Genomic DNA, 288,358 nt, shown 5'->3' on the forward strand with positions numbered 1-288,358 from the left:
GCAGTCATTCACAGTATTCTTATAATCTTTTTTTATTTTTATAAAGGCGATAATAATGTCTCATTTATTTCTGATTTTAGTAATTTGAGTTTTCTTTCTATTTCATTTTTCTTGTTCAATATAACTAAGGTTTGTCCATATTTGTGATCTTTTCAAAGAACCGACTTTTCATTTTGTTGATTTTTCTATTTTTAATATATTCTTTATTTCATTAATTTTCATTCTAATCCTTAGTATTTCTTTCCTTTCAATTATTTTATGTTTAGTTTTGCTCTTCTACCAGTGTCTTAAGGTGGTTATAGAGGTTATTGATTTGAGATACTTTTTTAATACAAATATTTACAGGAATAAATTTTCCTGTAAGTACCTCTTTAACTGAATCTTATAAGTTTCTGTGTTTTGTGTCTTCATTTTCATTCATCTCAATGTGTTATCTATTAATCTTTGTGATTTCTTCATTTATTTATTGGTTATTTAAGATTATGTTGTTTAACTTCCACATCTATATGAATTTTCCAAATCCTTTTCTGTTTCTGACTTCCAATTTTATTCTATTTCGGTTGAGGAGCATACATTGTATGATTTCAATCCTTTTACATTTGTTGAGGCTTTATATGTAGCTTTTAGAAATAATTTTGATACTGTCAAATAGCCCTCCCAAACCAATACATATCTTCCCATTATATGATTGTTTAAAATATGCAAAGGATTTGTAGCAAATCAAAGTAAAAATAAAATATCTTTTATAATTCCTTTTATGAATTCATTTCATTAATGATTAAAATTAGCTGAAATTATGGTACTTTTGTGGAGATCATAGAATGATAGAGTTCTTACTTAACAGTATGGTCTACGTAATATGTTATATATTTAAAATGTATTATCTGCAATCTTCACTATAAAATTAGTATGAGTATTTTCATATTGCAAAGAAGGAAACTGAGTCTCAGATTATTTAAGTAACTTGTCCAAAATCACATAAAATGAGGAAGGATTGGGATTAAGACTTAAATTTATTTCTACCATCATACTTTCCTAAGGTGTCAGAAAAATACTCAGAGGCCATTCTTTCCCCTCATCTTTCCTTGCTTCTGTAATACTCAAAGACCCATCAAGAGCTATATTCAGACTATTCTTGGTGGCCATAAACTTCCATTTTCCATTTCTACTTTTACAGTTTTCCTATTCCAGAGGCCTACTGCATATTACAGTTGCACAACATGCTATGGCCTCCTCCCAAGTAAATTTACTAATAGATAAAAAAGGATTCAGATTCTGTTACATTCAATGAAAATACATTGATATTTTCACAATGCTAAATCAGCCTCTTCTTTTCTTTTGACTTGGCAGGTACTGCACAAGTGTGGATCTAATTGTGTTGCTTTTATTTTCTCCATGAATTCATCAAAGAGGAGAAGAGATTATGCCAATGGAAAATAAAATTGTAATGACAGTAGCATGTATAAATGAGTGGAATCAAAGTAAACCAGATGCCACGTTTCACTAATTCTTTGGAAAGTGTTCTTTTATTTTAAAAAAGGCACTCAATTATCTTCATATTTTCAATAATATTTAAGTGTTAAAAATGAAATACAAAAAACATTGAATAAGTAGATCCTAAATCTCCATGAGAGCAGTGGCTGCCACATATCTGTTTCTTATCTTCAGTGTATGGTGCAGGGCTTAGATCCTATAGGTGTCCAATATGTGTTTGCCAGATTAAATTAATAAAAAATGAAATGATTTCTGAAAATAATATTTTTACTATGTACTAATAAACATGTACTCCTTAATATCCCTCCTAAAAATTATTTATACATCCCACAAATATTCATTTTGTGCCCATTATGTGCTAGGCACTAAATAAGGAACTGGGGCCACAGAAGTGACCTGGAAGGACACAGGCTCCAATTTTGTAGATCATAAATCCTTAAACAAAGAGTCAGAGGGATTATTAGATAAAATTGTGATAAGTGGGCAGTACATCATGCTAGAATATCATAGAATAGGGAATCCTTACCTAGTTTGTGGAAGGTTTCCCTGAGGAAATGATATCCTAGCAGATCTTTGAAGGAAGGAAGGTGTTGCTATGTTAACGTGGTCTCTTAGAACTGCACAGTGGATTATGTGTTTTAAAATATTTAGTTGTTCTTGCCTTTAGATGAGGCATACACTTTCTGGTTATCTACGATGCTTATCACCTTATTCTGACTTGTTACCTGCTTGTTCCCTGTAGGTCTCTGAATACTTGAGTATTGATGTAGACCCTTGGTTTTTGATTTTTTTTTTAACTCAATCTATGGTAAGAAATGCATTCTACACTTGGTCCAGTATGCACATATATATGTATGTATAAGAACCTACCCTCACTACTGATCTATTATTCAAAAATCTCTGATTATGGTCTAATACTTTCAGTTTATTTCATGAGACAATAATGGGCTGTAACCTGTTGTTTAAGAAAAAACTTAGAGTTTGAGAACTCAGAGAAAAGGCTACATCAGGCTAGTTTTTCATTGTGCACTGAATAATAATCAGTCATCATAAAGAACAAAGAGACATCTTTCTTCCCATCACACCTCTGAAACTCTGAGGTCAAACTTACTATAATTCTTGTCCTCACTGCCAATTCCCCATAAGCTTAACTACTTTAACTTTTAGAAAGCCACAGCATAGGAAATGATAAGCAACAACTAGACCTATTATTTTACTCAATTGTACATAACTTTTCAGAATGCTCTTTTGGTTGGATTTTCAGTACTCTCATCTTTGTACTGCAAATACAAGTTTAAAAGAAATTATAATAAGGAAAATGGAAGACTAGGCAGGATAAAAGGAATGATAGAATGAGAAACTTGGCCAAGTCCACCTCAATGAAAAAATTTGTTCTATGGCATCTAAAAGGTTAAGTATTAAGTTTCTGAAATGGGACTTGGAAGGGCTGAGCTTTCCTGGGGGCTGACGTAGAGGCAAAGGCATGGAGGCAACATAAGTGAGGTGGGTCTAACGTCTACAGATGCAGAGTTTATGGCACATTACATGGCCCAGATGTCCATCAAGGGGCACTTCAGGCAATGCTAAGGCGAAATCAGCAGGTGATCCTGAATCTCTGGGAGAAGACATAATGATTCACTTGCACTCTGAATATCTGGAAATCTTTTTCATATATCTGTCCATCCTCCCAGCCCCACCCCAACCACCCCTTATTACTGCATTATTTAAAAAAAATTAAGAAAGCTGGCTTAACAATGAGGTATCATTCAACACACTCTACTATGAATACAAATTTTAAAAAGTAATATTTGGAAGGGACATTTTCTAGGCAGCTTTAGACAAACAAAATTATTTAATGACCCCTATGGAAAAATTACAGCAGGTTACGAGAGTGGAGTAAGCCATGGTAATTTGGAAACAATGTATGTTTCTCTAGAACGGACTTAACTAATAGAAGACACTTGATTTTGTTGGTGATAATTGCAACATTTCCATGATGAAGTAGGCAAAATGCTCTCATGCTTAGAATTTTATCCAGAATTGTTTTGACATGTTGCCTTTTCCTTTGCTGGTATTCTAGAATCAAAGCACGGCATTTCTCTATAATTCTTGCAACACTTGTATGGAATTTGGGGTTGCTGAGACTAATTTAGACTCTTCCCAAAGAGTCAGTTACTGCAAGTATCAGAAGGACCTTGGTATATACAGCCTTACTTATACCATGGTAATAATTTCTGCTTAGTTGTTTATATAATATACATATATATGTGTGTGCGTGCGTGTGTGTGTACATGTATATATATACACACACATATATATGTATATATATATATACACACACATATATGTACATACATATATATTTTATTTTAAAAACTCTGATTATGATCCAATAAGTTGATCTTATTTTATGTTACAATAATAGACTATCACCTATAGTTTAAGAAAAACTTATATCTTAAGAACCCAGAGAAAAGGCTAAGCTAATATATATGTATACATACGTTTGTGATATATATGCATAAATTTTTTGTTTATTAATTATTATATATAAATACATATGTGTGTATACATACACATAAAATCTCAGAGCTTTCCCTGAAGCATATGTGAGGTCCTACTTGACCTATTTATATGGCTACAGCAATCTGTTAGGTTGGGCTCTCTGGCAGCTTTCCTTAGATTTTTGGAGTTAAGTTCATCTGTTTTTGCTGCAATCTGTTTAATATTAGTATGACTTGGAAATATAAGTTCAAAATCCAGTATAACTGTCCCACTTATATCTGGGGACACATACCGTTTCTGTGGCTTTGTATAACCCTATTATAGGTGATGTGTTTTGCTATATATGGCTTGAGACTTATCTGTCATTGTTCTCAGGCAGTTTCTGTGCCTCATTAGTTAGGATAATTGAGAACCGGCTGGATTTGTAAAACGAAGTCCATTGGCTTAGCTTCAAAGTCTCTCATTTGTGCTACACGGGATGACATAAGGAAGATGGTATTGGTAGCAGACCAAGTCTTGTACCCAAATAGCCTAATAGCTTAGCTACTTGACAATAACTTATATGCTCTGCAGTGATGTCTATTTGTGTGAGGTGAGGCAAGATGCTGTCTAGCTGGGACAAATTGGGCCCCCCACTCCTGGATAATAAAAATATTTATTAGATTATTGTTGCAAAAGTTGTTTAAAAATTCTTCAAACAAGGGGTATAGAGTGGTGATGAGTTGCAGGCATAATGTCAAATGGGTCCTGACTTCCCCAGCTTATAATTTCCACAGTTGGCTATAGCTGAAAGTCCACAGGGATAGAAGTAGAGATAAAAAGTGTTGACTGCTTGGACCATTCCTTCCTGTTATCTCATTCAGCGCATAAAGTGAGAGAAAACCTTAGGCAGAACCCAGACTTTGGGAGCCACAGAAACACAAGCTTTCAGATTCAAGGAAAACCCACATCCAGGACTACAGCCTTAATGTACAAGCTTCTCATTCATTCCTTAACCATCTTAACCCTAAAAATAGAATATCCTATAGAGAGCAGTAGCCAGAGATATCAAGCCAAGATCCTAGGGGAGATCATGTCTCATGACAGACAGATTCATAATGTCTGAGGTCAGACATTAATTTCTGGCCCCTCCTGTCACTTCCATGTCCCTAGCCACTGTTTAGACTCTCCTTCCTGAGCTCCTCTCAGCTACTCTCTTGTTCTTATTCCACCTCACTACTACTCTTTGAGTGGTTACTGGTGACTTACAACTTTACTGTTTTTTCACCTGCTTATGAAAGTCCTCAGAGTATAAAATTCATGGCATTTGTAAAGAGGCAGATCTGAATTTGATTTTGGCTCTCTTGCCTATTTGCAGTGGAATCTTAAGCAAGATGCTCAACTTGTCATCTGTCATCTTTGCACAACGGCTAGAAGAATTAACTCATTCCTTCATTCAGTAAATGTTCATTAAATATCCTAATGTAAGAGAAGCACAATGCCTGGCATATAAGTACATGATAAATAGTAACTGTGATTATGATGAAAATAATAATAGAGACAGAACCAATTTTAAAGGCCAATCTAAACTGGGTCCCTTTCAAAAGCTAAGCAGGGTTGGGCCTGGTTAGTACTTGGATGAGAGACCACCTAGGAAGACCAGGTGCTGTAGGTGTAAAAAAAATTTAAAAATAAGGGCTCGTAAGTTGACAAGGTCCTTGCAATCTGTGAGGTCGACCAAGGGTTGTCTCGCCTAAAATAAATAAATAAATAAATAAATAAATAAATAAATAAATAAATAAATAAATAAAAATAAAGCTGGGTCTCATATTCTTAGCCATCTCTTTCCGAGCTCAGTAAATATCGATCTGTTTCTATGGCTTTCATTGGGCCTCAAATTTCTAGTTCATTCTCACTATAGATACCACTTTTTACTTTTTTATTTTTTTGGCTTTGCTTTTGCAAAGATCTCAGGTCTTTTTTCTCTGGATAATAAAACCACCTATGAGAATTTAAACTCCTTCACAAGGTTCATGTATCAAGTAACCCTACAAGAGTTCCTGTGCCGAGAAGAAGTTGGATGACATCCTGAAAAATTTCCACCTGCCATATGGTGTGGCAAATGTCAGGAGGTAATTGCTTCCTTCATTACAGTCCAGCTGGCTAGGAACCTGATGCTACCTCCGCAACACACAACACCAATGGCTTAACTGCACTCAGGCCTTCAAAAGCAACTACTTTGAACGTTCTGACCCCACAAATTCTCTGAAGTCTCCACAATCCAACAGAGCTTCAGTTTCCGGAGTTCATCCTGCTCAGGACAGCTCTCTAGTTTTATGTTAATTATGCTTATTCTTACTATTAGCTCTTAGAATTGGTTCTAAATTAATTAATGTTCCTAGTACAATGACCAAATGACTGTTCTCTTAGTATTTGTGGTTAATGAACCCCAGCTAATAATGACAACTTAAAGGAACTTGTTTATAATTATTTATGAGTATTTTGTCTATCTTATTTTTTTATGTTGAACAATATGTTAATTACATTTTTTTGCTGCTTGTTCTATGGCTTATTTGTCATTAAGTGACAGCTTCTATGACATGGGTATCTATAAGGCATTGTCTTTCCTTAGCTGAATATATTGTCTAATTTATTGACCACATTTATGGGTGACTGGTCAAATTAATTGCTTTACATAAGAGGCCTTGTACAATAAAGTTTTTATTCAGTATTTTTTAGTCACATCCTTAGGTTTAAGTAAGCGTAACATAGTTTATCCTTAACCTCTTAAAACCTTCATTTACTAATTGTCTTGTTAGCCATTTTGGTATTTCTCCCTAGAATTAAAAATTCAGATTTCTAAATAGGTTAGAATGGTCATATGAGAGAGGACCGGAAAGAAGCAGTAAATACATGTCCCAAATAGGCAAGCCCAGTAGTGCTAGTGTTTCTTATTTTTTAGAATATTAGTTAAATAGGTACTAGAAGTCACTAAAAATATCAATGGGCCAGACATAATTCAAGGAAGAGCAGTTTACTATCCCGATTTACTGTCTTGGGTTTTTTTATTCTATATTCTTTACATCGAAAAGGCCAAGATACTTTGACATTGAGATCTATGCTATCGGGATGACTGAATATGTTCCATTATATTAATAATAGAAATTATTTTTATTTTAGGACTTCAAATGTATTTGAGTTTTTAAAGTGTCATTGGTTGATCTGTCAACCTTTCAATTGCTTCTAGAGAGTGCGTGAGTGTGTGTGTGTGTGTGTGTGTGTGTGTGTGTGTGAGAGAGAGAGAGAGAGAGAGAGAGAGAGAGAGAGAGAGAGAGAGAAGTGACTCTACTCAATTTTATATCTAGGCACTTTCTTATTAGCATAATGTATATGTATCAGTAGGACTTTCTATATTTATGTAATGTCTCACAGGGTTTTCTCCCATAGTTATTAAAATAATAGAGATTAGATAATTCAGATTTTTTTCTTCAAATCTTCGAGACCTTGGCAAAAGAAGCATCTCACTAACATTATGATTGACAGATCCACAGGTTCTTTGCTGAGTACTTGCTAAGTCTCTCCCTATGGTTGGCATGTCATGTTCTCCTGATTTTTGTAATGATAAAATGTTACCAGAATCTAAATTCTCCATTTCATTACTCACCTATTTCCTTATGGTTTCTTGATATGCTCTTAACTTTTCTGTGTCCAGCCTAGAAAAAAGGAATCATGGCCACTATGAACTAGCCCCAATCTTTAGTGGATTATATGTTGGGGAACCTAGACACAGCTTAATAAACTAACACAGAGATAGATGCTTATGGAGGAGGGAGAATTAAGGGAAAAGCAGAGGTGAAGGAAAAAGATTTCAACCTTCATAGAAACTTCAAGATATGTTTGACAGACACAATTGGTAATTCTGCTGGAAAACGATGAGTACACAATTGCCCCCCAGAATAGCTCTAGCCATCCCCAGTAGCCTTTACCTTCTCAGCCTGCAGATAGTTTAATGTCTTAAAAACAAACTTCCCTCATCAAAATTCTAGGTTAAGTCTTAGATAAACCAGAAGAAAGCTGAGCTATCTTGGAACAAAGATTTTGTTTATATTGCCCCAGCAGGAATTTTCTTGCTCCATTAAGTTTCAGGTTCCTTGTCCTTGGCTGACTTTTTAAATAAATTTTCTGGTCTTAAAATTCAAAAGATGACTAAAATTGCTGTAGTACTCATTGACATCTTTATACCTGGACCATGATGTGGTGGATATTGCCATGTACTACTCAGATGCCCCTTTCAAGAACAGGGTAGTCGTTTTCTTTTCAGCTGCCAGGACTGCTAGCCGCTGATGTCTCACAGGTGCATCTTAGGTCAGTATTCATAGACAAAGGAAGTTGTCTCACCTAAGATAGCACTCCCTGCATGGAGGAGTCAGCATCCAATGATTGGTTCCAGTGGCCTCCTTTCCTCAATTTGGGAAATCTCTGAAGCATCATCACAGTACTATACATCCAGTGAGACCACCTAAGGCCTTTCTTACCATTTATAGTTAAATTTTTCTATCTCACAGCCCTGCTTCTCTCATTTTCCCAGCAAACTTTCTGCATACAAATCTCTACCTCAGGGTCTGTTCTCTTAAAAATGGACAAAAGAGAATTGATACCAAGAGTGGTCCTAGGAAGCGGACTCTAAAATGGAATTTTTAAAGTTGCAATGGGAGTCTACGGCCATGTTACCCTGAACAAGCCCGATCCTGTCTGATCTTGGAAGCTAAGCAGGGTTGGGCCTGGTTAGTACTTGGATGGGAGACTCCCTTTGAAGACCAGATGCCGTGGGCATAAAAAATAAAAAAAAATAAAATAAGGGATTGTAAGTTGACAAGGTTCTTGCAATCTGTGAAGTCAACTAAGTGTTGACTTGCTTAAAAAACAAAAATAAATAAAAATAAAAACTTGCAATAGGAAACCTGTCACCAGTGGTAGGTAGAGTACTGAAAGCTCCTGGTGTGCTGTACCAGTACGATTGCTAATGATCTTACCCGTGGTGAACTGGAATGGGATATCAGATAAAAAGAATCCATTGGTTGGTGCAATATCTGAGGAGAGTTTGAGAAGTATGCGCAAAGTAGCAATCATGAAGATTATGAAAATGGATGGCTATTCTGATGCTACTGATATACTGGCTAAAGACAGCAAAATGCAGAAAGAAGTTAATTCCCTACATAAGACAAAATGTGAAAGTTAAAGGGTTTTATTTGCAGCATAGAAAGAGACTCATCTCTAGCCAGGACAGAAAAATCTGAGAACCAGGCCCAGCACTTAATAAGGGTAGTAGAGTTCAAGAGAAGGTTGAATTCTCAACCTCAACCAGTCTGCTTCACAAAGATCAATTTATAAACTTGAGGCTATGTCTCAGATTTGAACTCATTGACAGGGAGAGAAGCCATATTCTGATAAGAATCGTTCAGCACCACAGCAAGACTGTACAGGAATGAGTCTTCCAGTCAGCATGGAACAGCATCCAGTTCTTTGGTTAATCACATGTTGAATTAGAGAGAAATAATCAAACATTTTGAGTTCTCTTTGACAAAAGCTCTGTGTTCACAAAATTAGTCGAAGACTTAAAGCAGCACCATAGCCCTTGTTAGAATTGCGATATCTGAATGCCAGGTAGCAAACGCAATCTTGTGCTATGTCTGGCTCATAGAGGATCCAGTTGGTGGTCATTTCCCTATTTACCAAATGTATATTTTAGAGGGGTATGCTTAGTAATTGGCAGCAACCTTCCTTGGCTTGTGGTGAAGTAGCTATTATAGTGGATAAGGCAAAGTAGGAGCTTATGAAACTGCCTTTTCTTCTGTCCAAGAGTCAATTGAAAAGATTTTAGCATCCTGAAGGGGATTTCAGGGGTTAGTGTTACCTTTGAAGAACTAGGCTGGTGGTTATCTTCTTATCTTCATTTAACTCACCAGTCTGTTCCCTACAAGTACAGGTTCTAGTGGCAGCATATTTTATACCTGAAAACTCTGCTCCAATCTATTTATCATGTGACAGGAAGGATGAGAGCTTTAAGGGTGGAACCCAAAATAGCAAATGCAGGCCATGCCATAAGCAGCCCTGTACCGTAGATCATAAATCCAGTCAATGCTATAGTACTAGAAGCATCGGTGGAGATTACAGCCAGCCTTTAGGGGAAAATCACAATGTAGAGTGAAGCAAGCCAGGCCATTTGAAGTCTAGAACCAGATATACCGTTAGAAATACAGCTCTTGCTATGCTACTGGGCCCTGGTAGAGTCTGACTGAGCTTCTGACCTGGGTGATCAAGTGAACATAAAGCTATAGCTGTTCATTATAGATAGGCTCTACCTACCAAGCCATAGGTCATGCAGTCTTGATAGCAACTTATCATAAGATGGAAATAGTGTATCCAGGATCAGAAATTACTAAGGCCTGAGACACAAGTGCACAATCAAGTAGGCCAGACTACCATGTTATTGCCCACTATTTCACTGGCTTCTTTCCCTCAGATCATGTTTATGACTGCATGGGAGTCCTTCACACCAATTGAAGGAGAAATTAAGAGACTGAGGTTATTCACAGATGAGTCAGTTCAAGTGTGAGTACAAGTTAAAAATTGACTGTTACTGTACTATAGTTTTACTCAGGGATGGTCTAGAAAAAGAGCAGTGAAGAAAAATCCTACTAATGGGCAGAGTTTGGGGTATTACATCTGGTCATCCACTTTGTGTGAAAAGAGAAATGGTTGAGGAGAAACAAGACATGGATTCTTGGGCAGCAGTGAATGATTTCACTGGTTGTTTAGAGGTCTGGAGTGAATAATACTGAAAAATAAAGAAGGAGGCATGGGGAAACTGCATGGGGATGAGCCTATGAGAGAAGGTACAAAGGGTGAAGACTGTTACTTTGCCTGTTAACACATCCCAGAGAGCATCCACCCAGAAGAGCGTTTGCCAGGGTTCTACGAAGAGAATAAGTGTCCAATAAGGTGTATTAACTGGAAAATAATGGCTAATGGTAGTTGTCCCCAGTTGAATGCAATAGGTAAAACTAACTATTTGAGACATACGGAGGAATGAAAACCTCCCCCAAATTCTCATTTGAGATAGCTTTAAAAATAGACATAACTAGAAGCAAAAAGGAGAAAACCAAGCAACCTCAAGTAAAATCTTATATTATTTTACATCACATTACTATCAGTAGGATGCAATGAGGAGGATATTTTAACTTGAGGTCAATAAATGGGCATCGGCATTTCAAGGGAGATTTTGTAAAGCTGAGTGGATGTTTGTGTGTGAGTGGGAAGTGTTTCACTACCTTGAGGACCACTGGATAGTTCAAAGTACTGGTCGTAGTCATGAGACCCATATTCAGCCTCTTGCTAACTAGCAAGCTTTCAGACTCGAGTCTTTCTAGACCTTGATTTCCTCATCTATAAAATAAGGGGTGGGCCTAGATCAGAGACTCCTTTTACTTTTCCTGCTCTAGCATGCACATGCCTGTGTGCAGCTCAGAAACATAAATGATGCTTTCACATGTATGCCCAGACTTCGACAATTACTCAGCAGCCCTGATAAAGTGACTATTTAAGAAATTCCTACACTTAATCACTACAATAGCAAAAGCCTTGTTCAATAATGTATTTACGTTCCTGTTCAATATAAATTCTATCTTTTTTGATACAGCTTCTAATAATAGAAATTATTATATAATAAGCAACCATTATGCTTTTTTTGTTGTTTTGGTTCTTGGTTTCTGTTCTTGTGCTGCTAGAATACTCTAGGGTGTACTTTGTTTTTTCAATTGGCTGTCACTTTTTGGTAAGCATGTCTTTATCTTGACCAAAATGTTACAATTAAATTGTAAAGTTTATAATGTACTGCCAGTTTTATGCACCCTACACTTTTTCTCTAAACCCATCAAATACTTTGTTTGTGACCACAGCTATATAGCAAAACAAAAAGAGTAAATAACAAGTGAACTAGAAAATGGTAATTCTGCAGGAAGTATGTTAAGTAATTAAGAAGCTATGTCTAAAGTGTGAATTGGATGAGAATAAAAAGTAAAATATGAACCCTCCTGCAAATGGCCTTTTGGCACATACAAGTATTGCTCTTTAAAAAAAAAAAGATATGCTCTTGCAAAATCAAAAAGTAACAGAAGAGTAGCCATGAGGGAAATACAAATCAAAATGACAATCAAATACCACTTTATATCCACTAGAATATATATATATATATATATATATATATTCTCTCAATATATATTCTATATATATATATATATATATATATATATATATATATATAGAGAGAGAGAGAGAGAGAGAGAGAGAGAGAGAGAGAGAATATAACAAAAGAGAGATAATAACAACAAGTGTTGGCAAGGGGGCAAGGGTGTGGAGAAACTAGAACCCTCAAACACTGCTTATGGGATTTTAAGATGATGTAGCCACTTTGTAAAACAGCTTGACAGTTTCTCAGAGGTTAATTATAGAATTACCCAGACTTACCATATGACCCAACAATCCCACTCCTAGGTATGCACTCAAGAAAAATAAAAATAGAGGTCTGCACAAAAACTTATACAAGAATGTTCATAGTAACCTTATTCATAAAAGCTAAAAAATTTAAGAACAATCCAAATATCTATCAACGGAAGAGTGGATAAACAAAATGTGGCATAACCATATAATGGAATATAGTCATATGATTTAAAACAACATTTCCATCAACAAGGGAACGCATATATGATGGTGGTCTCATACAATTCTAATGGAGCTGAAAAATTCCTACTGTCTAGTGACATTGTAGTCATCGTAATGTTGTAGTGCAGCATATTACTCAGGTGTTTGTAGTGATGCTGGTGTACACAAAACTACTGCACTGCCAGTTATATAAAAGTATAGCACATACAATTATGTATAGTATATAATACTTGATAACGATATATGACTACATTACTGGCTTACGTATTTACTACAATTTTATCATTATCGTAGGGTGTACTTTCTACTTATTAAAAAAAAGTTTGCTGTAAAACAGTATGCTGTGTTACACCAGCAGCAACAGTATCCATTTTATTCTTATCATGTCTCTCGATTGCATCATTTTCTCTTATGCTTGATTTAATCTGTTTTGTACAGTAACATTCTGTACAGGTTTGTAGCCCAGGAACAATAGGCTATGCCATTTAGCATAGGTGTGTAGTAGGTTATACTATCCAGATTTGTCTAAGTATACTCTACAATGTTTACATAATGATGCAATCACCTAATGATGCATTTCTCAAAACGTATCCCCATCATTAAGCAGCACATTACTTTATTATTCAGCAGTAAAGTATTGATACATGCAACAATGTGGATGAACTTTAAAAACATTATATTAAGTGAAAAAGAACAATGCAAAAGGCCACATACTAGTGATTCACATACTAGTGAATAACATACTAGTGATTCTTTTAAATGAAATGTCTACAATAGGCAAATATATAGAGATAGAAAGTAGATTAGTAGTTGTCTACTTTCTTTTGGGATCATAAAATTGTTTTAAAATGATTATAGTGATGGTCGTACAACTCTGTGACTATACTAAAAACCCATGAATTATATGGTATGTGAATTATGTCTCAATGAAACTACTATGAAATGTGATAGAAGAGAGACAAAGACTCAGAAGATAAGGCAGGTTGTACAATACAACCAAGAAGTGATGCAAGAAATTCTACTATGACAACTATGCAGCAGGCTGACAAAAGCTGATACATATTAGAGCAAACGGGGCTACAGGAGGAATATCTTCAGTAAGAAAATGAGTGTCATCACATGAATCACATGATTTAGAAGTACAGTATGGTCACAGTGGCCAGGACATGGAAGCAACTGAAGTGTCCTATGATAGATGGTTGGCCAAAAAAGCTGTGGTACGTATATATATTACTCAACCATAAAAAAGAGATGAAATACTGCCATATGCAATGACATGGATGGACTTTGAGATAATCATGTTAAGTGAAATAAGCCAGACTGAAAAAGCAGAAAATCATGTGATATCACTAATACGTGTGATATAAACTTAAAAGCAACAAATGAACAGGACAAACAAAGACTCCAGGACATGGACAACGGACTAGTGGTTACCAGAGGGAAGGGGGTAGGAGAGGAGTGGGGAGGTAGACAGAGTAAAGGGGGTCTAATATAGGGAGGTAGGGAAGGGTGAAGTGGGTAAAGTGGATCAAATATATGTTAGCTGAAGGAAAAAAATAGAAGTACAGTATGGTATTGATAAGATGAAGGCATAAATCTCTTCAGATAAATAAAGCTGGAAATAATTACTTTTTAGTAGCGACTTCCTCTTATGTATCACTGAAAAACTGTCTATCCCTTACTGCTCATCATTGAACTTAAAATCTGGAAATAAAATATTGATATTTAACTGAATGAATTTATATGATCTATCAGTTTAATGAAACGCTAGGTTTTGGTTCCCAGAGTTCATCTCTTTGCATGGCCAAGTCTTCAGCCACAGAGCCTTTCACCTCTCAGACCAGCATGAAGCTGCTGATCTTGCAAAAGAGGTAGGTGGAGCTTTTTGGACAGCTTGAATGGCCTCAAAGAAATAAGGCTCTATTGTGTCCAGTCCAGGAAGGAACAACAGTTCCAGGGCAGGCAGGTCTCAGCAAGTTCAGTCATAATGGTAACATTCAGGTAAGTTTTTCACAGGTCAGACCCATAAGTCACTCATAAATTATTAAAAAATAATACTAAAATATTTATTTTTACATTCTAACAAAAATAATGTTGGAAGCTAAATTTAAGCTTCTATATTATAATCGACTTGTATCAGCCGGATTATATTCAAGGCCTACCTATTTCCATTTATTTAGGAAATAAGGTTGCATTTGCTGAAGGGATTTAGCCCCTAAATAGAATTTTCCCAGAGACTGTCACCAAAGGAATATTTAATAAGAATTAATTTATTAAGCACATACCATACTCCAGACATTGTTCTAAATACTTTACATATAATAATTTGTTTACTCCAATGAGGAAATTATATAATTGAGGAAAATAAGTCTCACACAAAAGATAACTGACTTACCCAAAGTCACACGACTAAAAATGTCAAGGCCAAAATTTGAACTCTGGTAATAGGGTACCCAAGACTATGTTCTTAACTACCAAGTTATTTGATAAAGCTAAAAGAAAAAAATTGAATGTGGAAGAATAGTTGGCTATCTTTCTGATTATAAATTGTTATAGCAAATATAGATTTGAAAATTTATGATGTGTCTAAAGAAATAAAATTACTATCTTAGAATTTAAAAGAGAACAAAAAGTTTTGAAAGACAGGTTGGCTCTGGCTAGGATGGTGGGTTAAATACTGAGGAGCTGAATTGTGGTTGCCAGTGATTTGTGTCTATTAAAATGTACCAAGCCAACACATTAAGCCTCATTACCTCAGTCATATTGAATTACATTTTGTAATTTAATGAAATGTGAAGTTAGACCGTGAAGTGCAGTAATCATCTCAAAGTGCTGATGTGTTCTCTGGCAAAGGATCAACTGGACAGACCTGATTCCCAATATTTCCTGCTGCAGAGGTTGATCACATCGAGACCCTGCCACCTTTTGGCCAAGGTGCCAAATACTCTCCCCCCCCCCCCCCACCCTACATCTTATCTCAAAGTGTTTGTCAGAAATAGACAAACTGTGTTTATATTTTTATTTCTATCTTTTATTATTCTTTTTTTCCTTTTGATAAGAAACTCAGAGTAGAGAGAATGCTGGGAAGTACAGCCCAAAATTTTGAAGGCTCTAATATAATGCAGTCTTGCTTAGGAGATGGCTTTAGCATTAATATAATAGAGACCATTAAGTGTGCTCTTGTGTTTTAGAAAGATCTTGGTACTTTAGTAAATAGATCTTTTAGATGAGCATAAATACACACATTGACATACTCACATAAACACACTAGAATCAACTGAGTACATTTCTTAGTATTTTTCATCTATCTTCATAAGAGTAATTGGATTAGATTTTTTTTTCTTATATTTTTCTCATATAATTTTGGTATCAAAGTTAAACTACCCTTCCAAAACGAGTTGCGTGTTTTTCCTCTACTTTTTAAATTCTCTTAATGAGAATGTATAATATATGGGTTATGTGTTTCTTAAAGTTTTGGTAAATGTTGCCTAAAAATCTGTCTGGGCAGGTGGGTATTCTTTGTGAGAAAACTAGTTTTTCTATAATTTCAAACTCTTTGAAAGTTATTAACATACTGAGATTGTCTATTCTTGAGTCAATTTTGATAATTTGGTTTCTAGAAGAACATTTTAGAAATAATGACTTAAAAATGTGGAGGAAACAAGATTAAGCCATTATAATAGGAAAATTCAAAGTTTATTAAGATCTCTACAACCTGATAAAGTCTGATTAAGAAAAAAACAGACTTTGAGATAATTTTAACTTACAGAATAGTTGCAAAAATAGGACAGAGATCCCATATACCCTTTAACCATCTTCCCCTAGTGTTAACATCTTGTACAACCTTAGCAACATTATAAAAGCCAAGAAATTAACATTCCTACAATACTATGAACTAAACTACAGATTTCATTTGGATTCACCGGGTTTTTCACTAATCCTGTTCCAGGATCCAACTCAGGATCCTGATCATTGCGTTTAGCTGTCATGTTTCTTCCCATATATGAGAGTTCCTTGATTTCTCTTCATCTTTTATGAACTTACCATTTTTGTGGAGTACTGGTTAAGTATCTTGTAGAATGTCCCTCAGCTTGGGTTTCTCTGACATTTTCTCAGGATTAGATTAAGGTTATGCTTATCAGGAAGAACACTAGAGAGAGATTTGTCCTTCACAGAGCATCAGATCAGGGTTTAGATAATGTCAACATGTCTTATTATTGCTGATGTTAACCATTATTACGTGACTAAAGTGTTATCTATCACGTTTGTCCACTGTGTTTTGGGGGCAGGTGACACTTCGAAGTTATGTAATATCCTGTTTTTCTTAAGATTTTACTCACTGAGTTTAACAATCATTGGTAGATTTTGCCTGTAGCAATTATGGCATTCTATGGTGATTTTCTATTTTCCTCAGTCTTTCTCTGTTTGTTAATTGGAATTCTTGTGTAAGGAAGAATAATTCTTTCTTCATCCTTATTTACTCAGTTATTTGTATCATTATGATATTTGTTTATCCTTTCTTAACTCTGAAATCTACCAATTCTCCAAGTAGCCCTGATTACTTTTATTGGTGAATGGTATTTTAAAACCAACATCTGGATTGTGAGTGCTTTAATCTTATTTTATAATCTGTGTCCTTTAACAAGTGAGTTTGATATACGTATATTTTATTGTGGAGACTGACAGATTTGGAATAATTCAGCCCTTTTAAAAATAAATTTCTACTTATTATGCATTTTCTTTCATTTTTTACATCTTTTCTACTTTCTGTTAACCTGATGAAATTTTCTTTATTCTATTTTTTTTTTCATCTGCAAAGCTATGGAGTATTACATATCTTATTACCATTAAATTATTGATGTAAATACTTATTTAAATTTTTTTTTTTTGCAAATCCAGTATTTTTATTTCTAATCCTCTCCTAAGCAAGGTATTCATCCACTTTTATACATTGAATCCCTTCCCATCTTCGATGATTAATATCTCTAATCTTCAACATTTAAAAAACTTTTTTGATTTTTTTTAATTTTAAGTGAATAATTTGCTTAATTTTCATCAAATGAATAATTAAACACACTGTATAAAATACATGCAGATCAAGAAACAGATTATTGTCAGCCCCCATGGAAGTCCCCACTAACCCGCCCATCCTGGAATCATAGCCAGCCTTTCAGCCATGGGTAACCATTACTTGACTCTAGCAGCACAGGCTTGTTTTACCTTATTTTGTACTTTCATGCAAACGTACATAAATGGAGTCATGCAGCACTTACCCTTCTATTTTTAGTTCCTTTCATTTAATATTATTTTTAAAAAATTAATCTGTATTTTTGCATATAGAAAATAGTCTAATTACTGTATACTATTTATTGCATAATTATACCATTTATTTATACATTCTACTGCTAACAGGCATTTGAACAGTTTCCAGTCATGCTATTTCTGCTATGTCTTTTGGTGAACATGTATAGAAATCTGAAGCCAACATGACATTTTTCCCCCCCATTTTAGGTGATTTGTTTCTTCTGTCTTGATGCTTTTAGAACTTTCCCTTTGGATTTCAGAATGTCATAAGAAATTATAGATTATTTTCTAATTACTTTGCCTAGTGGAGCAATTCTTTTTACTTTGCATAGTCAAAGCTCCTTTCAATTAAAGTACAGTTTTTTCTTTTGTATTTTTAACTCTTTTTAAAGTACTTCTTTCACACATGGTATGCATATGCAGGATCTCTGCTTTTGCATTTTGTATCTACTACTTTCCCTCTGATTATTTCCAGTTTTCTGTCCTTTTCTTTGCATGCTTTAGAATTTCCTCCTGCTCATCTTCCATGTTACTGACTTATCGTTCTGCACTATTGATGTTTCTTCTCTTCCCTCTTCTCTTCTTTATATCTATGGTCTCTTTTGACTTATACCACTTAACATTTTGGAATAATGTACTTGTTTTTACAGCTGAGCTGGTAGTTTTACATTTCAGTCTATTTACTTATCATTTTTATCTTTTATCTCCTTTTTGTCATAGTTCACATTTCTCTCTTTTTTCTATTATCTCTTTTAAATGAAATGAAAGTATTTATTACCTACTTTTCAGTTTCCCAAAATCCATATTTTCAAAAACTATGCTTTTTGAAATATAATAATTATTTTCCTTTTTTATAACAGATTTTTTTTCACATTTCATTCCCCCCTATTTTTTCATACATAAAAAGAAGACATGGCTATCTATAACTGTCATTTTTTAAAATATATAAAAAACAATAAATAGCATAAATGTATTTTTTTTGCATTTCCTCCAATATCTGGGTAAGTTTTTGTTTCCCTTTAGAATCTAGGCCGAATATGCAGCTAGACAAACTAATGTAACCTGTTCAACCATTAAGCCATTCAGCAGCCTCTGGTTGAAGAGGAAATAACTGGTGATTATGAGCCATTATAATTAAAGAATTGTATGATTGTAAGCTTTTTCTTTGCATTTTCAAAACCATTTCATCAAGTTCTAGTTCCACTGAGAGAATATTCTGTTTTATTCATATACTCTGGTTATCAACCATACTGGTATAAGTTCAACATCAAGAAATTTTTACCACTGTGTCCTTTCTCTTCGGTGAGGGGGGCATATATTTTTTCCCCACCACCAGCTCCTCCCCTTCACATATTACCTTGTGCTTACATTCATAATATGTAGCAGCAGAAATAGCTCCAAGTGAGTTAAATCTCATCTTTTCCAAGATCCACATTCTAGACTCTACTTACTACCATTGTCAATCACCCTGTGGGACAAAGAATATTAGTGGGAGGAGGGGGAAGATCCCATGCTTCCCTTAAAAGGTCTATGACATCTAAATGCAGGACAGAGATGGGTTCTAACTGCAGTGCTGCTTGTTTTTTCAAACTAAAAGATATTTAGGGAAATTTTCCAGAATGCTCTCTTCTTACTTGTCACAATTCATAGTGTCCCATTGTTTTCTCAGTTTGGTAGCTCACCGAATCTTTCTTTACTTTGATTCAAATGTTATTTTATTTTATTTTTCTGATAGAAATATCAGAAGTTTTATATCGCCAGATTGACACTATCACAAAGATTAAGTGCTGGTATCATTTTATTACATATTTTTTCTTATCTGTAGTCTTTCAGTTGGTTTTGATGGTTAGTAAAAAAAAAAAAAGACTGTTAAAATTATTTCATTTCCCTCTTCTGCTAAATTCTTATATTTTAGATATTAGAAGTTCTAGATATGATTCTTTTTGGTTTTCTTTTAATGAATCTTGTATGGTCCTAAACCTTATAAGGTATAATATCTTGGGACAATTTACCTCTCTCTTTATCTGTTTAATAAATGTGGCTTTTCATAAGACAAATTTAATATATATGACCTTAACTGTTGTTATAGTAACATACTTTTCAACCTGCTCACTTTTTTTTCCTCTCTCTTGATTTTGAGTGTGGCAATTACACTTTTTTTCCCCTCATATGTAGAGTTCTTCTGCTGGGAGCAATATTTTGGCTAACTTTGCCAATAATATTTCTATCACAGCAATACGGCAGAAATAAACGTATTTTTTTCCATAGAAATATAGTTTTAGTTCATTTCTCTAAGGTTTCCACTTTATATATTAAATATACTACAACTTATATATAAGTAAGAAAGTTTTGAAACTAATGGCAAAAGATGATGAGAGATATTTTAACAATGGTTTTATACAATCATCCTGCTTTAAAAGTTCTTTGAAGGTAGACCATTATGGAGCTGCAGAAAAAGCAAATATAAAGTTTGATTGCTGGATTTCTGGTCGAGATGGCAGAGTAGGTAAATGCTATGCTTGCTTCCTCTCACAACCACATGAAAATTCAACTAAACTACAGAAAAACCATCATTGAGAATTACCTGAAGTCTAGCTGAACAGAAGTCCTACAACTAAGGACATAGAGAAGAAGCCACCTTAAGACTAGTAAGAGGGGCAGAGACACTGAACAAGCTGTTCCCATACCTGTGTGTGGTGGTTAAAATCAGGAGGAATATATCAGCTGTGAAAATCTCCCTGGAAAAGAAAGGTGTTCTCAGCTCCACACTAGGCTCTCCAGCCCAGGGTTCTAGTGCTAAGAAGAGAAATCTCAACTTTCACTGTGAAAACCAGCAGAGATTGTAGCTAAGACAGAGGCCTGCTGGAATCCCAGACATTCCTGTGAAAGAGCCCAATCATGGATGTATTTGCTGATGAACTTACTTGCTCTGAGCTGCAGGGCTGGAGCAGCAGCTTGAAAGGTGCCAGGGACATATGGAGAGGAGCTGAATTGTCTGGTTCGAAGTGAGGGCTGGAAGGGCAGCTTTCCCCAAGAAAAAAGTGCTGACTAAATCCATATTCTCTTTGTTGAGGCCTCCCTGCTCCCAGCATGCAGATTCAGGAATGGAGCCTAAGTGTGCCCCATTCCTCTTGCTGAGCAGTCCCAAGCCCAACACTAGCAGTAGCCAGCCTTGGTTCACAACTTGGCCTCTTGAGGCACCTCCAAGCCTAGTGCAAATGGCGGCCATCTGCAGATTGCTTGGTGACTCATGCCAGGTGGCCCTAGATAGGGCACAGCCTACGGCTAATCTTGGCCTACAGTGGCTAAAGTGAATTCTGCTCCATAAGGTCAGCCCCTGCACAACAGCTCTTCTACTAGTCACTGGCCAGACTTCACAACCAATCAGCTCAAGGGTCAATTCCAACCAGTGATATGCAAACAGTAACCAAGGCTCAACTACAATAGTAGGGTACACACAACCCATACAAAAGACACACTTGGAGCACCGAGCTCAGGTGACCAGGGAGACTGAGACACTGGGATTCATAGGACACCTACTACATAAGGCCACTCTACTAAGACCAGGAGACATAGCAGCCCTACCTAATACATAGTAGCAAATACAGGAAGGCAGTCATAATGGAGAGACAAAGAAATATGTCCCAAATGAAAGAACAAAGCTCCAGAAACTAAACAAAGAACTAAACAAAATGGAGACAAGCAATACCAGATTCAGAGTTCAAAACATTGGTTATAGTCACACTCAATGAACTTAGGAGGAGAGTAGATAAATTCGGTGAGAACTTTAACAAAGCAATAGAAAATATAAAAGTGAAGATAGAAAACATTAAAAAAAAGTCAGAAATGAAAAATACAATAACTAAAATGAAGAATACATTAGGAGGAATCAATAGCAGATGAGATGAAGCAGAAAATCAAATCAGTGATTTAGAAAATAAGGGAGTAGTAAACATCCAATCAGAACAAAAACAAGAAAAATGAATCAAAAAAAAAATGAAGACAATTTAAAGGATCTCTGGTACAACATCAAACATACTAACATTTGCCTCATAGGAATACCTGAAGGAGAAAAGAGAGAGCAAGGAATTAGAACCTATTTGAAGAAATAATGATGGAAAAATTCCCTAACTTAGAAAATAAAATAGGCATAGAAGTGCAAGAAGTGCAGAGAGTCCCAAACAAGATGAACTAAAACAGGGCCACAGCAAGACACATCATAATTTAAATACCAAAGGTTAAAGACAGAGACTCTTAAAAGCAGCAAGAGAAAAGCAGTCAAGTTACCTACAAAGAATCTCATATAACACTTTCAGCTGATTTCTCAACAGAAACTTTGCAGGCCAGAAAGGACTGGCATAAAATATTCAAAGTAATGAAAAGAATATATTACCAAAATTATTCTACCCAGCAAAGCTATCATTTAGAATTGAAGGACAGATAAAGAGTTTCTCATACAAAAAAATCTAAAGAAATTTATTACCACCAAACCAGTATTACAAGAAATATAAGAATTTTTAAAATAATAACAAGAAGAAAATAAGATAAAAAATATAAATAATAAAATGGCAATAACTACATATCTATCAACAATTACTTTAAACGTAAATGGATTAAAGGCTCCAATCCAAAGATAGGGTGGCTGAATGGATAAGAAGACAAGACCTTTATATATGCTGCCTACAAGAGACTCACTTCAGATCAAGACACACACAGACTGAAAGGAAAGGGATGGAAAAAGATATCTCATGAAAATGGAAATGAGAAACAACAGCTAAGGTAGCAATACTTACAGCAGATAAAACAGACATTAAAACCAAGGCTATAATATGACACAAAGAAGGACCCAGTAACACTAATTCTAGGTATTCATCCCAAAAAACCCCAAATTCTATTTCAAAGAGACATATGAATCCACATGTTCATTGCATCATTATTTATAATAACATAAGATATGGTGTCAACCTGGGTGTCCATCAATAGCTGAATGGATAAAGAAGAGGTGGTACATATATACAGCAGAATATTACTCAGCCATAAAAAGAGATTGAAGTCTTGCCATCTGCAATGACATGGATGGATCTAGAGGATAGTGTGCTGAGTGGAATCAGTCAGACAGAGAAAGACAAATGTCATATGGTTTCACATACATGTAGAATCTAAAGAAATAATAAACAAATAAAACAGAAATAAACTGATAGATACAGACAACATTTTGATGGTTGCCACATGGGAGTGGGTTTAGGAGGTTAGCTAAAAAAAGTGAAAGGATTAAGAAGTACAAATTGGTAGTTTCAGAATAGTCTTGGTGATGTAAAGTATGGCATAAGGAACATAGTCAATAATATAGTAATAACTATATATAGTATTAGATGCATACTAGATTCATCTAAGTAATCATTTCATAAGTTATATACATGTCTAATCATTATGTTGTACACCCGAAACTAATATAATATTGTATGCCAACTTCAATTGAAAAATAAAAAAATTACTAAAAAGTAAAGCAAGCAACAAATCATAAAAAGAGTACGTTATTAAAAGTAACATTCTTGTGATCTATAAACCTCTTGTTTCCACTCCTTTTACTTTAAGAGCGAATGTGAATTGAGGGCTCTCAGTGCTGGTTTTCTAAAGGAAGGCTGACAGTGTGCCCCAAGACCTTAAATGAGACATCAAAGCCTCTGGCACAGACCATGGAGTTCTCAAACAGCCTTGGCCAGTGACTCTGAAGCTCCTGGACAAAGACCACCAAGTAGGTAGAAAAACAGAAATAGTTTCAGTTGCCCTTAGGATATGCTTAGATATTGTCCAGGTAAATATTGGGAAAGATACTTTGATCACCACACAAATTACTAGACACTCATTTAAACACTAGAACCGGCACAACAATGTAACACCAATTGTGCTGCCAATATTGCTGCATTAGACACATCGAAAATATTATTCATTATGTCTGAGCATCACAACTAAGCCCACCACGCCCACTTCCTCTCAACAGAGCATTCCAGAAACTGCTTCCAGTCAATTAAGATCAGCAGGTAAGATGTCACTACTCTGCCATCCCAAACCCTAAAGAGTTACTTAATATTCACAGTAGGTTACATTTTAAGAGACTTAAAGAAACTTGCAATGCCCTACACTGCTTATAGGGCAATAATTTACTGAGAAATGCCCTACCATCTTCCTTGAAGACATTTCACAACTGAAAACATTTTGAGAAAACTTTGGGAAACGATTTCTATTAAATATTCTTGGCTTATGGAATTTAATTTATCTCTGCTTTTAGTTATAATCGATCCATTACAAGGACATATTAATTCTTTCTTACACAGATAAGGGTTGGAAGAATGGGGAAAGAGCTTGAGAATTTTGGCCACTAGAAGGGCTGCTGAAATTTTTCCACAAAAGCTTCCTGAACTGGGACATCTAATTACAGTGAGGAAAGTCAGAATGACTTCATTTTAGGACTTACTAGCACACTCCCAGCAAAGGTACACTAGTAGATGCTTAGAGAAAGAATACATGTGTAGCTGCAATTTTTCCATTTATATAAGAAACAAATATTTGATGTCAAAAACTATGAGAGAGATAGAAGATTATAAAGAGAAATAATTACTTGTTATCCCATTACCTTTGAAAAACTGACATTGGTAGTTTTTATATATAGGTATTGTTAATAAATTGATCAGAACATATAACTGTTTTATACCTGATAGAAAGGCCCATTCTTATAGCATATCCCTGTGCTCAAGCACATTTTCATCTGTTGGCTAAAGTTTTTTGAGGTTGAGAAGCTTCTTTTTACCTAATTGAATCCTTTAAACTCTAAAATCATAAAAGAGCAAGCTGGGGCATGGCCTTCAATGCTCAGGTTTGTGTTTTTTGAATTTTTCATTACAAACATAGAAATATCTTTATTTGGAATGAAACCAAGAAACTTGAATCGCAACTAAGGAAATGTCCAGATTTGTCAGATCCAAGTTTACTTTAGCAGTTTCGGGGTTGTTTTTTGTTGTTTTTGTTTTGTTTTTAACATTTCCATTTGATTTTTGTATAACACTCATCACTTTTTAAAGGATGAGCACTCTCTAAGTATTTCATTGAAGCAGAATTATGCCATTGCCCAGAGCTGAGTAACAGCAACCTGATGTTTAAATCAGTGTTATAACAATGAGCACTGATGTGGAGGATGAAGAAATAGCCTGCATCTTATTATAATTTCTAGTGCTTTTTAGCCTTACTGGCCCACTTACAGGAAGGATAGAACTTTAGGAATTACATCTCTTTACATGAAGCAACTGGTCCTACTATTCAGGGGAGAAACGTTTGCAAAGGTTCTCCTTCCCTTTGGAATGTCGGTCAGTACTGCACCCTGCCCTCCACCCCATAAGAAATGGGAATTGCTCACTGACTTGGCTTTTTAGTAGTAGTGTGTTTTTTGAGAAGTGGCAATGTACTTTTTACCTTTCAAAGATGAGAAACCATATTACTGATAGTCAAAGAGAGCCCACAGGAGATTTCACTTTTAGGAAAACACATCTGTCAGTGACATAGTTAAAGAGGGAGGAACAGGGTGAGCGAACATGCACTGACGGAGCGGACGCTTGCACGCACACACGCAGCCAGGACGCTTGTCCAATAGGAATGAGTCGAAGAGCCCAGCAAGATGTCCATTCCCCTCTTGCTAAAAACCCAATGACAAAGAAGAGGACAGTTCTGGCGATGTTTCCATGAGAGCACATGAGACCCAAATCCAAAGAGAACAGTTGCCAAAAGGTTGAGAAAACTACAACTACAGGGACTCCTAAAGCTTTCATCAGGGCCAAAAATATAAGGTATTAAATCCACCCATCTGGTTAAATGAGCTATTCATCTTATGGCCTGGTGGTTCATAATTGTCATTCCATTACTTGGGAATCAAGATGGATCCAAGAAAAGACCCAGTTAGAACTGAAGAGAAGAAATATTAAATTGTTCTATCTGGTTTATCTTTTTAGAGCAGGCAATGAAACAACTGTGAAGCATATACTGCATACTTCATGTCTTGGATCAACAAGGGAGCCACGCCAAATGTCAGATTAAATATTCCACAGCTGAAGTGTTTGCATAACTTTTCAGTGGCTACCATTTAAAGAAAGAAAAACAGTGATGGGCCTTTAAAAAAATATTCCCTTGACTTGACATGCTCACGGTGTTCTGCCAGCAATTGCTCTGAGCTTGGAAGGCAAGGCCACGCATATCTTGTCCCTGAAGTGTCCGTGCCAGCTGGCAAGCGAGGCTCAGTGTTTTCATTCGCTCCAGGAGCATGAAGCCCCACTGTGCGCCCTGAAGGCCACAGCTGTACTGCTGTATTGTTTAACCACGTCTGCTTTGGCTAAGAAGCAAGCCATTTTAAGAAGGAATTTCCTGGTTCTCGAAATGTCTGTCGTGTTTCAACAGTTAGTTTGCAATAGCTGCGTGTGTTTTCAGTTTGTGTTGGCTCTGTGGGTCTGCTGAGGAAACTGGAGACATATCTTTTATTGAAACAAATAATAAGTTAGAACAAACCGGCTTTATTGTCATTGGCTCTGGCATGGTTTGGAGTAAATTTAGTTTTATATTTCTACAGAATTTCTCAAGAGATGATGCTCTTCAATCTCAGGTCATGTGAGGGAAGGGAAAGAACTGACATATCTATCCCAGGTGCCTACTAAGTATCAGATGTTTTTCATGTATTATCTCAATGACTATTCCTAACAATCTAAGGAAGGAGCTGTTCTTCCATACACTTTACTAACGGGAATATGGCCATTCACTTGCCCAAAGTAACACAGTTAAAATTGGGAGCTGTGCAGTCCAATTGCTTTTCTCATCCCAGATCTGCCACTTACTCTGTGACCTTGAGCATGTTACTTCACAACTCTGCTCTAAGTTCATCTAGAAATGAAAATAATAATGGGAATTCTCCATCGAGGATTAAATAGAGTAACATGTATAAAGTGATCAACATAGTGTCTGGTCAATAAATTCAGCCACTGTTACATGACTGTGCAGAGATTTCAACCTAGTGCAGTTTTTCTCCAAGCTGGTGCTGAAGGCACCTCACCACACCACAGGGAAGGTCTAAGTCAATGCTGATATTCAAGAAACTCAAAATAGAAAGTAATTTAACATCTTCATTTTAAAATTATTTTCTTTATTGATGCAAACAAGGCCTGTAGGTCTGGCTCAGGCATCTAAAAAAAAACAGGTCTTTCTGCAAAGGAATGAGAAAGAGAACTGATGGGAGCTGTAAAGGCTGGAGGGTTCTGTAATATCCTTGTCCAGGTCAGTGGTTTTGATTCAAAATTAATAAATGAAAAATTACCATGTGATATGTTCTCTCATGACAGATGATATCTGGTCTACTCATTGTAACAAAAGTGGAGAAAAGAGGTGATGCTGACTGGTAATCATCCTGGTGTTTATGGCCTGTCAGCCAGGTGTTCAAACCTCTCCTGGATGTTTCCTATGTGCCAGGTTCTGTGCTAGGCCCTAGGGTGCAAAGATGAGTAAGACATTGTCCCTGATCTTGCAGAACTCCAGATGAGTAATCAAATGACCCTATATAACACAGAGTTGTTTAAATTCTTGATCTTCATCACGGCTATTTAAATTCCAGACCCTCTGGAATCCATTTAAAAGAAAACCTTATAAACATCATTAGCTGTCACATAACCAGGAATTTTTGAAGCTTTGTGTTAGGTCATTTTAATAAGCCTCGGTGAGAAAGCAAAATCCACAAGTAGGAGAGAGGTCCATAGTGCAACCAACATAGCTAATCACTTGGAATTTTTTCCAGTCTTGCATGGATTCCTTGGGCCCCAGCAGCACCAATAACTACCTCTGAGGATTTGGAATCCAAAGACCCAAACATGAGTTTTGCCACTTTTAAGCTATATAATTTTAGCTCAAATCATTCAACTTGTCTGAGTCATATTTTTTGATTTGTAAAGTAAGGATGATGAAAACTATTTAGGTTATAGGTTTATTATGAAATAGTGGATAGATTAAAGCCCTTTATATGCAGTGAAGACTTATAAACGTTTATCCTTGTTATTTCTATTAAAACTTTCACTTCCATTCATTTTGGATAAATTTGGCATTGTGTAACTTTTAGATTGTAAGTTTTTTATTTTATAGTTTGATGTTTGTGAATATTTCAACAAAGAGGGTAGAAAAGAACAGCATCAGTGAGCGATTTTTAAATACCACATCCATGAGGGGCAGGAGATAAAATGACGGCACTTCCCACTGTTAAAATTTTTTAAATGAATATTTATGTATTATTTATTTTATGTCAGATACTGTTCTAAATATTACGTATGTTTTAAATCTCAGACATTCTCATTCTCACAATGAGCTCTACAAGTAAAAAAAAAAAAACTATGATTCAAAAAAAGAGGTGGTCCATACATACAGTGGAATATTACTCAGCAAAAGAATGGAATCTTGCCATTTGTAACAACATGGAAGAAACTAAAGGTCATTATGCTAAGTGAAGCAAGTCAGACAGAAAGACAAATACCATAATTTCATTTATATGTTGAATCTAAAAAAACAAAACTAATTAATAAATAAAACAAAAACATACCCATAGGTATAGAGAACAAGCTGATGGTTGCTGAAAGGAAGGGGGAGAGATAGGTAAAATTAAAAAAAAAAAAAGTGTAGTGCAATTATGTCCAGTACATACACAATTATGTGCAACGCGTAATACTTGATTTAAAAAAAAAAAATAGTATGGTTCTGCAAGCCTAAGTAACACTCTTGAGGCTTGAAATCTAGTAAACAGCCGAACTAGGATGTGAACTTCTACTTGATCCAAAACACAAGTTCTTAACTATAATCTACTCTGTGTCTGAAGATGATAATAATAATCTGTAATGGGAAGGGATGACTAAAACCCATGTCCATTTATTATCTTTATAGAAAACTAAAATGTGATAGTTTATGACTTTCTTTGAGGGTTGGATAATAATTACAAATCTGAACCTACAGATAGAAATTTATGAGATATAATCTAAGCAAAAGGTAAGTGAAAAGAATTCTTTTCTTCCACAGAAGTGGAAAAGATATGTCTCTGAAAATTTAAAGCCATGGCCATCCCTTCTTTTCTCCTAAGTTTATATATATTTAAATTTATATAAATACATTATATTTATAATAATATATGTAAGTATATATTTATAAGTATATATTTATAAATATACGTGTGTGTGTGTGTGTGTGTGTGTGTGTGTGTGTGTGTGTGTGTATAGTGATGGAGAGAAAGTCCTTAAGTTTTTTTTTCTGGATTTGATGAGCTCTCTAATCCCCAAATACTTCTGTAATGTCATTAAACATGGGATCCCCTGGAACCATCACGTGAAGTCAATCCAGATTCTAAACTCAATGAGATTTATCTACCGCTAATCTTTGTCTCTAACAGAAATATCTTATTCATTTCCAAGACAGAACACATCTCTATAACATGCCTCTGCAGCAAATTCTACATCCTCATAGATCAGAATATAAAACAGGGTGGAGAGCTAGAACTCAACCCAGAGATTTTTTTTTTTAAGGTTGGACTATAAATGGAAGAACTGTATGATTTAGCCATTATGCAGACTAATTAAAACTCAAAGATACTTTAAAATATGAATGCCTGTTAATGCATCATTATGCTTCTAATTCCATTCTCTACTCTACCCCACCTTTGGCCAAAGTAAAACAAATTAAATCACTCTCCACCACCACCCAAAAACAAAATCTGAAACCTACTTTATTTGATGACAATAATGTGGGACATTTTTTCAAGTCACATGATAAGCTGCTTTTCCCTGGTACCCACCAAACATCAAAAACTGGCATGTATCTAGTGTGACCTGTCAAGAACCTTTAGAGGAGTTCTCCCAGACCCTGCTCCCCAGAAGGCCTGCAGTAATGACACCATTCCCCATCTGAAACTCTTCATGGGAAGTGAAACCATCTTTAAGGTTGACTTGGGAAGAGGAAAGAAATGTTGAGCAGATAAAACTAAGATGCCGCCATACTTTTTGCATTTACAGTATTAAGGATACAGACTGATTAAGAGAAATGTTAAGGACCTTTTTGGCTTCAAAATTCTCTGATGATCTGATTTCTCCCACATGTAATATGCCAAACCCAATTGTATCTTCTTTCTTTGCAGAAACCCTATCTACTTCACACAGAGTAGGCTGCTTAATATAATCTCCCTGTGAGGAAAAAAAAAAAAAAAAAGACTTCTTTGAGGTTCAAAATAAATTCACAGTAAATCAATGCTAGAACAGTTATTATCTTCTTTGGTTTCTTATTCTGGGCTCATGAGACACAGTTCATCACATGGACCATTAGCTGTTTATCCTGCTTCCAACAGGCTTCAGAAGCTGTCAAGGTCTGTGCTAGAACAATGAAAGGAATATATGTCCATCGCATTTTCAGAAAATCCAGAGTTCCCAGGAAATAAATTTCACACTTTAAAACATACTAAAGCAACTTGTTACTTTAAGTATTGGCCTGACAAAGTATTATTTTCTTTAACAGATAATCACTCTGCAAGTTCTTCTGTTTGGCAAGTCAAAATTTTCATAAGTCAGGTTCATTTAAAGTAAGTACACCTGTGAGTAAAAAGAGGGTGTTAAACTTAGGAGAGTGACAAATTCCCAGTGGACTGGCTGTGGCTTCTATTTGATGTCCTAGCAGCATCATGGGGGTTCCTCATTGTCACTACATTTAGAAGCTAAGAATCTTGAAAATATGTGCTTAAAAGCACATATTTATTGTGGCTGCTTGTCTATGACTATTTCCAGAGTGCTATCGTTTGATAGCTAAGTAAGTTTAAGAGAAAACATTTAAGTGAAGATTCTTCAGAAGAATGTAAATAAAAACAAAGTGTAGAAAATAGTTACTAAAAAAAATGGTGGCTGCAAAAAACTAAGATCTCAGCATGTGCTCAGAATATATTTTGAAATGGAAAGACACAGAGGCCCTTTTCTCTTCCTGCTGTACTTTAAGCCTTCAATTAACTAAGCAGGGATTGGCTAAAATAAGTGGTTTAAATAAAAATTAATTTAGGGATGCAACAAAGAAGTCATTTTATAATGACACTGAATCCGATAAAACTTTAACCTTCAACTTTTCCTGAGGGACACTGTGAGGAAGATTTTTCTTAAAACCCCCCGTTTCCATAGCTTCAAGAGGGACTACTGGCATTGTAGGTTGTCACCAGCATGACTTTTCACAAGTCTGATGTGTGGGCGCTTTCTGAGCCAGTGCAGAATCATAGCATTATAGACTGAATATTTGTGACCCTTCAAAATTCACATGTTGAAATCTTTTCTTTAATCTGATGGTTTCTGGAGGAGGCGTTTTGAGAGGTGATTAGGTCGTGATGGTGGAGCCCTCATTCACGGGATTAGTGCCCCTATAAAAGAGACCCAGAGAACTTCGTTGTCCCTTTCACCATGTGAGGACACAGCGAGGAGACAGATGTTTATGAACCAGGAAGATGGCTCTCACCAGAAAACAGATCTTCTGGAGCCTTGATTTTGGACTTCCAGCTTCTAGACTGATAAACGTTTGCTGCTGATGGCACCCAATCTATAAGATGGTATCTTTTATAGCAACCTAAACTAAGACACAGAATAAGCCCTGACTGCACTGCTAAGAAGCAAACTTTATATACTTTCCTTTCTTTTTAAGAACTCTAGCTTTTCACTCTTAGCACCTTGTAAGCTCATACAAACTCTTCTGTCATCTGTTGCTTAGTTTCTCTTAGCTTTTTATAGCCTACGTTGCATCCTCCTCGAGTCTGCTTTTTTTCTAATTTCAGAAATTGAGTATTGTGTCCCAACATGTGAGGCTTATTTTCTTTGCTCCTCTACCATTCCCTATGTTAGGGATCATTTAAAGTGGTTAGAAAAAAATTATACATCTGCCTAACATTCAATAAACATCTATATGCAAAACACTGTGGAACATTCAAAGTTGAATAAGATTCAGACCCAACCGTCATGTAGTTTCAATATATAGGAAACATGAAACGTAAATAAATCTTGTAAGAAGAAAGTGTTAGGTGTCAGCAGCAAGTTCCAATGAAAATGATATTTGGTTTACCTGTAGTTTAGGAAGACTCTCATGGAAGTCATTTTGGGAACTGAGCCTTATAATATACTTCTAATTTTTTTTTTTTATAATAAACTATTCCATTTTTCTAATGTAATAGCCTCGATGAGTGGTTTTGTATGAAATATAATGGAAGTTACATAGAACGTTTTGTGTGTGGGTATAGGAAAAAAAAGGAAGGAACCACAAAATTAAAACACACACACACACACACACACACACACACACACACACACACACACGAAAACCCTGGATAATTTTTAGCATCTGTTCCACTTCCACATTAATAAAATTCACCTGGGAATTTAAAATAAAAGAACAGAAAACAACAATGTGGGGAGAGGGGGCATACTGGTGAAGAAAAAGTCACAAGGGAGAAAAAAGCTATAGAGCGTCCCAAGGACAGACCTCACTCGCCCTCCCCAAACCAGGAGGACTCTCAGAAGGGAAGATGAAGGTCCCCTCTATCTCCCCAAAATCAAGCTTGGGGGAAAAGAGCAGAGGGAGGCAGGGTGTGAGCAGGCAGGGGTGTGAGGAGACATTAGGGAAGGAAACACACTTAGCAAAGGCGATGGCGAAGAGTGAGGGAGATGGATTTATATAGACAGTGCTAAGGAACACAAACTGGGTAACAAATTTCCTAAAATTTATTTTTTTAAAAAAAAAATATATATATTTCCTCCTTGCTATCCCTACCCCATGCTGAACTTAGTCCCTTTAATCCCTCTATCCTGTGATCTTGTTGACTTGAGACCTGGCATGGATGGACCTGTACCTAGAAAGAAGCCCAGAATTTCCACTGACACTGGACCTTCCATGCCAGGCATTCTAGGCGCTGGTTTGCCTAGGACCTGGTATGTCCCGGTATGGGAACTATTTCAGGTTCTGGCTGGGTTTCTCAGATGAAGTAATAGAAGACAGATCCAACTCAGGTTTGACCTCCTGTAGATCTGGGTCCATAAACACTGAGGGATGCCGTTTCCCAGCATGGTGAAGGAGTCAGGACCCCTCATGCCTCCAGGCGTGCAAAGTGCTATAACCGCTGAATTTTGAGGTAAGTTTTTGGTATGGTCAAGCATGCCTTCTCCTGGAACACCATGTTTCTTAGGAAGTTGCTTTTCCTCCACAGGAGCCATGGTAAAGAAATGGTACCTGCTGTGAAGAGACCATACTAAAGGGAGCTCCTGGGAAAACCCATTTGTCCTTGAGATACTATCTGAGGACCACAGGACAGATGATCTTTCACAGTATTGTGTGACATCATATCAGATCCCATTAGAACACCATGGGGGAGTATATTGGGTCCCACGGCATTCAGGAAGGGCATCTTGTTGGAGTGAGAGGTGACTGGGTCTTCTCTATTATAAATTTGAGGATTTTGTGTATTAAGGTCAATTCCTGGCATGTCATTCATTGATAACAAGTTGGGTGAAGGCATCGAAGGGGAGTTGTCATCTGAGTTGACTGCGGTCTTGATGGTATGATGAGGAAGAAGTATATACTGCAAGCTGGACATTTAAGACATCATCATGGAGAGCAGCTAGGGGAAGGATAAGCTTAAGAGATCACTTGTACCAGGGAGAAGACATTATGATATTTACAGAAACAGATCAACAAGCTGAGCAGAAGTAAACCCTGTAATAGGACTATTTAATGAATGCAGCAGTGTCTGAGTCTGCCTTCGAGCCCACTACATACAGTGCAGCCTAGAGGAGCATGAGGTTCTCTGATGGTGAGTTCAGCATTGATGACTGCACTGTACATGGTGGGAGGTTTCAGAGGGCTCACACCAGGAGAATGCCCATGGTTTCTTGCCACAGATTTATTTAAGGGCTTCTGTACCATACCATAACAAACTGAAAGAGCTGTGTTTGAGGCTCATGAAGTTTCTAGAAGAATTGAGAGGTGTGGTGACTACAACACAGCTGTTAGTTCCTTTGGTAGGTCTGCTTCGTTCTCTGAGATTCTGCAAACCATTGTTGCTTCTTGGACCTTAAAACATGGAAGAGATGGCCTGATGCCCATACCATATGCCTGCTGAGGCTGTTCACCAGATTGTAGGGGGACCATCTTGTGCTAAGCGGGCATTATCTCTGAGCTGACCTGAATGCAATCTCCCCAGGGCACATCAATTCTCTCATCTTTTGAGGTATCATCTAAGAGCTGGATCCTGTGTTGACATTTAAATTGACATATCCATTCATGACATTAAGGACTATCGTAAATTGAAATTCCCAACCAGGGCCCATCTGTGGCATATTGCTTTTGTAAAGTCCCTGGTAGGACTCTGAAGGAAAATGAGAATGTTCACTGAGAACCTTGTATCATCCTAGTCTTGTCCATGCTGAGCTTGATGATGCCTACCATGCTTATCCCAGGGAGTATGCCTTGACATTTCTCTGCCAGCTTCAGTTCAAACATCTCTGTGGATAATCTTTGGGGGAGGGGGTTCGGATGTACTGCCTCAGTCAATACCACTGAAGACTTCTTGGCCAGGAGAGAAGTGTCAATAATCTGGAATTTTTGACATTGTCAGGCCAACTGACTCCAGAAAGATCTGGTATGAATGCAAAATTTGGGACATCTGCTCCTTCCATTTCAGAGTTTATTATTCTTGAAAATCTAGGGAGGTATATCTGACCCTTGGCCTGTTCTGTCCCTAGGAGCAGAGAACATAGCATAGTCATATTATTAGAAGGTGGCTCTGCTTGCCCAAGTGCCCAGCCTTCACTAGGGGCCATCTGGTATCAAAGGAGAGGCCCTTGGACCAATTCTCAAGGTCCATGCTTATAAACCTCCATACACTGAAAGGAGCACTGTGGTATAGCAACTTGTTCAAATCATCTGCAGAGCAATCATATGATCTGGGTGGCTGAGTCCCTATAGGGTCAGACTAAGAGTTCATAGAAGGTGGAGGTACTTCATCTGGAAAAAGAGGGTACATGTCTATATTTTGAAAGGATAAGTGGAGCCCCCACATCTGTCTGGGGCCCAAGTCGCTTCCCTAGGCTTTGGTATTGAGACATCGTGGCCTATAACAACCCTTCTGGTTTCTTTGGAGAAACATCTAGCAACCCAGCGTTCTGCATTCTTTGTGTAGCTGTGAATGTTTTCTCCTCAGGGAAAAGCATATGGTGTATATTTCTGAGAGTTTGTAAGGAGTGCTCCTGATGCTGCCGCTGCTCTTGAGATAGTCTCTCCAGCTTCTCTCCCAGGGAGGGGAGATCTCCACTGGACTAGAGGAGGTGTAGGTGGAGGAAGACATTGGGGTCTGCCAAAGAGCGACTGTCCCTGGGGCAGATGGAAGTAACTGTTTGGTTTGGGAGCATGAAATTTGGCCTAAGACCATGTAGGAGCGGTGGAGCAGAAGGCTGCTTGCAGGAGCAATCGATTTGTTTTCTACTCCAGGATTATCCCAGGCTAGGCGACACATGAGAACAACAGGTTTGGGTGCTGGTGCCAGAATGCATGGAGTTGACTGCTAATATATTGATATTCAGGGAAGAAATCAGGCCCTTGTTGGCTGGAACTAGGGGCTCTTATGGGACACGTTTCAGATCATTCCAGAGGCAGATATCTGTGTGTTTGGAGGCGCTCTGCTTTTCTCTATTCTATTGCTAGAAATGTTCTGAGAGTGGAAAGGAACACCAGTTTCAACTTGATACTCAATGCAGCTTCTTCAGCTTAAAAACATATGCATCACTTGGGCTAATGTCTTCTGAGCAGGTGTAGACTTTGGACAATAGTCTGGCTATGGGGAGACTGGGAAGACCTGAGGATTGCAGAATGTGATGGGGTCATCAGTATATTGTGTGCTGGGAATCCTAGGTCATTACACAGTCAGCAGAATTATATTCTTTAGTCCCAGGAGTTCTCCGACCGAAGAAGTAGGTGGAAATACTTTGCTGCCTTGGCAAAATTCCCATTCTCATTCTTCAGACCCTTGTTTCCACCTGGCCCAAGGAGTGTGTGAGGGGTATGGCTCCCCATGTTGAAGTCACAGTGTGGTGGAGGGAAAGGAGAAACTGGGATTGACTAAGCAGCTTTCATGTTCATTCTGCCTGGAGAATTTGAAAACCAGGTGGGGGTTCCACTGTAGGGCGAAGGCCCATCACTTTCTGCTTTAACTTGAGCTTTCATTCTCTTTCATGATGGAGAGCTCCTTCCTTTAGGGTGAAAGGAGTGCATTGATTGACTTCTTCTCAGGAGTTCACAGCTTGCAGTTGCCATCAGGAGCAGGCTCTCTGTTAAGGCCGTGATAGTGGCCTGCTGCTTACTGGGTGCATCTCTTCATGTTGGCTACCCATATCCCTTGTTCTTCTGTGTGCTGGAAGTTGGTCTTGCAGCTTCAGCATTCCCTGGGTGTGCCTCCTGCTGCCAGAGGAGAACTTCACATCTTGCGGGCACACGTTATATGGGGTTAAACACCGCTGAGCTGATCCTGGAGCTCAGGGCTACAGGAGCTGCACTCTCAAAAGCAACCCTCATCTCTCAGGCCCTTCAATTTGCTCTTATTTCTACATGGGGACACAGAAGAACTTTCCAAAAATGATCTCTGCCTCCCAAACAGAAGTGAATTCCTAGGTCAAAATAAGGCTGACACTGGCTAGTTTCACATTCAAGCCCCTGGAGGGAAGCCAGAGCAGGGTTTGGTCCAGGGCCAGCCAGCTGCTTGGCTGGGTGGAACTCCTCTCTTTTCGCTTTCTTTTTGCAGCTCTTAAAGTGTTTTAACTACTGGAAGGGATCGTGTAAATGAAGCTTATGAAAAATAAGCTTGGAAAGGTAAGTTGGAACAACATTTGAGAAAGTCTTAAATGCTAGATCATAACTTTGGGGTTTTTTGGTAAGCAGTGGGAAACTACTGAAGATTTCTGAACATGGGAGTAACAGGATCATGACTTGGCTTTAGATTATTTCACTCTCCTATTATTGTTTAGAGAAAAAATAGTCAAGATGCTTTCAGATATAAGCAAGAGAATATCAAACCAAGATGGCTTAGATGACAGAGATTTATTATCTCACATAACAATCCATAGCTATAAAGAGAAATATGATTGCTTTTCACAAAGCAGTAGTGATATCTGAAACCAAGATACCGTCTGAGGGTGTAAGGAGAGGACATGGAGACAAGAAGAACAAAAAAGTGACCAATAATAGATATGTGGAGAATGTCAAGGAAGAAAGTTCCGGAACCAAATAAACAAACAAAAACAAAACAAAAAGTAAATTCCTTATTATCTAATTTTTTTCCATTTCTAGTTTAGCACAAGGCCTCACCCTCTACTCCATAAAAGATTATTGTTGAATGAAAATAATTCAATATGAATACTCAGCCTTTCATGAATATTACATTTTCATTACAGAAAACAAATTTAGCCAAGCATAAGGATAACTAAGAGAGTCATTTCTCTATAGACAGGACCTCTGATCCATTTCAAAATAATTTTATTTACTGTCACCAAAAGTAATTAAAGCATTCATCCTTTGGGGCCACTTGTCATCTTACGAGATTTCCACATTCATACAGGGAGCACCCACTAAAAAGCATAAAGAAACTCGGCAACCCACAGGTCAGTCTCCCACTGAAACCAGGAAAGATACTATTTCACAGACTTGCTACAGTTGTCTGTAACTAGGCCAGGTGCTAAGAGTTTCAGATATGAATGTCCAAATCAGGGGCACCTCTCCACATGTCTTGACAGGACATCCTCTAAGACCTTATTGTAATCGCCTTGAGATTCTACTTGGCATGGTAGGATAGAGGGATGCAGACTTGAAGTTAAAAAATGAAAAGACTATTTGCCACATGGCGTTGTTGACCTAGCGTGGTTAACGTATCATCTCTGCCATTCTTCTGAGCATTCTAGGTATGTGTAGTAAGGAAGGCATTGCTCAGTGCCTTGCCACATAATTGTTGTTTTTACCAATAGACCAAAAAAAAAAAAATGGGCACTGTTGATTCTGTGGAGAGACAAAAGGGGATGATGAGCCTTTGTAGATGATGAAGTAGTCATCAGGCAAACTGACCCTGCAGATTGATTCTACCCCCCATGCTCAAAGACTTAACTCTTTGCCCATTATTTTGCCACAGAAAATAATAAAATCTGCCTAACTTAAGTTCAATGGTGCTGCATTCTGTAAAATTATACCAGTGCTTTTCATCTAAAAAGCTCACTTGTGTAATTTTTTAAGTGATCGCTCTGACACTGTATTTTTTTTTTAGTGGATTTGAATGAATGAAAGGATAAGTACATACCTATAGACAGTTAACATTTATTGAGCACTTAACATATGCAAATATATTTACACATATTAACTCATTTAATCCTTATTAGGTAGTTACTATTATTATATATATATTTTTTATCGATGAGAAACAAAATACAAAAAGATATTAATAGATGGGTTACAATGAGTTCCAAAATGAAAGCGACAAGTCAAATGTATTCAATGACATTTGTATATTTCCTATTTATACATATTTGTTTTTACTTTTTCCTCTTTCCTTTCCAAGTTTCATCACACAAAAGTTTTGGACCTGAATAGGCTGAGCAGCAATCTGCAGGACTGTAAGGGAAAACTGCTGTTAATGAGCAGGATGTAAAGCACTATTCTCTTCTGGAACTAGGTATCTATGGACATCTTCAGAGAGGGAGCTGGCCAAGAGCTCTATGGTAGCTCTTCATACCTACAGTTACAATATGCATGTGATTCAATGTATTAAATAATTAGTTCTCACCATCATGTGAACTGAAGACTTATTTCCAGAGTAATTTAGTGGTTTCCTCTGAATTTCATGCTGAAAGAGGAAATAATTAGGCTCGGAAGAGTTTTACCTAAAACCTAGTGTCTCTACTTATCTAAAATAACTGTGCCAATTAAAACTCTCATAAATTTTCCTGCTACACTATTCTGAGCGCCCCAGTCTTCACCTCAGGTGTTTCCTTGGGGTCTGACATGGTGCTGGAAACCCATTAAGGTAGGAGTCATTCAGTCTGGAATTCCCGGAGATATGGAATTTACTTAGATACACAAGGCTCTTATATGGCCATCCATTCAAATATGAGTTTTTGCCCTAACCACAAATTCAACTTGTTCTGCTGGAGTTTTGAAAAAAATTCATCTAAACAGGCCTCCACCAAATGTGGTCTACAGACCAGGTGATGGTCTATGAATTATTATTGATTCATGGAACAGTAAGTACAAAACTCAGGAGGAAGCATTTAGAAACATTTATAGTAATTTTCCAGAGTAATTTTACTATGTCCATTAATTATAAAAATGGGGCTTGTATTTTATATGTCATTTTTTCTGTTATATTTTTTGTTATAATTTGTCTTCTAAGAGTTGACTTTTTTCTACTTATGGATTATATTTATTGCTTCTTGGCATATCTGGTATTTTTTTTTTATTGGATTGTAGAAAGTATGAATTTTCACTATCAAGTGTTGGATTTTGCGATATTTCTTTATCTAGCAGTGGACTTTATACAGTAACCTTACCAGAAATCAGTTTGATCCTCTAAAGGTGTGCTTTTAGGTTGCCTTCTAAAAGTAAGCTGAGTCAAAAGTAGGACTCACTTTGTTTCCCTTTTCTGAAGAGATAATATTCCTAAAGGGAATTTTATCCAATATCTTAAAATCGTTGTTTCATATACTTTTCTGGTTTCCTAGCTGTTTAAGGTGGAAGAGTGAATTGATCCCTTTTACTTCATTATGGCTAGAAACAGATATCCTAGGACTTTATCTTAACATCCTTCATCTTGGTAATCAGTAATTCATTGATAATAATTTTACCATATTTTATAAAAATATTGATCTACAATATGAGATAAGTTGAAAAACAGAATATAGCAAAGTAGTAACAACAACAAAAAATCTAAACAACTCAATTAAAAAATGAGCAAACAAATAAACATTTCACCAAAGAAAATATACAAATGACCATTAGCACAGGAAAAGATGCTCAAAATCACTAATCATTAGGGAAATTCAAATCAAAACCACAATAAGATACCACCTCATACTCATTAGGATGGCTATTAGCACAGACAATAACCATGACAAGCCCCCAGAAAATAACAAGTCTTGGTGAGGGAGAAATTGAGACCCCTGTCCATCACTAATGGGAATGTAAAATGATGCTGCCTCTATAGAAAGCGGTACGGTTGTTCTTCAAAAAATTAAAATAGAATTACCATATGATCCAGCAATTTCACTTCTGGACATATACTCAAAAAAAATTAAAAGCAAGGACACAGATATTTGTATACCCATATTTAAAACAATATTATTCACAATACTCAAAAGGTAGAAAAAACTCAAGTGTTCATTGAAGGGTGAACAAATTTTTTTTAATGAGGCATTCCATACAATGTTATTCAGCTTTACAAAGAAAAATTCTGACATATGTTATGTGAATGAACTTAAAGATATTACATTAAGTGAAATAAGTCTGTCACAAAAAGACAAACACTGTATGATTTCATTTACATGAGGTACCCAGAATAGATAAATTGATAGAGTCATAAAGTAGAATGGTGTTTGCCAGGGCCTGGTGGTGGAGAGAAAAATGAGAAGTTATTGTTTAATAGGCACAGAGTTTCAGTTTGGGAAGATGAAAAAAGTTCTGGAGATGGAAGGTAGTGATGGTTACACATTGTAAATGTACTTAATACCCCTGAACTGTATATACTTACAAATGGTAAAGCAGTAAATTTTATGTTATGTGTTCTCTCTTTCTCTCTCTCTCTCTTTCTCTCTCTCTTTCTCTCCTCTTTCTCTTTCTCTTTCTCTCTCTCTTTCTCTCCTCTTCCTCTTTCTCTTTCTCTCTCCCTCTCTTTCTCTTTCTCTTTTTCTCTCTCTCTCATACACACACACACACACACACACACACGTACGTTGAAAACAAAAGAAAACAAAATAGCAACTGGATTTTCCTCCCAGATAGCTTCCTCAGCTTGAAAATCACTGATCTTTAGAAGCGAAAGGTGGGAAAAGGCCTAAGTGAAGGGGAGTTTTAAGAGCTTCCACCCAGGATTAAATATGACAAGCAATAGCCTTTCAGGCAATCCAGGGACCACCCAGTCAGGAAACCAGTAAGTCTAAGTATGTCAAATCTATTAAGACTGCCATGGTTATTATTTTGTATTATCTGTTTTCTTATTCAATTAATAGTGAAATCCTTAACAATGGTCTGTGCAGTGGACTTTATGGACAGTGAGGAAAGAAGAATCTGAGGACGTCGTAATTGTTTCTGCAGGGAGTCGTGGGAAGAGACCTCAAGAAATTTGGGAAAGTAACAGTTGCTCTGAGGAGGAACAAAAGCGATTATGGTCTGAAGGGAGGAAGAGGGGCAATATTAGCCCAGGACACACCGTTTATGATGAAAAAGAGAATGCTATTAAATAATATGTATAACATAATCCCATTCCTATCTATTAGGAAAATAAATATATATTTCTATGTATATATGTATAAAAGAAAATTCCCCAGATGGATATAAACCAAAATGTAAACATTGGTTATATCTGTGTGATTATACTTTCTCCTTGCAGTTTTTTTTTTTATCATGTTATTTTCACAATGGGTAGGTAAAAACTTTTATAATTGGAAAAAAGGTGATTTTTAAAAAAAAATTTAGAAAAGGATTGAAGGAAGATATTATGTGACCCAGACTTGAGGTACCTTTAATTTTGTTTTTGGAGATTTATGCATATATTAGTCTGTTTCACTATTTCTCATTTCACTCTGTTTTTAACATCAGAGATCTGACCACCCGTTTTATACATTATAAGGTAACAATGCTTGCTATTTTGTGTGCTGGTAATATATTCATCTAGGTCAGATAAGATTAATTAAGGTCACTAGACTTTATCATTTAACAAATCCTTAAATCCAACTCATTACCTCATTCATTAACGCTGCAAACAAAAGGGTTAATCACTAACCTATAATGTTTTATGCCCATCCAGACACAAATGTTATAATATTAAATATTATTAATGCATTGCTTTGTGTCCTTAGAGAGATACTGATGTATTCAGTACTCTAGGAGTTACAGATTTATTTGTTCTGAAGAGGTTATCCCTGGGGTAACTCATTATCGCTGGTACAGGCACGGAATGTTCTGTGATAAGAGAATGTCTAAGATGAAATGACCTAATTAATCAAGATGGGACATGCACATGGTGACTATGCAATATGAACAGATGCTTTCAACTCCTGCATTGTCACCACGCAGACTTGTGGCTAAAGCAATGGTTCACAGAGAACAGGTTGGCTGTTGATGTGGGCATCCTTCTTACATATTGCCACATCGAACTCATGCACTGTTGCCTCAGCTTCAGCCTGAGCCTGCTGGAAAAGATAATCCTGTTGTCTTATGATTCTCCTACATCAAAACTGTCACCACTTTAAAAAGGAGACAAACAAAGATTTGAGTTTTAATTCCTCTCCCTCCTCTCCTTCCTCTTCTCTCTCCTCTCTCCCCTCTCTCCCCTCTCTCTCTCACTCTCCCTCCCTCTCTCTTCCTTTTTCTTTTCCAATTCTGACAAAGGTGCTATGGAGGAATGAAAGTTCTTATAGGCAGTCTTGAAAGATCATCCTCCAAGTATGTTATCTCAACCTTTATAATCCTCTGGAGGCATTAAAAATGATGCTGTAGAAGCTTTTTAAAGACATGGAAATGTGTTCGCTTTGTGTAATTGTGAAAAAAGCAGTTTATAAATGTAACCCTACGAATGTAGGGTATGATTCTAATTTTGTAAGCTAAAAAGATGGTGAGAGTCTCTACCTACTGTAAAAGACAAGGAGTGAGTTTCAGTCAAGATAATGGAGTAGGAAACATACTCGCCTTCTCCCATGACCACATCAAAATTACAACTAAATTATAGAACAATCGATCTGGAGAACTATCTGAAGACTAGTTTAACAGAAGTCCTATAACTAAGGATATAAAAAAGAAATCATGTGAAGACTGGTAGGAGAGCCAGTGACTTGGAATGGGCTGGCCTCACACCCATGTGTGGCAAGTGAGAATTGAGAGGGATATCTCAGTTGCAGAGGTTCCCCCTGAGGAGAGAGGGGTCCCAGTCCCACACTGGTCTCCTCAGCCCAGGGCACCAGTGCTGGGAAGAATCCCAACAATATAGATCTGTGAAAATCAGCAGGGATTTTGTCCATCTGGGTCAGAGGTAGAGCTGCTGGAAAACTAGAAGCCTCCTTAAACGACCTGTGCACAGACTCACTATCAGGCATGCACCTTGGGCTCCAGTGAAAGGACAGTGGCTTTAGTGGGGTGGGTGCCAGAAACATACAGGGAAAGACTGAGTTATATAGCTTCAGGATGAAGACTGAAAGGACAGCTACCAATATCTCTGTGTTGGGCCCTCCTCTCATGCAGCCTCCAGTCAGATGCCATCTTTCCTGCATTGAGCCTTCTCCCAGACATGGCCAAAGTTGAGTCTGCATTGGCCAGGCCAACATCACTCGCCTCACCCTAAAGACTCCCTCAGACATGCCCTTCCTAACTTGTTCATCATCTGAGGCCCTTTCAGCAGCAGGCAACCCGTCTCAGCTAATGTGTCAGTCTTTGTCGAAAATTCTCAAAGGTCCACAGGCTCCAGGTGGGTAATGGCTGGCCTCGTGTGTCCTGTGCCTCCTGTTGAGTGACCCTGGGCTCAGCACAGGTGCCAAATCTTAATCTGCATTAACTTGGTGAACAAAACTCCCCCCACCCTTGTGACTCCCTGAGACCCAAGCCAGCCAATTCTCTCACCTCCAGAGGCTCTTTTAACAGAGGCATCTGGCCTCAGTCCATACTTTGGTCTTTCTTAAAAACTTCCAAAGGTCAGCAGGCCCCAGGCAGGTGATAGCTGGCTTTGATGTGCCTGTTCCTCTTGGTGAGTAGCCCAGGCTTGGCACTGATATCAAACTGAATACTGTGTTAACCTGGTGAACATCACTTGCCCACACTGGTGACTTTCTTGGACCCGGCCTCCCCGAACTCATATATTGCCTAAGTCTCTTTCAGCTGCTGTGCCTTACAGGCAGCTGGCAGGCCACGGATTGCTTTAGGGTGCTGTGTGTCTTTGGATGAGCAGCCTCAGGCCTTGTATTGGTGGAATCTAGCCTTGGTTCACAGTGTGGCCCTTCTATGTGGCTCTAGGCCCACAACAGGCAGCTAGCTACCAACTGCAGATAGCTTTATAACTTCTACCTGCTGGCCCTGGGCCAGTCACAGTCAGTGGCTGATCTTGGCCTGCAACCAGAAGTTCTCCCAAGAACCAACACAGCTGGTGGTTGGCTTCAGCCTACAATTCAGAATACCTAGTTAGCTCTACAAGTCCGACATTCAAAGTGTGGTCTTGGCAAGCACCAGAGCCCACTAGGGCAAATCCCACTCTATGGTGTCAATTCCGTATAGCAGCTCATATATTGTGATCATAGCCAATCCTCACAACCAGTAAGCCTGAAGGTCAACCTCACCCAATGATGTGTCAACAGCAATCAAGATTCTACTACAACAGTGGGGTACACACAACTCACACAGGAAAGCATGAACTTAGGTGATCAGGGAGACTACACCCCTGGGACCTCCAGGACACTTGCTATATAAGGTCAGTCTGCCAAGACTGAAAGTTGCAACAGGTCTACCTAATACATAGAAACAAACATAGAGAGAAGGCCAAAACCAGGAAACAAAGAAACTTTTTCCCAAATGAAATAACAAGAGAAAAATTCTCAAATAAGAATTAAATGAAGTAGAAGCAAGGAACCTACCAAATACACAGCTCAAAACACTGGTTGTAAGGATGCTCAATGAACTTAGGGGAAGACTAGGTGAACTCAGGGAGAACTTCGACGAAGAGATAGCATTAAAAAAGACCATAGAAACCATTTTTTAAAAAGCCAGAAATGAATAATATAATAACTGAAATGAAGTGTACACTAGAAGGAATCAACAGCAAATTAGGTAAAGTAGAGGCTCAAATTAGCAATTTGAAAAACAAGGTAGCAGAAAACACCCAATTTGAACAGCAAAAAGAAAAAAAAAATAATGTGGATAGTTTAAGGGACCTCTGGGACAACATCTGCATTATAGGAATACCAGAAGGATGAGAGATAAAAGAACTGAAAACTCGTTTGAAGAAATAATGACAAAAACTTTCCTAACCTGTCAAAGAAAATAGACATACAAGTCAAGGAAGCGCAGAGAGTTCCAACAAGATGAACCCAAAGAGGTTCACACCAAGATACATATAATTAAAATGCCAAAGGTTAAAGACAAAGAGAGAATCTCAAAAGTGGCAAGAGAAAGGCAGTTAGTTTCCTATAAGAAAGCTTCCATAAGACTGCCAGTTGCTTTTGCAACAGAAACTTTGCAGACCAGAAGGAATTGGCATAAAATATTCAAAGTGATGAAAAGGAAGGACCTATAACCAAGACTACTATACCCAGCAAGGCTATCATTCAAAATTGAAGGAGAGAGAAACAGTTTCCATACAAGAAAAAGTTAAAGGGGTTCATTAAACATTATTACAAGAAATGTTGAAGAAATTTCTTTAAGAAGAACAAAAAGGGAAAAATATGTAAATAGGAATAAGACAATAGAAAGATTGTGTACCTATCAATAATCATTTTCAATGTAAATGGATTAAACGTTCTAATCAAAAGGCATAGATAGGCTTAATGGGTAGGAAAACAAAACCCATACATATGCTGTCTACAAGAGACCTATCTCAGGTCAAAAGACACATACAGACGGAAAGTAAAGGAATGGGAAAAAATATTTTGTGGAAATAGAAATGAAAAAAAAAAGCTGGCGTAGCAATAATTAGACAAAATAGACTTTAAAACAAAGGCTATAATAGAAGACAAAGAAAGATATTTCATAGTGATAATGGACAAGGGGATAGCACCACTGTTAACATTTAGGCATTCAAGAGAGGAGAACCTAAATATATAAAACAAATATTAATAGCTCTAAAAGGAGAAATGGACAATAATAGAATCATAGCAGGGAAATTTAAAACTTCATTGTTATCAATGGATAGATCTTTCGGATAAAAAAAAATCAACAAGGAAATAAAAGCTTTAAATGGCACATAGGACCAGATATAGTTAACTGATATTTTTAGAGTATTTCACTCCAAACAGCAATACACATTCTCTTCAAGTGCACGTAAACATTTTCCACACCAGACCAATAAATTTAAAAAGATTGATATTATACAAGCATTTTCTCTGATCACAATGGTATGAAACTAGAAATCAACTACAAGAAGAAACTGAAAAACACACAAATACCTGAAGGCTAAATAACATGCTACTAAACAATGAATGGGTTAACAATGAGATCAAGGAAAAAATCAAGAGATATCTTGAGAAAAATTAAAATGAATACACAATGAATCAATATCTATGGGACACAGATAACTCAGTTGTAAGAGGAAAATTCATAGCAATGCAGGACTACCTCAAGAAACAAGAAAAATTTAAAATAATCTACTCCTAAAGGAACTAGAAAATGAACAGCAAAGTCGAAAGAGAGTAGAAGTGAAAAAAAATAAAGATCAGAGCAGAAATAAACAAAATCGAGTAAAAAAAAAAAAAAAAAAACTATACAAGGGTTAAAGGAACCAAGAGTTAATTCTTTGAAAATATAAATAAAATAAAACTTCAATCAGACTCATTAAGAAAATGAGAAGATTCAAATAAATAAAATTAGAAACTAACCATCTGAAAAAAAAATTGATAAATTCCTAGAAACATACACCCTTCCAACACTGATTCAAGAAGAAACAGAAAATCTAAACTGATTACTACTAACAAAACTGATTCAACAATCCAAAAACTCCCAACAAGAAAAAGTCCTGAACTGAATGGCTTCACAGGTGAATTTTCCCTACCGCTCAAAGAAGAATTTGTACCTATCCTTCTCAAACTATTTCAAAAAATTCAAGAGGAGGTTAGGCTCCCAAGCTCATTTTATGAGGCCACCATTACCTTGATTCCAACCCTCCCACCAAAAAGGATGTTACAAAAAAAAAAAATAATAAACCAATATCCTTTATTAACATAAATTCAACAATCATCAACAAAATATTAACAAATCAAATTCAGCAACACATTAAAAAGATCAATGGCTATATCTTGATCATATACCTTGATCAAGTGGGATTTATTCCTAGGATGCAAGTTGGTTCAATATCTGTGAATCAATTAACATAATACACTACATAAACAAAAGAAAGGATAAAAATCATGTGATCATGTCAATAGATGTTGAAAAAGCATTTCACAAAATTCAGCATCCATTTATGATAAAAACTCTCAGCAAAGTGGGAATAGAGAGAACTTACCCCAACATAATAAGGGCCATACCTGGCAAACCAACAGCTAACATAATATTCAATGGGGAAAAGCTTAAGATCAGGAACAAGAAAAAGACATCCACTTTTTCCAGTCTCTTTTAACATAGAAGTAGAATTCTTAACCACAGCAATCAGAGAAGAAATAAAAGGAATTCAAATTATAAAGGAAGAAGTGAAACTCATTATTTGAAGATGACATGATAATATATCTAGAGAACTCTAAATATTTCATGAAATTAACTGTTAGAACTGATGAATAAATTCAGCAAAGTAGGATATAAAACTAATATTCAGAGTTCAGTTGCATTTTTATACACTGATAATGAACTATCAGAAAGAGAAATTAAAACAATCCTATTTACAACTGCATTTAAAAATACCTAGGAATAAATTTAACTAAAGAGATAAAAGACCTGCACTCAGAAAATTATAAGTCATTGAAGAAAGAATGCAAATAAATGGAAGATGCAAATAAATGGAAGCATATACTGTGCTCATGGATAGGAAGAATTAACATCATTAAAATGTTCATACTACCCAAAGCAATCTATAGATTCAATGCAATCTTTATTGAAATACCAATGGCATTTTTTACCAAACTACAACAAATAATCCTAATATTAACATGGAACCACAAAAGACCCCAAATAGCCACAAGAATCTTGAGAGAGAAAAACAAAAGTGGAGGTATCACGTTATTTGACATCAAACTATACTATAAGGCTATCATTATCAAAACAGTATGGTACTGGCATAAAACAGATACATAGATCAATGGAACAAAATGGAGAACCAATAAATAAACCTATATGGTCAATTAATCTATGATTTTAAAAAAAGGCAAGAGTATATAATGGGCAAAGACAGTCTCTTCAATAAATAGTGCTGGGAAAACTGAAAAGATACATGCAAAAAAAAAATGAAACTAGACCACTTTCTTATACCATATACAAGAATAAAATAAAAAAAGGATCAAAGATTTAAATATAAGACCCTAAATCATAAATCACAAATGGTATAGAGGAAAACATAGACTGCAAACTCTTTAACATTATTCTTAGTTGTTTTTTATATATATCTCCTTGGAAAAAGGAAACAAAAGAAAAATAAACAAATGGGGCTATATCAAACTAAAAAGTTTTTGCACAGCAAAGGAAACCGTCAACCAAACAAAAAACCAACCTACTAACTGGGAGAAGATATTTGCCAATAATAGATCTGATAAGGGGTTAATATCCACAACATATAAAGAACTCATACAACTTAACACAGGAAAACAACGAACAATCCAATAAAAAATTGGCAGAGGACCTGAATAGACATTTCTCTAAAAAGGATATATAGATGGCCAATAAATAGACATATTAAAAGATGCTCAAAGTCACTAATCTTCGGAGAAATGCAATTAAAACCACAATGAGGTATCATCTCACACATATCCAGAATGGCTGTCATTAATAAATCAACATACAAGTGTTGTTGAGAATGTGGAAAAATGGGAACCCTCATGCATTGCTGGTGGTATTACAAATTGGTGCTGCCACTATGGAAAACAATTTGGAGATTCCTCAAAAAATTAAAAATAAAACTGCCATATGACCCAGCAATTCTGAATAAATCCAAAATATGAATTCAAAAAGCAACAGATGCATCTCTATGTTCATTGTAGCATTATTTATAATAGCCAAGATAGGGAGGCAAGCTAAGTGCCCATCAATAGATGATCAGATAAAGAAAATGTGGTACATATGTATAATGAAATACTACTTGGCCATAAAAAGAATGAAATGTTACTATTTGTGATAACATGGATGGATCTAAAGGGTTTTAGCTAAGTGAAATAAGTCAGACAGAGAAAGACAAGCACTGTATAATTTTACTTACATGTGGAACCTAAAGAACAATATAAATGAACAAAACAAAGAAAGACTCATAAATACAGAGAAGAAACTGGTGATTGCCAGATGGAAGGGGTATTGGGGAGCTGGGTGAAAAGGTAAAGGGATTAAGAAGTACAAATTGGCAATAACAAAATAGTCACAGAGATGTAAAATGTAGAGAATATAATCAATAATATTATAGTTAACTATTTATAGTGCCAGGAGGGTACTAGACTTATTGGAGGGATCACTTCATGATCTATGTAAATATATAACCACTATGTTGTACACATGAAACTAAAATAATATTGAATGTTAACTGTAATTGTAAAAATAAATAGACAAGAGGTATAAAAGATCTAATGTCTATCTTAGAGAAAGTAAAGATTGTTTTTTTTTTTTGTTTGTTTGACACAAGTGTCATTATCTGTCCTGACACTGACAGATTATGTGAGGACATTGCACAAGCAACAACTTCAGCCTCATAGAATATATAAAAGAATATACACTGTACTGATAGCTAGAACTAGGCCTTGATCTCCCTCTTCCATCTTTATTCTTTCTCCCTCCTATTCTTAATTTACTAAAAAGAACTTACTAAAAGAACTTTCTACTTACGCAGAAAGTTCATTCATTATTTGGTCACGTCACAGCATGTTTGTTTGTTTGTTTTTGTTTTTGTTTTTGTTTGTTCTTTCAGCTTGATACAAAACAAAAAACAATACAGAATGTAAATATTAAACAGGGTTTTGTTTGGTTTGGTTATATACTTTTCTACATTTTCCAAACATTCTAGAGTAGAAATGTACTACTTTCTAGAAATTAAGACTCCTAGTAAATGTTATTTATAAAGTTATTCCCTAAAATCAACTATAGAGTAGCTTCTATTTCTTGATATGAATTCAACAGCAATAGATATTTTCCTGTAAATCTCCACCTTGTCATGTTGGGATTAGGCTTAAACAGAAATTTTTCAACCAAGCCATATTTTTCTCAAACTAAAATATTATATGCACTTTGACCTTTTTTATCACAAAATCAGAAAACTTATCCCAAAGCGGAAAAAGACACTGTCCAATCAGCTCTGCTTTTTCTCTACAGCAAGATTTAGTAAAAAGACTGCCTTGCGCCAAGGGGTCACTTCCTTTGGGAATGCTTTTCCCTCTCTTTGCCCTGATACCAGGAAGGAAAAAAAATAACAATTGGCATTCATACTGTGATTCAGAGCTTTAAAAATAGCATCACATATAATAAGAAGGATACAAAGAAAAACTGTCTTCAGAATAGTCTGATGCCATGCTGATAAACAAATCCCCTTACCCAAGCATGTTCTAAGTTGGGTCATAAGTGGCAGCAAAGGGAATCACAGAGGCACAAGATAAGGGAATTGATGTTATGCCAAGCACTATTCTAATCGCTGGACAGACAACATGTACTCCTTATGATCAAACTAAGAGGAAAGCATTATCTATATCAGGGTCAGCAAAATACAACCTATGGACCAAAACCAGCCTATAACTTGTTTTTGTAAATAAAGGTGTATTGGAACACAGCCACGCCCATTTGTTTCTTGTCTATGGCTGCTTCCCTGCTACAGTTGCAGAAATGAGTAGTTGCAACAGAGACCTTTTCTGCTGCAAAGCTTAAAATTTTTAATATTGGGACCTGTACAGAAAACATTTGCTAACTCCTGGTCTACATGGTACCTACGAGGAAAATAAGGATCAAGGACTTCAATAGTATCCCAGTGTCACTCGGCTACTTTTTGGCAGGGCCAAGATATAAACATGTGTCTATCTTACTTTATAGCCCATGTTCTTTATATTTCTCTAAATCAGAACTTAAAGAATAAGACCCTAACATCCTCCAAAGTATTTTGTACATGTGGCATAGCAAATTACAAATTGAGAAAGATGAGACATGAAAAACCATGCTATTATTTTTAAGATTCGTATGAGACATAATTACTGTTAGATTCCTTAAGCTATGTAAACAGTTAATTTTTCCTTCCACTTTCTAATTTAACTCTATAGCAAAAGTTATGACAAATCATTTGGAAAAAAAAGTGAAATTTCACATGCAAAATTGACATAAGATTTCATTGTAAAGCTTTCACATTAAAAGAGATCCTAAACTATTTTATGTGTTTCCTTAGTGTGATATGGTACTGCCTGTATAAACTTGCTAGCTTCTTTCCAGTCTAGTTAGAGAGGGGTAGGGAAAAGTGTGCTTTAAATAATAGTCTAACCTATTCTTCATTTTTAGCATGACTGTTTTAAATGTCAATTTCTCTTTCAAAATCTCTTTTGCTTGACTCCTTAACTACTCAATTAGCCGAGGCAGAGGACTTTGCAGAGACTTTTTACAGGTACCTGATGGAAAAAATTGCTGTGGTCGGAATTGCTAACTCTCACCTGGCTCACACTACTGACATAAGAGTGCAAGGCATTACAAATGGAGACTAGAGAAGAAAGATATGCTGGCTCAATTCAAACCAGGGGGAGCAAATGCAGGAAAGGCAGCATCCTCCTAATACCCTAGTCTCTCCTAGACAATTCCAGCTGTTTTGGCAATCTGAACAAGACTAGGTGAGGGGAGAATAAGATGGAAGATCACAAACTGACTTTTGCCTTTTAGATAAGTTAGAATTCAGGTTTTTGAAAATAAGAACTTCCATGCATTCAGTTCCCTTACCTTTGATTCAGGACCCAAAAGGGAAGAAATTAAATCAGTAATACAGTAGTAATCATCCCAGGCAAATATAGGAAGCAGAGATAAAAGCCTTCATTCCATAAGTCTAATTTGGGAGCATACACAACTCTGGCAGTCAGGCAATGAACTTTCGACTTCACTTGCTAATTTCGCCCAACTTTTTCCCTCCAGGAGAGGGAAGGGGATACAATTCCAACCAATCAGCTCAACTTGGTGAAAGTGTTCATTAATTGTTTAGTGGAGATGGCAGTGAATGTAGAGTGAGTGTAGCTTGGGGATTTCCATTTCCTATTCCAATTGTCTGTTAGCACGAAGAATTGGGTTGGCAATTATATTCTTGGAAGGCCCCTAAGAGAACAGCCTTTGACCTCAGCTCATTCTTCACTGGTGATGTGAAAGCCAAGTGCATGGATTCTATCTAGCAGGATGCACTCTGAGTCAGTTGGGTCACACTGTATAATCGCAGGGTCAGGATGGCACACAAACACAAGACAACTTCTGCCAAGTCAGCTTTTGCTCCTCCTGGGTGAAATATTCCTCTTTTTATGAAGGCCAGTGGAAGAGTGTGAGGCTGTTAATTCATTTTTCTCAATCCCATTTTACCTTTATGCAACCTGCTTGCAACTTGTAACTTCAGAGGGGAATGTTCTAGAAGCCTGGTATTCATACCGAGGCACTGCTGGGACTATTAGTTGGCTCTCCCTATCTGCCTGTCATCCATTTCTCCAGATGTTGAAGGGCAGTAGAACTATTAACACCTCTGTGCCCCTTTTCTGACTCTCCCAACCAGAAAGCATTCCTTTCTTGCCCATGTTTCCTCACATCTCCTCATAAAACTCATCACTTCATAATGGAGGCATCTGGTTATTATCTGTCCAATCATCACTGTGTTTATCTTTGTAGCCATGGCACCCAGTTCAGTACCCAGCACAGTGTAAACATTTAGAAGATTTTTGTTTATGACTAATCAGAACACGTATTTGAGTTGTTTTATAAAAATAAATATTAAATATTAATTACAATTATTAAACTTAAATTGAATCAAGTGAATTAAAACTCAATATTAATTAAAATATGGTTCATAGAATCACAAAATATAATTTGTACCCATATTTATTAGAAGAAAAGTTTAAGCAAAGAAGGAAAGGACAAAGGAAGAGCAGGAGTAATTAGGTTTTGCTAAGGAATGTGTACAGGTAGCATCTCATTCTTGAAAAAGCCATGTAAGTGGACACATGATCCTCATTGCCCTCAGCTTTTAGGGAAACTATAAATAGGGTGCTGTCACTAATGGGGTAAATAACCAAGTTGTAATAGAAAAAACAAATGGATTTCTATCAACTGGAGAATGGATAGCCAAACTACAGACTACTTATGTGATAAATTATATAGCACTGAAAAATGAGTTAATTACAGCAACATTATGGAGGAACTTTAACAATATAATAAATGAAATAATTTGCAGAAGAATATGTATAGAATGACTAAATTTTTCTTAAGCCCATAAATTAGGAAAGCTAAATGAGATGTTATTCACCATAGATATGTAATATTATTAGGGGAAAAAAAGAGAATAAAAACCTACAATTCAGGAGAGTGGTTACCTCTTGGCACCGGGATCTGCAGGAGGGTGGGACTGGGGCACACATATGTAACTTTGACAGATAGGGGTGGGTTCATAGATGCTCATTTTTTGTTATGCTTCTGACATACACATAGGTTATAGACATTCTTCTGTATAAATCAAATATTAGATACCATTAAATCAACTTTTTATTACTAAAAGTCATTTTGTTTTGAGTAAGTTTTATATCAAGAAGCTTTGCTATCCATTGTTCCACTACAGAAAAATGAAGGAGAAATGAAAACCCAGATATGGAGTATAAACTTCTTCAATGTGGAACAATTTTTCAAAAAAACCATTCATCCTTAATTTAAAGATGAGGAAACTAAGGCACAGAAGGACCAATAAATTTGTCAAAATTAACCAATAGGCAAATGTAACTTTTTATTTCTTATTTGTCTAGTCAATAGTAATATTAAAGCTGTTTAAACTTGGGGTTGAGGAGGAGGAAAAACCAGGGTAAACTTTTCAGCAAGCAGAAATATTTTAAAAGGACCCAAATTTATATTTTTGTAGTAAGTGATTTTTTTTTTCCCTTGAGACTCTCTCTGGTCATTTCCATAAGGAACTGACTAGAACAAAAGACTATGGCCTCCTACATTCTAAAAATATTTAGAAACAGGTTTCTACCAAAATCTCCTTTATTCTTTCCATATGAAATACAAAAAAGGCTCCAATAAACTAATACTGATGAAAACTTTAAGGATAAAAATGTCAAAGAAAAAGCTTGAAGCTCCAACATGCTTTATATTTTAATACATAAAAAGATCCAGTAAATTGAAATTCTCTTTGAAGTAATTTTGCTAAACTGCGAACCTGGTTTAATCATACTGTAACACAGAGGTAAACAAAGATATGTTGCTACTGAGAAATATAAGAGAAATTTCTCTTCAGCCAGAATGAGAATAGATGTGTCATAAGAGGAAAAGTTCTCACTCGGACTGAGGGTTCTCAGACAAACCAGCACCTTTGTGAGAGTGACAATGTAACTCACAAGAGACAAGCAGCTGCGTGCCTTGGGATCCAGTAGTTTTGTGGTGGAAAAGCAAGGGAAAACCTAGAGGATTTGTCCTTGGCATGCTTGGTGACAAGGAGGATCTGGTTCATTTTGTTTCTTCCAGTGAATCCCCAAGGAAAATGTCACAACTCTGGGAAAAGGCAATTCCTCTAATGTTTACAAAAAGACATAGAGATTCAACCATCTTCTGGAAGGAACCAACAGGGGCTAAATGAGTATAAAGAGCATAAAGTGACATCCTTACCACAGAAACAGAAAGAAGGGAGATTAAAACAATGTGGTGGGAGAATGGTGAAATAGTTTGAAGCCTGTAAAACCTTAAATGAGAGTTCACAGAGTAAGTTACTATCATTCAAGGAAAGTAAGAACCTCAGTTGCCACTCTGAAGATACATTATGAAGAGCTAGCAAGAGACTGAAAGTAGAAAGACGTTTCCTCTCAATGTCTTTTTCTTTTAAACAATTTTATGGAAACATAGTCAACATACCATACAATTTACATATTTAAAGTATACAATTTGATAAATTTTGACAGATGTATAATACATCCATGAAACTATTAATGCAATCAAGATAATGAATATATCCATCATCACCAAAAGATTATTCATGCTTCTCTGTAATTCCTCCCTCCCAATACTCTCCACTCCCACTCCAGGCAACCAGTGAACTGTCAAATGGATTAGTCTGCATTTTATAGAATTTCCTAGAAATGGAACATAGAGTTTTTGTCTGGCTTCTTTCACTTAGCATAATTATTTTGAGATTCATCTACTTTATAGATCATACTACAGCATCATGCCTTTTTATTGCTCAGTGAAAAAACATTCTATTGTATAAATATACTACAAATATACCACAGTTTGTTTATTCATTTACCTATTAATAGACATTTGGGTCATATCCAGTTTTTGGCTATGACCATTCATGCTCAAACTTCATAGAACATAAGCTTTTATTTCTCTTAGGTAAACACTTATGAGTTTAGTAGCTGTATCATATGGTACCTGTTTGTTGAAAATTTAAAGAAACTATTAAGCATCTCCAAAGTAGTTGTACCATTTTATATTCCCACCAGCAGTATATGAGGATTCCAGTGGCTCCACATCCTTGTCAACACTTAGTATGGTTAGTCCATTAATTTTAGTCATTCTAATTATTGTATAGTATTAGCACCTTATGTTTTTAATTTATATTTCCCTAATAAAAAATAATGCTGAATATCTTTTCATGTGCTTATTTGCCCTTTGTATATATCTTTTTTGATCAAGTGTTATTTATATCTTTGTCCATCATTTAGCTGGGTTGTTTTCTTATTGAGTTTTGTGAGTTTTAAAAAAATATTCTGCATATAAATCCTTTATCAGATATAGATCTGCACAAGTCTGTGGCTTGTTTTTCATTTTTTTAATAGTGTCTTCCAAGGAAGCAACTTTGTCATTTTAATGAAATCCAACTTAGCAATTTATTCTTTTATGGAAAGTGTTTTGGTGTCACAACTAAAAATATCCTTGACTAACACAAAGTCACAAACGTTTTCACATATGTTTTCTTTTAGAAGTTTTGTAATTTTAGGTTTTATAGTTAAGTCTATGATCCATTTTGAGTTTATGTTTGTATATGATATGAGCTGTGGATTGAATTTATTATTTTTGCATGTGTATATTCAATTGTTAAAAAAGTTATTCTTTTTACACTAAATTATCATTACACTTTGTCAAAAATCAGTTGTGTGTGTGTGTGTGTGTGTGTGTGTTTTCATGCTCTCTCTTCTGTTCCATTGACCTGTCAGTCTTTATACCAATTCCATAGTGCTTTGATTACTGTAGCTTTTAATAAATCTTGAAATTGATTGTGTTAATCCTCTAACTTGGTACTTTTTGTCAGTTATTTTGCTATATTATGTCCTATGCATTTATGTATGAATTTTAGAATTAGCTTGCTAATTGCTGAGAGTTTCATGGTTATTACATCAGATCTATAGATCAATTTGGAAAGAACTGATAACAATACTGAGTAATTTATGAATATGGTTTATCTTTCTATTTACTTAGGTATTATTTAATCTCATCACAGTACAGATCTTTCTCATCTTTGTCAGATTTATTCCTATGTATTTCATTTTTTCAATGATAGCTATTGAAATTTTTAATTTCAATTTCTGATTATTCCTTGCTAGTATATAGAAATATAATAAAATATTTTATACTGATTTTGTTTCCTGTAACCTTTCTAAATTTACTTGTTAGTTCTAGTAGTTGTTTTGTGGGTTATAGCAGATATTCTACCTAGTTGATTATGTTGTCTGTGAAAAATGGCCATTTTACTTCCTCCTTTAGAATTTTGATGTCTTTTCATCTATTCATCCATCCATCCATCTATTTTGGTTTTGTTTTGTTTGTTGTTGTTGTTGTTGTTGTTGTTGTTTGCACTCTAGAACCTCTAGTACAATGCTGAATAGCATAGTTGGAAGAGACATCCTTAATGTCTTCCTAATCTTATACCTATATATGATTTTAAAAGCAGTTTTTAAAGAAGAAAGAAGACAAACACAAGAAGTAGGTCAATATCATTCAAGTAAAGGAATAAGAAGGGAAAAGAGACTAGACCAAGTTTAGGAACCAGTAGGTAAAGGTAGAGTTTAAGTAAATTCTGTGGAGAGGTTAAGCATTGTTCTAGTCTTTGGAAGAATTTGATATAAACAGTATTTGTAAGCTCCATATATAGGCACCAGTACAGACAAGCTGGAAGAAAGTTGACCACAATGCAACTTCTCTAGTAATCATGGATTTGTTCCTCAATGTGCTCTTGCATTATAATAGTGAAATTACATTTTCAAACTCACGATAATAATTTATCAACCAGTGAGATTGAAAATTCTCAAATTCTAAGTTGCAGTCTTTAGGTTGCTGGGATTTGACTCAATCCTTAGATATTAGTAAGAAGCAAAAGCACACCTGGATAAAGTGACCCAAAAGAAAGCAAACATAGCCCCAGAACCAGCATGAACTTATTTCTTATCTAACACAGCTTGATTAATGTGTTTTTTTTCCTTCCAGTGCTTTATATGATTATATCCCATGAAAAACAAGTTGTATTTAAGTTAAAATAATTCTGCTTGGAATTGAATCATCTGTTCTCAAAATATAAGCAAAATCTCATGCTCTTTACAGGAATTTTGCTCTATGTATCTCTTTGTATTATGATATGTAAACTCAAACATCACAAGTTTATTTTTATGTCAGCAAGTAAGCCTAATGCCACAAAAAGAGCACTCGATCAGGAGTCAGAAGATTTGGATTCTAGGTTAACAAGACTTCTTAAAAACAATAAAACAAATACAGAGAGGCAGACTGGAGCCACGGGAAAGGACAGTGGAGCCTCTGGAATAAGCGGGGAAGGAAAAGAGAAAGAGAATGACAGTTAGAAGGGGTCACAGTTCTTCGAAAGGATCATACAAGTGAGATCTGAGAGGCAGAGCAAGGGTGAAAGTTCTGAGGTCTGCAGCAGGAGAAACATGGGTTTCAAATCTGCCTCTACAATTTTCTGGTTGTGTTAAATTAGGTTCTTTATTTTTCTTGCCTTCCTTTCCCATTCTTTACATTGGAATGATAACAATGACAGTCACGTGGTATTTTGTATGGCTTAAGTGATGCTACACAATATGCACACCCCCCATAAATATGCCTAAAATATAAAAATGTAATCCGGTAACATTATAGATGAGGTAATTTCATTTATTTAACAAACATTTATTTAGCATCTTTTATGTGCCAGCACTGTTCTAGGCACTTTAGGTACGTCAGTGAACAAAATGGAAAAATCCCTGCCTTCCTGGTGTCTATAGTTCATTGGAGGTAATGGACAGTGGATACAAGTAGTAAACAAATGGTACAGTATGATTTAAAGTGATAAGTATTCAGGAGGAAAGACATAAAGCAAGTAAGATGTCAAGGGGATTAGGCGTGCGGAAGAGGCTGTTATCATAATGAATGAGGTGATCAGGGAAGTCCTCATCAAGAAGATAATATTTAAGAAAAGACAAAGTGGGAGAGCAAAGCAGTCAGGTATGTGGAAAGAGGATGCTAGGCAGAAGAAACAGCAGTGCGAGGCACCAAGGCAGCAGCATATTCAGAGTGTTTAATCAACAAGGAGTTTAGTGGAAGGAGAAGACTTGTGAGGGGTGAGGTTATAAGCTAGTTTATTAGAGCTCCATGGGTGCTGACAAGGACTCGGCTTCTATTCTGAGTGCTAAGCCACTGGAAAGTTTGGCATAAAGGAGTAACTTGATCCAATTTATGTTTGAAAGGCTCTTGTGGCTGAGAACAATCTCCAGAGTCACAAGGTTGTCTCTAGGGAGGCTACTATAGCAACACCGGGGAGATATTAGCTTAGATCCAGGGTGGTTACAGTGGAAGAGATGAAAAGCATTCTGAAGGTAGAAACACAAGGATTTTCAGAAAAGTTAGAAGTCGGGTATAAGAGAAAGTAAGGAACCAGGATGACATTGAGGTTTTCGGTCTGAGTAACAAGAAGGCTGGACTTGCTATCAATGAGACAGGACAAAGGCATTAAGATTAAGAGTTCAATTTAAGGCATGTTACGCTCAAGATATCTTTTAGTTGTGTGTATTCATTTTTGTGATGCTCAAATAAAATATGTAATCTGGATGAGTCCTTAAACTCTATCTACATAAAGATATGAAGTCACGGCTTTAATCTAATTACCTAGTACTTCTCTCTCTACTGTCACTGTTTACACTTGAAGTATTTAAAAATTTATATTAAGTCACATGACTCCAAGATTTTCTTTCCATCTTGCCTGTTACATTTCCTATAAAATGTTCATTCCAACCTAATTTCCTAATATGAAAGATGCAAGAGTGAGGTTTGGCTATCACCTAGCTGGGGGACAATGGGAATCTTGGACCACTTGGCAGCCAACCCCCAAATCATCACTACAAAAACCATCACATTGTTGCCTTACACCTGGACTGAGCCAGGCACTATATAAAAACACCATTTCCTTCTACCCCCTCCATGTGCCTGAAGCACTTACATATGCTATGCTGAGTCTATCATGGGACAGGGTCCCACTTCAGCAATCTTGCTGACAGGCCCACCCTGTGCAGCATTATAGGGATGTGTTGCAGATGCTTCTGTCTGCCAGAAGGAAGCCCCCCATCACACATTAGATGAGGCAAACCCACATTGTATCAGCCACATAAGTTATTTGAAAAATTAACAAATCATTTGGAGTTTCCTGACTATGACTGAGGACTTGAAATCTGGGAAATGGGAAATAGTAATGACGATATTTATGGCATTTTCCCACAGCAGTGCTGATAGCCAAGTCACCCTCAAGCCTTGTTCTTTTGGGCAGCAGATGTGTATGTACGTGATTGTAACATCAAAAATCAAGGGATCACCTTCCTGTCCCTCTGTTCTGTTTTCATGTCCTCCTCCTATAAACCATGTCTCTGGAGGGCAGATGGCAGGCTCTAGGGGGCTACCCAGGAAAGCTAAGATGTCATAGCTTTATTTCCCCCTCACTACGCACTCATTTAAAGATACCAAGTCACCTCAAAAGCCAATTTCTGACTTATTTTTGCTTATCCACCAAAAAAAAAGTTTTTGATGATGTTCGTAAAATATTTGGACTGAAGAATAGTGATAAAAGTCAGAATAAAGTTTATCCTGAGATTCAGAAAAAAAAATGAGGAAATCTAATTTCCAGTTTAAAAAACAAACTATTCTTTTGAAATCTATTTAGAAGTGGGGGAAAACATCAATATTCCGCTTCAGTGCTTTAATACTTAAAACGGATATATTGGGCTCCATAATTGAACTGCCAAATTCAACATTCATATCCATCTGGACATTTTTAAAAGGATCCTTGAGCCAGTCAGAATTGGCAGTTGACTGTATAATCACACCTGCATATGGCATAGGAGTTTTTTAAGTGGGTAATAGTGAGAGCATGAAAGTACTGCATGATATGCCTTCACTGAGATCCCACACTTAAACATGTTTGCATGTGTGAGTAATTATATTTTAAAGCCCTCTGTTAACAAGTCTTTGTTCTTTATTTCCTACAAATCAAATTTGTTGGAGACTCAGTTCATTTTGAAATTATCTGAAAAATGTTTTGGCATTCCAAAATTTCCTTTGTACCAAAGCTAAATGGCAAGCCACAAACCTCTACAACCAGTGAAATAAATGTGCATAAAACCAACAAATGAAATATGACAAACACTCATGCAATTAGAGAGTGTAAGTCAGCTTGTGTCTCTAGTATGACGTGTCAACTTCCACGTGGAATATACCTCTGATTCACTGTAGATAAAGACAATCTTAAATGCTTATGTATCTGGACAATGTAACTTCACAAAATCTCATCTGTCTCAGGCCAATGTAGGCTGCCATGTCTCTCCTTCTCCCTCCCTCATAAGTGCAAGTCTAACTACCTATCCCCCAGCAACATCTAGGAGTGGAGCCGTTGTACGGGAGTGCTACTCTCTGAGGTGATTTCGAAGAAAGATCAACGGTAATGGGGAAGGGAGCCTCTTTACTTGAGAGAGCCCAAATGAAAAATCATCTTCAACCACCTACCCTGTCTCCTGTATAAACGGAAGCTCAGTTTGGGAAAAGTAATGAGATAATCTTAAAAAAAAAAAAAAAAAAAAAGCTCTTGGGACAGTCTTATTAAGGATGGCCCACTGACTCTACTACTCTGTTTCTTTAGAATAACAGTCGCTGTGTGAAAATCCTATATAGAATGGCCACTCATCTTCATGGCAGAGATTGTATCTAAACATCTTTTGAAGAATGCTTTAATAACTTCCAACCACCAACATGGAATGGGGACATCCAGAAACACCTGGGAAATTAAACATTGCATTCAAAACACATGGTGGAAGCATATAGGCAACTTCCATCTCACATGTGCAGGGAATACGTCTACTTTGGTCATGCTGGGCACTCCTTTTTTAGTCTCCCCGCCACCTTCCCTTTTTCCTACTTTCTATCTTCCTATTTACCACTGGCTGGGCCATCAGTTTCTGACACCAAAAGCCATTATTACCCTTTATGTGCAGACAATATTTTTGAAAAATCAGAAATGTCTAATGTAAAAGACTGTAGTCATCACAAACATCATTTGAAAATAAAATCATATTTCTTATTAAACTTGATTCTCTTTCTTCGGTAAGTAGAAATAAAACAGGTATTTGAATTTGTGGATAAAACTCATGCTTGGTTTTGACTCCAGAAATAATGAAAAAAAAATCATTTTGAATTTCTTAGGCAGTGGAAGAATCAATCTTGCCTTTCCAAATGGGAAGGACTTATAAGAATTGGAAGGGGCAAGTGTCTACACACAAAATTTTATAATTACTACAACTATGATTTGAGCAGTCAAGCCTGGAAGGGATGCATACTGGTGGGAAGGGTGAGGATAATATTTTTTAAAAAGAGCTGTTCTTGACTAGGATCATAAGTTTGGGTTGCATAGTAGTTTTCTCATGACTAATTTTTGTTTCTGATAACAAAAATCCAATTTTTAAATGAAAATAGAAAGCTCAAATTAATTCATTTCAATTGCTTCAATTTAGTCACTTCATGAACAATCAATAATTGACATGGATATGAATTTATATCTGATATAGATGGATCAGTCAGAATTCAGTAGAAGATAATAAAACCCCTATAGCTATCTTATGTGGAAATTATTTAAAAGGTATTAAGTGCTTACAGTATGGGTAGAAGGACTTGAGGCTGACTTTTGCACAGATGACCTATAGAACTACACTGCAGAACCTGCTCACCAAGGGCACTGCTCTCCATCATTTTCAGGTATCCAGAAAATCGGGGAGCTTCTGTGCCAACTGCAGGCTGTAGTCCCACTGCACTTCTGCTGAGGTTAACCCCAGTGAAATGGATGCCCCACCTCCTGATATCTGTGAAGCTAGAGATAAACATTGGGACCCCTGAACTGCTGCTGCAGGAAACCCACAACTGCTTGCCAACACAGAGTCAGACTGTCGCAGCGTGCCTTTCAAATCATCCTCAGATACATTTACAGTTGACCCTTGAACAACATGGTGGCGGGGGGGTGGGAGTAGGGGTGCCAACTATTCAGGAAGTTGAAATCTGTAAACATAGTCTTCAGCATACTCGGAACCCTAAACACCAGGAGGCCCTTGAACAACATGGTCTGAACTACGCTGGTCAATTGAAAAAACTCTGGATATAAGCGAACCTGTGTAGTTCAAACCCACGTTGTTCAAGGGGCAACAGTACTTAGATGCTGTTAGGTCATTTGAAGATATAAGATAGCTGGAAAATATTTTGTTTCTCCATCTCTAGCATGATAAGACAGTGGTTCTCAAACTTTGCTGCATATTAGGAATAATCTCAGAAGATTTTAGAATTCAAATTCCAAGGTACACTTCATAAAAATTCAATTTAAAATCTCTGGTGAGAGAGAGAGAGAGAGAGGAGAGAGAGGAGAGAGAGGAGGGAGAGGAGGGAGAGGAGGGAGGGAGAGGGAGGGAGAGGGAGGGAGAGGGGAGAGAGGGGGAGAGAGGGGGAGAGGGGGAGAGGGGGAGAGAGGGGAGAGGGAGAGAGGGAGAGAGGGAGAGGGGGAGAGGGGGAGAGGGGGAGAGGGGGAGAGGGGGAGAGAGGGAGAGGGGGAGAGGGGGAGAGGGGGAGATGGAGAGGGAGAGGGAGAGGGAGAGGGAGAGGGAGAGGGAGAGAGAGAGAGAGAGAGAGAGAGCGTGCGCGCACACACGCGCGTGATAACACCACAGGTGATTCCAATGTGCAGCCAGTGTTAAACCAGTGACACAAGGCATAGCTTCTCAAACTTCATTGTAACATGAATAAAATGGGCATTTTATAAAAAATGCAGAATCCGATTCAGTTCTTCTCGGGGTCCAAGATCCTACATTTGCAACAAGCTCTCTAGTGATGCCAATGGTGATGCAGATGACACTTTGAGCAGCAGAGACATACTCCAATGATTCTCAAACTTTAGTGTGCATCAGAATCACCTGGGGGGGGGGGCTTATTAAAATACAGATTGCTGAGGCCCACTTCCAGAATTTCTGATTCAGTAGGTCTGGAGTGGGGGCTGAAAATTTCAATTTCTAACAAATTTTTAGGTGATGCTGAAGCTGCTGTTCTGGAGACCACAGCACCACTGATGCAAAGCCTGCTACAACGGGGTTGAAATGGAGTTGAGTGAGCCAATAGCTATGTCTGCAACAGATGGCCACCGTGTGGAGTTTCTAATGAATTCAAAGAGTTTATATTCCATTTGGATCCAACAGATAGCGAGGGACTCAGAGGAAAAAGTGAAATGCAATTACTTATACCAAATTCAGTTACCTTTATCTGTCTTCCTCCTATATGTGAAATTACTGGTGAGTTTGCTGGCGATACCTCACAGGAACATTAGCTAGATAGCAGGAGGAAAAGAAAAAAAAAGTTAGTGTCCTACATCTCAGTAAATAGATAGGACTATTATCTCCACATTTTACTTTGGAAAATCAAGGGAAAAAATTGCAAAGTTAGGTAGATGACAGATGTAAATAATATATGGCGCATGTTGTTCCCACAGGAAGAGATTGCAAGTGGCATCCAGCTTACTGCTAGCTCATTAAACACACATCAGTTGTTGGGTATTGTGTCTTCATTGAAATGCACTGGGATGGGGACATTTCCTGAATGTACCATCATTCAACAGCTATTAAAAAGTTTTATCATAAGCTAGGCAAATATAACTGGTATAAGGCAATAATAACCTTCAAACAATATGTTTCATTGTAATTTACCAAATAGATAGTGTTTCACCCAAAATTTTGGGATCATTACTTATACTTTATTAGAATACCTCTTATCTCCTCATTTGTACTAATTGTACTTCATAATCACAGGGTGCTGCACTCCCAAATGGAGATCAAATATCTCACTCATGGTGACTGCATAAGCCAAATGAACCTGAGAACATTATGATCTGAGGCGCCGCAACTTCCATTTATTGAGGAGCTGAGACAGCTAACTATATATTCTTAAAATACAATAGTGTCCACTCACAGGATATGGAAAAAATCCCATGTGGGAAGATAGTTTGACTCGTAATTTCTGACTCTTTTGAGTTTCAACTCAAAATGACCACAATGTCTTTCCCTGCTAACTTGTTCCCAGTGGTTCAAAGTCTTTTTTCTGACACTAGTAGAAAGCCTATCAAAACTATTTAAATGTATGGGATATACCTAGGCCTTGGAAAACTAGTGATCTCTTTTTACTCATAATGGTTCTGACACAGAGTTCCCCCCCACCCACCCACAGCAACCAATTCTCTGATGCCCCAGACACCAACTGAGTGTCCAACAATTCAATTTAAATCCAACATTAATTATCCACAATTAGCAAAGGCTAAGGGCTCAGTCCCACAAGATTTCCCCCTGCCTACTTCAGATGCCAGTCACTAGTTCCAGATGTCCCTACTTCTGACCCAATGGTAATAACTGGTATTTCTCAGACTATTTATTGCCTTACATCAATTTTATCTGCCTAGTTTATAATAACTTGCTGGAATGGCTCACAGAACTCAGCATACACTTTATTTAAATTCACTGGTTTTATTATAAAGGGTACAACTCAGGAACAACCAAATGGGAGATTAATAGGTTAAGGCATGGAGAGGGGAGGGCTGCCACCCACTAGAACATCAATGTGTTCACCAACCCAGAAACTCACAAATCTCATTATTTAGGGGTTTTTAAAGAAGGTTTTCTTACATAACCATGATTAATGAAATTATTGGCCATTGGTGATTAACTCAATCTTCAGCTCCTTTTTTTTTTTCTCTGTAAGTTAAGGAGTGGGCCTAAAAATCCAAACTCAATAGAAAATTCAAGGCTTTGTCTTTCTGTTGACCAGCTTCCATCCTGAATCTATCTAAGGCTCCAGCAAGAGTCACCTCCTTAGAACAAAAGTCTCTCCCATCACCCCTCTCACTTAGGAAATCCTAACTGTTTTTGGAATTCTGTGCCATGAACTGGGGATAAAGACCAAATAACTTTCTATGATATCACATACAAAGTCTACAACCCTTGAAAGTTTTGCATCCAACTTGTGGGGGTAAGACGTGGACATAGTAATACAATTAGCAATACAACAATACATCATCTTCAAGTACAATAGACTAAAAGCATTACAGGAATTCAGAAAAGAGGATTCAGTCACCAAGGGCTAGAATAGCCTGGGCCAACCCAACCTCCTAGGTAGTTTGGAGGTTGTTGCACTTACTTTATGCCAGGCTAGGTACAGACCTGAAAACAAAGAAACAAACAAACAAAAAAGATTAAAGCTCAATGCTTTCAATCTGAGGGATAGTGGAGAAAAGGAGAGAATGAGATCAGGAATAGAATCCCATGCCTGCATTTATTCTTCCTATCTCTAGTCTGTGCCTCTGTTTTGGGGGGAGGAGGAAGTAATGCAAGGTAGAGGGAAAGAAACTTTAGAAACATTAGATGAGTGACATTTGGAGGTACTGGCCTGCCTTCTAGTCACAGTGAAGAATAGCTTATGAGCCCTTAGAGCAGGAGTCCCCAACCCTTGGGCTGTGGACCAGTACTGGCGTGTGGCCTTTTAGGAACTGGGCCGCACAGCAAAAGGTGAGCAGCGGGGGAGCCAGTGAAGCTTCATCTGTATTTGCAGCTCCTCCCCAGCACTAGCATCACTGCCTCAGCTCGACCTCAGATCATCAGGTATTAGATTCTCATAGGAGTGCCAGTCCCTGATGCCAAAAATGTTGAGGACCACTGCCTACAAGGAACCCCAGCCTACAATTTGGCACTAAGACATATGTAATATATAAGTTATAATGTTGGAGAAGGCAGCAGGAGGAAAGAGGACACAAGAGCATTTCAGCTTGCCACACTTTGCATGGGATGTAAAAGAACCCAAGAAATCCTTATGTGGTCCATGAGGAGATGCAGAGGTTCTGAGAGAACCTACAGAATGGAACGGCTCGGGGAAGGATGGAAGATGCCTTTGTGGGCAAGAAATTCAAGATGGCAGCAGGTGGACAAGACTTTGAGTGCTGGAAGAACACTCCAAAAAGACAGACAAGCCCAGTCATACTGCAGCAGGGATTGATCAAATGAGTAGACCAGTCTGGCCACCTCTGATGCAGAGGCCAGCAAAAATCCAAAAGTCACACCAAATGTTTAGTTAGGTCAGATAGTTTCAAGAAATTCAAAAAAATATATAGGAGTTTTCTTTGATTCTAAAAGGAAATGTTGAATATATAGATAAGGGGTTCATCCACATAAAAGCAAAAACCGAGACCCTGCTAGGAAATGAAATCTGAGAGGCGATGTAATATGAGACAGGAAGGAGGAGTATGGCTGTCAGTGATGGAGAAGTAACCACAGTAAACTTTTACTTCTCATTTTTGCTGTAGAAAGTGAAACTCAAAACCAGAGAACAGTTTGTGATTTATAAAGATGTTGTTGAAAGAGATTTCTAATGCTGCCCAAAACCTGTTGCCAATTCACGATTCACACATCAGATGCTGGGAGCTGTGTTATCGACACCATGTGGCAAGAAAATTCTGTTAGAAAAAAACACTTCTGAATTTTATCAGTGTATCATCAATTAATGATTATTAAAGAAAAACAGCAAAGTGGTTACAGCAGTAGATGACTGCACACATAGCAGGCAAGGAAGAAGAGAGCCTTATGAAAAAGTAAATGGCAAACAATGCTGAATGTCCAGTGAAGCCAAAGTCTAAGCTGAGGCCTCGTAGGGAGTAAAGTTAGCAAAAATAAATAAATAAATAAATAAATAAATAAATAAATAAATAAATAAATAAATAAGAAAGAATGAATAAATGCAGGGTGGGGAAGAAAGAGGGAACGAAATTCTATTCATAAGAAAAATTTAGCAGTACAAAAAAAGAGGGTGCATTTCAAGGGGTTTAAAGAAGAGTTTTGAGTCATCAATCATTTAATATCTATTTGGAGGATTCCTAGTAAGTTAGGAAAACCTGGTCTATATTTATAGACAAAGAGGAAATGAAGACTTGTAGAAAAAATAATAAAGAATCTAAGAGTAGAACAAGGGGAACGTGTGATAGAGTGAAACCCGAGAGGAAGAAGGAAGGGCTCAAAAGCACGGGGAGAGAGTGGAGGGCATCTCCTCTTCTACAACAGAAGTGGAGGACAGCACGATGGAGTTCTAGACCATAAACTGTGGACAAGGTATGGAGGCAGCCATCGTTTACAGCAGTTTCCCAGTCTCAGCACTGTTAACATGTTGGGCTAAGAAATTCTCTGTTGTGGGGGCTTGTCCTATGCAGGGTATTTAACAGCACCCCTGACACTACCTATTGGATGTCAGTATAATCCTCTGAGTGTGACAACCAAAAGGTCTCCAGAAATTATCAGCGTCTTCTGGAGAAGACAGGGGCAAATCGCCCTTGGGTGAGAACCACTGGGTTAGAGACATGGGAGGCATCAAGGTGAGAAAGCTGCTCACATATCCCAAAGGGCCTCAAACCTCAAACAGGTGAGTCCATACAGGAGAAAAAGAATGTGTGTGTGCAGGGCACTGGTATAAACACTGAGGAAGGGGTTATAAAAGATAGAGAAGGAGTTAAACACCACTAGAAAAAGCCTTCTCTCGCTGCAGTGGTCTTTTAAAGCAGCAATGTCTCATGACCTGGTTAGAAAAATTCACTACCATTCTGGAAAGGCAGCCATAAATCTCACAAAATTCTTGTCACTGTTCCATACACTGTGGTAACTGAGGGTTATAGTTGATACATGTCTGCTTTTGTAGAATTATGTAATCTATTTCTTAGGTTCAAAAGCCTTGTGGAATGTTTATAGTAAATTACTGTAGCCACTTTTAAAACTGCATGTGAAAGAAAGGGCTAGGGAAGGGCACACCCTGCCACACAGTGGGTCCTCAGCCCTCTTCAATACCACAAGGCCACCTGTCACATAACATGAGACAGTGAGTGTGGTTGCCAGGCCAAGTGGGCAAGTGTGCTTAGTCTTCATGTTCTCAGGGAAGCTCTGTGGAACAGAGATGGGCAGAGTTAAATAAACTGGAGATTTGAGAACTCTTTGCTTTTGAATCAAACTAGTAAGAATAATAAGTTTACTATTTGCAAGTGTAAGCTTAGGGACATCCACTACATGGCAAGTGGCTATCACTCTCAAAGATCTCTTAATCTCTAGTCTCCCTGTCACAAAACGATTGGTGGTAGGGATTACTGGGCACTCACTTCTTCAAATATTAGGCATCTGCAGTTAGCTAAGCTACAAATAGTTCCCCTGCCTCAGTAGTACATAAAATAGAATTAGGAAACTTTCTTTGGCTCTGGACAAAGCCAGACAAAGCTGTAGTTTAGTTAAACATGAGTACACATTTCTCATCAAGTGAATGGCACAAAATGGGGGACAAATATTGAGAAAGTTGAGGAGAAAAGCAAAAACTCACCTTTTCTGGTGATTCTGGACAAGGGAAGTTGTTCTGTCTACTTTTATGGAGGAAACTATCTCTGAAAAAATGAAATAGGGCTCCAGAGGAAAAATGCCTCTCATCTTCCACTAGGCTTATCCAAACTGCCACTTAGGTAGAGAAATCACTTCTATTTCCTGAATCTTCATTGCATTCTCCCTCTCATAACTTGAAAATAACCTCTTCTGATGATATGACGAAGAGTACTATAGGAGAAACAGCACTGGGTTCACTCACTCATCCATCCATCCATTCGTTAGACCTATACTGATTGAGCATCTGGCACTGTTTTTAGCTCTGTGGGTAAATAACACTTGAAATGTTTCTGCCCTCCTGGATGGATTATAATGGGGCCACATGGTGCTGATCATCACTGCTTCCAAAAGGCATTGGTCTTTAGGTTTCTTTTATCCATAAAAAGCAAGGACATCTACTCTTATAGCCTATTCTATCTTTAACATCCACAATTGGTAAGTCGGTCCAGAGCGGTGGAACAAAACATTTGGTCTGTGCTATGAAGTGAATCATGTTCCCCCAGCAAAAACAACAATGAAAAACTTGTTAAAGTTATAACCCTCGGTACAGGGAAACATGATCATATTTAGAAATGGGGTCTTTACAGAAGCAGTTAAGCTAAAATGAGGTTATTAGGGTGAACCTCAAGTCAATTTGAGTGGCATACTTATAAAAAGAAAAATTTTGGACACACACACAAGTACAAAGAGACCATGTAAAGACACAGGGAGAAGATGGTCATCTTCAAGCCAAGGAGATTGACCTCAGAATGAACCAACCCTGCTGTCATCTTGATTTCCGACTTCTGTGGGAAAATAAAATTCTACTGTATATGTCACCCAGTCTGTGGAATTCTCCTAATGGCAGCCCTAAGACTCACTCAGAAACACTTATTTAAAGATACACAGGACTGGGCTAATTCATTAAACTAAATGAGAATGCCCAGGTGTTAGGGCCCCAGCTATAAGTATAAAAATTTTGAGAGTGATACATCTAGTGATACATCTCATGTCACCAAAGTCAAGTGGACTACAGAATTCAGTCTGTTGATCCTATTGATATCTTTAACCTTTACTGATGTGTTATTTACTTTCGTGGAGACATTTAAGGAACCTTCACCTCTCTTCAGATGCTGCATGAAACACAGAAATGAAGAGACCAGACTTCCCAAGATGTCCAGTGTCACAAGTCATTCGCTCTTTTCATATCTCACTAGGTTTTCTTCTGAACAAGGCAGAAAAATTGTGCATGGCTTGCTTCATAACGATGTTTTGAAACTTGATTACTAAATGCTTGTTAAAGCTCTCCATAAAGCCTTTTGATAAAACAAACTCTCTTAACTACAAAGTATTGTTTAACTTGGAGGTACAGCCTGGAGGCCCTGCAGGCTCCAGCAAAGCCTAGCTCCTTTTTCATGCAAATTAAGTACCAACTTAATTCACCTGGCAAATCACTGAGCCAGCAGCAAGGTTTAGTCTGGGGCTCTTCCAGTGTCCTCCTTTTTTCCAATTCTTCTCTACTTTTTCACCTCAATCATTTTAGTGTGCTCCAGTCAGAAAATCTCATTTGTGTAATTTCACATTAATGACCTTCTTGACTCCTCTTGTTGTTACACTGGTGGGGTAATGCTGTGCTCTCTTAAGCATGAGTCTGAGGGAACTAACTGCCTTTATCTCTGTTGTTCTGTCATTTGGAGTAGAGCCCAGAGGGAGTGTACCTGGAAGGTTGGCTGTGTTGAGTTCAAAGGAGGTAGAGAAAGGTATCTAGAAGCCTTGAGTAATCTAGAAGCCACAAGGAGAGAACCAGACAGAGAGGGCTTAGTAGGAAGTTAGAAAGAGGGAGACTCAGTGTCAATTTAGTCAAAGGCACTCCTTATCTTTGAGGGTATTTGCATTTCAGATTGATGTTCTTAAAAGAGAGAATATAAGCACCAGATATAGGATTAAATCAGAGCTTTCCAACAGATGTGCAGAAAATGGTTTACGGGTGTGTTGAAATGCCTAGATATTGATTCTCTTCAGCTCTTGGAGCACTCTACTTGCCTGGGAGTACGGGTCCTCAGGCCTGTCCCCTCCAATAGCTGGAAGCCTAATCAGAGTCTTCAAATTCCCTCTAGTGTACATAATATGTAGAAAAACATCATTTTTTATTTTCATGTATCCCATAATGGAAAAAATTTTAGAAACAACTAGATTGATGACCTTCCCACAGCTTCTTATAATTTTTACTGCATCCTGTCTTAACCCTTCTAGCTACCTACACAACTACCAGGTGGATCCTGCTAAAATGCCCAGCCTTGGTTCAAATTCTTCCCAAATTGCCCATTATTTCAAGGATAAATCTCTTAAAATGGCTAATAAAGCCTTTCATGGCCTGTCTCTATGTACATTTTAGGCCACACATCTCACCTTCACCTCATTCCCTACGCTGACCAAGCTGAACTGTTTTCAGTTTCTCCAAAAACTCACAATGACTCTCAATTCCAGGTTTTTACACACAATGCTTCCTATGTCTGGAACACCACTGCCCACTCCCATCACACACACTCAACCTGGGCAACTCCTACTAGTTCACAAGGGAAGGAATCATATCTGTTCTGCTCACCATTGGTATCTAATGCTAGTACACTGTTTCACATATACTAATACTGGTTGGATGTGTGCATAGATGAATGTTTTTCATACTGGAGAGTCAATAATTTCATTGCTTTTAACCTTAGTATTGGTTTTTGTTTTGTTTTAAATTCTGCATCAGTATTGGAAATAATATAACTTTCTTTTCATTGAATCTCTTCAAAGGGGTCCCACTATCTCTGGCCACATTATATGCAGAAACTGGAACAAAATCAGGGCTCTGTTAGCAAAGAATAAATACTGAGTAAGAAATTATTAATGTTTTCTGTAGTTTTCGAGAGAGGGGAAAAAGAGAAAGGAAGTAATAAAGGATTACAGTTCAACAAATATTGAGTTCTTATAATGGAATGGGCATGGTGCTAAGGATTAGAGATAGGGTGGCACACAAGGCAAATGGCCTCTCTTGAGAGAGAATTCAGAGAAGTAATTTCATTTTGAAAAGGGTATTATGAAGAAAAGCATAGTTGCCATGAGCAAGTATAGTGAGCCCATCTAACCTGATCTAGTGGGTAAGTTAACACTTTCTTGAGCAAACGAAACCTAAACTAAGACTTGAGAGATGGCTAGGAGTTGTACGCCAAAATGGGAAGAAAGAGTATTCTAAGCTGTATGTCAATGGCCTGGCTTCCAGAGAAAGAATGATGGGCTCAAAAAGCTGGCAGGATATTGGTGTGATGGGAGTAGAGACAGTGAGAGAAGTTCTCCTAAGTGAGTGTGAAGAAACAGGCAGCCCATGACACACAGAGCCTTGTAGAGCATGTTACAAACCTGGGCCTTTATCTCAATGGCAAGTGAAAACAAGTGCTTCACGCTGAGGAGTGACACAATCAGATTCGTTTTATAAGGTCACGTTGCACATAGTGTGAAGAATGCTTGAGAAAGACAAGTGAGAATGTAAAGCCTCATACGGAATGTCCCTATGACATATCAGATGGTGTCTAAACTAAGGTAGCAGCGGGAATGAAGAATGGTAAATGGATTAAAGAGAGTTTTCGTAAGCAGCAGCAACAGGGCTTAATGATTTAACTCTCTAAGGGAGGAGGAGTGAACGGGAAAAGACTTTGAGACTGCTTGCTAGAAAAATGTTCCTCCACTTACTATAATGGGGAAAAATAGGGGAGTTTGGCAGGGAGTGGATCACGAGTCCAGTACTTCATACTTGGGTTTGAGGTGACTGAGGAATATCTGTATTGAAGAGTCATACTATTTGCACACAACAGTGGTTCTCAAAGTGTGGTTACAAAGCCAGCAGTTTCAACATCACCCAGAAATTTGTTGAAATGCACATTTTGAGGCCACACCCAGACTCACTAGAGCAGAAATTCTGGAGGGTAAGCCACCGATTCTGTAGCTCAATGTTCTATTTAAAATTCACTACTTATCATACACTGTTTTTTTATGATGACTAGGATGCAGGGAGACGTCATGGAAATAACAACACTTGGAATTCAGAAACTGTGGGTTCGGGTCACAGGAGCCTCCTTTTACAAGGCTTCCATGTGATTCCGATGCGCTCCCAAATTTGAGACCCACTGGACTATAGCCAATCTATGATGAATATAAGGAAAGGGTTGGAAGAAAGGAAACAGGAAAATATACCAGACTAGCACTATTCTGGGTGGGAAATTATCTACTTTCTCCCACTTCAATGACCAAACTGGATTGTTTTAATTTATCGTCTCTAACTCTCCTATTTTGTATCTCGATGGAAGATTTTTTTTTCAACAAGTCTCCCTCTAATTCCTCTTGCACCAATTTCAGATGGTTGTTAGAGACATCTTAATAAAATATAGCTCTGACCATAACTGTCCTCAGGTTAAAAAGCTTCAGAGGCCACAGGGGGCTTCTCAACCAATCCCAAGTTTCCCTGACTGGTAGTTAAGGCTGTCTGCACTAGACCTGGTATAACTGCTTATCCACTACCCACAACCTGTTTTCAAACCCGGTTGCGCTAGCTGTCATTCCCAGAACAATACTCTCAGGCATTGATGTGTTGGGAATGGCTTACACACACCTCTTCCCAACTCATCATTCTGTGACTTCATGAGGGTAGTTTTTTAAATAAGTCATAATGGGGGTAGTTACATCACAGAAACTAGCAAACACTACCTTTCAGGCTTTTCCCTCCCCTCCCCCCCCCTCCAGAAATCAATTCACCACTACGAAGAAGGGATGAGTCTGCCCTCCTATGACCCTCTATGGCAAAGACAGACAAACTATGAGACATATTTGGACCACTGCCTGTTTTTGTATGCATTGTTAGCACACAGCCACACCCATTCACTGATGTGTCATCTACGGATTCTTTCACACTCCAGTGAAAGAGCGGAGTCGTTGCAACAGATCATATGCCCTGCAGAACCTAAAATACTTACTACTTGGACATTTAAGAAAAAGTTTGCCAGCTCATGCTCTTTAGCACAATATTGTATATTCACTACTTATCACACACTGCTCTTTATGAATATTAGAATGCAGTGAGATGTTATGGAAATAACACCTGGAATTCAGAAGATGTGGTTCAGGTCTCTACTTGGTATCTGTGAGTCTTAGTCAATCTACTTAAACTTGCTGAATTTGAATTTCCTCATCTAAAAAAGAATGGCCTACCTGAGAGAAATGTTCCAAAATCAGACGTGTGAAAACACTTTTTAAGTTATAAAGCATTATGCAAACATAAGATAATGGCATTGTACTTTATGTGCAGATCTTTTCACCTGCTACACTCTCAGGGCAGGTTTCATAGCTTGTTCATGTTGTCTCCACCTCAGTTAGCATCTTGCATGCTGGTGGTATTCATTAGGTTACTATGGAATGAAGGATGGATGCTGAGGATTCTCTTTTAGAAGCCCTAATAGTGAATGTGGTTTCTCTGCAATGACAGCAAGATTAGCATTAAAAAAAAAAAAAAAAAAAAAAACTGAAGTGATCCCTGGTCTCTTTTCCTTTCTGTTGCTATTATTCCTATTTAAACCTCCTTTCCCCTAGGATCCACCTTGTGCCCATTAAATGTGTGTGTTGATAAAAACATGTAAATGGTCTTTTGAACAGTCTCAGATCCTTGGGATGTCAGCACGAGATAGCTTTATGTTTTTTTTTTTTTCAAACAACTGTCAACCGAATTTGCTTTGTTGAGCCTCATTTCCCACTAGTTGGTGGCTCCTTTTAGGAAATCTTTTCTAGGTTTTTGTAATTTTCCTATCATGATCGGTATTAGCCTGTATTATTGTCCTTTTAATTTTGTTTTGTTTAACAATTATTATATACACTTAGAGAAGTACTGGCATACAGTAGGTGACCGATAAATATCTGTGGAATGAATGAATGACTTTCAGAATTTAATACTCATTGTATTCATTTTAAAACTAAAGTGTCAGCACTATGTAGAAGTACATTATTCTCCTCTGCTAGCACTGGCTAGGCCTGCCTGGGGGAAGAGGAATAAGGTATGCTGTTCACACAATTCTGCTCCCTCTTCCCAGCTCTTTCCCTCAGGCGTAGGGGCCAAGGGAAAAGAGGAGAGGCAGTTTTTTAGGGGACTGCTATGGGAGGCTGAAGTCACCTCTTGGGTTGATCATTGCGGTCTGTCTTGCCAGCACTGACCAATCACCAGCGTCCACACAGCAGCTGTCCACCTGCTGCCGTCCACCTGCTGCCTGTCTCCTAAGCCAAATACGTGTTCCTCAGAAGAAACCACTAGGGTCTCCTCAATCGATGGTTACTGGTGAAAAGATTCAGCTGTGACTTAACATGTCTCATCAACTCCGCCTATAGCTCCCACCTTGGTTGTCCACCGCCCACTGGTGATCCACTTCTGCCACTTAGGCTGCTCTCTTTGATGGAACCCCAGCAAACTAAACTAACTTTCGTTGGTCCACTCGGTATGAAAAAAAAATCATAGATTCTTGCCACGCTATGTGGTAGGAGTACAGGCTACTTAGTCTTTACCTCTCCTTTGGCCCCACAGTCACTCTCCAATTCTTTTTTTCCCCTTCTGCTAGTTATGCAGTCTCCTAACAGGTTAATAATAAGGCAGCACCCAGTTTGACTAGTAATTCTATGGAGGCCTTCTTTCACTGGCTTTAGGAAAACCAAAGCCCCCACCTTACTGGCACAATGTGAAATAAAGGGACCAGTCTCTCTCCATTCAGACCTCTTGCTGTAATGATCAGATTGGGAAAAGGAATGCAGCTGATTCTGTGGCCTCTTGATGAGCCTTTAGGCTGGGAGGACAGCTCTAAATATTGACAGCTGCCTAGACTTTGTAAATACAGTTGACCCTTGAGTGATTTTAGTACCCACTTTTGGCTTTAGCCATAATTCTGGGACCACAAGAAAATGCATTTCTACAGCCTGTTATGATTAAACAGTGATACTGTTTAAATTCTTCAAAAGGTAAAAGCTAAGGAAGTCACTGATGGTAAAGGGGGAAGAGAGTAGGTTTAAGGGTGAGGAGATCACATGAGAAACAGACATCCCCACATTCATAAAAGTGCCCTCTACTAAAACAAGATGAAATAAAAAGATTGTTTCTAAAGTCCTAAGGTTAGGTCTAAACTTTTTGTACCAGGGAGTTGCAATCCAGGGAGAATGCACAAGGGTCAACAAATAAGTAGATGAAAGCAAAGCAATGACAACGAAGGTTCAGATAAATGAGTAAAATATGATATTTCCTGGGGAAAAGACTGTATTGAGTCTGAATCTTGCTGGTAACCCAGCATCTTTGTAAAGTGAACTAAAGTGACCATTTAAAACTTTTAATGAGAACTACTTGAAATTCTTTAAATTTGAGAAATTGTCATTCTTCATTGTCTTTCTTCTTTTCCTTCCAATTAGAGAAATCTTGAACAATGTTTAATAGATGTTTTCTGATAGAATATTTCTTTTTCACAAAAAGCCTCTGCCACAAAAATCAGTGAATAATCTGTAAGTGCTCTCAAATGATAAAAAGGGATGGAAATGGAAAAGTAATTGCATGTCTTGCACCTGCCTCCTGAAATTCATTAGCAGCTTATGGTACTCTGAAAATCTTCTTTGAGGATGTTAAAAACAATCGCACAATTGTTCTGCCTCATCTTCTGTTTTATGATTCCAGCACTTAAGTGGCACAGACACAGAGAAAAGTTTTAGATACATAGCCTGTTTTCAGACACGGAATAGATCTCTGCTTGTCATTAATTCTGAATTCTCACCACTTTTCAAAAGCACTTGTTTTTGCTTCAAGGAGCCATATACCAACTTGAAACTAGCAAATCAAGTTATGCATAAAGCAAAGAGAAGTCTGAAACTGATTGTACATTTAAAGTAATTTCACACGCAGAGATCTTTAATCAGTAGCTTCTTCAGTACTCTAATTTATTTAGAAGAAACACTTCATTTGCTTACATAGAAATGCCAAACAAAATGATAGGTTTAGATGCACAAATAAGAGAATCTCTCTCCTTTCCACATCTCACTCTATCATTGTTCCTCACTGCACTTATGGACACCCTCCCTGACTCCATCAATGGCCCCTCTTGCTTAGTACTGTTTTGACAGGGCTTCTGCAGTGCGCTTCACACAATCCATTGCCCACAGTCATCCTGCAAAGTTTTCATGACAACATTTTCACAGAAGAGGAACCTCACCTCTCCCACTTACTTGTCCCATTTCCTTTTTGTATAGTTGTTTATGAACGATTATCTTTACAAGAAGAAATGTCAGTCATTGCTACCATTTGTTGAGTATTTACTATGTGGTGCTGTGCTAAATTATCAAAATTTTTCACAATAATTTAGAAAAAAAGTGTATTTTTAGCCCATTTTATAGTGGAGAACTGAGGCTTGGACAAATTGTGCATGGCCAAAGACAACCTATCTCTTTCTGTCAGAGGTTTTGTCTCAACAAAAAAAAAGTAAAAAGGTCATGAGTTGGGCCCTGACAAAAGTTCTAGGGAAAAAGACTTGAGGGGTCAAACTACATTACATATTTCAAGAGTTCAAATAAATCTGGTCAAGTCATCAGAGGTTAGTTTAAACCCCAACATCCCAGGTGACAGAAGGGATAAAGAGCAAGTACCTAATCATACTCTCCTTCCCTCGGGAATATACATTTCACCTACCAGACAAGATTATCTTGGGATAGAGAGAATCAGATACAACAGGTTCAAGACAATATATTCATAAAGTGAAAAACTATGTGGCAGACAGAAAGAGTTAAAGCAGGCCAGAACGATGGCTTTGATTTAAGGAAGGAAGAGGGAACTGAAAGAGGCCTGTAAAATTCATTGTGATTTCAATAAAAGGAGGAGAGCTAAGGGCTTTTCAAACAAAATTTCAACCATTTTCTGCTTACTCAAACCTAGCCTTCCCCCGTTTCTGCTTAAAGGAGAAACCTTACCTTGTTCTCATGTTGGGGCTGAGAGCACAGGCTCCTTCAGAGTATGAGATTGCAGAGCTGACTGAGGCTGTTGCTCTGTCAGCCCCCAAATGCAAGGAGTCAGCCAAGATTGGACTCTCATGAGCCGCTGCAAATTGAACTACTGCTAATTGAGCTCAGCTCTCATTAATTGACTAGATATTTCGTGGTAAGTTGCTATCAATTCTACTTGCCATGAGCTTTATTTGCCTTTCACAGTTAAAACAGTAAATAAGCAAGTATCAGCTCCCAAACCTATCATGGGTCATCTTTCCAGTAGAAAAATGTTTCTCTGGAAATTACATTCTGGTCATTAATTATTCTCCACCCACAAGCATGCTCCTTTGAGACATCTGTTTTTGCATGAAGTTTTCAAATACTCAGGTAGAGTATATTGACTATTCTAGTTTTTTCTCAATATAAACTTTATAAAAATTCTGCCTTGTTTTTTCTTACCTATATATACCTTTTAGAATTAAAATAGTATTAAAAAGTGTTCAACTTAGTCTCTAGTATGTAGTGGGTACCCAATAACTATTAATTATTTTTCTTTTTGTGTTTTTCTCTAGCAATTTATAGATGAAGAAACTAAAGCTCATAGAGATTAAGAATCTCACCAAAGTCACAGACCTAAAGGTATTGGTCCTAGGAGATGCATTTAGGACTGCAGAATGACTAAGCTTTTGTGCTTTCTATGGGACAAAACTGCTTCTAAAAATATAACCAAAAGTTTAGTTATCTACGTCTATAATTCGATAGTCTCCTCTCATATTCTCTCTCTCTCTCTCTCTCTCTCTCTCTCTCTCTCTCTCTCTCTCTCTCTCTCTCTCTCTTTTGGTTTTGGTTTGGTTTGGTTAGGTTTTTTGAGCTGTTAAGTTACATACAGTAAATTGAGTCATATCAAGTATACAGTCTTATGATTTTAGCAAATCTATTCAGTTCTATAACCAACACCACAATCAAAACATAGAACTTGCCATTACCTGAGTTTCTTCACCCCTTTTTAGTTAATCCCTTCCCCCAACTCTCAGGCCTTGGGATTTGATTCTATTATTTATATGACATTCTTTTCTGGAATGTCATATAAATATTATCACATAATATATAGGCTTTTAAAAATTGAGACATTACTCACATAACATAAAATTCACACACCTTTGAAGTGTAAAATTCAGTGGTGTTTAGTACATTTGGAAAGTTGTGTGACTATCACAATCTAACTCAGAACATTCTCACCAGTTAAAAAGAACCATGCTCATTAACTGTCACTTCTCATTCTCCCCACCACTACACCATAGAAACCACTAACCTACTTTTTCTCACTATGGACTTGCCTGTTCTGGACATTTCTTGTAAGTGGAATCATATAATATGTGGCCTCTGTGTTAGTTTTTTTCAATTATCGTAATGTTTTCAAGGTTTCTCCATGTCGTAGCTGGTATCAGCCCTCCATTCCTTACGGCTGAGTGACATTCCATTGTATGGATATACCACATTTTGTTTACTCATTTGTCAAGTGATGCATATCAGACTTGTTTGTACTTTTTGGCTATGAATAATGCTGCTATGAGCATTCATGTAAAAGTTTTTGTGTAAATATGTTTTAAGTTCTTTTGGCTATATACCTGCAAGTGAACTTTCTGGCCCATATGGTGGTAACTCTATGTTTACCTTCTTAAGCATCTGGCATACTATTTTCCAAAGAGGCCAAACTATTCATTTACATTTCATTTGGGTTGCCTTTTTTATAGCCTTTTATCTGACTTCTTTTATATAGTATAATGTTTTGAAAGTTCCTTAATGTTGTTGCATTCCCGTTTATTGTTGAGTAGTATTCGTTATATGCCTATGCTATAATTCGTTTATTCATTCACTAGTTGATGGGCATTTGAGTTATTTCCAGTTTGGGGCAATTATGAATAAAGCTACTATAAATATTCTTGTACGTATGGTTTCAATTCTCTTGGATAAATAGAAGTCAGATTATTTCATTATATGGTAGTATATGCCGATCTTTGTAAGTAAATTGATTTTCAGAGTAGCTCTACCATTTTGTATTTTCACCAGCAATGTACAAATGTATGAGATAATTCATGTCTTGATATCTCCTTGTCAGCACTAAGTATTTTTAGCCTTTTTAAGTTTAGCCTTTCTGGTACATATATAATAATATCTCATTGTGGTTTAAAATTTCATATTTAATTTGTAATATTTAATGATATTGACTTTCTTTTTAATTTTTTTAAACTTATGAGGGATTTTTTTATTGTTTTAAATTAAGAGAAATTTTTTAAAAAGAGTAGATTTTAATCAAAAACAGACAAATATGTAGGACAATCTGGTGATGGCCAGAGGGGAGGGGCATGAGGGGGGGGCTGGGAGAATGGAGTGAAAGGTTAAAGTAGTACAAATTAATAGTTGATAGATGGTCACAGGAATGGGGAACATGGCATAAGGAATGCAGTCACCACTAATGTAACGGTTAGGTGGAAAACCAGAAGAAATAAGGGGGATCATTTTATAAACTACATAAATGTCTAACCAGTGTACTATATCTTGTAACTAATAAAATAAAATAAAATTTAAAAATGATTGAAAAAAATATGAAAAAATAAAATAAAAGCAGTTTTACATTACAAAATAATTTAGTGAAAGTATAGGATTTCCATATATCCCTCACCATGCCCACCATCCCAGTTTCCTCTACTATTAATGTTGTCCATTAGTATAGTACAATTAATTACAATTGATGAGCCAATATTGATACATTATTAACTAAAGTCAATAGTTTATATAAGGGTTCATTCTTTGTCTTCTACATCCTGTGAGTTTTGACAAACGTATAATAACATATCCATCACACAGTATCATTCAGAAGAGTTACTCTCCCCTAAAAATCTCCATGCTTCATCTACGCATCCTTCCCTCCCTCTCCTCAAAGCCCTGGCAAACACGGATTTTTTTTTTTTTACTTCCTCTGTACTTTTGCTTCTATCATATAGTTGGAAATATATAGTATGTGAACTTTTTAGATTGGCTTCTTTTCGTTAATATTCATTTAAGGTCCATCCATGTATTTTCATAGCTTGATAGCTCATTACTTTTTATTGCTAAATAATATTCCATGTATAGATATACCACAGTTTGTTTATAAATGATCTATTAAAGGATTTCTTGACTGCTTACACCATTTGTCAATTATTAAAAAAAAAACCTGCTATAAACATTTGCGTGTAGATTTTTATGTGGACATAAGTTTTCTGCTCATTTGGATAAATACCAAGGAGTATAAATGCTACATTGTATGGTAAGAATATATTAGTTTTGTAAGACAATGCTATGATGTCTTCCAAAATGCTTTACCATTTTGCATTTCCATCAGCAGTGAAGGAGATTCTTATTTCCTGACATCCTCACCGGCATTTAATGTTGCCAGCATTTTGGATTGTAGTCTCTCTAATAGGTTTACAGTGGTATCTCATTGTTATTTTATTTAAAATTCCCTAATAATATATTATGTTGAGAGTTTTTTCATATGCTTACTTCTCATCTACTTTTCTTCTTTGTGAGATGTCTGTTCAGATCTTTTCCTCATTTTTGAGTTGTTTTCTCATTGATGAGCTTTAAATATCCTTTGTATATTTTAAATACTAGTCCTTTATCAGATATTTGTTTCACAAAGGTTTTCTCCAAGTCTGTGGCTTGTCTTTTTATTTTTTATTAACAATGTCTTCATAGAGGAACATTTTTGAATTTTAATGAAATCCAATTTTCAATTTTTTCTTTCATGAATTACACTCTTGGGGTTTTAACTTAAAAAACCAAGATCATCTGGATTTCCTATTACATCTTCTGGGAGTTTTATAGTTTTATACTTTACATTTAGGTCTATAACCAATTATGAGTTAATTTTTGTGAAAGGTATAAGGTACATGTTTAGATCCATTTTTTTCTCTTTTTGCATTTGTATGGGTCTACCTTGAGCTCTCTATTGATCTGTTTGTCTATTCTTTTACCAGTATCACACACTCTTGATTATTGTAACTTTAAAGTAAATCTTGAAGTCAGCTAATGTGACCCTTCAGACTGTTTTTCTTTCTGTTTAAGTTTTTAAAGACCATGTCTTTCAAGGGTTGATACATTTTGTCTAGATGATCAAATTTGTGATCATCTAGTTCATTATATTTTATTACGTTTTTAATGTCTATGGAATCAGAGTTCATAATATTTTATTGTTTTTAATGTGTATGGAATCAGAAGCGATGATGCCTCTTTCATTTATGATATTGATAATCTGTATCTTCTTCTTTTTCCTTATTTAGCCTGGCTAGAGGCTTATCATTTTTACTGATCTTTTCAAAGAACCAGCTTTGGCTTCATTGATTTTCTCTATTAACTTTTTTGTTTCAATTTTATTGATTTCTGCTTTACTTTTTATTATTCCTTTTCTTTTGCTTGTGTTAAATTTAATTTTATCTATTTTTCTACTTTCCTATGGTGTAAGCTTAGATTATTGATTTTAGATCTTTCTTCTTTTTTAATATATATATATGCAGTGCTATAAATCTCCCTCTAAGCTCTGCTTTCTCTGAATCCCACAAAGTTTGATGGGTTGTATTTCAATTTCATTTGGATCAAAATATTTTTAAATTTATCTTGAGACTTCTTTTCCTTATTTGCTATTTAAATGAGGAGTTTTTGGAGTTTTCCAGCTATCTTTCTATTATTAATTTGTAGTTTAATTCTATTGTAGTCTGAGAGAATAACTTGTATGATTTCTATTTTTTAAAATTTGTTGGTATATGTTTTGTGACCCAGAATGTGGTCTAACTTGGTGACTGTTTCCTATGAGATTGAGAAAGCAGAGTAAATGAAGACCGATGCATAGCCATTGCTGGATGTGACAGTGATAACTTTGTGAGAACTCGTATGTTTTAAACATTTTTATTGAGCTATGATATATATGCATTAAAGTTTCCAAATATTAATAGTATAGCTCAATAAAGTTTTATAAACTTTTGCTCATGTAACCACTATTCAGATCAGGAAATAGAACATTCCTTGGAGTCCACTGGCAATCACATTAAGTTCCCTCTGTACTATCACAGCTTCTTCAAAATGGTGGTTGGGCACAATATATGGGGTAGAAGATCTTATTAGAGGAAGAGTTGGTGAGACAAACTACTGCCTGACTGCTTCAGTCAAATGGTATAACAGAGTTCATTATCCTCATCCTCAACAACACAGTCTAGATTTGCTTCCCTCTTAGCCAGCACATCTGCTAGGCTAAGTCATTTGCCTGATGAAGTGACTGAGGATTCCTGATTAACATGCTTGTCAGTCTATTATTGATATAATTTTCCACTTATAGGTCAAATTGAGCATGGGAAATTCATGGGATAACCTACTGGATCTCCTCCTCCTTGTCCCAAAATGGAATCCCTATTTTATTATGCAACAGCAAAATTTACTTCTTCTTTATGATCAGAATCAATTACCCTTAACAACATAGTAGTTCTTTTCTTTGCCTATTATCCACCAAAATGAAAAACATCGAATTACCCAAGTTGCAATGGTTGGACAGGATGAGAATTGTGCTCATCATCTCTCAATTGCTTCTGCATCATTACAAGTACTGAGTCTAACAGATCTCTTCTAGTTATCACTGTGCATACTTATGAAATGGAAGAGAGGGTTTTATACTCTGAACTAATAATGCTATCTTGACTAAAGGTTTAGAGGTCTTAATACTTTGGTATTTATAATATATCCTTTTCTCCATCAGAGACTGACATTTATCACATACACTTACTTGAGTGCTGTAAAGTTGTTTTTTTTTTTTTTAAACTCATCTCTCCTATTAAATTGTAAGTTCCTGACACTGTCCTATGTCCTATGTGTTGTTTGATATTACTAGAGTCTGGGTTCTAATTGATCAACAAATGTTTGCTAAAGGAACAATATCCTTTATAGTTTTTCTATACTTATGACTCCATAAATAACTCACAGTTTTCCAATAACACTAAGTGGAAGTGATTTTAAAATATACTTACAGGATCTGACACTCCATAACTGTAAGATATTATCCCCCTAATTTGGACATAATGTGATTTGTCTGTGCACTATTCAAAACAGTTAGTCCCAAACATAAAGTATTGACTTAGCCTCTCACCAAATGTTGATTTTAATCTTTCTTACCAGAGTCTGCTTTTCTGCAAATAGCAGAAGTTATGGCCATCAACTGTATCCAAGTTGTACATTTTATAACCTCTATTACCTGACAGAAACTGATCTAAGCTCACTCTCAAGTCAAGGAAATTCTGTTGAAATCTCTGGTTCATCAGTTTAAGATAAGTACCCTAGGGCACGTAATTGAACTTCTCAAGCCTCAGGCTCTGAGGATAGAGGATTAACGTTCATGTCAAAATATGGAGGCTCCTTCTGAACCACTGGTTAGAGTATGAAGAAGAGGCATTTCTAGAAGTGACAATCCTGAGATAACCAGAAAACAGGTATCCATCATCTCTAGTAATAAATGAAAAAAGAAAAAATTCTATCTATTTCTGTTAACATAAATCAAATATCTTAAACATGGAAAGTTAGCACTTGCTGGATATTGTATTGTTCTCCATTTTATATTAAAAAATCATGTTTTCATAAACTGCTTTTAATGAAAAAAGTTGAAATGCTTTATTTTCCTCTTTATGTTTTTAGGCAGCAAAGTCACTGATAATTGCAAGGCAGTTGCCTCTTTATACATTCGGCCATTGCAGTAGTTATAGCTTTTGACAGTAAGATCAGAGCAAGATAAACTGACTTCAACATTTTTGTTAAAAATAAAAAAGCCCCAGAAATCTGGCTCATCATTTTCAACTGGCAGGAATATAAATAATTGTTGGACTTTACTATGCATAAAGCCAAACAAAGGCCAAAAAGATGTTGTCTAAAGGTGATTAGAATGTGTATGTTTATGAAATCAAGATGTGGCCACCCTCTGGCTTAGGGTCCATCTGATTTGGTCTGTTTATAAATAGAATTCCAAAGTGAATCAACCCACTTCCTGTTAGTTTCTCTCAATCTCCTTTTTTTATTCCCCCTCTACAGTGCAAATTTGATGTTTTTTTTATACTGTTTGGAAGGGGGAAATGCTGCTTGTCATTTATCAAACCCTAAACAGCTGCCATTTAACAATGTTCATTCAATTTTAATACTAAGTAAATAAATGTGAGTAATAACTATATTATGGAAACATGGACCTGAGGTTCAAATTTAATGAATTTTACTTTTAATTCAGTTTCACACATTTTCAGATTTTCTTAAGCTCTCTTCATGTTTCCCAACCTTTCTGGATTAGTATGGACAGCAGATTCTGTAGAAATAGCCTCTTAACTCACTCTCAAACCATAGTAATAAGCCTGTTTGAATCTGAAGGTTTTTTTTTCTTGAAAGTTCAAAATAATTTACTTTAAGAGTGAGTGATTTTAAAATGTGCTGGCTTGAAATCCATGAAGCAATTAAAGGCATCATTATATTTTCCAGATCAGGTGTAAAATGGAGTGGTAAAACACGTGCATTTCTCTAGAATGCCACCCATATGACTCATCCTCAATCCATAATAATTGTGTACTTAAGACTTGCTTCACTCATTAGCCAGCCATTTTAATGCACTTGTACTTTGGATCAAACTCTGGATCATTTCAGTGTTCCATAGAATCAAGGTGATTAAGATCATCAGCACACAATATTTATTATGAATCCATTGTGTGCCATTTCCAATTTATATCCTTCAAGAAGCAAAGGTGGTCTGCATTTGGACTCTCGAAGTGTGTTTGCAGTAAATTACATGGTAGAATGGCTTGAATTAAAGAACAGTCATTTAGAACCAAGCTAACATTCAACTCTTTTGAAAAACTAATTTGAAAATTAAAATTTTATTTTTCTGTTGAAGCATAAGTAAATATAGAACTAATTTGGAATGATATCTACGCTAACATAAAATGTGCTCTAAATAAATACTTTTCTTCTTCCAGCTAAGAGTATTTTAATTAATGGATTTTCTAAGATTGACTAGGGTAGCTATACCTACTGGGTATTATTAATACCCTATTAATTCCCCAGGACACTCCCCATAGTAACTGCTCTAAACTTCTTTAGTTTTCTCACGGCCCAGTTGTATTACTGTACTTCTATTCTCACAGGCCAGAAGGGTGAAATTTTTTTCTTTTAACTTATTAGTTGTTAGACCGCAAGAAGGTATATCAAGACAGGATACAGAAAACTGCCTTCTACCCAGAGATAATGAACTTCAAGCTGATGCATTAACTGCATGAGACTTGGAAGGTCATCACACGTGAGTGGGGTTAGTGCATTCCATGCAAAGCATAGGTATGGGAGTACTTTTGATTATAGCTGTGGTGGACTAACTGGCTTATATTTCTGCCTTAAATACTAGAAAACTGAACCAATTTTCAAACTTTGGACAATAGACCACATAGGACAATGATGCCTAGGAGGAGGGAAACAAAGAAAGTGATCTCTGTGAGTGCCCCGCATCACTACCTTGCGAACCTTTCCAGACTGCACAACAGGGAGAAGCCCAATCAGAGTAGTGGTTTCCCTATGTTGAGGGAAAGAGTTTGGCATTCAGAAGGTGGCTAAAATTTTCAAGGCAAAGTCTCAGAGAGGAGAGAGTTGCACAGAGGGAGAAAGAGCTGCAGAGATCTACAGAGGGTAAAGTTCAAGTCTTTGCCTGAATACTGACTTGTGCATGCATGTGAGGAAACTGTAAAGGCTAAGGGGAAGTCAGCAGACAAAAGTAGAAGACACAATCCCCACAGCTTACAAAAGCTGGAAGTAGCTTGTTTTTTGTTGTTGTTATTTATTTGTTTGTTTGTTTTTGTTTTTTATTTTATCAGCACCCGGAGACTAAAGGCCTCCTAACACACATTGAGTAATGTCATCATATAGGTGTTGTCTCAGTAGTGAGGGATATTTAGTCTGTTCTGGACCCCTTCTAATGAAGCTCCACACCAAGGATCGAACTGATTCCAAGCAACTTAACTTTGTCTCAGAACAAAGCCCCAAAATATTTAATGAAATATAAAAATTTTAAAAATAGAGAGATAAAATATAGTACCAAACAATGTAAAATTGCAACTATTATAAATATACTTCTCTAGTTAAGGGAAATAAATGAGAGTGTGAACATGATTGATAGGAAAATAAATGTCAGATATAAAAAAGACTCAAATCAAACTGCTAGAGATAGAAAACACAATATCTAGGATAAAAAATTCACTGAATGAGATGAATAAAAAGATTTTTCTAGAAGATTACTAAATATGAAGATATAACAATAGAAGCTGCCAAAAATGTAATTCGGATAGAAAAAAAAGTTAATGGAAAGTCAAATATGTGGTGACATTAAGAATAAACAAAAAAATAAAGTTAATGGAATATCAGTGAGCTGTAGGATGACATCAAATGACCTCCCCAGCAAGAGAGAAGAATGACGGTGCAAGAAAAATATTTGAAAAAATAATAACTGCTAAATTTCCAATTTTTAGATAATCTGTAGACTACGGACCCAAGAAAAGCAACAAATTCCACACAGAAGGAACATTAAGTAAAGTATGCCTAGGCATGTCATAATCAAATGCTTAATGAAATGAAAAGAAAAAAAAAAAAAAGAAAACAGAAGAAAAAAAGGAAATCTTAATAGCAGCCAGAGGAAAATAAGACACATTATAGAACAAAAATAAGGATAACAACAGGCTTCTAGTCAGAAACAGTGTAGGCCAGAAGAAGATAGTGGAGCAACATCTTTAAAAAGAAAGTCTCACAAAGTAAAAGATGTTTTCCTTGAGCCTTCGTTTCTGTCTTCAAGTAGCATGAAGATATGACTCTTGTGACACACACTGCCAAACTGGCACTGTGAGGCAATAGCTTGGGGACCAAAAAAATATCATGCTAAGGACAACAAAACAGAAAGATAGATAGAACCTGCTCTGATCCATTTTTGAGTTGCCAAATCAATCTTACAAACCTTTCACTGTGGATTATGTATTAAGTAAATAAGCATATACTTATATTTTAAGTCACAGGTTATCAACTTCCTATTACATGTAACCAGATAAAGGCTATGGTCGTGGAGCTTCTTGACTAGGAAGATAAAGGTCATTTAGCATAAATTCTCTCATCCACACTGTGTCTCAGCCATAAAAGGAGTACACAGCTTTGCCTCTAGTCTTAAAAGTAACCCCCTCTCTTACAAATGCAAAGATCTCTATTTGGGCTCTGTGTCTATCTTTTCTTCTTGTGTCTTCTAGCATTTTTTTCCTCAATTACTCTCTTCCTATTGCTTTTACTGCTGTTTCCTCTGCTTAATTCAGTTGTCACTGGGTAGAATTTGTCTTTTTCTCTTTGGCACCTCAAGTTAGCGGTAGTGCTTGTCATTCTATATCTCCATCCATGAACTTGTTCCTCACACTGCAATAATCTATTTCTTCCATTTATTCTAATTTCTCATAAAACCTCCAAATATTTGCTTGCTGTATTTGATATTTTTCCTCTATATGTATTCTTCCCTTCTTCAATATATAACTTTGCATTTAAAACTCTTCGACATTGACTTTTATGACATTATATTATTTTGAATCTTCTCCAGGTCTCTAATTGCTTTTCATTGTTGTCAAGAGCATAACATCCTCCCATTCCCAGCATTCAATGCCTGTCGTTCTGCTCTTTCTCTTTTCCTCTAAAAACTCATCCCTTGTAGTTGTAATCATTATACAAATGCTGGTAATTTCCAAAACTATATCTCTAGCCCCCAACCTTTGACAAATTCTCAGTGTCATATCTCCAATTGCATTCTGGATAATTATTAGTTGAGGCAACATATCTAAATACCAACTCATTCTTATTCCCAATCCAGCTCCTTAATTATTTTGCAACACTGATAGAGAGTGCCACTATTGTACCAGTCACCAAGCTTAAAATTTTAAATCTACCTTCAACTATTTCTTCCTATCATTCATTTAAAAGCATTCATAAATTATGACCCAATCTTGTTTTAGACAATATCATCCTATTTTAGATCTTTATTATCTTCCAGTTATAAAAATTTAATAGCTTAGTTCTCCTACCCTTGAATCCCTCTCATTCTAATAAATTTATATCTATACTTTGTCAGCATATTGCTAAAGCTTTCATTTCACCAGATCACGCTAAAAAATGGCTTCCCATTACCTGCTGCATTTCTCAATCCTAAAGCAGCTTTTAAGGAGTTAAAACCAGGCACGGCAGGAAACCTTTAGAACTCCATCACAGCAGAGGCATAAGATTAGTGAGTGTTTTGTATAGAACACCTGCAAGTACCCAAGAGATAGCTGCAATTAGTTACCGGCTCTATTGGATTGTAGGCCATGGGTAATAAAGGTGAAACTTGATTTTCTCAACTGTGTAGTTACTAAAAAAAAACGGGTTTCTTGATTCTTAGCAGGTACATTATCAATAGACAATATTAGTAATAAATCTTCAAGTTACCTTCCTTCCTATGCAAAACTAAAAATGCTAAATCGAGCTCTTATCATTCAAACCACACAGATGTTTCAAAGCTCACGTTCAGACACAACTCATCTTCTACCATTTTCTCTTCTGTTTTGGTGCCCTATTTCTCCCTAATATAACATTTAATTCTTCTTTATTTTGTCTTCAGTTGCCATAATATCCAGCAAGCCATTAAAAATTAGTAAATAACACTTTTAATTGTGCATACAAAAAAAAATTGGGGCTTAATCAATATTTACCCAAGCCCTTTAGTTTAATTATGTCAGCCACACTCTAAAATGATGAGAAATATGCCAATGTGTCTAACATGTAGATATAAGCAGAGCATATTTTTTTTTTTCTTTCACTCTGGACCAAGGTCCCAACATTTGACTAGACCAAATCAAAGAGGCGAGCTCCCTATGTTTCACTGTCAAGGATAGAGAGGATTGCTTCAAGGTTTTCTGAATTTGTTGTAATCAAGAAAATGTTCATGGCTTCCAATTCTGGATTTTTTCCTGATTTTATTGATTTTATTTCTATTTTCCAAATCCTCATTTTTTATTTGTAAAAATAATTTTATAATAATAACACAATTTCATTTCCAGGGCTGTTTTTAAGGTTGGAAGTTGGTTTGTAGGGAATGGGAACAGATTTTATTTCAAGGGTAGGTAATTTAGAATAATGGGAATAATGGATTGAGAGTTTGGAGTCTAGGGTCATTTACAGAACTCTAAGTAATCAGCATTGTGATGTAGACCAATGATTTTTTAATATGCACAGAATCACCTATGATGTTTCTTGAAATGCAGATTATGAGAGTCTATCTTTTGTTTTATTAGTAGTAGCACTAGAATAGGACAAGAAATCTGCATATTAAGCAAGTTTCCCAGGAACTGAAATAGGCAGTCTCTTGACTGCACTTTGAGAATCACTGCATTAGGCAAGCCAACCTCTCTGGACTTCAGTTTCCATCTCTGTAAAGGAAGGAGCTACATTAGATGACAGTATGGATAGTGTCAGCTCTTAACACTCTATGACTCAAAAGTGTTTTCTATTTCTAGGAAGAAAGTCTTGGTCAGTTCCACAAAGGTGGCATACAAGAGACTGTACCCCTCTCCTTTCATTAATGTACTGCCTACAAGAAAATTTTTCTATTTCTATACCTAATATTATTTTTTGTGTATTTATATTATCTCAAAGGTAGTTTTTCAAGACTAATCCTAATAGTTTCCCATCATATAATTTGGAAGCAGAAAGGGGAAATAGAGACTATCAAAAATGGGTACCATCCCCAATAATACCCCAAATAGATTGACATTCAGCTTGTGTTTATTTCCATTATTAGGAACTATCTTGAAACATCGAAATGTCTTCTTTCTATTAAATAAGAATCTTCTTCATTGTGGGTTTTATCCAGATGTCCTGGTTTTGACCTCTGGTTATATATGAAATTAATATAATTCCTCACCCATGTGAAAACCATTTGAATACAATCTTTGTCCCATGCTCAGTTTCAACTTTTTTTTTACATGTTATTTATGTTTACTTGCTCCTCAGTGGATCTCTCCTAAAATGTGGTCTAGGCAGTGCCATTGATAGCAGGACCATATAAGACAAGGGAAGGGAAATGCATTTGAAACTCATATCGCAAAAAAAGAAAGTATCTCCCTAGCTTGCTGTTCCAGGTTAAGGTTATGTGCTTACTCAGATCTAAATACTTATCTGCCTCTCTCCTGGACTAGCTCTAGAAAAAGCTTATATTCCTAAGGCCATGTAGGCATATCACTACTGCCTTCGCCATCTCTGCAGACCAAGAGCTTGTTGAAGGTGCTCCTCCAGGTTTCTCTTGCTGCTCATGGAATTTCTCCAACACAATCTCACCTCATGTCCATACTCCTCAGTTTTTATTTCCTTCCCAGGGGCTTCCTTCTTGCCAAGGAGAAAACAGAGACTGTTGGACCTAGTTAATGGCTTTTTTTTTTTTTTTTTTAACCAAGAGGAAACAGGAATTGATCAATACATTTTTCTTCATCTTTCCATCACTAAAGCCACCACTCCTACCAGGTAGCTGAAGATAAAGAAATATTATCCTCAGGGAAACAAGAACAGTTAGAGCTGATGTTTTAATATAAACAATGGAATATATAAGGCAATGCAATGGCAGTTTTAAGGTGATGAAAGGGGAAAAAACTGTTAGACAGGTATTATATATCTAGCAAAAAATGTTCTTTAAAAATAAAGGCTAAATAAAGATATTTTCAGACAAGAAAAGATGAGAAATTTATTATCAACAGAACCATACCACAAGAAATACTAAATGAATTTCTTCTGATTAAAAGGAAATTATCCGAGATGAAAGCATGGAATTAAAGAAAGAGGCAAACAGAATTGAAAAGAGTAAATACAAAGGCAAATAAGAAATCAATTTTTATACTCTGTAAAAAAGACTGTTTATAGCAAAACTAATAATGTTTTGTGGGATTTATAGAATATATAAAAGTAAACTATATGAGAATCATTGCAAAATAGCAAACAAGGCTGAAAGCTTCTTACATTATTTGTGAAATGCAAAATTTTAATTCAAGCTTGTACTAAGTTAAGGATGAATATTTTAATATACAGTACAAACACTCCAAGGAAATACAAATTTATTAAAAAATCCAATAAAACATATAAAATCAAATAAACATACTTGAATAATTTAAAAGAAGGTATGGAAGAAGTAACAAAGAAACCAAACAAGATGCGAAAAATAGAAACCAAAATAGTAGACTTAGGCCCAATCATACCAGTAATTACATTGCAAGTCAAACGAAGAAACTTAGATACTTCAATTAAAAGATGGAGGTTATAAGAATGAATGTTTTTCAATCCGTGACTAAACATGTGCTGCCTGCAAAAGACATACTTTCAATATAGGGAGATGGATAGAAGAAAAGTAAGAGGATAAAAAAATTATGCCACATAGACATTAACTCTAAATATTTTACAGTGATGAAAGGATCCATTTATCAGAAGATGAGACAAGCCTAAATATATATGTAACTAATAGCATAGGTTAAAATATATGATGCAAAACTGACAGAACTAAAAGGAGAAAGATACTAATTTATAATCATAATTGAGGATTTTCACATACCTCTCTCAGTCAGAAATGAAGTGAAATCTTTAAAATAGCAATATACAGAAGGTTTTTATAATACTTAACTCGGCCTAACAAATATTTATTTGATGCTACAACTAACAAATGGAGACACACATACTTTTCAAATATACATACATGAAATAATAATTGAAGCCATACCCACATCCTTTAAATAATCCTTAGTACATTTTAAAGGATTGACTCATTTAAAATGTGTTCTCTACAATAAAAATTAACTAGAACTCAGTAACAAAAAATTAACTAGAAAGTCTCCAATGTTTGGAAATTAACAACCCATGTCTAAATGGCCCATGGGTCACAGAAGAAATCACGATGGGCATTAGAAAATATTCTGAAGTATATGGTAGTTACCTGGAATTATGGACTGAATTATGTCATCTGAAATTCTTATGTTGAAGTCTTAATCCCCAGTACCCCAAAATATGACTGTTTTTGGAAACAGGGCCTCTAAGGAGGTAATTGAAGTAAATGAGGTCAAATGAATGGCCTTAAGCCAATGTGAATGATGTTCTTATAAGAAAAGGTTAGAATACAGATAGCACACAGATCAAGGAGTAATCATGTGAGGACACATCAAGTAGGTGGCCATCTGCAAGCCAAGGACTGAGGCCTCAAAAGAAGTCCCGCTGACACATTGATCTTGGAATTCTTGCCTCTAGAACTACCAGAAAATAAGTTTCTGTTCTTTAAGCCAACTAGTCTGTGTTTTTTACTTTATGCTAGTCCAAACTGACTAACACACATAGCTAGCTTTCCAGAGCTGCTGTACCATTCTCACCAGCAATATATGAGTGATCAGTTTCTCTGCACCATGTGCAAAATTTGCTGGCATAACTATTTTTTACTTCAGCTATTCTGATAGATCTGTGAAATCTCACTGTCGTTTTAATGTCCCAAATGACTTATCCTTAGCTAAAGATATAAAAGAGCAAATGAGCATGTTCTAAGATTCAAAATTTTCTTTGGTGATACTTCCAGGTTCATGACTCTTATTCTGCTCTGATTCATGATTATTTTTGTGAGGGATCAATGTTAATTTGACTTTGTAAGTCTATTTATAGAAATAAATTTGCTAATTTAAAAAAGTTATGGTCACATCATGTTCCTGAACAAGTGTTAAAAACACAGTGTCTGCACGTACATCACTGATAGCATTCCATGGGCTAAGATACAAGGACACCAAAATTCATTCCTGGCACTGAGCCCATGCTGAATATTTTTTGAATAACTATAACCCACAAGAGGGAGATGAAATGATTAAATGGCAAAATGCTGAGCAGAAATAGCTAAGTAAATATTTTAATGGCCTGACAACAGCTTAACAACAAATAATTTAACTAAGTTTTGTACCCACTGAGCAAGGTGCTGGATGGATAAAAGAAAAGCCGAGTCTTTGTGCTTTAGTTTGTGGATGAGGAGAAAACTAAAGAGATTATGACAGTGAAGGTGTGCCCTGGGTTCTGAGGGAGTACAAGGAGGGATAAATGTCATGGTCTCCAAGTTTACGCATCATGGCAAAAACCCATTTTCAACTCACACCCCCATTGGAAAGTTATGCTCTTGATTAACAAGAACAAAATTTAATCCAGAATGCATAAGGGCAGAACCCAGGAGAAGCCAGCCAGAGAACACAGTGTACTCAGATTAAAGAGCCGAGGAATTCAGGGTCTCCCAGCAAAGACAAGAAGTCACACTTCAGTAGGAAATAATTAGAGACAGGCATTTCACATAGCTCACTGAAAGCAGCTTGGGACAAAAACAGAAATAAGTCCTTCTGGACCAAAAAAATGATTAAGTATATTTTAGGTGTGTGTGTGTGTGTGTGTGTGTGTGTGTGTGAGAGAGAGAGAGAGAGAGAGAGAGAGAGAGAGAGACTTTAAAGGTAAAACTGCTTTAAATGTTAACTAACGGTCTTGATAAATCAAGACTGAAACATGTTCTTCATAAATAATCTTTTACTTAACTTGGTGTAATAAAAAGTAACAAATATGATTTTCTTTATTAAAAGAGGGTGAGAGCTAAAGCCCAAGTGTACAAATCCCAATTTCTAGAAACATTCTGAATCCTCCTGAGCCATCTCCAAAAAACAATGGTGACGAAGCTGAAAGCTCACATCATCTATGGCATTTGTAATGTCAAGTCCAGGTCTCGTTAATAAAATTTCTTTTACTTGTGTTTATACAATACCCTTCCTATGCACTGCTCACCTCCTCCATCTCTTTCCTTCATTCATATAGAATGAAGATCTATTCTGTACGGCTTCACAATTGCCTTTCAATCACTAGCCATATTTTGAAACCACCTGAAATATCCAAGAAGAGAGGAGAGGAAGAATGTATAAATAGAACAGACAGATGAATTTGGATGTATGAAAAGTCAGGCTGACTGTGAACACACAAAATTTCAATCTCTTCCCTTAAGGAATTTACAGTTTAGCAAGAAGCAGGTAAGTAAATCAGTATAATATACAATTGCTTCACTGCAGAGATACATAATGCATATTCAACAGGGACAAAGGAGCAGTGAAGTCTGCCAGGGGAAAATGGAGAAAGCTTCACAGAAGCACTTGAGATAAAATTGAAAGATAAGTAGGAATTTTTTGAGCAGGCTACTGGGAGGCATTCAATACAGAAGGACCACATATGGAAAGATACAGATGAGTAAGAAAGTATGATGTATTTAAGAGCCTATAGAGAATATGATATTGCTATGAGGAAGGTTAGGGGAAGAAATGTGGGGTGGGGGAGGAGGTGAAGCCTGATAGGTAAGCATGAAGAACCAGGAATAAAAAGTCATAATGGTGGTAAAGGCTATAGAAAAAAGACTAAAAATGTATTCGGTTTAGTCATAAAGGTAAGGCATGCTTCATTTTTTTTGCTTTTTATTGTTCATATGGGTACATTTTTAATTTGGTTTTAATGTGTACTAAGTAGTGACTAGATGAAAAGAATACATAAAATATGGGTAGGGTATAAACAACAACAATATAAATAATACTCCTTTACCTGGTTTGAGGAAGGGAAGGTCACTGTCATCTGTAAAGCCCCTCTCAGGGCTGTGCCTTCGCCTTCTGACTCAGAAATCATCATTAAAGAGCTGAGCCCAGGCTCAACCCATGTTCTTTCCACTCCCTGCCTTCCTGTGGATATCTAACTGATTCTTCCCTTTTCAACTGAATTTCATCCTCTGGACATAAAAATGAATGCTTTAAAAAAAAAAAAAAAAAAAGAAGGGATGTCTCAGATTTTCTATTCTAACACTTTTATTTTATACCAGAAAGCTGAGGCATAAGCAAATAATATTCTCTTCTTAATTAGTGGTAAACTCAGAACTAGTACCTAGCACTCCAAATTCCAATTCTAGTTTGAGTCAGAAAACCAACCTTGATTTCACCTCTAGTTGTATTACTGTCTCACTTTGCATGATACCTCATTTCCTTGGAATTTTAGAATTTGAATCATAGGGAGACTCAGGTTAAAAAGCCAGAAGGAGATCATAGAAAAGCACCACCAACTGCTACCTCCACATTTGAGTAACTTTAGATGAATTATTATCATAAATCACATGTTCCCCATTGCTGCTGTAATATTTATTTTGAGGGTTTGAGGGCATATCATTTCCTAATGGACTAATTATCAATAATCTGAGCCAAGAGGTGTATCAAATTAAAGTCTGAATCACAAGGAGCTTCAATTTAAAATTCAAGAATAATGTTAGCTCTAGATCAAGGATGTCATTTCGAGTAACACTAAAATGAAAAAACAACAACAACATTTTTTGTCCTCATTAAAGAACCAAAAAAATTACGACAAAAATTAAAACATCATAAACAAGTACCATGGGGCTCTGCTCTCACCCACTGGGCACAAACTCAGAGGTGTCCGAATTTTGTCTGCAGATGTCTATTTATAGACACATTAGGGAAGGTAGCTTTTTAAAGACTTTGCAACCAACATATGAAAATCATTATTTAGCCAGTAACTTCCAAGCTTCAAATCATTAGCTATTCTTCCCTCATCTAGGCCTTATCTGTATGTCCTTTAGAATAAAACAACCATAAGGGCAGAAACAGACATCTAAAGGCCATTCAATTTTTGAGTGTTGGTGGGAAGGGACTTCAAAGACTGCTTCATCAAACTCCCTTTGTTTACAAAGAGGGAAACTGGAATCCAGAAAAATATCAATATCCATGGAAGGTCATGAGAAGGTGGGATTTGGGACAAGGTTCATTATTCTTTTTACTGTATCAGTCATTTTTTCAGGCAGCAGTACAGAGTGTTCTTATCATACAAAATGTCTGCCCTTGAAGGGAGATGGTGTTGGTTGAGTCTGTCAGTGAATGTAGCCACAGCCCTTGACTTTTCTCTTTGACTCCATGCCTTTGCACAGAAAGAGCCAGCAATCTGTGTTTCCTCTCAGGAAAGACATCTGGAAGGGTTTCCCAGCAGCCCGCAGAGACAGCAAGGTTCTCAGTGTGAGCCCAATGTGAGCCTGTTGGACCATCAGTCCTGCAGGTGGATCCTGGGGTAAATGAGTAGGCGGGGTGGTGTTTCTGTCATCAAATACCCTTGGGGAAAACTAGCACATTAGCCTGTCGATGCTTTGCAATAAGCTGCCTGACTTCATTGAACCCAGGGTATCTCCCACAAGTTTGACCACAATTTCCTCTCTCCTTTATTTTCCTTTTTATATACCTATCATTAGCCCGCAGAGTTATAGCCTGCGGAATGCACTTTGTGAATTCAGCACTAAGTAATGTCTTCTGCTCACCTCATTGCCTCAGTTTAGCTTTCCAAAAAAGGCCCATGCTCTGCTTAGGCACACAGGTAAGCCAGGGTCCACTGCTGGTGGATGGAGTGATTTTAACATCTCATTGGAGAGGACCCAAAATATTGTTACTGTGACACCTGACAAGACAATGATATTTGTTAAAAGACTTAATGCTAAGCTACTTCTGTCTATGCTTGACAGAATAAAAATATCAGATTTATATTTTTATTCCTAAAAAAAATCTCAAACTTTATGCCTTTTTCCTTCCTTCCTTCCTTCCTTCCTTCCTTCCTTCCTTCCTTCCTTCCTTCCTTCCTTCCTTCCTTCTTTTTTTTTCTGGCAACATATACACATTTTAAACATTGGGTCATAACTATATCAAACATAAATTTAACTGATCATTATAAATATCAATGCTTTATAAGTGAATTGAAATTCCTTTTTACTAATTAAATCCTTTTTGAAGGGTAGTTCTTTCATTCATTCACATTCATTAAACAAATATTTACTGAGTACTTACTATATTCCAGATGCTCTATATAAAACAGACCAAGATACCAACACTTCAGTCTTATGCTCTAACAGTGAATACAATCGATCAATTAAGCAAAAAATAAGCAAACATATGTAAAGATTATTATCCGCGCACGCGCGCGTGTGTGTGTGTGTGTGTGTGTGTGTGTGTGTGTGTGTGGTAAAATAACTATGCTGGCAGTTGCTGGTAAGTGCTATGAAATCAAAGCAGGATAAGGTGACAGGGAATCAGATGGGGAATTATATTATTTTAAATACAGTGGTCAGGGGAGGTGTGAGTATTCTTCTGACCATCTCATTCTAAATGTGATTACCTACACTCCCCTGGGAGAGAGAAAGGCTGGAAAAGTAGAAAAAGATGCCTGCCTTAGGTGGCAGCCTTGTGGGTGTAGCTACCCTTTTCAGTTTCCCTGTGGTGACACCTGTGGCACGTCCAGGTTGGATAGCCCTGTGCAGAGTCACCTGTCTCCCTTCATCTGGGACTCAGCTGAACATGTGACTTGAGACCATACTGACAGGCCCACTTCCTTTCATCCCAGAGTTGCCTACAGGTGGGACACCTGGAGGTACAGAAGGTGATTTGGGTGCTATGCAAATATTCTTAGGAGATTCAGCAAATGGTCTCAAATAACATTGTAATTGTCTTTTAGTGTTCCTTGATTTCTTCCAGGAGAAGTCTCAGTTCAGTGACATTCCCTAATACCCCTCTAACTCAGCTCGCTTTTGTGTTTTAGCAGAACAGAAATGAGATCAGAGTCTTTCACAATAACAATATCTAGCCAGAATTTAATGACATTGATTTACTGTCTTTGTACTTACTTTTGCTTAAAATAAATTTATTTAAGCAAAAGTAAGTCGGTTTCAAAAAAATACTTAGTAAATAGCATTACAAGTGATTTTTAGGTGGTGCAAAAATTGTGAAGTTGGAACGCAATTGACTAAAGTTAAAAATCACTATTCTTGCCTCATAAAAGCTGAGAACAAACTTCTGGATTTCTCTCTTGCTCTTAGATTCACAAATCACTAAGTCATGAGTTATTCAAAAAGCCAGTTACCAGTGATTTTTATCTCTGTATTATATGTAGAAATTTCTGCCTGGGTCTAAATACTTTCCTGATGATAGTAGTATTCTATCAATAACTAATATGTGATTTCAGTCCTCTTTGAATCTGCAAGCTGCCCTTAATCCTTTGAAAATCTTGCATGTGGGTTAGAGAACAATCATGAGCACTCTGTACTTCCCTGATGACCTGATTACTCTTCCAAGGATTTCTGGTGATGTTTGAAATTGGAGTACAAAGAGCCTCCACAACAAGCTGAGGATGTTATTGCAGCTTTTTATTTTAATAAATGACTAAAATTATTATAAAAATCCTGACATCTGTCATTAAGATGGGGAAGGAGTTGGAAATTAACTCCAAAACATGGATATTTCAGTTAGGTCAACTTCGTGAACTGAACTGGTTTAAGTACCCATTTATCCCTCATATCTTATGTCCACAGATGGGATATAGGATGTACTGGTGTGGCGGTGATATTAAAAATAAAATATCACCCCATAGGTTTAAATGTGGTCAAAAGTAACACTCATGCAACACCTGGAACTTCCTAGTCACCCTTTCTCCCTCCACAATCACCTCACATATTCTTTCCTGCCAACATGTGGCAGAAGGAGATTGCCCAGAAAATGTATTTTTAGTACAAATCATATTGTTATAAATCAGTCAAGCTATCAAGAGAACATTTTATTCCTCTTCTATCTCTGTTTCTTACACACACACACACACACACACACACACACACACACACACACACCTTTGCTTTTTTTACCTTGTGAATCTACATGTGAATTTATCTTATCTTTCAAAGCTCTTATATTTTAATATTATCTTAAACTTTGGATTATTTCCTTCCAAGATACAAGTGAATATAAATACTCCTTATACTAGTCTTCAATTCTTAATCAATTTGTTCCTTGAAAAACAGAATTTAAAATTGTTTTCTGCAATCTTGACATCCTCTAAAAGTAGTCCTTGTTATTAAAGCCATTACAACATAGCTCACTCTGGAAACTGGCTTTCTGTGTAACAGTCCTAGAGAAAAATTAGGCAAAATCGGTTGAGTATATGAATGTTCTCAATATATTCCAAACGAAGCCATGCTGGGTTAAACTTCCTATGCAAGTCCAGTAAATCTGCTGAAGAAAAGAGTTATAAACTGATATCGAAGAAGCAGAGAATGAGTTATTCCACTGATCTCTGTGTCCTATGCCTTCCTCTCACAACAAGGCCAGGCAAGGTATAGAGTGATACACATCAAGGCCAATGGGGCAGCAAGAACTCACATTGCTTTTTTGCTTCTAAGAGCACACAGGCTGAGGCTGGCTTACTTTAAATTTTTAAAATTTTGTGTGTGCTGGCAACTGCAGCTCATCCCCAAGACATAATCCAAACAGAAAAACTATAGAGTTTTCAGACTGGATCCACATGGAGTGTCTACAAAGGCCTACAGTGCACCTTGGATGACTTTCAAGTTTTTTCAAAGTCATCTGGAGTCTTTTAAAGTTGTCATTGTTTAAAGAACCTGCAGAGAGGGGAGAGAACATTTTGGGTCTCAGGAGGAAAAGAAAGAAGGAAGAAGTAAGGTAGCCAAGAGATATGGAAAAACTGGTACTGCCCCTCCCCCCCTCCCAAGTGCTTTGACTCTTCCTTGCCTTTCTCCTGCTGACTCAGCTGCCCTAAGGTGGTTCTTCCTCTGTGAACACCACCTGCTTAGATGCAGAGAAAAGTGGCAGTCTGCTTTGTCTTATCTTTGAAAAGCCTGGGGTCTTCTCATTGTCTAGAATTCTATTGTGTTATTTAAATCTACATAACAGCTGTTTCTCCTTTATTTTTCTCCTACTGTTGTAGGCATAAATTGCTAAACCTAGTTTTGAATGAGCCACCAAATAATTTTAATTCTTCCAAGTCTCTCTTACTAAATTCTGACATATCAACGTTTTACTAATAGTAACTTTTCTGCTTCTCATTTCTGGCATATTTATGCTTTTGATTCCTTCCCTATAAGAAGATTTCCCTCTGCTTTTATATCTTCCACTTCCATTTCTATACAGTCCTTGATTTGAGTCTAACCATCTTTCTCCTCTGTCTCACTCTTCAGCATTCACCTGCCATGTTAACGATTTCTCACTCCCTGCATCTTATCTGCTTGGGTCATGATGCCAATATTTACTTTGCTACCAATTTAGGTTATGATTTCCTGTTTTTATCTTTTTAGCCCTAACTTTCTTCTCTATTGCACTATTGCTACTGAAAAAAATTTCAAAGATCTCCATTAGTAAAAAGAAATTTTGTGACATAAGACTTTAACTATATTTTCCTTGAAAAGCACAAAATAAAAGTACAGTTTAAAGAAAAGGTGACCCAGCTTGACTCAGCGATGTTCCTCAGTAAACTCAAATAAGGATGATTTACTATCCATGCATTAAAGAGTATGCTGTGTCAGTATCATGGAAATCCCATAAGTTTTGTTCAGGAATAAAAGGTACACACGGTTCACATTCTTCCTATTTAGATAACATGGTCTTAATCAGCAGAGGCTAAAAATAGAGACCCCTGGTTCCTGGAAAGAACTGACTCCAATTTTTCTTTCTAAGGAATTAGAAATGGGAAGTCAAAGGGTCTTTGTCTCCTGGGAACATCCCAAAAAAATTAAAAACACATTTCCTCTACCAGTATTCTCTAAACATAAAAAGATTGATGAGTACATTTAGGCTTTGAAAAAACTTTTTCTATGCAGTGTATAACCTAGAGAAATATATAGTTCTTGCTACAGTATTGAATATATTTATGAGCCTTGTACTCTTGGAGAAAAAGTTAGTCCTAAATCTATGAAATGCAACCTTACGAAATGTAAAGTTTAACAATGAAAGGTAAGTTTTTTTTATCCTTTTCATCTTTAGAGTTACTAGAAATATTTAGGAATCTATCATATATCTAACATCTGTCTATCATATATCTATCTATCTACCTATAATGATTTTTTTTTTATTACTGGGATAGTAAATCTGGTCACTAGATTACAAATTAATGATCCCAAACATGGTCATCTGCATAAGCAGATCAAAAGAAAAGAAATTAAAATGTTCTGTTTCTTAGTCCTTAATTGATTTTAATTATCATATTTCACTTCTCTCTGTTTGGACATATAAAGAAAATCAAGGTTTTGAATATGCCGGAGTTATGTAGAGAGGTGAGTTAAGGGCAGTGTTGGAAGTCATTTCAGGTACTCTGACACAGTAATATCTGAAGATGAACAAAGCTCAGTAAACATTGATGATGTTCATCTCCTCCCACTCCAGGCCTGAATGAATCATCCAGAGTGACCACCCACAAAGTCTTGATTGTACTTAATGATTACTCCACGCTATTGTGACCATATAAAATTTGATTACAGTATTTCAGAACATCCAGAGTTCTGAGTATAACAAAACCCAAATATATGCTGGATTTTATCCTCCCGTTTTCTATGTAATGTCTTGTGCAGAATGCATCTTCACTATTATCAAAGCTTAAAAACAATAAATACCTATGATCACAAGGTTGAACAAATTTCCCTGAGAATGGAGAGAGTTATTTTATTTTCATTATGCTGATATGCTTTCTAAGGGCTAAATTACTTCTTGGAAGTAAATTCAGAGCAATAAAAAAAAAATTGATTTAAATTTTTTGAGCTACTTAGGGTTAGATTATGGTTAAATTGTCTATTTTAGGGAACAATTTTGTATTTTCTATCAATTAACAGCATTTGTTCATAAGCTCAAAATACAATTTGAATTTTAAATCTATCTCTGAATATAATACAGAGAGTAATAAACAAATTATGTTTATTTGTAAGAAAAAAGAGATGAAGAGATAAGTTATATAACATACTATTTAGAAAAGAATCAATGAAAATACATGGAGTACTGCTGGCACAAAGAATCACATCTTATCCATCTTCTCTGCTTTGCCAAATGATAAAAGATCACATTATTTGAACAGCTAAAAGAAAGATGATTCCTTTGGCTGGATTTTTCAAGGGCAAAGGGGTAACAGTAGGGTGTTAAACATGTAAACCCCTTTCTTATAATACTGCTGTGCAAATGTCAACATCTTCAAACAGATGGCAGGTCACTAAAAAGCTAATAATTAAGTCCCACTTTTTTTTGGCTAGAAATAAAAAAGGAAACATCTCACATAAAAATCATTGTGACTTAACTACATGAATAAAATGGCTACTTCTAGAAATAATTTAGTTGCAAACTTCTGAGGAATAAGTTTTTTTTCTATTTGGAATGATCTTTTAAGACATAAAACATAAATTATGAATATGAAATAGAAAATCCCCAAATTCAGGTAATAGTGATTTTTTTGTTTGTTTTTGGTAAATTAGTCTGCTGTCAAAGAAGGAGTTAGTAATAAACATTTGAAAGGCTGTCCCATTCAACCTTTGAGCAATACATGCAATCCAACAGTACCATGGAATACATTCTTCCTTTCTTTCTCTTGTTCGAATAGTATTTAGGGTGGAATATATACAATATGTTCTGAGCATGTGAAACAAAAAATGTATAGGAAAAAAGCACCAGAAAAAAATATGTTAAAAGTCAAAAAATGTTTGCCTTTCACTGGTAAGATGAGTAGTGACTTTTTCCTACTTTTCTATATTTTAAGTATCTCCCTATTTTCTAGATTGAGCATTTATAACTTTCATAATCACAAATGAAAAGGAGGAAGGGAAATTACATTCATTTACTCATTTATATGCCAAATATTTGGGGAGTGTCATGCTTGATGACAGAAGAGATATAGCACATTTCTCAGATCCCGGAACCACCTATACATCAGAATCTTCTGGGAAGCTTGGACCTGGAAATCGTGGATTTTCAGAAACCACTTTAGACCAAGTTGATTCTTATCCTCTGGAGAGGTGCTCAGGAAGTTGTATATTTGAATCATACCCAGGGGATTAATTTGCATAAGAGATTGAGAAGCTATTGAGACACATTGGAAGAACCTCTTTACCTAACTGATGTAAAAGGCTTCCTTAAGCTGAGACTTGGAGAAGTGATTTGTCAGAGGGAAAAAGGAGCAAAAGAAGAACAATATGACCCTAACATCTGATCCTCCTACCTTAGCGTTTCTCTATTCCGGCAGTCCATTATCATCACCTAGGAATTTGCTCCTCAAAGATGCTAAGCATTGGAGTCAGTTGGGAGCTTGTTCAAAATGCAGCTATTCAAGCCACAGGCCTGGACCTACTGGATTCAAATCTGCATTTTCCCATTATTCTTGGATGATCTGCATGCCTATTAAATTTAGAGAACCATTTCTGAGAAGCATCCCAGATCAGGGGTTCTCAAATAGAGACCTTTCATTAACTCGAGTTTTTCTCCTGTCTTTACTCTTAAATCTGTATATGTATTGAGTGGAATTTGGTTTTCTTTGCTTTGAATGATGCTTAAATTCACCATAATGCTACCACTTAAACAATTACATAGACTGGTAAATGAAAATTTTCCTTTTCCCGAGATAATTGGTATTGACAATTTGTTATAAAGAAACATTCTGATCTTTACTGTAAATTTATGAAAATACACCTCAATTCCTTTCCGTGTTGGGTTCTTCACACACATTATTACTCATTCATGGGTCTTCTGTCACTACTCACTTGAACTCCATATCATGTTAAAAAGTCATTTTCTCAAAAATATTTCATTCTCTAAAGTAGCTGAATTTTGCTGGTATGTCCTTTTTCTTTAATCAATAGAAAAAATTTATTTTACTATTTTGTCTAGCCAATAATTTTATAATTTTCTACAATAATTTTGACCTAAGGGGGGCATATTTTCAAAACCCTTAGATACATAATGCAGTAAAGCAGTCTTCAACAATTCATACCATATTTAAACTTAGGCTGAGCACGGCTATATGTAGAGTTTTGTTGCCTATGTGAAAAAAAAAATGATTTTCATCTAAGATTGGGGATTGGGATATCAAATCGTAAAACATGAACTCACTTTCTATTATGAAGGAATCATTTCTAACTCAACTTTTTTGGTAAAATCCTTACAAAATTATTTTCTTCTATGTGAAATTATTTCTTTGCAGTCATTAATCTTTCCTTTGCATAATTTCAGAAGTGCTTTTGTAAACTATGTTTATTGTATTTATCATCCAACAAATGTGTTGTACTTAACATTGCCAATGAAAATGACATTTTGTGGTTTAAAATTCTTTAGCTATTATCACGCTGCTGTTTACCTTGAATCACAGAGATCTATACCAAATGTTTACTGTTACTTTACGTTTGCCTTATTTCTTCTCTATGTATTTTTTTTATTATGAAACTAGATCAAATTAATTTAGAAACTATTTTAGTCATCTTATACCCATTACAAAAATATGCAAGTCAAGCATGCCAAATATGTCCTCTTGGGCATAATTTTGAATATATAAGTGTAAATTATGTCAAATCTTAAATTTTCTATAAAAAAAATGGGCTGTCACAAAATCAGTCAAGTGCTAAGGTGATTACTGAAACCATTTCCTTGTAAATGGTTTAGAATTTTCATGCTGGTTTCTCATTTCCCCACAAACTTTAAATGTTTGATTTTAAAATATTTAAAGTTTTTGTATAGTCTCAGACTGTTTTGTTTTACACGTTTTCTGCATGCAGACATCAAACTTTAAAGCTAATTAACTTTTACCATTTTTTAAAATATAAAGCAAGTGATCAGTTAATACTATGGTCAGAACTATGTCAGTGATTGATTATGATTGAATGCAGGAGGCACTTTGTCTAAGTCATTGAATCTCCTCAAAAGTGTAGGAGGTATAAGAAAGTGATGAGAAAGGGAAATGTGCTTATAATATATTAGACAAACTACAAATTCGGTATTATTAAAAATCATATGTACTAGCAGGTGCTTAATAAGTGTTTATTAAATAATTCTCTACTGAAAGACATTGATCAAGATACATGTGATAAACCAACTTTGTATCACTTAGTCCCTCTATCCCCTTTTATTCTATTTGACTTTTGGCTACATACTCAAAGGTCAAGTTAAATTTTTTACTACGACTGCATCCCATTGTGTTGGCAACTTGACCTTAAAATTTCTTACAATGTTCTTGCCCGTATGAAGTTTGCATTCTAATCATGCTGTCTGTAATTAAAACAAGCCAGCGAATACACAAAAAATGTACTTGTTAGTGGTGTTTATTTTCATCAAAATTTTATCCTCATTCAATATAAAAATACGATACTCTTATTTTTGTAATAATTTCTACTTAATCTTTTTTTTCATGCTAGCATGAAAATTCCTAATTCTAATGTTAGCATTTGCCTAATACACCTCTGTCCTCCTTTTCATTTTTAATGTTTTTGGTATATTTTATCTTGAGAGTGTATCTTTTTAATAGGAGAGTTAATTCTATTCACATTTGTTATTACAAATAATATTTGGACATATTTATGTCATAAGTATGTAGGGTTTTTTATACTACTGATTTATTCTGAGGAATAACTAGGCCATTTAAAAAATATATAGATTAAAGTAGCCTGAAGAGGAGATTACAAATGAAGAAATGAGATATTAAGGAACCAAGGGAAATTCACTTGGTCAAAAGATGAAAGATGGTCAAAAAACTCAAAAAGCTCCAGGGAAATTAAGTAAAGTGATGACTGACTTTAGCAGCTCAAAAGTCAACAATGTGCTCTTATTTTCAGCAAGTCAAGGAAAGAATGGGAGGTAAAATCAAGTGCAAAAAATGCATATTATCTTCTCTAAGAGGTCTTGCTCTCCTCTCACTTTGTATTTACACTCTGTTCATTTCCTTTCTCTCTCTCTGTCTCTGTCTCTCTCTGTCTCTGTCTCTGTCTCTGTCTCTCTCTGTCTCTGTCTCTGTCTCTGTCTCTCTCTCTCTCTGTCTCTCTCTCTCTCTCTCTCTCTCTCTCTCTCTCACACACACACACACACTTATCAACAGTCATAATAAAAAGAACCTGGGCATACAACAAACATTAATTCTCAATAAAACATCTGGGGCTGTACTGATCATCTGAGCTAATTCTCTAGAACAGCATTTGCTGCACACACCATTGCTATTTAACCAGAAAACATCAATCACTGCAGTTACAGGCCAGGATAGTTGTCATCTACTCTCAGGAGTTAATTTTCCAAACTCAAGGGTCTTTATTCCAGGCTTCATAAACTGCGACCCAGGACTTTTAAATTTTTTTTAGTGTCGTAGACTCTTCTACATTCTTGTTTGCATCTTTGCTAATTCACTGCTATGGTAATATAGCCTCTGAGGGAAGACTTTCTTAAATTGACAATAGGATCCTCTAACGAGAGACAAAAAATTAAATTTAAATTCCACTGACTACAAAGAAATAGATCAGTAATACTTATTTACTAAATGGTTCCTCCTTTTAATTGTTTTAATCACTTTTGAAGGAACAGCAACATTTACTACTTGGAAATTTCACTAATATCTAATGTTGTCTGCCAATTTGCAGTCTTGCAGCCAAATTAAGTTTGTATAATAGAAGCAAGATGAATGACGATTCAGATAATTTAAGTTCAGATCTGAATTGTACCTCTTTCTAGTCAGGTAAAATTGGGCACATCACTGAATTTTCAGAACTTTGGTTTCTTAATTCCTCAACTATAAAACAAAACTAGCATCTGCAGGAGTGCTACTGAATTAACTGAAATAGTTAATTCAGTAAACAAGTAAACAAGTGACACACTTGTTTACTGGAAACAGATAAAATAATAATATATATTATTAAGAGAGGCAGTATGACCCTTTTAGAGTTAGAACCAATCAGATCTGTATTCAAATCCCCACTTTCCCACTTACCAGCTATACTAACCTGAGCAAAACATTTAACCTCTCTGAGCCTCAGTTTTCTCAAACCTGTAAAGCAGAGGAAACACTAGCTAACCTAATATTTGTTGTGAGAATCCATAATCATGTTTATAAAATATTTAATAATATCTAGTATATAGAAGATGCTCAATAAACATTACATATTATTAACATCATTATTACTGCTACAACTGGGAATATCCAAAATTTTTTTTTGACTAAGAAAAAACATTTGTATAAGGGATTATTTTTGTCTACAAGCTAACTGAGGAATGAAAGAAGTAAAAAAAAAAAAAAAGATGAGACATTTTATGGACAGAAAAAGCATTCACATCCAGTCTAATGTCCTGGCTCATTTTCTAGAACATTTCATTTAATTCAGCTTTCTTGAATTTTTCACCAGACTCCTCATAGCACTTTGGAAAGAGCAAATTATTATGTAACCAAGATGGGAAATGCCACAAATTTTTATTAACTCCAAGAATCCCAAAGACCCTTTCTCCATCTGTTTTTGTTTGGTTATATACAAATCACAGAAGATGTGGACTTAAAATTTATAGTAGAGTAATGTTATTTTTTTCTGGTATTTTAAAATTATAAACCCAAATATATTAAAAATCCCCAAATAAAGTTATTTTATAGTCATATTATATTTCCAGAACTGATTCTTCTTTACTGGTATGTGGCTTTGTATATTCTGTCCACCTATATTGGTTTTAGGAGAAAAAGGTGAAAATAGTAGATGTTTAAGTGCTTAAAACGAATTGTACAAATTGGCACTACAGCCATAGAAAATGTACTTTCATTCGGTCTGATTAAAACTCATCTTTAATTTTATTCCCCAGCATCTGCTTATATTAGACCATCTCAGCTCAATACCCTCTTAAAATCTGAAAAGAGACTGAATCATCTTTCTTCATAACTCTAAAATTATAATCATATGTTTGATTCTAAATGTTGGCCAGGCTCTCTCATTCCAAATTAAATTAATTTTCAAAAGCAAATCTAAATCAGAGATAACCATATGCTCTCATCCTAGTAATAGGCACGTAAAGCTATTTCTAGGATGCTATTTTATTATGCAATCATTAGTGATTCCTTTTCCATGGTTTTCTCTTATGCTAAACTGACCTCAGGAAAATCTAGGTTAGTAAGCATGACATCATATACAACTCCTCAACAAATTATATCAGTAACACCTGCATATCATACATAAAAACACTAGGACAGAAGCCAGAAAGGGTACTTGGAGCATAGCCAAACCTCAGTCTCAGAGGCCACATTTAGCACAAGTGAAGCAGCCCTGACTTAGTTTGGATATGATGGATGGGCTCTGTAAGGCATTGCCATGTCATCAGTCATCGTAGTTATTTGGAGGTGCCTCTTGGCATGACTATGGGGTTGAGGGGGAAAGGCAAAATTCTCAAGTTACTGAAAAGCTGTTAGGAGGTCTGCTTATTAAACTCATTTAAATTCTTCTTTCTGAATGTTAAACCACGCACCCCAAACATCACAGCTGCCTCTGTATAGACATTCGTAAAGCCTCTATCAGGGAACATACAGGAGCCCTGTGTGAAAATGAAAATACAAAGAGATGGCCAAGACTGAGAAGCCAAACCATGTAGCCAAGAGGACAAGATATGCTCAGAAAGAGAAACCTTTATTTGGGAAAAAAAAAAATCTATATCTATATCTATATTTATATCTATATCTATATCTATATCTATCTATATATCTATATCTATCTATATCTATATATCTATATCTATATCTATCTATATATCTATATCTATATCTATCTATATATCTATATCTATATCTATATCTATATATCACCTTTGGAGATAATTACCTGGCTAGATTCTATTCTCAGAGAGGCCAAAGATTTATCCAGCTCAGTATTTTGTCTTCAACAGTGGCTCTAAGCACTTTTTTCTGGAAGGATCTGACTACTGTCACTGCCAGCAACCTTAATTAAAAAAAAAAAAAATCTAGGCATGTACCTATACTTCCTTAGAAAATTCTAATAGATTCTTACAGGGAATTGTAGGTAGTGGGATGGTTCTTTTAGTGCCTGTACTATATTCCCAACTGAAAGGAGGATCTGTCCTAGACAGCGGAGATTCTCAATATTTTAGCTGATGGTAGGTCAGAAAATGGAATACGGAACATATCAATGACAGCAGTAAAAAGAAAGTAGAAGCCCAAAGCGTCTTCCATTTATCATTATCAGAGGAACATCAGGAACCACAAGCTTAATTCCTGTTAAGATAATCTTAAATTTTGTCATCTCCCTTGTATGTTATTTTGACTACTTTGACTCTTTCCCAATACAAATCTAAAAGAACATAGGGGTACTTCTTGGCCAATTTTTTGCCGAAAGCCTATAATCAGAAGGATAAAAATGTTGATGTTTCAAAAGCTACTTTTGTCTGGAAATCAAGCATTTGAACTCTGTTTCCAGCTGGGCCAGAGATAGAGGTCAGAGGCCCAGGCTCTGTCCAGAATGGGGAGACTTGTAAGAATAGTTCTCCCCACTGAGATGGGGTGTCTAAGACTTATTCCCTCCGGTTTAGAGTGAAGACCTAGACTTGACCCACCTCCTCTCGACCCTGGAGAACTTTAGAAAGGACTGCCTTGGTATCATGCATACCTGAAAAGAAAAATGGAAGGAAAAAGGAAACAGGTTTTGACTGAGTGTAGCTTCAGAAGAACCATAGGATAAATTTGGACCTAGGGTAGACCACCTCAGCTTTTCTGGAGACCCTAAATGGTTTGAGGGAGCCCAAATAATAGAACCTAAGGTATCTGACAAAAGCAAAGGTAAATTCCCTCTAACCAAAATCACTCAAAAAGAAATCAAAATCCTGATTAGCCAATAATAATAATTATAAAAATAAATGATTAGTTATAAATATTTCCTCAAAGAAAATCCCAAGCCTATTTGTCTTTATTAAAGAACACTATTACTGCCATTCAAGGAAGAAATAATTCCAGTCTTACATAAACTCTCAAAGAGTGACACGGCAGTGATAATAAAACCAGATAAGGATAATATGACACAGAAAATTGACAGACCGATCTCTTTCATGAACATAAATGCACTAAATAAGTAAAATCCAGCACACACACAAAAATACCTCAGCACTAAGCTGTTTTTTTTTTTAATCCAAGAATGCAGAATTTATTTGACATTCAAAAATCAAATGACATAAATAAGTATATATTAGAGTAAGGGGGGAAATTATATTATCATCTCAATAAATGCAGATAAAATATTTGATAAAGTTCTAAGTCTATTTATTATAAAAACTTTTAGCAAACTAGGAATAGAAAACACATTAGTGATTTTTTTTTCTGTATTAATGATGTGTAACAAACCATTGTGAAGCTTGGTTTATTAGAAAAATAATTACAAATCAGTAGAGAGATTATGGCTCTGATGAGCTCAGCATAACCGATCGACTTAACAGGCTGAGTGTTGTGTTTAGGTCTACTGCATGTATAGGCATACTTCATTTTTACTGTACTTCACAACTATGCCATTTTTCACAAATTGAAGGTGTGTGGCAACTCTGTATTGCAGAAGTCTGTTGAAATCATTTTCCCAACAGCATTTGCTCACTTTGTGTTTCCATGTCATTTTCCAGTGCAATATTTAAAACTTTATTATTATATTTGCTATGATAACCTCTGACCAGTGATCTTTGATGTCATTATTATAATTATTTGGGGTACCACAATCCATGCCCACAGAAGATGCTGAATTTAAGCAATAAATGTTATGTGTATTATGACTGTCCCGCTGACCAGTTGTTCCCATATCTCCCTCCTTCTCCTCAGGCCTCCCTATTCTCTGAAACAAAACAAAACAAGAACAACAAAAAACCCTAAAACTAGGTCAATTAATAATCCTACAATGGCTTATGTCTCTCACTTTTAATCAAAAGCTAGAAATGATTAAGCTTAGTGAGGAAGGCATTTTGAAATCTGAGGTAAGCTAAACGCTAGACTAAAAGCTTGAGTGAAATGGTGAGCCAAGTTGTCAATGCAAAAGAAAAGTTCTTGAAGGAAATAAAAGGTGCTTCTCCAGTGAACCAAAGAATTAAAGAAAGCAAAACAACTGTATTGCTGATATGAGGAAAGTTTCAATTATCTGAGAAGGTCAAACGACCCACAACAATCCTTTAAGACAAAGCTTAATACAGAGCAAGGCTCTAACTTTCTTCACTTCTGAAGCTGAGAGTGGTGAGAAGCTACAGAAGAAAGTTTGAAACTAGCAGAGGGTGGTTCATGAAGTTCAAGGAAAGAAGCTGTTCAAGGAGAAGTTAATGCCTGGCTTCAAAATTTCAAAAGTCAGGCTGAGTTTCTTGCTAGGAGTTAATGCAGCTGGTGACTTAAAGTTGCTTATTTACCATTCCAAAAATCCCAGGGCATTTAAGAATTACATTAAATATACTCTGCTTATACTCTCTAAATGGAACAACAAAGTCTGGATCACAGCACATGTGTTTACAACACATTTACTGAATATTTTAAGCCCACTGTTGAGACATATTGCTCAGGAAAAAAAAGGTTCCTTATAATATTATTGCTCATTGACAATGCAACCAGTCACTTAATAACTCTAATGGAGATATATATAAAAATATTAATGTTATTTTCATGCCTGCTTACACAACATCCATTCTGCACCCCATGGGTCCAGGAGTAATTTTAACTTTCAAGTCTTATTACTTAGGAAATACATTTTGTAAGGCTATAGCTGCCATAGATAGCAATTCCTCTGATGGATGTGGACAAAGTAAATTGAAAACCTTATGAAAAGGAGTCACCATTCAAGATACCATTAAGAACATTTATAAGTCCTGGGAAGATGTCAAAATACCAACATTAACAGGGGTTGGGAAGAAGTTGATTTCAATACTCATGAATGACTTTGAGGGGTTCAAAACTTCAGTGAGAGAAGTAACTACCAATATTATAATGGCAACAGAAGTAGAATTAGAAGTGTAGCCTAAACGTGTGACTGAATTACTGTAATTTCATGATAAAACTTTAAGGCACGAAAAGTTGCATCTTATGGATGAGCAAAGAAAGTAGTTTCATGAGATGGAATATACTCCTGATAAAGATGCTGTGAAGACTGTTGAAATGACAACATAGGATTTAGAGTATCATTTAAATTTAATTGATAAAGCAGTGGCAGGGTTTGAGAGGACTGACTCCAGTTTTGAAAGAAGTTCTACTATGGGTAAAATACTATCGGATAGCATGGATGCTACAGAGAAATAGTTTGAGAAAGGAAGAGCCAACTTATGTGGCAAACCTCATTGTTGCCTTATTTTAAGAAATTGTTACGGCCACCCCAACCTTCAGCAATCACCACTCTGATCAATCAGCAGCCATCAATATCAAGGCAAGACCCATCAATGGCAAAAAGTTTATAACTCACTGAAGGCTCAGATGATGGTTACCTTTTTTTAAGCAATAAAGTATTTTTTAACCAAAGTATGTACAATTGTATTTTTAGACATAATGCCATTGTATACTTAACAGACTTTCACATAGTGTAAACATGATATTTATATGCACTAGGAAACCAAAAAAATTGTGTGACTTGTTCTAATGAAATACACACTTTATTGTGGTGATCTGGAACCAAACCCACAATATCTCTGAAGTATGCCTGTATTTTCTCATGCTGCTGGACAATCAGCTATCAAGGCATATGTTTCTCAGAGTAGCTGGCAGAAGGCTGTGAAGACAAGCAAACCAGGCAAGCACAATTAAAATATTTGCTTACATCACATGCACTGACAATCCATTGGTCAAAAAGAGGTCATCTGGTCAAGTGCAATATCAGAGAATAAGGAAATGTATTCCACCAACATTGGGAAGCAATGAGCAACTATATAGCAGAGTGTATGGACATATGATTCTAACATAAAGAGGGAGTAAAGTATTAGAAACAATAATCTAATATGCTATAGAGGAAAAACTTCCTTAATCTGATAAAGGTAAGCTATAGAAACACTACAGCCAACATTGCATATAATGGAGAAAAGTTGGGCATTTTCCTTTTTTAGAAATATGACAAGGTTTGCTGCTATCTTTACTACTATGCAATGTTTAACATTTGAAAGAACTGCCAAACTGTTTTCCATATTGGCTCACAATGTTACATTTTTTTTTCTTTTTTTAACAATTGTAGCCATCTTAGTGACTATGAAGTGGTATTCCATTGTGGTTTTGATATGCATTTTCCTAATGGCTAATTATGTTGAACATATTTTTACTTGGTCATTTGTGTATCCTTTTTGGACAACTGTCTTATCCAAATTCTTTGCCCATATTTTTAATTGGGTTGTTTTTTATTGTTAACTTGTGTGAGTCTTTCATGTATTCTAGATATGTTTTTTTCCTATCAAATATATAATTTGAAAATATTTTCTCTCATTCTATGTGGGCTGTCTTCCACTTTCATGATGGTGTCCTTTGAAGCACAAAAGTTTTTAATTTTGATGAAGTCTAATTTATCCATTTTTTTTTTCTTTTTTCACTTGTGCTTTAGTTGTTGTATCCAAGAAACCATTGCCTAACCTAAGGTTACAAAGATTTATTTTCATGCTTTCTTTCTTCTGAGAGTTCTATAGAGTTAGCTCTGACACTTAGAATTATGATTTATTTAGAGTTCATTTTTGTGTATGATGTGAGGTAGCAATTCAAATTTGTATTTTTTTTAATGTGAATACTAATTTTCCCAGCATCATTTGTTGAAAAAACTGTTCTCTCCCCATTAACTGGTCTTCACACCATTGTTAAAAATAAATTGACCATAAACACATTCTGTTCTCTCAACCACATTCCAGTGACCTATATGTCTATTCTATAGCCATACTACACTGTTTTGATTACTATAACTTTGTAGCAAGTTTTAAATTGGCATGTGTGAGACTTCCAACTATGTTCTCCTGTCTCATGACTGTTTGGCTAGTCTGGGTTCCTTGAAATTCTATAGACATTTTTGAACAAGCCTGTCAATTAATTCTAAAAATGCAACTTGGATTTTGAGAGGTATTGAATTGCATATGTCATTATTTTGTAAAGTATTGCCATCTTAACAATATTAAGTCTTTCTATCCATGAACATGGAATGTTTTTCCATTTATTAATGTCTTATGTAATTTATTTAAATAAAGTTTTGAAGTTGTATGTCTTATCCTTATTTTCTTAAAAAAAAAAAAACCTATTCCTAAGAATTTTATGTTTACTTTTTGGTGCTATTGTGAGTGAAATTGTTTTCTTAATTTCACATTCAGTTTGCTCACTGGCAGTGTCAAAAATTATTTTTATATATTGATCTTGTCTTCTGCAACTCAGAAAAATGAGCGCATAACTTGAATAGGCACTTCACATACACACACACACACACACACACACACACAGACACAACCCAAATCCAAATAACCAGTAACCCAATGAAAAGGTGCTGAACATTAGAAAAACAAAAAATTAAAGCCATGATAAGATACGAACACTCACCCATCAAATTGAGAAAGAATAAAAGTCTGACAGTACTTCATGTAGGCAATGGTATAAGCATCAGGAACTGTTCTATTTGTAGGAGTGTAAATTGTTATGGTAACTTTAGAAAACTATCATTATCTGGTAAAACTGAATATATGCAAACACTAATATCCAGCAATTCCACTCTATACATATATACCTGAAAGATATTTTTGCTTACATACACCAATATTCACATTTAAAAATGTCATTGCAATATTGCTCATAGTAACCAACTTTTTGAAAGAATGCACATGCTCACTATTGGTAGTATGGGTATATATAAAATGTATTACATCGTTATAGTGGGATACCACATCAAAATAGATCTGAATAAATACAGATATGTAGACAAACTTACAAATGTGTGTGGAGAAAAAAGCAAGTCATAAAATAGTATTAAGTATTATTCTATTCACATATAGTTCAAGAACAGGTAGTACTAATCTAATTTTTAATGATGCATAAACAGGTGGTAAAAAAAAATCTAAAGAAAAAAAAAGAGTGCTAGAAAAATCAGGATAGGGTCATAGTTGCTGTAAGATGCCCCAGGTTGCTTTATAGTGACATAATAAAGACAAAGTGATGAAGAATGTATGAAAAATTCTGTGGTTCCTATAATGCTGTTTCACAACTTCGTGGAGTTATACAGGTGTTACAGACAAATGTTAAAATGTACCTATGATTTAAAGTATGCAATTTTCTGCATATCGCATTTTATAATAAAAATGTTTAAGCCAATAAACAAATGCATTGCTCTTTCCTGATAAGATTACATTGACCTATGACTTAGTTCATCCTGCCACTTATCAGAGATAGATGCTTGCAAATTTTAAAGTTTCCGAAATGGAAATTTTACACTGAAACCCAACACAGAAAACATATCAAACCTAGATGCTCTGTTTAAAGTGGGGGATGAGAGGTCTGGATTATGTTTCACTTAAATCTCTCCCTGAACATCCTTCTCTCAACATATAAGAAATCATAGAACTCCGGGGTATGAACAGTTTGGAAAACACTGTTCAAGGCTGTTGAGGCAGGAAAATATCTTGGATTTCACCTAACTGAAGCTTCTTATTTTACAGAGAAGGCTTTATGACATGCCCAAGTTCATCTAGCTAGTTAATGGCAGAGTTGGTTTGAAACCTACCTTTGATTTTTAATGATGTATTTATTTTCACAGCTTAGTTTTACAATGAACATAGCATTGAAAATCACTCATCTATAGTTTCCAATGTCTTTCAGAATTATTCTTATGGCAACTAGTTCTATTAGCAATGCATTTTCAATAAACCAATGCACAAAATTCTCTGGGGATGTGTATGCATTAATAAATATACATCTATACTACATACCATAGATACATATTAATAAACATGTTATAATGTATATTCAAGTATATATATCCTAAAAAATATAAGGCCACTATATTAAAAAAGTTAAAATCAGTTGAGCTCCTTTAACCTCAAAGAAAAAAACAAGAGGAAGCATTTATCGCTGGGTAGGTGAAAATAGGCAGTGTTTCTTCTCCACTAAGTTAAGCGAGATAAAACGGGTAGAACAGAGCAGGATCAGAGATTTAAAACATTATCTATCTATCAGAAGACTTTCCTCATGAGTGTTAAATGTAGAAGTAAAATGTATCACATCTTTAAAATAAAAAGATTCAAAAATACTTTTCTCTGACGGTTTGTAAAATAGAATAGATTTCTATGGGAATTTTAGAGTAAAATACCCCTTTCTTCGGTGGCATTTTATGCATAACGACATAAGACTCAGGCTTTTACGGAGGTGTGGTCACAGCGTCAGCCTCGCTCCATTCCCAGCCTTGTGCGCAGCCCAGGAAGTGTGCCGCCCATATCTGCCTTCAAAATATATCTTGCCAGTTAGCTGTGATCAGCAATGTTCGAGCCAGGGTCACACTCTTCCTGGACAGTCTCTAGCAAATGTTTCAGCCAAGCAGAGGTACCAGGCACCATCTCTGATGCTATGGATGCCTCTGTGGGCAATTTTGTGCCTCAGAGCCCATGGGACTGGCTAAGACTCTGTGCTGCTGCACTGCAGTCTAAAGCTCTTCCTACCCAATCTTCTTTCCCTTCCCTTCTCCTTTAATGGGTAGCACACCTACTTCATGACCTAAAGTTTTTCCTTGACTCTTCTTGCTCCTTCTTCCTTTTATATTTCTTTCATGAGCATTAACTCCGATAAATCTCTGGCACTCTGAATTATCTTTGTATCCCAAAGGACCCAATGGACACAGAGGGGCAGAGAAGCTCTGATCACTTCAATCTGTGCTTTTTTTCTTCCCTAAGGACACTACAATATCCAGTTACATAAAAGATGGAAATCATTTTACTTCATTATAGTATATGCAGTTTAGAAAGAAACGAATTTTTAAAAATTAACATACTAGTCTAGGAAAACTTATCATGCCCACAAAATGGTTCCTTTCCAGAAAAATTTTGAAAGGACTTCTTTTCACTCAACCCCATTCATACCTTCCTTCTCTATAAGATTTAGATAAAAAATAAGGACTAAGAAAGGCAGGACACCTAAAGGATCTCTCTCGTCCTCCATCACAGTTTGAATGCTCATGGCCTACTCACCCATAGCTACCCTTAGTTCTACTACCAGACATTCTGAACACAGCGTTAGCCCCAGTTGTGGCTTTTTCTTTGGTGTCATTGGAATTGATAAATGAGAGCCCAGGGAGAAAAATAATGAAAGGGTTATATCTTAGTTGGCTTGAAGGTAATATTTATAGAATTCTCTATTCCTATGGATCTTTGGAACCCTTTGGGCCACTGACTTCCAACACACACACGCACACATGTGCACACACATACACTCACACACACAGAAATACACATAGACACACGCATAAAACTCAAGCACTCTACTCTCTACATCTCCATATTCATACATCTATGACTTACACTGTCTCATCTCTCTTCCTACATGAAATACAATCACTTTTAGAGTGGTTATTTTGGTCTTGTTGTCCTATGTATCTTTGTACCCAGGCATCTACCTTAATAGCAGAATTATGGCAGGAATAAAATAATTCAAGGAGAAAGGAAGAGGGAGGAACTAAATGAATCTAGGATCCATTTAAGTTTAAGATATACCTAGACAAGTAATTTGTTTCTAAACCTCAGTTTTCTCATCAGTAGAATGGGGATATAATGTCTTTAGAATAGTTTTCTAGTGCATAATGTAAAATTGGAATACTCTTAAATCAGAAAACGATTTGTGTTTGCCCAAAATTATGCTACATTTTTACATTTTTAAAAGTAAATATTAAATATCAATTTGTGTTAAGAATAATTCATTTAGTTTTAAAGGTCTATGTTCTGAGATTATTGTGCTACAACGAAATTTCATTTAATTCTCACCCTTACCCCTCCATCATTCTTTCAGCTGCAAAGTTTTATTTATATAATAAATATTTTCACTTACGTTCACCACGACAGCCTGAGTTTTCTCATATATTCGTGCAGGTAGACTTAAAAAACCATCCAGATATTTTGTGGATGAAGCAACTATACTAGCATTACAGAGTAAAATCTTCCAGAAAGAAATTGTTTAGACTAGTACATGTGACCTATTTGTTGAATTCTCCCAGAAGGCTTTATGCAAAGAAGAATTTCTTCTCCCTTTAGATTAAATCAAATATAGATTGCCAACACATTGCCAACACAAAGATTCACTGAACCGCCATCCAGTAGGTTGACTCACTTGAATTTATAGTTATGATAAAGTCACTTGTGAAAACAAACTGAAGCTGGTAATCAGTGAGAACTAACCCCTCATTTAAAATCTAGTCCACGAATGGAGTTGTACCACTATGGCTGTAAACATTAGTTCATGTAAATGCCGCTTCCCCCACCCCTACCCCCTAGATAGCTCTGAATGACAAGCTTGATGGAAAGGAAGGGGGAATATTGGGCCCACAACATTGTTCACCAAATGTAGTGACTAAAGAGAACAAGCAATTCCGTCTGGGACCGAGAGTCGTTGGCAGCTATCAGGGCAGCTTTTGCCTTTGTGGCACAACAAAGTTTTTTATTTTTTTATTTTTTTTATTGTTTTTCTAAAGGGGATGAGTACAATAATTTTTTAACATTGGCTCCTTTGTGTTGCAGACAGTCTGTTAGCACACATTTTCAGATTCACTTGAGAAAGGAAACAAAATAAAAGTGTGGGTGCATGTTAATTACCCAGAAACATGGCATACCAGATGGGAACCAAGGTCTGCTTCAGTCTGATAGGTAAATAATGCTTCCTAGTCCCCTTGTTCCCTTTGAAAACCAAATTTTGAATTACTTTCCCTCCAATTACTGTTAATTCAGGAAATAACCAAGGGCAACAAGAAAGCCACATTTACAAGTGGACCAGAAAGAAGGAAGGTAAATATTTTTCCCTCTTGCTAAATTCTGCAGAACTTCTGGGTCCAGAAGAAGTCATGAGAAATTCTTACAATGCCTAAAAGCGTGGTGTCGGCTTTCAGTCAAAACACAAGCACTGGAGAAAATAAGTTTACTTTTCCAAAGCATGCTTACTGTTTCAGGCCTTGTTTGCCTCTTTGGTATAGGTGTGATGATTTTGACTTCAAGGTTACCCTTACTGGGTTCTGTAATAAGCCCTCTTGTATTACTCATAGGAGATTTAAAAAATTCATTGTCAGTATATACTGTCATGGGCCATTCTAAGAAAAACAAAACTTGCTTTTTTAAAACATCTTTCTGCTGAGTTGAGTATACACAATAAATTCTGTGTGACATTTCATTTACTATGTATTACCTCAGTGTGCTCCATGGTTGAAAGCATTAACTTCCATAATATGTTTGTGAATCTGAGGGGCAGGGTAGTTGGCTATGATCGTTGTTACAAATGAGGGATGTGACAGGTGAAGAGAGGAATTAACCTACGAGAGAACTTAGTGGCTTGAGTATAAACCAAGCAACTGGGAGAAGCTGGCAAGAAAGCATAGCTTCCTCACTCTGTTGGAGTCCCACAGTCTGGCACACATGCAGTTAGGGAAGACATCAGACAAGATGAGAGGCACAGGAGAACCATGACCTCCCAGTGGGACTAGTGATGATGGATGTTGAGGATTAAGCCAAAGCACAGAGATAACAGCCACTTGCACGTTTAAGAACAAATATCTCTTCTTCCCAAGCTTTGACATCATGTATGCTTCACACATTTACATATAACCCCGAGTAAAGGGTCAGAGAAGATATCCTCAAGTTGATGGAGGTTGTTACTACCCTCCCTGGCAGAATAAGTTCTCAAAAATAAATAAATAAATAAATAAATAAATAAATAAATAAATAAGCAAACAAACGAGTAGGTAGATAAATAAATAAATAAATATCAGGTTTCGTTTTAATAAAATAAAATAAAAAATTATTTTGTGTAACTGAGTTTGTTAATGGAGGATCAGGCTTATAATGTTTATAGATAATATTGTAGTTTGAGATAAAGCAATTAGAGAGAACGGAAAAAAATTTTCTAAATGAATTTTGGGAAAGGCAAAAATGAACAGCTTACCAATTCTGCCGAGGGAATTTTCATGTTTCAGAATATTGGCCTAGCTATATAGAAGAGTTTCCTGTATGCTAAGAGCTTTGCCTGCATTAACTTACCTACAACTCCTAACAGCCTGGACTATTATCTCCAATTCTCAGATTAGAAAGTGAATGCTCGTAGCAGTAAATGACTTGCTTGGAATTTGAAACTGGGCTAGAAGGAATCTAAAGGTACAAAACACAGAACCTTAACCTCAGTACTCCGCTGCACCCTGAATGTGCAGAACCGATGCAAAGTAGGAGGCGCTATTTAAAGCATCCTCCTCTTACTCCCTAACAGCCTTGGCTCAGAATCCTAGCAGAATTTGGAGCAAGGATTCTTCCCCTTCAGAATGCCACCTGAAACTACAAATTCATCATGGCTCGTTTATTTCATTCATTTCCCAGTCTCTTCATGGTGTGATTAGCTTTAATTACTTTTTCCCCAATAAAACTACCACTTTTTAATGTCTTCAGGTAAAATGCCATGTAACTGAAAAATACAATTAAACTCATCTCTCCCTTCGGAAAATTTCTACTTATCTGAAATGAAATGGTTTTCATAGCACTCATCTTTTTACTAGGTTAAACAATCATCATTTTCCCCCAAATATAGGTGGGAAAGTGTCCATTTTTATAAAAAAGAAAATTAGGAAGAAGAATGGCTGTCAACAAAATTATAATTTGAGAAAACAAAATATTTTTGTTTAAAAAAATTAAAGGTTATACATTGAATGAACAGAATAATGTTTCCTTTTTTTGTACCTTTTTGTTTTCCTCTCTGACATCAATGTCACTTTTTCATTTCACATAAACTGACTCAGTTTTAAGTAGCACCTCCCTATAGACAGAGAATCTAATAAGAAATATGGATTCAACTTCCAGATGACAGACTGGCCCAGTTTCCAGAACAGAAACCAAGATTTGATTTAAAATAAAAAACCAGATAGTTTCTCAAAAAATAAAAATAAAAAATAAAAAAACCTGTTGCCTAATCATCCAAAGAGCCTGCTCAAGTCACCAGTTTAGTTTATCCAAGGCATCCTCTGTAGTTTTCCATTCATTATAGCTTGCAACAACATGCCATATTGTTTACCTCTGTTTTGAATATAAGCTCCCCTTGCCCAGCTGGGCAGTTTTCCTTCTGCCATGTTTGCTGTCCTTTCTAAAGCTCCTTTGTTGATTTATTTTCCTCTACTTGACCTTTAACAGTTGAAATTTCTCAAAGTTCAACCCTTGGCCCTCTTTTACCCAACATTCTCTCTCCAAATGATTTGGTAAGCTCCTATGGCTTTTGTTACTGTCATAATGCAAGGGCAACTAAAGGTCTATCTTTAGACCAGAACTCTCTCTGAGCTCCAGGACCCTATGTCCAGAGACAGCTAATATTTATTGACTACTCACCAAGTGCTATACCAAGTGGTATACATGTATGTTTTCAATTTACTCTTTTATATACTTTTATATTTAACTCTTTTTTTGTAAGTATACATATAATAACATATATATTCTTTTTAAAATTTAAATGATAAGAAATGAAGAGTCATCTCGGGCTACCTACTGTCCTCTTCCTATAACACCTCATCTCGTTTCCACTCTTGAATGTTAGTTTTATGTGTATTCTCACTTAATATTCACAACAACTCAATGCAGATACTATTATTATTAACTCCATTTTAAAGATGGGGAAAGTGATGCCTAAGAAGATGTAAAAGCTTGTCCAGGGTCTCGCGGATGGTAAATAGTAGAATAGGGATTACAAATTCAGGTTCATCTCACTTCAGCCCTTCTACTCTTCCGTTTTCATTTTGCCACTTCACTTGGGTGTCTCTCAGAGGAACCCCAAATTCAACAGTTCAGTCTCGAACTCATACTTTTCCTGCTTCGTACCCACTCACCAAGCTCAGTCCTCTTTGAGTTTTAATGTCAGCAAATTACAGTCAAATTCTCATATGTTATTGAGGAAACTTAGGGTCACCCTTAATACCACTTCCTTTTTCATAATTCATATCTAATCGGTCATATCTAATTGGTCCCCTTGTCCATATCATCTTAAATCTCTCCCAGTTCTGTAGGTTTCTCTCTATCACCACTGGTACCAGCACCTCTTCACTAAATATGCTTCCAGACTTGCTACTTTCCAAATCAACCTACACATGAGCACCAAATGGACCTTTTAAAAACGCTCACATTGGAGCATGTCACTTCCCTCTTTAAAATCTTTGGTTTCCCACTGCTCTTAGAATAAAGGAAAATATCATTATTAGGGCTTACAAGGCTCTCTTCAGCCCAATCCATGCCCACTTTCCTGGCCTCTTGGCCCCAGTCTCTGCTCCAGTCACAAAAGTCTTCTCTCAGGTCCTCAAATAAGTCAGTCCCCTTTAGCCATAGAACCTTCACATCTGCTGTTTCTTCTCCTTGGAGCTCTTTTTCCCTTCTTCTTAACATACATATAACTCTGTTCAATATGCAAACCTTAAGTTACCCAGAAGAGCTTTTATTGACCCTCTAATCTATTTCTAGCTCCATTCCAATATGTTTATAAAACTCCTTTTTCTGTATTCATTATATTTATATGATATATTCAATTGACTAGTTTAATATGTTTTCTTTAATAAACCATAAGCTCCAAGAGGGTGAGAACAGTATCTCTCTCACTCACTCCTGATTATAGCAGGCTCATAATAATTTATGAAATGAAATTCAGTATGACCCTTAATATGTAGTGTACTTAATTTGCCCTCAAGTTTTCAGTCCCAGAAAAGAGGGATGGCAGCATGAGGTTAGAGTCACGTTACCTTTTTAGGCAAGTTGGATTCATGCCCAGCCAGTCTGGCTTCTGGTAAGAGTATTTCGAGACAGTTTAAATAGTTTGAGAAGTTAAAGATGTTCTCCAGTGGACAATCCTAAAGAACAGAAATGGGGCACTTTAAATCTTGACCTTCTTCCTTCTCTCTCCCCTTCATCCCGAGAGTTGTCAGAGGAACTCTAAACATCACAAAGCAAGATTACTGGAAAATCTTTTGCAAACTCACGTCTCTGTGTATTTCCAAACAGTACTACTTTAATTGATTCAAGTTTGCAAAATTGGATTCTAATTTCAAAACAACTCCCCAAACAATTCACCACAGAACAGAACGTTAGAATTATGGTAGGTATAATTAAAATGCCAGTGCATGCTAATATTGTCTCTTACTCCATTGCTTCCACCCATAATTGGTTTTCCGTACCAACAAAGAAACAGCTGTATGATCAGTGGGCTTCCATCTGTAAGCGTCCATCTGCAGTTTCTTTTGCACTTTGTAACAAGTGGATCTGGAAAAGCAAAACACATTCTATTCTTGATTTTACTCTTTTCCATGATTTCACATGCAAAAACAATAGTTGAACAATCCTTCGGGGCTTTCCCTAAAATTAGTACTTCTAAGAAGTTCAAAGGTTATTAATGATATTCTTTGATTTTCTGATTAATGTTATTGCTCAGAATTCAGAAGCAATCAAGGACGAGGTAAGGGACAGAAGAAAGACAATCCTTATTATATACATGAGAATGGTTGTGAATGCTCAGGGTAATGGCACTGTCATGACCATGGCTCATTCAACATAGAAAAAAACAGATTCCAAAAAAAGAAAAAGAAAAGAATGAGGCATCTAGTTCTTCAGAACGGTAGTTGTTAAACTTCTTCACTCCCAATATTTCCATCATTTCCCACCACTAAACTCCCATCAAATATTAATTTAAAAAGTTAACTTTTTACTTGTCATTTGAGCATATTTTAAAGCCTAGGGAATACAACATGTCTAAGAAGTTATAAAGTTATAATTCTGATCACTTACTATTTCTTTTATTAGTTTTTTGGATGTTTGTTCTTTGAAGCAGCTTTTTGGGCCAGTACTGCTATATGCCACATATAATACATATCTATATCTATATTTATATCTATATCTATAGATATAGATATATATATGTAGAAATATGTAGATATGTATATATATACACACACATATAATTTTCATATATATATATATATATATATAATATAACAGGTGCTTAAAGAATTAACTGTCAATCTCTTACTCATTCTTCAAAACTCAGTTCGATTCTTACCTCTTCAGAAAGTCTTCTCTGGTTTCTCCAGAAAAAGTTAAGTGCTTAAGTGGTCATTTTATTTTTCTCTTACTGTTGCATGTTCAAATCAATTATATCTCTGATTATGTGCTATAACGTTATTTATATATTCGGCTTCTTAATTGACTGATTTTGATTTTTCCTATTCTTGCTTATGTCTTCAGACCCTAAAATATGAATAAATGAATGAATAAAATTAGTTGCTTCATTTTTATTAAAATCTCATTTGTACAGCAAAATGCACCAAACCAGTAAAAACTCTGCAAAATATAGTACAATATTCATTGTCCAAAATACACTATAATTCATGGGCAGGCAGAGCATTTTTTTTTTTTTTTAGCCTCTCATTTCTACCTTCTCTCCAATCATGTTTTTACCATTTTTAAATATTAAAAAAAATGAGAAACTAGCTCTATTATGTAACTGTGACAGCTTACTTTACCTTACCAAACTTCGATTTCTCCAAATAAGGCATGTAGGGTTGGTGTGAGGATTTAATGGGGTGATGCACTATGCACATAAGAGCACTTGTTATAGTACCTGACAGATACTGAGTGGTGAAGACTACTTAACTGTCATTTTTATGACTATTAGCACTTAACATCATATTTTGATTTCCTCTTATTCTCCTTATATCCCTGCTTTACAAAGCTGTTAGCCATAAGGAAATGATCAAAAGACAGGAAATGCCAGAGAGAATGTGAAATAAAAACCCAGAAAATTCATCTTTGAAGAGTAACAGTATATTTTATGTAAATCAGATCCACAAGAAATCTATCTAAAAGAATTTTCACTACCCACATGTCACATGTTTGATAACTAATGGTTTGACAAATCTTTTGGCTCCAAAGACTTATCAACCTATATAGTGCAAGGAATGTGTTTACTGAGGACAGCATGTACCAGAAGCTGCTCTGTAGATGAACTTTATTTAATTAGTTACTTCAGGCATTAGGAAACTGATTATATATATATATATATATTATATATAATATATATATATGACACATATATATGTATATCTTACGCACATGTATTATATGTATCATATATATTATATATATATATATTTCAAAGGTGCTAAAGCATTTGTTTCATAAGTATAGCATTCTAGTTAAAATTTATAGACAAAAGACTGTAAAATATCAAAGGGTAACCACATTTATATCTGCTTTTCTATATGTAGCCCAAATAGTCCCCTTTTTGTCTTATAATAAAAAATAATAAACCAGAGACCAGTTAAAGGTCAAATTAAACTTAAAAAATAAGACAAATTTATGCCTAAGATTTTCATTAGGTATACCCAGGATCTCTCACTTTCCACTCAAGTTGGCATAATTAATCATTCAACAAACACATATTGAGGTTCTGGGAGATGCCAGGTTCTGTGCTCTTAGTTGCAGATTCTTATTTAAGTAAAATCAAGTTCTTGCTTTCAAGAAACATACATGCTAGTAGATAAGACAGTTTAATAAATTTAAATTGTCATACTTGGCAACAAGTATTATTATAAATTTAATGATATAGTACTTGTGAAGCCCAGAGGAGACAGAACATCAAGGAAGGCTTCCTGAAAGAAGTGACATAAGTGGAATTTTAAAGCATAAGCAGGAGACATTAGCCACAGAAGGAGAAAAGAGGCAACCAGGGGGGAGGGACCACGTGTGCAAAGGTGTGAAGGCCAACAACAGAACTTGTTCAGTGAGCTACAAACAAACCACTAGGGTGCCAACAGGAGTAATCAGAGGCTGTAGAAATGAGATAAGTCTGGAAAACATCTTAACTAAGATCTCAAAGGACCTTGGGTATTGAGACTTAAATTTTTTCATGAAAGCTAGTGAGAGCCATAAAGAATAAATCGGAAAGGGATATAACCAGATTTTCATTGCAGCAGATCACTCTCACTGACTTATAGAGAATGCACCAGATGTAGAGATATATCAAACTTTGTTACCCATAGTAAATGCTCTGACACAGCAGCCTAGTGCACTTGCATGCAGAAACGGAACTGAAGAACAGTTTCACAAAACAACACAATGTTGCACTACATGTGAATCACTGATACTTTCTATTTGTTTCATTTTTTACAATTCTGGTCTTGGCTTACTAAATTGATTTCACAGCCCACTAGTGGGTTGTGACCCATGGTTTGAAAACCCATTGATGAGAAGAAACAGACTAGAATCAAGAAGATCAGATAGGCGGTTATTGTAATAATTCAAGCAATAAGAGACCTGCTAAGGCAACATAATGAAAAGGGTCTGGCAACTTTTGCCTCTTTACTAAAGCTCTATTTATTTCACTTGCTATAAGCAAGTTAAGTAAACTTGGCAGCCTTAGTGCAATTCTGAGATAATTATCATCTGAGTGTCTGCCAGGTTTCACACTGTGCAAAGAGCTCTACACATATAATAACTCTAAACTTGACTGCAACACTGCAGAGTAGTTATTGCTATGTCCATATTACAGATAGGAACACCAACAGCCTTGGGAAATTAAGTAGCTTTGCCAAGTTCACACAGATAGAAATTAGCAGGTAGGTGCACAGCCCATCTATTTAGCACTAGTTAATTCATATTAACTATTGTACAGTAGCCAATTGAATGAATACATTGCAGTACCCCCTTGATGATTATTTAGCTTATTTCCAGCTTCTTGCTATTATAAACAATGCTATCATAGACATTTTTGGGCCCATGTGGAAGAGTTCCTTTAGAATAGAATTCCTGAATCATAAGGAAAGATTATATGTTTTATTCTTATTAAGGGGTATTCATCAGTTCTATTTTATTTATTATTTTTTAAAATATAGATTTTATTGAAGAGTTAGTTATTTGTCCAAGTGACTTATAAATAGCATTGTTAGGCTACTATATTTTAAATGCTATTTATATGTGCTAATCTTCTTTTAGCAATGCAATTTTATGTCATATGATTGAAAAGAAAGGCAAGATTATAAGATTGGTTAAAATATAACAAGAATTTTATATATCAAATTTAGCATAAATGAAGGACATCTCTTACAGGTTATTTATTTATCCAGAAACATTGTACTATGAGTGTATAAGAGGATTTTTGAATTAAGTTTATTGAAGTAACATTGATTAATATTATATAAGTTTCAGGTGTATAGTTCTATAATACATCATCTGTATGTTGGATTCCATGCTCACCACCCAAAGTCTAGTCTCCTTCCTTCTCTATATACTTGACTAATTTTGCCTTCTTTATTCTCTCCCACCCCCTTTCCCCTCTGGTAACTACCGTACTGTTGTCTGTGCTTATGAGTTTGCTTGTTTGTTTGTTTTGTTTATTTGTTGCTTTCTGCTTTATATCCCACATATGAGCAAAATTATATGGTCCTTGAGAATTTGACCCCAAAGGCAAGGGAAGTAAAAGCAAAAGTTCATGAGTGGGATTACATCAAACTAAAAAGATTTTCCATAGCAAAAGAAACCATCAACAAAACAAAAAGGCAACAACCAAATCAGAGAAGTTATTTTCAAACAATGCCTCTAATAAGGGGTTTATATTCAAAATATATAAAGAACTCATACAACTCAACCACAACAACAACAACAAACAAACAATCCAATTAAAAAATGGCAGAGGACCTGAACATACACTTTTCCTAGGAAAATATAACAGATGTCCAACAGATGTATAAAGACATAAGGGAAATGTATATCAAAACTATAATGAGATACAACTATAATGAGATCTAACAGATATATCTGTTAGAATGGCTATTATCAATAAGACAAGAAATAAAAGTATTGGAGAGGTTGTAGAGAAAAAGGAATCCTCAGAGACTACTGGTGGGAATGTAAATTGGTACAGCCACTATAGAAAACAGTTTGGAGGTTCCTCAAAGCTACTATATGACCCAAGACTCCCTCTTCTGAGTATCTACTCCTAAAATGTGAAAACACTTGTTAGTAAAGATACATGTACACCTATGTTCATTGCATCATTATTCACAATAGTCAAGACATAGGAACAACCTAAGAGTATTTTGAAGTATAAGTGGATAAAGATGTGGTATACATGTACATGCACACACAATGGAATACTACTCAGTCATAAAAAATGATAAAATATTGCCATTTGCAACAAGATGGATGGATCTTAAGAATATTATGCTAAGGGAAATGCCATAAAATTCATCTATAACTTTCTTAATTCTAAGCTCATTTTTAAATGTTAGGTTATCAAGTTATACTTTTTTTTAAAGGTTATACATTTTACTTATTTTGTGGGCATGTCTTTTTGGCTTCAATTTTCTGTAGGGACATTATTATGCTCCTTGTTCTATTTTTTTCCCTTATAAATACTTAACATGTACACAAATTAATTTTTCTTAATTAATAGGAAAGATGAATGGATCATAATAGCTTTCCAGCATCACTTATCTAGAAATCTGTCTTGTAGTTTTAACAAAGTGTTAAAAGATATGGTTTCTTACTTTTTGACAATTTCTTGGCTCTGTTCTCCTCTGTCACTTTTATATAAACTCCTCTTTTTGCTCCTATCGTCACTGTTCTGCCTAATTTATATTATAAGCCTGTCAATTTCTCATAGATTTGTGTTTAGTTTTGAAAGTTGATGGTGCTGCTCTGCCTCTTTCAGATCTTATCACATCCCTTGTGCTCATTCTCAAATTCATGTATGTGAAAACATTTTCTAGTTTAAGCTGTTATTCCCATATTGGACGATAGTGATTTCCAGTAAGTATCTGTTGATTAGTTTGAAATATTCTGCTGCTTTCTACTTGCCCATTCATAGATCATACAATGTCAGGATTTGTTATTCTCTAACCTATGGTTTTGGAAATACCATGTCTTCTTGTTTTATTGTAGATAGTGTCCTTTTAGTCCACTAAAGTGATGGCCCAGTTGCTGGTTTGCATTCGTAGAGAGATTCCAGAAGATTAAAAATATATATACCACTTCCATTATTTTCAGAAAGTCCTTATCTATCTTTTTAAAGTGATCTTTAAAAGGCTTATCCATAATAACAATCGATACTTGCAAATGTGAGGTTTTATACTCCCTTTTCTTCAGAAAATAATCTTTCAGGCTATGTATGGAAGTAAGCTCCAAAGGTACAACTCTTATTTCTAAATATGTTTTTTAATCATTATTCCCAACTATTTTATTAGACTAAAATCTTCCCAAGGCTACCATGTCATCACTTTATATATTTAACATTCTCGTTTCAATTTTTGTTTTGTTTTGTTTTTGGCTCCTACAGTTTTTTCCCCCAGATACATTTTAAAAAATTTAAATATACATTTTTTTCTGAATTTTTCTGTTTTAATGAGCAGGGACCCTCAGAAGCTCAATCTCTCTTGTTACTGGAATCAGAAGATGAATTTTATTTAGTATGTACTTAAAATAAAATGTTCTACCAAATTAGCATTTAGATTGTTTTTCAATTTATGGCTATGACTTACATTGTTTTAGTAACATTTTTGAGTACCGTTGTGAGTATTTCCACAGGATATCTCTTTCATTGTTCAATGTGGAATGCTCTATGTGTATTTTAAATTTTAGCAAAAATTTCCAAATTGCTCATCGAAGAGGTTGTAAGAAAGATCTATATTCTTCATCTTGCACTGCTACTCTTTTCTGAGAGTTGAAAAGCCAAATGTGTATATAATGTTCCCTGTGATAGGATGGAAGTGAGCTGAAGGTCAACCCATGAAAAGGTTCGAGATTTTCAAGAACAATTTTTGAGGGTCTCTCCAGTCCAAAATCTTATCACAAGCCAACGCTACAATAATTTTAACTTGAAAAATTGTTATGTTAATATCAGTAGACATGTACTAGGCCAGATAATAATATCTCCTCCATTTAACTTTAACTTTCCCACGTTCCCTGTTCAGTGTGTAGGTTTTCTCCACTACCACATGCTATGAACTCTGCTTCTTGTCTTCTAGTTAGCAAATAAGTCACACTTCCTTTAAGAGAAAATAATATATTTGAGTAACAATATATTCAAAACATAAAATCAAAAAGTAGAAATAGGTCATAAAAGAAGTTAAAAGCAACAAATAAAGTAAAAACAAATTTAAAAGAGGAAAAAGAAAAAAATTGACAATAGATCTTAAAGGTAATGAGAAAAGGAAATTTAAAATTGGAGAAGCAGGTAAACTAAAATAAAAAATTTAAAGTATTACACAGCCTATATTATAGCAAATATATATATTAAAATATTACTTATTTTCTGAGCAATAAAACAGAAGATAGCCTTAATACATAAGTAAATAAAACAAAGAAAGCAAGAGAAGAAAAAATGTTGACACCTCACTGAATGCAGGATTCCTGTAGCAGAGTACCTTACAGCATAACATGGAGACAGAGCCCTTAAGAGCTCTTTCTAATTCTTACCATCCTACTGATACTGACTATGCTTTAAAACAATCATCAAAGAAAATTATGTTTTTGTTAGAAAAAGAGGAACCTGCCTTCACTGGCTTCGGCTAAAGGTAAAAAAGTTGTAGAAATCAATTGAGATCATGCTACTCATTTTCATCCTGTAACCACAGGACCAGCTCAGAAATTGTCCTTCCCTGTTTAACAAGATAGTGAGTTTTTCAGAAACAACAGACCAAAACTGGAAGTCATGCAGCTGAGGCATGCACAGAAGAGAGAACTTCGATCTCCAGCTGCCTCACCCCCACCTACACACACACACAGAACCAAAAGACTAGGACATAACCAGAACCTGAACTTCCAACCTTTTCACAGAGGGTCCAGTTGTCCGAGAAGATCCTGTGTTGATTCCCTTTAACTTAAATGACCAAATTCCAAGATCCTCCGATTCAAACTTGCCCCTTCAGTTCTTCCACATCCTGTTCCCCCTATACCCTCAAACACCTGCCCAGAGCCCTGGATGGAGGAGTTCGGGCTTTTGAGCATTAGCTTCCCATTCCCCTGGGTGGTGCCATTTATAATAAAATAGCCAGTATTTCTCCACTGTAATTCTTGGTGTTTAATGTTTGCTTCCATCAGCATTAGGTGGCAGGTGGACAAACTCTTTCTCTTCTATAACAATCCTTTTCCGCTATTTTTTCAAATAATGTGACTTTAAATTTCAATCTACACTCAGGTAAGTGGGATAGTATAACTTTATAGTCTATAACTGAACTGAATTTTTACTTTGAACTCCTGTTATGCCAGATGACAGAAGCTAATTCGTCAGTATACTGTGCTCTCTCCTCCTCACAACTTTAGCACTGAATCTAAGTTCTAGGGGGCTGACCAAATCTGAAGACACAAGAGAATATGCAACATTCTTCTGATTCTTGAAGCCTTCTGTATACATGGCTATATATTGAACTATTTATTATCATATTGGACACTTTGGTTTGCTCCCTATAGTGCTTTAGACAGCCCTCTTTGCTCTCTGCTTGGTGTTTTTAGGATTGGATCTTCTTCACCACTTCCGAAGAATCTCTACTCCAGGAAATGGGGGCCATTCTGGTGAATCTATCTGTGCAGAAGTGTCAGTCCAGGATCTTTTTGGAATGTAGCAATAATGGATTTCAAGCTCTCCTCTAGTGTCTACCAAGTCCATCTGGTGTTTTATATTGCCTTCATGGGGCAGTCAAGAAGCAGGGTCCAGAGCCCTTCTGTCCAGGATGCATAGCCTTTCACCTTAACCCAAGGATATCTTTTCTCTTTTCCAAAGAAAGCTCTACTCTCCTCAAAACCATGACACTTGTTTCCCTTAAATCTTGAGTATGTGAAACTTTGAATCCAAAAAGCACACAGGAAACAACCAGCTTTGGCCAACTACCAATTAAAAGACAGGCGAGGAAATGGGAAATATTTGGAGAAAAAATATTGGATAATAATTTCACAAATATGTTCTTATCATATGGTCCTTTTCCTTCCTCCTTATGTCTTTCTCATCTCAAAAAATTTTGAACTGAATTTAAAAGGTTGCTTTATATTTTGATTGCTTATTTTTAAGATTTTTAGAAACACATTTTCCTCTTTTAATTTATGACATTTTTTGTATGTTAATATTACATATTAATAACATATTAATAAGGTCAGGTTAACATAACACTTAATTATTAACCACCTGGCAAAATAAATATTTCCCTACCCTTTGTGAGCTTCTGTGCTAAAATATGAGGGTTAGCTTTCTAAGCTTAATGTTAAAAGAAAACATGTCTACAATTTTTATGAAAATTCAGTCTTCTTTGTCTCCCTTTGGTATTAAAATAATTTTAAGTTTTAGAACTTTTTAAAATCTTAAACTGAGACCAGTTTTAGAAAAAAAATGGTGAAAGGGAGGGAAGGGTAATCTTATTCCTTAGTATCAAGTATACAGATGTGGAATCAAAGTTTGTGTTTATAAGACAATTTCCAACAATATTCTACTGCCTAGTCTATGTCCCTCTTTTTCCTCCCTCACCTTATGGATGGAAAAGAACTAGGTGTTACTCACTGACAGCCAATTAAGTCTTTTGCGTAAAAACTCCTCAGAAGAGCTGGACCAGGGAGCTTGAACTATATCTTCTGACATAATTTCAGAGGATAATGGCAGCACTACTTAAACACTAAATGTATATAATTTGAAACCTTCTCATATATCATTCTTGACATATTTTTTTCACATTAACAATCCAGAGCTCCAGTTCATGTAAATTTTCCTGATGATTCTAATTTAAACATTAGAAAGTCATTATAACAAAATATGATCTACCATATCCACCTTTGTTCAAGGAGAACTATACATATACCACCCCAGTAGGAGGATCCTATATTAGTAAAATAAAAAGAAGTAGGCATTTGGATTTTTTTACATCATTTTATTTCTACAAATCACTTCCAATTTCCCCAATTAAAGGTCACATACAATATGACTGCTAATTGCTCCACTAAAATGACTTTATTAAATTTTCCCATCTACTACTTCAACACAAAATCTCTACATTAAATGAAGATTCTAATTATACGATCTCATTGACAGTAGCATAAAGAGAATGCCCATAATGGTTTCCTAGAGAACATAATCAAAATAACTAAACAAGGTAAATAATCATAAAGACTGAAAAAGCCTTAGAAACAGGAAAAAAAGAGAGGATATAAATATAATAAAAATAAGGCTTCTGAAAATCTACAGTGCAAGATTTTTACTCTATACTTTCCTAAGTGGTTTAAAATATATCCATTCCAATCAGGAATAGCAAATTATGTAAATCTGTACTCTTAACACAGAACACTAACTGAGGCCATGAGAAAGTATGAGCAAATGGAGAGACCCTTGGAAGAGCTGATGTCAATAAAAACTCATGAGGCAGACAGGATCCTTTCACGCAATGGGAAATCCCAAGCTTTTTCCTGAAACAGTGTTCTTTTTGTGCACTTAGCTATTTTAATAAAGAGTGCAATAGAAATGTGCAATAATGAGTTGAATCCACCAGAATACTCAACCTTCCAAAACAGTATCTAGTTCTACTGTTAATAATTTAGTACGATTGATCATTTTAGAGAAAAGTTGATTCTCCTTTCAGAGGGCCATTTTTCACCAACCACATTAATTTCTGAATTGAGAGCTCAAACTCACTTCAAAACTAGTAAGCCACAGATTTTAGTCACTTTCTCATGGGCATCACCAATCACAGCAGTGATCCTCATGAACTTAAGTAAAAAACCTGGTGGGTATTTTTTCTACATTTCACCCTGGTTATTGAGGCTATTGAAGGGAAGACTTGCCTTATGAAAAATAAAAACATTCTAGAAAGTTACTGCTAACAAAAGACTATGGTCTTGGTATGGGAATATACAAATAAGTGGAATAAAAGAAAGTGAAGATAAATAAAACCTAACATAAACTGGAGTTTAATACAGGACTAAGGTGATATTTCAATCAGTGGGAGAAGGTAGTTTATTTCACAAATGGAGCTAGAACAACTGGTTATCCATGTGGGAAAAAATTAAGTTGGACCCTTAATTCACACCAAATGCATAAATAAATTCCAGATGGATTAAAGAATTATGTATAAAATTTAAAATAATTATTTTTCAAAATTCTATACATACAATCCTAGAGGCAGGGGAGACCGTTCTACCAATTTTAGGAACCCAGACATACAAAGAAGAAAGCAGAGATGTACTTTAATTTTTAAAATTAAAAATTTTTTTTGAAAAAGAGACCATATTGAGAAAAATATTTACAACGCATGACAAGTAAGTGATTAATATTTTAGCACACAAATAGGTCTTATAAATTAACAAAAAGGCAAATCTAAAAGATGACCTTTTTAGTGAGAAAAAAATAATACTGCATGTGAATGATTACTTGTATTTTTCTTTTTTTAAAAAATAACATTGTTATTGATGTAATTCACCCTTTCAAAGTATACAAATCAGCACGTCATTTATTTTTACATCCATCTCAAACTTTTCATGGAAAACTATCAAAGGAAGACTGGGGCACAGAAAGACTAGAGCACAAGACTGTCTCCCCAAGCAGGGGACAGAAACCCAGAAGCACCAGGGGCTTATCCTTGAAGCACAGGCACAATTTAAAGATACAACACTAAACGCCTGTGGACACTGGTGCCATGTAGAAACATTCCGATGAAAAGGGTCAAAGGACAGAATAGTCAAAGTATATTTCACCTCGAGCTTCTTGCTGCTTCACTTGAATGAAACTCCTTTTTTTCTTGATTGTACCCTCATCATAGGAGCAAAAAATATTAGAAGACCCTGACTAAGAATTTGATTGACACCTTGTTCGAGAAAGATTTTTTACCTCCTGGCATCCTCTTCTTTTTATATGCAGCTCTACCCCAGATGGGCATATGCATTTAAACGCAAGAACAGATGACAGCGACACGTAGCACAGTTCCAGGAGCACCAATTTCATCCTCCTAGAGGTGTGCAGTGTGGCCATCTGGGCCATGTGAGGTTTAAATATTGAAAACACTTTAGCTAATATTAAACTGAGGATTTCTACTTTCTCCTTTAATGTATATTTCATAGCAGCGTGTCATCTGAGGGTCAAATTAGGAGAAACACTACCCCATGGGAAAAGAGGGAGATTTTACTTCTCTCTCTTTTTGTGCACTTAGGGAGGGATATTTAAGGCTTTACGAACCAGGGTTGGTGGAAAGAGAAGCTTCGCTAAGTTCTTTTGCTGCTCCCTTAAAACATCCAAAGCAATTCTGGAGGGCTCATCTAACCCGCTCCTGTAGTATAGAGATGACATCCCCAGGACTCTTATTTAAGGCTTAACTGGATTCAACAGGAAGGAAGAAAGGAAGAAAGGAAGAAAGGAAAATCCTAGTCTTTTATTTCTTTCCTGAGGAAAATAAAGGGAAAGCTAGGTATGAAAGAGCAGCAATTGGACACCTGTTTCCTGACTACCACTTTCCGGGCTTTGAATCCAAGGATAGAAAGCATGAGAGAGAACACAGAAATCAAGGTGCTGCAAGACTCCTGCCTGAGCTAGACCTCAACAAGATAGGGCATCATGGTCAGGTAACAGAGGAGACCTGAATTTTGCACCAGAGCTGATCTCAATCTCCAGGTGGTCCACATGCTGAGTTGGGAGAAAGTGGTCCTGCCAGGGACCTCGTCAAGGCAAAAGCAGGGGGAGGTTAATGCAGGAGGGCGATGCTGTGCGGCCAGTGAGAGCTATGGGGAGTCAAATCATCAAGGAGAAAGAAGGTGGCTGAAGCTTCATGGGGACATTCTAAAGCAAAAAAAGCCACACGCTTACCACCTGCAGACATGGAGCCAGTAAGATCAATACCAGAGAAGGGACCGGGGACAGTGCCCAGAAGACAGCTGCTATTAGCCACTTCACGCCAAGGCGAGCTAGAGGCAAGGGTTCCATTTGCTCTCATGGGTCCCAAGACTCATACAACCAGAGACCACTGAAAGGAGAGAAATGGGAAGGAAGAGACTTTGTTCTGCCTGAAAAGAGTGATGAAATGACTGGGGTAAAAGTAAACCATTAAACTGCACTGGGCAGTCAGTTAATTTCTGTTTCCTGTTGAATAGCCAGTGATGTCATAGGGTCATGCCAGCTAAATCACAAATAAAAGTAGTTAATTTTCCCTGCAAAACCAAGTGGTGATGCAAATTAAACGTTTTCCTCCAGCACACTCTCGGATTCATATCGTCTTCTCCCGTGTGGTTCGCAGATGATCCCCGTGGGCCTCGGGAGAACTTCTTCCTGGGAAGCTGGCCTATTTCTGGATTGCCAGGGATATGTCAGAGACACAGCTCCAGCCAGGGCTCATACAAATCCCCCAAATGGGTTTAAAAGCCCCAAAAATATAATGCTAACTATTGTCAAAATGCATCTTCTTAGCCCACTCCCCATAGAAATTCAGGTACAGAAAAACATATTTCTAAAAAATTATATTATCAAGTAATGAGCTGCAGAGCTTAAAAGAGCATGTGGATAAAACTTCTCTCATCTCTAAGCTTGCTTTTTCCAGCCTAGTTTCACTCCTCCTTGGTTAGGCATTTGGTCTTGGCTAAACCAATGTGTTCTGATGTTTTTCTCCCTTTTCTTTTCAAACCACAGAAACTTATGTAGGAGCCAAGTCCCTTAACTGAAGAATAATTTATGACAGAACAACTAGTTTTAAACAAAATTATTTTGGGGAAGGGGGAAGAAAAGCCAAGAGGTCAGAAGTTGATTCCTGAGTACGGTATGCTGGCAGTCTCCTCTCCAGGGCTGGCCTGCTGGGATTATCACATTACTCCCAGGGCCTGTGCCAAGGCCAGAAACAATGACGCCCGGGTTCTATTCAACCCTTCCATGGTCTCAGCAGAGCCCACAGAGCCGCATCGCTCACTGCCCTAAGGACACTGGCCCTACGGAAGGGCTTGTTTTTCCCCAGTGGAAGAGTTATTGAAATGTAAGAAATTGCGTTGCCTCAGTGAAGAGGAGCAACTGTTACTTGGTTAAGTGATCCTTAAGCACATTGTGTGGTTCAATTGAAGGCAATGCAGTCCACCAATCAAAGTTCTAAGTGGTGCTCAGCAGGACAAGGCCCAATAAGCACAATACAAAAGGATGACTCACTATAGCCTTCCTATACACATGCTTGACTTCTCTCAAATCGCACGCAGAAGCTGCAGATCAAGACACTGAATTCCACTCCTAGCTTACCTTGTCAGTTAGTCAGGTTTGAGGCCAAGGTGTCTGACCCAGATGCAAGTAACTCAGAGCTGGCATGCAACCTTGAACAGTGGGCACAAAAACTAAGCCAACTAGGAAGGGCTCGTGGGGTGGGATTTCCAGATCTACGTGGTGGGAGTCACTGGAGGCAAAGATTGAAGCAGACTGGAGAAAATCCTATTTTTCCTTTTTATTATAGGGAAAACTTCAGATTCTCTGTAGAAAATGAAACAATTAAGTAAATGTCCTCTGGGAGACTGGCAGTGAGTGTAGGGATAAATAGTGTGTTGACTCTTGCTTGAGCAAGACTGGTTGGTTTGGACATCTTCAGGTGGAGACAGCTGCTGCTGTGGTGGTACCCAAGTCCCAGTGAGGCCCTTACTCCTCCTGCCTTTCCAGAGGGCCGCTGACAGCTGTTTACATCAGTATGCTCAGTGCCACGGGCTGGTGCTGTCTCCTGAGCATTGTGCTCCACTGCCTTCAGAATCCTCTGTGCCTACAGTAAGCCTGGGATCCATGAGCTAAGGGAGCCGCTGCCATCTACAAATGGGCCTCCTTGGGGACTGACTGGGCTGGCAAAGAGTGAACAGGCTCATGAAAATGTCTGTGGTGTGGTAAAATGTGGTTTAGTTGGCAAGGCTGCCCTGTACGATATATGAATGAAATCCATAGGTGTCACTCCTGTCGACTCAACAAATTCTTCCAGCAGAATTTCCCAAATGGTTTATTAACAGTACATATTTTGCATTTCAAGAGCCAGCATTCTCTTGGAAGACTATGAGGTATACCAACAGCCATATAAAATCTCCCATGTCACATATGCTATTTTTTATGGCTGCAACTATATAATATCTAATAGCTTTTCTCCCAGATAAAGAAAGTTAATTTAATCTACTCATTTTCCATTTACTATCTTTTCAGTTTTAATGAGGAAGATAAAAGCAAAAGTAGAAAATGAATTATTTTTGTTTTAAGAGAATATAGCAAAGAAAGCATGCCCTTCTAGACTGGTAATGACAGGTCCCTGCCCGACTCCAATAGCAGATACCGTTTCAAATGTTATAGCACTTTGCTGATGAACATGCCCCACTGAATTTCTAACCAGTAATTTTCTAAATTGTACATTTTAAACTTGACAAGACTTGTTTGGTTACTGAATTATATCCTCTTCTGAATTTCTGAAAGTTTTTTTTTTTCCCCTTAAAGGGACATTTTGCAAAAGTTTCTTAATAGTCTCAACACACTTCTCAGGCCCCTCTAGTCCCACTCGTTAATTTTCACATCTGCATGGTGGAAGTTGAAGACTAATTTCACAGTTAGAAGTTGCCTAAATAGTAATTTAGTAGAGAAGGAAAGGGAAGACAGTGTCAGAGCAGGTCTGACACTGGTGTTGACTTAGTTGAGAAAAAGAAATTAGTAGTGGTATCTGTAACTCTGTCAACAGTATAAATTAGATATTTTTATATCATGTTATAGCTGTACATATGGAGGAATTATTTATACTCATCACTGTGTTGAAATCCCATAATTTTTGTAAAACCTCACTGGCAGATATTGTTTTTAGTGTACATACATATAAAGAAGTAAATTTACTTCTATATTACAAATTTTAAAAATATTTTGGAAACTACATGTCAAAATAATCCTATGTACTTTATGCATTTAAAATATTTTTCTGAAAAATAAAATAAATATTATTCTGAGAAAAAATCCAGACGCATCGCCAAACTGCTGAAGACTGTGGTATGCATGCACACGTGCATGCAAACACACACACACACACACACTAAAATTCACATACCAGGCCTGCATGATTAGTGGAGTGGCCCAGTGGTGATACATAGAGAGGATTTGAAGAAACTAGAGAAAAGAATGTCATCTTTAGTTATCAAAGTCAGCCGTGTATAGGGATGGGGAAATACAGAAATAAGTATAACATATTTGCTTTTCTCAACTTTAAGACTTTTGGATGATATTTACATACTTGGTGGGGGGGATTAGTGAGCTGCTGCATAGTTCAGTCTCCATAAGAAAATTCTCATTCCTTTTAAGTCCACTATTGCTGAATATTCTATAGGCAAAATTTATGCAGCTAATATCATTGGAAGGATAGTTTTAAAACCCTACAAAGTGCTTCTCTATTTTGAGGCCAATGCAGGAAGAATAACCTGAAATGAACACTTCTTCTTCCTCCATTGAAATGTCTGCATTAGAAGGTATTGTTGGAAACTGGGAGCTGGGTCTTCCAGAAACTTGAGGCCCAAGGAGTAAATACTTGAGAAATTTATAGCAATAACTTTCTCTACCTTATTATATCCTTCCCTTCTCCTTTCTCGATTTTCTCCTCTAAATTTCCAAACTTTTTTTCTCTTTTCTGTTCTCTATTTTTTATTCTCTCCTCTCCCTTTCCTTCTATTTGCTAGCTATTTTCCAGTCTCTTCTTTTGTTCTTTTCTTCTTTAATTTCTGTTTTTTCTTCCCCTTCCTGAAGTTCTGTGAGGAAACCTCACCTTTGTAAAGGGAGTAGTCACAGGACCCCTCAAGTGGTAATACTGCATGATATATTATTTCTCATTCTTTACTTTCAAACTAATTAGGCCTTGATATTTGGTGTATCTCTTGTTAATAGTACATATTTTGGTCATGTATGTGTGAGCATAAGTGTGTTTTAATCCATTCTGATAATCTCTTTTAATTGGAATATTTAGATCATTTATATCAAATCTAATTATCAATAAAGTTTGAATTATCTCTATCATTTCCATTCTCTTTGTCCACTGTATCTTTTATTACTGAAATATTTGAGATGGAATTCTGGCTATTGTATAACCAAACTGGGCAAAGCTAACCAAGTTCTCTAGTTATATTGGTGAGAAAAGCCTGCAATAACTTTCTCATGACACATTCTCAGTTTTAGAGCACATTTAGAACTCAATGACATTCAGATTGAAAGAACCAATTTGTTTCTTCTCTAACTATACCCCAATATGTGATGAAATGTGGCTATGAGAAATGGCTTCTCTAACCCCTAAATTAATGAAAACTATTTTGTCATGTGGTAACTTGAAAGCTGTTTTAAATTTAAAGTAAATTTCACTGAGTGGTGATTAGGAAAAGCTCTGCACGCACAACAGGATTTCATCGTGTTTCCTAGGTCAGTAGTTTTCAAGTATTAACTGCACATCTCTGAAGTACCTGCACTGTTAGAAATGCAAATTCTTGGGCTCAGCTCTACTACTGAATCAGAAGCTTGGGTTGGGGCGTAGCAATCAGCTATTTATCAAGCAACCTAGATGATTTCAAATAGTTTAAGAATGAATACTCTAAATGGCCTTTCTTGGAGATTCTTAAAGATCTACTTAGAAAAGAGGATATGATGGCTAACATGTACTGAAAAAAAATTTATTCCATGATGAATTTGTGTAAATTTTACAGCCCTATTATTTATCTCTGAAAGGTGAAAATTCTGACGTTTATCAGAATTCTTATAATGAATAGACAACATAGAGACATTTCAGAAGCCAATCCATATGTTAATGCGCTCCTCTTTAACGTGGAACATGGTGAAGAGAGCAAAATCCTATTAAAAGAAACTTGGTCTTATCTTCCATTACATGTTGTCATATAATACCTCTATGTTCTCCATGTATGTTCATTAAGTTGGACTCACACTAACATCAAAGCCCCGAAGTCCACCAACACTAATATAGTAAGAAGGTTCTCCTATCATCGACATACACCTTGAAAAATAGAAATTAAGATTTTATCTTTTAGTAACTCAGAAATATGTTAGAGGATAAAGGTAAAGAATTTGGGGTAGACACTATTAAAGATAATAGAAATTTGAAAATTATCGATTTAGCTGTGGTGAGTCTACATTCTATAGCAAGAATACTTTCTAGAAAAGAAGATCAGACAATACACTTCGGTGGATGATGAGACTCATGTCCATTTTTAATTACACACAAAAAATGTGTATCAGCAGGGATGATGAATAAAGTCACTTTTGTTTCAGAGTTATCTCTGGGACTTCAGAAGATTTTTGAACATATTGTCTCTTTAATCTTTAATGCAGAGTGTTTTCATGATCTTTTGCAGTTATCTATTTATTTTTAAATTGTATGTCTACAACTTGGACAATACTCTGTGAGGATAGCTCGGCTCTGTCCCACATGTCATCTACTAGTTTGGCTTAAAATGTGGGGCCTGAAGTGAGTGAAGATTCATTGACTCAAATGTCTGTTGATGGCTCCTAGTTGTTGCTTGAGGATTTAGCTATGATTGTTGGCCACTTTGCCATGTCTTCTTTGTGTTGCCTGGGCTTCTAAGTGTGAGCATTCTGACAGAGTCAGGTGGAAAGCCATATTCCTCTGTAGCCCCACCTCTAAAGTCAAGGCTGACAAGACTTCTGCCATTCTCTATTAGTGAGAGTACTCACTACCCTTCCCAGAATCAAGGGGAGAGAATGTAGACCCACTTCCTGATAAGTGAGTGCAAAGGTTCTAAAAGAGCATGTAGAACCAGAAATATAACTATGGCCACTTGTCCAAAAATATAATGTGCCACAATCCTCTGGCCACAAGAATTCAATTCCTTCCCTAGACATAAGAGTGAGCAATCCTTTAGATGCTTCCAGCCTCTAGCCTTACAGCCAATCCAGCTTTTCCAAGAGAGCAGAAGAAAGTTATCCCCACTGAGCCCTGCCCAAGATGCAAATTCATGAGTAAAATAAATGTTGTTTTTGTTTTAAACCATTATGTTTTAGATTGTTTTGTTATTCAGTAATTGATACGTGAAACACAAATTTTCAACTTTTTCCCCTAGTTAAACAGGTAAAAGACACAATGACACTGAAGACACTGTTCAACACAACCAGATGTTTGAAATAAGATGGGCTGGTTCTCATCCTCTCATTCTATTATTCCAGAAAGTATTTTCAAATACAATTAAGTGACAGTTGTATCATTTATATTAATAACTCTGACTTCACTTGAATTTATACAAAAATATTATGTTACAAATTTTGGTACCTTACCTATAATTTGTGACATACCTCACAATTGATTGCACTCTGGTGAGTTACAACAAGAGTTACATTGAAAGCCACTGTCCTAGATACTCTTGGGGGTAAATGTTGCTTCAAAAAGAATTTAACAAATGACAGCAAAATTAACAAATGAATGCAAAGATCTGAGTTTAGTTATTTCTGTCTTTCAAGATTAGCCTGAAATAGCTTGCTGCTGGCTATACAGCAGCATGTATAAAAGAATGAGAAGTGAAAGCATTATCGATAAGCAACTTTGTCTGTTCACGCTGAGGTTGTCATGGAATCATCAACAACTCTCTCTATCCTCAGACACTCAGCCCATTGGGAAAGTTAAAGCTCCATAAGTACAGGGAGCATACTTCTCGTACCCAGTAAAGTCTTAGCATTCCATCTGATTTCACGTTCTTCACAAATAAATTTTTGAATAATATTTTAGGTGGTCATTAGTCTTAAGTAAAGTGTTCATAAGTAAAGTGTTCAGAAAATAACTTGTGGCTTTGTGGGATATATTCTGATCTTTGGACAAAGTTTTGGAATAATTTCTAAGAGAATGGATCTGGATAATGTACTTTACATCCCAAAAGATAGTCCCAATCTGGAATCAAGACATGAGAATCATAATTGCCCTGGATTCATCATGTTACACTCTGTTAGCTGTCCTCCTCTTAACAATCTGAATCCTTGCCAGTTATAACACTAAATCTGTTAGTTACAACTGGGCAGTAAGTAGGATTTTTGCTAAAAGCATTCGATGTAATTTTCCAATGGTTTCCACTAGCACTTTAAATTAAGCTTCTAAATGCTTTGTAAAATTAATTTGCTTGCTCGGGATTCCATACTTCCTTTATCTGAGCGTGCAAGAAAGCTATGGGAAGAAAGTCTTTGCCCAAGTTTCTGTTGATGAAGGAACTCTGCCTTCTATGCAGCCCAGTCACCTTGCAAAAGAGGTTCCAAATTTAATCAAAACATGTCATTCAGTTTTCTAACAGTAACATAATTTCTGATAATTAAGTCATCATAGTTTAAGCTTTTTTTTTTTTTAGCATTTATTAAAAACAAAGACCCATTAAAAAAAAAAAACCACAAACAGATTATGTCACTACAAAACTGGAAAATCTGAAGCTTTAAAACAAGTAGCCTAGTACATGCTGTCCTTAAAATGCAGCCAAGGTCTTGGTTTTAACCTGCAAGGAGCACATACTTTGCACATATGGGAAGACACTGGGTCCCTAATGCTCTGGTCTAGGCAATAAAGGGCGCATCATGAGACAGATAAAAGCAGAGCCTGCTTTTCCTGTCTGCTCCAAACATCCAAAAGATTAGAAGGTCAGTTCTTGTCTCTGAATTCTAAAACCATCAATTATGAAAAGTCTCTCAGCTTCGGATTACTATTATTTTCATTAGTCTTCATAAACTTGGAAGCGCTGATTGTCCAAGTTCATAAGATGTATGTTTCTCTGACTTGCTCACCAATCTATGGAGGAGACTTGTGTAGGCACAGATATCTGATAATACCTAAGATCATCTCTCGATATTTTATGAAACAAAAACAGGCCATCATTTGCATTCATAAAAGAGCCCCTCTCTCTTTTTCAGAAAAGCAGGGCTTTTTAAATAAAAGGTGCAACATTCCTGTGAGACAGATCCCTGCCAATCACCTTCTACATTCATCATTTCAGGTGAGCTTCCAACTGAGGGAACTGACTTTGAGCATTAATGGGATATGGTACTCTCCAGGCTTTATCTTCTATTTGCCCAAATTAAAAAGCTCTGTAGTCCCGGAGGTCACTCACCCTGATCAGCCTCTGCTCCTTTACCTAGCATTAATAAAGAGATATAAGTTTGGAATACTTGATTTGGTCAAAGTGACCAAAATGGAAGTTTATAAAATAAAACTGGGTAAAAAGCTTTGGGGGCTGGGCCACAGGCATCCAGGAAGCCTGCTATGCCTGGTGTGGCCTTGTGTTCCTCTATCCCTGTGCTCTGTGCCGGTTGGATTTAAACCCAAACTCCCCCTGCCATGCAGGGTGGCCCAGGGCTTCCTGGGATGTTGAGCCTCTTCCCCTGGCTCTGTGGCTCCTCCTAGCTCAACCAGGCAACAGATGTGAGCATGAGTAAGTTCACAGTGGAGCGGTTCTTCTCAGTGTATCTCTGCAAGAACTCCTTCTCAAAAAGTTCAAGTTTAGGTAACTTTGAGATGAACTACAAGAATCAAAAACTAAAATCTTTTATTGGGTTCATTAATTTCTAACTGTGGTGCAGTAAATCTTTTCAAAAATACTAGCTATCACATAGGTAGGCAGAAAGCGAATGAGACCATGTTGAATGACCCCTTTATGTCTCTTATCAACAAGATATCAACTGCCTGTGTCTCAACATACCTAGTTCCTGAGTTTAAACAGTGGCCGTTTCCCAAAGGTTTAGAGCTTCTCCAGTGAGCCTCCTTTGGGGGCAGAGACTGTACCTAACTTACTTTTATATCCCTAGAAGTTATTATAGCATCTAGCAAAAGTGCTGTAAATATTAAAAGAATATAGCATTGTAAACTCAATTTAGTGTGTAAACATGCTTTAAGGTCATCCAAATGTTATAAAGTCTGTTTCTTAAATTTATGTATGTGATTCCCTAAAGTGCTTTCAAATGGTAATTGTTTAACCAGTATTTTATTATCATCTGTGGGAAAATAACTACAAGGTGTTATGACTACCCTCTCCAACAACAACAACAAAATTTCTTCTGCTTGTCTTGTCATTAGTACAATAGTAAAAAGTTAAAAATATAGAAAAAGACTTTTTTCCCTGGGATAGTAAAATAAAAATATAAGTTACAGCTCTTGCCCAGCAGCTGTGTAGATGAAGAAAAATCCTGTTAAAGAAGAAATAGCAGGGCAGGCCAGAAGGGATTGGCAGGAAATATTCAAAGTGATGTAAAGTAAGGACATACGATCAAGATTACTCTATTCAGCAAAGTTATTGTTTAGAACCGAAGGACAGATAGAGAGCTTCCCAGAAAAGAAAAAGCTAAAGGCATTCATCACCACCAAACCAGTCTTACAAGACATGTTAAAGAAACTTCTTTAAGAAAAAGAGAAAAACAATATATCAATAAAATGCAATAACTACGAATCGACGATTACTTTAAATGTAAATAGACTAAATGCTCCAATCAAAAGACATAGGGTAGCTGAATGGATAAGAAAAAAAGACCCTTCTATATGCTGCCTACAAGAGATTCCTTGCAGTTTGAAAGACCCACAGAGACTGAAAGTAAAAGGATGAAAAAAGATAGTTCATGGAAACAGAAATAAAAAAAAAGCTGGGGTAGCAATACTTATCCCAGACAATATAGAGTTTAAAACAAAGACTATAATAAGAGACAGAGAAGAACCCAGTAATTTCACTTCTGGGTATTTATTTGAAGAAACCCATAACACAAAGTTGAAAAGACACATGCATCTATATGTTTATTTCAGCAATATTTGTATAATAGCCAAGATACAGAACCAACCTAAGTGTCCACCGATAGATAAATATGTAAAAAAGAAGTGGTACATATATAAAAAGGAGCATTACTCAGCCATACATAAGAATATCTTGCCATCTGCAACAATATAAATACATAGAACTGGAGGGTAAAATAAGTCAGAAAGAGATAAACAAATATCATGTGATTTCACTTATATGAAGAATCTAAAAAACAAAATAAACAAAACAAAAACAAACTCATAGATACAAAGGACATTTCGATGGTTGGCAGATAGGGAGTTGGGAGGATGGTGGATGGGGGAAGGGATTAAGAGGTACCGATTAGTACTTACAAAATTGTCATGGGGATGTAAAGTATAGCATAGGGAATATGGTCAGTAATATTATAATAACTATGTATGGTGTCAGATAGGTACTAGATTTATTGAAGTAACCACTTTGTAAATTATATAAATGTCTAATCACTATGTTGTACACCTGAAACTAATATAATATTGTATGTCAACTGTAATTGAAAAATAAAAAATTTAAAACCAAATTTAAAAAAGAAAGCACAAACACAATGCTAGTGGCACTCTTTGTTCTTAAGGATAATCTTTTCAAAAGCATTGTACCACAGTCCTCCTTTTGTCAAATCCAGTGATAAATATCAGTTCCAGAGAGATCATAAAAACCTTAGAATCTTGAACACAATCCGCGAGGAAACATGGAATATTGTCTGTGCAGCTACTGACGAATGTGGCTGATGTAGACAAAAGTGGTCAAGAAAATCCCTTTAAAAAGAATGTATCCAACAAAGATGCCACATGTTCGAGAAGACCTGAGACCTTCTTAAACTGGGACCCAAGAAGCCAGAAAGAAAGCTTATGCTAGGGAAACAGATTTCTAGGACAGTTCAAGAAGACAGTACTGGTTAGTAAAGCACAGAAAGGTAAACCCAGCACTGATGGCCAAGTATAAAATCTATCTGACAAAAACATTATTGTTTCTTTTTCAAACTATCCAAAATATTGTGTATTGTATATCCAATATGCAAACATACGAGATTCAAAATAAAGATAAATTATATGAAAAGTAATCGCAACCAGAGCAGTCACAGTAGCCAAGGCTGAAAGTGTTGACTTGAGAAGTTCTAGTTACTTGTATCTTCATAGAAGAGACACTACTGCTACAAGAAAGCCAACCCAGTGAAGAACAGCAGGATGTAGGGTACCTGAAACCAGAAGCGGCACCAAGGCTGAGATGTTGCTTTTCAGGAATTGTGTATTGATTTTGTCAATCCATGGGGAGAAATATAAATCGAAAGTGAATAAATCTGCAAAATGTGCGTGTGTGTGTGTGTGTGTGTGTGTGTGTGTATCTCCACTCATTTATAGTCAATTTGCATTTATTAAAAATAAACAAACTGTGTGTGTGTGTGTGTGTGTGTGTGTGTGTGTGTGTGTGTGTAAATATCTCTTATGTATTGGCTTAAGAGTTTTTACTTCTGGATTTCTCTGAAGAGACTGAGTTTGTCAACTTGAACAAATGTCTCAAACTTTCCATCATATTCTCTTCTGGTAAACTGAATCACCTCAAAGAGACTGCCCATGGGATAATCATGCTCAAGAAATACCCAAGGGCACAGCCAGGTCATAGGTTTTCCATTTTTACTGCCTTGAAAGTTGCAGAGTACTGATTTTCAAAACTAGGGTGACTTTCCTTGGTCTAAGTTCTTCTTATATCCATTTATCCACTTCTATTAGATTTTGAGCACAACTAGGTTGATCAGAGAATGGCGAAAAAACACTTTCACTGCATCCAAATCAAGTATATTTTATTTAGTCAGATGCCTTTATCCATTCCATAAGAATGTTAGAAATACTCTTTCCAGTTAAAAATACCTCTTAATCTGCTTATTCTCAGAAAGAACTAGATTTACTCCCAAAGACTTGAGTCACTGATACCCAGGGTTTTAAATTTCACAGGACCATAAACTAGAAAAAATAATTAAGGAGCTACCTGTCAATTTATTTTGCTAAGTGAGCATATTAAAAATTTTCCGACTACTATTACATCTTATATTTTTTCAAAATTATATTTTAAAACACAAAGAAGTAAGGATATAATCTGAATATACAAACAAGGACACTTAATTTAGAATTATAAAAATTTACTCCATTTTCCTAACATTACTTAATTTGTTGTGTAAGAAAATTTAAATCTTATTGTGATTCACTGGTTTAAGTGAGAGTTCTCTCACCAGTAGAGAACAAAATCACATAGAAAAGAAGACATTGGTGTGGGTAGAGTATTACATTTCCCTTAAGATTTCGATGAAAAAGATATGAGAATGACAAACAAACATTAGCCAGTCTGGACAACTGAGAATCATTAAAGAGCTGTGCCTTTTCTCTCCTGCATTTTGTTTATGGATATTTACACTGGCCTTTAAGACAGCACAGACCATCTATTTTACCCTGCATATACTCATTTGACCGAGAAATACTCTCATACAAGTATGTATGCAAGATATTAATATCGGAAACCTAAGCCCTCCCCAGATTGGTTTCCATATTTAAAATGAGAGTCATATTTAATAAAAAAATATTTTCAGCTCGTTAATAGTTGCTCCATTTCACATACCCTTTGAACATGAGACAGAAGAACAATGTGTCCTTCACAAGACAGTTTCAGTTAAGCACCCACTGGTATTGAGTTATCATGCTGACTTAATTTACTTCTGCAACTCTCACATCAATCAAGCCAGAAGGATATAATTAGAAGGAAGATGTTCTTCAATATTAAAAGTGTAATCATGGCAAACCAGGTCGAGGAGAAATGATTACCAGGGCTGGACGGCTTCTCTCAAGCAGCCATCAGGGTAAATTTCCAAAATGACAAACCATTAAGAAAAACTTTTAGAGAGACCATTGACATTTACTTTAAATACTTCCTGAGAAAAGTATAGAAAGCAGAGGTCCCTAAAATGATTTCAGTTTGTCTTCTGAGATAAATTGTTCTCATAATTGATTTGTTCTTTTTATTGGTGCATTTGCCTACTTCAGATAAGCTGTTTTCTGTGTTTGTTTCCAGTTTGTATTATTCTCAATTGTTGGAAAAAAAATCACTTTTTTTTGTGTGACATGTTCAGCTAGGGTTTTTCTTTCATTCTAGGTCACAGGTTTTCTTTAATTTTATTAGAGAAGAAAATTTACTGGCTACATTCTGTCAGCCGTGCTTTACAAATCAAGTTCCCTGATCTTCAGCAGAGTCCTGACTTTACCTACAGAGTCCTCTACAAACCCCATGCCGTGATGAGGTAGGGTAACCTTCTGTTCAGCTATACCACGAGATCATAGAGCTGCCAGTGTTCACAGGGACAATGAACAGGGAGCACCAGTGCTCTGACCTTTATTTCCAGTTTCCATCAAAAGCCCAGCAGACTTCAGCCAAGATGGTACAGAAAGTCAGCTGTCAGATGCAAACCATTTCCCCCAACATATAGCAACAATATGGGAAATTACAAAGAAAAACTTCAAGAAAGATACAGGCAGATTAAAACTCAGCTTATAAAAAGCATTCAGAAATGCTGAAAGCAAAAACATAGAAAAGTTCTACTGGGCAAATAACTGCATGGTAAAATAACGGGAGACAATGTAGAATTTAAGGCAAAATTGTTAATAAAAAATTAATACTCTTATTAAAAAAATAAAAAATAAGAAACAGTTCCACTAAGGAGTTCTAACAACTTTTTGCTACAAGTAATGGAATCTCAATATAAATAGAATAAAAACTGATAGAACAAAGAGGAATTAACCAATCCACATTATCAGTAGTATATTCTAACAATCCTCCATCAGGCAAAGAAAAAACTTGGACTATACAAGATTTAAAAATTAACAACACATATACATCTTTATATTTAGAACAACACATGAAGTAAACACAATTTTTTTCTAGTTCATATGGAAAAGTTATAAAAATTAATCACATACTAAGCCACAAAACAAGTCTCCAAAATGTCAAATAATCTGTGTAATAAATACTATACCAGATAATGCAATTTAGATTAAAATAAATAATTAAATGTCAATTTATAAATATATCTGAAAACCCAAAAAGCAATTCTAAATGACTCCTTGGCTAAAGAAGAAATTAAAGGGGACAAGAATGACAATAAACATTCTACTCAAAAGTATAGCTGAAGGGGTACATAGAAAGAAATCACTAACTTCTTTCTGAAGACAAGGTTGTCATGAAGTAGAGTTTAAAAAAGACAGAACTACAAAAATGCATAGATTCTAGAAGACTAATAATAACAACTTTTGAACTCCTACACAATGTCTGATGGCCTATTAGACATTGTTACATCCACTTTGTGGTATTTTAGTAAACACTTTGTGTTGTATTTTTACAGACCATAAGAGTTTTCAAGGTTACAGGGTTTACGCTTAAGGAGTCAGATCATGAACACAGAAGTTGGATAGAATGGGTTTAAATTTCTGCTCTTCTAGTTGAATGAGTAAGAGTAAGTGATTTAGCTTCTTAAGCCTCAGATTCTTCATCTAAAAAAGTTACATAGTAATAATCTTTGCTATGTAAATCCTCATGACGTTAAATGATTCAAAACACATGAAATATAGTGTAATACCCAATAAATAGTAAGAGTTCAATAATTGTGAACTAGTATTTTTACATAGATAATACTTACTTGGTTACTTTTACCATCATTCTACATGGCTGTATGTTCCTTGAAGAAAGAAATAATACTTTGTTCACTTTTGACCAATAAAGAGCATATACTAGTGCCAAGTACAGAGTGCTAAACAAATTTGTTGTACTAATAAATGAAATGTTTTAAAACTTATTCAGTCTACTTTAGTGTTAGGTTGCAGAACTAGATACCTAATGAGCAAAATAAAGCAATAAAGATGAAGATATTGATAGTTTTTCTGTAATTATATTTAAGTTCAATATTTAATTATCACTTCTCATCGAGTGTTGACTCTAGAAATAGAGTCAGATCAATTGTACTCCATTAAATCTGACATTTTCAAATATTTATTAAAAATTAAAATGGTTCAATAATAAGATATTTTTGCTAGGTGAGATTGGGGTTAGAGCCTGTTTTGATTTTCTAATTTTAGATATACGATGCTGAGAGAAAACATACATTCACGGATGAGATACAAAGACAAGGGCATAATGGTGTATGACACAGAATATATACACAAAATATATTGTTAGATGTAAAAAATTCTTGTATTCTCACAGAAAAAAATTAAAACTTCTGTAGTTTTCAGAATCAAGTATTTCTACAAAATTTAATAAAATTAAAATGCTAATTTCATCTTGATTACAGCACATTTATTTTCTCTGAGTCCATTAATTATGGCAAATAACTCTCTGCAGGGTTTTTTTTTCTGGTAATAGCTGTGTAGCTTATCTGTTATTAAATTTCATAGTTTCTTAATGTGAATTGTCCTTGGCTGAGTCCACGATAGATAACTGAAGGGTAATTTACCTTGCTACTGGTACAAACACCTCTGGCATTCTCTTTGTTGTTGCTCTTTTTAAAAGTTTATTTAATTGTGATAAAATTTACCATTTTAATTATTTTTAAGTGTACAGTTCAGAGGCATGAAACATATTCACCTTTTTGAGCAACCATCACTACCATCCAGCCACAGGTTTTTCTTCATCCTGCAAAACTGCAACTCTGGGCTTTTTAAACAGTAACTCCCTTCTTCCCCTCCCCCAGTCCCTGACAATCACCTTTCTACTTTCTGTCACCATGAATGTGACTAAGTGAAATCACATATAGTCTTTGTCCTTTGGGTTCTGGCTTATTTCACATTATGTCTTAACGTTTCATCCATGTTGCAACACGTGTTCTTTGTTTTCTGTATCTTATTACAGAAGAAATACATGTTCATTTTATAGCCTTTCGACAATATAGAGATGAATAAAAATATTTCATAGTTCTCTGACCCAAAACAACTCTTGCTATTCTGGTATATATGCTTCCATTGAGGCTGTGTCTTAAAACAGAATGGTTTGGAACAAAATCCTACATTTACTAGGGCCTTTGGTCTCCTCTTTGGATATGAGGGAAACTGTTTGAAGATGGTGAGCAATCAAGTGTGAGTCTGTATGGGACTGTGGTGAAGGAGTAGAGGGGAGTTTGCGGAACAGTGAAGTGGGACTCTCAAATGTCTTTTATGAATGGGACATTGTCACCTTTGTAGCTTGAGTGTGTGCGGTTTTTTGTTTGTTTGTTTGTTTTTGTTTTTTTTTTTCATTTTTATTTATTTATTTATTTTTAATTGAAGAAATGATTGAAAAATTTTCCACCATCTACTCCCCTCCCCCTTTCCACGCCCCTCTGGTAACCACTAGTCCACTGTCCATGTCTATGAGTCTTTGTTTGTTTGTCCTGTTCATTTGTTGCTTTTAGGTTTATATCCCACATATAAGTGATATCATGTGATTTGCAACTTCTGTCTGGCTTATTTTGCTTAAGATGATTATCTCGAGGTCCATCTACATTGTGGCAAATGGCAGTATTTCCTCTCTTCTTATGGCTGAGTAATATTCCATTGTATATATGTACCACAGCTTCTTTAGCCAATCATCTACTGTAGGACACTTTGGTTGCTTCCATGTCCTGGCCACCATGATTAATGCTGCTATGAACACCGGTGTGCAAATATCTTTTGAGATATGGGTTTTCAAGTCTTTGGAGTAAATACCTAGTAGAGAGATTGCTGGATCATATGATAGATCAATTCTTACTTTTTTGAGGAACTCCCATACTGTTTTCCATAGTGGCTGTACCAATTTGCAGTCCCACCAGCAGTGTATGAGGGTTCCTTTTCCTCCACATCCTCTCCAGTATTTTTTATTACTTGTCCTGTTGATTATAGCTATTTTAACAGGTGTGAGATGGTATCTCACTGTGTTTTGATTTGCATTTCACTAATAGCTAGCGATATAGAGCATTTTTTCATATATTTATTCGTCATTTGTATATCCTCTAGGGAGAAGTATCTGTTCAGATCTTTTACTCATTTTTTTGATTGGTATGTTTGTTTTTTGTTATTATTGAGTCATATGAGTTCTGTGTATATTTTGGATATTAGGCTCTTATTGGAGGCATTGCTTGCAAATATATTTTCCCATTTGGACTGTCGTCTCTAAGCTTGTGGGTTTTGTGTCCTTTTATTTTAACTTTCTAAATTCATAAATTTGTAATAAATAGGTATCCTGATTTTCATTATGTACAAATATTAGACCTCAGAAGTGTAGTCCCTTCCTTTCAAGGTGGGTAGTTTGGGAAGGAAGCTCTGTATTAAGCACCAGGGGAAGAAAGGGACCCAGGATGAAAATGAAGGTGAATGCAGTGCTAAGGGGGTCACTCCTCAGACTTAATCCAGTGGGGGTAGCTTCCAGTAAGCTTGATCCCTTCTCCATCCCCATGCTCCTTCTGACCTCTGGCATTCTTTTCATAAAGCTAATGATGAGATAGAATGAGCATCTCTTTTCTTTTTTCATGGAGTAGGTCTTTAGACACTGGAACATATCACCTAAAAAAATGAAAGTTTTTTTTTTTTTTTTCTGGAGATTGTTAGGAGAGGAGAGGAGTGGAGGGGAGAGAAGAAAAGAGAAGAGAGGAGAAGAGAGAGAGGGAAAAGGAAAGAGAGGAAGAGAGGAAAGGAGGGAGGGAGGGAAAGAGGGAGGGAGGGAGGGAGGGAGGGAAGGAAGGAAGGAAGGAAGGAAGGAAGGAAGGAAGGAAGGAAGGAAGGAAGGAAGGAAAGAGGGTGGGGGAGGCTATTTCAGTGTAATAGTCCTGTTGTCCTAACCTACTGGGAGTGGGGCAAAAACCTACATGGCATGGTGATGGTTTTTCCATTCCCTGAATTTAACTTTTTAAAAAATTTCTGAGGCTTAAACTAAAAATAAAAATCATGCAAACATACACACACGAATGCAAAGATGACAAGATGACCTGAAAGGGAAAACTTTAAATGTAGCGCTAGTTTCCATGAACATAGTACCTTCCGAGTATGAAGATTCATTTTAGCTCATCATGGAATGTATGCTGCATCTTATGTGGATTAGTTTCAACCTCATCAAGTTTTTTTCTATTCCCTGAATCTTAACTTTTTAAATGCAACAATGTCAGTGTAAATTTTTTGTCAGTATTTTTAATTTAGTTCTCAATGACTGCCTTTTGTGGAAACACTTTTCTGTTTTTATCGCTTTTTCTTTGTACCACATGAGAGTAAAGTAACAATATTTCTTGTTGGAACATAGAACCTACCCAATACTCTACAGAAATACCTGTGAAACAAGTGCATTAAATAGTGAATATTTTGGAGATGGGCAGGAGATAGGACACATCTTAGCTTAGGAGCTGTATATGATAGATTTTCAAACGTCCTTAATAATATGACATATCTTAGAAATACATTTCTTTCATTTATAAAATTGCCCTAAGATTTTAATAGTGTGTACTTGTGTGGAAGGGAAAGATTGAAATTCACCTCTTCTCAGGAAAATTTTCAGACATAGATGCTTCTTTTCTGAAAGATCACTGCATCCAGACGCCTCAATTGAAACAAAGCTTTGAGTATTCCACATGAAAAACATGTACTCCCCTTTTATATATAAGGAGTTTCAGTCACTCTGTGTTCCTAGATGACATCCTGTTTTGATTGTCTAAAGCCCTCATAAGATCATTTTTGGTTCTTTCTAAACTCCTTTCTCATACAAACTAGTTGTACTATAAGATTTAAAATAGATGTGAAACTATTAAACTAAACTTATTTTGAAGGAAAAGGAGAATGGGACAACTAATATAGGACCTGAGGAATAAAGCTATGGAGATCTAGAGGGTAGAAGGTAGCAACATTTGGACGCTCCGTAAGCCATACTTTCTTTATTAACGGAATGGCAACTCTAAGAATCAAGTCTAAGCCCATATTCTTGGACAACAACAACCAAAAAAAAAAAAAAGAATTTTCATAATTCCAATGTTTGCATGTCGAAGGGACTATTTTGATAACTAAATGTCATTTAACAGAATAGAAAAGGAGGAAAGACGTAGAAATAGAAGAAAAGGCTTTCACTACATAGAGAACCCTGTCCCTCTGGAGATTTCCAGTATTTTGTTTCTAAACACCACTCAGTGAGGTTCCTCCACTGAGAGCTTAGACTCCTGAACAAACTCTCTTCTTGCTTCTTTCCTGGGGACATCTCTTTTTATCCTGATTCACCAAATCTCTTTAGAACTCCTTCATGTACACCAATAAGTGAGTTTAGAAAGATTGCAGGATATGAAGTCGACACACAAATATCAATTGTATTTCTATATATAAGCAGTGAAAAATTGGAAACCAAATTTAAATACCTGACCATTTTCAATAGAATCAAAGTATGAAATATCAGTTTACATTTTAAAAGCATATAGAGACTTTCTATTTAAAACCACAAAGTGTTGAGAAAAGAAATCAACAAAAAGACCTAAGTAAATGAAAAGACATACCATGTTTATGAACTAGAAATATTAACACCGTAGTGATTTCAATTGTCTCCAAAGTTATCTACAAATTTAATGAGATTCCTACCGAAATCCCTGCAGGGTTTTATGCAGATTTAAACAAGTTGATTCTAAAACTTACATGAAAGGGCAAAAATCTAGAATATCTAAAATAATTTTGAAAAATAAAAACAAAGTTGTAGAAATCATTCTATCAAAATTAAAACTTATTATAAAGCTACATTAACAAAGGGAATGTGGTATTGATGAGAAATAGACACATAGATCTATAGAACAGAATAATAGGGAGTCCAGGAATAGATCCACACAAATATGGCCAATTGATCTTGACAAAGGTATAAAGCAATTTAATGGCAATTTTCCAGTTAAGATAGCAGAGAAGGTAAACAGGAAGGTATTTGCCTCCTCTCTTGACCACATCGAAATTACAACTAAACTACAGAACTACCGTCCCTGAAAATTGCCTGAAGTCTAGCTGAACAAAAGTCCTACAACTAAAGGCATACAGAAGGGGCCACCTCCAGACTGGTAGGAGGGGTAGAGATGTGGAACAGGCTGGTCTCACATCCTCCTGTGACAGTTTGAAATCGGGAGGAATATCTCAACTGCAGAGGTCTCTCCAAAGGAGGCAGAGGGTCCCAGCTTCACACTGGGCTCCCCAACTCAGAATTCTAGTGCCAAAAAGAGATATCCCCACAAAATCTAGATGTGAAAATTATCAGAGTGGCTGAGTGTGGCAGAGGACTGTGTTAGTCCTGTGCATGGATTTACTTGCTGGCAGACTCACTCACTCTGGGCTCCAACACTGGGTCAGTAGCTCAAACAGCACCAGGAACATATGGAGAGGAATTGAATTTTCTAGCTTCAGAGAGAGGGCTGAAGGGGCAGTTTTCTCACAGAAAGAAATGTTGTCAGAAGCTCCTGTTCCTTTGTTGGGCCCGCCTCCCACTCAGCATACAGACAGAGGCAGCCATCATATCTGAGTCCATCAAACAGGCTAAGACATGTCACTCCACCCTTATGATTCCATGAGATGCCCCCCACTCCACCAACATTATAGCCCCACCCAAATGGCTTCCAGTGGCTTTTCCATAAAATGGCCTGTCTTGGCTCTGCTGTAGACTTTCCTAAAAATCTTTCGAAGGTTCGCAAAATCCAAACAAGCAATGTCTGGCCTTGGCATGCCCCATGTTTCTTGTTGAGCAGCCCCAATCTGGCACTAGCAGCAGCCAGCCTTGGTTTGAAATTTGGCCTCTTGAGGCATCTCCAAGCCCAGTGCTGGTGGTGGCCATCTGCAAATTGTTTGGTAACTCATACCAGGTGGCCACAGACAGGGCACAAACTGTGAGTGAACGTGGCCTGTAGTGGGGTAGATCCTGCTCTGTAGAATCAGCCCCTGCACAAGCTCCTCCACTAGTCACAGGCCAGACCTCACAACCAATCAGCCTAAGGGTCAATCTCTCACAATGATGTTCAAACAGCAACCAAGGCTCAATTACAACAGGAGGCACACGTAACCCATACAAAGGACATACCAGAGCACCAGGCTCAGGTGACAAGAGAGACTGTGCCACTGGGCCCCATAGGACACCTACTACATAAAGCCATTCTACTAAAACTGGGAGACATAGCAACCCTACATAACACATAGCAACAAACACAGGGAGGCAGCCAAAATGGACAGATTAAGAAACATGTCTCAGATGAAAGAATGGAACAAAGCTTCAAAAAAGAACTTTACAAAATGGAGACAACCAATACCACATACAGAGTTCAAAACACTGGTTATAAAGAGGATCAATGAACTTAAGGGAAGAGTAAATGAACTCAGCAATAGAAAGAGATAGAAAACATAAAAATGAATACAGGAAACATAAAAAAGAACTGTAGATGTTTAAAAATAATATTTTAAAACACTGCATTTGGCATTGCCAATTCAGAAAATGTTCCAGCCATCTTTGAAATTTACAATGTACCCCTATTATTCAAAATTTAAGTTTTAAATCTACAATTCAATATGGAGGCAGCTCCACTCAACATATTCAGAAAATGGGGTGAGTCCTCCAAGCACCATGTCCCTTGGAGTTAGCAGCTGCCATAGCTGCAGCTACCATATGAAAATAATTTTTTTTTTAATTGCTTCATTCCCTTCTTGGGTAGTCCCTGAACCAACAGCTGTATTTGCTAGACCAGAGAGAACAGAAGAGAGGACTGTTAGTACTGCCATTATCCAGAAGACTGGAAGAAGAGAGAAGATGCCGTTTTACAGAACACAGTGATATTGCTTAAATCAAGAGTCAGGATGAGGGCTGCCATGGTTGTAATGTAGTATAAGAGAGAAGAAACAGGACTTTCCCTGGCTTTCAAGTCATCATAAAAGCTCATATACATACAAACCCATCTCAGTTTTTCTAGAGATTTCTAACACCTCAATATCAACCTTATCCTTTACCTGATTTGTTTCTTTTGTCTTCTTCTTTTCTTTCGTATGTATTCTACATTCTACTTCTATGAAAAAATGACAAGCAATAAGCTAATACAGATTTATTTTAAAATAATTCTACGGGTCTACCCAAGGTTAGTATAGGCTCAGCTCCACTTCTCATGGCTTCCATATATGCAGTCCTGCATTACAGTAATAATAATATGTTACTATATGGGTTGATCTTACAGTTTTTTGTTTGTTTGTTTTTGTGCCTTAGTTTAGAAATTCCTGAGGTATCTACAGATTTGAACCAGATTAAGTCATTTCAGAGATACTGTCATTGCTAAGTGTATTATATTGAATTCAAATTCATATATCAAAATGCTCAGTTAATCAAAATAGTCATTGAACCAGAAGTCAGTCCCACTAGAGGTAAACAATCTTATGCAAAATAAGAAAAGTTCACTAGTGCTAAAACGTGCAATGAAGAATATGCAATGAAGTCATTACTTTGTCAACCACATAATTGGAAAAAAAATGTTAATGGGTGTTTATGAATCACAAAGAAGGAAGGATAAAGGTTGCAATCCTTAATCTTAAGGTCCTACACTTTTTTTTATTCCTCAAGAAACATTTTAACACTTAAAAAAAAGACTCAGATAGCTAGCACTCCCAATGAGCTGCTATTTATCACCTCAATTTCCTTGAAAAGCCTACACATTAAACATTCTTTATATCTTCCCATGCATAAATGTTTGACACTTCAGACAGTGGCTGATATTTTTAAAAATCTTATTTATTTTCCAGCATTTTGTATGTAGACATCAATTATTAAATGAATCAATTAATTAAGAAATGAATGCACGAACAAACTACTATAAACAAAAGTAGTAAAACAATTCTGCCTAGCTAGGCCAGTGAAGATGCTAGTCACAGACAGTATGCCACAGTGCTGAGGAGATGTACACAGACCCCACCTTCCTTCGTACCAATCATCTAAGATAAATTAATGAGTCTATAGTCTCTAAGCTTTTTCATGGACTATACCCCATAATCTTGTACTGCACCCCATTTCTTTGCCTAATTAAAGCATTCCTTCTAAAAGGCATCACTAAGTTAAAGATGCTTCAAACCAGATGTGCTTGGCATGCAGAAACATTCTGGCCCAAGAAAACTGCACTGGCCTTGGCTGTACCCAATTTAGACACCAGAAACTTGTCCATTTGTACTATGCTATTTACCCATTACTCTCATTCAATTTTCCCACATACCTTTTCCAATTATCTACCAATTTAATCCATTTAATCTATCTCTACTACGGTAAATATGTTCCCCTTTAGCATTTATTAGCACTTGGGCTGGACTTTCAAAGGCCTCTAACAGGCTTTGTGATTCATTTATTTTTCCTCTTCACATTCAATTTTGTACTTATGACTCATCACAAAAGTGGATGCTGCTGCCATAGACAAATGCACTGGCAAGAACCTAACTACACAATTGGCCATTTAGTCCTGAAACTAAATGTAACAGAATAATGGCTGCAAAATTGATCTAGACCACAGGGCAGAAACTATACTTAAACTTCATTCAGCATAGCACCTGCCACAGAGCTGATGTCTGGGTGCCATTTACTGTCCTTTCCATTATTGTTGATAATAGCAGTGCTTTCAAATGGAACAACATTTCTCTTGCTGCAGATCAAAAGGATTTAGAAAAATATCCTATTATTTTATTTGAGAGGTGAATAAAGTAATAATTCAATTTCCTGAGTTCTGCTGGGACCTTGGCAGCTAATGTTAATTATTATCTCTAGCCACCGGACACCAGTAAAACTAGTACTTCTAAATTAATATAAACAGAATTTGTCTATTTTTGTTTTGTAGGAGATTTAGCCTATTCTAACTTTTGGAGAGAGGACAAGTGTGGCTCATCTGACTCATAGATACTTCTCTCAGCTACTTCGAACCATCCCTAACTTACTCCTTCAACATTGACTATTTGGTATTAAGATTCTAAAGGATGATTTGTAATCAGTTTACTTTTGCATCCTCCATAATATCCCACAGCCATCTCTTTATTGTGGAGGCGTCTCTATCTTCATATGTTTCCTAGCACCTCTTGAAAGTTATTTCTCCTATTTGCCAAGCAAAATATGGCAACACTACACAAGAGAACTATACATGGAACCTCCAAAACTTCAGCATTAGCCACTACGAATATTCTGTTGTGGAAAGGAAATCAGTTAATATAACTAAAAAACTGATTGGAGAATTATGAAATTCATAAGAATTTATAAAAAGACACATTCTTGGGAAATATTATTTATTTGGCATACTTAATGAAACAGGGTCCTTTTTCGATGTGGCCAGTTTTGGAGGTCAAGGGTTAAATGCCTAATGGATGAATCAACAATTTCTTCTACTCAGTTTAGAAAAAAGGAAAAATATAATTACCTAGCTGGCAATAGCCATATCAGCCTTAGTAAGACTAACTGAAAAAAACAGATTGTGGCAAGGATGGCTGTTTGATCACCTACTTGGCATTTCCCCTTCTTTCTTATAGAATCTGATTGTATTTAGGGAGGTATTTTGTGCTGCGAAAACAGTATATTTTCTAGTCTTTCTACAACAAGCAGTGACAAATGAGACTAAAGTGGAAGTAATTGTGTGGGGCTTCTGGGAAAATTCTGATTCTCCAGGAGGGTGTTTATTTACGGTCTTCCGTACCACTACAAAGTACTTCTTTCTGTCTAGTATATAAATGTGATGGACAGCAGCACTCCAGCTGTCACTTTGGAACATTTTGGAGATGAATGAGAGGTGCAAAGGATGATGACACAGAAAGAATAGGAGGCCGGTTACTGGATAACTATGGTCCTGATGTACCAGCCCTGAACTTTCTACCTCTTATAGAAAAGAGAAAGGAAAACCTGCATCTTTTTATGTCACAGTTATTTGGGTTTTCTGTTCAGGGGATTCTGCCAAAGCTAATACTAACTGACAAACTGATCAAGCAATTATCTAAGCTAATGGAACACTATCTATATTCTTAACACTGTGTTACATGCTTACATTAATACAGTAGACGTTCAAGAGACTACCCTTGCTTTTGTATTTAAAACTTAGAGAAATAAGACCAACATCGAGCTCAATAAAGTGTCAATGCTTCTGTCAGAAATACACATGAACACACATAACATTGTACTTCTGCTTTGATGACACTTTCCGTCAGATATTTTCTTCTTAATAAGACTAGATAATCCTTGAAAGAGAAGCTTTAATTCAGAAACGGAGTAATCAATAAGAGCATCACAACTACGACACAGTGATAACAATAGTATGCAAGTTTTCCTGTCATTCTGCTTCTCTCTCATAGCTAGAGGTGAATTCAGTTGGTCAACCTTGTCTCCTTCCTGCTCCTCAAATTCAAGAAGACCCTGCTTAATCACTTAAGTACTTGGACTTACTACATTAGTTAAACAAGGAGGTCATTAAACTGAGGTGACTCTAATGCAGTAGCATCCTACAAAGTAAACCAAAACCTAAGCCTGTAAATGCCTCAATGGCATAAAATCAAAATCTGACAACCAATTGCAAACAGCCATCTAGACTTTAAGCTATAGCCAATTGATAATTTTCTTACTTTGCTTCTGTTTTTGCTCTATAAATCTCTCTCCTGCAGCTGTCTGTGCAGCACTCCCAAGCATTTTTGATTTGACACCACTTGATTCAAATCAATTTTGGCTCAATAAACTCTTAAAAATTTTTAGTATGCTTTAGTTTATCATTTAACAGACTTCTGTGACAAAGAATCAGAAAGAGAAGAAAGAGTAGGAGTTTATTAAAGCAAGAGCTACACAGTGGCAAAGACTGAAAGAGTGTTTTCTTCTTAGAGTTCAATAGCTTTTTTCAAATGTTTAAATTTCACTTCTCTTGGTCATCTCGTAAGTGTATTTTAAATTTTTCAGAAATTGCCAGACTATTTTACAAAGTGGCTATTGCATTTTATAGTACCAGAAGCAATGAATGATAATTTTAGTTGTTCCCCATTCTCAGACACACTTGTTGCTATCAATTTGGTTTAGCCTTTCTAATGATATACAGTGGTATTTCACTGTGGTTTTAACTTACATTTTTATGATGACTAACATCATATCTTTTTATGTCTAACTGGCTATTTGTAGATCTTTGTGAAATGTCTGTTCAAACTTTTGCCCATTTTAATTGGTTTAACTTATTATTATTGAATTATAACAGTTATTTTTATATTTTGGATACAAGTGCTTCATTCCGGATAGTAGCTATTATTGTGCCTTCCGTATCTAATACATTAAGCTCATTCTATAAACTTTTCAACTCATTTTTTTTTTCAGCTCTGGAAGCTCCACATGGTTCTTTTCTATACATTCCATTCTTCTCATTATATTTATGTCGTACTTTACAGAATATTTAAAAGGCTCTTTTAAAGTTTTTGCTTTTAACATTGGTTAGGTGTTTACATTAATGTAGTAGACATTCAGCCTTTGTCTAATTCCCTCATCTCGGTCATTTCTGGGTCTATTTTTTTCATATCTAATTTTCTCTTGGTTATTGTTTACATGTTTTTTGCCTCTTTCAATTTCTAGTAAATTTGGATTGGATGCTGCATTATGAATGCTATGTTGTTATCTAAATTGTTCTGTCTCCCTTCAAAGAATGTTGCCTTTTGATTTCAGGCATTTAAATGCCTGAACAAACAATATGTTCCTTTTAAGGTTCCTAGGTTTTGTTAGGGCAGGCCTAATTTAGCCTTATTTCTGAGGTTTGACCATTTGGAAGTCTCTACTGAATGCCTATGTGTACACTGAGTCTCTCCGTTCTTGCTGAAACTAGAATGTCTCCCAGCCCAATATGATCTCTTGGAATTGTTTGGCTTACAGCTTCTTGATTATTCTTGTCCTCCTCGAGTATCACCCTATACATACACAGTTTAATTTTTGTTCAGAAATTCAAGGGACACTCACCCTCACCCTACCCCCACCCCTGCTTTCTTCATGCAAAGTTCTGGAGCTTTGTCTCTAAGGAGATTCCTTTCTTCTACCTCCATTTTACTCAACTCTGATCTCTGTCCCCTCAGGGGAAATCGCCAACTACTTGAGTCTCTCTCTCTGGGCCAGGATCCATTGAACACCTACAGGCAGAAAGATGAGTCAGTCATAGAGCCCCCTCCCCCTCATTTTTTTTTTCTTCTCTCAAGGGAGATGATCCATCTACCTATTGCCTGATGTCTAAAACCAGTTGCTTTATATTTTCTCTTTATAAGTTCCTACTTTCTTACAGGGGATGGGAAAGTCCATTACTAGTTACTTTGCCATGACCAGAAGCACACTTATCCTAGATAAATATTTCTGTGTATGGATTTGTAATAAGATGGTTATTGAGAGGAGAGATATTGAAGAAATTGTGGTGTATGAGGGAAGTTGATGCAACGAAACAGAGAATTTGAAGATGAGTAGCTGAGTATATGTTCTCTTGAAATAAAGGACTTTAATAGACTGTGTATATTCGCCCATGACACCCCTCTAGAACTGACCACATGAACCATGACTTTATGTGCGTTGTGTAATAACAGCAGCATACATTCAAGTATAAAAATAACAAGATGTTGACTCTACATGTTTTAGGAGACCAGAAATAAGAGATAAATGGACAAGAACAAACAGGGATATTTATTTTCAGAAGGTTGGTTTGAACTAAACCATGAAAAAGTGATAGGACTAATTTAAGCTGAAAAAAGTGAGGATAGTCTTATGAAGGAAACCTCCAAGGCTTCCAGGTGTCACCAACAGGGTAAAGTATTAAGGCTTAAGTCAAAAAGCTACTTGCATTTGCTCAAGTTGAATAGTTTAGCTCTGTACAGGTGCCTGGTATTTACTGCCTCTCTAATTAGCATTATATGTCCACTCAGTTTATGAGGTATCTTTTAAAGCCCTTTCAAAATAATAATGTCCTTTGCAAATAGTTATCAATATCACTATTAACCCACATATATGGGATGGAGTTCTGGTAGAATTAAACCCAAACATTTGACAGCTATTACCAAACAACTCTATTATTGAAATAAGAAGAATTCAACCTATATACTCAGTGTCATATGTTTCAAACATAAATGTTATCCAGTCAATATTGCCTGATCAACCCAAGGGTAATATTTAGTGATACCACTTTATATCTAGATATGCCATTTAAAAATAACACAGATTTAACAGATGTTGTAATAAACAAGTAAATATGTTTCAGGCAATAAATCTGCAAATAGACATTCAGGATAGAAAAACTTTTTTTGCTCAATTCTAACCAATATAATCACAGCTAGTAATATCTTATGACTAATCACAGATGCATACGAATATTCATGGTATACTGGAAGTAGCATCTCCATGTGGACTGACTTGTGAAGACCTCATACATCTCATACATCATTATATAATTGAGAGAACACTTTTGGCATTGTAAATATTCTGTATTTCACATAACAGATGACTATGTGACTTGGTAAAAAAAAAAAAAAAAACATCACCACCTATTCTTGTCACATCTGGGTCACAAACTGAATGTACTCACTTGGGAACATCATTTCATATCTCATTATACTTGAGTTTCTTCATTTCTAAATTAAGTTATTATCTAAACTACCAAGCAACTTGGTGGAATAAAGGAAGAACAGAAAGTTGTTCTTATGAGGCAAATATTCTGTGTACATTTAAAGAAAAATAATTTTATAATGTAATATGGATTTATTGCTGCACATATTTCTTCCCATGGACTCTAGAATGAAAAATTAAGGCTGAAGACAGAAGCAAATATGGCATTAAATTCTTTGAATTTTAAAGTAAATAGAAGTAACCAATTATTCTCACTTCATTCTTTCTTCTAGCAATAACATTCTGCAGAGGCACTGCACTTAGTGAGATAATTGAGTTTAATATTGAAGATCGGGATTATAAAAATGCATGACTAAAGAAAGATTTTTATTGCAAAATAAAAAAGATTCATTCCTTAGACCAAGAAAATATTTGAGCAAATATTGTTCACATTTTTACTTCACTAAAACAATTTCTTTGGCTTTAATTCTTCATATTGGTTAAGCTAATTCTTCTAATGAGACTATTTGCAATGAGCAAATAAATTTGTAAATATGTTACCTAAGTTATAAGGTAAAGCAATAGTTAATTTTACATAAATAGAAAAGGTGAATATATTATGTAAAATTTTTAGTTAATAAAGAGAAACAGGTTATTGATTTTGAGCAATATCACTAGTGTTTCCTCTAGACTCTGGCATAGTTGTGGTATACAATGGATGCTCAATAAATAATGGCTAAATAAATAAGGAGATAGTAGTGGGAATTTCTTATAAGATTACAGAAAAATAAACAAATTCAAGAAATGTATAACTCACATTGGAAAAGCATGCAACTTATTTACAAAGTTATTTTCAGGTACTCCAACATATTGTTTTATCCCTGTATAGTACTATATAGTTGTTGTTGTTGTTGTTTTGTCCCAACTGCAAAAACTAAAAAAGGAAAGTAAGGCTCTTACTCTAGGACTCAATTTAAACCTGAAAATGAATCTGCAAAATGAGGAAAGAATTTGTATACTAAAACCAAGTGTTCCAAGACCATTTTCCTGCAGTCCTGTAGGTAGTTACTCTATATACTATCCTGCACTTCACACACTAGCAGCATTGGGTAGAGTTAATATGTGAATTAACCCCCTTCTCTTTCTCTATTTTACTTTCATTATTCCCAGCCCTGGGCAGTTATTCTAAGGTACGGCCAATCTGCTTGAGTTTTCAGTTTCACATCTGTCCTTAAAACAGTACAACTTAAAACAATACTTTAAACTAAACAATATATTAAAAAGTATGTCTAAATTTCAAGCCTATATTGGCAACGTGTGTTCTTGGATCATGTTGAAAGATATTCTTTGATGCCCAGTGGAGCTGTGAAGAAGCATTGGGATCATCGAATTACGTGCTGGTGTCTGCCTAAAGAGAGGTTGGGGCAGTTAACCAGCCACCTAGCTGTGTACATTGTAGTCTTCATTACCACAAACCAGCCACTTCTCTTTGTGTTTTAGTCTCCATGGCAGCAACATAGAATCAATAATAATGAGTTCAGTGTAAGCATTATTCAGTATTAAATAAAACAATCTACCAAAATGCTTTGAGCTCCCAGGAAACTGTGTAAACAGTTTATCGTTCGAATTCTGAGACCTTGTCCTTGTTGGAATCATGTGGCACCCAGCGCCATGTTGACTGTGCATTCTTTCCACATTGGCAGCCTTTTCTGTTTGATGTTTGGACACGTTGGTCCAAGTTTTTATAATTTCCAGCCAAACTTTTTTTCTCAGTTTAAGAGAAAATTTTCCTATGCCTATAATCATGCATTTTTTCCTTCTTTTTTTAAAAAAGTGAGGTTTTTGGTTGTCATTTTAATACTAGTTAATTTGGAAGTCAGGCGACAAGTTCCAGGCACTGTGTGATTTTTAGATGGCATTTAATCATTGCTCTGGGTTCACTTTGAATTACCATCAAAATGAGGATGGGAGACTACGCAATCTTGGAGCAGATTTCTCCAAATATGGACTATGGACAAGAACATCTGCTTCAGTAACATTGGGCTCAGTGAGAATAAAGTAGGTACCATCTAAGCCCTCACTAAACACAAATATTTAGTTTGAGACATTTTAATAAGCACTCCAGCCATAATTAACCATGATAAAGTTTGAGAGCCACTGGGCCAAGATCAATAATTGATGACCTCCTGGTATCAGAGGCTTCTAATCAAGCTTTGCCATCACTGTCCTCCTCCTCCTCTCCCTCTCCTCTGCCTCCACCACCGCCACCACTTCCTCCTCCTTTTTTTGAATGAGTTTATTTGAGCCAAACCGACAATTTCTGGGAAGCAAAATCTCAATAGATTGAGAAAATGTTCCTTTTGTTCTTCCTAACTAAACTCTCTGAGGAATATGTCCTTAGTAGGGCCAACCCTGCTTTACACACCTTCCCTCAGAACATGCTGAGCAGAGCCATGGTAAGCTTTTGTCTACAGTGCAGTGTGGCACCTGGTAAGTAGTAAGTAGCGGTAAGTAGAATCTCATCTCCCAAACCCTAATCTTGAAGAGTTTAAGATCTGCCTGTTTTTCTAGTCTATCCCTGTAACAGCTTTCCCCAAGAAACATAACGAGACTGTGCAGTCTCAGATAAATTCAAACGTCATCAACTAGAAGTTAATCTAGTTAATAGTCAGAAGTTACTTATTCTTTTGCTTCTTGGGAGTTTATAGAAGCATTTTTGATGCCAGCTCAGCACAAAGGTTCTTGTTAAGTCCTTTACTCTAAAGAACATCTGATTTTTAACTTTTTAAACTTTAGATAAAGAACTTCCCAAAACATCTTTTCTTCTGTCCTGAAAGAAGAATGTACCTTTTAGGCACTCTTCGGTCTATCCAAGATATATAATAAAAAGAGTAAGATGTTAGAACATCAATCTCACCTCTATAATCAGAAAAAAAGATTACATGATTTTGTCAAAATCCTCATTGACTAGTACCAGACAGAGCAGCTTTTACTATATTTGACACAACATTCTTTTACTCTATTATGAACCTATTACTTACACCTATAGTGAGGCTTTATACCTGTCAAAAAGTTTGACATTGCTCAAGAATAGTATTAGGAGTCTGAACTGTGTTAAATACCATATGATATATATTATATAATTTTGTGGAAAGTTTCACCTCAATTTTTTATGATATTCTTTAAAAACAAAAGAGTTCTTATTATTTTCTGTAGAATAAAAACATGTTTCCCATCTCATGAAGAATAATAAAGAAAAGGGGTTGCATGGTGTATTCTGTCCTATACGAAGTTGATAAAAGGTAATTACAGAAGAGTAGTATGAAGGAGTCTTTTCACAGTGATAGAACAGTTCTGTATCTTGGTTGTGGGGATGGTTACATGAATTTATATGTGGGATAAAATTTCCTAGAATTATGCACATACAAAATGAATACTTTAAAAACTGGTGAAATTTGAGTAAGATCTGTAGTCTAGTTAATTGTATTAAGCCACTGTCAACTTCTTGGTTTTAATAATGAACTCTAGTTATGTATGATGTTACCATGCAGGGAGGAGGAAGGTAGCCGGGTGAAGAACACATGGAACTTCCATTATTATTTCTGCGACTCTTTGTAAGTCTATAATTAGTTCAAAATAAAAAGTTAATGGAAAAATTAAGAGTTCATCTCATTGTTTATTTCTCTTCAAATAAGCTGATGGCAGATGCTTTACCTACACATGTTATCTGTGCAAAATACAATTTATTTAATTTGAAAAATCCAACAGGGATCAGGGTCAGCTTCACTAATCACTCATCACCCTTTAAAACTCAAGCTAAATTCTACAGAACGTTAAGTAACCCAAACGTGAAACTCGAGCAGGTGTTTTAGCTGACTTATAAACACACATTTCTCAAACTTTGAAAAACTGTCAAGAGATTTATTTCCCAGATCTGGGCCATCTGGTCACTTGAGGAAGTTGCCTCTCTTTTAACCCTTCTCTGAACACATTTGTTTTTTCCTCTCTACATCTTCGTATTGCCCCTTTACTTGCTAAAAACAATTAAACCCTTCTTGGAAGTTTCTGAATTTTCTCCAGAAATTGGACCTTGAACAGCCTTCATCGAGTGTCATGGATGGTCTCAAGGATTTGAGATGTGGTCTCTTGTAAATTTCTCTTTCTATGCTTGGAAGAGCTCGAGGAGCATGAGCCTGTTCTGTTCACTTCCTTCTGAAAAGTTTCTTGAGAAAGTGATTTGAGTTTTAGTTGCTCAGTCACTATTGTAGAGCACTTCAGGAACTCCAACACTATGCTTAGCATGCCATTATCAATGAAATCTGAGCAAAATCAGGATTAATTATATGGAAGTATGTTTGGCAAGGTAGTGTGGGGAGGGATGAGCAGGCAAGAGATATGAATGTGTGTTTAAAAGAATTAGAGATAAATGGGAAAAGAAAGATAAACCAGTTTTATCTCTCTCAGCCTCAGTTTTTTCATCCGTAAAATAGGAGTTTTGACTGAAAAACCTAATAGGGTAATGTTCTGTTATTTGGATTATCCTAATCCATTAAGCAAATAGTCCAAAAGGTAGAGAAAATCACTTCTCTAAATGGAACTCATTTTGTAGATCAAATGTAAACATTTTCTTGTATTTTACCTTAAAGAATTCAATCACTGAGAGCAAGGAGAGATTTCAGGAGTAATTTTCTCCCAGATTCTCTTCGTAGTTAAACTGTAGACATTAGATTACATACAGTTCTATTCCTATCTGCGATCTCCAATCTGATTGCTAGAGCTTTTTCTGCGTGAGTATTGGAATAGAGAAAAATGGTCTGTAATTCTTGGTCCCTCCTTGTGTTCAACTCACACTGGGAATTAAAAAACAAAACAAAGCAAAGCAAAACAAAAACAAAAACACATAAAAACCATATTGCAGGCTCCAGAGCAGCCTTGTCTATTGCACCAGGAGAAAGAATGTTTTCCTATTTTAGTCTGCCTTTGCTCTGCAGGATTTATTGCCCGTTGAGGGCTCTGGATCACCCCAGTTCATATAAACAGGAAACACAAATTTAAGTAAATTCAAAAGGAAAAAGAAAGCTAGAGCAAACTAAATACTATAGGTACAATGCATAATGAAGAATTAACATACTGCTAAATTTCCTTCACCCAAGATTATGCAATTCTGGAGTTCCAAAGACCCTGATATTATATATAGTTGATGCAAATCAGGTGCCTCTGAGTTCCAGATGGTAAGTTCACAAATCCAAAGTTAAATGGGGTAGGGGTGACCTGTTGCAAACACTGAAAATAAGATAGGTAGGCCCCATAAGTACTGATGTACTGGGGAACTGGAAGCATTATCTGACACAAGCCAAAATGCATTTAGGAAGTGAAAAATTAAACAGAATTTAATGATACAGTAAATCATGAAACTGCTAGAAGCTATACAGTAATGGTGCATAAAATTAAGCCAAAGTTTCCATAGAAAACTTTTTTTAAATAATGAAAATTCGTGTTTAAGTATGACATTTTATCTTTCTATATATCATATTTTACCTTTCAATATATAATGCATAATTGAAAATTTGAACTTACACACTTTTAGTATTCCTAAACTTCAATTCCTTAATTGTCGATGCAAACAGATATAGCAACAGATCATAGATGACAAAGGTATTCTAATAGTGTGTTGGTGACAAAAGCTACACAGACATGGCCCTTTCACTCCTTGGGCTTTACCATGCATGTTTATGCATAGCAGCAGTGGCAAGTTATTGCCTTACGATTGTGCTTTTATTCGATAAGATTTAAACTAGTCTCTAGAATCTATTACAGAATAGAAAATTCAATTTGTGAAAATCAATAAGTTGAAGCAAGTGGTAGGGTTGACTTGAAGATAATGAATAAAAGAGAAAAAATTCCTATCTGAGGTGCTCACAGTTTTATAGTCGATGAGAGATGGAGGCATCTGAAGATATATGTTATGGGGCCAGGCATATTCTGGAAAGTTTAAGACTTTATGGAGTGACCTGAGCAGGAGGAAACATGGGAGCACAGTAGGTTGGGCAGAGAAGCAGCTTGTACCAACCCACAGTATAAAGAGCATGGGACACAGGGAAATGGCAAGTGCATGATATTGCTATGGCCAGTTGACAATGCTACAAAGCTAGTAGTGGTCACATCACCATGGGCCTTATGCATCCTATTAGGAATTCAGAACTTGATCTTAAAAGGTATAGGAGAAATGGAAGGATTTTAAGCAAGGGAGTAACATGTTCATATTTTCCCTTTAGAAAAATCACACTGTCAGTTATATGACGAATGAATTCAAGTGACAATGTGACCAGTTAGAACCTCTTGTACAGATTCAGATAAGAAATGAAGAGAACCTGAACTAAGACAATGACAACAGAAATGGAAGAAAAAGCATGAAAATGACAGATAATGAGACACTGACAGGACTTAAAGATGAACTAGGTGCCGAAGGGAGAGAGAAATGAGGAGGTTGGGTGTTTCCTGGTTTAATGTGCATGCACAGTAGCATCAATCACAAACAAAGAGTATGAAGAGGATTTGGAGGGTGATGAACTTGTTTCTAGGCATGTTTAATTGTGAAGTATCCACAGAACAAGAAATAAATAATTTCTTTTAATCAGAGTCTCCAAGAGAGAGACTGTAATTAAAGATGCACCCTTGGGATCATCACAATGTCCATGATCGAAATTGAGAATTTAGCTGAGGTCACTGAAAGAGAAAGTAAAGCATGAAAAAAGAGAATTTAACTCTTGGAAATGAAACTGTTAGAAGTATGACTTAATGGAGAGGTATCCATGGAGCCATCTGAGAATAAGCAACAAGACACAGCAAAAAAGTATCATACAAACCAAGAGAATACAGTGTTAAGAAAGAGGGAAAAATCAGGAGAGAAGACTGAGGCAACAACATGGAAGATTATCCACTAGATTTGACAACTTTGGGATATTGGCTAGAGCAGTTTGAAAAGAGAACAAAGAGGGAAAGTTTAGGATTAAATTATAAAAGCCTTGGACAAACTTATGCACTAAGAGAAAAAATTATTAGAAATGAATAACTGAAGATCTAGAAGAGAGACCTCATGTAGAGTTCACAAAGTGAGTGTGTGTTGTGGGGAGATGGGGAGTATAGTGAGTATAGGGGTTTAGGACACAGCTGAAGAGATTAGCCTTAGACAAATGTGAATAGCTTTTTCATTGAGCTAGAAATAAAGGAGAGGAGAGGTGCATAAAGTTGAGAGGGATATTCTTAAGTTGGCTTCTATCTTCTCCATGAGAAAGGAGACAAGGTTATCGGTTACCAGTAAATGGAGAGAAAGTAAGATTTTTTTTTAAAAAAATGAGATGACTATGAAGGTTTCATTCATTTAACAACATTTAATCAATACTTAACTCAATTCAACAACACTCACGACAATGTACAGCCAGGGCCAGAAATTGAATTTAAGTTGCTCACAGATGCATGGTAGGAGAAAGATTTAGAATAACCACCAGAAGGATTTGAATAAGAGCTAAGAGCTGACAGGCTGAAGATGGAAGAATCACTGCCAACCAGGCTGGGTATCACTAATAGCATTAATGTAAACATTTGAATGGAGTGAGATCTACCTATGAGCAGAAGCTTAAGTATAAAAGTAAAATGCAGATGCTTAAATAGATCCTGAAGAGGGTACAATAGAAAAGCAACAATAGAGAGTACAATGGAGAACAGAGAATATTAGTGAGAGAATTAGAGAGTAAGGCATTGTGAAGCGGGCAAGTATTTAAATAGAGGAGGAAGCAACAACATCTCTAAAATGGTAACAGACCTGTACACAACAGAGGATTCAAAAGGTTGAGGTAGGCAAAGAGGTAAGGTTGATAGATAAATAGAAGGTTTTCTTGTTTGTTCTGAAATCACAGCAGCTGTGATAAATTCTTCAGGAATGTGGCTATGGGAGTAAGCTGCTGAAATGGAAGCAAATGTGATTAGGATGTTAAGAAATTTGGAAGCTAAGGCATTAGAATTGTGGTCCATCTGAACATTGGACTTTGGAGTGATGAGCAAGAGTGTGACTCATGTGCAGGAGTTGGGTCAAGAAAAGGATGATCACAATGGCATGGACCTCAAAGAATAAACACAAGACTAGGTATGCACTAACCTGGAAGTAGAAAGAGGAATTTAGGGGGACCTAATCTAATCTTGGTCTAATGGCATGTGGCAGAGAGATCATCACAAAATAAAATAGAAGTGCTGTTTTCAGAGACCAGATAGGTTTCTATTATGGAATATACTAGAGGAAAATTCAGAAAAAAAGGATACTGGGTAGACAGGTCAAGGGAAGACTGGTGGAAAGAATTGAGATGAAAGGCAGTAGAAAAAAGGATGAGGAGAATACACAGAGCAATAAAGGACATGAGTAATAAGATGGATTTCTGAAGAAGCTGGTGCATTGGGAAATGGCCAAAGATGACAGCATTGAGTCAAATTAATTTAGGTGCAGATGGAACTCTGATTGATAAATTATTTCAATGATTGTGGAGGCTTACATAGGAAGTCAGGCATTGCACTCTGGTGTGGTTAGTGGCCAGGAAGAAAAATGGTGCAAGAAAATATTGTAAGAGTGGAGTTTGAGGAACAAGTTGACGGGAATTGCCATGGTACAGTTGCCAAAAGAAGAGGAAGGCTAGCAAGAGCACTGTCGTGGAGTTTCCTAAGCATCTTTGGGCTTCCATTATACTTAGTATTGGTACCGTAAAGCATGAACAGCTCTCATACCCCTAACATTCTTTCCTTCCCTGTGGATACTGTGAATCATGTAGCTGATCATGTTTCTTTTCACTGGCTGCCAGGAAGCTCAAAAACGAAAATTTGGCTTGTAGTTATAAGACATTAAAGCATACATTTGGAGTACTAACTGTGTCCCAAGTTTCATCTTGGTTTAACTAACCTTATTTTTTCCTTTCACTAATTTTTCCCACCTTTTTTTTCTTGTTAGGTTTGTTTTTGTAAGACATCTTTACTTGTTTAAAATGAGAGTGGGTATAAATAATAAACATTAGGCTGTGATGAATTCAATCTTATACAAAGGACATAATTAAACACTCAAATATTCAACACCTGAGAAAGAGCATTTATTTGCACAAAACTTAAAAGAACATTAATGATTCGCAGGGTGTATGTGCTGCCAGGTTCATAGGTTGTATGTATGTCCCTGTGTACCTCATTATCATACTGATCATAAAATTAACTGTACAAACCCTGGCACTTTTGAGAGTCATTAGAAGAACCACAATCAATTATGCCAGAACAATAAGTATTTGCTGAAACATATGATCGCTCTCCAAATAGATCAATTTTAAAATATGAGCTTAAGTTCTAAATTACCCTCATTCTTTAGGAAAAATCTTCAGCTGTTTTATCACTCTTAATTTTTTTCCACAGAAAAGTTGCTTGTGTGAGAGTTTGTTCAATCTCAGAGTTATTTGGAATGTCCACAAAGCTCTGCTGATTTTCAGTAAAGTATTATAAAGAAACTAGTCTGATGGCTAGGAACTCTCCTGCCAGTCAATCAAGAAACTGGTTAGTTCACTATACTCATGGAAAATGGCCTGGAAGGAGAGAAATAGAGGCGTGAGATTGAATTTAGACAGCTGTTCTGTTACCTTTCCTGCACCAATGAAATTTGTTTCACTTGATTACATCTATGCAATATGAAAATAAGTCTCATGCATTTGAAATGCACAGTGTAAAATGTCACATGCATCCTGTGGACCAATTATAAACTAAAATCATTTGTGTTGGATTATGGCTCCATGTGAGCTATTAGAAAATTATATTCGAGGTCATTTTGGTAGATATGTTTTTTTAAATAAAGTTTTTAAAGGGAGCTTTTTCCTTTTTTTAAAAAAAATGCTACACAGTAGTAAATCCATGTTCATATCCCAGATGGTCCTGAAGTCTCATGCCTGGCTACCCACTGAAATATCAGAGAAAAATGCAGAGTGTAGTTCTAACCTAGTGAGAGTGAGAAACAAAAGAAATTTCTGATGGAAATTTGAGCTGACAAGTTTTCCATCTTCAAGTGAAATCCCTAAGACCACCCACATGGCCGGGTTTTCCCACCTCTGAAAGAAGGGCCCACCCTGAATCAGAGTGGCATCTGAAAACTGCACGTGGAGCTGAGTTATTTTAAGCTTCTTGCTGATAGATCCCTTTTCCAGACCATTATTAAGCAAAGCACTCTTTAGGAGGAGATGGTTCCAGAGACTCTGTGAACGTGTTGGCTGCTTCTCTAATCATAACTCCGGTTTCCTTTGTTCTGCCAAGGAGGGCACCTCAGGGTTGCAGCGGTTCAGGGGTGCCGCTTAATTCAGCTGCATGTTCGTGAAACCGATGGTCCCAGAGAGGTTCTGAGGGTAAGTTGGGAGTTAGGCCTCTAAGGGGAAAGTAAATGGCCCACATAAAGTTTGGAGCTGAAGCAAAGAGAGCCATTGATAAGATACACATATACCATGAGGTTCAGACGGCATCGCTTTGAGGTTGCCTTCCTTTATATACCTTCAGATTAAAAATAAAGACCACAAAGAGTGGTGTAATTCTCTGTACATACCTGAAGTATATCTTAGGTCAATATTTATATGATAAAAATTAAGTCAACAGACTATATTAATGTGGCTGATAATGATAAAACATAACCTTAAAAAAAAAAAAAACTACTGGTTCCTACATATAAGCAATTCGTTGAGCATCTTGTGTGCATTAGCTTGTTAACCTTCACAGCCATTCTATAAGGGAAATTTCTGCTCTTAATGAAAAAAGCGAGAATAGGTGAGTGAAAAGATAATAAAGTTAAGCGATTCTCTTAAAGACACATGACTAGTTAGTGATAAAGCTACAGTTTAAACCAAGTCCTTTTCATTTCAAAACCTTAAATCTGCTAAGTTTATTGATGAAATTTGCAGAAGGAATCAATACAACAAATTTTTAATCTTATAGCATGTAGTAGAATATATTAGTAATAAAGAGCATCAGCTGAACTTCTCACCTTTCTGTTATCTTTCCAAGGATAGTCTAATCAAGATGTAGGCATGACATTTACTAGCAAGAAATTTTCTTCAACACTTTGAGCTTATAGTTTGTGAGTGTGTTACTACTCTCCATTCTAGGAATATTTTACAAAAAGTAAAAACCAAAACAAAATAAGTTTCAAATGTTTCCACATTAGAAAAGGATTGTGTGGTACTTTAAAAGAAGGCAAAGTAATACAATGTTTTTTGTTGTTGTTTTGTTTTACATATGATAGACAATGTAACAAAGCACCAGTATTTGCCTGTAATTTTGCAAATCTGGTTCAGAAAATAGGATAATTCTCAGAATTTTTGCAAGTAAAAACACTTTTCTTTGCCAGTATGTATTTGAGACTAAAGTGAAATAACATTAAGCAATTAACCAGAAAAACTCTCCTAATCTGGATCTTTTTGCTATCATTGGTCTAAAGGATAACTGTTACCTTGAACTGAATCAATCTGAAATTGTTAGTCGATCTGGCCTCAATCATTCTGTTTCTTTCCCACTTAAAGATCCTACTATTCTCTTCCAGTGACACAAGAGTTTATCCTAATAGTATTATAAAATTCCATATGAAAATCAAACATATTTTCCAAAGTTTTATAGAACAGAAGTCTGGCTTTTTAGAATTATTGTATTACAGACTGCAGCTACTCCACTAACAATATAAGTAGAGGGCTCCACCAAAATCCTGGCTTTCCTTAAGCCCCAAGTGTTGACATAAACAGAATGTTGACACAGCAATGCTGTTTCAGCACTCTCCCTTCGCTTTTGTTACCCTCCTCTGTCTCATACTAGCTGTTATCCTAAACAGGAGATGTTTGCCTATCTTTTACTTTCACTCTCAGCCAGAAGGGAAATCTGATTTGGTCTCGTGGAGATATAAAGTAAAAATAGTTTAACCATGTAAGACTCTATAATAAAAGGGGGAAATGGTAAATTCTAGTTTGTTCAAGAAAAATGGACATATTTAAGACAGGTTTATAAAGGACATTTCATATCTTCCTTAAAAAGGGGGGGAGGGGCAGGAGAATAGCTTTGACAAGAAAGGAAACGAGGAAGAGAAATCCATCTCCCACAGGTCCACACAGCATCCACTGTGGAAGGCTCTCGGCTTCCTTAAAGGTGAATTTTGCACCAAGTCAGCAATATGCTTGGGGGCAGGTTCTGTAGCCTCAGAGAAATGTATTGAAATTCTCCTTTCATTTGCAGAGTAACTTAGGCAAGTTACCAAATCTCTCTAACCAAAGCCCCAAATAGGTAAAATAAGAATGATGATAACAGCTACTGCACTGAGTTGTCCTGAGAGTTAAATGAGATAACACGTGTGTTGAATACAGTGCCTGGCGTGCAGTAAGCATTTTAAAAAGCATTGTTGCTCTATTTTATTTTCTACATGAAACCTTAGTACTAAGAAATGTTTGTGAAACCTAGTAAATTTGGAATATTTATTAGCAGAACTAATGGTAATGCCATATCAAGGTACACAAACAAATGTATTCATGTTTTAGGCAAATATGAAATTTTATTATTCTCTCCTGTCACATGGTTCACTACTTCTGCCACCTTGCTTTTATTAATTTTCTTCATTGAAATAAAATTATATACCCCTGTTATCACATCTGAAGAAATCATGATGTTCTGTGAAATAGCTGCCAAGGTCTTTGCTTAAATGAGAACTTGCAAATCCTACCATTTAACCTAAATATCACCAGTAAAAGCACCTTTTCCATTTGTTAAAAAGTAAACAGAGAGAAAAATTCATGAATTTGAATAAAAGTTTCCCTGTCATGAATATTACCAAAGCCCTACGAAGAATGTGATAGAATTTAACATGTGGCAACATCAAAGCATTTAGATGATTTCTGATAGGTCAGGCTGCAGCACTAGTTCTCAAGAATCACTTAAATTTGTCAGAATAGTAATGTCAAAAACACAGTTTTATCCATCATAATCATACACTGCATGCAGAGTTCAAATACTCAGCCGTTTTCATTTATGATGGGCAAAATTTTAAAGGTTGTAAGCACTTAAGAGGAAGAAGCTGTTCTGGGTGGTCTTGGTAAGTGGGGAGGGGACATAATTAGGAATAACAAAGCAAGGGGAAAGCAGGCAAACTTTAATCTAGGAAAAGAAAACTATTTTTCTAACTATACCAACAGCTAATATATTATTTAAAGGAACGGAAACCAATGATACAAAATAATTGGATGAGGCCAAAGGAAAGATTTTAGTTCTTCAACATCATCAATGAGATTTTTAGCTGAAAGCTAGAGCATTGTAAAATAAATAATGGCACACATATACTTTGTCTTGAATGTGAAATGAATAGAATAAAAAGGAGGAACATTTGTATTTCAGACGTGACTTTCATTCTAGGTTTGGAAACTTCAGCAAATGTGGCAAACCAGGAGTAAACCAGGGCAAGAGCTAGCATGAATCTCAACTTTTCTCCCGCCCTATTCTCTGGCTTAAGATAGTGAACACCTCAGCCAAATGAGATCAGAAAACCAGAGATCTTTTTCTAGAACTAATATTTTGGATGCAGATACCATGAATCATTCCAAAATTGGCAGCAGAAGTGTGAAGAATTTGGAAAGGCACAAAGGGGAGCTGTGTAGACAGCACCGATGCTTCAAAGAGAAGAGAGGCTAGAGGGCTGAAGCATGGCCAGGGGACAGCTGGGAACCAGAATTTCTCTGGGAGAAAAATACAAGGCATGATGGGAAAGGGCTCTTCCAAAGAGGCCAAGAGCAGGCTGCCTACCCTTGTTTGAAAGAGAAAGTTGTTTATTCTATCCCAAATAGTTGGTCTCTGGTATCAGACTCATCTCTTCCTTCCTTCTCTGCCCACACTGGCCCAGGTAAAACTTATTTGGTGCTGGAGAAAAAAATGAAATAATTAAAGTTAACAGAACCTATTTCTCAACGCTTTTGCACGTACATAATTAAAACTCAGCAAATGAGGAAGAGAGGGGAGTATTGGGAGATGGAGACCAGGAGAGGGTTAGGAAGAATGCTGAATGAGAGGAGGAGGAGGATGGGTAGGAGCTTATAGGAATGGAAAAGAGAAGAGGGAGATGAGAGTGAACTTTGAGGGTATAATGGGGTGGGGTCAGGATGAACTGCTGGGCTTGAGGCTCCTATGGGCATTTCCAGACACAAAACATAAGAGTGAGGAAATAAATGATTTCAATTCCTATGCCTACAATGAAAGAGAATTCTCCATTTTCTGTGGAAAATTAGAGACTGATCTAAACACTGCTGGTGATTATATCTGATTTTCTGTGCAAATGCTATACTATAAAATGCTAATACTAAATAATCTTGACATTTTTATTTTCAAGCTCATCTAAGGCACAGAACAGCATCTCCCATTTTAATTTTGGAACTCTAAATTCTCAGAATTTAAACCATGGAAGTCAACTAGGCCCAGCTCTTATCAGATTCACAGAAAAATCTTGCTTGATGAGCCAACACCTCCCATGGAAATTAGTTAAGCAATGTGATCTAAGCCCCACGTATTCCCAATAGAGTGATATCTCAGATGACTGGCCAAGGTTTAGGATTGAGAAACATAGATTTCAAATTCCAACTCTCTAGGCACTTTAATAAACTTCATATGAAATTCTGAAACTCTCCTGACACTAATAATGATCCCTGCATTTAGATAGCACTTGTGAGTTTGCCAAAGCCATTTACAGTAGTCTCTCATTATCCCAGGTTTCATTTTCTGTGGTTTCAGTTACCCACGATCAACCATAATTGATCATTCAAAAGAAAAAAAAAAAAAAGCCTCAGAGAAGTCCAGGAATTAACCCCATGTCACACAGCTAATAAATGACACAGTCAAGCTTTGGCCTAGTCTCTTTGGGTCTAATTGTCCTCAATATTTCCATCTAGAGAGAGTGATGGTGGACAGGTCAACATGACTGCTGTATGTTATCTGTACAAATATCACATATCAGACATCAATTCTGCAAACCTATAATCATTCATTTAAAAGTTAATTTTTAACAAATGAGGTCTCTTGAAGAAATCGGTATCCTTTTGATCAAAGTTTAAGAAGTCATGAAGTTATTAGGTGTTCTGCAATTTAATTTTTGCATCAAATGGTTATTGTCTATATTATATAGTTGGAACAACAGGTTCAGAAAAACTGGGTCTTTCTGGTACTTCTCTGCCGCATGGTTAAGGAACAATGCTGCATCTGAGTGCACAGCTCTTTTCTCTGCTCACTTTCATCTCTGCTAATTTACACTTGTGTTGTTTCTACTTTTTCCTGAAAAAAATTAATGTAATCCTCCTAACCAGATGTGCCCCCAGAGAGCCACTCATCAAAATATATTGTATTTTACCTGCCACAGGACAAACCCTGTGTGAACAAGACACACACTCAATATACTGGAACCAGCTTAATTCTATGAAAAAGGTGCCCTGCATAGCACAGCATACTCTTTAAGTGGCTTCATAAGTGAGTACTAATGCAACATTTAGTGAAAATTAGTAAGGAATGATTAAATAATAATTATTAAAGAGAGTGAAACAAATAAACTTTTTTGGGGGTGACTAAAAATTTCACTTCCACATCTGTATAACCACTTAGGTGGTTGCAAATAACAGAGAAAATAGAAAAAATCTCCTTTATTAATTTTACTTATACTAGAAAAATATACTTTAGTAATGAGCATTAAAAATGTGCTCATGTTTGATCCTGTCTTAAATCTAAAAATGGAGTAGGAAATGAATGCATATATAGTGCTTTTCAAGGTTCTTGTATAAAAACTTTCAAAAACATCGATGTGGAATTAGGGTATTTTAACATTTATCCAGCAATAGGATAGTAAAGCTAGTCATGTTTTCCCGTCCTCCTAACTATATCCCAGGAAAAAAGATCCAAAGAAGCTTCTCTGAAATTTTACTTACACAAAATTTCAAAGGTACCCTCTCCAAATTGCTACTCAGCAGAAAGAAATCACCAGTTTCAGTTCACTTGGGACATATAAATTCAGAAATCAGGAGAAATAACTTTGCATCCACTGATTTGAGTTGGGTGATGCAACTGAACAATTTCATTGAAATATTTCAGAGCACAGTTCTAAGTAGAAAGTCAAAAATAAATCAGATGGCATGTATCTATCACTTCTCCAAGAACGTTAGACAAGTCCGATTTTATACCCTCTGGGGAACGAATGTCCATTTTGGAGATCGTTCCAACATCTACTAAGAACAACGTGTTATATGGTTCAAAGGTAATCACATAAGCAGGACTTACAAAGCTTTATACCACAAATACTTCCAATCAGTAGGTATCTCCATCAATTAATGCCAATATCATCAGCTAAACAATGAAAGTAAAAATAATCCAGTTTTTTCTGGTCCATTATTCCTCCTTTCACAAAATGGAAAAAATTTTTCGTTTATCTGTGATTCTAACTATTGAGATTGGAGCCCTTAAAAGTTTTCAATAAGATTTAAATCATGTGTATTTTATATGGGTCAGAATGGGGGCAGTGTTGGGAAGGGTTCACTTGAACTAATTCAGTTCCAGTTACTTGCTTCAGTGTTAATTAATGACCTGGGGACATATTTTGAAAACAGTAATGTTTCTAAGTCCCTTAGCAATGTCAAATCCAGAACTTACTTCTCACTTCAGTGAAGGTTGAGCTTAAATTCCCCGCTTCATGAATAATTGGAAACAAGCTTTCTCTTACAGTGGCTAAAAAACATATGTCCACTTCAGTGACTGTGTCATGAAACAAAGAAACAAAATATTGGAAAGGTGAAACAGAAACAGGGCTAAGCCCAAATAACTGAGCACGCTTGTCCCAGCCACAACAAACAGCAGAGCGTTTAAAACCACTCTTGCAATGCTCCTTATAGCCCTCATAATGAGATGTCAGGAGTAGCTAGCTCAAAAAGAAAAGGCCCTGCAGAGGTACATCGGCAATATCATGAAATAATGCACAAAAGAGAAAGGAAAACACTGCAGGTGAAAGAATTAACAATTACACAGAGCATTCCCTTTTGGGTTTTATGAATTCTAATGACATTTTCTCAAAAGCATGCCTAATCCATTTTTAACCTGAAAGAATATAACATTAGATGAATATAAAATATGTGTTAAATTACAAATGCCCTTTGGGAATGTCAGCTTCTAGCTGGTTGTACAGTTTCCTTGTTCTTCTGTCCACCATGTTGGTTTGAGTTAATGGTGCTAAATGTTGACTGGAATAAGGAAATCTCTCATTCAAAATCTCTTCCTCGGTATCATTTTTTTTTTCACTTGAAAGCCATGCACATACAGCATCTACTCTATTTCTATTTTTAAATTATAGCTCAAATGATCTCTCTTTTTAAAACAAGTATATATATTCACTATAATTTCTCTCCCTCTTTTCCTCTAACTCATGTCTAATTACTTCTGCAAAATCTCTCATCTTCTCCTGGTTACATATGCAAATAACACAAAAAATTTTTGTTTTAGAGTTCTAAAAATACAAAAACATTACTACTATCACAGCTATATCGAATAAAAAGGAACATATCACATTTTAAATGAAATTAGATCTAAGTATTTACAAATCTAAAATCTTCTCTAAAGTTTCTACTTCCTCATTCTCCTTTCCCTTAAGCACAATCACATATGAGTAAATTACAATAACAATCCGTCCTCTATTTTTACCAATGTTGTGATAGCATTGCTTCTTTTTTCTCTTATTTTATTGCAAATGAAAATATTTAGCTATCTCATGGCTTAAATAAACTATGGATTTCCCTGAAAATTTAACTGCTCTTTATGACATTGTTCCTGTGGAAGAATATGTTGGTGTTTCAGATACTTCAACTTCAAAATAATTGCCAAACAGAACTCATTTAAAAGATGTAAAACACTGGCTTTTGAAGAAGCTGACAGAGTGTATGTATAATTCATTAAAGACTAAGAAAAACTGAAGCCCCCCCTAATGGGTTTGCTCTTCCATTCATCGTCATCAAGAGCTACATAAAAGGCAGGGTGACATGATAGTGAATAATGCAAGCTTTGGAGCTAGAAAGCCCATGTCTAAACCTTGGCTGGATCACATACTAGATGGGAAAACTTGAGCAAGTCACTTACTCTTTTAGTGCTTAAGCATTTTTTTTGTCCTTAAAATAGAAATAATTGTAGTACCTATGTCATAGAGATGCTATGATAATTTAATGAATTAATGCATATAAAGTTTATAGAAATATTATTGGCAGACAGCATTCAATAAATATGAGATGATGATGATGATGATGATGATGATGATGTTGTTGTTGTTGCTGCTGTTGTTGTAATACACCAGAATTGCTTCCTCTTTTCTGTTGCCTCACTAAAGTGCACATGGGGATGGGTACACCAGAGAACTCAAAAAAGATTTAATAACACCCAGATGCATGAAACGTGTGAAAGTTGGGAGGCAGGGATGCCTGCAAAGTAGCTACTGCTATCATCCAAAATTAGCAAGTGCTTGAATGAGCCCAGCTGTAGGGAGAATGAAGAAGTAGAGAGGATTAGGTGATATGAGAAACTCTAGGGATCAAAATGGGAATATGACCCTCAGCCCAACACACTTGCAAACATTCCTGATATAGCACAGAAGCCTGTTAGGAATAGAAAAACAACATTCTTAGGTGACCAGCTCTGCCATATTTCTGGAACTCTGCCTACTTACTAGAATCTTCAGGACTCTGTTGTCAAAGGAAGATGGAGTACTTGATTCCTAAAATCCTTCACAGGACTTAGGTAAATATCAATATTACTGAAGTATTTTCCTTAGCAAGCATCAAGATGTCAGTGGTGAGATGGGGCTAGACACTGACAGTCTCTATGACAGTTTATTTCTTCACAAATGAGAACAATCTGGAGCAAGTAAGGTAAAACATTAACATGAGAATATGGATATCATTTTGTTTTCTGAATTGTCTATATCTTTCAAATATTTGATAATGAAATTAATAACTACAAAAAAATATATAATTATAATCCAGAATGGTCAGAAGCAAACATGTAGTCAAAATAAAAATACATCAATGTGTTTTTTAAAATTTCTCATTTAGTTACTAGTTATACGCTTTTACTTGAGTAGATTGGCTCTAGATAGACAGGAGTAGAAATAAGGTATCCAGTTCAGGGTGGAATAATGTGAGGTAAGGGAGATAGTTTCTATCATTGTCCATGGAATTAAATTTTGTTCAGATAGATGAAATAAGCTGTTCACTGAGTGGTTTTAATTTCTTTCAAACTAAACCTCTTCATGCTTAGGCTCTAAAATGCCTCAAGATTCAGGTCCAAATAAGGGCCCAATCTGTAAATGCCTTCCACCTAAAATTACCTCATCTGAAAACTCTTCCTTGACTCTCCAGGCCTAGTTAGTGGCCTTCCCCCGAGGCTCCACTCTACAACAGCGTAAAATACCACGAAGAAAGGTCTTGGGGAGGCTTCAATCATGTGATTTTGAGGAGCTATTTGGCTTAGGGGTTTGAGGGTAAATCTGCTGCAGATTCTGATTTTTCATTTTTATTCTTCAGGATGAGGCAGCCTAAGCACTCTGTCACTTTATCTAATGAACATAAATATACAGCGATGAGTCATGTTCTCTTTTGCCCCGGAATATTTTCATTTCTCTATGCTCTAGGCTAGATATTATTCTCAAACTTGGGATGAAAATCAGTTATTTTGGGGAAAAATTTTCATAAACAGTTACAAAGCTTCATACCTGACCCACTGAATCAGAGTCTCCTCCCTAGAACTGAATATTGATTCCAGGTTTCCCTACTCCTAGATGGGTGTAATTTGACATCTTATGGCTTTATTGTCCATCGCCCAAACTCTGGAGCCCTTACACTTGCATAAAGTTAGATTTATTTCTAAATTTCTACCCAAAGACCCCAACAAATTTTTGGCTAGAAAGAAGACAGCAATATGCGGAATGGGAAACATAGAGATAGCAGGTTGAGGTCTCAGGTACAGGAAATAGAGAGTGAAGAACATCTAAAACTTATATGGAACCACAAAAGACCCCAAACAGTCAAAGCAGTCCTGAGAATGAAGAACAAACCTAAAGGCATCATACTTCCTGATTTCAAACTATATTTCAAAGCTTTAACAATCAAAATTTGGTATTGGTGTAAAAAACAGACACATTGATCAACAGAATAGAGAGTCCAGTAATAAACCCATACATACATGATCAAATAATTTATGACAAAGAAGCCAAGAATATACAATGAGAAAAGACATCCTCTTCAATAAATGATATTGGGAAAACTTGACAGCCACATGTGAAAGAATAAAAAGGGACCACTAACTTACATCATACAAAAAATTAACTCAAAATGGATCAAAGATAAACATAAGACCTGAAACCTTAAAATTCCTAAAAGAAAACACAGGCAGTTTTGACATAGATCTTGGTGATTATTATTTTTTTAGATTTGACACCAAAAGCAAAGGCAACAAAGACTAAAATAAACAAGTGCAACTACATCGAAATAAAAATATTCTGAACAAAGGAAAGCACTAACAAAATAAAAAGGCAATCTAGGGAACTGGAAAAAATATTTGATAATCACAAATCTGTTAAGGGGCTAACATCCAAAATATGTAAAGAATTCATATAATTCAGTAGCTAAAAGGAAATAATGCAATTTCAAAATGGACAGGGATTTGGATACTTTCACCAAATAAGACATACGGATGACCAATAGGTACATGAAAAGGTGCTCAACATCACTAATCATCAGAGAAATGTATATCAAAACTACAATGAGATATCACCTCACATCCTAGCTATTATCAAAAAGAAATAACAAGTTCTAGTGAAAATATGGAAAAAGGGAACCCTTGTGCACTGTTAGTGGGAATGCAAATTTGTACAGTGGAAAATAGTATGCAGATTCTTCAAAAAATTAAAAATAGCACTACCATATGATCCAGCAATTCTACTTCTGGGTATTTATCCAAAGAAAACAAAAACACTAACTGGAAAAGACATATGCACCCATGTTCCTTGAAACATTATTTACAAAAACCAAGACATGGAAGCAACCTAAGTATCCATGGATGGATGAACAGATAAAGGAATAGTGATATACACACACAATGAAAAATTATTCAGCCATAAAAAGGAATTAAATCTTGTCCTGTGAGACAACATGGATGGATGTTGAGAACATTACATTAAGTGAAATAAATCAGATAGAAAAAGGCAAATATTGTATATTCTCACTGATATATAGGATTCCAAAAAAAAAAAAAGAAGAAGAAGAAGCTCATACATACAAAACACAGAGAACCAACTGACTGGTAGCCACCAGAGGCGGGAGAGGGAGGTGGATGAAATCCTTGAAGGAGCTCAAAAGTACAAACTTACAGTTATAAAATAAATAAGTAATGAGATATAATGTAGCACATGGTACATTATAGTACTGTGTTACATATTTGAAAGCTGCTAAGAGAGTAGATCTTAAAAGTTTTCATCACACACAAAAAATAGTGTGACTAAATAGAGTGATGGTTGTTAACTAGACTTATTGTAGAGGTCATTTTGCACTATATACAAATATTGGATCATTATGTTGTACATCTGAAACTAATATAATGTTTTATAGCAATTATATCTCAATTTAAATAAAGAAATTTAAGTGAGGAACATATATAATACAGAATACCCAATTGACTCCTGACTTATGTCTAAGTTTTGCACAGATTGCTAAATATTGACTAGCAGAAAGACAGTAAACAGGTGGTTACAAGCACAGGTTACACAGTCTGAGTTCAAATCACAATTCTGCTACTTACTAGTCATGTGATGGACATATTGCTTATCCCCTCTCTGTTTCCTCCTTGGTCAAACAGAGATAACAATGGCACATCCCTCATAAGGATGTTATGAGGATTAAAAAACTTATAACCCTAAAAAATTTAGAACAATGCCTAGAACACAGGAAGTTCTAAATGTTAGCCACTATTATTGTCATCAATAACATTATAAGATTTGTCCTGTTATTCTTTGTACTGAATCTCAACTGTAAGAAATTTTCTTACTTACAGATATGCAAACCAACTAGTTCTGAAATTCCATTCATCCTTCTGCTCCATGGTTTGTATCTTCTGGACCTTTGATGGGTGCATATCCATGTATATCAACAGTGGCCAAAATGACTGAACAGGTGAGACCAAGAGAGTAAGCCTCAAAAATCCAAAAGGACCTCATCAAGAATGCATCAGGACATTCTTTCAACATGTTAGAAAAATCACTATTTGTTTGGGTTATGAGCTAAGAACGCACATCCCCAACACCAAGACTCTTCCCATAAAATTGCATCGAAAGTCTCCCTTGAAACAGCAGTAAATGTATAATACTACTGTTTCCATTCACGACCAATCATTTTGTAGGTGGCCTAAAAAAGGATTTCTTAAACACATATTGCTGAACTTTAAAATCTTTGGCTTTTAGAACTGAAAAACAGAACTAAAATTGTGTTACATGCATGGGCAAAAATACAGTGATACCACAGACTCATAAAGGTCACATAAACTCTTCTATGTAATGTTGCTTATGTTAAAAATTTTTTTCCACAAGCTGCTAAAATCCCTGAGGCTACAATAGTTTGGACCACTGTCACTATATCCTTTTAGAGAGGAGAGAGGCAAGAGATACCAGGGAAGGTACAAAGACTTAGAAGAAGAAGAGATACTCCAAGAGTAGTTAGGCAGAAAGGACCCAAAGGCATCAACTAGCCCAGTCTTCTCAGTATCACATATAGGTGAACTGAAGCAGGGGGAGAAACCTGTGCCACCCAAGGTCGCTTAGATGGTTGGGGCACATGTGGAATAGAGGCTTCAGTAACCCAACTCTAGTCTAATAGTGTTTTTATAGTGCTCCATAGTGCTGTTTTATACACGGGAAAGAGGAGTAAAAGCACATTTTAAATATAATATTTTAATTAAATGTATATTTTTGCAAACGAAAGTAACCAAGAAGCTCTCATTGTGATTTATATTAGTTTTTTTTGCAACCTGAGTCATTAATATAAAGGAAAAGGAGGGACATGGTTTTAGTAAAGTATGCTTTATATTTTCTATTCTAAAAATAAAACACATACATTTGAATTAAATCAGACAACACAAAACTAGAAAGCACCATCAAAATAAGCCTTGGGCCCACCATTCAAAAAGTCCCTACTAACAAATGGGTAGTTAAATTTCCCTCTATTTTTATTTTTCTGTCATAATTTTTAAACATTTGTAACTAGATTACATACATAATGCTGAATTTTCATTTTTACTTAATGATATATTATAAGCAACTTTTTTTATTTTAAAAATGCATGCTCTCAGAGAAAACTGGAAAAGAAAAACATAAAATTCATTTTAACTAAATTTAAACATTAACATTCCTGTTAATTTAAATTGTTTTAATAAGATTTAAATCATCCATAACACCACACCACTGGTACGTAATCTTTCCTATCGTTGTTCAGGAGGCTTCCCCCTCCCCTCTCCATTTTCCCTGCCTGGGCACCTACTCTACTCTGCGTAATTCCAGGGCTTGACTTTGGAGACTTTGGGTACATCGAGTGAACAGAGAAGAGAAGAGGAATTAGCAAGAGAGATCAACCCTGTGACCTCACCCTTACTTCCTCCTCAAGTTCCACCAGGCTTAAAACTCTCTTCATTTAGGATTGTGTTCAGCTGAAGGAGGAGATTCTAAGAGGATAAAGAGGAAACAGAATGATCCAGAAAATAGGAAAAAGGCTCCGACCATAAGTGAATAATAAATCTCAAAAAAAAAAAAAAAAAAAGCCTCCCAAGGAAGTTAGGGCCAAGCAGGTGAAATCCAAGATGGGAGAATGGAATGAAGAATACTAGAAGAGAAAAACTAAGACACAGAAAAAGATAAAGAAGAGATCGACACAGAGAAAACGCTATTCCCTCTACTCTACCTGCTCTTCTGTGACCTAGACTGATAATGTCACTGCCCGAAGCATGATGGTAAATTCTGACAAATTTTCTTCCTCCAACTGATACTGTTTGGCTCCTCCATACTATTTTCATTTTGATATAGCACTTTATCTCTGATCATCTCCCCTTCGGATGGGGAAATACTGTGATCACAGCTTCTCTTACCCACTTCTGCCAGGTGGAACAAAAACTTGAGAGAGCCAATGGCTGAAACAATGGCAGGTCTATAATATTTACAAGTATATTTAAGAGAAGGTTCTGAGGTTTCAAATCCATTCATTTTTACAATGATGTTTATACCATTTTCCGTAAAACAAGTTTTGACTTCAGGAAAGATTAACCATCATTTTCAGTGATTGGCTGTACTGTAATTTACTCAGTTGAGATTTGTACTATTGTCTTTGACATCTTTCTTACAACGGAATAAACTGTTTTACTTTCTAACGGGTGTTTGTGGGCATATTCATTGAGTTTAGAGCTCCATATTTAAAATATCTCTTCAGGCAAGAAAAGATACCAGAGGGAAGGTGTGATTTACAGTTATTAAAACAACAAACGGTATGTCCCTTGATTATATTTACTAGGGTGAATTTAATGGATTTATAAGAACTTTTATAATTAGATCACTTTTATAAAATAATTGTCCATTGTTTAGTCACCTTTATTTATAAATTAGCTACCCAAGATACTATGAGAACCAGAAGTAAGCTCAATTGGCTTCCTCATTCCCATTGACAACTGGCTACTTTGCAGCAATTGGGGGTAACCCCACCATCCTGCTAGTATGAGAAGCATAAATTAATCTAAACTGGATAAGTTTCCACTGGCTTCTGCAGAACTCCTACCTTAGGTCAGACGTCACATCTTTTCTAAACCTGTGCAGGTTCATTTGTGGTGCAGTTTGAAGCTAAAGAACAAGTAAAATTCTTCCCTGGCTTGTCTTTAAACACTTCCTATACCTCATACAAGTACCTATGCCAATATTATACTGGTAAACCACATACCTGGTTGAATATCGGTGTTCTGGCTCTGCAAGGCTGCCATCACAACCTTATGTACATATGTGAATATAAATAGATATGTTTCCCACTCAGAAAAGGATTGCAACTGTATTTTCATGTATCTTTGAGAGGCCTCTTTGAAAATGAATAAAAAGAATAGAATTGAGTTGAATGATCCATCATAGCCAAATATGTGAGGCTAACGACTTTGTGATATGGGGACTTTTGAAGCATTATATTGCCACCAAGCTCAATTTACGTATATCAACCGATATGAAATGAGAAAACAGTAAAAAAAAATCAGGCTGGGAGAAAGTGGTGTAGGGTTAAATAAGTACAAATCAGTAGTTGATAGTTGGTCATGGGGATGGGGAGCACAGCATAGGGAATGCAGTCGGCAGTAATGTAATGGCTATGTGTAGAGCTAGAGGAGGGAAAAAGCAGTCAGAGGGATCATTTCATAAACTATATAAATGTCTAACCAATGTCTAACTAATAATAAAATAAAATTTTTATCTCTTGAAAAGAAGATAAACCTATGTGGGAAAGAGTATACTCGTTTTTATTGTATCCAAGCAAATCTAGGTTTGAAACAATCAAAATGTTTCTTTTAACTTTGATCTCTACTTCTTCTCTTAGATTCATAGTGTTTTCTCATTTCTAAGTACTTATCCCTTTGTTGACTCTCGCCCTCAATTCTCACATTTCTAAGAGAAACATTAAACAACCCACCATACTCCCACATTATCATATGGATATGGTTAAGTAGCAGATCAGACATAGGAAAGAGAGTGCCTACTAAATGCTCACACCAAATCTCCATTCCAAAGTTGAATGAAAGTAAGTTTAAGAAGTTCCATTGAGCCAGGGCCAGAATGCCACAAAAACATATTTTATATTAAGGTGTGCTTGGCCAAGAATCTACTCTTTCAGAGTTCCAGGAAGATGCCAGCACATGGCCTAATCATAGGACTAGCAGCATAGCTAGTTGCTGGCCAAAGACATTGTCTAATAGACCTGCCAGTGTGTCTAAGAATCCATTAAAAACACATTCCCTCAGGTTAAGGCACTGCTTGTTCTTAAATAACCTCCTTTAAATCAATCTAAATTCTAGAAAGGATAATATAATAATATATTATTTACCAACAAGACCATTTTGTAAATATGGCTCTTTTTATCCTGATTAGAAAAGCTTCCTGGGTCTATACTGGTTTGATGTTGTATATGTTCACAAATTACTTTATCTTTCTGAGCACTGTTGACTGTACTTATAAAAATAAAAGATGATTGTGTAGATTCATTCATTCATTCATTCCAAAACATTTATTGAGACTTTTATGAAAGGCACTATTCCAGGAGCTGGGACAAAACAATACACAAAATAGGTAATATTCATTCATGCCCTCTTGGAACAGACAATAGTTTTGGGTAGGATTCAAGGAGGCAATCAATGGATCAATAGTTGCCTGATGGTAAGTGCTATAGAGTGTTCCACTTTTATATAAGGTGATTAGCAACAGCCTCCAGCTAGTCATGCAGGCGTTTGATGGAACAGCCTTTCTGGCAGAGGAAACAGGTGAAAAGGCTCTAATGCAGCACTATGTTTATATTCTCACACAACAGTTAAAGGCGGCTGGAGCGAAATGAGCTAGTGAGTGGTGGGGGATGAGGTCAGAGAATGGGGAGAGCTAAAGATCACATAGGGCCTTGCAGGCCAGCGTAAGGACTTTGGGTTTTACTCTACATGAGACAAGGGCCTCTGGAAATTCTAAGCAGAGGTACGATATGGCCCAACATCTACTATGAAAGGAGCATTCTGGCTCCAATGCCGTAATTAAACTGCGAAGGCAAGGGCAGAAGCAGGGAGTCCATTTAGGATGCCAAGGGAGTAACCTAGGACGGAGGTAATGGTAGCTTGGCCCAAGGTGGTAGCAGGGAGATGAAGAGCAGTGGCTGGATTGTGGAGATATTGTCAAGGTTGAGGAGAGAGGACTTGCTGATGGGTTAAGAAATAAATGAGGAAGAACAAAGTCTAATGTCAGCACATAATAGATGCTCTATATGTGTTAGTTACCTTTCATTTCTTTCTTCTTACTAGATATTTGAGATAAAGCACTGGGGAAAAGAAGGATTGGGAGGGATGAAAGGAATGAAGACTGATAGGGAGAGAACAGAGCATGGGCTTGGGCACAAAGACCTACTTGGTTGGTTGTCTCTTTCAATCAGCAGGAGGAGTTTGTAAAGACCTCCCACACCTCATCCCTGGCCCCTGCTGCCCTGAGGGGTAGAGAGAGGCAGAAAGTAGTACCACATGGTTTCCAAAGGATACTTTACTGACATTATTCTGAGTTAAGATTATTCTTTATTACCCTACGAGAGGAGGAAAATAACTTCATAAATGTTGATCAGGTCTTAAGGTCTTAATCAAGTCTCACCAATGCTAAACTCCACACCCCAATCTCCTAAATATCCTCTCTGACACACCTACGGTATCAGATATACCCTGGAACCTGGATGAAACAAGAGAAAATGGGGCCATCCGAGGACCAGAACTGATTAGAATTTATTTTCACTTTCCAGACGAATGAGGGCTCAAATGATATGGTAAAAATAATCTGTATTTCATCCACCAACCAAAATATACCAATTTTGTGGTATAAGATGCTACCCATTATAATGCTACTATCTACTCTAGTAGTTTAACATTCATCTAAAAACATACATTTGAATTTCAATTTGCAAATATTTCTTAAGAATTTAAGCTTGGTTATATTTCAAACTCCAACTCCAGAAGGGTAAAATAGCTTAATTTATCAACATATGACAATTATACTGAGCCAATCTCTATCTAGAGCCTTAAAAAAGGTGGGCACCACAGGCAGAGGCTCCTTTTCCCAGGGATATGTCAGAGTAGATCTTGTGGAGACGGGATCTTGTGGGGAAGGGATACTAGACATTTGGGCATCGCTGCAAACTAGGAAAAATGGGAATTCTATAGGGTTCTGATGTTTCTTTCCTTGATGAAAGGTAGCAGGGGGAAAAAAAGGAGTTTTTTTCCCTTTTCTTCAAGTTTCTGACAGCTTTGGTGTGTTGTGTTGATAATGAGCCTCTGGCAGAATTCTGGACTTCTGCTTGAGTTTCTCTGGGCACATATTATGCAGAGGAATTATGACAGTTCTTGAAACACACATTTTGCCCTCACTGCTCTAGGGGTTTTCTCACTCTCATAACTTGAGACAAAGTTTTATTTCATTTCCTTCTCAACCTTGGCCATGGCCATTTCATGCTCTTACTGCACTTCAAAACCTATTTCTAACAGCCAGAAATCACTTGAGATGAGAATGAGAGTCTTTGAAAAGCTATGAGTTTCTAGAAGCCAAAAGTTTCAGAAGAGAAAAGTGAAGCCAAGGAAGTCTGAGTAATTGCTCTCGGGTATGAGAGGAGAAAAAAAGAAAAACAACGCCGTCGTGTGACATTCATGTTTTCTTCAGCTTTACAAAATGTTCAGGTTATATACCATAAGATTCTATTTTTATAAAATCTTTTAAAGAATAAATTTTAGAAATGAAGTACAGATTAGTGGTTGCAGAGGTTTACGGGGGGAGCTCAGGAAGGTGTTTGTGATTATAAAAGGATCCTTACGGTCTTGGTTGGAATTGTTGAGTATCTTGACTGTGGTGGTAAATATGCCAACTTACACAGGTGACAAAATTTATTGAACTTAATATAGACACACACGCAAGTGATACAAGTAAAACTGGGGAAATCGGAATTAAGATTTCTGATTCTATCAATGCCAATATCCTGGTCGTAATTTCATAGTTTTGCAAAATGTTAACACTGGAGGGAACTGTCTGGAGGTTCCTCAAAAAATTAAAAATGCATATACCTTTTGACCCAGCAATTGCACTTCTGAGTATTTATTCAAAGAAAACCAAAATAATAATTCATAAAGATCTATGCACCCCTATGTTCATGGCAGCACAACTTACAATAGCCAAGATATGGAAGCAACCTAAATGTCCATCAACAGACAACTGGATAAAGAAGTTATGGTTCATATATACATTGGAATATTATTCAGCCATTAAAAAAAAATGAATTCCTACCATTATCAATGACACGGATGGACCTAGAGTTATTATACTAAGTGAAATAAGTCAGACAGAAAAGAATAAATACCATATGACTTCACTTACATGAAGTGTTTCAGGAACAAAAAGAACAAACTAATCAAAACCAAACTCACAACAATGGAGGACAATCTGGTGACAGCCAGAAGGGAAGAGGGTTGAGGAACTGGAAGAATGGAGTGAAGGGTTAAAGGAGTACAAATTAGCAGGTGATAGATGGCCACGGGGATGGGGAGCACGACATAGGGAATGTGGTTAGCAATAATGTAATGGCTAGGTGTGGAGTCAGAGGGAGAAAGAACAATTAGGGGGATCACTTTATAAACTATATAAATGTCTAACCAATACACTGTATACTTGAAACTAATAATAAAATAAAATTAAAGAATTGAAAAAAGAGAAATGGCCCGATGTTGTATATGCTTTTGGCCCCATTAACCTGGATCTATTGCTGAGTAGGATTAATAAGGCCAGTATATGGCTGGAAGGACAGGAGCTCAAAAAAGAGAATTATATAAATATTTACAGAATGCTAAATATGCTAGGCCCACTGAAAGGTATTTTATAAAACTAAAGTGTTGACAGAATCTCAGAGCTTAGATTTCCTACATTGGAGCTCACCCTCTCACCTCTTGGCTCAGTGGGAAGTAAGTTTGGCTAAAAAATGAGGCCTAAAAAAGAAAGCTGGATCACAGCTACCCCCGCGGGATGAGGATAATGAGAAAGTGAAGGGATGTTTATTCCTGCCTCAGATCTTCAGATCTTCATTGTCTTCTGTTCCTTTCCTTTCTTGCTTTATAGCACTGCATTTTATTCACAATGCACTCTTTGGTTTTAAAGTGCTTTCTAACACATTTCATCTGAGCCTAAAACTACCCTAGAAGATAGGCAGGTACTATTAAAGCCATTTTACAGACAAGAAAGCTAAGATTTACAGATGTTGGCTCATTTGCTGAAGCTTATAAGAAAATAACAGAATAGTTACGGGAACCTAGGCTCTAGAACACCCACTCACCTTCCCTCTACTCCATCTCCTGAGGCAACATAAGAGGCGAATGGTAAACAGAACTTCCATCAACAATATAACACAAGTTTTTACAAAAGCACCTCTGGGCCCATTCCAGGCTAAATCAGGGCTGCACATAGCCACAGGAACTCAGAAGGAGCAAAAACATTAACATGATCATCTTTTCTCTTGACTTTCATTATGAGAGTATCAATAAACAAGCCCATTCATCTAATCCAAGGCCAATGACAAGCACTGAGACCTCGAATCTTTACTTCTAAAATAAAAGCATCGCCCATGGCCTCCACCACCATATCTCCAAAATCTTAGTCTTCTCAACTGTCTTCCGTAAGCTTCCTCCTCTCCACTCTCTCCCCACTGTCACTCTGGTATTTCAACAAATTTGCCCTGTCATAATTCAGATCTCATTTTACTGAATGTGGAAACCATGAAAGTTGTTCATGTCAAAACAGAACCACTTATCATCATCCAATGTTATTAAAATAGAGAAAGAAGTTGACTGTGAAGATGGCCAAAAAGATGACCTTGCCAACTCTGCCCGTATTTCGCAGCTATAGGAAATTCTTTTCCCTCTCTGACTCAAATGAAAAGTTTTTATAACTCAAACTGAACCAACCAAATGGAAAAGTAAAGGTAAAAGACATGAAAAATGACTTCCAGAGAACATGAGCACATATCTAGAATAAGTGGGTTATGGCCATTGCTTCCATTTTTTTTTCTCACTTCTTTCTTCACTACATCTTTGCAATTAGCTTCCTGCCTAAAGTGAAATGGCACACTTAAAGTCTCCAATAGCTTCTTCTTGACAAGTCAGATTGCATCCTAGTCCTTGTTTTCTGTATTCTCTAGTTGGCCCTTCATCCTATTAACTTTCTTGAAACCCTTCTTGAAACTTCCCATGTTTTTGGCCTTTGAAGCACATCAGAGTTCTGGTTCTTCTCTGTTTTTCCACCTAATACTTTTTTCATCTCTGGTTATCCATATAGAATATTCTACTAATCTTGGTCTTTTATTTTGTTTTGGTATTTTTCCCATTTCCAACTCTACAGCAAACTATTCAAACTCATATGACCCCTCTGGCCCCCTAACCATCTGAAAGATAGGCCACTTATTCTCACTTAAAAATATAAAGTGTTTTAAGAGTCTTTCAGCTCAGAAGAGACTCTGAAAGAAGATATGGGACAAAATGTACTTTCCTTGGGTTGAAACGTCATAATCTCAGGCTAAATGAGGTTGTGCAGAAAATTAATGAAAGCTCACAGACCGCTCTGCCAAAGTCTTCCCCAAGGTGAGAACAAATAATAAAACTTTATATATCCATCATTATAGGCCACATGGCAAGGTCTCAAGGTCCATAGCCCAAGGGCCACACACTTAATGTGATTCTCTAATAACCATCATCTTATTGCTGATCAGTCACAAGCCAAATTGATATGTAATTAAGAGCATCTTTTGCCTGTCAGCACTCTGTGAGAATCAGCATGATTGGCTAATAGAAGGGCAATGTAATTAGAGAAGTTATGAATAATGAAATTAGGAATTCACTGAGAAATATGCTTGCCCACAGTGTATCCTACTTAAACAAGGCATTCTCCAGAGCCTCAACATGTCTCATGCCCAGGAAGAAAAGCAGTGATCATTGACTAAATGCTTGATTAATCTGATATAAATAGAGGTTAAATTCTTTGCTTTCCCATTATAATACTCATTGAATATTAACAAGTAGACACTGTTAAATATCACTTTAAGTTTTATAGAGCTCCTTAGGATTCATTCATTTAACAAGTGACTTAATTGACTTTTGAACATGCACATAAGCACTGTAGGAAATGTAAAGTTAAAATGGAAGTATTTTCTCTAGACAAGAAATTGACAGCCTAGCAGTATGATTAAACATGCACTTAACTACAATATATATGGAAAGTAAGCAATACTGTTTAGCTTTTTTACTATTAGCATAGTAAAATTACTATTAAGTAGCATTTTATCTGCATTTCATATCCCAATTCATTTCTTCATTACACAATTACTTATAACTTGCTCACAAAGTGCATACATGTGGAGAATACAGTGCCAAAGCACACAATGATCCAGTCTCTATGTATCTCACAGTCTTATCAGGAAAGCACAGGTTATATAAGTAATTTCAAGAACACAGAGAATCACCAAAGCAAAGCTCTGGGTCTTATAACAATATCCAAGGAGACTTGCCTCCTCTCCCACAAGACATCTTTGTGCTTCCCCTTTCCCAGCCAGGAAGCCCTGGAAAGTGGCTATAAGTTTGAAAATGTCTACCTATGATATACGAAAGATCCATTTATGAATTACATACAATATCGTTTTATTTCCCAAGAATCGTATCTCTGCTGAGAAATAAAATTAGGGCCATTGAACATATGTTGGTCATTCAACTAACCATGGATGTAGACTAATTACTAGTAATGTTTTTTAATTAGATGTGATAATCCTCTTCATTAAAGCCAGATAAGCATATTACGTTTTATACCAAGCCCCTTAGCTTGTTCATGGCCTTATATTGGGTAGCTGAAACAAACTTGGCAATGACATAGCCCCCAAAATTGCAGGTTATAAAAGAAAGTGACTCTTTTCATGACCCATAAGCAAAAATATTCAAATCCATTCTTGGTCATTCATTCATTCCAGATACAAAACAAACTCACTAACAGGTAATTCTAAATATAACAGGGCTCCATTAAAAAAAAAATGAGGGTTCTTTTATACAAGTTTTATTGTACCTTGAAAAAAAAAAAAAGCCTAAATGAACTTTAAGAAATTAACAAACTTACTTCATTTATTAAATGATTTATTCTATTTGTTTGTGTATTTAACACACATTTGGCATGGTGTGCTGTGTACTAGACTTGAGTTAAAGATAAATAAAGCATAGCCTCTGCCCTCAAGGTGTCCACAGTCCAGCTGTCAAACCATAGAAGAGGAAGTGATCAATATCCAAAGCCTAACTATGGCCCCAATGAAGGAGGTCTTAAAGAAAGACAACAGCCATTACTGGGTCCAAAAGGCAGCCTGAGCTGAAGGGAAAAACTCAGAGGCTTACGGGAGAGCAAGGAAGGACCTTTCATGGTTAGAGCTTGGTATAATTACATATTGATTTAACAAGACTGTTTATCCTGAGAGAGTCTTGGAAGACTGTAAAAACACATTGACTATGGGCTTTAAGTGTATCTCTCTAAGTAAAATCTTTCTACAAGTCCAGTATTCAATCTGAGATGTGAGGCTTATAAAAGTGCTGTTTATTAAAAGTATATCTTCTCCAGAAAGGAAGGTAAACTCGAAGTCCTAAGGACCAGTGTAGAAGAAGAATCAGAGTCTAGTGCAAGCCTTAACAGTTACAGTTGCTTTAGCAAACACACTTAGAATTACCAAAAAAAAAAAAGAGCTTTTACAGTCATTAAATAATGACCAATATTTTCCTCAATACTTTTTCATTTCTATATCACAATATCCTTGACAAGCATCGTTTGATAGAATTTTTCTTATTCCACAGCTGAAGTCTACAGGAGTTAAGAATCTGATACAAATATATTAACCCAGGATAGCAAAGATGGAGCTAGATTTAAGGCTCAGTGCCCAATCTACCATTCTATTTCCAAACTAGTTCTGGACAACACTTTTAAAAAATGAGCTATAAATCAGAAAGGAAATGAACTCTGAGTCACCTTGTAACTGATCCAAAACACCTCAATTCAGTGCCACCACACCCTCCAACTTAGAGTGACCGAGGGCCAAGACATTTCATAGATCTTGTGCCGTTCACGCTGAACCAGTGAATTTCTGCACGAAACTGCAGAGAGCTTCTCCCACCCTTCTCTTTCCATTTCTCAAGATTTAGGAAGTGCCCTTCCTCCAGCTATACTCTCTGGGGGAAGGAGTAGATGATTCTTTTGTGGCCATTAATGTTAGCTCACATTTATTTTTTTATTCTCAATTGTACAGTTTGATGAATGTTGATGAATATATAATTTTGCATAACCACTAACCCTATCGAGATATACATTTTCACCACCTGAGAACTTCCCCTAAAGTCCCCTCCCGGTCAATCCCTGCCCATCCCAGGCACCGTCCCTGGCACCATCCCCAGAAGAAGCAGCAACAGCACTGGTTTCCGTTTCCATAGAATAGTTTGGCCTGTAATCAAATTTCATAAAAATTGAGTTATCCAAAATAAACTTCTTTCTGTGTCTGGCTTCTTTCTTGCACCCAGCACATTTTTGAGATCCATCCATGTTATTGGACAGGTTCTTTGTTCCTTTTTATTGCTGAATAGCATCACATTGTATGAATATACCACAATTGTCCCTTATTCTGTTGATTGACATTTGGGTTGTTTTCAGTTATAGGCTATTAATAATAAAGCTACAATAATTATACCCTAATAAATCCTTCTGGGGGACAACTGCTTTCATTTCTCCTGGTTAAATACTGAAAAGGATCATAGAGCTAAAGGCTTTGCTAGGACAGGGCTACAGTAATCCTTACTATAGAACTAAAATAGCCCACTCCTAAGGCATGGCCTTCTGGCATCTCAACCAATCATTTAATATGTTCATTGAAGTCTTGACCCTCTGAATGTTGGGAATTGCAACATCTCCCAATCCTATGCAACTTTTAGAATATCCATCTATCTAAGAGCCGCCAGTAGATACTTTCTGCCAGGGATGGCAGAGTCTCACCTATACATGCATATTCAGCTATAGACCCAGAGACTTATACTAAAATTTCTGAAATTCCTTCTCTGTACAGTATCCTACACTCTGATACCCTATCCTGAAAGTTTTGTCACCCCACAAACTTTGACATCTATTCCTTTGTCCAGCAAGGCACCTGTTTCCTGTGGGAGCTCTTCTTCCATGTGTTGTCACTTGGGAAGTACTCTGACAGAAAGCCAGGGTGAATGCGGAGCTCACCTTGTTTATTTACCTCTCTCAAGGATCACACACTTGTGCCTTCTGTTTTCCAATAACTAAAAATAGGCTTCAAATATTTCACCTAGTTTTACATTTTTTAATGGAGGAAAGATAAATCTGATACTAATTTCTTTATCATGGATGGAACTATAAGGCCATTAGTAGAGGTTATAAGCTTGTCTTTTCCGAAGTAGAACGATTGCACTCATACACACGTGCACACACACTTCAGCAGCTACCTCTCGACAGAAACTTTTACATCTGAAATTTGGGACCTACGCTCTTCCAATTATGATTCAATTATCCTCTCACACCCCTCCTCCAAAAAAAAAAAAAAAACTCAGACATTTACTGGTGGCAACTCTTCTTGCTTTGTTTTAGGAAGATGAGGGGGAAAATATCATACTTTGGACAGGTGGCTTCATACGGCATGAGACTATAGAAGTTTGACCACCTGCATTGCTGAACCAGTCTAAATTTGTTCCCAAGCATGATTATCAGCTCTACACACATGATTCTCTAATAACCTTTAAAATGACATTTAGCTCATTCATTTAGTCAAAGGGTGACTTCTTCAAAGATCAATATCTCTTATGGCTAAGCTGATCATATATTATTCAAACTGGGAAAATTTGACAATTTTAATAAATAAAAGGACAAGAATCATACACAATGACTTGGAAACATGGTCATCTTGCTTATATTGTGTTCATGAGGAAGCAGTCGGAAAATGGTCGTCTGTCTGGAGTGTGGATATAAGGAAGGAAGGTGCTTCTACTACTACTTGTAACTCATAAACTCAGCATGGTGTGGGAAAGCTAATACTTTTCTCTTTGAAGAAACAGGTCTGAGGAGGTTTATAGATCTACTAGCTTCAAGTGCTCAGTTCTTACTTTCCTTTCCTTTAATATACTTCCTGTCATGTTTTGCAAGACCACTTCACTCTGACTGCTGGAATTACCATTGTGTATATGCTGTGCCTGTGTATGTGTGAGGGGTTAAGAACAGGGAGAGTGAGAGAGAAGAGAGTGAGAAAAAAGAAAATGCGTTTTGCCATTTTTCTTGATAAGCACATTAAGTTGCTTTCATCTTTTCCATCAAAAGTTAGCGAAATGGTACTCAGGTCCTATTCAGGCCAATTACATCATCTTTTGTGTTATCTTCATTAAGGACATTGTGTCATGGATTGAAGTAAAAATCTTACTTATTAAAGTTTGTTTACCTCATTGTGATTAGTGGAAATACTAATCAGCTGAAGAAGAAACAGGAGAAAAGACCATGCAAGGACTAAAATAAATAGTTTGTTAAAGGGAACAGCTTTATCTCAGCACTTGAAAAATATTCTGTCAATACCTCTTTTTAAAAGGCTTGCAGCATAAAGCATCCCCAGTCCTCTTCTCTTTAGTCCCTTGATTCTATTTAACAGTTGTTCCAGAACATTTACAGCCATTCGGCCTGGTTTCCATTGATTTCTTTAACTGTTCTCAGAAAAACTGATTACAAAATGTTCTCGTACCATTGGCATATCAAGGAGAAAGTACGTAATAATGTTACAAAAATAAAAAACCTTATTTGTCCTATAGTCATGGCCAGATAGGAAATATTTTTAAGGGAGAAATGAACAAATGTTTTCTCTAGTCTTCCTTCTTAATTAGATGGATAAGAAGCAGGTAATATTCTTTATATAGGAAATATAAATATAAATGATGTATAACTGACAGATTTTTCACAGTGGCTTGATTGTTCCGATGTTATCCATGCATCAGTGGGCAGGAGATATTTAAATTAAAAAACAAAATGAAACATTGATGCCATTTGGGGCAGAGGTAGCATTTAATACAGAACATTGATGCAATGCAGTGAAGAACAAGCGCTCCTAAAACCTCCAGAGTCCTGGAGCAGACATTCGTTTCCAGTGCAGATCTGCCAGAGCTTCATCTCCTTAAATTCTAGTGTTATACGGTTATATGAATACTAATCAGAATATGAATCATCATAGCTTTTTAAAGACAGTTTATGAAGATTCTGAACTTAAAATATGAACTTTCGGCAATTGAAAAAAGTGATTAAAAAATTCTCTTCAGTGTCTTTTAATCCTGATACAGGAAGGTTATTCATTTGACCTAAATAAGATATAAACTGGAAGAAGCTGAAAGATGGCTCAGAAACAGGAGATGAAAGAGAAGAGACAGTCGAGACTAGGACCAATCCTTCCCTTAGCCCCTTCTAGAAGAACTGTTCAACTGTTTCATGTTGAGAATTGATACGAAATACTAGTTAGCATTGCAGAGGACGGTAAGTTTATCCTAATTGGCTGAGCCAAAAACATCCTTCTAATTCCACTAATTCTTGCATTTTATAGCCAATTCACCAGGAAATCTTGTTGACTCTACCTTCAAATATATCCAAATTTGACCAATTCTTACTGCCCTCAGTGTTCTTACTCTATCTAAGCTATTGTCATCTTCGGGTACATTACTGCAATAGTACCTAAGTAATTTTTGTTTCCATTTTTACTTCCCTACAGCCTAGTTTCAGCCCAATAGCCAGAGTAATCATTTTAAAACTAAGGCAGATATTCTCACTCATCTGTTTAAAATGCTGCAATGGCTTATCATTTTACTGGGTGAAAAAAAAATTCTCATAATGGTGTATATGTCTGTATATACTGGTGTAGAACCATCAGCATCACTCAGTCAGTAATCCTACCCTATGGTTCAGTAACCACATCCACATTTATGCACAAAGCAGAACATACCACTTCTAACATCTAAATGAGATGACTTTATGGAGCCAGATAGTCTCTGTTAAAAATCCTCCTCTTGTGATAGATAATAGAAATTCAAGCAACGGGATATTTATGTCTGATCTTATGACTCTGATCTTTGTTGAATAACAAGTATATTTTAGAAAGACAACAATGTATGCTCTTAGAAATTATATTTAAGAGCATAAATTTCTTATACACTTTCTGACAGTAAATTTTGATAGAAAAATAACATGGATGTTGCAAGTAGGGGAGATTTGATTCTGAATCAACTCTTACAGAGTAAGGAGGCAGAAGACATGAACAACAAACTTCAGCCATAGTATAATTTTACCAAGGGCCAAAAGTAAAAGTGACTTGTATTTAAATTTTAATGGCCTGTTAAAAATTCACTATCAAAAATAACAGTACACGTTTGGTGTTATAGTTCAATACAAAAAAGTACATAAAAGGAAAACCTTCACCTTTACCTCCAATCTACCCCAACACCATCAAGATATATTCTTTTACAGTTTAGTGTATATCTTTCCACTGAGATACATTTAAATTTAAAGTATAACCCTAATGCTAATTGAGCTAAAACTTTTTTACAATCAGTTCCATTATACTATTTACTTTGGTTAGGGTTATTTTTTTAAAAAAATCATCAAAGCTTTCTATAGACTATTTGAAGGTAATTATTTTATTAAAAAATAAAGTATTCAAATGTAGAAAACTTCTCATTATATTTCTCACTAAGTCTGGCAAATTTGCTCATTAAGCAATTTTTTCTTAAGTTTGAGATTTTTGTCAAAGGTCATGCATTCTTTCAGAAGAAGGAAATGAGATGCTATTTTCTCAGTGGAAATTCTAAAAAATGTTTTACATTGAAAATACACTTGGATAAATTAATGATAATTTCTGTAATTGTTTAAACCTTAACTCAGGGACAGGCTCTATGTTTGATAAACTCTCTTCATAAATTATCTCCTATAAATCCTTATAATAACCAGAAAGGTTTGTTCTGGTTTTACAGATTACACAGTTAAGGACTAGAAATTAATCAAGGAATTTCCAAAACCCAAAAAGAGAATACATTATAACTAAGGTTTCTAGGATTTATAGAAAAGTGTCTGTAAAATGTCACATTCAGATTTCAATTTTTTTATTTCAGTTTGGTCTTCAAATTTTCAAAAAAAAATGTTTTGAACTAAAATCTTTCTTTTTTTTTTTGCTAAAATAAAAGGGAAATACCTTTCCTTTTGAAAAGATGGAAGAATAACCAAAGTAACAAAGTTCTTACAATCGACTCAGCACAGTTTAACTTTATATAATCAAATCCTAGTAAATAAACATATCTTTGGTTTCTTGGAACCATTTTAGAATATGAGAAAATAAATAGAAAACTCAAGAGAACATGGCTAGAATCTATATTAAAACGAAATCAGAAGGCAATGTGATAGACTGAGAAGGGATGGAGACAAAGCAGACAGATGAGCTAAACCATATTTAGATATGGGAAAATAAAATCATCTTTTATTTACTCAGGGCAAGATGACAAATAGGTTTATTTCATGTGTGAATCTCATCTACAGCTACTTGTAGTGTTGTGCTGAAAGAAATTCTAAGGCTTTCCTTGGGCTCCACCAGGCAGTATTAGGAAGATTTTGACATGTCTAACATGGGCATAAATTAGGGAATGGTAACATATATGCTATGCGTCTGCTATCTTTTGGCCAGAGGACAAAGAAGAAATGGGGGCTAATAGTCTGCTTGGCTTCAGATGATTCATATGTATTCCCTTATTAAATTCTCATGGATCCAGTGAGGTTAACATCATAATCTATGGTTTACAGATGAGGAAAGTAACTCTCTAAGTGAAATCTCGAGAAAGGAGGAAAGAAAACAATGACTGACAGAAGGAAGGCAAGTGAGGGTGCAAATTACGAGTCCTACATATGAAAAGTCTATGAGTTGGCTGTCATCATTCAGGAAGAACCTATACACACTAATGTCTTTCCTTCCCATTGCTTCCAGTATTCCCAATGTTTCTTATATTTACATATCACAAATATTCATCAGTCTAAATTGTCTCATTCTTCAAGATGTGCCATTATGCTAATTATAACTTCTTCATAAATGGTGAATAATTTTTCCCTTTGAAAATTATCTTAGTTTGAAAGAAACTTTATTCGAACTATGATTACTGCTCCTAGACCACAAAGAGATTATTTTAGAACAATCAAAAGGAAAATATGCTAGTCTAAGAGTACAGAATTCATCAGCAGTCTCAGCTACCAAGATAATCAGCTACTAATAACTAGATCTGCATCCTGATTAGTTACTTTCTCCCTCCAGGCCTTAGTTCTCCTGATAGGGAGTTGATCAGTTGCTCTAAGGTCTATAATGACTCCCAAATGTTGTGGTTTCTATGAGTTCAAATGCAATTCTTACTAGAAAGAAACAGAAAGGCTTTAGCAGAAATAGTAAATTATGTTGGTTGGGAATAAAAAATAAATGTTTCTTTGTCTATTTTTTCAATTCACATAAGATATTTCTAAGATATATTGGGCATCTTCTAGCTGAAAGCTCCTTGTTAGGCTCAGAGATGCAAAGAAAGTCATTTCTTCACTCAATATGTGTGTACCAAGCACTGGCTATAAGTAAGGCACTATGTAGCTTTGAGAAAAATTTAAAGTTGCATCGAGGATAAATTTGCTATAAACTTACACTAATAAAGGTACTTTAGTAACAAAAACATATAGCAGAAACTAAAAAGAATTATTAAGAGTTATGTAGACAGGCTGCTGTGGGAGGTAAGAGGAAAGGCATAGTACTTCCTGTGGAGCCATGGAAGTTGTAAAAAGAGTCTCCATGGACAGAGCCTTTAAAAATAAGAGAACCTTGGTCACACAGTGAAGAGTAGGAAAAGGAAGGTGATCCCGACAGGTGGTCCAAAGACAAGGAGGTGGGCAGGCACAGAAAATCAATGGAAAAGAGTAAAACATTCTTCTCAGCTGGGCTAAAAGGCCCTCAGAAAGGATTAGTAGTAAATGACAATGGAAAATAGTACAGAATCTTCAGTGCTAAACAAAGGAGTTAAAGGCTTTATTTTCTAATTTAAATATTTTTTTGAGCAAGAAAGTAAAATTCTTTGCCATTTGTCAGATAAACCTAATAGCAAGATGGAAGATGAATTGGACTAAGAAGATCTTGGGAAGGTCAATTAGTAACTATTTTAATATCCAACCAAGAATTAACAAGTGCCTAGATTAGCATCATTACAGTGAGAATGTAGAAAGGAAGATACATGCAAAAACTAATAATAATCATAATAATGCCCACTCCTATTGGGAGTTTAATGTGCACTCTGCACTGTCCTGAGAGTAAGTAAATAACTCATCTAATACAACAGTCCTAAGAGAGAAGTTCTATTTTTCAGTTATACAGATACAGAAAGTAAGGCACAGAAAGGTTAAAATTTGCCCAAGGTAGGTAGTCCATTCAGGGATGCAACTTCTGATTTCAGGATCTCATTTATTAACCTTTCAGAAGTAAAACTGACATAACATGGCCATTGATTGACAATGAGAGGCAAGGAAAAAGGAAGAATAACAACTGTCACCAAGATTCCAAACCTGGTGGCAAAGAATATGAAGAAGCCGTTGACAAAAGATGGAGGAGAAAAAAAATTGGGGCAAATTCGGAAGAAAGATTATGAGTTTAGGGGCTGTTACTTTGGAATGGCAGCTGTGGAGGAAGGTAAATGGCAACAACAAATGAATGGAGGCCAGGAATCTGGGGGAGAATTGGGAGCCAGAGATGCAGACTCAGTGGGGCGCAAGTTGACATGTGGCATTTCCCAGGCTGAGTGTGGTGAGAGGAGCCTAAGGTCAGGTACTGGTGGAATATTTAAATAGAAAAGAAGAGGAACTTGAAGGAGTTAAAAATGCAGATTGCCCACAGGGAAAGGGAATATGGAGAGTAAGTACATGCTGTGGAAACTAAAGAAAAAGTGACTCTAAGAGGGAAAAGCAAAGATGTCGGTGGAATTAGGGAAGAGAGAGCAGTGTGTGAAGCCATCTAGGAGAGCCCTTACTTGTGAGTCTGCTATTTCATAGTGACCCCAGAGAAGCAATGTCATTCCCCAGGGACTTGACCTATGATCAAGGATACAGAGAAAATCAGATTTGTCTTTGAATGTAATTCATGTTAAAGAAGCAGAAATCAGCAAATCATTACCTAGATTCTGATTCTTTCAGGGAACCTCTGCTTATGCATGTGAAAAATAAAATAATAAGCAGGTAAATAAAATGTGTAATAAGTAAAATAAACACTCCCAATTTACCTATAACATATGCTCAATTCTTCAGAAATACATTACTAAATGGTCAACTTTATGGATCAAATAGCAGCTATTCCATGACATCAGGAACAAAAGAAAGCATGCTGTGGACCTCTGAGCCCCACCTACTATTGCATACACTGTTGCTCCCCAGATAGAATACGAGAAATTTGTTTTTGAATTTAGTAAGAGAAAAGAGTTCTCACTCCCATTCCATTGTGTGACGGCTAATTTTACAATGGAAGGTGTGTGGCCTTATGCAGGGTAAGCCAAGAGTGTGGACTCAATAGCTGTCTCCTCTGAGCAGTCATGCTGACTCAGCCTGGGTCCTCTCAGCCGTTGGCTACAAAACCCAAAACTGAACCAGTGATTAGAAAACATGTGTTCTCAGAGAAGGACACAGGATAGGAGTCAATTTAAAAAACAAAAAAATGTAGTAGCATATTTACAACTTCGAGTCTCCCTAGTTCTCAGAGGGAACCCTGATATCTGCAAGAATAGTCAGTGACTACCCCTTAACAACCTATCTGTAGCCCACATTACGCTGCCACCAAACCATTTTCTTTTGATTACTTTATTGCTTTTTGTTTGTTGAGCTGTCAGTAACAGCGCCTAGAAATACAATGACATAAGCGACATAAAATGCTGGAAGGGAGAAGAAATGTCAGTGATTAAAAGTCAAAGAGATTCATATTTAGAAACAAAAATAAATGTCAGTTACATAATTACAAAGAATAGGCCCTTGCTTTTGTGCAGATGCGATTTCAGTGCCTCTGTTCTCCTACGGCCCTTGTACATCTGTCTTCCCGCTGGCAGAATGCAGCACGGGGAAGAGGGCTGCTGTCATTTGACAGAACGCATTTCATTCCCAGTGGGGAAAATTAACTGTCTTCACAATGCTTCTCTTGATGTAAATATACTCTGTGTTTAATTCCAGTACACCTACTGATTTGCTTTCAATTGTCCTAATAATAATTATTGCTTTAAGTTATGGCAGTGAAATTGCTTCTGCTTTTTGAAAAGTTAATTTTGACAGTAGGTGCTTTTTATGCCACTGTAATTTTTCCTATAAAGATCATTAACACTTAAATGGCAGCTGCTTGGAGGGTATTTTGGTTCCTGATGATGCGTTGATTGATAATTGGAATTCCAATTCCATCATGTTTAAGAGTCTAGTCTGTTGGGATTTATGAAAGGCATCACTAAAATTCTTAATATCAGCTTATATTAGTTCACTCTGTTGCAAACTGTCAGCCATGAGTTAATGGGCTTTTTATAATACACAAAGACAATTATCGTTTCCTTTTTGGTCAACAAATTTAAAAAATAAACAAAACATTTGTATGTGGCTTCAAATAATATGTTTCTTCAGCTTCTCACTTAACCAGATATGCTTTTAAGACAACTAATTTAGGCAAAGTGTTTTGTTTGAAGGATATTATTATATTTAAGGAGGAACAGGAGTTCTCTAGATTTTAAAGGAAAAAGTATGATGAGACTTTTCATGTTTTGAAAAGTAATGCCTATCTTCTTAGAAACCTGTTGAATTTTGTCATTTTCTCCAAACTATATGACAAACATAAAAGTGAGCGGATGTGGTTACCCTTGAAACTTAAGCAATCTTTAGGTTAAAGGTTCTGTGGATATGCATCGACTTTTGTTTTTCATCAGAGAGAAGGATGTTTAATACATTAATCACAGAGACATTCTGTCCTTTTTGGTAGCCTAACTCAACAAAGAAAGAACATAAACAATTGCCTCTGCCCTAGACCGTCTCCTTTTCTAACTTCTTAAAGACAAGCAGCTACATGATCTTTGGCATGGAGAAGCCCTCAGCTTCTCAATGCTGCAATAGTCTCATCTATAAAATGGTGCTGACAATATGACCTGATTTTGTGCAAACCAAAAGATATAACCTATATTAAGTTCTTAGAAGAATTATTGTTACATATAAAGCCTTCAAATATTATAGGCTGTTTTATGTTCATTATTAAAGAACCACACAATTTTACTGAGCTTCTCAGAGGCACTCTATTGAGTGAAAGAATGAAATATAATCTCTCTCCTCTAAGGCCAGGGTCAGCAAACTGCAGCCTGTGGCAGCATGTTTTTGCTTGGCCCCCAAACTAAGAATCAACTATATATTTTCAAAAAGTTGCAAAAAATAATAATAATATGCAACAAAAATCTGTAGAACCCTCAGACTCTGAACTATTTATTATCTGTCTCTTTCTAGAATGAATTTGCCAAGTCCTGCTCTGGAAAGGATCTCAGTATAGTGAGGGAAACTGTGATTACTATGCTAAGAGCTCCGTAAGGAACAGAAATGGTCTGGTGAAAGAACACAGGCTATTAATCTTGCCGGGGAAAGTGGGAAGAAAGTCAAAGAAGGCTTTACAAAAGAGGTTATATTTGAACTAGGCTGTCTAGACTTGCAGAGCAGGTAAGATCACATCAGCCAGAGAAGGGATGGAGGCATGCACAAAGAAAAAACATGATCAAAACATGAGGGCGGTTCATTCCGGGAATTGTAGTTCAATAAAGTGTGGCTTGATTAAAGGGTGCCTATGTGTGTGGGAGGTGGGGTGGGGACAATTAATAGCCAAAAATGAGTGTGGAAAGAGCCATAATGTGAAGAGTCGTAGACTCTACTCAAGATTAAAAGTTTGGAAGGTAAAACGTTATTACCAAAGGTGTTTAAGTAAGAAGGTGACAAAATTCGAGATTCAGAACAATGAACAATACAAAAAAAAAAATTATAAAGAAATTGTGGTTTGGGGCAAAGATGAAAAAAATAGGAGTCAGATTTAACCTCCTTCATGAAACAACTTTAAAAAATGAGACAAAATATATGAAAAAAGGTTTTCAGACATTGACAACAGGCCGTACCAATGACCCCAGGGAGAAGGGGAAAAAAGAGAAACTGAGCCTTATTTTCCAGATTCCTGTGTGGAGAGAGGTTGTAGGCGTCAGCACAGGGAGGTACACTATGGCTCACGGGAGGGGAAAAATCAATCGACAGAAACAGACTGAGAAATGACAAAGATTACAGAATCAATAGACAAGTATATTAAAAGTTATAACTATATTCAAAAGGTCTACGTCAAGGTAATATATGAGCATGTTAAGGAGAGACATGAAAATTATTCTTTAAAATACCTAAATTGAACTCCTACAGATAAAAATAATAATGTGTAAGATGAAAAATAAACTGAATAGATAAACAAAAAATCAGACACTATTGAAAAAAGTATCACTGAATCTGAAAACGCAGAGGAAAAAAGGCCTCCTTTCTACACACACTCCCCCCCAAAAAGTTGAAATGAAACTGTGGGAAAACTTCAAGCTTCCTAATGTATATGCATTGAGTTCCTGAAAGAAAGAAAAAAAGAGGCTGGACAGAAAAATATTTGAAAAAATAATGAACAAAAGTTTCCAAACTGAATATAAAATATAAACCCATTCAATATAAACAGATTCAAGGAGCCGAATTAACCCCAAGCACTTAGTGCATATAATAACTCTTAAGTTTCATCATATTCCAATTGGTTCAATAGAAAAATAGAAAATTCTAAAAGAAGCTGGGGCATGGAGTAGAAAAAAAAATAATTGTGTTGAGTGAAAGAAATCAGAAAAAGAGGGACTGTTCCACTTGCATTAAATTCGAGGAAATGCAGACTGAGCTACAGTGATGTGAAGCAGGTTTTCGGCTGCCGGGGAATTAGGTGTGTGGGGAGAGGAGTGAGCGATCACAAAGGAGCACGTGGAATCTTGCAAGGATGAAGGGTATGCTTATTGTCTTTATTACGGTGATGGTTTCAAAACTCCTCAAATTGTATACTTTAATTGTGGACAATTTATTGTCTGTCAATTATACCTCAGTAAATCTGAAAAAAAAAAAAATGATGTTCAATAGTGAGATAGAATCCATTTAGGAGAGAATGAGAATAGACAAAGAGAGAAATTATGAAGACTGGAGCCAAAGAAGTGACTTTGGGAATGAAGAGAATAAATGGGTATAAGGTAGCCTTCTGAGGAGGAATGGAAACTTGAACAGCTGCGTGTATCGTGTAACTGTTAACAGTGCTAAGGAAAACAGGAAGAACAATTGACTGAAGGGAAAAGGTAATGATTTGAGTTCTAAATATGTCCTATGGGGCCTCTAATTACAAATTGAAGAAACAGTTGCATATATAGTGCTGGTTCCAGGAGTGAAATCTTGTTTGGAGATACAGACTTTGAAATTTCGAGCATATATTATAGAAAACTGAAGCTAGGGAATTGGATGAGAATGCCAAGGGAGAGTCTTTAGATTAAAAAAGAAGCAAGAAAGTAAAGCCTTGGGGGTATTGAAGGATGAGCGATAGGCTTTGTTCTCTGATGAGCTTGGTTTTTAAAATTGTTATCTTATACTCTAAATTGTTCAGTCAGGTCAGATAAAAATACACAAGCATCTTCAACAAGATATTTCTTTCCAGGAACTGACAAGATGTGGGCTTATAATTTCAACTCAGTCATGGATTATAACAAAAACTTTCATCAGGTTCTCAAGCGCCATACAAAATACATACGTAACTCTTGTCAGAGTAAAATACACAGTGTACTTACCTTTTGCTATGTTTGGTGGGAGAGACAGCAGGGAATAGGAGGTAAGGAATGAAAGGCTGGCGTGAAGCTTAGAAGACAAGCTTCCTTATCCTGGTAAATACTTCTGTGGTTCCCATCAAGGTGTACTAAAATGTAATTTAACCAGTATGAAAAATACTTAATTCTCCTTAAGATAATAGAAAATGAAGTTTCTACTTCAAATTTTCTGTACTTAACAAGAAAAAAACAAGGAGGACTGGACTGAAAGCTGTCTTTTATTGACCAAGCAGAGAGAGACTGTCTCCCTCCTGGTAAAGTACACCCCCCTGGGCTACAACCACTTCCCTCCCCCACCCCATTCCACCCCAGTCTTAGCTGCTGCGTGTGCTTAGAGAAAACAAAATTGTTCACATAATCACTGTCTCTAATGGAAATAAACTTATATTTTGATTTCTCAGAAAAAACTCCAGAGTCAAAGCCTCTTTATTCTTTTCCCTGTTCAATTAATTCAAACCCTTCAGTCCCAAAGGCATCAGTAACTAGTGGAACACAAATTAAGGAGCAACACCAGAAGGACCTTTTCTTGGATAGCCCTACAATCTAGACAGTATTTTAACTTCTGGGGGGAAAAAAAAGAGTTTACAGTCAGACAAGGCTGCTCCTTGCTTTCTAACATTTAACTTTATTTTTTTCCACTTTATTTTCCTTTATTTTTTTTCCACTTTCCATATGTAGACCAAATTCAAACTCACTAAACTCTAATTCATCATATAAAGTCTGCTGCAAATATAAAGATGGAGTCAAGTTGTACATAGTACTTGAAATTTTGTTTTTGTTTTTGTATTTGTGAGTCATACTCTGGACTACAAGCTACCCCTCTACCTTGACAGTTCAGATATCTAAGTGTTTCTAGGGTGGATACAAGCAGAGAAGAGAAAAAAAAAAATCAGATAGATAGGATAGAAAAAAAAATTCTGACTTTCACTGCAGAGGTGTGTATTTAGGACTCCCACAAGGACTTCCTTCCATAGGAAGATAAACTAGTGGCTCTCAAGTAATTCCTCCTGTGATTGCAATATAGTAACTGTTAAATGGAACTTTGCAGGTCTTAGAAGACATGGCATGGTAAAAGTATCCTCCTCATAAAGGGATTGTTACTAACACAAACAGATACCAATATCATTTACTTTGTTTTTAATCATCTGAGGTACACTGTATTCCACAAAGCGATTTAACTGAATATCTGGGGAACAGCAGTAGATCTAAAGAGCCGAACAAAGGCAACTGAGTGCAAGGTCCAACCCCAAGTACAAAAGGGGTGAGTTAACCTCAAGCCTCTAAAAGATTTGTTAGTCAAGCTCTTAATATGTTTATCAGACTTTTGATTCAAGCAGATTTTTTTTTCAGGTTTGAAAGTTTCAATAGCTTTTATTGCCTCTTGCATTGTTTTCTTTCTTATGTGTCCTCTTTCCTTACTTTCATCCTTCATCCTTTTCAAAAGAATTGACAGTACTTCGGCCTCCTACACAATGACCCTCAAAGAGATTCTGCACTCAGTTTATTTCAAATATAATGTAAGAGGGAGAGAACTGCAAGTCCGTTTTAAGAACAACAACATGTAATCCAAACGAATGGGATTACTCAAAAGAGGTAGCCCCCTGAGGAAATACATGACAATAACCGATAAAGTAATTAAAACATTCCTAGTATATTCCAAAGTGGCCAGAAGAATTAAATTATAAACTTCATAGTTACAATATGAAGATTGACACCAAGGCTAGAAGCAAGAAGTGACCAAGCTGGGAAAGACTTAATCACAGACGACATTAATTACTTCTTTCAGAGAACCACTTGTCTCCACTCTAACAGAAGCATTTTTCACCATTTCTTAATAGCATTCTCATAAACTTTTTCAAAACTTGTAAAGCTCACAAGTGACAATGATGGGGAATGGAAAAGATGTCATATTCAGATCTTTTGTGAGAAGAAGTAAAGGAGCATCCTCATCTAGAATGGCCAGCCATCATCACAACACCAACCAGAGTATACACCCAGTAAAACACGCTCCATCTGGTTCCATGAGAAAGGTGGGCAGGTTTTAACACAGTGGCATTTACAATTTTCTCTTAGGCCTCATTTGCTCTAGAATAACTAACCTCCTACTAACTTAGAGTTCCGCTTACCTCTGATCAAGTGTTGAGTCATTAGAAACAAGAGTAGATTAAAGAACAAACACATGATATTGTTTTCAGAAGGCTTCTTTTGCAATATAGAAACTACTAAGAAGCAGAGGAGATGGGTTTTATTCTACTACCTAAGATAATGATTCTGAGGATGCTTTTGGCTACGAATGCAACTGCCTTAATCAGTTAGAAAATTTATGATTCCACATATAACAAAGCACAAATATAGGAGAGCTCCAAGAACATATTGTGGTACAACAAAAAAGATATTTGGTCTTTATTTCTGGTTCCTAGCACAGAGCTCCTAAAACTTAGAATTTCATAAGTGATAAAAGGATTTTTGTCATTTATAATAAGCTACTTTCTATTACACCTGAGTTTATGCTAATTAGGTGATTTAGGGTAAGGCCCCTAGAGAGCCTTATGGTAGGGCTGGTTACAGGAAAGACCAAGTGAAGTTTCAGCCCCACCCACCATCCTTTGGAATGTGACGGGAGGCTGGACATCAAGCTCTACAAAAACTCTTGGACAGTGAGGTTTGATGAGTTTCTGGGTTGGCGAATATATCAAGGAGTTGGGAGGCAGCATGCATGAAAAGAGAAAGAAGCTCTGTGAACCCCTCCCTCCGCATACTTTAACCTATGTGTCTCTTCCATTTGTCTATTCCCAAATTATACTCATTATAATACACCTGTAATAGTAAGTTAAGCACTTTCCTGAGTTCCGTTATTCATTTTAGCAAAGTGTTGAACCTGAGAAGGGGTTTGGGGGACCCTGCTGATTTATAAGCAGTTGGAAGTACTGATGGTCTGGGACTTGCAACTGGCATCTAAAGTAGAAACAGTCTTGTGCAACTGAGTTCTTAAACTGTGGCATTTGTGGTAACTCCAGTAGTTATATCAGAACTGAATTGAGACACACAGTTGGTATCTGGAGAGCTGGAGAATCAGTTGATGTAAGGTAAAATTCCCACATGTTTGGTGTTTGAAGTTTTGTGTGTAGAAACAGATCATAATACATACTAAACTGGGTTCTAGTTCAGGGCTTGGCAGCTACAACCCACAGACCAAATCGAACCAACTGTCTTTTTTTTTTTTTTTTTTGGTAAATAAAGTCGTATTGGAACATAACCTTGGCCATACATGTATGTATTATCTGTGGCTGCTCCTGTGCTGCAACAAGAGAGATGAGTGATTGTAACAAATATATGGTCACAAAGCCTAAAATAATTGCCTGGCCAGTTGCATAAAAACAGTTGTTGACCCCTGCTCTACTTCTATCTTTCTGTTTTCTCTAAGCTCTGCTTTCTTCCATGGATTAATTCTATGGTCAGCATATGACCTCACATCAAAAGGTAGGTAGATATTCCAGGTGTCATATTCAAATATGACAATATTTCCAGGTGGCCGGGGGCGGGGGGGAGCCACATTTTTCATGTATCTTTTGTAAGAAAAATGTTTTCCTAGAAGCCCATGGAGAACTGGTCTAAAACGTATCATAAACCAATAACTAAACAAATCACTAGCAAGCAAAGTAGCTTAGGCCAATCAGAATCTACTTTCTCATTCTGGGGATGAGTCAGCCTCTCTCAAAGCACATGGCCATGGGAAAAGGGTGTATGTCTAAACCAAACCAGGAGTCTCTTAGGACAGATGATGGAAAGGACAATGAATATTGGCTACTACTAAAAGGATGAGTTATCGGAAAGGCAAAGAAACTAAACGTGGCCTAGACACCCACAGAGGAAATTAGTAACAGGAAAGATACAGGAGGTCATGGAGAATATTCCAGATTGAAACTAGGAAGGGAACAAATGCCACCTATGGTGATGTTATCTACAACTAGCTCTGCTAGTATCCAAAACGATTAACGTCTTATTGTTCACATGGCTCTACTATAAAAATATAAATTATATACTCCCTCGAAGAGTGGCAAGAAGAAAAGAACCAAGAATGTAACTCTCCTGGGGAGAATTCTGGAGTGATTCTCTGACTTTTTGTGCTTAATAACTATGTGACACATATTTAATGCAAGTCAGCAATGTCGATCCAAAACTATTATTAGAAAACGGTTTATAAGGTGTTCTTTCTAACCACCATTAATCAATAAATACTTCTTACATTATAATATCTTTAGATATAAAATTATCAAAGCATAAAAACATAAGATGTGTATAAAATTATATTAGCATAAAAAAATAAGCTGTGTAGTTCACCTCCGGAGGAAGACTTTTTATAATTTCGACATGGGAAAATTGTTCTTAAACATTTCTTATGTATAGCTCCTCCATGATACATGAGAGTATGTGGCAAGTGGTTTAAACACAGGCAAGTCTGGACAGACTGCAGTATATTCTCTCAGTCGAATAATTTTATAGGTTCTGACCTTCAATGACCTGTACACCTGATACCACCTACTTACTTCTCAAACATTATTATATCTTATTAATGGTTTCACTAAATTACAAGTTCCCTGACGGATTACATGTGCCCTCCTTCCCAAGGGTAAGGATTTTGTTTATGCCTGATAAACCTTGTTTATAATAGATGAACAGCATAAATTAAAGAACTATCTTTTTCATCATCCAAAGGTTTTGAATAATTTGTGTTTCAAAATTTTATCTATAAACTGGAACTTGAAATGTGGGTCAATTTTTTCCCCCTTAAATCAAATACTACAGATAGTAGTTAGGTCTCTAGAATAGTACATGAAACATTTCTTAGCAAAAAATGCAACTAGTTTAGTTTACCTTTATAATGAAAATCAGTGAAAAAAGTACTAATAGAAGGCTGCAATGATGGCTTTAGAAGTTCATGATTTCAAATCATGAAAATTGCCCTTCAAAGTGAAAGCATTCAGTAGTTACCAGGGCAAGAAGTGCTTCCACAATTAAAAGCATTACAGCCAAAGAACATTGATTCTAGCTCCCACCTTATTTCATAATCATTAGCGCCCCAAAAATTCTTCATCTGGCATTTTGTGTGTCTGACATGCTGAAAAATCACACCAGTACCTTAGCAGTTTTAATCTAAAGAACAGTGATAAGCAGTTCGAATAAAAAATATTTTCATTTTGTTTGACTCTTTGCTAAGAAAAACTTTACAGGTCAGCTGCATCGGAGGAAAGATAGCTTGTGGTGAGCGAGGAATGGAGGAAGATGAGGAACACTGCACCCATTTATCAATTAACAAACACAATAGTTTTCAAATTATTGGTACACCACTTAAAATATATCAAGTATAAATACTCAAGTTTACATTGGATTTAGGTCTTATTTCTAAAATCTTCCTTTAAAAGGAATCTCTCTTAAACTTAGGATCAAATCTCATAAACATCTAACCAATTTTTTTCTTATATTTGCATAGTTACCTATGACAGGTATAGAAATGGTTTTAATAGTCCATCCTGTACCTCTGTTTAGCAGTTCCAAACGAACTCTTAGAGTAAAATTCAAGTCATCATGGTTGCTTGCTCCCTGGAGTTTGTGCCATAATTAGCATAATTAGCCAAAAGGTGGTTAAAAGGGGAAATCATATGATTTGCTTCCCAAGGACATGCCCTGTGATGCCTCGCCGGTTTTTTTTCCCCCCACCCCACTCCCCGACCTAATGGAGAGAGCGGAGACTATAAACCTAGCCTCTTGATTAAACTCAACCCAGAAAGTTAACTCCCAATATCTAAATTACTTATACTTTAAGATTAGCTCAGGATTGATTCCTTATTCACAACTTTGTTTAATTAAAACACACAAAACAAAATTACTGTCTAGGAGATAGTTTTCTAAGGTCAAATTCTTCATAATCACCAGAGTTAAGGCAATAAAATATTTACTGGTTCTTTAGAGAGTAAAGAATATATTGTTTTTGCAAAAGTGATGCCTGTTCACAAAGAAATCAAATAATAACAGAGAACTTTAAAAATCACCGTAATCTCCCAAATCACCATTGACATTTCTAGACATCTCTCTATGAATATGGACAAATAAAAGATGGGCAGGTAGATAATGAATAGATTGAGATCATTTTATTAAAATAGATACATATTACTTATTCTACCCTTGAATAAAAAGCTTGAATTTAATTTTACTTGAATTTAACAGAAACAAGTACAGTGAAATTAAAGGAACAGCTAAGCTTTAGACTTTCTCAATGTTAAAAATATAATATATAAAACTTTTAAGAAATAAGGACAATTTTCTTTAACTTTAGGCAGTATCTGTTGACATCTTGTAAGAGATAAAGTATACATCTTACATTTATTTCTAGTTAATCTTCTTTAACATCTTTTTTTAAAAGTCAGTATTTTCGAATGTTCAATACTTATAATATTTAGGTTCCATTCTATGAGTAAAGATCTCACAGCAGTTTCATGTTTTAAATTAAAAAAAAAAATTCAAAGATTAATATCAGTTCTTTCAAAAGAGCTTTTCCATTTGTTCTTTACTTTGATTTACCTCTTGGTTGGCTGGATTTTATAGTATAATAAATTTTCAAAAACTATATTTCCCTAAATTACTTCATGTTGAAGATGTCAGTCTGTTGTGTTTACACTTGAAAACCAATTTGGCCTGATACATAGCTTTTAACTCATTTATTTTCCCTAAACTTTCTAGATAATATTCAACTGTCATATATTACTTATTGTTGCTATGGAGAAGGTACTAGGGGTTAGGGTGCTAAGAAAGCATGAATAAGTCCTACAATTTAAAAATACTTAAAACAGATTAACATTCTGAAAGTTGCAAGGGGTCAGGAACAGGATCTTATTTATTAAATTAAAGAGAATCGACGAATGATGAGCAATGTTTCTTTTGAAAGCTGATTTATATCGCTAATCTTTTGATTATATAAAAGTATTTAAGTGCCAGCCATGCTACATTTGTGTTACAGGCAATGAGAATCTGGCAATTCCAAAGCTATTTCCTTACTTGTAAAATGAGACTATAACAATATCTATGGCATAATTATTAGATCAAATGAGAAAGCTGGAGAGAGGGGTATCTAATTTGTAACATTTACTAATTTCCATGGTATTAATATTCTTATAATGACTAATTTTAAGCTACTAACATGATTTCACTAACCAGGGAGCTTAGAAAGAGAATCACTATATTTATGTGGACATTAAAAAAAGAGAAAACAAAACTAGAGTGAGTTAAAGAGAAACTTTAAGGCTTAAAGTTTCCTAGGGAGTCTATGTAATAAGAGAGAGATAATCTCTTAAATAATTACAGGATTCGGTAAGTCTTATGAGTAAAAAATAAAGAGGTTAATGAGAGATTATAACAAGGAGACCTGGTTAAAGAAAAGTTTTGAAAAGATTTAGGCTGATTACCAAAGCATGACCAGGTAAAGTTGCAAGTTGTTCCAGGAACTAGAATACAAGGCTCATGAGATGAGGAAAGTGTGTTTCAAGAACTGATATTTACTATGGGAATCTGGTTGAGATGCTGGAACCAAAAGGGTCTATGCCGACAGCCAGTGTCTTCATAGCTGCTTGTGAACCCACACCCAGCCCTGCTTCTGTCGCTGGCTGCCCTGCCATGCTGACCTGCAGGTAGCTCCTTCAGCTGTGCACCTGCACCCTGCTGGTTCAACTTTCATCACTGACTTCTGCTGCTGTGCAAACACCTGTGGTGAGACGCTGTAGGAACAGGAGTGACAGCTAGGGCTCCTGAAAATGCTAATGCACCTGCTGTTGGCTTCAGCCTTTATTTCTGGACTTGGCCCTCCAAACTAATGTATATCTGCAACTGGCCCCTGACACTACACAGAAACTTGCTTTCCCTCTAAGATGAAGAACAAGAGAATGGTAACTCTCACTATTCCTTTTCAGCATAGTACTGGAAGTACCAACCAGAGCAATTATGGAAGAAAAAGAAATAAAAGACCTCCAAATCAAAAAGAATCAAAATTGTGTCATTTGTTAATGGCATGATCTTATATGGAGAAAATTGCATATAAACTCCACACACACAAAAAGTCAGAATAAATGATTTCAATAAAGTTTCAGGATAAAAAGATCAACATTTAAAAAACTAGCTGTGGTTCTACACCCTAACAACAATAAACTATCTGAAAAGATATTTAAAAAAAAAAACCATTTATAATAACATCAAAAACAATAAACTACTTAGGAATATATTCAACCAAGGAAATAAAGGATCTATACACCCAATAAGACATTGATGAAAGAAACGGAAGACACAAGTAGATCAAAAGATACTTTATGTTAATGGATCAAAGTTAACAGTATTAAAATGTTTGCCCTACCTCATCTCATCTATAGATTCAATGCAATCCCTATCAAAATGCCAATGGATTTTTTTTGCATAAATAGAAAAAAAAACAATACTAAAATTTATATGTAACCACAAAGAACCCCAGATAGTCAAAGCAATTTTGCGATAAAAGAAGAAAGTTGGGGGCATTTCCTGATTCAAATTAATACAAAGCAATAGTATGATACTGGCATAAAAACAGACACACAGACCAATGGAACACAATTGAGAACCCCAAAATACACCCACCCATTCACATATGGTCAACTAATACTTGACAAGGGAGCCAAGAATACTCATTAAGGAAATAACAGTCTCTTCAATAAATGGTATTGGAAAACTGCATGTTCACATTCAAAAGAATGAAATTGGACCCCTATCTAATACCATTCTCAAAAATTAACTTCACATAGATTAAGAGCTTAAGTATAAGACTTGAAATCATAAGACTCCTAGAAGACAACAAGGAAAAGCTCCTTGACATCAGTTTAACAAGGATTTTTCTTTTCTTTTTGTATATGACACCAAAGCACAAGCAACAGAGCTAAAAACAATAAGTGGAACTACATCAAACCGGAAGGCTCCTGCACAGCAAATGAAACAATCGACAAAATGCAAAAGCAACCTAAGGAATGAAAGAAAATATTTGCAAATCATATATCTAATAAGAGGTTAACCCCAAAAATATATTAGAAACTCATACGATCCAATAAAAACAAATAATCCAATTTAAAAATGGACGAAGTACATGAAAATGTGCTCGACATTACCAATCATAAGGGAAATGCAAATCAAGACAATGATATATCATCTCACACAAAATGGTTATTATCAAAAACAAGTGGCTATTGTTATTTTCTATTAAATAAAATGATTTTTTAAGCAGTGAAACATGCTGGCAAGGAAATGGAGGAAAGGAAGCTGGAGCGCTACTGGTAGGAAAGTAAATTGGTGCAGCCACTAAGGAAAACAGTGTGGAGGGTCCTTGAACAATTAAAAACAAAACTACCATATGACCCAGCACTTCCACTTCTGGGCATATATCCAAGGAAATATATATATATATATATATTTTCCCAACCATTTGCTTCAACAAATGGAAAATTTTCCGTTTACATCAACATGAGTAGATTTTGAGGGCACTGTGCTAAGTGAAATAGGTCAGAGAAAGACAGATACTGTGTGATCTCATATGTGGAATCTTAAATCATCAAAGTCATAGAAGCAGAGAGTAAATTGATAGTTACCAGGGAGTAGAGGATTGGGAATATGGAAATTTTTTGGTCACTGGGTACAAACTTTCAGTTATGAAATGAATAAATCTCAGGGTTCTCATGCACAGCATGCTGGCTATGGTTAGCAACATTATGTAAATACTTGAAAGTTGCTGTGAAAGCAAATCTTAAATGAGCTCACCATAACAACAAAAAATGTAATTATGTGTGATGTGGAGGCTGTGTTAACTAACCTTATTATGGTAAACATTTCACAATATATACATTTATCAAATCATTACACTGTTGACCACAAACTTACACAATGTTATATGTCCATGATATCTCAATAAACTGGAGGGGGATTGGAATTCAGCAACAACAAAAGAATAACTAGGAACTAAGAACATATTCTGAGCCAAGAAAAAAGGACCACAAAATGAGGCCATAGAAGAAGGTAGGGGTCAGATCCCAATGCCTTGTGCACCAGCCATGTTGAAGATTTTGTGTTTTATCCTAAATGCAATAAGTAGTCATTGAAAGCTTCAAATTATGGTATGAAATGCAATTTGAAATGTAAAAGGTCATTCTGAATGCAGTGTAGAAAAAAGGATTATAAGAGAACAGAGGAATGAGAGTTAAAGAGCTGTTAGGAAAATGAGGAACGATTATAAAGCTCAAGGCAGGAAGCTGTGAAAGTACTTCCAGAAGAAATGTGATTTTGAGTTGATCTAGGGTGGAGAAGGCAAAAATGGACAGTGAGAGATTTAAGAGCCATCAGTATATGGGGAGCGAAGGAGAAAAAGAAGCAAAGATGACTTCCAGTTTCTGGCTCATACAAGTAGGTTGATAGAAATGCCATTTACTGAGAAGAACAAAACTGATGAAGAGCACCTTGAAGAAAAAGATTATGTAAGATGTCAATGGAATATCAAAGTGAATTTTAGAACATCCTTTTGAATACATGGTTCTGGTCTTCATGTGAGCTCGAGACTGAAATTTGGAATTGGTCTATCTATAGCTGGGATCTAAACCATGATGTAAATGAAGATGCCTGGAGAAAACGTGTAGAATAAGATCAGAAAAGGGCCTGGGACCGAGCTCTGTAGTTGTGACAGTTAGTAGCTGGTGAGAGAAAGAAACACCTTGAAAGGAGCCTGAGAAAACGCTGTCAGAGGAGAAGAAAGGATTCTGCAAAAATGTGGTGTCATGAAAACCAAGGGATAAAATTTTTCAAAGACACATAATCGTTAACCACTGAGAGGTCACATAAAATAAGTAAAATGGCCATTGGATTTAGCAATTTGGGAAGTTATTGGTAGTTTTAGGAAAAATTGTTTCAAGGGAGGGATTGGGGTAGAATCCAGGTATCGGTGGCTTGAACAGAAAATGATTCTACCATATGATTGTTCTTCTTTTGAATGTAAATTCAGGACACTAAGATGGCCTACAATTCTTGATGATTTGCTCAGTTACATGACAAAAAGGGCCATGTATGATATCCACTATAAAAACAGTAACTTACTTTCTTGAGACAAGCTGCAGTCTCATGAGATTTATATGTCCTTCGGAGAAAAAAAAATTAAAATTTCCACAAAATACAAAAAATAATGAAACATCTTTGAAGAAGTATGTCTAGCAGCCTTCTCAAGGCTCCTTTCACAAAGGGTACTATGTGCAGACAAGAGCTGAAGAGAAGAAAGAAATTGACTAAAAAATAAGACAGCACTGACTTCGCTTTCCAGTAAAGCAGTACTAGAAAACATTAGATCTAAATTAGTATAAGAACGGTATAGGGTTTCTTTTTTATTGGTTTTGGGGTGGTGATGATGGGTTTTATAGTTTTGTTACTGTTGTCATTACTTGCTAATAAAATAGTGCTTTAAAATTATGTTTATCTAAAACTGTGGCATAGCAAAAATGTACTGTTTTCCATCCAAACCTCAGGTGTTATATTTCTAGGCAAACATTTTAAAAGGTAATTGTGCTATGTTCTCAGATTCTTCACTCTGAAAAGAGAAAAGTTAAATACATTATGATGCACTTCTCAAAGTAAATGATTTGCATTTCGTTATGACTAAGAACCACTATTGGTCAACTTCTGACATTCTTGCTCAGGTTTCTTTAAAAGACCATTTGGCAGACTGAATTATTTCTTCTTCAGTTTAAATATTTGCATAAAATAAAATATTCCTTAAGTCTATTTTCTCTTTACAGTTGAATGTATAACTATAAATTAAAAATCTTTAAGTAACTAAGGAAAAAAAGACAAAAAGATGCTCTTACTCAGTCTAAATCAATATCTTTCAAACAAAAGTGTGTTAGCAGCCTAAACAATATCTTTTTCTCATTGTATTGCACATATAGAACCTGCTTATGCCACCACTATTATGGAAATTTATAGTTGAGAAATTTAAAAGTTGAAAAAAGCCTAAAAGATCCTTAGTCAACTAATAATCATAGAAAATGAACATATCTACATAACATTTTTTCATGAACTTTGCACAATGTTGAATTTCAAATTTCTATCCAGAGACACATGATGAATATTGGAAATGACCTTCTGTCCTTTTGAAAAAAGAGAATTTGAATGCTGCATTGTGGAAATTTTTTTTTCCAGATACGAGAGGTTTAAGGTATAGTCCCATCCTTAATGCACATATTAACCAGATAGGAAATGAGAAAAGAGAAGCAAGCGAGGGCAAAAGAGAAGGGCGGTCCATCAATTTTTGCTATAATCTAGACATGAGGAGAGTAGAGAAAATGTCTGGGGTGCCAATGGTGGGAAATAACAAATGAGAAGAAGTGGGGTACAGAGTGGAAGTCAATGGGATAGGTTCCCGAATGACTGCTATACATAGGGGATGGGAGGAAAAAGAAAATATAAAGACAGACTGAAGTTTTCAATTGCAGTGAGAATGGGGACACATTGAAAGAAATACGGAAACCTAGAGTAGAACTTAGAGAAACCTAGAGTAGAACTTAGAGAAAGAAGATGAGCTCAGTTTTTAAATATATGAACTGAAGTAAGGGTTGGACCACCAAGTTATCAGGAAGAGAGGGAAGTGAAATTGGTGCTGAGGAGAGAAGTCAGGCTCAGAGAAGCAGATCTTTAAGTCATGTACATAAACATGATGGTTAACTCAAAAATGGATGAGCAGTGCAAGGGCAGGAATAGAGAGGGAGGAGAACGAAGTAAGTGTTCCTCCTGATGCATCTGAGAAAACCCATTATTTTCATGGACAGCAAATGGAAATCAACTGAACATAAAGGATTCTCTATATTATTTCTTCTTCAGTTTTGCCCAAACTTTTTTGGCACCACCTGATGATCTGAGGTGGAGCTGAGGCTGTGATACTGGTGCGGGGGAGCAGCTGCAAATACAGGTGAAGCTTTGCTCCCCCAAGTCAAAAAAATATAGGTTTATTTATTATCTTTTCCATACAGATAAAAATGCTTAAATCTCATAACTCTACATTAAAATGCAGCTGCAAACAATTCTACTAGTAGAACTTGAAAAGAGACAAAATGAAAATAAATAAAATTAAATTTGAAAATAATACCGGGTAGTCTACCTTTAAACCATCCAAGACCCCCAGTGGATGCTTGAAACAGCAGATAGTACCAAGCTCTATGCACACTATATTTCTCAAATACAATTAACCCTTGAATAATGCAGGGAGGGGTTGGGGCACCGACCCCTGGGCAGTCAAAAATTCACACATAATGTCTGACCCTCGAAACTTGACTACAGTAGGCCCTTTGGAACAACAGATTTAACCAACCATGGATCAAAACCAGTATTTTTGATCTGTGGTTGGAAATATGCAAATACCGTTTTCGATCTGCAGTTTGTGGAATCCACAGATGCAAAACCCACAGATATCAAGTGCTGACCGTATTGAAAAATATCTGTGAATAAGTGGACCCACACAGTTCAAACCCATGTTGTTCAAAGGTCAACTATACATACATACCTACATAGTTTAATTTATAAATTAAGCACAGTAAGAGAGTAACAATAATAACTAATAAAATAGAATAATTATAACAATATACTGTAATAAAAGGTATGTGAATGTGGTTTCTCCCTCTCAAAATATTTTACTGTGCTCTACTCACCCTTCTGCATAATTTCATGTCTAGAAGATTCTCACTATAGCTTTTAGCAATATCAGCATACAAATTTTTCTTATTACAAGACCTTTCACCTTTTCACTTAAAGGAGGCACTTTACAGCTTCCCTTTGCCATATCCGAATTGCAAGCATCACTACCCTTGTGCTTTGGGGACATTATTAAGTCAAGTAAGGATTACAAGCACAATACCTCAACAGTGGATCTGATGCCCAGAGGGCTGCTAAGTAACTAATGGGCGGAGCCGAGCACGTATAACGCAGAGACGCTAGACAAAGGAACAATTCACCTCTCTGGAGAACAGAGCCGCTCACGCAAGATTTCATCAGGCTACACAGAATGGTACACAATTTAAAACTTATGAGTTATTTCTGGAATTTTCCATTTAATTTTTTCAGATCGTGGTTGACTGAAAGTGTAGATAAGGGGCTACTTTAATTTTAATTTGTTGAAAAACAAAAAATCTTGAGATGAATGGGGAAAACGGAAAAATTTTTAAAGAATTCTCATTGTCTTTTGTTTTCTATTATCTAAAATACAATTTGCTGAACCTGAATATTAGACTCTCTATACCAGTGGACCCCAACTTTTCTGGGACCAGACACTGGTGCTCCTATGAGAAACTAATGCCTGATGATCTGCGGTGGAGCTGAGGTGCTGATGCTATTGCTGGAGAACAGCTGCAAATACAGATGAAGCTTCACTCATCTGTTCCACAGACCAGTACAGGTCTGTAATCCAAGGGTTAGAGACCCCTGCTCTATACTGATCATTTTCCCTTTCTAGAAATGTGAGTTTTCCCATTTAAGAAAACATTTAAGAGATTAAAAATTAATTTCATATTCTAAAAGGCTTACCAAGTGGTTTGGTGTGTGTGTGTGCATGCGTGCGTAGTTCTCTAACCCCTTGAAACATCTACATCGGCAACAGGAAAGACTGAGTCTTTCACAGGGTAATTTCTCATGTAGCTCACAGAGGGTGAAACTCTAAAGATGGAAGCCACAGTCCTTCCTCCCATCCTTTTTCCTATCCTAAGTTAGGTTTACTTTATCCTCAGGACTTTTTTTTTTAATCTACAATTAAAAGCACTAAAATTAAATAAATATATTTTTCAGGAGTGACGAGTTCTTTTTCCCTTTGCTACATGAAGACAGAAAACTCACCAGTGGTTAATGTTTATCCTCTAATTTCAAAAGCCCAAAAATACAGTGTAGCCAAAAAAAAAAAAAAAGGATAAAATGTTTACTAAGATGGGGTTAAAAAGTAGAGTGAGTATATAATTTAAATACAGTTGGCAACCTTAGATTACTTCTCCAAGGTGGAAGCATATATGTTCACAATGCCAGATAGAGTTTACAGGCAATTTCTCTTCTACCACCTTTGTAAATGCAAAAAAGTTCAAGCACCCCATCTGGCAGATGTGCCCAGCATTCTGGAGAAGGCAAGTCCAAGGAGCTGGGGGAAAAAAGGTCTTGGGGAAAGCCCAACACTGTGTGGAAGGAAGAAGTGCAGATTAAAAGCAAACAAACAAAATTCTTCCCAGGTAGGTGAAATTTTTAGTGTTTGCTGGTGGAGCCATGGCAAACTCAGCCCCATTCTCCAGCACTGTCCTATTCTGGCTGCCTGCCACCACTACTGAGTGACAGATGCAGCCCCACAAGGTACTCTGTCATCTGCCCCTTGTCAGTCATTCATCCGGGCTGACTCACCTTCACAGGGTATTAATATATTGGAAAACACAGCTGATGGTGAATATTTCAAGGTGCCATTTATCTTGGTAGAAGGCAAAGGCTTTATCTCTAACAATTCACTTTCAAGCAACCATCATCCCCTCAGAGTGGTCCTCTTGTGACCCTATTTAAAACTCTAGCTTCTCCCTCTCCCTCTCTCTCTCCCTCTCCCCCTCCCCCTCCCTCTCCTTCTCCCTCTCCCCCTCCCCCTCTCTCTCATACCCACACACATATGTGTATCTGTGTTTGTATCTGTCTCCTCTACCAGAATAGGAGTTCTGTTAACAGAGATATTTTTTCTTGTGGTGTTTAGTGCTACACTCCCAAAACCTATAACTGTGCCTGCCATATACAGGCACGAGTAGTTATTTGTTAAGTGACTGTATGAACTATGCTAATTATTCAGTGCCATCAGAACAGTTTGCTTATTTTAGATAACTAAATGTGAACTGAAGGAAGCCATAGTCTTCTTTGTTCTTATAAATGACTGCGTATTACTTTGAAAATACTTTCTTGCTAATTGTCAAACACTTATTAAATTATGTCAGGATGAAAAATGTATAATAAAACTGGAAATTTGGGGCGGGCTTTAGACAAAGTGCCTATATAAATAAATTCAGGAGGCATCTGATTCTAAGTTATCTGTAGAAGAATTAAAAGCATAATTTACATCTTGCAAATGCAGACACAACAGCCTCTTGATCAGCACTTCATGAATTGCTAGCTTTGATAAACACAGCCAGTGACAGACTCTGCTCAATGAGAAGCAAGGAGTCACCCATTTTTAAATGTAGACCTCATCTTCGATACTGGTAATGGTAATGATAAGAGCCATAATAGGCGGCCGTTAACTTTTCTGAGTATCTCTAAACATACTCTCTCGTTAATGCTGCTACTTCCCTCTCCGATAACACTGAAATTGCTTCTATTGGTAACAATTAAATGAAGTAATCTATGTAAAGTACTTAACGACCATATCTTACACCTAGTAATTGCTTTAAAATTGTTAGATATTATTTAGATTATAATTTTAAAGATGAGGAAATTACGTTAAGCATCTCACCGAAAATGATAGAGACCATAAGTGGTAGAACTGGGATCTGAATCTGAATCTAGAAATGCATTATTTCCAGATCTGAGCCGTTAGCCTCTGGTCAGTTCTGCCTCCCTTGCATTCTGTACCTCCAACCCTAATTTCATTACTCCATGCATTTTATATAATGCATTTGTTTGCACATGACTATTTCATTTAGGAACACATTTCCCCCCCCCCCAAACCCTGCACCTATACATAACTTAAAAGGCCAAGTCTGAATAGAATCAGTAAATATGATCAACCAAAATTATCTACTCAAAGAAAATTCAAATGCCTCTGAATTCACTAATTTTGTAAGGTGAGCATTCATCTGCAAATGCTCATTATTGACACTTCTTTCTTCATACTGTTTGTCACTAGTCACAGACCTAACTGGTTCATTGAGTTGTCACCAATTCATCTATACTAACTAGAAATGTGAAAAATCCATCTCTTCTATATTGGACAAACAGCTTTATTTAATTATATATGGTAAAGTAGCCTCAGCTTAATAGAATGAATGCAATTCCAAAAATGTTTTAGAGCTTCCATCATAGAAGTTTTTTTCTTCTCATTAGATTTCATACAAATTTCATTTTGTCTTCTACTGGAGAAAAAAAAAATGGGTTCCTAAATGCAATAAAGTCATGTGCAAACAAAAAACAAAATGCATGATATAAAATCACATGAGAATGATATTTATAAAAAGCTACCCATTTGAATTATGATGAGAGACAAAAAATTACCAACATGTCTATACTTCAAATAAGTCATAAAATGCCATAAACTATGCTTGCAGTGCCGCATCTGAAAAGGCAAGCAGTCTGGCCCACTGTCTGCCTAATTTGCTTTGAGAACAACAGGAATCTGAGTTAAGCAGTATTTCTGTATTTTCTATTTCCCTTATGGAATCTTCAGATAATAACACAAAGATATAATAAGTAATTCATTTATTTATACATTTCCTACCAAGTATTTTTCTCCCTAATCAACTTTAACAAACAGCTCTTCCAGAGAAATGAAAGCTGACCATCTGGCAGACACAATCCAAATACTTATTTTAGTCAAAGTAATTGAATATGAGGATGTGATGAGGAGAATGAGATTTTGCTGAACAGAGCTGATCCTAGTCAGCAGTTTCTAGCTAATCAGTAGCTAATCCCACTTTGGCTGCATGAAACCTGAAGCTAGGAAAAATTCTAAGCTTCTTTCAAGTACTCAAGAGTCACCTTCTAGAAATAATGACATCATCTAAGAGGCAACCTATGCTCTTCACACCACCCAACACTTCTGGGTCTACAAGTTTATCCAAGTTCAGCCTCCTGCTTGAGTTATCCAGCCCTCTTTGCATTCCCTTTGTACTTATCTTATACTTGTCTTTAAGTTGCCCTGTCTACCGCTTTCCTACCAATTACATTTACTTTCTACTGGGAGCAAATGATTTTTAAGTCTTAGTTCTACGAGAGCATAAATTCTCTGAGGACACAAGATTCACCTAATTCTTCTAAAGCAAATGCCTCTAGAGCGAATGCATGCTTGATTATTTTAAGTACAATTGCTTATATAGGATACTTACTGGGCTAGGACTGTGCTGCAGGAATCAACTGCCTATAAGCCATTTCTCTAGCCTGGCTTGAAGTATTTTAAATTAAATCTAGACTTGAGAAAATAATAATTCTTCTCTCTGTTTTCATAGGAGGAACTGATGCAGAACAAAAAAAAATCAATGCCAACACTATTTCCTCCTTGTTTTTCATGATGAGGACCAAGTCCTACGATCTAATTCCAGTCTTATTTCCTTGCTACTGAAAGTGTGGTCTGTGGACTGGTCCAAGGCACTGGCGTCTCCTGGGACCTTGTTAGAACTGCAGCAACAGAAGCTGCATCCCAGACCCAGTGAATCAGATGTGCAGTTTAACAAGAGCCGCAGGTACATTACAGGTATATTAAATTTTAAGCACTGATTTAGCTTATAACTGTTTTTATTTATATGTTATATTTACCTTGTGTTTTATTTTATTTGATTTTAAAGCACTATTCATCTGATGTAACAAATCAAATATAAAATTGTATATGTAAAAAGTTGATACTCCCATCCTAACCGCCTGTGATAATCAGTGTTAAAGTTGACTATAAGCCTTTCTATATCTTTCTCTAGGTTCATATATATTTACACAAAACACATATGCACATAACTGATAAGTTATGAGTGGTGGAACAATCTTATTTTCTATCAGCTCCAGAATTGACACAAAGAGGCTGTTAACTAAAATCAGCATCAGCTGCCTACATCTGCCCAAGCCATTTCTCAGACTCCTTAGGTGCTAATGGGCATTTTCACAGCCATCCATGCACAAATGCCAACCTCCAAGCAGCAAAACAAAGATGAATAAAGCTAAGGGACAGAATAAATCTCAGGCTACCAAGACCTAAGCCTTTGTACATATTTCACATAATGGTATGCATGCGACATGGATAGAACCAAATGTTTATGTAATCAGATCAGTGCACTGTGGTATTTTCTTTCTCTACTTACAATTGGCCATCATTGACAGTGATGAAAATTATATGGCTTAATTCAGAGGACAAAAGATTCTCTAAGCATGGTTTTTCCCCCTAAGGTCAAATGCTAATGTTACAAAGCTAGAAAATGGCCATTACATATTCACAAGTTTTCTCTGTACAAACAATGTATGTTGCTCAGATATCTACAGAGTAGATTATACAAGTAAAAAGGAAAGTAAACTTATTCTAGGACAACAAATAGCTGGAATTATCAAAATAAGATAAAGCTGAAGAAAAATAAAGAATAATGTTAACAATGATCAACAGCAGCATATACATCACATTATGAACCCGGCGACTCCTCTAGGAGATGGCTTCCTTAGCGTGGGACAAGTCTAAGTCTAGAGCTATTAATTTGCACAGTTGTTACATTAGACACTCAAATTAGTTCATACAGTAATTCTACATGGCTTGAAAACTGGCTGTACCTTTTTCCTACAGACAGAAATTTGATAGATCCATCTAGCGCCCAACCCAGGAGCTGGGTCAGTGAAAGGCCCAAAGCCCTTTCTGATGGAGTTTTTTTTTTTTCTGACAGCACAACCACCAGCACAGGGCACAGAGTGTGCCATCAAAAGTGGAGTCAGTCCTTTTAAGTTATCCTTGGGATCGCACCCCATGGCTTAGCTCTCCAAATATTTAAATTATAACACTACATGATTTTCAACTTTGATTCAAGCCTGCTGATCTGGTCTAGTCTGGTCTGCAGAAAAACTGAAACAAAAAGAATCCTTGAATAAATGAGCAATGACTAAGGTGAGCCCAGATGATGGTATAATTCAAGGCCATTAACCAAATCTCAATGCCCTGCAGTTAGTGGATATATTGATCAGGGTTCAAAGAGCCCAGAATCCACTATATTTCTCCTTTCTCATGAAACCTTGCTTGTATATAATAGAACTCCATTACGAGATGTGAAATAGCATAACATCGGGGAGGTTTGAAACGTACTTCGAAAAGCATGATATTTAAAAACAGAATTGTTCCCCACAAGTTACTCTGCCAAGAACATCCAGTTGGCCTGACTTAAAATAAAACAGGAAACCAAAAGCTAGGAGTAAGTATCATCGAATGAAAGCTAATTATGTACCAGACAACATGCTAAATGTATTATCTACACTATCTCATGTAATCATTAAAACAACTGTGTGCTAAAATTTATCATGTGATAGATAATAGAGCCCTGGAGAGATTAAATGGCTTCCAAGGGTCACACAACTACAGCAGCAGCAGAGATGGCTTCTGATGAAGATTTTTCTGCCTCCAGGGCCCAGCGTCTTTCACACTTTTTTATGGAGGCTTTAGAGTAAATACATTAACATATGGAGGAAAATAAAGCACTGGATTTGGAGTCACAATATGTGAGCATAAAGCTGGCTCTGCCACCTGCCATAGGAGAGTTACTTAACATCTTTGAATGGCAGGGTCCTCATTTTAACACAGGCTGTTTTAAGAATTAAATAGGTTCACATAGAAAATAAAGTGCTTGACGTATAGTATAGCTTTACAATTCTTACTTCCCCCAAAGATGAAGATTCTTCACCATTTGAAGAAATGCAGAGACTCATCCTTGACGTATATATCTAAGCTCCTGCTGCATGTTAGACAGTGGACAGACAAGGGTCATCAAGTACTTAATTATCTCATTGGAAGAAAAATGACATCACCCACAGATACAATGGAAAATGAGGTTGGAGAAAATGTAGTGTTTTACCTTTCCATTAATGCATGGCTTAAAACATAAATTGATAAAGATTTTTATCCTCCGAAGATCAATCTAATTAATTCAAACAATTTGAAATTAATATCCAGATTTCAATTCAAGGGCATTGTTATTTTTTAACTAGTGATGTATATCTTGGCTTAATATTTATGAAACACTACAAATCTAATTTAGCAAAAAGTCTGCTTCTAAGCTGGGTGATGTGCAGGGCTCTCCAAATCTCATCAGCACGAAAGCCAAAAAAGGTTAATCCTGATTTACCAGCCTAGACATTAATAGCTGATCAGCTGTTTCTGTCCTTTTGTTTTATCCTACCTGCACAAATCCTCAAGGCTCCATTTAATTCCTTTGCAACGTGCTAGGTGTCAGGAGGGCCCCAGGCTGGTGACATAAAGGGACTTTACGGAGAAAGTTCCATCACCATCCCTACCCTGCACACGTTGCCAGAGGGCTCACACATGGTGTCCAGAAGCTCTGTTGGGAATATTATGCATCTGTTCCAGCTTTACATCATATAGTGTCTTTTAAGAGTTCGTATATTCTCTTTATTTTTGTTTAAAACCAAAGAATAAGAAAGATAGAGTGATCAGATTTTTGAAGTATCAGGGAGTATAGATTGGGGCTGGTATATCTGCAAACTAAGAATATCTGTAGTGCCCTAGGTGTCAACCCAAGAAAAGCTGAGAGTAGGCAAGGCAAAAAAGACTAAGAGTCACAGAAAATTCTGCAGCTTGGGAGTAATTTGTCATTATCACACACCAAACAGGCAAACAAGGAAACAAACAAACAGGAAATGATTTGGTCTAACACATAAATTTTGCTGATTAAAAAAAAAAAAAAAAAAAGGGTAGATACAGAGTTGGAAGGAGAGGAGGGAAAAATTCAAGTCTCTCTCTTTTTCACATATTGCCTTGGTTCAAATCTTGCTTCCATAGAATTTACTAGCTGTAAGTTTATGAACAAGTTGTTTAAATGATTTGTCCCTTATTTCCTAATTTGTAAAAAGAGGATACCAAGAGCCCATACCTTATCAATTACTGTAAGGATTAACTGAATGCCTGGAAAGAGTATTGAACTTAAGAGGGACACTACAAAACCATGGCAAGTCTGAGTCTGTACCTTATCTGCAAGACAGGACTGGCTACTACACTTGGAGAATGTACCTCACAGAAGGGTTTCACTATGAAGTTCTAGAGCAGGTACTTCAAGTAAAGAGACTGAGGGTAGCATGGAGTCTACTGAGGAAATTTTGTGCACTTTTAACTCAAGGTTTTTGATATAGAAATCTGAGCAGGTAGTGGTAGAAAATAAGGAGGAACAAAAGGGCATTTGGGAGATATTCAACCCATGGGAGAGAAACTTTGGGTTAGGAGAATTGAGAATTGTTGTTGAGAGGAGGAGGAGGAAGACACAGACCAGGAGATAGCTCACATCTAGTATCAGTAACCAGGGACTCTGAAAGAAGAACACCACTGTATTAGTTTAGGGCCTCTGAGGAGTAGAAACCAAGACAGGATTAGATACACAGGAGATTTGATGGAGGAAATACCTGTGAAGGAAACAGGGATGGGACCCAGAGAAGGCGGGGAAGAACCTTGAGACTATGATGCAAGTCTGAGTCCTTTGAAGAAGAAAGGGATAGAAGAAGTTCAGGTAAGAAAAGTCCCAGTCTACAGTGCTGTTCCAAAAAAGTCTTGGGCAAGCCAATGAGAAGTCCTCAGCCTAAGCTGCTGATCAGAGGGGCCCCACATCTCACAGGGAAGGGCCTGAATTAGTCCCCCACTGTGCTGTCACTGACTGTGAGAAGCCTGGGGGGAGTGTGGCTTTAGTCGAAACATGGTCTTGGATCCTGAAGGACAGCAGCTGGGGCACTCAGTGATGCTTCTGCAGCAGGAGACCTGAGGGTTCATTTTCATGGCCACCACACTCCCCTGTGCTGCTGATTTATTCTGTGCACAGGCTCAGGGGCAGCTCCTCCATGGCCACTGGAGAGGTCCTCGTACTGAACGAGGTTAGCTGGTCAGAGGGCCTCTATCGCTACCTCACCCTCACCCTCTGCTGTCACCTTGGCAGATCTTGGGGGCTTATCTAGTAGTGTGGCCCAAACTCTCTTTGCTTCTGGAAGATCACACCCTTTTGAGCCCAAGTTTTCTACACATATCTGTTCATAGCTCTAATGGGGTAAGGGAGTCCCAGCAGAAGCCACAGCAAATCAGAAAGTTTCCACACACATTCTTCCCTGGCCCCATTGGGAAAATGTGACGCTACTGCCCCTGCTGGTAAGTATCAGTCACCCCACCAGGAAGGTGACTTTTCTTGTCTACTGGGCCCTGAACACTGGTTGTTGAAAGTGCTTTGGCAGCAGGGGTGACTTGGACTTCAACAGAACCTGACTGTGTCCTATGGCAGAACATTATCCTCTTAAACCCTGCAAGCTAAGAGTTTCAGGGACAGGAACATCACCAGTGGGTCACTGGGAATGATGGTATCCACACTTCATTTCTCAGACTCATATATTTTTCCCTTTAAGGACACAGTGCCATAGAAAGGTCTTGATTTAACACATACATTGCATCTTGAAGAATGGCACTCCACTACTTCATAGAGTTGCCTCCAAGCTAGTGCTCCAGCCATCCCTTCAGATGGCCTTGCTAAGGTTTCCTGAGGTCAGCTCCTTTTGAATGGTGGGCAGTACTGTATGTAATAAGACCAGTGAATCTTATGGTCATAACCACATTCCACTCTCCCTTTGCCGTAATGTTGGATTCTTGGTTGGACCCATGTCTGTGGATCAGGCATTATGTGAATCCTGGGATAGTGGTACTGCTTGAGATTCTGCAGACACATACCTGGAGGAGATATCTATCCCTGTAAGGAAGACCCACTGGCCCTTCCAGGACAGGCCCAGTGTAGCTACTTTACCACCAAGCGTCCAGTTGGAGTCCTCGTTAAATATCTATATCAGGACTCAGATTTGGCTCCTTTGCAGATAGCTAGGGTGCTCAGAGGCAGTAGGAGTTACATCTGAGTTGTGCACAGTTCATGGCCACCACTTCATTTACACTGTCGAATGCGCCATGTGACCTTGAGCCAACCACATGGCCTTTCCACTTTTCTGAATAAGAGAGGCTGAACTAAATGTTCTCTACTGGCTAAAAACTGCCAAAAAACAAACAAACAAACAAAAACAAACAAAACAAAACACTATGAAATGAAGATCTGAGATCTTACTGAACAGAGGTGGAGGTGTCCTCTAGCCTCTGAGTGTACACACAGTGAGCCCTCTTTTTAATTACTTGAATTACTATTTTCTGTGGAGAAGTCTAGTGGCAGAATATGCAATAATTGGAACTGTAAAATATTTGAGGCTTTGTTACTTTTAAGTAAACTAGGCCAATGCCTAGTAAAGACTCTAATCGAGGGAGAAAACTTTATTTTTTTATTTCACTAATTTGCACATGAGTGAATTGTTTAAAAAAAATAAAAAGAAAGAAAAACTCTCTAAACCTCTGCATCTTCCTCCTGTCTCAAATTCACTACTTAACCACTAGCAAGGCCTTCTGTTTAAATCAATTCCGTTAGGGTACCATTAGGGTGACAGATGTAACCAATGTGATAAAATTCAGATGTTTCATTATCAAGATTGAGGTTCCAGGACTTCAGTCAGTTACTGGCTTTCCTGTCTGCTCTGTCCCTGCTTCATCTCTTCTGGAGGACTTCCTGGTTACTCTCATCTAGCTTGACCTTCTACAAGTTACATAACTTCTCTGTAACCTTTGCTCAGTTTCTGCATCTATAAAACGAAGATAATTATGTCTACTTCAGAATGTGGTTCAGAATATTAAGTGAGATAATATATATTCATGGTTAGCCCAGATCCGGAGTGTGGTAAGTGTTGAATGCATTATCATCTTCATTATTTTGATTTGTTGATAATTTAACTGTCTTATTCTGTTCCCTGCCAATGCCAATAGATGCCCTCAGCAATATTATTCGGGTCTCTTCTCATCTTTCTCAATTTTCAGGAGAAAGTTAATCATAATGTCCACTGTTCCCTTGATGCAGACACTGGCATTTCCTATGTGTCTCAGCCTTGGTAATTTCCAACAAGAGAGATCGTGTTTTACCTTCATGCTTCCAATGTGAAGGTGCTCAGAAAGAGTGATCTCAAATATTTTAGTCTCCCCTCCCTACACTGAGGAACACAGTCGTATTTGTTCATGACAACTGTCACAGTCTGTGAGGGAAGACTTCATGTGCCCAACAAAGATAAGCCATAGCTCGGACTTGGTCCAAACTACTAGGGTCTGATTGAGAGGCAATGTCTAGTACATGCTCAAAGCAAGTAATCTGATGGAGACTGTTCTACCTAAAATAAAGTTGCTATAAAAGAAAAATCCATTGTTTTTTCCCTCCCCTAGTTTAAAAGTTGTCCCATTGAAACTTACTTTTTCAATGGCAAGAGGCTACAAGTGTTGGATGATACTACTTAGTAATTTACTAATGCCTAGTTGCAGGTGATGGTTTTCAAACTGTCCCTCCCTCCTTTTTTTTTTTTTCACTTGCGAGGATGTCAAGTTTAATAATTCCAAAGTCATGGATAAGGAGACAGGCTCAGTGCAGACATGTAGTTTGCCAGGGATCACAAAGAAGATGGAACAGCTCTAAATAGAGTCAGCAGACTTTTTCTGAAAAGAGAATGATGGTGAATATTTCAGGTTTTCAGGCTACATGTGGCATCTGTTGCATATTCTTCTTTATTCTGTTTTACAACTCTTTAAGACTGTAACCATCATAGCTCAAATGTCATATTAAAACAGGTGCCAGGCTGGATTTGGCCTACAGGCCATAGTTTGTCAATCTGTGAACTAAAACAACTTTGCTTATGCACTATTTGCATTTTATTGTTCACCCTGTCCCATAGATCAGATAAAATTAAAAATGCCTTCATATTTTACAACTATGGTTTACTCTCGAACAACATAGGTTTGAACTGCATGGGTCCACTTAGACGCTGACTTTTTAAAATAAATACTCTACCAATTTTGATCAGCAGTTGGGAGTATGCATATGTAGAGGGCCAATGAGAGGCATTAACCTTTGCCATTTTATATAGGTCCTTAAGCATCTGAGGATTTTGGTTTCCGGGGGGGGGGGGGGGGGGCGGCGGTGGTCCTGGAATCAATTCCCTACAGATATCAAAGGACAACTAAGTTTTGAGGAAGCCAAAATTACAAGCAAATTTTTGACTGTGCAGGGGTTTGGCAACCTTAACTCCTACGTTGTCCAGGGTCAACTGTAGTTTTCGATTTGTTTTGGGGAGGTGGTGTGGTTTGTTTCTTCAACAGCAATTATACATTTTTGGATTTTTTTCATAGTTAATTCTCTTCCTAAATTTTTAAAAAATAAATTTAGAATTTATAGGTCTAAAAATTAATAGATCTTCAGCATAAAAAAAGCTAAATAATTTGACTATAGTTCTATGAAGAATAAAATATGTCAGTCTAATCCCTTTGATTTAAAAATACCTTACGTAACCTAAACTTCCAAAGATTTTGCATGGTGCCTTTTTTTCCTAAAAATTTCTGCATATAAAAAGGGGGAGAAAATGGGGCTTCTGGGCTTAAGCTAAACTTCACTAATTGTCAGCACTTTGAACTTAACTAATAAGTCTTTCTCTGAAAAATTCATCAACCCACATAGAAAGCACACAGAGAAGTCAAAATGAATATAAAGAATCAGGTTCTTTCATTAATATTCACTTGTCTGACTAGTCCTCATGACTTTTTCAGAAGTCAAAGATCATTTTCTATATTGACTCAGAAAAAGCAAACAGGAAATCGATAACATATTAATAAATATAAGGGTCATCCTTGGTGAAAATTAGTTGTTCTTCAAATGTTATTGGCTTTAATCTGTTATAAGAATTGCTCTTATGTCCTTGAGTTATGGGAAATGTGAAATTTCAGTAAGCCAGATGCTAAGATGACCTTCTTAATAATCTATTCCATATGTTAATTGTTTCGCAAACCCACTCATCTCTACAACCAGGTGCATCAAAATCTTTCCGGTATAGATGAAAAGCATATTTCATATGTTATGCATTACACACTTGGCATCTGCACAATAGAGACATGATCCATCCTTCTTTTTTCTTCCACCTTCTTTTAGAGAATAAGGATTGGCTATAGCCAAAAGCTGGGTACTATATGTATTCCAACAATTCCTGCGGGAGCATTTCTAAACCAGGCCCTAGGTTACAGTCTTTGCCTGCTGCTTTACACAAACACCTGTTTCTTCTTTATGGGCCTCGGTATTACCTTCCATTCTCCTTTGCACTTTTGTACATTTCATTAGAACTTCCCCCATTTTCCCTTAAATAAAAAATTATACGTAGGGCTATTTCTGTGATGTTTTAAATTGAATATGTCATATATTCCTATTCAAAAATGACTAGATCCCTGATTTTAATAAATTGGCTCATGAGGTTATGGAGATTTGGCAAGTCCAAAATCCAATGGGGGAGCCTGGCAGGCTGGAGACTCAGGAAAGAGCTGCAATTCAAGTCCAAAGGCAGGTTGCTATAGAACAAGGAAGAACCAATGTTTCAGGCGAAGTCTAAAAGCATGCTTCTAGAGAATTCTCTTTTGCTCAGGAAAAGTCAGCCTTTTAGTCTGGTAAAACCTTCAACTTCAACTGTTTGGATAAGGCCCACCCACATTATGAAGGGCAATCTGGTTTAATTAAATGTAAATCTCATTCAAGAACATCTTCACAGAAACATCCAGAATAATGTTTGACCAAATAGCTGGGCATTGAGGTCCAGCCAAGTTGTTACATAAAGTTAACTATCACAGTACAACGGGTTGAGATTTAGGAGTCATTGTAATCCTATAACCTCTGGTTATCTGATTCATTAGTTTTCCAGCTTTAGTACCATCTCTAAGATTTAACTTTTAAAGTAAAACTCCCACCTTTAATAGGTAGATATATTGACTCTTTCTAAGGGTTGCTGGGCTGATCATACCCCTCCTACACCCAAATTGCCAGTAATGTGATGGAAAACATTTCTAAATAACTCCTTGTGGTAAAGAATACCCTTAAATGACTTTGAGATACAGTTAATTTATTCATTAGGAAACAAAGGCCTCAAGATCTTTAGTATCAGGCTCTAACTAATTGAATAACCTGACTATAAAGAAATAACCTGATTATAGGCTTTGGAAATGGGCATGAGGTTTTCTCCTTACTTTAAATATGCAGGTTGTAATCTGAAGATTCAGGAGGTAGTTTTACTTTTGTTGATATCTTGCCATTCATTCATTCCATTATTTAGTCTTTGTTAAGCTACTACCCTGCTTAGGTTTTGACATGTGAGGCATATTAACATAGGTAAGAGTGTCCTTGACTTCAAGTAGGTTAAATATAATAATTGTACACATAGCAAAAATAATTATAACCATTTACTGTGTGATACGAATTGTACTATATGTATATTTTCTCTAAGCCTCACAAGCTCCTTGTAGGGCAGTTAATCCAATTTTACTTTGAGAAAGCTGAACCTAAAAGTGGTTCAATAGCTTGTATAAGATCTCTCAGCCAGTTTCTGAGAGACTGAATTAAAAATCTACTACTGTGTATTTCTGACTCCAAAATCCACACTCTTATTCTACTATAGAACTATCGAACAATAGAAGCCAAATAATTGTGCCACAATCGATATAGAATGAAGAAACACGAGGATGATTGATTTGGAAAACAAAATTTAAACTGGCCCCAAAGAGCAAAGTTTTGCCACACTAAAATAATAAGAAAGCGTATTCTAAATAGACAAACAGCACGAACAATGGTACAGTAAATGGAAGTGTCTATTTTTAAGTATCTAGGGATAAACTGATAGCAAAATGTAGAGATATAAAGAAGAAAAATTCAGAGATGATGTTCAAATATGTAAATCTTAAGTATTGACTTTCCTTACTATGAGGATGTTTTCAATTAAGTTTGCCATCACCAGATGGAAGGCCATTCTGTCATAATGATATTATAGTGTGAACAGTCAAGATTCAACTATAGTTACTATTCAACTGAATTATTAACATTTTCCACTCAATCAGCATTTACAAAAAGAAAAAAGCTCTTAATTTTACAAGCATAGCAACATTAGAATCAACCTGTTGGTTCGCAACATCAGAGTTTCAGCTTTAAAAATATCAGATTATCATAAACAGATAAATACTTGTTTCAATGGAGTAAAATCTGTTAAAAGCAAGAGATATTTACATTGACATAATAAAATGGTTTGTCCTTCAGGGTTCTAATTAGCAAACAATTTTTTTATAGTATAAGAATATTTTGCTATTGTAAGCTAAAAATAAGTTGGTTGATAAGGTAAATGCTTTTTTATTAGCCCTTCAGTTCCATACTTAGGGGGCTCCTAATCTTTTCTCATCTTTGCCCTAAACACTGTTGGCAATTCCATCACCACTTACCAAGGAGAAGTAGAAAAACAAAGGCCAGTTATTCAAACAAAGCACTTCAACTTTGTCGGCAGAGTTTTGATTTACTTTGGGGATACAAATTCTAAACATATTCTAATTTATGGGTCCACACCATTCAGTTTGCATCCTTTAGTCAATTGACATATTATTTGATTTTCAGTTTAATAACTCACATTACCAAAACTCAAGCATTAAGAGAAATGTCCAAGGTTTAAAATAGCTTTCATAACTATCTGTATTAAATTTAAAAGCTTACTTCCCCTTAATTTTTAGATTTTCAAGGTGAGAAACAATTAGTTCTTTTCAGTCACTTACATGAGATTCAAAAATCTAGGATTTGAATTTATAGGTACACCCTTTGTTCTCAACTTCTTTCATAGCTATAATTGTAAAAATCTACCAAATGATTGCTATATATTTCCTTATTTTATCATCAGAGGAAGCATGGGTCTTTGATATTCTCTTTTAAATATACTTTCATAGGTTGAAACTCTAATTTCTTAATCTGCATTAATCAAATGGAGTTCCAAGGACCTCCAAGGGAATTTCAAAGAATTTGCTTTTGCTTTTAAAAGCTTATATGAGCTGAAGACTCAGTGTGGACAAGTCTGAGAATTAAAACTCCAGGGTACCCATTTATAGGGAGGTAATTATTAGGTATTTTGTAAGTTTTACCTCCAGGAACTCTATCAGGTTCTCACAGTGAATATTAGAGAAGAATTCCCTTGTGTTTCTGACAGGAGGAAAGGAAAAGGAGCCATTTTTAAATGCACCAGAGCATTTAGTTCTTCTTAACAAGGCCTGCACTCAGGAGAAACTATTTTACCCAGAGTCTAACATGTAGGGGTTTTTATCAGAGCCTAACCTACTGGGGAAAGGAAACACAGTTCCCTATAGCTTTCCACGTTCCAGCTAATTTATCTTAATACACTGTTCCTATTAAATTGCTACACCAATAAAAAGAAAAAGAAAAGGAGCCTATATGGTGTTCAAGCTTGAAAAACATTGCTTTGCAAAGGTTATACCTAGCTCGTTAACAAACCAAAAGTCCTTGTTTTGCTGGCAATAAAGTGGAAAATGCATGCTCTATACAGATGTTCCAGATTTTCTTGGTTCACATGTACATTTTAATAGTGAAATTTCCACAAGGTAGATTCTGGAGGAAGATAACCTAACACCAACACAAATAAGCATCATCAGGGGGTGGCTCCATAGTGTAGTGGTTAGGACGTCTGCTCCACATGCAGAAAGTCCTGGGTTCGCACACGCGCGCGCACACACACACACACACACAGATGGCATGGCAGATTTAGAAACCAGATCTAACATAACAATTATATAGAGCTCTATTTGAACATACAGACTGAATCCGTGGGAAACTATGTGCTCAGTCAGCATTTTTTAAAATAGAACTTTGCAGGAGCATACCACTTCATGGCTCCTTTCCTCACAGAACTTAGTTCTGTCCAAATCTTGGTTCTGTGTGTTTCCTCTTTTCTCTAGCATAGAGTAAACTTCTTATACATGATTATCATAAACTATTACGAGCCTCTCAAATTTGTGTGTGTATAATTTTGTTCACAAGCATATTTTTTCTTTTCCAAAATTCTGAGATTCAGTTTAGTCTCTTGAAAGCCTAAATAAATTCTTGGATTAAGTCAGTCCAATCATACTGCCAGTTCTAAATATTGGCTACAGCACCAGAACAAACAGATTTGTGCTTGTGGAAAGTGTCCTGGGGTTATTGGTCAGACCCATTTTGGTTGTTGGCTTGATTCCTCACAAAGCCCCTTGAGAAAGGTCCATATTTCTTAGGGACAAATAATCCTCTTCAGAACCATCTCTTCTTGAAAAAGTTAAAACTTTCATTTATATTCTGAAGATGAATGATTGGTTTACCTGTTGTGAATCAGTCGTATGGAGAGCACAAAGCATATAGCTGAAACATTTGCCCATCCAAATCTTCTTTGAGTATCTGTGCTCAATGATAAGGGTAAACAGATGAAAGGATAATTTTTTTCTCCTCTGAGTGCTAAATTCTACTGGAAGAGACAGATATATAAGCAGATAATTATAGTACCATATACTAAGTGCTGTAAGGATATGTGAATACAGTGATTTGAAACCCAAAAGAGAGGAACATTTTTGTGAGTGTGTATATGTTATTATTTTTCTCCATTACTGGCTTCTCTTTCAAGAAGCCTCATTAGATGGAGGCAGAACAAAAAATGTCTTGCATATGCATCTGGAGGTATCACACAGGAATGAGGGCTTCATTGTATTGGGATTGAATGAGGTGTTGATTACATAAGTATCATTACCTGTGTTGAGCTTTCACTATTTCTAGCACATTGCTAAGAACGAAGGCTTCTCAGCAGCAGTGCCAAGGAAACTGTTGGAGGTTGCCAGTCATTTTAGAGAAATGCCATAGAACACTGCATGCCAGATGGCTACTGATGAAAGTGATGAAGGTTCACGCTTGGAAATGAAGTCCAATTCCATATTTGGTCCTTCTTTCCTTCTTTCTCTTTTGACTACCTAAGAGAGGACAGACTCAATCTTATTCTACTCCTGCCCTACAAAATCCCCATTAACTTTTCTTCTTTTAATAAGGTCCTAGAGCAATGGAGTCAAGTTGAATCTGCTTTATTCCCAAAGCCTTGGAGGCCCTGGAGTACTGTCTCTCTCCCATTGGAAGCTTTCTCTTTCACTTCTTCTTATTCAGGGAAGCAAAGTGGTAATGGAAAAAATAAACTGAGCTTGTTTCTACCAGCCTCTTTCTTCTTTCGCGGCAGGGGTCAAGTCACCACTGCTCCTCCACACCTGTGCCTGGGTGGGTGAGTCTGCTCTGTCTGCGTCTAGCATCAGTAGCCATTTTACCCAGAGTCATACAACTGCCATCCAAACTAAGATTTTTATGATAGTAAAGTGATATTTTGATTCTTTTATTAGATCCTCTCGAAGACCCTCTTCGAGTGAGAAATAGTGATACTAACTCAAAAAAATAGCTTTCAGTCTCTCTGAGTAGACTGTTGTTATTGGATAGAAAGCATTATGTTACTTTCCGTTCTTTGGCCCAGAGGCATAGATGGCCTCACTAGGAGAAAGGGAAATAGCAGCACACTACTTAATTCACCTTGAGGGTGATAAGAAAGCTCTGAGATGAGGCAGAACAAGTTAGACAGGGGTCCCAAACCCAGGCCGCAGACCAGTACCTGTCCTTAGCCCCTTAGGAACTAGGCCACACAGCAGGTGTGAGGTGGGTGATTGAGTGAAGCTTCACCTGTATTTGCAGCCGCTCCCCAGCACTAGCATCACTGCCTCAGCTCCACCTCCGATCATCAGGCATTAGATTCTACCAAGAGCATCAGTCCCTGGTGCCAAAAATGTTGGGAACTGTTGAGTTAGAAAAACCCTACTTTTTGATGCCCTTAACTCGGTTCTTGTCTTTTAAGGTAGATAAAAAACAAACAATCAAACAAACAACGAAACATTCTGAAATTTATATGTTCTGGTTACATAACAGCCTTGAATCTCCCCTTTCCTTCCACCATGTCCTCATAACTACATCTCCAAAAACCCTTCCTAAAGCTTTCTAATAAATGTTCCCTGGCCTCTGACAGCCAGAGTGATATCTCCCTCCTCAAGTTTTCCAGTGTACTTGGTCTAAAGGCATTTGAATGAATGAATGAATGAATGATTGTTTTTAAAAATGAAACATCTCTTGTTCACCCATCTGTGGAAGAGAGCTGGAGCCTTCCCTGATCTTCCGGGTTACTCTTCTCTGCTACTTTGAGCCCCATTGAAATGCCTCAGGGGCAGCAGGACCCCAAAACGCTTTACCTAATAGCCCAATAAAATGTATGAAGATCAAGGCAGTTCAGAATATGCAACTTTATTTTCATCACACTGGACTTTTCTTTGCATTGCCTTGGACTTTAGGGTCAGCTTAAGGTTCTTAACATTTAGGCTTAGAGTCTTTCTATTCAGGCCAAAGAGCCAGACTATTCAGCTTGAGACCAAGTCTCCATCAGCACAGGATGGTGAGGTAAAGGGCAGTGTTCCAGGCTATTTGGAGAAACAGAGACTGAGCTTGGCTAGAAAAGACCTGAGAAAAGCAATTTTGATGTCTGGATAATTGCCCCCATTGCTTACAAAGCGTGCCAGTGGAAACCTGTCTCAGGGGTTCCAAGCTTAAAAAGTTAAGTGATTGAAGCTCAATCCAGAATGAGGGTAGTAAGGCAATTAAGCAAGAGAACAAGTGGGGCCTTTGCCTGGAGCAACTTCTGTTCCATCAATTGAGAGAATTTACTTGCCCTCAAAGGAAGGTTATTTCAGCACCTGGCACCAGAATTCTCAGTATATGAGCTTTGCAGTCTCCTTTGATCTGCATTTACTAGCTCCTGGATTATCAGGCAGTAACTAAGGGAAGAAACATGTTTTCTAGCTTCACTTGGCCCATGAGCAGTGATTAGCTCTAAGGGCTACAGCCCCCATGCAGTTAGCCTACTTCTTGTATTGCCTTATTCATCAGGGATTCCTTCCAAAGAGAATTTACTCACCTCTAAGGTCAGACTACACCAATGTCTATGCTGTAGGTTACTTTTAGCTTTATATAACTTTCATCTCCTAGCCCTGCAGTGACGGCCCCAGTGCCATGGCACCACCCAAACAGATTCAGGTACTACTTTTTTTGGGGGGGGGGGGGCGGGGAGGAAGAAGGACTTTGGAGTCAGGCAACACTGAACTCAAATCTCAGTTGTGTGACTTAAAGAAGCAATTTCACTTATCAACTTCTTCATCTCAAAAATGGGAATGGTAAGACGTAATCTCATAGACTCGTTACGAGGACCCAATGAAACATTTTATGTCAAGAAGCAGAACAGTGACTTGCAGGTAGAAGGTACAGAATAAGCAATCACTCCCTTCCTTGACCCTTTCCCCTAAGCAGGCCACAGAGAGCCGTTCTAGACCAGCAGCTCCATCCCCATCTGTGCGCAAGAGGGCCAATTCTTAAATGTTTAGACATTTTCTGAAACAGCTGATGTCACACTGGGAGCTTGAAAGTGACCACAGTGGGAGTATTTATACCACAGAAATCAGCAGATACTGGGTGGGTTTGCATCTACCCACCCAGATATCTGATTTATCAGCATACCTAACCAATGGTCCATAAGGTGTGATCCCTGAAATGTCAGTAACAATGGCACTTGAAATCTTTTAGTATTGCCTGTTACTGGTCACATCCCAACCCCTGAGCCCTGATGAATTATGAACTCTGGAGGTGGGGTCCAGAAATTCATGTTTTAATAAACTCTCTTAGTGAGACTTGTGTCTCTCCCTAAGGTATATTCAACTAGTGGAGAGACCAACGTAGCTGGAGTGAGTGAGCCAGACTGGGGTGGTAAAAGGACATTGGTGGGAGAGTGGGAGGGGTCGCAGGGAGTGTGGCAGGCCGCTGAAAGAATTTTGACTTCTGTTCTAAGTGATAAGGAAATCAATGAAGCGTTTTGAGTAGAAGAACATAAACTCTTTTAAATCTCATTGAAAAAAATCATTCTGACTGCCGTGCTGAGAATAACAGAGATGTTAAGAGGATAGTGCCTTGGTCGGAATGATAGAGATACACATGGCAAGAAATGATTGGCTATCGGATATACTTTGGAGATGGAGTCAATAGGATTTGATGTTGATGGCTTACATGTTAAGATTGAGATGAAGAGGAGTCAAAGATGACTCAAAGTTCTTTAGCCGGAGCAACTGGAAAGCCAGATTTTTATTAAGATGCAGAAAGGATGGGCTGATGGAAGATGAAAAGATGGTGATTGGAGAATCAGTCTACTTTGGATATGATTTTTAAAAGTCTATTAGACATCAAGAGGAAATGTCAAGACGACCATTAGGAATGAGTTTGGAGTTTGGGGGAGAGATTAGGCTGAGAATTCAACATTGGAAGTCATCACCTTCCAGATGGTACTTGGTGAGTCAGGATAACAGTGAATACAGATGGAGAGAATGCAGACGGGTCCTGGCCCTGGTAAATGTAGAGGTCTGGAAGATGTGAAGGAACCAGAGAAGGACACAAAAAAGGAGCAATTAATGAATATTAGTTCAATACAAGTTATTGAGGTACTCAGAGTTAAAATAATGCATTGCAGGTAACTACAGCTTTAATTGATGTTTCCCAGTGCCTCCATATGATCATTCTTAACCATTAATGAGTAACATAGTCTTCACTCGTGGCCTTCCAGATTAAGGCAATGTTGAGTTACAAATGAAAGGTGACCCACTGAGCAGGTCTGCTCTTCCTTCACTAGGATTCTGCAGGACTCACTTCTCCCATTTCTGTGGGAGTAGACGAGTCATTAGCACAAGCTAATCACAGACAGCAGCCGGCTTAGCAGACTAGTCTGAAACTATGCCTGAGTTTGTGAATTTTTGCTTTATCAAAAGAAACATGTTATTATCTTAAAAATATAATTCTCCTCTTTAACATAAACTGGAACAGTCAAATCTCCTTAAGCCTTGAGTGCTTTTACAAGGGCAGTTTATTTAATTACCTTTGCTTTTAAAAGTCTCTGACTCATTCGAGCAAGTGGAGAAAAAAGGCAAAACATCAGTATCTCGCTGGAAAAATATTGTAGTTATTGGCACTGAAACAAAAATAACACTATGATAAAGGCATTGTGTTCCCCAAATCAAATGTATGCATTTTTTTTTTTTTTTAAATCTTCCTGCCCTGGGGACTTTGAGTCGTGAGTGTTTGCAACCCACACATTACAGCCTTGGACAAGTTCTTTTCTCTGATTAGCTTCCTACTGGGTAAAATAGGGGTAACGATACCTGCACAATAATATGTGCATGGAAGGCATCTAAAACAATGCCTCACACTCCATTCACTTTTCATTGCCCTTAAAACAAACATGGCCACAGGAAGCTGAAGCGACCACTCCACATTTGAAAGAACTGCTGTTACTGCCTGCCACCATCCTTTCTCTAACTCACAGACCTACTCCAATTGCCAATATAAAGCAACGCAGTGTGTACTTGGACTCATTTTTGCCAAAACAGGGCATTTTGACTTGGTTGTTTCTTTGTAGAGAATATTAGGACATAGCCTCATCAAAACAGCAGTGAACAAAATGTAAAATGACTTTTAAAAACATTATAAAGTAATGTGCAAAGCAGATATCTACTCCATCCAAGGCTTTCACCTCATTCCTGAAGCCCTTCCTCAAGAGATGGATTAGGGCTACCTATTTCTTATCTTATTTCAGTTTTCTAAATTGAGAATTTAGTGCTTATCTTTGTGACTTTGTCAAAATGTATTGTCAAAAGCCATCTTGTGGTAGATACATGCCATTATACCGTTAACATATATCCAAACCCATAGAGTGTACAACATTAAGAGTGAACCCTAATGTAGACTCTAGACTTTGGGTGATAATGACATTTCTATGTTTATTGATTTTAACGAAAGTTGCTGTGAACCTAAGTCTGCGCTGAAAAATAAAATCTATTTTAAATTTTTTAAAGCAAAGCTAAATAATATTTAACAAACATAAAACTTATTTTTAAAAATCATCTCAAAGCAGCATATACCCATCTTTATGGTCAATAGGGAGACTCTGTGATAACTAAGCAAAGAGTTATCAAATAGCACGCCAAGCAAAAGGATGTAGTCTTGCTCAAGATAGAATGCCAATGGCATGGCCTCCGTAGGGATGAAGTCTGAGGAAAAGTTGGCCGAGCATCTCACCCACAGTTGGGACTTGGCATGTGGATCACCTTAAGTGTAGTTGCCTAAAGTAGCTATTTTCCCCATATGTCAGACTTCTCCAGGGAAACCTTCCATCCTACTTCACTTTTGCTCCTTCTAGAAAGTTCAATAAAGATAAAAAAAAAAATCATAAAAAAAAAGTCACAAGCAATAGGGCAATCATGTTTACTATCTTCTAAGAGAATACTTTCAAGGCAGGTCAGATTTTACCAGCTCTGAAGGAAATTCAGAGGAGTGGTTTCCTGACCACTCCCTCTTTCTTAAAGCTCTCCCGCCTTACCTTCTGTGACATATAATCTCCTGGAGTCCCTCCTGCTTTACTGACAGGTCCTTCTCTGTTTCCTCAGTGAGTTCTTCTGCCTTTACCTACCTCTAAAACATGAGGGCTCCTCTGCTTTTCTCACATTTACTCTCAGATTGCCCCTTCCAGGCACAAAGAGGCACCTGGTTACTCACCTATGCTGGGGTTTCAAGAGATACTGCTGGACCCAGGAACAGAAAATACCTGGGTTAGAAATTTAGAGCAAAAGAGTAGCAGAGTGAATGAAGAACTTTGCCTGAACTTCCAATCGTAGAGAAAATTAAAAGCCAATTTTTTTTCTGCTGCACTGATTTCAGTTACCATTTATATGGTAAGAAATCACCAAATCTATATCTCTAGCACAATATTTCCTATGAGCTTCACAATTTTATATCTCCACTTGAATATCCCACAGGGAACTCAAACTAAAAAATTAAACTTACATTATTTACCTTCTAACTTCAAGTCTACTTCTTATTCTTTTCTTTCGGGAGGACCACCATCTGTCTACTTAGCAAGCTAGAAACCTAATCCCATTCTCTTCCAGTTCCATTCCCCAAATCCAATCAGAAATTTTATAAATTCTGCATTCCAAATATTTTGTGGACCCATCACACTTCTCCATTACCAAGTCAAAGCAGTACAGCATTGATAAGGTGCCTTGATCTAGCCCCAGCCCAGCTCTAGTGATTAAATCAAGAATACATAGGATGGTGGTGCTGTGCAAAGAGAGCTCAAGAGACACATCAACCTTCGGGCTACACATTTTCTCCTGCCAGTAATTAGTTTTTAATCCTATAATAAAATGCTGGGCATTTAAAAATTTCCTTGATAGCTAATGTTCTTTTCGGTCTCCCAGGTTCTCTGTTGGCATGCAGTCAACTCTTGAGAATTTCAGGATTCAGGTCTTTGCCAGGCCAATGCCACTATTGTCTGCTAGCTATGGCGAAGGGGTCTCCTGAGAGTCAAAATGATATTACAGCCATGACTATAACAAGTTGCACATGTGGAGATTTTCAACACTAAGGACAGACATGGCCTTGGGCTGGCTGTGCCCTGGGAGGACACCATCACAGAACTAGGTTATTAGGCATTTCCCAATTCTGTTAAGAAACTAGGTGTCTATTTTCTATTTGAGTTTCCTGAAGGGATAAAAAAAATGTAGAAGTTTGGGATAAGCAAGGGTCGGGCGAAATTCAGAAAGGCAGCATAGATACATCCCCATCCCAATGAATAGAAAGGAAACCAGGAAAGTGTTGCCAGTTCTCATGGAATTGACATCATTTTATGGATTTTAATTGTTCTACAGATATTTAATGAAACTCTACTCTGACTAGGCAGTAGGGACAGATTAACAGAGCTGCAAATAAGATAATCATGATTGTTGTCTTTAACAAGCTTACAGTATACAGAAAAATGAAAACAAGAAAACAGGCTCATACAGAGCAATGTCATTAGGATTGTAATTAGTGTGGTGGGGAGCTTGAGAAGGGGGCTGTATGTGAACATTTGAAATGGGCAGAGAAACAGTTTAGGAGAAAGGGAATAAAATATTGCTGTGAAAATAATATTCGAGTGAGACCAGAGGTAAATAAGAGTTAGTTAGGTTACGCCAAGGGAATGCAATTGGGAGAAAAGGGTTCTGGAAGAATGGAACAGCATGAGCAAAGGCCCATAGATAATGACAAATGGCCTGGTCCATTTAGGCCTCCAAGAGAAGTTCAGTCTGGCTTGTATAGAATTCAGGCACAAGATAATGAGATAGGAGACCAGAAAATCAAAGTTTGGGTTTTGAAAGCTCTTATTAGCCACATGAAGAAATTTAGATGTTGCCAAGGTTTGTGTCTTAGAAATATCACTCTGCAGTGGGCAAAAAATGGACACAGTGGGAGAAGACTGCAGGAAAGACTATTTATTAGAAGGTTTATCACAATAATTTGTACGAGAAATTATAGTGGCTAATATTACAGGAATAATGATGAGGATGTAAATGAGTGGCTCTGTTTGAAAAAAATATTAGAGTTAGAATTAATAAAAATTGACGATTACATGTGAAGAGAAAGATAAAGAGAAACAAAGGATGACCCCCAGGTATCCGACGTGAGCAGTTTGTTGGGTGGGAATAGCATTCGCTATAACAGGAGTCTAGAGAGAAGAAGCAGGTTTAGGGAATGAGAAGAGGATTCCTAGAGAATAGAGCTGGGTTCCCAGTGTGTTAAATTCTGCATTTTTACAGTATATTCAAGTGGAAGTATGAAGTAGGCGATTAAGTATGAAAGTTAGAAAAGAAATGTGGACCCAAGGTAAAGATTAGAGAATTGGTAGCATGTAATAGTGAATAAGAGTAGACGGCGTCTACCGCAGAGAAGGTGAGAGCTGAGGCTCAAACTCTTAAACAGGAGCTGGTCCTTGCAGAGGAAACTGAAAAGACGCCTGCAGGCGAAGGAGAAACACCACTGTGGTCGGAGAGCAGGGTCTTTTCAGAAGAAGGGAGTTTACAATAATACACTGCAGTTATCAAAAATCGAATCTATATGTGTTGATATGTAAAGATGTTCAAAATACAGGTTGAAAAGAGCAGGTTGAAGAACAATATATGTGGTATTATCTTACTGTGTTTTTTCATGCTAAAACTGAAGTGAATATTTCTAGGACATGCAAGTGACTGTCAAAAAGAGGACCTTAAGAAAGTGAGACTGGAGAGTCAGAGAGAAGAAAGAGGACTGGAATATTTTACCTTGAGTGTGTATCACATTTGTATATATTTTTAAGTTAATTAAAAGGGTGAGAGTGACCAATAATAGTAAAAGGTACAGAGAAAAAAAAACTAAAAATGGAAACTGCTCCTTAGCTTTTAACAAAAGGTCATTCGTCAGTTGATGAAAATCTTTTCAGTAGAATGATAGTGCTGCATTCGTAAATTATTGCATTGAAATGGAAGAGAAAGAAGAGAAAATCTGAGTAGAAAACTCATTCTAGAAGATTCGTTATAAAGAGAAGGGTTCTTAATAGGGAGAGTTTAGAACTCTTTGACATCTTGAAGGAATTCACTTCATGAAGAATGCGGCTTCTGCAGAAGCGGGAAGGGGGGCAGACACTTGAGACAGACATCTCAGTGGGGTAGAAGGGATGGGATTCATAGAAAATTAACCATGGGCAGGAGAGACACCTCTTTCACCGCAAAATAATGTAAAAAGAATAGAGTAAAGGCAATGCAGGTGAATCTGTAGGGTTGCTAGCAGCAATACACACTTAGTTTCTTAGACTTTTGAAATTTCCTTTGATCCAACAAAAAAATATATAATCAAATTCTATGTTCCAGGACTGTGGCAAAGTAATTTAGACTTTGAATACTGACATCCATGATAAAAACATAGTCCGTCTTTAATATCATTAATATTATTGTGTAAAGCAAGCACACGTGCTAGTAAAAGACTATACGCACAATTAGTGCTTTTGAAGGAATTATCATTTACATCTGGATAAGCTGTATGATTTATAAGTTGTCTCTTCATTCTTTATTTACACCAAGAAGTCATGCAATATGGTAACACTGATTTATTTTATGAATAATGCTGTGAGTTTTTCGAGGGCAGGATTTATGTCTTTGTCTTTGTGTACAAGTATTCAAGCACCAGGCCTATCACAGAGTCACTACTCAATTAATGTTTACTGAAGAAATAAATGTAATTCTAAAAAAAGAAAAAAAAAACAACTTGGTGCTTTATTCTAACCTACACCACCCAAAAGTTTAAAATGTATATATGTACATATATAAATTGCCATACATATTTTATTCTTTAAAGCCTCAAAAGAAGCAATTACAAGGGTGCTTTTAGAAACAGGGGGGAAAGAAGAGGTTGCAAAAGCTCTTAACAGTGCAAGCTGGCCTGGGTGCATTTATTCCATGTTGCTCACTCCAGCGTTAGTCATGACTTCAAAATAATAGAACAAGTTAATGTATTTTCACATCTCAGAAAGAAGGCTACACTCCTCGCCCCAGCCTGCTGTGCACAATTATAGGAGAAAAACCACAGGGAGTAACAGTTGCTACAAAGCATCTCATAGGACATCCGATGGTTTCTACCAACACGTTCGTTCACTGGAGCCACCCAGCACAAACTCGGTCAGATTTTTCCTTTAAAAATTATGCATCTTGATGGCAGACTCTTCTAAAGGACCAGATTGCTGCAAGAGATTGCAGGGAGAGGAGCTCTATATATCCAAATAACTGACTCCATTATTTTTTTCTCCCACTTGGCTACAATTAGAATTCATTACCATCTGAGGACTGTTGACCAGTCCGTATAAAAGGAATTAAATGTTGAGCTAACAATTTGCCCCCCCCACACACGCACACACACTGGTACTCATAATGGCAGCCTAGGAAAAAGAATAAGAATGTAAAATATATCACATCTACTTAAGTGCATCCTCTGGTGGGCCAGCTCAGACAGGGTTAAGGCAGAATGACCAGAAAGCCATTATCAACGTGCACTCTCTGATTTTACTCAATAGGAAGAAGACCTTACAGAAGTACTCAATTTATTTTTAAAAGTAAATTGAAAGGCTGGCCTTCTACAGAGACTGCTCTCCATATAAAGTACAGAGCTTGCCTTGTGACCCCACACACCAAGAAGAACACTGTTTTACTGAAGCATCCTTCTAAAATACCCTGCATTTCTTTCTGCTCTTATTCTCACCACATACGCTAGTACTTCAACAAGCTAACCTCCAGCGATGTTCTCTCTCTTGCTAGGCTTAAGAGATTTGAGAAGAAAAACAGAAAAAGCGAGTGAGGCAATGATGCGAAATTAGAAGGTAAACAGAACAAGAAGGAGGTCTCGATGTGGGTGTTTGTGACATCTTTCTTTCGGGGAGTTTAAGGCGAAATTATACGAACCCATCTAGACTCCAAAGTACATTGATGGCATAAGCATTCATTGCCTCACAAAAGCAAAGGCACCATCATCTGATATACTGACCAAACCCTTAAGCCTCAGCTTCCACATCTGCAAAATGGGAACAATGTGTATATCATGGGCAAGTCATGAGGATTAAATGAGATCATATAGTAACATACTTAGCACAGTTCCTGGTACCACAAAAGCACTCTATCCATTCTGATCATAATTATAATGACGCAGAGCAAAATATCTTACCTATGACTGAAAGAAAAACTGCCAGATTACCTTGATACATGAGGTACAAGGTCAGTCACCACATCGACCTACATTTCAGTAAAAATAAAAAGATCTTAGCCATTGATTCACTTATAGCAGTTCAAAGGAATCTGATTAAACACTACAAATGATTGAATTATCCTCATATTCACAGAGTCGCAGCACAGCTGGAAGATACAAGAGCACAGGCACCCTCCACCGCCTTCAAGGGCACCAGCTCCCGACGAGCCCTAGCTACGCGCAGCAGTAACCTGCTCAATACTGCCACCATCGGCTTCGTCTCCTTCCTTCTCTCACTTCCCCACTTTACTACTTAATGTTTCCTGGGACCACCTCCCAAATCTTTGTCTTCGTGGTCTCCTTCATTCATTCATTCATTCCTTTCTAATTTAGGGGCATCATAAAGAGCTTCCCAAACAACTTCTACCCTGTGGGAAACAACACCAGCCAACATTTCTTGAGTGCTCACCTCGTACCAAGTATAAGAATCAGTTTTTATGCACTATTTCTAACCATCACAATAAAGTAGATATCATTATTACCCCCACTTAACACATGTGGAAATCCAAGTTCGGGGAAGTTAAGTCACATGCCAAAATCTAACAAAGCATGTGAGAGGGAAAGCTGGGTTGGAGCCCACGTGGGTTCAGCATTGATGACCATGAAGTTGAATTTCTTGTGCTCCCCATAAAACCTGTTGAGTAGCAGTTCTGGGGGCTGTATATTTATAGGCTATAATTGGGTGACTAACATTTTGACTTATTGACACAGTCTGTCACGTTTTCCTTCTTTTCCATTAGCAACTTATAGTCTAGTCTGCTTTACTCCATTCTTCAGATACTTTCAATATATAGTTTAATGGCACGAGTGGTATGGCAGACAGATATTAGTCTCCTCACATGATTCTTCTCTTCCTTCTTCTGATAATAGAGCCCCTATTAACTGCAGACTTGGCTGCCAGATAGAGACTTCCTCTCCCAACCTGTTTTACAACTAGATGTAGCCGAAAGGATGTGAGCAGAAGTGCTGAGGACAATTTTCAGGACCTACCGGGTTGTGGTTTACCTCAACACCTTCCTTCTCTCTTCCTTTGGGAGAGAATTCATATTTTGGGGGTCACAGAGTGTCAACAGTGACCAGGAACATAAGGACAATCCCCTTGGGTGGCAAGACAAAAAGCCTGGATATCCAGACTCCCACACAGAGCTGACTTGCCCAGTCTCTCTGGTGACCCGCAAGCATACATTGTCATCTAGAGATAAACATTTAACTAGTTTGAGCCACTGTTATTTGTTCTACTTTGAAGCAGCCAAACTCAAAGCCTAAATAATACAAAGAGAGAAAAGAGAAGGGGGAACAGAGAAGAAAGTCGGCAGGAACGTGGTGTAGGCCGATCAGGGCCAGGGGCGTGCAGGTGGGAGGACACCAGAGAGGAGAGCACGGCTCAGAATGAGAATGAGCTATATTTTATTTGTTTGCTTGTTTTAAAATTTCAAAAACACAAAGGAAGAGGAGAAAATCAAAGCCAGAGAAGAAAGCAAAAGCAACGGCATTCTCTTTTATCCTGACTCTTGGGAGGCTGTGGGTGGCAGGAAAACAGAAGGGGAAAGGAATCCCCAGCTGTTATCAGAGCCCATAAAAAGTTCAGACCCAGCCTTTGGCTGGAAGATGTCTCCAAAGCAGAGAGAGTCCTTGGGATTAACTGGGTGTCCACAGACACCTGAGCACACGCGGGGATCTCAATCAACCCTGGGCCTCCCTCACTGTGGAACAGAACAAACTCCCCACATTAAGGGGAGGGTACAGATCAGTCATCACAGGTGACCATGTTTCTACTTTCCTCACAAGTATGATCACTGCACAGTGCAAACATATGCACGTTCCCATTTATTTTCTAAGAGGACAAATGGTTTGAAACATTCATATCCAGAGTCCTCTCAGCAGGACATTGTCAGTTATTTACATAAAAACAAATATGGCTACTCTGAATCCAGGAACACTTTAAAACATCACATGCTAATTATTCTTCCATGCACTGCCGTAACCACAGCCAGTACTTTTGTGAGTGAACATCATTCACTGCCTTTCAGGACTTGGCAAGGCCCCAGTCCCACACGAGTCCCACACACAGTGTTACTTAAGCTGGCTGCCAGACCTCAGAGGCTCGACCGTACTTTGCTGATGCAGTGGTTGTTGATGTGGCACTTTATAAGCAACACGAAGATCAATTGGAGAAACAAATTAGGCATGGTCAGTGAATAATGACAAGTGAGAAAAAACTGTGACAACGGCACACAATTCGAATCAGAATATACCAAAAGTTAAAAACCAGCAACTCCAGAAGAATATGAATTAAGAGTGAGCAATCCAATCTATGGCCATGCTACCCTGAACAAGCCGGATCCCATCTGATCTTGGAAGCTAAGCAGGGTCAGGCCTAGTTAGTACATGGATGGGCGACCACCTAGGATGACCAGGTGTTTGTATGCATAAAAAAATTAAAAATAAATAAAAAATAAGGGATTGTAAGTTGACAAGGTCTTTGAGGTCGACCAAGTGTTGCCTCACCTAAAAAAAAAAAAAAAAGAGTGAGAAATCCTGTCTCCCTATTTATTTTGAGCCTCTCTTGCCTTTCACACCAGTCACCGAAGAATCCATTCTGCAGAACTTCAAGTAGCCCAGGCTTTGGGGAATTTTCCTCTCTCAACTATTTCTGAATTTTTCTCGATGTACTTCCATATCATACAAGTCCTTCCTGTTGTTACCCAGCACTTTATTCAGCCATTTGTTCTCAGCAACAGATCCCTTCTGAGGGTTGTTACTTGGCATCTCACAACTACTTGTGCAGGCTGTTGCCTTTTTCCCTAAAATATTTCTCCCTGAGCATTAACATTCTCAGGAATGGCTAAGGCCAGGATATAATGTCTCACAATAGACAGGATAGGAGATTCTTAAGGGAATAACAATGCAGAAAGAAAATCTTAAGTAGGCTAGTGGACATCAATCCACTCATGGATCCACAGACCAGGTGACTCCTTACGTAGTGCTTGTTACCAGCTTGCCCCTCAGTCCTCTCAGGCCCACCAAAAGGTTGTGGGAGAAAGGAAGAAGATCATACTTTACTCTGACTGGACTTCAAATCATCCAGGACCCTGGAGCATCTCCACTAGAACAATTTCCTCTTTGCCCTTGGTCACTGGTGCGACCTTCAGGTCAACATCCCTTAGAGATGCAACTCTGACCTCAAGAGCGGTGACTTTGATATCATTAGGCAGAGTCTCTTGAGTCCTCAGTGTCCTGAACCTGATTTGGGATTTGTTGTGCATAAAACAATTTACGGACTTGAGGAGTCTATTTAAACCTCTAATTAAACAGAAACTGCCAACAGCTTAGAAAAAGCAGCTATCTCTCCTCCTCGCTTCCCTCGACATACGCACACTTTATTGTTATCAAGATTTCAGAGTATGGAGGTTTAATAAGGCCTAGATTAAAACCTCTGGAGAGCGGTATTGCCCTTCGGAGTGGATATTTCTGTGACATTCATACAGAGAGTGCTGATGTTACCCACTAACTCTCTCTCCAATCCAGCCAGGACTCTCCAGGGAGTGTGCTCCCTTCCCCTTCTGTGTGTTCCTCTCATCTCAACCACAGATGAGGGATCTGGCCTCTCCTTTCCCCTCTTTGGAACTTCAAGGCCGTGGGGTCCTGATGGCTGTCCCGCATCTGACATTGCACTCTGTGTTCATCCACAGATGTTTTCCTTCCTTCGCATGCTCCCGAGCTCGAACATGTATCAAGGCTGACAAGAATTGCTTCCCCTCCTCCACCGCATCCAGCTTGTACATAATGGATGTCAGTATATTTCCTCACCATACTAAGAGAGCAGATCCAATTTGACTTAATTATCACCAGAGCTCTGTAAGCAGCCGCTAGTCAGTGCCGAGCCCTGTGGTTTATAAAGAGAACACCACAAATGACAGGAAGCTGCAGGGGGAAAATGGTCTGAGCTGCCTTTGGCATGTTCATTTTCGAGTACAGATACTTCCATTCATCAGTGGGAACATTTATGAAACCTGGGCTGTCAAGATATTCTAAAAGGGAACAAAAGAGGCCCAGAATGTTGTGATTATGAGGCCATCTCTGAGCAGGAGCCTTATAACTAGAATGCAAGATACTCTTTGGGAATCAGGATCAGCCAGACACGTGAAGCAACCTAAGTGTGAATGTCAGTGTCATCCTGCCCCCACCCTCAAACACACACCTACCCTAGTGTTTGGGAATAAGTACAGACCCCAAAGCGAATTTATTTAACCAGAACTTGACTTTTTAAAAGAAAAATTTCCACCAACAAGTGCATGGTTTCACAAGACAAAAGATGCCATACCATCCTCTGATAGCATGAAAGCAGCTGCATGGGCACAGAGAGAAAAGGCACCTACATTATCTTTCCTCGACACACTCGGGAGCCCTGAGCTGAGGGCCTACTGTGCACAGTGAGGAGCTGTCAAAGGGGTACTCAGAGAGTGACATGCTCAAGTGTAAAAGTGGGGTCTTATTAAAATGCAGGTTCTCATTCAGTGGGTCTGGGACAGGGGCCTAGCATTCTGCATCTGGAACAAGCTCCAGTGTGAGAATAGACGGGGGAGTGAGTCCACTTAGGAGGCCATTGGGAGCACCTAGAAGTCCAGGTAATAAGCAAAGCCACTCTGCTTTGCCTCTCCGGAAATATCCAAATTGGGGCAATGATAAACTTTGTTACATGTTAGATGTAGTTGATCACCAAGAAAAATAACTTATTAATTCAATTGCTATAGCAAGTCTATGTGTTGAATTAAGGTTCAAAGATAAATATAAGTAGTTTTTAAAACATGATAAATCAGTCTCTCAAAAGAGCCTAAATGTGACAATCATCTGGGGAGCAGTTAAAAACACCTGTGCCTGGGCCCCATCCCACAGCAACTGAATCTGGATCTCTTGGCGTAGTGTGTATTCATGGGAATGGGGGTCGGGGGCGGGGGGGATGAAAAGTAAAAGGTAAACACCCCTGCAGGGAGGGAAGAGAAAAATCCCAAACAAGAGAGACTGAAGAGAAAGATTAAATCCACACATTTCTTACTTTTATTCTCACTTCTTTCAAATTCCACTTCTCACTCCTATTGCTTCTCCCCAGTGTTCTATGCAAATTGTACCATGGATCAGCATCAGCACCACCTGGGAACTTATTAGAAACAATCCCAGCCCACACCCCCCAGACCTACTGAATCAGAATCTGCATTTTAACAAGATCCCCAGATAATTAGTGTGCGTGGTAAAGTCTGAGAGCTCAACTCTACGTGGACTCAAGCCCAAGCTTTCCTGCGCAGACACAAGCAAGGTACAAAGATGATCATTCAACGGCTCAGGCAATGAAAACTGGGATCAGCTGCTGCTTATACCCCCGCCAGGCGACTGCAGAAGGTGCCTGCAAATGTGTAATTGATTTACAACATCATCTGGCTGTAACCCAGTGAAAGCAAAGTTGTCTTTCTCTGTATTGATATAATTACTGACATGAGGGGAAACAGGTTTCTTCTTCAGTTCAATAACCTTGTTATTTATCAGCCCGCGCTAGCTCCGCTTCTGATTAGCAATTTATTCTGGGTGGTTATTGACTGACCACACTTGGTTCTCATTATTCATTCTATTCCCACCAGCAACAATCATTTAGCTCTCAGGATGATGGAAACGTAGATGCAGTTGTACATATTTGCATTTTCTGTGCATTTTTCTATTTCCCTTGCCTGCCTGTATATAGACAGAACATTACTAAGGACCATGATTGCTTTTTTAACTCTTCATAATACCTAGCAAAGCAGTACTTGTTGAAAAAATTTAATGGATGCTGCTGGGCGATGCCAAGAGCCATTCTTAACACTGTTCATCTCAATTCTCCACATCGTGAGCTAGAAACAATACTGTTTTAAAGCCACATTAGAACATTCTCAATCCAACAAAACTCACCACCTGCCTCTGTGCACTGACTTTATACTGTAAGTCAATCATAAGGAGCAGATGCTGTCACCAGCTTAGAAGCCGTTTCCCAAGAGTCCATTTCAAAGTCATTTATTGGAACTGAGAGTACATTATCCCAAAACAATCCCTTCAGTTCCCTCCATTACTGGGTTGGACTCCAAGAGCAGGAAGCTATACTTTTACAATACCACTTACTAATACACTGCAACAATGTTAAATAAAATCCACATGGGTTTTTATTCAATTTGATGTTGATGCTTAACTGACATCAGGTGGGTAGGGGCCGGTGATGGTGCCAAACACCCTACAGTGCACAGGGCAGCCTCCTATGAGAAAGACTCGTGTGGCCCAAAATATCAATAGTGCCAAGACGGAGAAACTGCCTTAGAAGTAAAGAGCAACAGGTAAGGCGATCATGGGCTGGAGGCAGACCTGGAGAAGAGGACCATGGAGGTCCTGGAGGTGGGCTCATGCCATTTGCGCAGAGAATTCCAGGGTTCTGGGTACCAGGGGGATGATCTTGAATAAGTGGTACGGGCTCTAGCTGGGCATATGAGGAAAACATACTTGAACAATGGCCAGAGAGGATCTAAAGTGTGGAGCCCTTTAGTCAGGGTGATGCAGAAATGATTGTCCCCAATATTTTCTCATGTCTCCTAATGCTGTCAAGGAAACAGGTGGGAAAATCAGTCTATACTTCTCCGAAACAGTATCAGACCTCTTACAGGCTCAGAAGATTTCATTACACTGACATCTCAAAAAATATTTCAGGAGAGGGGGCACAAATCTCTCCTGCAGAAGAATTCTAACAACTGTAAGTATATATCCTCACTCCAGGAAGTAGAAGTTAAACCCTTCCTCCTTGAGCATGGGCTGGACTCAGTGATTTGCATCCAAAGAAGAAAGTATAGAATAAGAAAATTAACTTTACAATGGAGAAACCTGGCAGACACTATCTTCACAAAACGATCAAGCTTAACCTAATCAGTGAAAATTTATGTTGCTATTACACACCTCTCAATAATAACATGTCATGTTGATGAAGAGGGACCTTCGCTATGGTGTTCTTCCCCAAAATCCATAACCATAATCTAACTAGAGAAAAAAATCAGACACGTCCAAAATGAGGAACATCTACAAAATACCTAGCCTAAACTCCTTAAGCCTGTCAAGGTCCTAAAACGCTAAGAGAAACAGAAATTATCACAGAACAGAGATTAAGGAGACAGGAAAACAAAATGCTGTAGGAACCCTGGATTGCATCCTGGCACAGAAAAAAAAAAAACATTAATGTGGAAACTTGTGAAATACAAATAAAATCTGGAGTCTATTTAATTGTACTGTAACAATGTTGGCTTGATAGTTTTGATAATTGTAGTATGGCGTAATATGTTAGCAGTGGGAACAACTGGGTGAGGAGGGTAAGGAAACGCTGCATTATCTCGGCAACTTTTCTATGAATATAACATTATTCCAAAATAAAAGTTATTTAAAAAAAAAAAGTTCATCCACAGCATCAAAGAATCACAGTAAATCCATCATTTTGTCTTATAGTGACCTACATTCACTCAATGGAACAATGGAATGGCATCTCATGGGTCCGGATTGCTAACCTGGAGCCCTTTGTCATGAGATCTTGAAAATGCCATTTCCCACAGCCTAAATCAGTCTGAGCCCAGAGGGGCACACAGGTGACAGATCCTCATTACATCAACATGTGCCTGTAAGTATTCCAAAGAAAATAAATAAGGTTTAGAAAAAGAAGGAAAAGGGAAATTACTTGTGGCATGTTTACAGTTTGAAACAGCATAAAATAGGAAACAAATGACTTACACAAAACTGGTAATAAACTTGAGGAGGAATCATAAAACACACTATAGAGACCGTATCTCTCTAAGATAGAACATCTGGCTGTGAAATCTCTCTTTATCAAGCTCACAGTAGGCACACCACAACATTGACTCAAAATGAAATGAATAGTAAGCGTACACCATCACCTGCACTTACTGTTAAAGAGGGATCATTGGGAGCTTGCATTAAACTTGATCAACTATTTTTAAGACAAGCATTTGGTGTATTGTGGGAAAGTAAGTCAAGACCTGGATCTGGCCATGTACCAGGTTCCATTCGCTCTAGTTCCCGAAGAAAACCTTGTGAGTGTCATACACATGAGCAAATAGGATTTGATGTGAACAAAATACATGACTTCAAGTATTTTCTGTAGTTAATAATTTGCTCTGGGCAAAAATAATAGTGTCTTTTCTAATTAATTTAGGTATTCTTCAATCAGCCTTACGATATTTCAGGGGATCAAAATCATTTAACTGCACTATAGCTGTTCCGGTTGTAAAGAGAGGATCAGAAAATATCAGTACATTTTCGAAAGCCACATTTTGCTCTTATTGGGATTCTTACTGCTGAGAATTTGTTTTGAAAGTAATTAATTATATGAAACTCTAGATCTTAAAATTTGGCAGCAAATTACAAACACCATTTACATAGGACTAGTTACTTTAGAATAGATGTTTCAACATCCATCTAGGACTTAATTGTTAAACCTTCTTTTGTCAAGTCACCAAAAGGGATTTGAACTCAAAGTGAAAGATATTACTCTAAGCCCATACAGCTCCCAGAAATACTTTGGAGGACAGAGGAGAGAAGGGGAGGGAGGAGAAAGGGAGTTAGCGGGAGTACAGGAGAGAGAGAATGAGAATCTGCTATAGACAGATTTTGAAATAAAAGAAGTTTCTCTTGATCTGGCCATGCTCTGAGTGCTTGCTTTGTCCTCTTTCTTTCCTCCTCATCCCAACTTTCCTGTCTTGGAAATCATTTCTGCCAGTTTACAACCACTTTAGTTGCAATTAACAGAAATCCTAGCTCAAAATGGCTTAGTTAATAGAGGAAAATTTTTAGATCAATTGCTAGAAAATCCAGAAATAGAGCAGATATCAAACCAGGCTCTGACCTGGGCTCAAAACAATAGGGCTGGGAGCTGTTTGGTCTCTCATTTCTTTCACCCACATTCTCAGTGTTGTCTCCATTCTTAGAGTACTATAAATGCTTCTCAATTTGCACCCAAAGAGAAGCATGTTCAAAATTGAGGTGAGAAAGTGAGATGACAGAATGGGCAGAATGATTTAGAAAGGTCCAAATTCTGCCTTGGCCCGGTAAGCCCTGCCCCTCATCCTCATCACCACCAACTATCCCTCTCCTCCAGCTTTGTGGTTTCTTATGGGACATATGTATACAGGACAGCAGGAACCAGAGAGTAAAACTCCACTTTACCGTTTGCCAAATGCACATTGCCCACAAAGCAGAGTTCCCTAATAAATTCAACAAAAGTCCTTGATGCAGGCTTAAGACAAATGCAATGAGAACTCTCAAATACTTAAATGTTTCTGTGAGGAGAGAAGAAAGATCCCACCTAGCTGGCAGCACGGTGGTAGAAGAGGAAGACAAAACAAATCCAGGGCCAACTTCTTGTTCTAAACACTACTTCGATGAAGGAAACAGCGGACAGCCATGTCCATGTGTGGAACTTCTCCCACTAGAAAATGTGACTCCATCAGTGGCCTGAAATCTGACCAAGTCATTTCAGTATTACTTCCTCTGAGGAAAGTACACTATCATTTGGCAGTACCTCCAAAGCTCAGAAGATATTGGTTCCTAGAAGGAGCGTTCTAGTTTCTTAGGTGAGATGAATGATGTTTCTTATGATACAACCAGGACAGAAAAAGGGACCCAAAAACTAGCTGGGGACATTGCTTTGCATCACCATCCTGGGGAAGCATGACCTTAAGCAGTAGGTCAACTCTACTTGCTTTTTCCACAGTGAAGTAACTGAACAGACTTCATGTGGATTTGTAGTACAAGAATTTGCTGAAAAATGTCTGCAAGATGAGTCTGGTTTTCACACTCAAGTTATTCAGAGCCTAGAGGCTGTCACCTATTGGGTAACTCTAGGCACATCACTTCCCTTCCCTCTGCTTTAGTGTTCTCATTTATACAGTGGGAGAAGGTGGGGTTGGCTGAATGCTAAGGTTTTTTTCAGGGTCTCAAATATTGAAAGGGATGAACATTTATATATAAATGTGGATCTGAGCGTTGTCTGTTAAGAAGTAATGCTTGTTTGTGTACTACCTTATTTTACAATGGCTGTAAGCCTGCTATTATTTTTTAAGCTCAACAGAGAAGACATTGTGCCTTAAAATGATATACAGCGTGTTATGTTCAGAAAATCCTGGGTAAATATTTAGTAATGGTAAAATGGAGATGAAGTCACTCTCACTCAAGGGTCCAGTAAAGAAATAAGATCTTAGTTAGTAACTCAGGTAGGTAAACAATTTCTATATTTGTTTTAATAACCCAAACAATGAAAATATATTATAAAAATAAATGAATTTGAACCTATAGAAATATTCTAATAATATTCTATGTCCAGCTTAGCTTTTGGCTTATTTAGCACATAGGTGAAAATGTTCCATCTTGCTCGTTTTCTCTTTCCTCAAAGAGTATATTACTCTTCCACTGCTAGGCATGAGTTGTGTCTGCAATATGTCCTTGATTCTAGAGCTTTTTGCTCCATTATTAGTATTTTTTTTTTTAAATAAACTGTGTGGTACAGTGAAACAAGTATGAGATCAAAAGAACTAGGCTCGGGGCTCGGTTCTTCTACTTAATAGGTGTGTGACCTAGGCAAATGACTTCACTAATATAAAATAAAGAAAATGATTACATTTGTCTTATTGAGTTATTGTGAAAATTATTTTTATTTATTCACACTTTATGCTCTTTAAGAAAAAAGTTAAGACAGCTGTCATGAATCTATAATATAAGATGGAATAAGAAATAGAACTAAGAAAACACATACACGAAAACAACAAGACGGGATATAAAATAAAACTGAAAACAAAGTTAAAAGAGTTCATAACAAAAAGACCTAAATCTTTGCTGCAGGTAAGCCACAAACTGGATAGCTCTGGACAATAAATGATATATTGGACAGAAGGATGCCTATGAAGGTATCAAGCACTACATAATTGTTACTTATTTGTGTAGGGAAAAGCCCAGGTTTTAAAATCATGTCAATCTCAGTGTGACCACTGTGTTTTACTTATATAACCTCTCAGAACCTCAAATTTTCTCATCTAAGTGACGAGGAGAATAAACTCCTCCTTGCATGGTTGTAGAGGTATGAAGTGCCTTGTATATGGTGGGCATTCAATGAATGTTAGTTTCCTGCCCCTTCTTTTTCTACTTCCCTCCTCCTGTGAGAAATTTTGGTAGTTTACTAAATTACCCTCTGTTCATCATTTTACTTATAATAATTAATAGTAGTACTGCAGTACCTATACTGACCTCAGAGAGTTGCATATATCTATATTTGCTAGAAAAGTTTCCTCTCAAGATGTCAACGATAAAAACAAAACTGAAAATTACCTTTAAAAACTTGCTCTGAAGCCCACAGAGCCATTAATGCCACATGCAATATAGCAGAATTGATTTTTTGACAGAAGGTTAATTAGTTCTCCCCCATTGGATGGCATTGCTACAACTAAACCAATTACAACAACAACAAAATACACCTCTTGGCAACTGAAGACATTCTGACAATAATGAGAAATGGCAATGGGCACTGGGTACCAATTTTCTGTTGTTTAATCATCACCGGCACAAGAAATCAAGGCCTCCCATGCCAGATAACATCTGTTCCTGAGAGAGCCCCATTTTAGACGGAGGGTATTTCATCTTTATTCTAGGTCTTTATGTTCTCTTAGTAAATAAAAGCAATAAGCTCCAAATGTGAACAAAACTTTGTACCTGTGGTTAGACGGTATCATAGATCATCTCCCCTGGTAACAATATGATTAATAGCTTCTGTTCTGTGACCTAATTATACCCAAATTCATGTATATTCATGACAGGAAGAGGAGGAGGGAAACCCACACACATTAGGAGCCCACCTGCATGGATAAGTTCCCCTAAAGGAGAGTGCTCAATAAGACCCCTGCTAAGACTGCTATGCTGAGCATTCACAGACACCTGCCGACATGGCTGGAGGGTGCATTTTTCTCTCCTCCATTCAGGCATAGCAGAAGTGCACAGTTTCCCCAGGACACATTTCTCACAGTCCTGGAGAGAGTCCAGGTAAGTAGTATTAGACAGCTTGGACTCACTGAGCTACCCTTCAGAAAAGTTTGGGGGGTTCAAAATTCAAAGAAGAAGAAAAGCAGTGCCATGTGGTTATACATATTCCTATACCTATGCCTAAAGGTCGGCTACGTCAGGGAAACTACAGCCTTCCAACCCTTATATATTCAAGACTCCACTGGGCTGAGAGGTGGCCTTCAATATCCAGTCTGACCTTGATTCAAACACCACTACCTTCAAGGCTTAGCTGGGTGTCTGGGACTTGTGGCTTAAAGCAATCAAGAAAAATAGACTCAAACAAGATGGCTGCTCAGAATATCTAAAAACTGCTCAAAAAGCCTTCAGTCTGAGTTCCTGAGCACTGACTGTCTACTAAGCCTTGTCTCATGACATGATTTTGGAAGGTCACAGGTGTTAATAGCTCCTAAAGACCTTTACCATGATCTTCCAACAGAATTTGGATGCTGAATATGCAGGTCTAAATGAAGAGTCATACTTCTTAGTCTGAAACTTGGCTCTATAAGAATTTGGACATCTGCTTTTTTTTTTTTTTTTTTTTTTCCAGAAGAACTTCTGATTCCTTTCTGTCAGTTTCCTGGGCTCAGCCTAGTTTTCAGCGTAACACATGAACCAGTGTTTGCCAGATACAGGAGTGTGCTCAAAGGCAGAAAGTATGAAGATGGCTATGGTTCCTTCAAAGATGAAGGACATTAGTAAATGTAACCAATGGGCTTTGCAATCAGACATCCTTGGAATGTCTCTTCAGTGTCACCGAGAAGTCGTAAGTTGATGCTATTCCCAGATGGTTTCTCACATATGACATTTAAAAAGTTTACTTGCTTAGAAATACTTTATAAGAATCTTTATTGAGACATGATTCAAAGCAAGGTGTCAGAATACTTCTAAAAAGCTTCAGAGTCCTGCAGTGATTTAAACACACCTTAGCTAATTCTGGATAATTTAATAGAAATTTTGTTTTTTACACAATCAAAAAGTATAAATTATTATATGAAAAATCCTATGAGGGATACAACAGAAATTAAGATACAGTCACTGACCTCCAGGAGCTTTGTAACCAAGGTTAAAAAGTAAGTGATATAAAATGAATAATAGCCTTAATATGAAGCAGGAAGTGGTAAATTCCATAGGATATTGCAGAAAATAGGTACCTATCATGTCCGGGTATAAAAAAACAAAAACACAAAACCCAGAGACCTATTATTCCATCTCCAAATAACATGAAACTCCTTCATTGATGAGATCTTAATCGATACACATTTCAAATCAATTATTCATTTTGTGGCCCAGTGCTATAACCTTTTCAAGTAGCCACAGCTATAAATTCGCCAAGATGACTAGGATTACAAACAGATTACAAATGAGATGCTCTGGTGGCATCATAAACACAGAAGGCAAACTAATCTTCAAGATAGAAAGTATTTGACATATTCAAATTTAATCTTGCTATCTATTTAATAAGTGGTGCTCATGGGAGAAATGTCAGACTCTGTAAATGGAAAGTTCATTGATTGAATCTAACCTCAAAGTTTAAAAACATGTAACATCAAGATAAAACCACTGGTTTGGGTCTAAACCAAAGGCTATTGAAAAGTCAATTTAGTACTTAGTAAATATTTATTGGTCATTGACTTAGAAAATATAATTGCCATTCACTTCATATATTTTATCATTCATGTTCTTCACAGCCAATTATTATTTACTCCCCAAAATGGCATGGCACATATGAACTAAGACATTATAAATGGGAAGGGGATGGGTCCAAATGCTCTTAAGTCAAGCGTATTCTACATGCTGCTAAAACCTAAATATTTGGAATGCACATGTCTCAACGTGTGCTGAGCCCCCCCAACATCTAACATCATTTGTTCCATCGCATCTGCACTGACTTAAAACAAAATCTCTGCCAAAGAACATGTAAATGATAAGTCCCCTTTCCTTTGTCCTTTTGCCTTCTGTGTACCCTCTTTTTACCTTGATGAAGGAATTCATTTATAACTAGGAATTTGATCAAACTTTGTGGATGATTATAGATCTTGGATAGCTCCCTTTTCACTAAGTTAGGATATAAAAATTAGGTTGCTTATCTTTAAATATTCTTATTAAATCACTTCAAGCTTCATTATCATGAATGAGTGATTATTTGTCTTCCATTTCTGTGATAAGTCCAGGACCATGACAATGCTGACTCAACAGGAACAGTTTGGTGATCACCTCATGGAAAGAAAAAAACAAAATCGATCATTCTCCATGGAATGAATGGCCACCTTTCTGCTGCTGTTGTTGACTGAACCATTAATTTTCTGTTGTTGAAAATAGCAGCTCAGCACAGTCTTTGTCAACTGCTGGGACAGTTTAGTGAACTAAGCACATCCAGATGTCTTGATGCCTCGAGTAGTTGGGGTGGTCTAAGTATGTGCCCACCTGGACCTGACTGAGTTTGTGCTGCTCAGGCTTTGCACCTTGTCCTTGGCTTCCTAGCCATGAAAGCACTAACAATGACTCAAGATGTCCCCATAATTTGAGCATCTACTGCTGGTAGTGCCACCACCAAGACAAATGGGCCCCATGCCACAGCTCACAAGAAGAGACTACACTGGCTGGCTGGACCCACAGAGGCCCCAGGTTCCCAGCTGTTTCCCAGAGTGACCAGCTACACACCCCAGAAGTGCATGGGGCTGGGTGGTTCTGAGATGCCTCCTTTTAAGGCCCCTATGAGGATATCCCACAGCTGAGCAGTCAACTATGCTTAGTGCACAAAGCCATGTCTGCTCTTTAACACAGTTCCCTGTGTTTCCCCTCCTTCCCTCCCTGCTTCATATCCATTCTCCTCCCTGCTCTTGCTTCTCTGGAATGATACCCTCCCCATAAAGCATTGGGAAACACCTAAGCTTTTCCCTCACTATTTTCTAGTAAATCTGAGCTAAGATACCACCTTTGCTGCTTAAACTGAAACATCTGTCTTCCAATAAATAGAGAAAATCTCTCTTCATACATATTACACACAGTTCTATTAACTCTATATCATTATAGTGTGGGATCCCAATGCTACTGTAGTCACAAGTAGTCAGTACACACACACACACACACACACACACACACACACACACTCATTATCTCCATGAAACTATGACACCTCCATCCCAATGCCAGAGTAGCTAGGACAGAAGAAGCATTAATCCCAAATCATACTGTGTTTAGAAATCTGCTCCCCTCTCCAACCAAATCCAAGATATTAGTGTCAGTTTTGAGAGTATTTTTCCAGTCTAAAGACACACCTTATTTCCTGCCTTAAAAGGACTGACATTTTATTTTCCAGGAAAAATCTTGGCATATTATATGAGGTTATGAGAAAAATCATGATCATCCAGAAGTCTGCTTCAGTTAGATAGACTCTATGTCTCTCTGGACTCCTGTGGGTCACTATAGGACATCACAAGGTGGATCATGACAAGCAGATATTATTCTCCCCTCATTGTTGTTTAGCCAGGACAAGGCCTACTAGGAGACATTTATTCAGCCATTCTAAATGCATAATTTAAATGGCAAATAAAGGACTCTTTCACCCAACTATCCAGTCTCTTCTTTCCTTCTTGACATATTTTTAATTTCTAGCATTGAATTACTTTCTTAAGAACCTTTGGGGACATGGGAATCTCACCCAGATAAAACCATTAAGTGGGGAAGACAGGAAGGGAAATGATTATATATTAGCCAGTCAATATATGTGCACAGATTCATTGACAGTAAGCCTGGTTCTAATGTAATTGGATCTCATTAAGAACTTTCAGACAACATACACTGAGCACTTACTATGTGCCAGGCATTGTGCCAGATGCTAGGAGAAAAGAAAAGCAAAAATGCCTATCTCTGTCCTGGACAGACACACTGCAAAATGATTTGGGCTTATTTTGTTTGCTCTGTTATTATCATTTTGTTATAAAACTTCATGTTTTGTAATAAATAAATATTGAAACAAATCCATATTATTGTCATTCACTGAGTGCATTTTAGGGGATCATAAAAATAAGTAAATAGCTTTCACATGGTTATAACAATTATTTACAAAGAATTTTAAAATAAATATTATGTCATGTATATCATTTCCTAAATGAACCTAAATATTAACATTTCAATAATAGTATATAACAGTAATTTTTATCCTTTGTTCTGTACCTAATGAAGCGACAATTTACCAGTGACAACGGCTTGTTAGAATAGTGGTCAAGTATGCCTCTAGTTCATGCCCCATATCCTGAAACTCACTGATATATAACATTCCATGATTATAAAGAACCAGAGGTACTTAAATGTCACTGTACTGATAATTATTTAGGTGACTGTTCTTCTTTTATATAGTAATAGGCACACCTCAATGCTATGGACATTTTTTAACAAAGCATTTTTTTTCTCTTTTGTGGGTATAGTCCTCAAAGTAAGTATATAACTATTGTTAAAACATGTCAGATCACTGCTCAGAAAGATTAGAAAAACATAGGGCCACTAACATGCAATTGATGTGCATTTGTCTCCTTAGCCCACTAGATTTGATGAGTTACAGTTATTTCTGCTGAATCAAGATGTTCTTATTTTCATTTCCTCAATTATTTTCGAAGCTATGTATTTAATCTATATGTAATACTTCCTATATTTCCTTTTATGCAAGCCATCTGTTCAAATCCTTTGACACCTAGAAGTGAGTTTTTATGAGAAATAGGAGGTAAGAAGAGACTTGGGATGTCTTAGGGCTTATTGGCTCTGACTACCAAGGGGAGGTTTCTAAGAATGAGGACAGGCCCCAAAAGGAGAGGGACAAGATCAAGGGAATTTTATGCTGGGCCAGCATTACCTTCTGCACAGAAAGCCACAGACCACCACCTAAGAAAGGGAAATCCCCAACCTTTGTGCCAGGTCCCAAACCGTAGACTATAGCCAGTCATTCTACATGAGTCAGCATTTTCAAAGGCTTTTTCAGACATGTCTCACAGCTTCCGAATTAACCTGGCCACCCCCAACAGCAAAGAAAGGAGCTGAGTCATGGAGGGTTAGCTGGCTAACTCAGAGGTCCAGGGCCCAGTAAAGAGAGAGTTAGAGACAAGAAGTAAAGCTCCTGAATTCTGGCTCAGGGAAAAAATAGCCACCCCGCCTTTTAATTGTGTCCATCAAGGAACAGGCAGCCAATTGTGACTTCCCCACCTCCCATAAAAGAGCAATTTGCTGCTTTGCCAACAGTGTGAACTGAATAGATTGGCCTTTGTGCTGAGTGTACGCTGAACCCAATTTTCTGCACCAAGCTGAGAGCAGCTCCAGCTCTCTGGCCACCCATATTATATGCAGGCCAAATACCCTGGGTGGTGGGAAGTTCTCTCTTGCAGTGAGAAATTGCTTGGGTAAGAAAGGGGGAGTAAATAGCTTGGCCATTCTCTCCATGTTATGGAAGAAGAAAATAAAAAACGCACAAAAGTCAAATTTTTTTAAGTAAATTAATCCTAATTTATGAATTAGAAATTTTAATTTATTGATTCTCCAGAGTATTAAGACAATATCAAAACACCCAATCAATTTTACTGCCCCCCAAATTGCTTAGCCAGCTTTGCCTAATACCTATGTAGATTGTAGCACCACGTTATTAGTACTCAACAGACCAGGTGTTCAGCAATGAATGTTTTCTTAAAAAGTCAAGGACTCTGAAACCCAGTTCTTCAATATTCTGACTTTTCTATTTCATGTCATCTGGAAGTAAGAGAAGAAGGCAGATCTGTCTGCTTCCAAATTGACCCTTTCTAAATCACCACAGGACAATTTGGATGCTACTTAAAGAGTTAGTCTATTCTCCCATACAAAACCGAATGAGATTTTGTTGTCAGGGTTTTATTTTACTTTCTAGATGTCATAAAATAGGCATATATATTTTTAAAGGAGATAATGGATCATGAAAAGAAGACTAAGATTTTATGAAACTACTGTTCATGTGCCCCCTTGGAAATTTGCTGCCAAATGTATACACTGAGAGCCTTGGGAATGAAGACATCTTTTTAAAAGCTCTTCCTTCAATGTATTGTAATCATTCTAAGCAAATAAATAAAGCAGGATTTGCTCCAGGCCTCATCTGCATAGGACAGACACATTTAAAGCCTTAGAGAAAGATCCATGAACTCTGCCAAGCCCATTTCAGGCTGTTAGCTTTGTCAGGGTAGGTGTCTAAAAGACCAACTGCCCATTGAGACATGCAGTAGAGCCAACTCCTTAAAGTGAGAAAGCAAAGGCTCAAAAAGACAAAGAGTGGTTTGTCCTAAGTCACCTGACTTCAGGTAGGTGTGGCAAGCTCAGGGGCAGGGTGGAGCTATGCGAAGTTGGTGATATTTTAAGGTAGAACAGACTTTCTGGAATCTCTAAAATCATACCAGGCTACTCCACAACAGGGAAAGCAGACCCTGAATTCTCATAAAAGGTAACTGCCTAAATTAGTTAAGAAAAGCCAGACTATTCTGCCATAACAGCTCAAAAAACTTAATGACTTAAAGGCACTGCAGGTTTCTTATCATGGGTCGGCAAAAAAAGTCTGTTTATCACAGTCAAGTAACTATCTTAAACATTCCCCTAGAGGGAAAGGAGAGCTCTGGAAGGCCTCACATTGGCAATGAGACATTCCAACTCAGAGGTGACATATGTCACTCTGCTCAATATTCATTGGCCGGGCCAACTTAAATGGTCCTTGCCAAACACAAGAGAACTAGATATGCAGTCTACACACGCATGAAGAGGAGATAAAAACTGGAAATGCTCAGTGAATTGCACTTATGACTATACATTAAATTCTATATAGGCTGTACCAGCAAATATAAAAACCACCACAGGACCAAACAAAAGGCCTTTTGTTTTCTATCCTAGAAAAGTGGAGGCACTATCAGGAATAAAGTAACCAAAAAACATAATGAGGAAATACCCAACAGGCAATCACTTATGGTTACTATCAATAGCAGGAAGAAGGGGAAAAGTGCAGCCAGGTGAGGAAGAAGAATGCCATGCTAAAATCTGGATGTTAGTTCCCAGGATTCTTAGGCCTTTAGACCATGGATCTAAGAAATCTTATTCTATTAGAAAAAGGAACCCTAAAATGTATCTTAATATACAGTTAGTAGAAAGTCCTTATGTTATTTTAGAAGAAAGTTTCAGTGGTAAACTGGCTCCTGAAAGTCTTGGCTGTGACATAGAATCTGCTCACCTCAAACATTTTAGAGCTATTTCCCTGCCAGGTAAGGCTGTCTAATCAGGTCAACTCAGTCTACTCATTCCCTAGGATAATAAATGGTGAAATAAGGCCCACCTACATGCTCATATCAACTAGATCTTGTCTTAGAAATAGGTACATACAAGCTTCCAGTCAAAACAACAGCATAGGTAAATGCTGTGCTTGCCACCTCTCACAATTACATCAAAATTACAACTAAACTGCATAAAAACTATCACTGAGAATTGCCTGAAGTCTAGCTGAACAGAAGTCCTACAACTGGGGACACACAGAAGAGGCCACCTCAAGACTAGTTAGGAGGAGCAGAGACGTGGAATTGGCTAGTCCCACACCCATTCATGGTGGTTGAGAATTGGGAGAAATATCTTGGCTATAGAGGTTCCCCCCAGAAGAGCAAGGGGTCCCAAAACCAGGGTTCTAGTGCAAGGAAGGAAGTCCCCACGATTTTGGCTGTGAAATCCAGCAGAGATTTTGGCTGAGACAAAGGACCTCTGGAGTCACACACATTCCTCTTAAGAAGCCTACATGTAGACTTACTCACTGATAGGCTCACTCGCTCTGAGCTCCAGCACTGGGGCAGCAGCTCAGGAGGCACCAGGTACATACAGAGAAGAACTGAGTTGTTTGGCTTTGGGGTAAGGGAGCAGTTTTCTCCAAGACAGTAGTGCTTGTGAAGGCTACTATTCCATTGTTGAGCACTCTGACACCTAGCTGGCAAACACAAGGTGGTCGCCATATCTGAGTTTCCATCAACCTGGCCAACAGAGGTCATTCTGCCTAGGGGATTCCCTGAGACCCTCCTCTAAATTGGAGGCCCGCCCGAGCTACTTCCAGTGTCTCTTCCATACAGCTTGCCCTGGCTCATGTTACAGACTTTCCTAAAATCTCTTAAACAAGCAGCATCTGGTCTCAGCATGCCCCATACCTCTTACCGAGTATCCCTAAGCCCAAGACCCACAGCAACTAGCCTTGGTTTGCAGCTTGGCTTCTCAAGGCACATTCAAGCATGGCATGGGTGGCAGCCATCTGTGAATTGTTTGGTGGCTCATGCCAGGTGGCCCTGGGCAGGGTACAGACTACAGCTGAACTTGGCCTGTGGTGGGACCCCTCCCAGGAGGCCAGCCCTGCGTGCTGCATGCTCCAGCTTTAATCTGAGCTGGAGCATCATCAGGACCATGTTCCAGCATGATACACTCAAAGGACAGACTGGGCAGGCACCAGAGCCCTGCTAAAGAGAATCCTCTTCCATAAGATCAGCCCCCACACAACAGCTCCTCCATTTGTCACTGGCCAGACCTCACAACCAATCAGCCCAAGGGTCAATCCCTTCCACTTGTATATAAACAGCAACCAAGGCTTAACTACAACAGGAGGACACACCCAGGGCACTCAGGGAGAATGCACCGCAGGGCCCCACAACATACCTACTACATAAGGCTACTCTACTAAGACCAGGAGACAAAGCAGCCCTCCCTAATACATAGAAACAAACACAGGGAAGCAGCAAAAGTGGGAGACAAAGAAACATGTCCCAAAAGAACTGAACAAAGCTCCAGAAAAAAAACTAAACTAAATGGAGACAAGCGATCTACCAGATGCAGAGTTCAAAAAACTGGTTATAAGGAGGCTCAATGAACTTAAGGAAAGAGTAGATGAACTCAGTGAGAACTTTAACAAAGAGATAGAAAACAAAGTAGAGAAAGGAAACAAAAAAGAACCAGTCAGAAATGAAGAAGATAATAAATGAAATTTAGACTATTTTAGGAGGAATCGACAGTAGATTAGATGAAGCAAAGGATCAAATCAACTGTTTAGAAGGTAAGGTAGCAGAAAACACCCAACCAGAAGAGCAACAAGAAAAATGAATCCAAAAAAAATGAGGATAGTTTAAGGGGCCCCTGGGACAACATCAAGCATACCAACATTTGCATCAAAGAGATACCAGAAGGAGAAGAGAGAGATCAAGAAATTGAAAAACTAATTCAAGAAATAACTGAAAACTTCCCTAACTTGACAAAGGAATTAGACATATAAGCCCAGAAAGCACAGAGAGTCCCAAACAAGATTAACTCAAAGAGGTCCATGTCAAGACATAGTATAATTAAAATGGCAAAGGTGAAAGACAAAGAGATAATCTTAAAAGCAATGGGAGAAAAGCAGTTACCTCCAAAGGAGCTCTCATAACACTGTTAACTGATTTCTCAACAGAAACTTTGCAGGCAAGAAGGGATTGGCAGGAAATATTCAAAGTGATGAAAAGTGAGGAATTACAACCAAGATTATTCTATCCAGCAAAACTATCATTTAGAATTGAAGGACAGAGAAAGAGCTTCCCAGATAATAAAAAGCTAAAGGAGTTCATCACCATCAAACCAGTCTTGCATGACATGTTAGGACTTCTTTCAGAAGAAAAAAGAAGAAAAAAAGATAAAAATATGAATAATAAAATGGAAATGAGTACATGTCGATCAACAATTACTTTAAATGTAAATGGATTAAATGCTTCAATCAATGGATAGTGTGGCTAAATGGATAAGAAAACAAGACCCTTATATGTGCTGCCTAAAAGAGACTTGCTTTAGATCAAGACACACATAGACTGAAAGTGGAAGGATAAAAAAAGAAGTTTCATGAAAATGGAAACAAATAAAAAAAGTGGAGTAGCAATATGTACACCAGACCCCCCCCCCAAAAAAAAACTTTGAAATAAGAAATATAACAAAGCTATAACAAAAAGACAAAGGAGGACCCAGTTATCTCACTTCTGGGTGTTTACCCACAGAAATCCAAAACTCTACTTCAAAGGGATATGTGAATCCATATGTTCGTTGCAGCATTATTTACAATAATCAAGATATGGAGTTTGCTGGGTGTTCGTCGATGGATAAATGGATAATAAAGTGATACGTTTGTGTATTATATATATATGTATAGATATACATGTACACACATACATACATACACACAGGAATATCACGCAGTATAAAAAAGACTAAAATCCTGGATGGACTTTGAAGGGATCGTGTTGAGTGGAGTAGGTCAGACAGAGAAAGACAAATGTCATATTATTTCATTTACAAGGGGAATCTAAAGGAGAAAATAAACAACAGAAACAAGCTCATAGATACAGAGAACATTTTGATGGTTGCCAGATGGGAGAGGTTTGAGGGTTAGGTGAAAGAGGGGAGAGGAGTAAAAGTACAAATTGGTAGTTATAAGATAGTCATGGGGATGTAAAGCGTATCATAGGGAGTGTAGTGAATAGCACTGTAGTGACTGTTTGGTGTCAGATGGGTACTAGGTTTATCAGAGTGATCACTTTGTAAATTATATAATGTCTAATCACTATGTTGTACACCTGAAACTAATATAATATCGTATTCCAAGTGTAATACGGCCTTTTAAAACCTACCATGTCTCAATTAAAACTGGAAGAGCTTATAAAAAAGAAAAATAATAGGCACATACAGATTTACTGCCTACCTTTACCTCAGGCTCCTGCAGCCCACCTAAAGTTGTCATCTACTGCCTGTCCTGGCCTGAGCGATTTTGTGTAACCTGGTGATTATGGCACTATTATTGCTCCATCTGGTACAAGATACAGGAAATGCCACATACACACATGCCCATACTCTCTCAAATGAGAGCTCATCCTCTCTAACCCACCGTGTGAATGCTGAGGAATAGAATTATCTTCTGTTCTCTTTTGCCCTAGCATAAAAGTCCACAACAGGATTTAGTGCTTTAGTGCTCTGTTCTCAAAGGCCATGATGAGTTTAAAAATTCAGTCCAAGGACCCAGCACTTCAAAAAAACAAAACAAAACAAAACAAAACAAAACAAAAACACACACACACACACTTAGAGTTCCAGTAACATGAACCCCAAAACTTTGTTGGTTATTTTTAAATCTTCAAAATCTGCCCACTTTCCCCACATATATCTTTCTCTTAGCATCCTCTTTACCACCATCCCCCACCCCACTAGAGGGAAATATTCCAAAATCACATAGACTTAATGGCTACAGAATTATTCACTACTTTTTCATGGAAATTGTGCAAAAAAGCTGACTTTACAGCAGGATGTCAAAATGTCCTCAGCCTGCTGGCTTCTCTGTATGAAACACTGAAATCCTTCTTAAGGAAATTCCACCCAGTGACCTTTTTTCTGTACATAATTAGAGTGTGGGGTTTTCTTAAGCCCTTGCTAAGATGTTTCTGGTATAAACCCATTGCCGATCTGAAATCTCCTGTGATTACTGCAGATTGCTGTGCCACTTCTCAGAGTTCAAAAGCCAAGCAGATAAATACTGCTGGGCTTTGGGGACACACGGCACCAACGTGTTTGCCAAACCGAAATACTTTCTCATTAGAACTACACAAAATCTGCAATTATTGGCCTGCTGAGGCTTTTGAGAGAATTCCTATACATTTTCTTCACCTCGCAAAGAACCTGCAGGAGTTCACAGACCACCTCCACCCCCTTCCTCCATCTGGCTCAACTTTGTCAAGGCTAGTTTTAATCGTATTAAAATGTCACATCTGAAGGATAAACATTTTCATGGGGCCGCACACATGGTCTTTATGAGAGACTTTTAGTGCTGATTCATGAGCTGTCTCCTGTTTGAGCTGAGGTTCTGATTCGGCTTCTAGCCAATGGTGATCTCTTCCACTATCCCCTCCTTCCACCTCACCCCTTACCACCTCCACCACTGGCACTTGATCTATGGTTCCACCAGTCACAACCGGGGAGGAAATTCCCCCTCATCATCTACTTTGCAGCTCACTTCTTCCACTGAGTCATGCAAGAGCATTAGTTTTACCAACTTAGAAGTAAATTTTCAAGAGTGGTACACCCTCACTCCTCCAGGCAGCCTGCCAAAATTCTATTAGCTCAATCTCCACCAAAATATCCCTATTGAGTGCTACCTTTCCAGGTTTATGCGAGAAATAATTCTTTGCTAATGTGAAAATGGGTAGTAGTGGGTCACTGGTATTGACTTCAAAGTCATTATCACCATCATGGTTGCAGCTAACATTTCTGAGGCCTTACTCTATGACAGCACTAATTTTTTCTCTTCTATATCATCTCATTTAATCCTAAAAATAAATGCATGATGGGGCAAATATTATTTTTCACACATTAGAATTGGAAACACTGAGGTTCAAGGAAAGTAAGTAACTTGCAAAGGTCATGTGGCCAGTTAGTAATAGAGGCAGATGAAAATTCAGATATTCTGACTCTGGAGCTCATGTTCTTTGCATTCTTTCTAGGTGATCTATAGAAAAACACAAAAAGGTGTTCCCGCAGAAAAGGATGCTCTCATGACCTATGTCCTACCTATTTTCTGCTCTCTCCTTCTTTGCTCCTGAGAAACAAAGGAATTCCCCCTTGCAGAACAGTAGGGATCTCAGAGTAGGGATCTCAGTGAGGCCCAGCCATAAGCCCAGCACAGGCCTCAGTGCCACACAGTCTGGTTATCAGATTTTCATCGGCCATGTTATGTAAAAAGAAGGCAGACACAATCCCCAACTTTCAGAGTCATGGACTCCTTTGGGACCGGTTGGGGTCTCCTTTTATTACCTAGGTAGGCTTATACCCTAGGAAAGACCAGTCACCAGTTCCTCTAATACTAGGAAGAAAACTAAATAAATCCAAGACTGACTCCTCACTCCAGCATTGGCAGAGTCAAGATGGCAGAGTCAAGATGATCTGAGTCTTCTGACACTCAGTTATATGGATATGGGAGGCTATAGACTTGTGATGAATCAAAGAGTGTAAGGTATAGCAACTGTCACACAGGCCTAACACATGTTTGTTCTCTCTGGTTACTGGAGGTCTCTGCCTCTTGCCGTGGCATTAGTGAGCTACACTATAAGGACCACTAAATTCCACAGGATCCTCAGCTCCTGACATATCCTGAGTCTGTGGCCTTTGATATTCTCTACAGTTCTAGTTTTGTTTATAATCTCACATCTGACTTCTACTTTACCTCCCTCATTTTCGGCAATATGTCTTTCTTCCCTGATTCACCCCTGCCTCAAGGCTGGCCAGCCAACCACATATGCATGAGGCTGCTCCAGGCATAAGGATGTGAACTGCTATGTGTGTGAGCAGCAAACTCATTGAAGGTCAAGGCAAAATCACTAAGCAGGTAATTTGTTTCAGCATACCCACCAAATGTGCCTAGTCTATCCTCTGCTGGCTTATCTCCTGGATAAATCCTGGCACTGGTTCCCTCACTCTCATGCTCAGGAGATTTTGAGTAATATTTTATGGCTCAGAGAATTAAGCACAAATTCTCACAGAGGCATCCCAGCCCCATAGCCATCCTTTTCTTGGCCAACCTTGGCTCTATTCTCATTACACCTCTCCACAAGAACTTGCTCCAAAAAAGCGGAAGCATTGCAAGCCCCCATAGAGCTACTGCTGACTTCGATCAAGTTCTTTCATTTTTCGGGACTTCACATTCACCTGCTAATTGCAGAGGATCTCTAAAGCCCTTTCCCAAAAATATTCAATTCACAGACTTGAGAAAACAAGGGTTTATTTGACAGCAACAGGGCTAGGCAGACACATGTTTTAATCTTAGTGGAAGTTATTTTTGAGTTCACGCTACTTTTAAAAACCTACCATTTCATTTTGTCTAGTATCACCTTAACCTCTGCTTCAAGGATGACTATCTCTGGTTCATGGAATGGCCCCTACCTACCTTAGTGTCAAGCCACTGTGGAATAACAAGTGTTTTCATATCCCTTCAGATTGTGCCAAAGACTCGTCAGGGTCTGGAATGATCCAGTAATAAAAACCTACTAAAGCTAAAGTTGCTACAAGTGAGAGAACATTTATGAATGAGATTTTTCTCACTGCACTAATGGCAGGAAGTGAATCATTCAACCTCCCACCCACTAGAAATTCCTCCCTTTAGATCTGTAGGATTCACCATCTAACAGTTTTTATATACAGTAGGGGAACAGGAAGGCGGGTCTCCCTATGGTGGGTGTTAAAACAAACAGGCTCTGGCAGCATGAAGAACCTCTTGTTTCTCTAAGAGGAAACTGAGACAGAAAAGGAAGTACATGGACATAACATGCATAACATGCAGATTTTTATATATTGCTCTAATGTATAAGTCAAACTCAATTTGCAAATTATGACATGAATGCTAATACCCATTTCTGTATATAGCTGTAAACCCCTTTTTTGTTTTTTAAGAGTTTATGCTGCTATTTGCTACAGGCAAGAAGAGGAAAACTGAGGAAAATAAAATAGCATGAAAGTTACAGATGCTGCAGAAACCTCCCTAGTCCTGTTATGAGGTACACATATTCTTTGTTCAAAGGCAAATAGGTGCTAGCCCATACTTAGCCACTTCCAGTAATTGCTTTCCTTGTTTCACTCTTCATTCCTGGAGGTGGAGCTCAAAGGACACATGAACCCCTAAAATATCATCCACATCCTTGTATTTATAGGCATGTGTACATTCCTTTAGGAAGGGAACTTGTAAATTTAATTAAGCACCAAAAGGATTCAGAAACCCAACAAAGGTTAAGGACTCACCATTCCAAAAAGAGGTCCTCGTCCATCTGTTAGGGTAAAGAAGTACAGTTGACCCATGAACAATGCAGGAGTTAGAGACGCTAACCCCTCTTCCACATGTATAACTTTTGACTCTACAGTTGGTCCTTTGCATTAGAAGATTCAAGCAACCTCAAACCCAAGGTTAAGAATGGGAAAATAGTGTTTTCAATCATGCTTGGTTGAATTCATAGATGCAAAGGGACAACTGTATTCACTGATAAAAATCTGTGTGTATGTGGACCTATGCAGTTCAAACTGTGTTGTTTAAGGGTTAAGAGTAGATCAAAAAGAGCCCACATGGTTATCTCTAGACTCCACAAACTATTTATACCAGGAGGGACTCCCAACAGATGTATGCATTTGTACCCTCAATGCCCAGTCAGGACCCTAACTACATGTATTCAAATAATCTGGTTTCAATTCAAAAAATAGGTATTGGACACCTATTTGTGCCAGGATTGTGCTAAGCATTAGTGATATAAATGGCACTCATCATATGGCTGCGTGAATTGTTAAAATAGTGAAGTTCTTTCATACTGTCAATGTCCCCTCTCTCTGAAACTCCTGGAGTTGCCCCAAATTGCTCAACTAAAGGTTTAATACCTGGTAATGCAAAGGGCCTCCAGGGCCTCCAGCACTGCAGTCAGTATTCCTGAGGAGTGACTGGTCCCAGTATTGAGGCATCTGTTAACATTTTGAATGTCACCCCTGGATATAATTGTGAGCAAAAACTGGAATAGTCCTTGCCCTCTTTTTACTTACATTCTGTATTAACCAGATAAATAGAAGCTGCTGTGAGAAATGACCCCAAAATCTTAGTTGCTTAATACAATGAAACTTTATTTCTTATGGCCCTGTACAGCCTGGCAGTATACCTATCAGGACCCAGGCTTTGACAGGGATTATCTCACTTCCACGATAATGCAATGGCCAGAACTCAGTCATATAACCAATATACAGCTGCAAGGGAAGCTGAGAAATATAGTCTTCCCATGTGGCTAGAAGAGTAAACAAGATTGGTAAGCATCTAGCCACCTCTAGCACACAATCTGAACTTAGAGCCTAGTAGGACACATGGCTATTAATCAAATTAATAAATGTAAAATGTTACCTGGACAAGCTTCTCACTGTTACCAGAGATCACCTAGATAGCTCTGAATGTCTTAGAACAGTGCTTCTCAAAGATTAGATGCATCTAAAACCTGGAGAGCCTGCTGAAACCTGCACTGTTGGACCCCACCTGAGCATTTCTGATTCTATAAGCCTAAACATTTGATTTCTAAGAAGTTCTCAATGATGCTGATACCAGGATGGTACTTCGATTACCAAGCTGGAGTTTTCCAAGTTCAGCAAAGAGGGACTGAGCTAGGAATAATTCTCTTCTGTCTCCTGCTCGACATTTCTGAAGCTCTTCTCTCCTCTCTCTCTTGGGTTTTCATTTTCCTCTCTGGAATTTTGGCATTTAGAGGGTATTTGCTATCTTTCTGCCTGAGATGGGGAGCTCGCTGGGGCTCTTCAAGACTAATTAAAGCTTATTAACTCCTGCCTTTCATGCCTCTTCTCTCTTTCTGCTCAGTGTCCTTACCCAAAATCAGATCTCTCCAAAGACAAGCAGAGCCACCGAGGCCACACTGTGGGGAGGTCATCGTCAACCACCTTCCTTTCCTTACTGCTCCTTTACTTTTCCCACTCAGCCACACTGTGTTTGCAACAACCATCACTTCCTTTTAGAATATGAATGCTAGCCAGAAGGAAACATATACCACATAATTTACTGTAACCAGGAACTAGCAAATCAAATTTTATCTGAAATGTTTACTCTTCAGTTTCTCTTAGAACACTGACTCCCCAGATGTCATGAACCCACTGCCTGCTATATCTGTTTCATATCCAGATATGTTTGCTTTTATTTGTTCCACAGGCAGCTAATATAGTGGAGTCAGGCAGATTGGAGTTCAAACCCCATCACTGTCTCTGCCAGCTATGTGACCCTAAGTCTCAATTTTCTCATTTGCGGTAGCAAAACCAACCTCATAAAGTCCTTCTGGTGGTAAACTGAGATGAATCATGTGGAAGCTCCAGGCACAGACAAGGCTGAACTCCAGTTTACAACCTGGGGAGTATTTTTTAGGTACCCTATACATAAAGATTAGTAGTCACTTAAAATGCAGTATCAATTGAGAACTTAATGTCAAGTGCCGGAAGCACTGGACGGCAAGTGAGCATGCGTGTTTTACACCAGATCCCGATTCTAGCTGTGTGACCTTATACAAATCGTTTAACTTCTTCTCTGTGACTCTAGGCCCTTTGGCACCTGTAAGAAGGGCAATTTAGTTTCTATTGAGAACATTCCGAAACAAATAGGAAAAGAGATTAAATTCTTGGAGCTCCTTGAAAAGGAGCATTCCATAAATTCAAACATATGATTATATAATCCTACAATATCAAAAAGTGAACTAAATAGAATATTTGCTGCAAACTCATTTTTCTAGGTGAAAGGTTTGCCTTCCAAGATGGAATTATCTACAAATAAGACACACTAAAATTTTAAGCAGGAAGTTGGGTTCTGGGTTGCTTTGTTTTTTGTTTTGTTTTGTTTTAGTTGATTTATACCCAGGTGAGCCTGAACATAAATGTTTTAACCTGAGATCCAATACCTAAATATTTAGAAAGGTTCTATAGCAACTTGAGGATTAAATATCAGTACATCACTCAAGAGAAAGCAGATGTCACTATTTTAATCCAGGATTGAATTAGTATAATCTCTTTCTCTCCTTATCGCACATGAAGCATCTGGGCCATTCGGCATATGCTCCAACAGCCTCCAGAATCTAGAAATATCCAAAGGCAGCATTGCTGCTCAAAGGAAATGAGGAGGGCTGATGCCATCCATCAGGAAATTGAGTATTTAGCATAATGTACTTTTCCAGCTTAAAAAAAACCTTGTGAATGACATCTTTTTCACCCTTTTAATGACAGGAAATGAATCACTGCCTGTTTGGCTAGCCCAGGGAAGTTCCATTTTCTGACCTTAGGGAGTTAACCTGCAGCAGGATTCCTCTCCTCTCCCTCTCCTCCCCCTCTCCTCCCCCTCATCTCCCCCTCCCCCCGCCCCCCTCTCTCTCTCTCAGGCAACACTGGGAAGGCCTCCATCACTCAGATTTGCACAACAGGCCTCGACCGGATAGGGAAGGCTGGTGCAACTCAGCACGTGAGGAACACATGTCTACTGGGATGGGAATTCAAAAACGTGGCGTCCCTTCCTCATCGCACTCCAAAGAAAAGAAAAATCTTCAAAGATGTGTGTGTGTGTGTGTGTGTGTGCACGTGCGCACACACGCTTTGTTCATTCCCTGTCCCTCTCTGCTTTGCACAAAGAATGAGTCTTAAATATCTCAAAATCAATCATAATGGATAGTAAAATGAGAACTTGCCAGTGAAGACTCTTGCATCACCGAGTGGATTCTAATGAGTTTAAGTCGACACATTCTATAATCTATCTCCCTCCCTGTCCCATCCCCCAACAATTCTTCCACTAAGGAAGCCTGAGCAGGTCTTAAGTGTTTGTGGAGAAAAATAAGTTAGGGAGCAATTAAAACAAAGGAAATCTCTTCGGTTAGTGCCTAACTGTGCCAATCTCCCTTCTAAGTGTTCCATAGGGCTTATCGAACCAGATAACATGACCTGAACTAACCAGTCCTATGACTGGTCCAGCCCTACCAATTAATGACTTCTTCCATCCCAGTGTCTGCTACTTCTCAGGAGAAGCCCTCACATAGTGTCACCTATTTTAAGCAGGGATACTTGATTAGAGGCAAAAAGGGCAAAGCCACACAAGATACAGCATGATCAACCTGCACAGACAGGGAGCAGTGGAGGCCTGGACCTGCAAAACAGGATTTCCCCACTCACAGAGGGAGCCTGCCCCCAGGCCACTGCTTAGCACGTATTTCCATGCTAAATTCTATATCCTAAGTGGATAGTGTGGAGAGAAAACAAGCAGATGCCAAGGTGAGGGAGTGGGCTTTCTAGGTGAGGAAAGACCATAACAAAGCAAAAGGATCCCAGAATAAATACAGAGGAACAGCAAACTGTTCCATAGCACTGACAAGGAACAAACAGTGGGCTTACTCAATGTGAAAAGAGGGAAGGAAGGAAGAAGAGAGGAAGGCGGAAGGGAGAGAGGGAAAAGAGATAGGAAAGGAGGGGAGAGGGAGACCGACAGAAGTAGAAGAATAGAACATACCCAGAGGGCAACTTATGCTATATCTGGAGTGACAGGATCCTTTTTCTTCTCTCCAACATGTAAGCAGAACGATGGCTAACCTTGACATTGAAAATGGATTTGATTTTATTCTTTTTCCTCTCTGCTGCCACTCCCTACCCCCATACGCACACTGAGCAGAAAGTTTAGTGATTTTCATCCTGATGATTGGAAACACTCAGACTCCCTGGAACCATAGGTTCAAATTCTAGCAGAATAATGAAGGCTTTCCTCCTTTAATGGCTGCTGACTGGGAGTGTATTCAGTTTACTCTCTTCCTCAATATCCAAGTGGGTGAATTTCTAGTCTGCAGCAAAATTATTTATCAGCGTAGGAAACACAAGAATGGGTGTGTTCTTAAGAGGGTAAAGAGAAAAAGATCTAAAGTGCACAATAGGGAAATATTTTAGAATTAATGACTCACATCTCTTGTTACCTTTCTTTGAAAGGAGTAACTATTTAATTTAGATTAGTACAAGATGAAATTTCTTGATCAAGCATCAGTAGATAAATGTGTTGATTAGAACTGAGTCCCAGCTCGCAGATGCCGTAAGCAGAAAATTCAAACACACTTAGATTTGCTCCTGAACACTCATGATTTTAATTGAGGGATAATATCTTTTATTAAAACAAATGATTAACTGTGGCTATAAGATGAAAATGAGGTCATAGTGGTTCCAGAGCCCATTAGTGGTTAAGATCACTGGCTCCGAAACAAGACGGCCTGGGTCCTCTCTCTGCTCCATCACTTACTGAGGGCTCTGATCTTGGGCAAGTTACTTAACCTCTCTGTGCTTCAGTTTCCTCATTTGTAAACATGGTAAATATTTAGACATCGATTAGAAGTTAGGAGACAAAATTATCAAAAGACTCCATAGTACAGTATTGGCTGTTGGTGATAGCCTAATTGAAAGACAATGGAATAGAAACAAATGTTCTTGTTTTGGTTTTGGTGGGGTTTTTCACATACTAAAGAGCCTCTGAAGTGATTAGATAAAGCTGCCCACAGGGATTGCGAACCAAGTCTTGGAGTTTAAGGAAAAGATGGGAATCTGAAACATAGACCTACACATTGCTGGACTTCAGGCTACATTTGAAGACAGGGTCAAGGAGAGCACATAAAGTGAGGAGAAAGTCGAGGATGGAATCCATGGGCACACGAAGCTGGGTGCAGGTGACGGAGCTGCGGGAGAGATAGGAATGAAGCTAAAGCATCTCTCTGGTGGAAAAAGGACTCAGGTTCTAACTTTGGGGCCTCAGGCTAAACTCTGACTCCTCAAATTTTCCTTTTCTTTAAGCATACTGATGAGAAGAAGAGTGCTTACCTCTATTTGAGCTCACAATGAACAGCTAAGTAAACATCTGTGAAGAATATAGAACCTGGAGCTGGTATTGAAAACATCACTGACGTATGACAAGGACACCACTTTCTGTCTCACTAGCTTTTCGACAGCTTGCACATGACTTCACATGTTCTTTGCACAACCTGTCACTGTTGAAGGATTAGCCTTTTCACCCCTACTGTTTCTCTAGAGGCGCCACCCCACTTCTGGCTCTGTGCCAGGTCACGCTGGCTCCACGAGGCGTTCTCTGCATTCCATATTGCTAAGTGTTAGGCTTCAGTTGATCCATAAGCTTTTACAATCTCCTAAAAGGATCTTGCTTCAAATGCAGTCTCATGGAGAATATTTGCAAAAGATACAAGACAGCTATCTATTTACCTGTTTTAGAGATGTG

General features: G+C 36.9%; 1 long non-coding RNA gene and 1 pseudogene across 1 annotated transcript; one reads left to right on the forward strand and one right to left on the reverse strand.

Moving 5' to 3' along the window:
- Positions 1–8,692: 8,692 nt before the first annotated feature.
- Positions 8,693–8,811, forward strand: LOC118607429 (annotated as a pseudogene).
- Positions 8,812–64,138: 55,327 nt separating this feature from the next.
- LOC107517427 lies at positions 64,139–213,036 on the reverse strand. Its single transcript, XR_004952528.1, has 4 exons — positions 212,699–213,036; positions 124,657–124,741; positions 124,225–124,332; positions 64,139–64,219 (listed from the first exon to the last, which is right to left on the reverse strand). It is a non-coding gene; the product is annotated as an uncharacterized LOC107517427 (long non-coding RNA).
- Between the last annotated feature and the right edge of the window lie 75,322 nt (positions 213,037–288,358).

Source organism: Rousettus aegyptiacus, unplaced genomic scaffold (assembly GCF_014176215.1).
Source record: "Rousettus aegyptiacus isolate mRouAeg1 unplaced genomic scaffold, mRouAeg1.p scaffold_m13_p_8, whole genome shotgun sequence".
Classification (NCBI taxonomy): domain Eukaryota; kingdom Metazoa; phylum Chordata; class Mammalia; order Chiroptera; family Pteropodidae; genus Rousettus; species Rousettus aegyptiacus.